Source organism: Pezoporus flaviventris, unplaced genomic scaffold (genome assembly GCF_033815535.1).
Source record: "Pezoporus flaviventris isolate CSIRO_AGI_PZ_B2104156 unplaced genomic scaffold, CSIRO_AGI_Pfla_v1 ptg000031l, whole genome shotgun sequence".
Classification (NCBI taxonomy): Eukaryota; Metazoa; Chordata; class Aves; order Psittaciformes; family Psittacidae; genus Pezoporus; species Pezoporus flaviventris.
This window is the reverse complement of record NW_026892579.1, coordinates 18,162,914-18,450,508: the sequence shown is the minus strand read 5'-3', so window position 1 is coordinate 18,450,508 and position 287,595 is coordinate 18,162,914. Positions and strand designations below refer to the sequence as shown.

The following is a 287,595-nucleotide window of genomic DNA, read 5'->3' as shown; positions in this document are numbered from 1 at the left end:
TTTAAAATGGTATGGCTAAGGGGTACATATAAACTTACAACCTATTGCTGCTGATGATTTCATTACTTTTATGCTAGGCTCTTAATTTTCAAGGCTCAATCTGTGCTTATTTTTCAGCACTTGTAGAACTGCTACAAATTCTGGTTTCTAAAAGCACTTTGTTCTTTGCGAGATGTGGCAGATAAAAGAGAGATGTGATTTACTTCATCAAGAGAAGTGTATGCAGGATCTTCATGAAAAAGGCTTTTGGAATCTGCTTGTCAAAGCAAAGGGTAAAGAGAAATAACATCAGCAGAACTGAAGCGTGATACCTCTTTTCTCAGATTAGTGTTCAGAGACAGGCAGACTTGGAGTGTTCAGCACAAAATGTGTGCCACTGTTGTTGCACTAGGATCCCTGAAAATTAGACCTAGGGAATTCTAGGGCATTGCTGATCCCAGAGCCTCCATCCCAAATACTCAGGATAAAATGTAAACTGCAGTATGTACTATTTTGTGCCTTAACACAACAGGTAAGTATTGAGTAGCCATTAATACCAATGCCAAACATAACTATAAACAGTGTCTGGGATTCAGGAGATATTCGAGTACTACATTCTGGAAGCCCACGACTTGTACACAAAAAGATACAGACACTCATCCAACTAACAGTACAAGTCCTTGCTCCCTGCTCCTGAGGCCAGATCAGGAGCTCTCTGTCCTTCTCCAAACCTGCCCTCCAAAACTGGAGCCATACTGGAACAGCCCACAATGATCCCTCTTGAACCAGGTCTGGGATTTGTGCCCAACTACCAACACATAAACCAACACAATATCATGGACTGTGCTAACAGGTCACCAGTATGAATGACCAAGTAGCTAGGGATGTCCCCTGGCACTGACTGTAGACTGGGAGAAGGTAATGGATTAACCTCTGTACTCCAAATCCTTGCAAGTCAATCTGTAAGGAAGGGTTCACACAGCATGGGGCCTCAGCACAAGGGCTGATCCTTTGTCATGGTTTAACCAATAAGAGGACACCCTCATTGTCAAACTGGTGGTCAGCACTGGGCAATGTAAGTGTCCCCAGCACAGGGTGCAAGTGAGGAATCTTGCTGGAGGGCAAGAAACCATAGTTTGACATGAATCTCATTGAAAAGCAGAGGTGACTGGGCAGGAAAGACTTTAAATGGGAAAATATTCCCCAAATGACATGAGCTTTAAAAGACTGAAAACAACATTTTTGCGATCATATAAAAATGAAGACACTTTTTGTTGCAAGAAGAAATAAGAAAATAAGGAATTGTTCCGTTGTTGTTTTGGAGTGGTTTTTTATTTGTTTCTTTCTGTTTTCTGGCCATTTACCTCTTCACTCATTCTATATTGTTGCCATTAAGTGGCAGGGATTTGGAAAAGCAGAAACTGGGTGAGGAAAAAAAAAAGTGAAAACCTGACTTTTGAAATAGCAGTTTAAGTAGTGATCAATGGTAACTCTTTGAAGAACTCTGCTTATTTTTATTTGTTTTTGGGGGGAGGGTATGAAAAACAAACTTTTCAGATAACAGTATGTATTTGGAACTCCCAGACAAACCTGCTGTTTATTGGACAGCCTGAACTAACCATTTTTGTTACCTGCAGTCTGTGTTTTTGTAATTGCCTAGGGTTAAATCCTTACTGAATCCACACCATATGAAAGCCAGAAAGTACTTTTACCTATGTAAAGGCATATTTTGCAATCTCTGCATGTCAAGTTTCCGAAATACCCAGTTTTTGCACAGCCCTGCATGGAAATGGTTAATGAAGCAGTCCCCTTGCTCACATTTTAGCTCTCCTGGTCTAGAAAAACCCCAAGAGAAAATTCTGCCTTATAAAAACCATGATGAAGATGGGAAAGGCAGCCCTTGCAGTTGTTTAAAACTTGAGCTTTAAAGCTAGACAAATACAAATTATATATAGGGTATATGTCTGTCTATTATTTTAAAGAACTGTGAAGCAGCAGATGTCTTCTCTGTTGCTGTGACCTGCCGTAGAAAATACATTTTCATGGTTTCTGGTTTCAGTACAAGTAGGGCACAGGAATGATATGCTCTTAATGTAAAAATTTCACGTGTGAACTTGCCATGGCTGGAGGCAGTTTATCAGCAGGCTGGGAGATGCCCTGCCTTCCCACCACTGGATGGCATTCAAAGGCCGTAAATACTCACACCGGGAGCTGTTGCAAAAGGAAATGCCTCATAGAAAATCAAAACACAAAGTGTCAAAAGCCTTTGGATCCTTGGTAATGCTTCTGTAATATATTCGTGTTTTCGAAGTTCCAAGGAAATAAATCCGGAAAAATGAAAAAAAAAAAACAACCCAGTTTCTGAGGAGAAAGGAGCTTTCCTCTGAGACATGACTGAATATGCATGTAGAATGCAGGACAGGAGATCTGAAAGCTGCATTTCAATTAGGGGAATCCAACCATCATATTTAGGTGTCTCAGCTACATCAATATTAATACAGGTTGGCAGTAGACAATCAGGTGGGACTTTTGTTTTTCCTTTCAGATATGGACCCAACAGGGAGAGAAAAAGTGAGATGTATTAATTTGACCTTGGGTCTACACAGATGCGATGGTCCAGTTGTACAACACCTGCACACACAAAAAGCTCTTTAAAGCATTGCTCCCTTTGTCTTCCTTCTTCAAAGCTCAGACCCATCCTACCACCAGGCAGCATCATTAAAAGCCACCCCGTCTCACAGCTGAGCTGGCTGTGAGTAGGAGGTCAGGCTGGAGACCTCCTGGGGTCCATTCCCACCTGAACCACCTGCTGCTTGCACAGCCTTATTAGGAATAAAGACAGATTGACACTTTTCTATAGATGGGAAGAGCACCCCACCAGCAGTGACATTATTTGATGGGGAAGGAGGAGTAGCCGTAAAGATCTGGGAGTGCAAGTATGGTCGGGTTTGCGGAGACAACTGCTTTTACATGCCAGCTAATATACAAAGAGGTGTGAGACCAGGAACAGATGAGGTCTGAAAGAGCATGGCAAGCTTCAGGCTAGCTGCAGACAGGCAATATTTGCTGAGTTTCATCGATTAAAGGACTTTAAAGAAAAGGGTAGTTTTCACCTCTGTGGTACAAAGAAAGGTTTGGAAGAGGAGAGCTGATAGAGCCACCGCCTGTGCGGTGTAAAGATGGGGTACAAGCAGCAAAACAGGAAAAGCTGTGATGTTCTGGGAGACCAGTGCTCCTGCCAAGTCTGTAATATTTGCTAGGAAGCCTAGCTATGAATATTACTTCCCTCTTTTAATTTTTGTACGTCTGCCTTGGGAAATCACTGTTCCTCCCACTTGCTGAGGGTGTGACTCGTAGTGGTGGTCTGGTCTCACTAATACAAAGGTGTCCGGTGGGCTGTTTTCAGGCTGTAGTGCCTGGGGTGCTGGTCATAGTGGTTCTGGTGATGCACTCAGGACTCTGTTCCAGTTTAGTTCCATTTGGGATATGGTGGCTACAGGATATTTTTGCTTTTGGTGAGGATTTTGCCATGGCTCAGGGTATAGATGCTTGAAGGTAAAAAGGCAGGATCTGAAAATACCTAAGTTAAAATGTGATCTTCACTAGTTCAGGCACTTTGCAACAGAGCATCAAATCAATCAACAAAGAGCTTCAACTGCCTGTTGCAGTAAATGTAGTGTTCAAGTAGCTCATAAAAACCCATATATATATATCTGTATGTATATATATTCAAATCCCTAGAAATGCGTCCTTTTTTCAGATATCCCCAGCAGTACACAGGGTGCTCTCTTCACAACAGGGTGGTGGTATCTTAAAACCCAGCTACACACAATTTTTAGGGGTGTTTGGCTGCTGGTTTTCTGGAGAGGCTCTTGTTGGTCTCTGTGTCTTTGATATATGTTAACTTGTAATTATCTCTCTGACATATGTTATGAGATGTAGAAAGAAGAGGATGGAGTTACAACAGTCCTGCTCATACAACCTCATTCTCCCAGCCTGTGCACTATTCTTCACCTCAGGGCTTGAAGGCAGGGAGAGGCTTTCACAGAGCAGTATTCTAGTCTTTTACACCACCTACTCAGAGGAGTTCTTATCAGATATAGACCTAGTCTAAACCCTCTTCCCTGCAACGCCCTGAAGAGTTACCTAAAAGATGAAAGTAGGTGCAGTGGTTTTCAGTCTTAAACTACAATCTACCAAGCACAAGACTTTCTGCCCAACCCACTGAAATGAGGTTTTAAAATAATAAGAGCAGAAAAACACATTTATTTTTCTTTTGCTGGAAGAAAATATTTATGATCTTACTTTACACTTAATAGTACAGTGCAGTATAAACCAAAAGTAATAGGAAACATCAAGGTCAGAGTTTTAACTGTAAGTTTCAAAACGGTGACTGTAAGTTGAGTTTTAGAAGCTACAAAGCACAGTTCAAGTACATGATCATTTCTCAACAGGCATTATGTTCTAATACAGTCCTCATTTAAGAATCCCAGCGCTATCTTCACCCCTTAGCCAATCTCTAATCAAACAGCTCAAAAGGAAGAAACCCTTTGTCACTACCTGCACTACACTCACAGCCACATGAACACCCAGAGTCATGTCAGATAATGAGATACGTTCTTCCACAGTCATCACCTTATGCCTGTAGAGCCCTAACATCCTGTTCAACAATAAGGAACTCAGCTTCTTACTGAGATTATCCATAACACAACCAACAGACTGATCCAGAGCTTAACCACTGAACTGATTCGTAGCATCACCACTCTTTCTCTTCCCAAGCACTTCACAGAAATCTATTGCACCCGTGGCACCACCAAAAGGTCAGCGAGCTAATGCTGCCCAAGGGTGGGGAAACTGCAGAGCACAGAAAAGCTAGTTGTTACAATAAATAGCTTTACACTGTCTCCATGGGCTGCTTTATTATTGTGAGCACTCTGCTGTTTTTCAGTCTCCTCACTGAAACACACCCAGAGCAAGATTATGTTTTCTCTTTTGCTTGGGACAGAAAATACTCAGTAACACTAAGAAACAAGAGAAGATCCTCACTAGGAACCCCTGTATCACTGACCCAGCAATGATTAACACCTCAAGCCCAAGGAAAGGTAACCAAAAAAAATAAAAATAAAGAAAACCTATCACAAACAAGTATTTGATCTGACCAAACCACAGTGAAGAAAAACATTGTTCTGAATGCCTACAGGGCCAGCTTACTTCTTGAATCATTGGATTTGCTCATGCTTGCCACTATCTTTGTATTCAACATTACTAATGGCCATGCAATTACCCATCTCTTTTAAACATTAAATTAGATCCATTTCAGACTCTTACCTCCAACCCTGCACTTGGAGGCTCCATCAGCTGGAGCTCCTCTCCCTGGGCTGCCCTTACGTTTTTCCAAGAATACATGGCTGAGTGTTATGCACTTTAATTTATTTGGTGACTTTTCAGAATTGTTTTGTTGTTGTATCCTCCTCTGGGAGTGTATTTGCATGAAAGGAACATTACGAACCACTTAGTATAAAGACATAAAACAAATGAAATGACAAACACATGCAAAAACATAGCTATTCTAATTCAAGCTAACTCAGAAACTTGCAGGGGGTGGGGGGAAAATCTCCCTTCATGCCCTCATCTGGCCTTACCTTACTTGGCAAAGTAATGGGTGTGCACTCATGTTAAAGAGAACGAGGAAGAACATCCTCTATCCCTGTCTGCTGAGGATGAGAGCTGATGGGCCTCTGCACTCATTCGAGTGTCACTGCAGAGAAGGTAAACTGAGAATCATGGGAGGGGAATAAAATTGGAGGGGGATGTGGAACAGAGAGAGAAAAGGAGCATGTTGACTCTTACTCTGTAAACACTGATTAGCTTATCTGTGACTGTGTGGTAGAAGTTATTGTGTTGATACAGGCTGTCAGTAACTTACTGTAATCATTTCTGAATGGAGGAGAAACAGGGATAGGGGATAGGAGCTGTTGTCAGAGTGGTGGTTTTATTTCTGGACCTATTCTTCTCCAGGCTCTCTCCACACAGAGATGTAGGAAGTGGCAATGCAGCCAGGAAGCTCAAGCCTTGCTGTCTCTGAGCCTGACTAGAGTTAGGCTTGTTCCAAAAGAAAATACCTTTATGTAATTTTCAAGAAAGGAAAACTGACTCAGCTGTAAGAAGACCTGACCCCAAACCCTGCAGCAAGGTAACAGCAGTCTTAGCAGCCACTGGGTGGTTGTTCCATCTCTGTCAAGCAGCAGCTTGAGACAGGTTTAGGGTACTAAGATTTGGGATGTTTTACAACTGTAACACCACAGAAAATGCAGACATGTCAAAATAATGCTGAAAAAGTATTTTTAAAGAAATTTCAGTTGCCACAGTGTTGGAGGGAAGTTTTCTATGACAAAGTAAAAGCTGGCTAAAGGATAGGAAGCAAAGGGTAAGGCTTAATTAAGCTTTTTACTTTCGAGGAAAAATGCTGGAATCAGTTTTACTCAACTGTTCATCAGAGACCTAGTGAAATTTCCACATTCACAGACTGTACTGAACTCTTTTTTCAGGCAGACAACTCTGCTGCTGATAGTGAAGAACCCCACAAAGACCACACAAAATGAAATGGGCAAACAGGTGTCAGGTAAGCTTCAGAAAATATAAATGTAAATTAATACATCTCAGGAAAAATAAGCCAAACCACACCTACATGATGCTGAATACAGAACTGACAGAACTATGTCAGATAAAAAGAGTCATCAGACAAGTTATGGTTATGGATAAGAGCCAAAATAGTATCATAAGACAAAACAGAAGGCATCATTTTGCTGCTACATATAACTTTGATAAAACCACACTTGAGTACAGTTCATGGTCTGCTTTCTGCATCTCAGGAAGGATGCAGTAGAGTTAAAGCAGGTACAGAGAAAACCAACCAAAATGATCCAAGTAGCTGCATGGCAAGAGAAAACCTATGAATGCTGGGCTCTTTGTGATGGACAGGAAAAAGCTAAGAAGAGCAACAGTTGAGTATTATAAAATAATGAAGGCAATACCTAGGAAATTAGTTTAAAACAGAGTAAAGCAAGTATTTTTTACACTTCTCTAACATACTGTGACAGGAGGTTATGAAGGCAGATAATAACAGCAAGTTCAAACCAGAACATATAAATTCATAGAAAAGAAGCACATGGGTAGGTACAAAAAGAACAAGGCAGAGAAATATCCCTCATTAAACAAGTGTAGACACTGGGGTGCCACAAAGGGAACTGACTGCAAGAAGTGGCCAGACTCATGCACTGCTGGAAACAGCATCTGATATTGCCTGAGTCAGAAAAAGAGTACTTGGGCTAAGAATGACTGCTTTGACCAGAAAGGCATCCAAAACACATGGAATGACAGATGACATTAAAAACAAATTATCAAATAAATTAAGAAAAATGAAACATCACAGGAAATTACACTGAGCTAAAATCCCCTCCCAGAGGACATTTGCTGGCTTTTTTGCTTCCCTCAACCAAAAGAATACTGGTTTATGTCATACCTCAACACCCAGCATGGTTTGGCAGGACGCTAACTGTTAAATTTACTGCTTAGATGTGTTCGTATAATGAGATGGCATTTTATTCTAACCTGATCATGGGCCGAGGGCTGGGTTAACATATGCCAGAGACATGGGAAATGAGCAACAGAGAAACCCTTTAAATGGGTAAATCCTCCAGGAACTAATAAAGTGATTAGCTGTTGGTTTTATGGCACCACCAAATGTGTTTACTTGTTTTCTGACATCATCTTCAAATCTTTTTCGTGGCAATCTTCTTTGATGCAGCAAAACCCCCTTCCCTCCACTGCAAGAGGTTCCTGCTATATATGAACGTATTTAGGCAATTTCCAAGTTAACAAAGAGCTTTCACCCAGCTGTAAAGGGGAAACATACAGCCTATACTTATCCAGCCCAAGCCCCAGAATACCTTTCTCTTTCCCTCTCACCACTGTTTAAAATCATTGTTTAGACAGTGTGACAGGTAATGAAGACTACTGCTCACTTGGAGCCTTTTGGGCTGGCTAAAAGTAAGCAAGCAATCTGGTCTGAAATTTCAGTTCATTAAATCCCTACAGCTGGAGAGCTTATCTTTCTGCCGAGACGACACCCTTCCTGCGCTCACCAGCTGTGGACTGGAAATCACAACACCTATGATTCATCAGAAGGATTTTTATCCTGGCTTCTCAAATCAGTGAGGAAGTCTACACAGCTGTCTGACAGCTACTCCGCAGCAACTCTATAACCCTTTGGTCAGTTTTGAGCATTTCTGGTAATGACCTCAGCCCCTGGAAGGCCTTACCAGTCTTGTGAAAATCAACACCTGCTAATGGCAAAATATAAGAACTGGGGCCTGAGTGAAAAGACACCAGTAGCAGCCCTAAGAAAACATGCTGGATGGACAAACAGTGGCATGGCCCTGGCTCTGGCTGATGGCTCTGCAGCAGCTCAGAAGGGCACCTGATGGAGACTCCCAGGGAGGAGGGAGAGGGGTTTGCTAAGGACATGGCAAAATGGATCTTTGGTGAGGTAGGGCATAGATAGTCAGGAAATCAAGTTTCACTAGTCCCTCTGCTCACAGCATGAATCTGTTATTAGGACTATGGCAACGTAGGTTTATACAGGTCACTGTGACAGTAAAAACTTATCATTTTTATCTTCAGCCTGCTTGATCTTCAGCATTTTTAATCCTCAATATCAGCCTGATTTATTACTACTTATAAACCACACTGACAAGGACTTCATTTTATCTCCATGCACAAATACCCTGTTCCTAAAATATAGAAAATGCACATTAGTTATCTATCTAAACAAGAGATTAGTCTCTCTTCTGATTTTGTGATACCATTTCTCCATGCCCTCTTCAATATATGTGACCAATCTAGCCTCCATCTCAGCCATTTTCTAATGTAAGGAAACTATATTGTACTTCTTTTTCTTGTTTTCCATTCCTACTGGAAATCTGATATTTAATCCCTACAGATAAAAATCTAGTTTGTGTTCCAGCATATATTCCCATTCATATCTCATTAATTTTCTACTATGGTTAACTGTATTAGCTTCCTAACAGCACGTAGCATTGTTTTTCCTAGCCCTGACTGTTTATGTGCTGTTTACTACCACCTCTCTTTTGACTATGGCCTTGGTTTTTACTCCTACTTTCAAGCCCAGTCCTGTTCCTTCTCTTTGGCTGATCAGGACTGAAATTCTTTATGAAAACTTTGCCCTCACTTTCTAGATTCACAAGCACAGTCACATTCACAGATCCTTGAATATCCACCCAGCTTGTAAAGCCCTCTAATACCCATACCTGGACTCCTCCCTTACCTGGTAAGAAGGTCTCCTCCTACTGTCCACCTTGACATTTGCTAGCAAACAGATGTGTGCACTACACACTTGTCTCAATGGATTCATTGAATATTAGGCACAGCTTCTCAGTCCACATGTGCCCAGACCCTGGTCCCCTTATCCAGCATGGGCTCAGACCTCAAGTCCTTCCAGAGGCAGGCTTCCTCCTGCTCACCAACTAGTCCAACTTAAAAACTGGTGTACAATCACACATACACATGCACACAGGATTAAGTCAATCGGGGTATTTACAGTACTGCTATAGACCTCTCCCACATAAACACACATCATGGCCCCTCTGACACCTAAACACATAGACCTACAAGCCTTCTGGCCTACAGTCCCTCCAGTTGGTATGACACGTCTCTCCTGCCTACTGGTCTCTAGTTGCTGGCACCAAGACCTATAGGTTTCTTCTCCAGCTGCTAGCACTCAGGCCTTGCAGCACTCACATATGGGATACAGCGTGAGATTACACAGAAAATACAAAAAAAAAAGTTAAGTAAACGACTGAATATGAAGATAGGACAGACTGCAGTGATTTAGTAGCTCAGTCAGACAAGCACACTGGCTGGCAGCTTGCACACATGACCAACCCCCTTTAATACCCCTCTCTCTTTTCCCACGCTTGCTTCTCCCCGGTCCTCTTTGACGATCACCGCCGCCTTTCTGCACCTTTGGCCTTTCCTCTAAACACCCTATAGCAATGTTTTCATGGTCCTACGAGCCCCTTCTGATACCCCACCACGAGTCTGGCGAACCCCCATGCCTCCCCGCAAGGCCCCAGCACAGCCGGGGCAGCCTTGAGCCTTGACTCTTGTTAGAGATCTGGGGCTGCCCCTCTGCCACCTGCCCCAGTGCCACCACTGATGGCCCATCAAGCAGCCTCTACAGAGCTTTGCTCTCTCTTATTGTCTCCTTTATCACCTATTGTTAGGTTTGTGTATCCATGTGTTTATTTTACCGCTTTCCTTGTCCCCTATTGTTTCTTCTGAGTTGGAGTCTGCTAATTAAGTGGATTCTCTCCTATTCCACTTACTTACCCCCGCAATGCACCTGGAGACCTCTTGATGTTTGAGGTCTCCTTCAGGGGGAAGAGGGATCCATGGGTTGAGAAGTTCATGACTAAATGCTTTTGTACAAGCAAGAGGGAAAAGACATTGAAAAATAAGACTAGGCAACCTGGAATGTTGTAAAAAGTCCCTCTCCAGCTTTCTTGTAAGCACCTGGAAGGTTGCTTATAAGGTCTCCCTAAAGCCTAATCTTCTCTAGGTCAGCCTGTCTTCAAAAGAGAGGTGCTCCAGTTCTTTGGTCATCTTTGTGGACTGCTCTGGACTCACTCCAACAAGTCTATGCCCTTATGTCCTTATTCCCATGGTTTTACAATGCACAGAATGGAAGTTGTTTCAGAGGATGCAAACAGAAGTTTATCATGTCACCAACCTGCCATTGTGTGCAGCAGAGGCATAGATAGAAAAGCAAGTACTTGATACTGCCAAAGGAGCTCACTTAAGTAAGAGGTAATCCAGTAAGTTTGGCAAGATGAAAAGGCACATCTCCCATGCAAGTGATTTTTAGAGAATGTGTTTCCCTGCTCTCCCTTTCAGTCATGTCAAAGTTATAAGAAGATGCAATACCATTCCCAAAGGTAATCATCTTGCAGCTTCAAATCACTCCTTCTCATTGCCCAGAAATTCCAGGCAGAATCTGGCTCTCCCACAAAAGTACTTGCATCAGTCACATTTAATAAAACTGTACAACAAGTTTTGGGAGTCAGCTATAGTGGCTGCTTGACATGTGCTCCTGTACTGTCTTGTGTGATGATATGAAATGAGAAATGAGAAACTTCTCATTGTGAAAAACTATGTTGTTTGTGTTATTAAACTCATCCCAAAGACCACGCTGCTGGACTACCTCCCTGTTGACCAAAAGTAATGTCGAAGCAAATGAGACATAAAACTTTATGGAAAAACTTCCCAGAAGATTGACAATTTCCTTCACAGTAAGAATAGTGAAACAAGAAGACCAGTCTCCTGGCACAGTCTGAAGTAACCACTGGCAGGGTTTTTCCAAGATTCAGGCAAACATCTCTCAGGAATGGCACGGTGCATGGTGCAGCTAGGACATGGGACTGGACCAGATCAGTGGCTCCCAGTGGGGAAGAGACTGAATCAGACATGGAGATAGGGCTAATAAATTTTACTGGATATATGCTGAATAATGCTTCTCTAAGAACCTCATCTCCCCTACCTATGAGAAGTCTTTTCTTCTCCTCAAAGCCCCATGATTGTATTCTTAGAAAATGGCACGGAATTTGCACTCCAATAGACAGAAGGGTGGATGAATAGTGGATTTAAACTATCCTTAGATCCCACACCACAGGTCTTGGGCTGCTCTAGTGCCCCATCAAAGCTTAGGCCTGGAGGCCTGTCTAAACTACTTCAGTCATCCAGCACAGGCACAGACACCTACCATGGCTATGCCCCAGGACAGACCAGCCACCCTCACAACCTCACCCCTGGCAAGTTTCCCTGCCCCTAAGACCAGAAGCTCTTACTGCTACTCTCACAGCATCTGCTGCAGGGAAATCCCCCACAAATACACCAGAGGGTTTTTGAGGCAGCACATTTAAAACCCTTGCAGCCAGCAACCATAGCAAGGCTGATGTTCTTACCTCAGAAATTAGAGTGAAAAGCAAAGGAATCCATTCACTTCGGTTCCCGTGGGTGAGCTCCAGAAAGCAGTTCCTCCAGAGACCCTGACTGAATCCACTACAACTGAACAAGTACCATCCCTAAAATCTCAGTTTATGATATTAAGACTATGTATTCTGTGGTCCTCTTCTCACCTAACATATTCCCTACATTTTCTATTTGCATATCTGGGTCCAGCACAGTACATTTGGGAATTACTAAAGCCCTGCACCATGCTCCTCAGGCATACGTTAAACAGCTAATACGGCTGTACATCTCCTCTGTTCCACCATTGTCATATGAAACTGTACAATTCTTTATAACGTCTGACTCTACAACCATTTACCTATCTATATGGCAGGAGAATAAGTTCAAAGAAAACAAAAAGCTAGCACAGAAAAACAGAGGGCTGTGCATGGATGATAGATACACTGTTACACTTTCTGCCCATAAGGTAATGAAAAACCGGAAGATAAACTGGAGAAACAAAATGTCCTGGAAAAAGTCTTCAAAAAATCTAATAACTAAATAAATAAACAGCAATTATTGCTTCTTCTTCTGTCCACTTCCCCATCCCTCACTAGTCCTTCCCTCCCCCTCCCGTTAAAAAAAAAAAAAGAGTAAAATAGAAATTAACTGCAGCAGTATCTATTTTCTTTTCTTTAAACTACTGAAACACCATTTTTCCTCAAGAAACATCAATGATTTAACTGACAGTTTATTTTAAAAATAGATCAAGCGTTCGGTTGTCATGCAAGTGCTGTATTTTATCCCGAATGGAAATAATTGAACTTACTTAAATGCATGAAGAAGCAAAGAGGAAATGAAACAGCCATCCATTTTACTCAAAAGTCTACCCAGTGTCTTGACCAGAAAACATAACATTTTACACAGCGGTGCTATAAAAGCTCAAAAACAAATATTCCATTCACCATTGTCCTTGATCATTAACAAAGGGACTGGCTTTAGGATTTATGATAGTAGCAGGTACTGCAGTGACAATCTGTATGGTTCTCTATCTTCACGTTGTCCTTAAGGGTGATCTTAAAAAAAGAAAACACACACACATAACAGATAATTAGCATTAGCTACACAGTAGAAACAGTATTCTCAAGTAAAAGGTGTCTGAAGCCTTCTTCTTAACCATGAGCTACACAGGCTTTTTGGGCTACATGTATTAGAATGGCCTCTGAACACCAACCCGTGAAGCTGCATCACCAGTGGTTTTGAGAGTCGTAAAGAGAAGGTTTTCAATAGTGACATGCATAGTAATATAGGTTGGTGTCCTTCATTTGGCACTTCTTAGAGTGTCTAATTTTCAAAAAGTGTCAAGTATCAATCTATGAGAAGTCAGGAAGTGTCCTTAAAATATTCCACATGGGGATTATAAAAATGAAGGCCACAAACACTATGAGCCATCCTTATTTTTAATCTCGACCAAATTCTAGTTGCTGCCTCAGGGTGGTCTAGATAAAGATCTAGTTGCTGCCTGTGGTCTAGATAAAGATCTGTGCTTTACTCAGATGAAGAGCCAGGATGAGTTCAGCTATTGTTGTCTGTAGGTGAGTCAGGTGTTTGGGCTATCCTCACAGCCTATGGAGACACAGTGCTCCATTCAGCTGCACACACAGAGCTGTCAATTGCCACTTGAGATTTCGGAGGGGATCTCAACAAGCCTCCAGTTGTCACTGGAGCTGGTCTTTCATGGGTCCTGTGTCTGCCAGCTGTACACAGATGTCTTCAGTACTCCAGGGCACCTCAAATGGCCCCAGATCTGTGAGTGGGTAACTGAACTGAGCCTCTAGTTGACACGCTTAATGAGCCTGGTGTGTGCAGATCACTACAGAAAAGACACCTTAGCCTGTTTCAACTAGGTCACCATTTATTACATCAAATTTAAGGTTTCTCCACCTGCAGGTGAATCACTCCCAAAATAATTAGCTTTAGCAGAATCTCTCTTTAAAACAACATTCAAGATGACAGTGTTAAATGCTCAAAGTAGTTTGACACGTTTACAGTTCCCTCTTGGTTCCCTCTATTAACACACAATCGCAATTAATCTAATGAGCACAGATGGTTTTGGTCCCTCATTCCCATATATGTAATTGATAGTATTGACCAGCCACCTTCCCAGAGAACTCCTGCCTATGCAGGAAAGAAGCTAGGAAAATGACTTACTAAATCAAATACACATTGCATAGCATTTAAGGGAAGGGTGCACAACCAGAAGAGTCAAAAATGAGGGGACAAGTCCGTCACCAGAACTGCAGGTGTCATGAGTCAAAGCAATTTCACTGAAGTCAGTGGCACTACACCAATTTCCACATCCCATCTGAATACTGCTTGACAATACTCAGTACTGGTTGACACTTTAATTTCCTCTTTAGAAAAAAAAGAACCCAAGTGTGAAGAATATAAATGGCAAGGGTGCTTCCCTCAAATAGTTCTCTGATGTCCTCCATCAAAAACATATTCTTCTCTATTCACTGTTTCAGCTAAAGATCGCATCCTAAAAGAAACTTTAATAGGTCTCATTCACACACTCACCTTAGTAAATGCCTTTGCTACACAGCACGTTGCTTCCGATGTAATGTTCTTAGGAACAAGCATGGTCTTCTTGGACCTCATTGGAGTAGGATAGGCACGGGAGAAACAGCACCCAGTGCACTGGTAAATGGGGGCTCCTGGCTTGGAAAAGAATCTGTTCTCTCCTAGCTTGCACTCTGGACAACCTGCCATAAAAACATAAGGAAGAGACTTTTACTTGGTCTCCAGATATATTTTAACTTTCTTAAAGAAAGGGAAAGAGCAGACAATATGAGGATGCACAGGCATGTTCTGCTGCTTGATGTGCACAGAACAGAGAAGGACAGACACCAATGTTGCCCCTTTAGGGTCCTTCAACTCTGCAACACACATGAACTGTAAAACTAGACTGAGGCTTTTTAGGTTAGGCACAAGCATTATTGTATCTTTTCTGGTTGTTTTTTTCAATTTTGTTGGCAGTTTTGGAAGGTTTTCTTGTTGTATATGTACTGCACTAGCTGTCCCTAGAAAACTTCCGGCTAGCTAGTTAAATAGCACTAGAAGGATTTGTAGTGCTTCTTAGATACTGTGTTCAGGCAAGGCTCTGTTTTCAAGTGTTTCAAAAATGCCCAGTGATCCCAAGATTTTTGTAGCTTGCATTTTTCTATATTCAGTTTAAGGCTTAATAAAACCCCCTGCATCATCCAAAATGCCTCTAAAAACTTCCTAATACACCCTTTCCGTAGAATGCTTCACCACCAACATCCCATATCTTGGGATGTACACAGGAAAAATAATCTTCATATTATGAGGAGAAGCCATAGTTCTACTGTACCTGATGTTACGTTATCATTAAATCTCAAGAGTACAAAAAAAAACCCCAAAATGTTTCTATTTTATAATGTTTTGAGGATTAAGATCACCCATTTCAACAAGAGGACACAGTCATCTGGGAGGGTCTTAACCTGAAGAAATCAAGTTTAGAGAAGAAATTGGAAGTATACCCATAGCAAAATTATCTTGATTATTATCCCTTCATATCTCAGTGTCAGTAAATGCAACTGAATGTTAAGATTTATGACCACATTTATAAAACATGGAATTTTAATTAATACTCTTTACAAATAATTGTCTTATTTCTGAATGCTGAAAGCGGCTTACCCTGCATGAGAAACTCTCCATCTGGGAAAGCATGAAGAAGATGCAGCAATACAGATAAAATGGTCAAAGTGACAGCTACATACTTCCCGTAGAAATCCATGATCTGTGTGGAAATACAAATACACACATTTTTAAAGGACTGGGTTTTGATTTGGGTACAGTACTAGTATCTAAGTTGCACACTGATACAGTATTCAGTGCAAGTAACAGGAACAATTTAGAACTGGAATTGGAAACCAAAAATGCAGTGCATTGATGGGCATTTTATAGGCTCAGAAAATTGACTCCATCACAATAACAAAAATGTTCCTTTCTTTCTGGCCTTAATAGTTTTTTTTTTCTGAATATTAACATAAGCCACAGCACATAAACTTCAAATGTTGTAACTGTATACTTATGGTAGACTGGATAAAGCCACCAAATACCTATGGCGAAAAGGAAAGAATGTGCAGAGTCTGGGATATGGGAAGACTAATTTCAGGGAAAATAATTTCACATCAGGACATAATTTCCTGAACTAAGAATTAGATTATTTGTCCACACACTGAAACTGCCTCAAGTTGTCCCAGGGGAGGTTGAGATTGAATATTAGGAAAAGTGTCTTCATCAAACAGATTGTCAGACATTAGAACAGGCTGCCCAGGGAGGTGGTGCAGTCATCATCCCTGGTGTACATTTAAAAGATGTGTAGATGTGGCACTCAGGGGCATGGTTTAGTGGTGGACTCGGCAGTGCTAGGTTTACAGTTGGACTCAATGGTCTTTACAGTCTTTTCCAACCTAAATGATTTTACAATTCTATGACTTCTTTAGTGCCAAAGTCCCCATAAAAAGATTTTCACAGTCCTGTCCCTCAGTGGGAGAAAGCTCCTCCAATCTATGGAACTGGAACAGTACTACATGCTGTGCTCCAGAATGCTCAAAGAGACATGGTGCAGAGAGGATGCTCAGGAGAGCTTGAAAGAGCCCAGAGCCGCTTGCATCACCTCAGGTCAGGAGAGTCCAAGGGCCTTCAGCATCACTGCAATCTTCTACAGTGAGATGATTTTAGGCTTCATTTTACTAATACAACAGATAGGCTTTTGTGTTCTGAGATTATTTTTGTGCAGGAAGGCTAGATGCAGCACTGCACATCTGTCCTTCTACAGCTAGCATATTGATTGTTCTCTGGGTAATTCAACAGAAATGCAGTTGTGTGGCTATATTTGATCCAGATCAAATCTATACAACAGGGTAATGCATATCTCTGATACGAATAACCAAGGGAACCATAACAATAAAGATGCAGAATATATAACATATATTGTAACTGTATGAATATGAATATAATTCCAAATTCTCTGGGGTTTTATTTATTTATTTTTTTTAAGTTTACTTTCTTTCGTTATTATTGACAATGAGATTTCCTGGGGGAGCAGAATGAAACCTCTGCTCTTTCCATGTCCAAACATCAGATGTACTAAGGGCTAAAGACAGATCAGCAGGACACTTAATGGTAAGTACCACAGGACCTTTAAAGTTACTCTGAAGCATTTTGTACCACCCTGCTCAGAGACAAAAAAATGATTGTAAGAAACTGTTATTTATTTTGAGACAAGTAACTTCTATGCACCTGTAGCCTGACCTGGAAGGACTGCCCTTACTGCAATGTCAAGCAGGGTTTGAATTAGGCTACAGCTGCCACGTGCATTTTCAGATTTCCATGTCATAAATATCTGGTTAGCTAATGCTACTTCTGAAAATCTTGGATTCATACAAGCTATGAACACATGAAACAAAAGAATGAACTTCACTTCTGTTCTTGTCAGCATTAAAATGTAGTATTTTAGGCATGAAGTTTGTAACCTTCTTTCTCAAGCACTAAGCCTCCTGTATTGACAGTTCCTTTGTGCCAAGTTTCTCACTCAGAAAACGGAATTTTCACCTTAAAAATTACTTCCTTCTAAAGTGCAGACCTGAGCCCTTCCTTTAGAAATGAACAGGAATTACTTATACCGCATGGTGAAGCATGAAGAGTCATATAAGGGATTTTGAAGTATTCTATTCCTAAACTGAGGAAGGTGACAGAGACGGCAGCACTCCTCCTCCCAACACGGCTGGCCAAGGGACAGCCTTGCTTTGAAGGATTGAGTAGCAAGTGCAGTAGCACCTGGTTCACTGGCTCCAGTTGTTCCGGGACTGGCTTCAGCCAAGCACTTCAGGCAGCATTCCAAGCCTACAGCTCCTAATCACCAAACTATTTACCTGCCTTCTCAGAAATGTTGTCTGATCATGCAGATCTCTCCACCTCTGCAATCATCCCTCCAGGCCATGGCTGGAGCTAAACCATAACTTGTCACGGCTGTGCCTGAACTGCAGTGTTGAAGGCATCTCCAGATTCTTGCAACTGGATCCTTTCAACAGTTTCTTCTGTACCTGTGTAGATACCTGGTCCCTTGACTTTAGAAGACTGAAACTGTCATGCAAGAGCATGATGTGTGGAATAAGGCCCCAAGCTGACAACATCGACATTTTAGATACTGAAAGCTACTGTGCTTTAAAAACAAACATAACAATCATTTAATCCATAACTACTTATGAGCTTCTATTCTTCCAAACACACCAGTCAATGCTGCTGTTCCGTGATAAATATTCTTCTGGGGCAGATCAAATCGTGGCCTGAAATATTTCTAAAAATGAACTGGCAGTAAGAAAGGCAATAATGCCAGCAACAAAGAAACTGATCTTGGGATTTAGTTTAAAGGTTATCTAAGCATGCTATGCTTGTCAGAGAAGGCAGTGCCAACCCTAATCAGGAAAGATGGTAGAAGAAAATTATATAGTAGTAGTATAATTAAACAAAGACAGTTTTCACATAACGGAAACAGATTTCTTTGCAGATTTTGCATCTACCTAGCAGAATCCTTACAAGGACTGCTACAATGATCGAACATTCAAATAATGCCTGCTCGCATCTGGAGGAAGAGGCAAACCTTAGGCGATCCATGGAGTGAAGCCACTTGCCTGGTATCATTATCAGAGAGCGAACCTAAAGCATCAGGATGTGTGCAAAGAGAGTATTGCTTAGCAGAGGGATGCTCCATTACTGCAGAAATTCCCAGAGATATACAGGGATGTGAGGCTGCTGCATCCAGGTCAGCAGGTAGTGGTTTATTGATTAAACAGACATACAACACAGTCATCAAAGGTAGGGGTTCAGATGGCAATGGAGCACAGGCCCTAAAAGGTAGCTTTGAAACCAGGAAACAAAATCAAAGACAGCTCCATCCTTGTAGCAATCAGAAGATCCTGCTCAGGCAGATGAGGCTGAGAACAAAGGCAGGATGACAAGAACATGGCCCTTGCCCAAATGGGGTTAGCAAAGTGGAAAGAAACAAAGTTTATGAGCAAGACCAATGTTCAATGCTCTACAGTGCAATGAATGAAGACACAGAAGTGGAAACAAGAGTCTTTCTAATTAAGACAGCAAAAACTAGAGGTAAGAGACTCATCTGAAGCCCAGCTAAAGTGAATGGCTAAGAGGCCAATGAGGCTGCAATGAACAGGCGGCAAGGGTTGGGTGCTGGATCCTCCCTCCCACCTGCCCAGCAAGTCAGCTCATGCTGGCAGAAAACAGAGGATAAAGGAGTTAAAAGCAGCAGATAACAATCAGGAAGAAAAACCACTGACATCAATTGTGGAATCCCTGGAAAGAATCATTTGGAAGAGGTATTGAAAAGTCAGTTCAGAGTATGTATGTATGCATGCATGCAAGCCGAATGCAACCTGTAGTTACTCATCTTTGCTTGGGCTTTCACCAAAAACCTATCTGAGTGCAAAAAAATAGTCTTTTGATGTTAGTCAACAAGTGGCAAAGGAAACAGGGGATGCCGTTACCATGGCAGCCCCATAGAAGTGTTGAACATGGCTCTCAGGTTTCTGAGAAGCAGCTGCCAGCTCCCTGTTACCCTTGAAAAGAGTAACCTGTGCCTACAGGAGATAGGTGGTTCTTCTCACTGTTTAGATCCACAGCCTTCTATGGTCCTGCCAAACATTTTGGGAACTGAACTGAGCTCAGGTGCATCTGTTAAGTGGTGCTGAATAAACTGGCTGGATCCCCCCCTCCAACAGAAAAGGTTTTTTTTAAGGTTATGGTCTTTCCAGCCCTATGGATGGGATGTGACTGCTGGCAGACTTGCCTGCTCTGGGACACAATTTCAGACTTTAATGTCAAGCCCTGCTCTATCCAAGGGGACATAGCCTAGAGTGTAAGAAGCTGGCTGGAGGGGCTCATGCACCTACAGAAGACAGACAGCCTTTTCAAATGACTTATTTCCACATCATCCTAAGCATTTTGATAGTCTGGATGCTCTAATGGCTCCAGCAAGATGCCAGCCACAGGAGTAACAGTACAACTCTTGACTGATTGTTCCATGATCTCATGCTTGTTGCTGAAGGCACAGTGGCATTCTCCATCCTAATTTTAATGAGAACACAACATGCTATGATTTGGTACATTATAAAGGTTTGAGGCAATCCCAGAAGAAAGTTGTTTAAACTACATTAACCAAAAGGGAAATTGAAATTGCAGTTTTGCACTTCCTCTATTGAGTCAGACTGTCAGGCTTATACCAAAACCACCAAAGATACTTGTCAATAAAACCCAGATGTGATCTTAGAGTCAGAGAATGGTTAGGATTTGAAAGGACCTTAATATCACCTGGTTCCAACCCCCCTGCCATGGGCAGGGACACCTCACACTAGACCAGGTTGCTCCAAGCACCATCCAACCCGGTCTTGAACACTGCCAAGGATGGGGCAGCCACAGCTTCTCTGGGCAACCTGTGCCAGTGTCTCATCACTCTTATAGTAAAGAACTTCTTCCTTATATCTAACCTAAACTTCCCTTGTTTAAGTTTGAACCCATTACCTCTTGTCCTGTCACTACAGTCCCTGACGAAGAGCGTCCCTTTCCGGCATCCTTGTAGACCCCCTTCAGATACTGGAAGGCTGCTATGACGTCTCCATGCAGCCTTCTCTTCTTCAGGCTGCAAGAAGAGAACTTTCACCACAACTTTCTCATCCTGTCTTCATATGGAAGGTGCTCCAGTCCCCTAATCATCCTTGTGGGCCTGCTCTGTGTGAATAGTTTGGTTTGGAAGGGACCTTTAAAGGTCATTTAGTCCAAAACCCCTGCAATGAGCAGGGACATCTTCATCTAGATCAGATTTCCCAGAACGACATCCAGCCTGGCCTTAAATGTCTCCTGGGATGGTGCATCCACCACCTCTCTGGGCAACCTGTTCCAGTATTTTATCACTCTTATTGTAAAGAATTTTTTCCTCAGATCCATCCCCACATCCATCTTCTCTACTCATCCAATGCAACAGCCATTTTCCGTGGCGATCTTTCTTGTTTTTCTGACTCTGCCCATGCTGCTAACTCAGTGTCTACAGCACTCATTTCATCTCACCATCAAATCAAATGAAATTTTTACTTTGCTCTATCAAATATGATCTTTCTTAAGCTATTGGAACATTATATAATGCATGAATTCCAGGAGTTTTGTGGAAAGACAGTAATTTTAAGTCTTACTCAGCAGTTAAAGTTTCACCTCATTGGTTACAATATCTTGCCTTTTTCTGTAAATAATTTACCATGTTAACAGTTACCATCACAAGTGATCATCTGTATTTGCTAACAGGTCTTCTGCTCAAGTACATGTGGGAGTCTGTGGATGCATTTACATTCATGTGAAGCTCCACTGGGTCAGAATCCCTCACCTAATTCTTTGTCCATGTCCTCCCACAGACATACCACCAAGTTCTGTTCAATGAGCATCCTTCATACTAATTATACGAAATAACCTATTGTTTTCAGCATAAATTTGAGATGTCCCTCTATACTCTTCTATAGGGTGACAGTGGTGCTGTCATACTCAACAGCAGTTAAACACTTTGCACACTGTCTGCATTTTATTCTCAAGACACCTGGCCACGAAGAACGGCTGTGTTACAGCAACGAAGAACTGCAAGTGCACCCCAGTGTGATGTACACAGTAACCTGCTAGCAGACTGCTGAAGTCTGAGAAATTTTCACTAACAGATATTTTTTTTCTTCCCTTCACGTATTTAATCATGACTGGTAACGTAAAGGCTCTGAAAGATGTGTTAGTACCACAGCTGGTGTAACGTTTGATATCTGACAGCAACACCACTGACCAGGAGAAAAGCACAAAGTTATTGATGAAGAATTACCAGATCAGAAATCACAAATCATCACCATTTAGCTGCAAAACTAGAACCTTGTTTTCTCTTACTTACCAAGCTAGTTTAACCCCCACCACTGATGTTTTAGTCCCAAAGCAACCTTTAAGTTAACTTTCAAAGTAAAAACTTCAACAGAATGGAAGAAGAAAACTTCTGTAAAGGAGGAAAAGAGAATGACAAAAACATGTAATTGTTCCTCTTTAACAGTAACAAAAACTTAAAAATATATTACCTCTTTTGGTCAACAAGAATAAATCAGACAGCTGAGAAACTGTAGAATGGCGTTTGGATGTAAGCTGTCCTTGACGCTTGGATGTACGCTCCTGAAACTGATGTACGAAAAAGTTGCATCTTTCTTTTATACAGTAAAGGTAGATCATATTCCTCGCCCACATCTAAGCCATAGGATCAACTGTACATTTGCTCTAACAACTGAACATTACTTTACGTAATTACCAGCCTACCATGCTGATCTTATCTTCGACTTGACTTTCATGAAGATTATTTTTTTTTCTTATATAATGAAAGAAAGGTCAGCTTGCGAGCAATAATTCAGTGCTGGATGAGTTTCCTGGGGAACAAAAATATCGAGCATCCAGTCATTTGCTGCAGTTTTTAGTGAACAGAATCTCCTTTCAAAAAAAGGAAGTGTTACTAAGGTTTCCTAATGCTTCTTAGAGTTATATTTTTAATTTCTAAAGAAGCCCATAAAACACTTCTACAGCAGCGGTATTGATTTAGCAAAGAAAAACAAAATAAAGAGCAGCAGCGATCTATACACACATTTAAAAGAATAATCTCCATTTGAATTTAATGCCCAAAGAATGAATGTATGCATAAATACAGAAGGATTACCTTTATAAAGATAAGATTTCTGGCAATATCTCATTTTTAGAATAAAGCTAATGCAATTAAGGCACTTCTGAAAACTTCATCATGGTGCAGATTTTTAAGTCTTAGGTACTCGTAAGTCCTCAATTTCAAGTGACAGAGTCTGTGGGGATGCTGGCTAAGTAAGTTCCCCCTCTGCCTTCTAGCACCAATGCCAAGCAGCACAGCAGGGCTTGCATCCAGGAAACTCTTCCCTTCCCAAAGGGGAGGTGCACATCCAAACATCTACTGGCAATGCAGACAATGCTGGGCTGGTGCTCAAAGCCATTCCTGCAACCCTATTGTGTCGTAAAGTCCTGAAGACCTGAAGGAGATTCACTTCAGATGTCAGAAGTTCACTTCAGAAGTTAATTGCCTAAACCTGTGTTACTGGCTTTGGACTGCCTTTATACTCAATGGAGAGAAATAGCCCTAAACATCTACTTTGATACAAGATTAAGTCACTTTTCCGGTTCTGTTTTTCACCATTGAGAGCCCAGGGTAACTAGCCTGGACTGTTCACTGTCCTGTCCTTAGAGATGTACAAATGTTTTTAGGTTTAAGAAACTCCTAAACATCCAAAGGCTTAAATTACTTTCTAAGCAGCTACTTTTTGTCACTCACTTGGAAATACAATACTGAAAGAGATCTGTATAGCTTATTGTGTTCCTATGAAAATGAGGCTTTGATTCACGACTCCGTCAGTCTCTTCCAAAATGTTTACTGTAGAGAGATTTGGTGAATCATACCTGTCCAGATTTCTGCTGCTCAGTTTTCCTATCTTGCCTTGACTTTCTTTTTTAGTAAGAGCAGCACCCCCGGACTCTGTTAGCTCAGACACATCTATCGCAACATCTTCTGCCTACACTAACATCCTCATCTACTTCAAGGTGCTGCACACCTTTTTTCCCTTCTGTTTGTTCAACTGATCACTGTAACAAAGTTAAACTTAAAACAATTGTATCCAGCCTACACTTGGCTTGAAATTGGCTTCTGTTTCAAAACTGAAGATGGATTTCTGCATCTGGAAGCTCGTTTGGGTTTTGTCCAACAATACAAGCTGGTCTAATAAAAGAGAAATAAAAAGAAGTCTCTCTCCCTACAATCTGCTTCATTTAATAACAAAAGCATAAGGTTGGAATTTGAAAGCTATTGGTAAGCATAGTTTTCTGAGAAATATTCCCCTGGAAGACAGAAGCTTAATATTTCTTGTCATTCAAACAAATCAAAATGATGAAAATTGCTGAAGTTCATAGAGTGCCTCCGACTGGGCTCTGTCCTGCCCATTTTTCCTACTCACCCCAGCTTGCAGTTCTACAGGAACACCAAGGTGACTTCTGATGCTTCACAAAACCCTGAAAACTATCTTCATCATCAGGAAAATATGTAATTATTATATTGTACATTCAAAGTTGGTACTTATTTACCTATGTATTGTAGCATGTCATCAAAGAGTAAAACGGGAATGCTATACAAAGTAGTTTGTTCATTAGAAGGGCTCAAGTACTGTGACGACGTTAACCCCAAAGTGTAAAAGAAAAATAAAAGTGCCCACAACCTGGTAGTCTTTTCCTATCAGAATGTATTAGCGATAAATCTTCTGAAGTCAACAGAATTACACTGGTATAAAAGATAGCTTTAAAAAAAGCTCTTATTTTTATTAAGAGGATTTCTTATGTCAGCTGCTCCAAATCTCTAACTAAAAATACTTGGTCAAATCTGTCTTGATGTGTGACTGAATGAGAAATAAAAGAATGTGGCTCATTGTTCGGTTGGTTTTGTTTGGGGGGGGAAGGGGAAAACCCTCTTTAAACAGGGTATTTTTACATCATTTAGCAACACTCTCATAGTTTTTTGCACACTCTGATATTATGATTTTATGATCTATATAAGTATACAGATGAAAAGGTTAAGTATGTATGCCAAACTGGACCATCAAATATGCTTTGCCAAGATCAGTATTTTGCTTCCTATTTGTAGGAGCAGAAAAAGCCATTCTGAGGTGGAAAAAGGCAACAAACTGCTAAAATTGTCAGGTTTATTTGAGGCCATTATGTTCCTAAATTTGTCTGGGACTCTATTAAGGAGCATAAGTGAAACTAAAATTAGAACTTGTTACGAGTGAAATCAGTGTGAGCTCAGCACTTATATATTACGGAGTTTCAACTTTTGGCTCTAAGAGCTGGATTCCCACAGTTCCTTCTCTGGCTTTCTCTGGAAAGGAGAGTTCACATCTCTTCCCTTGCTCTGCCAGATGCTTCTTAGAGTATCTGTCCTACTTCCCTACTTAGTCACATCTGCTTATCTCCAGGCTGCTTTCTGATGCTGCCTTGTCAGAGGAAAGGTTTTCTGCCTGGCCACTCAGCACTAACAGTGCTGGACACCCTCTGAAATGGAAAAGGCTCTCTTGCTTCACAAGATAAACTCTTCTGCTCAGAAATAACTTCATTCAATCAATAAATACACCCCCAGTGTGGTCACAGATCAGCACTATAAAACCTACTTTTAATAAGGGCAATACAAGGTTTGCTATACCTTACCCCAGCAGTAAAGACAGTTCAGAGCACACCTACTTCTTTTGGTTTTATCACTGCTGCATTCATCAGAACCATTCCTGCTTGCTTTCTTGGTTTTCCTATAGTTTGTAGATAAACAAAGGAGAAGAAGCAAAAAGTTCTGACAGCATTTTTGGCTTGGATGGGCACAAAATTGAATTCTGATAGACCTTTTTTTTTATAATAATTAAATCATATTCAAGAACTTCCTCCAAATGCAGCCAAAATCCATCATTCATCATTTGTGCAACTCAGAAAACAGCAGGCCCCCATCTGAGAATGGAATGGCTCACCCAACGCCAGAAACTCCTTTCTTCTTCTCCCTTGCAGTCTTTGAATACCTCTTTGGTTCTTTGTCCAGCCCTGCCCTAAAAGCTGACGCAGCACCCACAGGTCTGAGCCTGCAATGGACCCTGAGCCAGATGCGTCCTGAAGCACCGGTACTATCTCTTACATTTTGGGTGTCACTTCCTTTGTTTCTCATGTTATCTTCCTGGCATGCCAGGAGAAGAGAGGCTCCCACATACCGCATACCACAGGCTGCTCTGCACTGACGCAGGCAAATTATCAGAGTTGCTAAAGAGAGATAACAACAAAAGGCCCCACCAGAATGAGTGAGAGAATATCCTGGAGAGAAAAATTTTACAGCGGTTCAAGCAAAAAGAAGTAACTTGAATCTTAAACAAAAAGATATGCATCTATTTCGATACTTCACTGAGCCTCCCTACTCCTTCCCAGTTTGCTTGTAACTTTTCCAGTTGCCCTCCATCTATTCCCAGAGACAGTAACAACATCTCAGTAGATACACACTTAAACAAGACTCCCCAAGGCAACAGAAAAAACAGATAAACACCATTTTCAAGTCAAGAGCTCCTGTCTCCCAAAATACCTCATACCTCTTACGTGGAGAGCGAAAGTCAAGTCTTCTGTTTTTACTGATATTTTCAACAGATTATCTAAAATTATCTCTCAAAGCAATACTTTTTGGCCTCATCCTCACCTGCTTAAAATCGATGGGAATTCTTCTATTATTTTAAATGACACTGGATCAGGACTTTTAAGATTAGCTATTACTGTTCTCAAGCTTCAGCCAAACATTGATTATTCTGAGATAATACGGCTTTCAGTACTTACTGCACATAAATAATTGACTGCAAAGTCTCTCTTACTCTAAAACCATAGTGTAAAGAGGGTTCACTAATACATTTCTTTTTTGTTGTTGTTTTTAAAGTAATTAAGATTACAGATGATGACACTTGAGAAATATGTGCAATAATCACTATTTCCCCAAAGCTAAGTAAAAATTGTGCCTCAGAAGAAAAACAGTAAGATTATAAGGAATACAAACACTCTTTCCCCCTTTTAGACTGTAACCTGTCAAGGTCAAAATGTTTAATCATGACATCTTATCAAGCATCTTATGGTACTAAGAGGATGATAGCTTCTCTTTAGCTCTGTTTTCATGCTTCTTTTTGGAATAGGTTTATTTGAAATCCAATTCCTTTGAGCAAAATCAAAATAGATAGATAATATTACAACTGTCACAGCACTGTGGAACAGCAAACAAAATGCCATTAATGTGTAGGTTTGACCTCAAGGACTTCAGAAATTGTATTTCAATATTCTTTTTCTCTACTTTTTAATTAATAAAAATAACTACACGTCATAGAATGACTAAACCAGCTCACAAGGTCATTCCTGTTATGCACAATGCTGTTCTGTTGAAGTAAGCAGGTTTGTTGGACTCCTGAAACATTAAGTGCACAGAAGTAAAACACTAGACTAGATGGACTACTGATCAAACTGATCATGCCAATGAATATGTTCCTGCACCATAAGGCTAGCCCATGAGAGAGAGACAATGCAGCCTTTAAACATATTTTGGTATTTAGCTTTTTCATGATAAAGACAAACACCATCACAAGCCATATGAATGCATCACTGCATGTCAGGTTTAGATCTGATAAACAGCCATGTAAAAGTGAAATGTATACTTGCAGTGCAGCTAAAACAAAGAAGCCTGATCAATAATGCAGGATGTCTCATTTATACAACCAGCTATTTCAGCAGCTCTCGCTATCTAATACAGAAATAATTGTTCAGACAATTAGCTGTTACCCTTCTCTAGCCCCAAACCAGAACACTTCCGTATGCTCACTGTATCACCTCTTCTATTAGTAGAGATTTCTAGCATGAATTGCTTTCACATTTCATAGAACTGCATTTCTTGCTTTTAGCAAATGAAAGCAGAAAAAATGCTTAAGTTCATCAAATTCTGATCAAATTGCAGCAAGCAAGATGTAGGCTATGGTGCTGATAATAAAAAAATGCATTGTTATAGAAATGTAGCTGGAAAACGGATTCTGAAGAAAATAGCTTATTTCTATCACATAACCAGAGGCTCATTGCCAGGTTGCTGTTGCCCTCTCCACCACCACTGCACAGAGAAACCTGACTGCCAGGTCATTCAGCTGAATAAAAAAAAATCAGTTTTTCCGATCCATATTGCAGCAGCACCTAAGAAACCCACACTAAAACCAAGCAGAGATGCCCCCCTGCCTCAGAGAACTCACCATCTCAGAACAGGCTTGGAGAAGCAGGAACTCCTGTTTCACTCATGTAGCCATTTCTGTGAAGACATCAAATCTCTTGTTCTGGGTGTCACCAAAATTTATAGATGAGGTTCTAGATCTGCATAGTGCAGCAGGTCAGTTCCCACATTCACAGTGGTCTCTTCTGATCACACATCTAAGCAATCCCTTCATACAGATACCTGCCTGCCAGAAGAACTGTAGGTAGCATATGCTTCACATTTCCCAAAGACTTTCAGAGCAACAACGAAGGGAATTATACATGGTCCTTGGTTATCAGCATGACTCAGCGCATGGAAAATGGGCACTGTGTTATAATAAATGCCATATTGGAAAGTAAAGCAGGCCAATATTGCCCACCTCCATACAGTTGTCTTTCAGAAATAAAAAAGGGCTTACATTTACATAATGATGCAGCAACACAGATCTTACAGTGCTTTGGAAGCTGGATATTGAGAGTTGATTACCCACATTGCTCAAAGTTAACCACTCTCAAAAGGCAGGATAGTAGCCATTCATCACCAGCAACTTTATATGGCTGTCCTCCAAACGCCTGCTGTGAATCACAGTTACGTCGCAAATTTAAGCTAAATGTCTATCTAAGCAGACTGTAAAGGTCTAAGCTGTAAATCTGGGGAAAGGGATAGGGCAGGGAAGGTGGTCTGAAAACCAGTGAAAATGTAAAAGATTCTATTTTATATTATTTTGTGGTCCAGCCTACTTCTAAAGCTATGCTTAAATTGTAAAATGAAGAGCTGAGAGAAGACTGAATAAAATCTCCTAGTTCAAATGATCTAGATGGTGCATGTATCCTCCTTCCAGACATGAGAAATGCAGTGGCAAATGCTTCAGGGGATCACTCCCTGCTACAACACTCAGGAATTATTTTGTGTACACAAACTTCCATGTGCCTTTTAGTAATAAGCTGCCAAGAACTACAGGGTATTGATATCTTCCCCTTGCACAAGTGCACAGAAGGAGAAAAAAATATCACAGTAGGGTTCAATTCCCCCCCACTTTAGCCATCAGAGGTACAGATGGCAAATGACCAAGCTGGTTGCACTGGCTACCTCTACGGTCAACGGCAAGATACAGGCATTTTCAGTTCATCTAACCTATTCTATCACTCTCCTCAGAACGAAATGGGTGATGCTATACAATTGCTTATTTCTCTCCACTGGTTATAGACAGGTCAAGAAACGTGGCTTTGACAGTCCTATCCAGTTTTTAAGATATTCACCCTTGACCAGACGAATCCAGCCCAAAGAACCCTTAATTTTGTGGCCAATATGCCAGGAATACATACAATCATGGTTTTGTTTTTTTTATACTTATACAACCTGAAGTCCATGATGTTTCCCAAGTTCTCTGTAACTCCCTACAGCCGATCCAGGAGGTTAGGAAGGGGAAGAAGGTGAAAATAGATCTTATCTGTTAATTGCCTCCTAGATTCTTTCCCTTTGTCTGTGCTCATTTGTCATCTTTCATCTTGTTTGGTATTTAGCTTTAAAATTCTCTGAAGCAAAGACTATCCTTTCATTCAAACTATTTTTAACCATGACAAGGGCAGTGTAACTATTAAAGACCAACACTGTTTGCTTGATACGAAGAAGGGAACGCATCGTATCCTTCTAAAGGATGGTGCTGCAAGTACAGCTGCTGTGATGACAGTAAGCAGACTTTCAGCAACATAACTTCCCGTAGCTACTCCCAGGGATATATAGGCAGGGATAACTTCACAGAGACCTAGAGCCTGCACAGAGAAACTCCCAGACTAATACAAAATGCATTTAATCGCACTTGTTTTGATTTCACAGAAATACATACTGAGGTCCTTCGGCTTCTAGTCTTTGGTACAGACAGATACTCACAGACCAGTGAAAAACTGTGCTGGTAAGTGACACACAAGATCCTGCAAGCAACCCTCAGCTGCAACCTCAGGATATTCATGTCTTTTTCAGGAGTGCACTACACACTGCTTTAATGAAGGCAGCCAGAGCTTTTCGCTACCAAGCTAATGAAAACATTTCAATGCTACCATTTGCTAATGGACTGTACTTTTTCCTGGGAATATCTTTTAGAGTTGTTTTGGTATTTTTTAAACATTTTAAATGCCATATCTAAATGTTAGATGGGAAATTCAAAAGACAGCACAACTTTGCTACTTCTATTGGCTAGTATCAAATACCACCAACTGAAGTATGACTAGGTAACAAATGTTAGTATTCGATATGCCCTATCAAGCTGAAACATGCATTTTTAATTTTAAACAGAGCTTCACTGCAGCACTGAAGCAGGCAGAGCACCGATGAAAACAGATTTGCTGCTCTTTGATGTGCTGCAGAACATGGCAATACAACTGATTCATTACAGCAAATAAGGTCACGAGTCTGCCATTGATTTATTGGTTTAAAGGGTCGTGTGTGTGAAATCAGCTCACTCTGACAGGGAAAAGGAAAGCTCGGTGTCAATGTCTTTGTGTTTTAACAGTTTCCTGGCTCTCTGCTTTAGTTTTTCCACCAATGTTGCTTTAATGTGCAACAAAACAGGTGAAGCAATGTCCTTGGGAACTTTTGCAGCTCTGATACCCATTAGTGTGCTTTAAAAAGCTATATTAAGCAAATAATGAATTAAGACTCTTAGATGTGTAATGAGTAGTCCTTAGAGCATACCTTCTCCTTGCAAATGGGCAGGATAGGCAAGGTAGTGAGCGATGTATTCAGTTTCCTGGGGTGTACAAAAAGAGTCTTCTGTGCCTACCTTCAATTTAAGTTACTTACCAATCCTGCTGTCTGTCACACTGCTGGGTCACAGAATATCTGGGTGACGGTCTAGCAAATGTTTACATGAAGAAGTTAAATCCTTCCACTCAACTAAATCCTTCATACAGAGTGGCAATCAGTACCATCTACAAATGAGTAATGAGCAAGCACTAACCATGAGGAAAGTGATTCATCAGTCGAGCAAATTAAAGTCCAACAGAATAAAATTGAATGCAGACGAAAGAGAGTGGAAGAGAAATTAAAACAAACAAACAGGCATGGACACAAACTGATACTTTCATTATTTACTGTATCTGGTATGTATCTTTGAGGGTATGGCTACATGCATTCTGCAAAGCTTCCTTGAATAAGACTGAGATTTGTCTGATCGGATGCACACAGCTGCAATGCCATATAGACACCCGAGCTGGATGTCTAGATCCCCTCAGAATCAAAAGAGAAAAAAAGGCCATTTTTAGACCTATTTTTGACAAGCAGCCCAGGACAAGATAAACTGACCACTCTCCTTGGTTATAATGGCAACCTAGACAACTATCTCAGATGCAGGCATCTACAGCTGCACTTCAGATCCTTACATTTGGCCATGTAAAGCTCACAGCAAAACCCAAAAGAGCAAAAAGACTCGTTTAGCAGCCTGGCTAAATTTACTTCATCTATTGCCTATTTCAACCACTACATCTTTTCTTAGAACATTGTTACAGATACTGAGGTTCTAAAAACAGGTTAAAAAAGGGCAAGGGAGGGTATCCACACAGGATCTAGAAGCCATTCTGCAGGCACTAAATGGCACCAGGACATCCACCAGTGCGGTATCGCTCTGTACGAACACACTGACTACAAAAGAAGTAGAGACACATCAGTGCGCTGCCACCCCTGAATTACTAAGTTCAGCTGAGAAGCAAGGTTTGTCACTGAAGTCACAGAGTTACACTGCAACCCCATTGTGCCTGTACATAAGACCAGCACAGCTTTGGTGCCTCTGTACATGTTTCCTTGCTCATCCTGGAACTCACCCAATCAATCTGTCCGAGGCCAAAGACAAGACTTGGTTCTTGAGGCTAGGCTGACACACATCCTGGTTCAACACCTCGGCACGCAACCTATTCATGCCCAGCAGTAACTATGCTCACCTCTGCTCTCCTTTCCCACCAACATACCCTTTCCTTCTACTCCTGTATGCAGACAGAGAGATCATTTCCAACAGCAAGCAGACATTCAAATACAATTTAGGGCAGGGGATCACACTGGTCCCCAACTGAGCAGTCTGCAGTTGTTTGCAGAGCAGCCACTGGTGTGAAGTCTCATTAACTTTGGTAATGTAGCAAGTCCCAGTGATTTCAGAAGCATTTAATCATGTACTTACACGTTGCCTGAGCAGGGGTGTACATAAGCACACATGCTTTGCTGATTACAACAATTTTTTGACACTAAGCACACACACTGCAGAATGGTATCGGGATTGTCAAGTACAAGCTTAGAGAGCCCAGCCCTTGATCCCATGATACTTAGAGGTGTTTAAGTTAGTGGGCTGTGACAGAATTCACCATGAAGGTTCAGAGAACTGCCTGAAGTAATGTTTGAATCACTGATTGGTTTTAAGAAACAACAGCAAGCAAGGAAGGTTCTAACCCTAGGAAAGTATAAATGCAATCTTTATTTTTAAAAGAGAGGGTGGAGGACTCAGAGCATTTCAGACCTGTCTACCTAACTTCTATCCCTTGAAACGGAACAAATTATTAAACAACAAGCTTGTAAATACCTGGAAGATGATGACAACTATTAAACAGTCGAAATTGGTTTGTCATGAAAAGACTCATATCAGCTGATGATAACCTCCTTCTCTGACAGGATAATTGCTCTAGCAAGTAAGTGCAAATAGCAGATATGATGCATATTGACAATGACAAGCTTTTGACACTGTCCCACACAGCATTTTCCCACTAAGCCACGACAGTGCATTCCAGGGGTAAGCAGCAACCCTGTAGGTGCACACAGCGTTTGAAAAACTGTTCTCAAAGTTCAGTAATCGGTGGTTTGCTGTCAATCTGGGAAGGTTTCTCCGGAGAAGAACCACAGGACTTTGTCCTGGGGCCACTTTTATTTCCCACATCCATTAACAGCCTGGGTGATGGCACATGGGTGTGCTGCCACAGCTCGGTGGTGACAGACTGGGGAAAGTGGCAAAGTGCTCTAAGGATGGAAATAGCACTAAAAACAGGCCTCAACAATTGAAGCAGAAGCCTAAAATCAGCCAGACAAAATACAAACCAGACAACGTTTTGGAAAGAGAAATCTAATGAGGGCAGAAAGTTAAATATAGAATAGGAAATGACTGTGTAGGCAGAAAACAATGCGGGAGATCACAAACTAAAGAGTCAACAATGTAACAGTGACACAAGGAGTAATTATTCCACTTAGCTCTGGCAAAGTCCCAGCAAACGTAGTACTGGGTTGGGCATTGGTCACTGTAGTCCAAGAAACATAGCAGCAATCCATAGAAGAGCCATATGACAGCAAGGAGCATTTAGGAAATACCGGTTGTGAGGAAAGGTGAAGGAACGGGGTTTGCGTGACTTAGAGCAGTAAATTGAGAAATTAAGAGATCAAGGTGGAACATTATAGCAGCACTCCAAAATGTAGGAAGCTGCTATAGAAGATTTGATGGCCATTGCTCCACCCTGACAACTAGAGGAAGGACAAAGATCAGTCAGATTTGCAGCAGAGATTTAAATTGGGTATTAAGATTCAATTCAGTTAGCACTGAATTGCACTGAATTCAGCTGCAAAGCACTGAAATACTATTTCAGAGGCTGTGAAATCTTCCTTCCAGAAGCCCTGATCCCACTTCCTTTGAAATAGCACATAGAAACTTTGTATGATTAATAATACTACCAAAGGTGTATGTGGTCATCAGCGAGTCTGAAAGGTCTGTTTGGTCTCTGCAAGCCAAAAGTTACTCAGCTCCTAATAACTCTACATCACCGCAACTCCACATCGCAATGATTCGATGTTTCTGTAAGCATGGACTTGAATGGCAACAGGATCAGACCTACATTTTTCCTTATACAATGGTGCCTAAGTAATGGAATGTGTGTCTCAGATCTCTTAATGTAACACAATTTAATGCAGTTTTTGTATCTGAATAGTATGCATAAATCACTGCAAAAGAAGTGCTCTCTCACAGTAAGAAGAGAGCTACTAAACTGTGTGTCCTAGACAAAGGAAATATTTTTCAAGTGGTTTGCCTGAGGGGGGATTTAACAGAGGAAGTTAATGCATTCCAGCAAGAATCTCCATCTCTGTAATACCAGTGGATTAATTGTAAGTAAAGCTAAAGCCATGAGTGAGGAAAATTTGCAGCATAAGGAATGTTGATGAAAAGTGTGGGATGGTTGTTGAAGATAAAAACATAATTTGAAACGAATTTTAAAATAGTTGTATTTTTTTTCAGCATTTTGTTATTCCCATGACTCACTGTCAGCTATAAGAATGAGGTTTTCATTTTATTCCAAGAAATCATTTTTGAATCAAGAATTCATTACATTTCCATCTTTTCGTTTTCACTGCAGTGGTTTCTTTCTCTGTGCAATGATTTTATCATCTGATTGCAATCAATATTGCTGTAACAGGCAGTACATGTAGTTCATCAGCAGTCAGAGAATGGTAAGGGATTACAGAGCATTTATACTATCCATGCTTAAAATCCATCCCTTACTTCCTCCTGCCCTTTGCCAGCTGTACCTTTTTTTCCATCTATTGGCACTGGCATCTGTATTACACCAAAGGTTTTCAGTATTAATTTGCTGAAGAAAGAAATCCATGAAATATTCGTTTTTTAAATAAATATGTTGCTGTAAAACATACTCTTGGGAAGCATTTTTATGCTTTATCATAGCAAAGAGCTGTGTGCCACTATTAAGTAATAAACTGACCATAAAACAGCTAAATCAGAGAGCATCAGCAATGCAGAATGCTGATCCAACATGAAAAAAAAAGTCTTTATTTCATTTACCTCACACCTACCAGCGAATTCTTCCTTTACCTCTTAGCAAGATACTCACAGTAGTTATGTCAAATAAACTCCCTCCCCAAGCTGTTTACAAAACCTGCCCTATCCTGACGCCAAATCCCTTTTTCTGCACCCATGAAAAATGATCCAGTTCTTAAACACACAAAACTAAAAGAAGTGCTACTGTGGAATCCTCCTAATGTAAATGCTTATCTTGTCAAACGGGAAGGGAATGAAGAAAAGAACGCAATGAGGGGAACACATTTCCATCTCCAGGATTCCCTTTCTTCCCTTTAATTTTTTAAGTACAGCTAGAACTCTGTTAAGATCGTCTCAATGAGAATGAAACTATTAAGGATTCAGGCAGTGTGCACTGGGAAGTGAACAAAGGAAAATGATAAGCAGAAAAGACAACTGGAAAGGAAAAAAGGCACCATTAATTACAGGTAATAGCACTGTGGTTTGTATTGAGTTATGTAAAATGAGAACAAAACCACTCCCTTGCTTTTAGATAGCTCTGAAACTATTTTGTAGGAACAAAACTTTTTGAGAAAACAGCTCAAGCCATGACCCAGGCTGTATTTTCAAATGGGCTGTCCCCCGTCGTCGTTAATTTGCTCCCTCTGGAATAAGAAGATTCTCCATGCGGTCTGAAAATGGATGTTGCAAAACTTTCTGCTTTCTTTCTCCCAGCTCATGCAGAAGACAACCTACAGACCACACCCTGCACAGATGTTTTGTTTCCTTGATGCCAGACAATTAAACCTCTTTGATTACTGAATAATATATATAGACATGCATCAGTGATTTTGAATATGGGTGAAAATGGCCTCAGCCTTGACAAAAGCCAGCAGTATCATTAAAAAAGGTGTGACTACATGAGATTAATTTTCTTCCCCCTCTTGGAGTTAATGTTTCACTTGCAATCAGTTTTCAGGACCTGATCCCCTTCCTCAAACGTACCATTTTTGTTTTCTTTTGTAATGTTGTGGAGGAACACACAAGTGCCTTAGAAATAACACTGTTTATTGTCTAACATGATAGCTAAGTCTGTTTCAACATACTCAGCAATCAGTTAACACCAGGTTTTCCTCACATGGCACCATCCTTTAGCTTGAAAAGCTTTTGTCCTAACTGATGCTGACTTTTAGTGTTTCTAGGCTGAAATTATACTTCTTCTCACCTTTTGTTTCACTAAGCTACATGAACCATTTTTATTCTCCTCTCATAAAACAGCACCTCCATTTTACTGATCATCCTTTGAGTCTTTCCCTGTACCTCCTGCAGTGTGAGCTCACCTTTCCTGAATAACAGAATTACCAGAATCACACAAATTGTTTCAGACGCGATGAGACCAATGTTTTTATCTGCAGTATCTAATGGAAATAGCTGACCTGGCATGTTGTGTGATTTTAGTAACTTTTTTTGTAGCTGGATCATATCTGTGACTTGGTCATCATCAACCAATACAATGAGCACTTTCTATCCACTGTCACTTCCAACTAATGAGGCTACCCCCTATCAGAAAGTACTGCTATCAGTCTCCTTGTGTGTTGTGTTATTAAAATTGATTCATTCTATTATTTAGGTTCTCAAGGTCACCTAGTCTTGATCCTTCTCATATTGAAAGTGTCTCACTATTTTGTGTCATCGGCACATTTCATTATTACAGCTCATCTTTTTGTACCTACATCATTAATGGAAATTTCTGGCTGAATAAAGGTCTTCTGATGTTTCAGATGGGTATGGGATCCATGTTTTCCTTTCATCTCAAATGTGGAAACATTTGTTTTCATAGCTTCTTTCTCATTAGCCGCTGCTTTAATTTCCTTTGTAAGGAAACTCAGCTGGGCTTCTGGCAATTCTCACTTTATCCTTAACCTTCTTAATATTTTTCAAGCAATCATTTTGTTCCATTCCCTTCAAGCTTTTGATTGTTCCCAATAACCCTTTTGAAGTGGCTATTTATCCAGCTGGGACTGACTGTCCCTCTTGAGATACTTGTTTTTCAGAGAGACTTGACAGATGCCAAGCCTTCTCCACATGCAAGTCCTTGACCACCTAGATGCAGCTGTCGTCAGCAACTCATTCCCCTAATTTGTCAGAATTTGACCTTTGAAATTAAGGACCATAGTAATTAACCTACTTTTGCTCCAGTATTTTCCTAATACCTTACAAAAACTATTTCTCTTCAGACTTTGAACCTTTGATGTTGGACATCTCCAACACATCTTCATGCTCTCAAACAGAAGATCTTTGCTGCATTTCCCCAACGCTGACTCAAACAACTTCTACTTCATCTTTCCTATCCTTTGTTTCTTTATCACATTGTAAATTCTAATCCTCCATCAATCCCCTTTGCCTCCCAAACACCATGGATGTTTTAATATTGGTGTACTCCTGTCCCAGGTTCTGTTCTGTCCTATGTTCTGTTATGTTGGGGGTTGGATTAGATGACCTTTGAAGGTCCCTTCCAACCCATACTATTCTTCTTTGATTCCATGCCTAAAAGATCTAGCTTTGTTGCCAGGGCTCCAATGATACATAAACATCACAGTCGTTTCTTGCTAACACAACATTCTCCCTGGAAGAGTTTATAGTCCTTCTCCCAACTACCATCTACATACAATCTAAGCAACACTTTCATCACTATACCAACTCTTTCTCCTTGCTGTCATCCTAACCTCTGGTACTCCTCTTGCTATTCACTAGGATTTTTCTCTTCCAGCATCTTAAAACCAGTAGTGGGACATCACATAAATCGTTTCTGTTTTTTTTTTAAAGTGATTTCAAACAACTATTAGGTAAATAACCCACACACAGGGGATCTTAGATCATGAAGACTCCTTTTTCTCTTACACATTTATAGCCAGACCCAGCATCCCAAAACATACAACCAGAGCATCTGAAGAGCCGTAAGATACGCCTCCTCCTAATGACAGGTTTATTTGAAACATGAGAATTGAAATGTGGAGTTAGGAAAATACCACACTGTGGAAATACTGAGTCAGTCAAGGAAGTGACAAGAGTGGGGAAGAGTGTATCTAAATCCCGAAGGAATTTCTGATGATGAGGAATGTTTATTGCCACAAGCCTTTATCTTAAATCTGTATTTCTAGCACATCCTAGTAACAAGCCTGTCAATTCCTTTTAACAGGAAATTCCACCTTTGTAGTGGTGTAAAACTCGTGTCCTTCCCCTTCCAGTCTTCCATCATTTTTTTTATTCTTTCTCACTGTCTCTACCCTCTTTTTATTATTTATACTGTTTCAGTTGGTTTGTTGTCATGTTTTCCTCTCCCACCTCCCCAGATTCATTGCCCTTCCCCGTATGCATATCTTCCTCATCTTATTCTTTCTTCTCTGTATTTTCCAGCCCAGCAAATGCCTTCCTTGACGTTATTTCCCCTGCAGTAGTAAGCCTCCTCTCTCTTACATTAATTTTTTCACTGATAGCCTGCCTCACAAATCCATGGAGAAAAGAGGTATCTGAACAGACTGTCTTCTTTGCACAATTTCTTTCTCTCCCGTCACCACCAGGCACCAGTTTTTCTCTTCCATGAGCTCTATCTACCACAACGTATAATACTCTTATTCACTGCCGTTTGTGGTTATTCCTTCTACTTACTAATTCCTTCCTTGGTCTCTCAGGTGTAAGCTTAGCAATTATCTGCCTGTGAACCACGATTCTCCCTTGACCAAAGCCCCCAGAGGCCTAAGTGCAAGTCCTGTTCAGGATAGACAACTGAAAGGCAGGGTCCTTTCTGCTTGACCCTGATGAAAACAAAACAAATGACCCTCACCCTACCATCTCCAAGTGCTAACCTTTTGCATGAGCAAGAAGTTCATATTCCATGTCTCTCCTTGCTTCCTGGCCTGGGCTCAATTCAGAAAACCCTCTGGGCAAGGAGGAAACAAGACAGCAAGCTAAACCAAGGACTATTAATATGAATTTGGCTTTTGTGGTTTACCCTGAAGTGAAAATAATTACACATATCACAACATAGGACTGAAAGAGTTATCCATAGGAGAAACTGTTTGAGCTCTTGTAGATAAATTGATTGGGAAAGAACAAATGGGTCTTCACGCAGTTGCTTCTAGTATTTGCATCACTCATTCGCACTCGTGCTACAAGCAGTTTAGTGGTGAGAAATACATACAGACCAGACATTTTTCTGGTACTACGTTAAGCCTTAAATGGGAAAGTTGAAAGTTTTATCTTCTGCTGCTTAGAACAGAACGGGTATCATATACAACAAATATCAGAAACTTAGGTTTCAGGCTTACAACAGCAAACAAAATATCTACTTTGTTACTTGTATGGGAAACTAGAAACACACTACTTTGGGTTTACTGCCATGACCCAGAATGTGACCATTTTTGGACCAGACCCCCAGGTCCATCTCCAAAATGGTGCATATTTAATACTATCACTGTGAATGTCTACAGTTACAGAATAACATTTCTGCAATCTCAGAGAAACCTCTTTTCTTTCTAGCTCAGATTCAACGTTCAGTCCATCACACCGCCCAGCTTTCAACTGTACACAGTTGAAAGTAGGCATCCCCATTTTTCCTTTGTGACAAAGAGTACGTAATTATCAAATCAGTCCAGTGGGTATACAAGTTAGCTGGTGTAGGATGTTGTATTAGACCTTGTCCAAGCAAGACTGGCTGCCATACGTAGGAGTCTGCAGCTACAGTCTCTTACAGCCAAAAACCTCTGCAGCCACTTGAAGTTAGTGCGATACAGTAGTATTCCTTATTTTTCAGATAACATGAAATGCCCCACTCAACACACTGCGCATTCTATCACTGCTGGCAATTTAGTCCTGACAGACAACACTCTTGCAGCAGTAACACATTTCTTCCTCTGTTCCACAGTGAACGCTGGCGACACGAAGAGTGTGAAGTCATCAACCTGTGTCAACCTATACAGCACAGAAGACTACAAAGCATGTATCCATGCCAATTCAGTTCCCATCAGGTCCATATTTTCCTCCTCATCAGAGTCAATGCCTCAGGCCAACCACTGTGATGGGTGAGTTTCCTCTGCTTCTTTAACGCCCATCACTGGAGCTCTCCACTGATCTGAGGACACCAGTAGTGCGTGAGAGGGTTCTTGGCACAGCACCAGGATGGTGTGGGCAACCAAGCCCTCCAGATCTCAACTGCTTCACTTGAAGAGAAAAACCACACTTCTCACTTCCAGTTATAATAAAAGCAGGTGGATGCAGGTATGAAGACAACAACTCGGTGGCATCCTCGAGGCTAGCACACTCTGTTACCTCCTGCAGAGGAAGACAGTGAACACCACGCAGCACAACTCCAGCAGCGCTGACCACAGCTGACTCGGTGTCATGTAGCCTCCTCGGGCAGGAGCCTGGAGAAAACAGCACGGCCAGGCTACTGGATCTCCCAACGCAGCCTTGCACCACATTGTGGCAGCTGGCGTGAGGAAAGCAGCTCCGGCGCTACCAGTGCCCACAGAGCTGGAGGGGCAGCAGCGATGGCGGCCCCAGCAGACCCCTTCCTGCCGGGCACCACCGACAAGCACGCACCGACATCGCCACCATTTCCTGCCGTTTGCCGCCAAAACCCGTCGGCGGGAGGGTGGGGAGGGCAGTCACGTGGGGGCTGGCGCGTGGCGCTCGCGGTCACGTGACGGGCGGAGGCGCGCCCCCTTTCGCGTTCTAGCCCCGCCCCCCTGCCCTGTTCTACGCCGCGGGGAACGCGCGAGCGCCCCCTCGCCCCCCCCCGCGTCGTCTCTAGGCACGTGACCCCTCCCTGGAACGTGGCATTGTGTAATCACGTGACCTGGAAACGGAGTGGTGGGGGCCGAGAGGCCGAGGCAGTGGGGGGGGGTTGCGTACGCGACAGAGCGGGGTGCGAAGATGGCGGACGAGGAAGCCGAGCAGGAGAGCGGCAGTCTAGGTGGCGACCTCCTGGAGATGCAGCGCCTGCGGGAGCGGCTGGTGGAGCTAGAGACGGGGCTGCGGGAGAGCCCCGAGCCCGCCGTGCAGGCGGCTACCGAGTACTGCGCGCAGCTCTGTCAGGTCAGGCCGCCTCTTCCCTTCCCTTCCTTGGGCCCGCCCGCGGTCTTCCCTCCCCCGCGGGGTGTGTGTATGTGCTGTGTGTGTGCACGGGTGACAGGGAGTGCGGGGGGCCGGGCGGGAGCAGCGCCGCCCTCGCCGAGGCGCCCCGGGGGAAGCCGCAACCAACGGCCCGGTGCGGCGGTTGGCCCGGGCGGGTTGAGGGGAGTGGGTGGGGGGGACGACAGCGCTGGGAGTTAGTGCCCCGGACCGGGCTGGGCTCCGCCGGGTGGTTGACGCCGCCGCCGTTCATTGTGGGCTGAGATGAAACGGCCCGCCCCCCTGCGTCGGGGCCGCTCCGGGCCGGCCTGTAATCCCCTTCCCCCGCCTCTCCCCCTCCCCGTCCATCCCCGGCGGCCGCCCCGGTTCTCGCGGTCTCTAGGCCCCTTTGTTGTGCTCTGCGGCTCGGCTTATCGAAGGGCCCTTTGTTCCCGGCGGTGGCGGACCGAGGGCCCCCCCCTCCCCGTCCCCTTCCTTTCGGCACCCCTCCTCCCCTGGAGGCGAAGGGAGAAGGAGGGAGTCGGCAGTCCGGGGGATGGAGGCTCCGCTTCTCCGCCGAGGGGTCGCGGAGGAGCTGAAAGTGCGTTTCGGGTCCCGTTTGTACGAGGCTCCCGCTCTGTGCCCCCCGACCTTTCCCCTCTCCCTTCCCCATCTCGTACCCTGGAGGGATAGCGGAGTTGTTGCCATCCTGGGAAAGGGGGCGGTGAAGTGGTGGTTGGCTACATTAAGTCTCTGGTGGTGGTGGGCAGGTCTGTGGGTCTGCGATGCTGCTCGTCGTTTTCTCGCCCTGTCAAGGGAACGCAGTCACACCTCAGGAGAGGACTCCTGGGCTGGCACCGTTGGAAGCACCATTGTGTGTAATTAGTCTGGCTGCGACTGCCTCGGGGAAGGGCCTGCTTCTCGAGGGCTGGTCCTGTTCCTAAAGCAGGGATGCTGGCAGGTGTGTCTGCTGAACTGGTGACCCTGCTGAGTATCCCTTTCTAAACAAACTTTGTGGTGCTAGCTCTACAGTTAAAACAAACTGATTCATTTTAGTCATGTATGTATCTATACGTTGCCCCGATTTCCCTTAGATGGCCTTTCTCAGCTGGGTATAAAACAAGTCCTTAATTATTTTAGGCCACAGAAAATCACAGAAATGGCTACTTCTGCAGTCTGTCTGATAAAAGCAATGATTTTGTTTACACATCTCCGTCATCCATTTATGGAATGTAGGCAAATTGTTAAAAGGTGGAAGGCATAAGAATGAATTCACATGGTTGGTTTGAATTGTGTTTGATTTGTGATTTATTTTTTTTTTTTATCTCTTTCCTCAAAGAGTTGATTCTTGGTGGTAGCCATTGTACCATGCTAATTTACATGTCTGTCACTTCTGGATTTAACTGGGGTCTACTTTTTGCTAAGCAGGGAAATTGACTGCTAAATATTTTAAGCATATTCCTTTCTCATTTTATATATACAGGAGCTGGATGTCTCTTCAGTCAAAATTTATCATGCTTTATTTAGGCAGAATGTCTATGTAAGTGCACAGAAACAAGGTTGGGTTATGTTGGCTCAGATCACTGTGTTCTCAGTCTATTTAATCTTTGTGCCTGCTGTCTTAAATTCATACACTGGGAGGTGGAAATCTGACTTTCCTGGCTCCGGCTTGACTCTAGCTTGTGAATGAGCTGTTCATTGAACTGAAGTAGTTGGGAAGGTGGGAATGAATACACTATCATGTACAGAGTAGATTACTGGTCTGAAGCAGATTTATCACTGAAATTATGGGTGCATGTGCTTACTGTGCACTTCAGTAGTTGACTGATTTAAAGTGTAACGAAAATTTTTTTTTTTATTTTAATGGCTGTTGCAAAAGTCAGTTGCAATGCCCAAGTTCACTAATTTTCTTAACCATAAACCTTTTAAAAACAAGTTTCATTGAAGGAAACAGTTGTGTAGAAACTGATTTAGATAAAAAATCTGTGCTGTTTTGAAATGTTATTGTCTCTTCTAGACCAAGATTTGTAAGAAGGCTGTATCTGTTTTTGCAGGCTGAAGACTGATACTGAAAGATTCTGATTTCAAATGGTGAAGCGTCTGTTCAGACCTTGGTTTATGTATTAAATAGAGGTGATGCTGGATGGATGGGGTTTTATACTAGTTCAACTGAGATTTTTTTTTTTTGCATCTGTTCACCTGTGCTGGTGGTGCCAAAATACTTATTCCACCTCTTCTGCAGTTTTAATCCTTTATGGGGCCTAAAGCAATAAAGTATTTGTGGTTCATATAGTATGTTTAGCTTGCATTGCACGACAGAGGTTATAGAAAATCCATGTAATTGTGAAAGCCATCTCAGAAATATTTTTTAAGTAGCAGCTTAAAGACACCTGCCATGATTTCTAGGATAGTCTTTGCATATATATGCATGAAAGAATAATTTGGTTAGTCATGTATACAAAACTTAGAGTCTTATTTATATCCTAAGCCTGGAAGCGCATTGCTGAAAAAATATTTTAGTGTTTATCTCAGTATGATTTCACTTGCCTATTTTTTTTTTAATGTTTAGTTTCTAGGTATAAAATAACTACAGAGAACTTGGAAAGTCTTGTGTCTTTATTTTGCCAGGTAGTGATGCTGGAGCCTAGAAACCACACAGCTTGTTGCCATAAATCAACTTTTTAATTTATTTTTTTTAATTGAAGTGCATAGCATAATGTTCAAGAAATAAGCATATTTTCATACTGAAGAAAGCTAAAGAATATGCAGCAGAGCACTGAAGGTTCCTTAGGTTCAAAGGTGAATAAGGGATTTTAGTACTCTATGCTCATTAAATTAAATGGGAATTGTACAGCCAAATCCCTTATCTGGTTTTGAAAAATCTCAATTTGAACTATTTTGGTGTTTATAAGGAAGACATTGACTCTTTTTCTTGATATCACGCATTTATCAAACTCTTAATTGAGTGTGTAGACATCCACCCTTAATTTTGTTTGGCTCAACAGCTACAAGTATGTAATATAGTCACAAAGTGCTGGAATGTGAATGTTGATAAGGTTTCTATTTTTTTTTTTTAGGTTTCAGCTCAATAAATTCTGGTGTAACCAGGTCTCCATCTCTTCTTTTGAGTGCACGCAAATTCTGGAACTTCTACTTTTTAAGTAGAAAAAAAGTGTTCTCTTTTGAGTCCAGTGAGTGATTTCTACACTGAGCCAACCCTTAAAAGCTTCTGTTTTTATATTTCTGTGTTTGCACATTTGTCTCTACCACATTTTGTTTCTTCCTGGTTTCACAGTTGCTAGTTTTTTTTCTACATACATTACCACAAGTGTAAGATTTCCATCATAACTTCTAATAGTTTTCCATTTTGCATTCCCACGTGTGACCTCCAGATGATCTGCAATTCAGGGGGAGATGTACAGCTGCCAGAAATCACAAGGAATCTGCTAAAATGCAGTATACCACAGAGATTCCCAAATGCACGGAGAAAAACAACTGTCATCACTCTGTCATCTCATGCAAACTTTGAGCTGCCTCAGGCAGTTTTGTGTTCCTTCATCATTGTAAGACCTTCTATGTCAAACAGTCATTATCTTATTGACTGGGGGTGGGGGAGAGAAAAAGACACCCCCTGATTTTTTTTTTTAAGTTAAACTATGGGGAGTCAGGGAAGTTGTCTTGGTTTCAAGTAAAACTGTACGTGTGCATGTCTGGGTATAATGTGTATATGTTTAGCAAAACACCCTCACTGTTTAGGGTAAGTCTAATCAAATGAGCAAAGTTGATTTAGTCCTTGTCCTCAGTAATGGCATTGAGCTTCAGTGTCGTGCCACATCAGAGCTGGTCTTCATTAGAACTTCTGAGCTCTGTACTCTAAGTTTTTAATTTTCCTGTGTCAAAGTGAGTCAGCCAGGCCATGATTCCTAACCTAATAATTAATAGGATTAATTATTGGTAAGCCATAGCTACAAATGCTTGTTTAACCTGTTGCCAGAAATTTCCAGTAGAAAACATTAAAAAACATCCCTGGATAATACCTTTCAGTTCAGTTATCTTCGCCTTCAGATCTTCCTCTGCACCCACTGCAATCTAACTTGATCTCTAATTTCTTGCTGCAGTTTAAGGCTATGGAGATTCGTCCTATCCCATGTAATTGTGGAAAGTAGCACACCCCTTTTCTGTTGGAAGCACCTTAGATTTTCAAGTCTATTTTCAGTCTTTCTCTAGTTTTCACTTTTGTGAACAGAGTCTTTACAGTCCTTGATTTTATTTTTTGTCCCTTTTTGCTTTGTTACTACATCCTTATAATGGTTTAGAAGTATGTACCTGCAGGAATTCGGAAAGAAGGTGACAACTTACGTAAGATTTAGGATTTAAGTACTTTTCCTGTAAAACATACTATTTTTCCTTCCTAGTACAAAGAGTCCAGAGAAGAGTGATAGTTCTCAAAAGCATAAAAAATTAAGGTAGCTAAGAAGATGGTACAATGTAGACGGAGGTATTAAAATTAATAAAACTTGTGCGTTTTGTCAAAATTCTATTTTTTTTGTATAAGGTGCTGCATATAATACTAAAATCAAGCATTCCACTTAGTTACTGTTGGAAAGAAAAAAGATTGCCCTTTGGCAAATAGATATTTAGTTTCATAGTTACCTTGATGGACCCTGATGCACAGTTTTTGCTGAGTTACAGATGATGCTTTTACTGAAATTAGGAAAACCTCTCCTGTCAACAAACTACCATTTCCCTGAGAAATACTTTTAGCCAAAAGGTAGTACTTCCAGGGTATGAAGTGTGGTTGCAGTTAGTTTTCCTCCGTAATATCCTTGGTGATTATTGCCCTTTCAAAGACTGGGAGCCCTTCTGCTTTCCATAGTCCTTCAGCCATTAAAAAAAAATAAAAAATCTGAAGACTTCACTGTAGATTTCAATTCACCCATTGTAGCTGGCTGTAAACAATAACTGCACAGCTCTATGCATAAGTAGCTCAGTATCTAAATGTTTTAGATACTTTCTGTACTGGCACGTATGTTCCTGCCTTTACTTTTTCCCACAAATCCAAACTTTATTCCCCACTTTTGAATAATGTGTATCAATGATGTCTAGGCTGCTTTCAAAAATATGGTTGCTGAAGATTCACTGTTTAAAAAACATGAAATGCTGACTATGGAAAACACCTTCCTTATTGTGCAGGACTGTACAAGGAATATATACATATGTTAATGCTCAGTAAGGCATCTCATTTTATTAAAATATCCACATTGTGTGTCTCAGTTCCTTGATAAGGAAATTATACATCTGTTTGAATATTCAGTCCATTTTTTTCCTCTATCTCTCAATATTTCTTTCTGGTGATTGTTAGCGAATGAATATCTCATAAACCACAGATCTTGAGGGAAGGCAGCAAAAAAAAAAAAAAAAGCAGCTAAAAAGCTCTTCTGGGGCATCTTTGCTTCCATTGTGACTAAGCATCGGGGAATTTCATCTGGCCTTTACCATTTACTCTGCCATTTAAATGTCATATTTTTTTACTCTAGGCTTTATGCAGCCGTACTATATATTGTAGGTGGTTTCTACATAAGACTTCCCTAAATTAGGGATCAAGCTGGAACTGATAGGAGACATAACATATTCTTTCTTCAGCCAAAGAAATTAGCTCAGATTCATGTATATACAGAGACTGTCTTCAAGAAATAGCGTTCCAGGTATTGATTTATATCTATCAAAAGCTTTCTGTTAGCATAGTTTTTTTTAAAGGCCTCTGTATAAATCCTTGAGCAGTTACAGTACAGTGTGTATAATTCTTTGGTTTCCATGAGCGAAACTAGCATTACATTCTTATGCCATCAGCTTCCCTAAAATGATGATGTACAATAACTTGCAAATTTAAATTTAAATAGCAGGTAAACTATGACTTTAAACTCTCTTTTGAAATACTATCCCCTATTAGGTCTGTGCTTTTGCATATGTTATTAGCTTAATGCTTTGTGTTTTAAGAAGTGTGCAGGTGTGTTTTTGAGGTGTGTAATTTTTTTTTTTTTTATTCACCTTTCTGAATGTGCATTAAAGGCAGCTCCATGGTATTATTTCCGGGATTTTTCAGCTCTAATGGTGAACTGCAGTGCTTTCATTTGGGAAGAGTTAATCTAATAACACCTAGTACTTGGCAGAACAAAGGCATTCAGAAAGAAGGTGGATGTAACATCAAAAAGGCAATGGAGATTTATAAAATTATTCTCTGAAAATAAGCCTGATCCAATAGAAAATGGGATTAAATTTGCAAAAATGTGTGCCTATAGGTTTTGGTTAGGAATAGTTTAAACAAATTTCTTCTCTATCTTCTCTTCTGTAACTATTGTGCAGTCTTTTGGTGTATAATGTTTCTGGCTTCATGATTCTCAGTATGAAGCTAAGGTAAGTGAATCTTTAATCAGAGAATCAGCAAAATCCTGTGCTAACTAATGTAGTTCTCGTTTGATTATTTTGTTAATTATTCTGAGCTAGTCAGAGAGTTCTTTGCCTGTAAAGGGACTCATGTAACATGGGCAACTTCTGCCAAAGCTCCATCCAGCCTCAGATACTGACTCATGGTGTTCATTCTCTCCTAGCTGATGGACAGATGTATTTGTTGCATTGAGAAACTTGACTCCCTGGAGTAAAATTCTTTAGGATAAAGACCAGTGTTTATTTTGTAGCTACTATAATTTGGGTTGAATATAGAGTTTTTATTTGAGCTGATAGCAAATATGGTGTTGCTTTCTCAATCTCCTTTATATCATAAAGAACAAAATTTGGTAAGACTTCTTTTGTCTTCTGTTATTCAAAATGGAGAGAATTGATTCTAGTGAATGGATAAATCCTGTTTGATATTTATGTATCTAATACACTGAATACTGTTTTGATGCATCAGTAAAGTACATTCAGTGATCAGGCATTAAATCAAATTACAAGTAAGGAGTTCCTCAGTCCTGTGATTTCTGCATGTCTCAGGAGCTCATGGTAGCACACTGTTTTATAACAGAATGAGCGCAAGAAGATGAGGACAAGAAGAGATTAAATGTTCAGAATCACAAAAGACACAATCTGAACTTCATTTTTACTTTAATCATTGGAGGATGGCTCTTATGAGGAGAATAGCTGAGATAGAAAGTAGCTTCTGATTACGAATCCATAATACTGAAGATGATAAAACTTAAATATCCCAATTCTACAGACCTGGAACTTGCATAATGTTTTAGTTGAAACTTGGCTTGGCAATTGAACCTTGCTTTTGGATACCCATTCAGACTTAATGAACCACATCACTGTGATGGCTGGAACTCAAGAGTTCTTCTCAGGGTTGCTAACATATTCAGGAGAAAGCATAATCTTGGCTCCTCTCCTTCCTTGCGCATGGACACAGTGGCCATACCGTGACACTGGTGTAAGGATACAGTTTGCTATTAGACTCTGTGTGAATCAGGTGGGCATCACCTTGTTCTTTCACAGGAAATACAGATCAGATAGAAGCATTCTTTGGGATGCCAATTTGACTGTCCTGAATAGACAGGCTTAAAATGGCAATTAAGTAACCTTTCTGCTGAGGAAGAAGATTATCAATTATGTTCTTATCAGAATTAAAAAGGTTTGAAGTAGCAGTGGGAGAAGTTGCATTCAGCTGATAGCTAATACAAAAACGTAGCATAGATCAACTATAGAAATATTTGTAATGTCTTATTTGACTGAGAGAGCAGGTTCAAGTCACCTGTATTGAAGGAAATGCACATATTTTCAGATTAGACAGTTATTTCTGTCTTACTATTTTTAATCTGCCCATATGCCGGTCTAATAGTTAAAAGAATAGGTAAATTAGATTTCCTGGCAGTGGATAAAAGTTTGCTGTAATGAGCATCCCACTGCATTCCTGAAATGCCAGTTTAATAGCCAACTGCTAAATACTGCTTTTAACCAAACAGACTAAAATATGAAGGTCAGGGTGACAACATTAAATTTGAGACCTGAATGAAAAACTGAATGAGAAAAATGTAGCCTAGGACTATGACAAGTTCACTTCTTACATAAGGGTGGAAGAGAGAAATCAGATACTATTGGCAAGGTCAGAAAAAGCATATTGAATGCAAAACATTGAAATATTGAAGAGAAGCGTAAAGAAGGATAATTTCTATTATTATATATGGCAGAGTCTGAGACTTAAGTTATTTCCTGGTATTATAAATAATTGGTTTAAAACAGTTCGTGGGTGTGAGCAGAGACTATTTTCTGCGTGTTTTTTAGTTCTTTTTCTAAAACTAGGTGGGCTTTGAATTTTAAGCAAAATAGTGACTGAAGAATAACGGAAGGAAATGGCACCAAGGTAATTTCTCTTTTGTTTTGCCTCTTTCAATTTAATTATTAGCAATCTGAGCTCATGCAGTGTGTTCAGCATGCCCAGGTGAAAAACATACAAACTGCTTGCACCTTCGGACTTATATTTGGGGAGAGAATTCTAACAGAAGGTTCTGTGTTTGGTAATTAACTTTCCAGAGTCACTCATGTCTCTTCCATGCTGTGTTTTTTGTGGTGTTTTCTTGGTGATGGTAGATGGTGTAGTTACTGCTATGAGAGTCGTAGCAGTCCCCCACAAGCTCTGCTATATCTGCTGAGGTGGTGTGTTGTTTTTTTTTCCAAAACCTTCCTCCAGTGTAGGCTCTGCTTTAGAAATGTAAATGTATTTTTCAGTCTCACACTTAAATCTGACTTGGGTTTGTATCTGTAAATTGTGGGCAGTGGTACTTCCCTGCTATTTGGTGTTACATGCATTAGAAAGCAAATGTGGAATTTTTTTGTTGTTACTTTATCTACCTAGTGAGGTATTAATGAGTAACTTCCTTATAGAAATAGAAATAGTTGGGTGAGAGGCGTGATTAACTTTTTACACTGTGTGCTGAAGGCTCAGGCTGCTCATGTACTTACAAATTGAATGATAACAATAGTTAAAAAACCCTCAAAAAGTTAATCTTAAGGAAAGAGTTTCCTTATGTTGCTGATTATCGTTACATGGATTCTTCTTGGACTTAGTCTTAACTTTCTTTACCAGAGATGTGCACTCATGAGACAAGAAGTTCACTTTGGAAGTGATCTTCTGATCATCCCTGCTTACCACACTTTGTTGTACATTGTGAAGCTCCTTTGCAGTGTGGAAATTGAATGTGTTTTGGGTGAAACTAAACCATAGGCTGTGCTTCAAAAGGGATTGCAGGCAGTCTGCTTCAGCCACTAATAGCTATCCAGTCAATGGAACAAGCTGAAAGCTAGATGGAAGCAAGATGTCCTGTGATGGATACACTGGGGATTTGGGTTCTCAGCACCAGCTTTCTGCTGTATGGATCCTTGTGCAGTGCATTGCACTGAAGTCTGTCTTCATGAGTTTTTCTTGGACTCGCTAATCCAGTACTTACTGATCTTGACTTTACTTTCAACTGTATAGAGAAGCTGATGGTGTTAGGATGTGGGTGTAAAGTGTAAAAGCAGCTGCAGTTTTCTGTTTGAAGGAAAAGGCAAAAGCAGTGAAAAAGATTGGAACTGCAGCCTATCAGTGGAGAAGAGGAGTAGTAATGGGAAAAAAAACTGGATAGCTTTGCACCATGTGTGCAGAAATTGAGAATGAAAACTACTGCTTAAATACAAGCTTGTAGTAAGTGATGGAATTGAGAGTCTGGCTTCAGTCCTCTCTTCTGGGCACAAGTCAATATCTGTAAGAATTAAAGCAACATCAATTGACTTCAGCCAAAGGCATCTTGGCTTTCTAAAGCTATACTTTGCTTAACAACTTCATTGTGAAACAATTCAGAAGGCACATTGAAAGTAAAAATAGCACATCAGCAACCTAATCTTGAAAAGTTTTGAAAACTAAAATGGAGTACAAATTGGGAGTGATGTTTTTTGATCATAACCATTATTTAAATAGTACTTGTACATTAGCAAAAACTATCATATTTGGTTATGTCATCCGTTGTAAATGCAGTCTCGTATTCTGTACCTGCTGAAGTTCTGCTACTTGATTCTGGATTGTGTTGTATTATAATAACAAATATGTAAGAGTTAATACTCTTGCAGCACTTGCCTCACTACAAAATCAAGTCAACAGTGCTAAGCCCTGGTAAAGAAATACTGAATCAGTTAACTAATACCATTTTTAATTTGCCTAATTAAACTGCTTTGGCAGTGAATTAAAAATACAACACTGAGTTGACTTCCTGTAAAATGACCTCTCAGTGCACAGTCCTAAATAAACAGAAATTGATTTTGTTGACTTACATCAGTATAACCTGGTTCTGTAATTTTGGCACACCTCTGAGAGCAGCAGTATTTCAGATGGTGCTGCTCTGTCTGATGCTTGCAGTGCACAGGTTTGAAATACCCATGCTTTCCTATGTAAGTTTTGTTCTAGTGTATCAGCTAGAATCAGCTTGCCTGCAGAGCATCCCAACTAACAAAAAAAAAAACCAAAACCAACAAATTGGAAACAGGTAATTTGTGTTTGAGGTTCTTTGTTGGAGGCAAAGGTGAAAGGGAAATAAAGATGGATTAGGATTATGGTGATAGGGAGAAATGCCTTGATCAGAGGGTTGTCATATCACAGAGAAAGGAATAGATACATATCTTTTTCTCCCCGTCCTTCCCCCCCACCTTTCCTCTGTGATCTTTAAATTAGGCAGGAGATATAGTGGGGTTCATACTGTATATAAGCATGTGGTTTACTCTTTAAAATGCTTTAAAAATCATCTGTCACACTATTAGTTTCAGATGTCTTAGATAATGAAGTCTTGGGCAATCTGAGGTAGGCTTGGCTTAAATTAGACATTGTTTAGTAAGGGTTTTTTCTTTTAACATACAGAACTAGTTCAAGAACTGTTCAAGTTTTTACTTGAATATTCTATTCAATTGGCATCTTAGTTGGGTAGTCTGTCCTCATACATTGTGGACATAAATGCTGGTTGCATCCCAGCTACTCCTTAGCTGCCTCTAGCCCTCTTGATTAAAATGTCTTTCATGGGAATCTTAACCCAGCAACTTTTGGGGGTTTTGGGTTTTTCTTTAAGTTGGGGCAGTTACCAAAAGACTCCTCTGGAGTTTTTTGTGATGAAAGGCTTGTTCTCCATCTTCTGGTTAAGTGCTGAACAACAAGGAGATCGCACACACACAAAAAAGTGATCTTCACCTCTGTATCTTTGAGGCTGACAGTAATGGTATTTCAACAGTTTCAACACCTGCAAAGGTTGTTTTGGTGTCCCTTTAGGATGTAACTTTGTGAAGTCCCACAGCAAAGAGATCACCTCGTGCTGATGCACTGGAGTCAAGAGGTTTTGTTACGAGAGATGTCTATATATTTTTAGTATCCCAACTACTTAATTAAAAAGAGAACATGTTTCAAAGCTATTCTCAACCATTCAGTCCATTTTCCTCATGGTACAGACGAGAATCATCACAGGAAATGTCACTGCATTCACTTAATGAAGTTTTGATGGTCTGTAAATGCTTCTTGAACCAATTCCTTTTTAGACACTGGGGCTTTGAGGACACAACTACCCAGTGCATCTTCTTTTGTTCATTGGTAGTGCCTACTATCATCCTAGTCATCTAATCAAAATTAGAGATTTACGATGGTTCTTCGGGCAGGGATGACTTCAGCATTTGCAAACCAGTACTAATGCTGCTCTTTGGAAGGAGAGATCTGTCTGTTTACTTATTTACAGGTTTGCTTTTATTTTGCCAGTTCAGTTTCGTGATTGATTTTTCTTTTGATTCGATATTGGTACAGGCATCATGTCTGGCTATACACAAGAGTCAAGGCCACAAGTCCAACTTAGTTTGTAAATGATCATAAATTGCACTTCGAAAGCAGACTGTTACCAGCTTTCCAGGAATTTGAGCAATGCTGTTTTCATCACATGCTCAGTTCTTTAATGGTTGCAGCAGCCAGTGAGATTATGCTTCAGTCTCACAGAGTTTTACTCTGAAAAACACAGCCCTCAAAAATGTACTTAATTTGAATGAGATGAATGTCCAGCTCCAGCCCAAGAATCAGCATATTAGCTGTGTTTCCCAGGAAAAAAAAAAAGTTAATTCCCCTATTGTAAAGTCAAAAGACATCATTAGTGTCACAGTTGTATACCTAAACTTGATCAAGAGTACAGATCAAGTCATCATGTTTCTTGTATTTCATTTCTTAGGGCTTTTTCATGAACTCAGATGTCATTCCATCCTGTTATCTTTGTTAGGAAACCAGTGTCTTATACAGTGGACATTCAGCATTGTTTGACTCCTTTATCTAAAGGCTGTTGCTCCCGAGCCCGACCTTTTTGTGTGGACCTGTCATCACTTAGCTACCTTTGCTGCTGCTGTGGAAGTTGATTTCACGGAGGGAGTTCTTGCAGCCACCCTTTGTGTGCCTCCTGAAGGCTCATCTCCAGATGATTGTATCAAGCTTGTTGCTTGGACTCTTCTCCTGTATGGATGTGTTTGAGGAAAGTCACTGAAATAGAAGTTTTGCTAGTCACTAGAGTAGTTTGGGAGGTACAGCTTACCTGTGTGACTGCTGTCTGTCATTTTCCGTGTCTTGAGCTGGGAATGGAAATGGCAGTCCTAGTCATGTTCTAACATACTTAAGTAAGCTTGCTCTTACCTAGATACCTACGGGTGTAAGAACCTGATCTTAAGAGCTGAAGAAACATGTAGATGTGGACTGTACATCTGAAACTCCAGTTACTAGTAAATTATACCTTGTTTTAGTATGAAACATATTTTAATGCAGCTTGGATATCGTAGGGCTAGTTTTAGCCAAGAGGGTTGCTCAGTATAACTTTTGGAAGTAGGAAAGCATCCTCCAGTGATTGCATTTCTACAGCAACGTTCATGTAAGGGTAAAAGATTAAAAAAAATAAAATATATTGTCTGAATATTACCCATGGTTAAATATTTTATGCAGTTTAAATCACAGATATAATACTCACTGATTTTTAGTGCACAAATTGAGATTATTCCCTTTTTTGGTGCATTCTTGACTGTGTAAGCAGCTGCTGAAATATACATGCCTGTTTCAGCCTCACAGAGGAACAAAACTTTGCTGCTGTGCTCTGAGTACAGGACTTGGCTTGATTAACAAGCATGCCCTGACTAGGGAGATAAATAACTTAATGAGGCCCAAGGCTGGGGGTAAAATTCTCTCTCTTTATGGTTGTAAGTAGAGCACAACAATGATTCATTAAGCAAAGCGGAATGAATTTGATTTTCTTTGTACAGTTGCAGTGCTGTATAGTCTAGGGACATCCAGACAAGGAAATCTGACAAACTGATGAATACTTTTGAAGGGTGTGGTGGGTGTAAGTGCTTAATATAGTTCATGTAATGGTTTGGAAATGGCTGATCTAGATATATGAGATAAAAATAGTACTATTTAACGCTGAAATTAGTGTCATTATGTTACAGTGTAAACTGCTTGCTTTATATAGTGTGTTTGCATCTGTACACACTGCTTTTAAAGTTCAGTATTGGTAGTAACAGTTCACCAAATATTTTTTGTTAGGTGGTAAATTCTTAGAATTTTCTAGTGTGCTGATTATATCTACTTTGGTTTTAATTAACTACTATTAAACCTTATATTTTCAAAATCAAATGTCATTTGCTTCAATTTATCCTTATTAATCTAGACATGATTGATGTAGTGTTGGTTCGGCTTTCATAGGTTCTGAAGGTGCTGTTGTAGTTTTTCCCTAATCCAGTTGTCTGGTATTAATGACTAAATGGTATTTCTGTAAGTTCCTAGTTATCTGGGAGAATTCCAGCAGGGTTCCTTCATAATGGGCCTCTGGTTTTCAGTATCCTTCCCTGTGCATATTGGATACTGCCTAGCTAGAGGGGTTTTTAGCGTGGCAGCTACCTCTTTCCTGCCCCATGAAACTTGAGACCTTCTGATTAGTTGTTACAGGTCTCCATGGTTACTTGTCATGGCTTGCTTTATGAATCAGTGTATCTCTAGTGAGGCTTTTTCTTCTTTAGATTCTAGGTGTTGCTGTCTTTTCAAACAGCTGGTGAGAATCCTCTTGGTATTTCTTCAGTCATGCTTCTCAGATGACCAATTGCTTAGTTACATCTGCACACTTCCTTCTCCTTCCTCATCCCTTTCATCCCTTTTCTGCTCAACTTAAAACTCTTGGAGACTTTCAGCATATGTTGGCCTGGCTTGGTAGCTAGCTTTGAATGTCCTTCACTTGCCAAAGCTTGCAGTAGTCTTGTTGCTTATTGCAGTCTTCTAAAGAGGACATTAACAAAGGTGGACATCCAAGGGGGACATGGTTGGAATGTTGACGAGAGAACATTACTAGCTACTCCACCTTTGTGTGTGTTTGAGTCCTTTTTTCTTGGCCCTGACTGAAATGAATAGAAGACTTTCATACTTTGGGTGATGGTAGTTACTCCATCAGCTTTTTGACTAATGAGGTTTTCGTGTATAAAAATATTCGTGTCTTTAAAATATTCCTTTCAGGACCATGTATAATCAATATCCTGAACATACTTGTATTAGCAAGGCAGCAAGAGGAAAGAAATGTAAAACTAGTCCTCAAAGTAGAGAACTTAAAGGCTAATACTTTCAAATTTAATTGCTTTAGAAGCTGAACGGTAAGGCTGAATGTCTAAAAAATGAGTTTTCACTCCATTACAAACTTCTGAAAAAAGTTGGTACATGTTCCCAGATATGCTCTTCAGGCTTCTATATTTGGAAAATATGAATGTGAAATGAATTGTATGGAGATACATGTATAGTGACAGTCATAACATTTTAATGCGATCAGAGGCTGGTTGTGTGTGGAGTCTAATTTCCAGCAGTTAACGAAACAATAAGTTTTAAGGAAAACAGTCATGCTTTGAGAACAAGTAATTCATATTAAGGAGATAGATAGTGTACTGGTGAGGAGTATAAAACCAAAAACTTACATTTGTTCCTGAATTTTTTTTCGTTTCGTTTTTCCCTTTTCCTAAACAGACTTTGCTGGAATATGCACAAAAGTGGAAAACATTAGAAGACCCTCTCCCCCTGCTGGAGGTGTATACAGTGGCTATCCGAAGTTATGTTAAAGCCCGACCTTATCTTACCTCTGAGTGTGAAAATGTAGCCTTTGTGCTCGAACGTTTAGCACTGTGAGTATGTTTTTTGGTTACTAAAAACAACCTGTATGGTGCTAAATTTTCACTGCCTAAATGCTTTCCCAGTCCAGTTCATAACCTATAGACATTCTAAATAGATTGGGAAGTATTTTCTTTCCTCAAGGTAGATGTTGAATGTGAGAGAGAATATCTTTGGTTGGAAATGGGGCAGTCTTGAGGACTACTCATCTAGGACAGGCCAATATCTCTGCCTTGAAACACTTCGATGCTATTAGTCTGCATGCAGTCTAAAGTGCATCAATTTACCCAGGATGTTACGGGCTAGGACTGCAGTTATAAACGTTTCTGGGTTTGATTTGGGTTTTTTTTTTTTAATGTTTCTCTTAAAGAGTTTGATTTTTGCAGTTTCTGCAAGTCTCCATGACCTTGTTTTCTTTGTATATGCAAATAAAGCAAACTGGTTGTGATTTGGGCATTTCAAACAAATAACTATTTGGATACTAGAATAAAGAATTGCTTTTTAAAAGGAAAATTTGTCTCAAATAATATTCCCATTTGAATTCCAGAAGCTGTATTGAACTTCTACTGTGTCTGCCTGTTGATTTTCCTGACAGTAAATGGGAAGAATTTCAGGCTTTTGTGCAGGTGAGTTTGATTCATGAAATGAAGACTTAATACCTTTTAAGAGTGGTTTGGAAACCTAGGGATATTAAGTATGTAGCATGTATGAGGACTGGTGCCCTGGTGGCTGATAAAGATCAAGACCTTTAGCTGGAAATCCTCTGAATGACAGCAATTACTGCAGAGTATGTATCATTTGTCTGTCATAGTTCATGTAGCAGCTGCACAGAAAATACTTTCAGATACTTGAACGTCATGTTTTAAAGTATATTTGCCTATTAACACTGTTAGAAATGAAATAATATGTAAGTCATTCTTTACTATTTATGGTTGTACAATTGCAATGTATTATGAACGAAGGATCTGTCATTACTGCAGGATTGTTAGATCTCCCACTAACAAGAGCACTAGCTGGTTAAGGATTAGAGCTCTTCTTTAAAGGAGGGTGTTGAAACAAATTCTGCTCCTCAGTATTTATCAGAAATACGTAGTAGGAGGTCCTACCTACAGTTAAAAATGGAAAAAAAAATTGAAGTGGGGGTTAGGGAGGAGGAAGGAATAATAGTGGAAAAGACCAGATACAGTTACCTTGGGATTCTCAGCCTAAATAACATAGGGGGTTGCAAGACTGATTTTTAGAGTGAATTTTGACTAGCAACTGCCTTATGTGAATCAATTCTGGAGAGATGTACATGGTGCTGGGAGGTTCCACAGCCTTCAGAGCGGGGAGAAAAGTAAAAGTGAAGGTGAGAAAGAGGTGAGCCCTTTCTGTTTTGTTTTTTTTTAAGGGCCAGTGTTAGTTGTGCATTGGTACTTAAGCCACAGATTTTTTCAGGTATTTAGTGTGCTCCCAAGCATACATCTGCTTCCAGAATTTATTCTAGTATCTAAAGGCAGTAGAAAGAGCATAACTCTTTCACCTTTACAAAAATATTTTTTTCAGTGCTCCAGTGAATAAAAATTGAGCTTCTGAAGAGTCTGAAAATAATTAGAGTTCAGGCAGCTGATGCCAGACCAATCTGTGAACCAAAGAATTTACTCATCCCTTTTTAAAAGGGAGTCCTATTCAAAATTTTGTTTCTGAAATTTAAGAAATAGTCCTGTTAATAAATATCAAGGCAAGTTTGGGACACTCAGTCAGCTTGGGTTTTCAGCCTAAATCTTAGGAGACAGGCAGAAACAAAACCTATGGAGGCTGGATATTAAGTTTTTTTGTTATATGTTTAATTCTTTATCCAGTGAGGGTGATTTGTTATTTTTTTATTTGGCATAAGGTATAAAGAAGTATAAAAGACACATTCTCAGTATCTTTTTTTAACAATACTTCATTTTGTAAAATACATTCTTCAGCTTGCTCACAAAAGCTTGATGGAAAATGGCAGCCAGGAACTGCACATTTTAACTACTCTTACCCAAGAGAAGGGAGCATGGAAGAACCCAGTGTTGTGTGGTATTCTTTCCCAGGAACAGTTGGATCTAGATAAAGGTAAAATTTAAAATTATGATTGGAATAAAATATGTCTGAATATTTCACTAATACATTGGAATATTATGATGATACATGGAAGTTTTGAAGTTGAATATAGTTTCTATGATAATTTATAAGCTGTATCAGAAAATATACTTCTAGCATTGTCTGAATGCTGTATATTCCTAGAAACATGTGGAAAACAATGTGTTCCTAGGAATATACAAAGAGTTTAATGTTGGTGTTTTGCATAAAATATAATCATACCCGGAGATCTCTTGCCATTTTCTTCATAAGCTGTGTGAAGGAAGATCATGTACAAGCTGTATTTTACAATGGGGTAAGTTCAGTACTGGTATATAAAAATTATTTGACATAAAACAAGAAAATAGGAAATAGAAATGAGAATGGCATTTACTCAGTGATGAAACACAAAGAGGGACATTATTCATTTGAAATTAAAGATTCATTTAGACCAGAGTTCTGAGAATGGCTACCAGCATTTGCATAGGGAAGAGTATATGATCCAACGAAGCTTTCAATAATATTTTCCTGATGTATTATTTCCACTGTTAATGATTTCCAATTCGGAAGTGATATCATTGTGTTAGTAAGTCTTAGCTGTTCTTTTGATTCTTTGCCTGATAGGTTTTAGAATCTGAATGAACCACCACACCTAAGCATCTGTGGCTGTACACAGTTCTTGTATCACATAAAGTAGTTCCTCTACTGTCTGCCTACTTTTAGCCTGATGCTTGCTTAGGGGTTTTGAGGGACTTTTTTAAATGCCTTTAGAAAATTAATTGAATCTCCTTTATTTATATTATTACAACTTCCTCAGGTAAGTCCAGTAAATATGTAATGTGATTTATTATTTACTTACAAAAGTCTTGCCTGCTCTTCCACAAGATTTGCATTTTGCTGCTTTTTAAAATAATTTATTATGCTTCTGCAACAGATTTTGGATTGGTATACAGTTCTTGGAGTGCCCCAGAGTACTCTTTTACTAGCTTCATATCAACCACCTTCTAGCCCATTTTAACAGTAAGGTACTTCTGAGAGAGAGGTTTAAGTAATGCTTTACTTGCCATATATTTGAAGGTTTTTAAGAATTCCCTCATGAATTTGGTTTTGATGACTATTAGTTTTATCAGTGTTTCCCCCTCCCCCCCCCCCCCCCCCAAAAAAAAATTTACGGACATTGTGGGATTCCTTTTGCTCCTGAATGTTGTTTATTCAGGATGCTTCTGCACTGGACTTGACTGACTGACTTCTGTTACAGTTACTACTTGTATCTGTGTCAAAATTACCATACTACTTATCCAGATTTTTGCTACTCATTTGACAAACTGTTACTTAGCTGTTGTCATCCTCTGTAAAACTGCATTGTTTTGTGTCATCATCTTGGTAACTTGAAGAATATTTTAGTAATTTGAAAACTACTTTAGTAATACCAAAAGTCCATAGCCCAGTGAGCTGACTTTCTTGTCTGTAATCCAGCACTCCCTCTGGCTACCACTCACCCTCTTTCAGTGGACAATTGTCTTTCAGCAGTCTTCAGCCTTAACTTCAGTCATTGGAATATTTGTAAACCTCACTAACTAAATTTTGGGTTTATTCTTAAAGCGGCCTTTACTATTTCAGAAGGTTTGTGTTTTGTTTTTTTTTTTCCTGATATAATTCTCTTAACCTTTTGTTACCTGTATTTGTTTTAGGGTTTTTTTTTTTCAGGTTTGTTTTATTTCAATTTTGTTAGTCTCAATTATGACCTATTCAAAGTAATTACAATCTCTTCAGAATCTTCAGAATCACTGAATTTTACATCAGTGATTAGCTGTCCTTGAAGGCCTCTGTTGCTGACTCCTGAAGGTCAGTTTGCCTCTTTGCGCCTCTTTGCATCTCTTGTAGGAAGCACAGCTAGGTGTATGTTTCATCTCAGAAACAGATCCTTTTGAATTTCTCCGTTTTCAAATTGTACAAGCTCGGGACACTGTGAGAGACAAGTTCATTTTCTCTGACCAAACAGCTATCAGAACAGCTCTTTTGTTCTGATTACAGTCAAGTTCATAGAAACATAGACTCAAGTTAAATGCAGGCTTGTCTGAACCTGACTGTTCTATTGCTCTTCTAGTTTGGGGAATGGACTGTTGCATGGATGCCGCCCCTATATGAGCAGGAAGTACTCACTTCCTAAGATGTTAGGGAGACTGTTCTCTGAGTGCCATGTCACTAAATAATTGCTTTTCTCTGACTGCCTTGGGCACAGCTCAGTTTTCCTACAGGAGAAGGATCTGAGGATAACCCCACAAAAAGCCAGGGTGCTGCTCCTTTTTTAATCTGATTCTGATTATCCTGAGAGATTTAAACCTGGATGCCAAGAATTAACTTCTTGAATTTTTTGCAAGTTTAAATGCGATAGTATTTGAAGTATGTCCCACTGAAAAGAGGTTCAAGGATACAACCATCACTATTCAGAGATCATCAGCGTATGCTGCACTGTAAAATGTATTTATAAAATATTTTTTTAAAAAGCAAACCAAAATCTTCTCTGTAAGGCTCTTCCCCACCATAGATGGGGAACATTGGCACCGTTTTTTGTCTTAAAATGACGTACACAGTTCAGTTACGAAATAAATATAATTAAAGCTTGTGTTTTGAATGTTAACTGTTAAAGCTTTCAAATGTTAACTGTAATGACTATAATCACTTGGATTAGAATAAAAGCTTAAGAGCTAATATGTAGCCTTAACCTTGAGGTCTTACCATATCTGGTTGAGAAGATAACAAAAAATGTTCTGATGATTATGCAAGGTAGGCTGGCTGAAGCAGAAGACAGTAAAGTAAGGGGATTATTGAGGACTAGCAGATAGAACACAGTCTCTAAAATATTAAATGCAGTAATTATAATAATAAATCAGAGTGAAACGTCTTGGGTTACCAGTATAGCTTAAAGTCTAAGGTCTTCCTGTATCTTGTTACAGAAATAAGGTAAAATGTTCCATTGCTATTCCAGTCAGGCTAGCTGGGAGTAAATGCTGTGGGAGAAAGGATTACTGGTACCTGGTAGGAGGAAGAGCAAGGCTAAAACTATTGAATATAATTAATCACTGGGTCATTTGTGGTTTGACAAGAGTATGAGGTTTTTTTATAAAGCATTGGTAGTGACATTAAAGGAACATTTATTCTACTGCTTTAAAGGCAAATGTCCTCTAGTTAACACACAGGTATGGTTACTATCTACTAATTGTCTGTCAGGGCACACTAGTTTCTTCCTGCATAAATAAAAATCTGGTCATATCTTCATCAACATGGAGAGAGGAAGAAAGAACTTTTAAGAATATTCAGTCAAATATGCGTCAGTAACCTGTAGCTGAGCATTTTTAATAGTGCAGAAGGATCCTAAGCAAATAACAGTCGTTGGTTGAAACGATAACTCAACCAGAAATCTCAAAATGCATGAAAGATAACACTGGGGTCTAACAGGCCTGATTTATCCAAAAGGCAGGATTTTCTGCCCTAAAATTCTGTGAGCTAAAATGATAAGAGAACGGTTGACCTAATTTTGATTGCAAGATGGGCTTTTAGTAATATCCTGTGTAAGTAGCTAGAAGGAGAAATCATGAGCTAAAATGAAAGACAAGTCATGAATCAAAAACTAATGAGAATGGAAGGAAGCAAAGATAAAATGGGATGGTCTTTTTTCTTTCAGTAAACCTCACATTCAGTATACCAGTACTCCAATACTAGAGAGGCTGTTAATTTTCCAGATGTTGAAATGACTTAATTATTTCATCTTTGACTTTGAAAGTCAAGAAAATATAAATTACATGAATGGGCAACATGATTCAATTTCCTCATGGCCATGGCTCCTTGGCGATGTCCCTCTTGGTGCTGTATCTCTTGATGGTTACCTTTCCCCTTTTGTAAAGAGCTGGGGGGGGGGGGGGAGTCCCTCTGCTCTTCCTGTCACATATTACATGTTCTTGGTGGACCAGTTTCCCTGGTCTTGCAGCCAGCTGTTTGACACACATGTGTCTGCAGCAGTTCTTGGGGTAATAGCTCACACCAATCCTCAAAGTAATGAATGGAAGAGTCTCAGCTCTTTCCCACTCATCCCTCAGGCAGTGGATGGAAGAGTCTTATCTCAACTCCTTCCACCCATCTCTGAAACAAAAGATAGGTGGATTTCCATCTCAGCTTCTCAGACCAATCTTTGAGACAATGGGCAGTGGAGTCTGATCTCAGATCAGTCTCTCACAGAGTGGAAACAAAATGCAATAGAAAATTCTGTTGTTTTTAAAAAATGAGAGAACGTGTCATGATACTAAGATGTGGATAATTGAAAACTAAAAAGTTTTTTCATGCAGTATGTAACTAGCTTGTGGAAACAGGTGTCACGGGGAGAGGATGATGTTGAAAGGATTAAACAAAATCGATCATCTCTGTGTCTGTCTAGTTTTATTAACTGACTAACTATTTTTGGGGTAGTACTAAACCTCGTGCTTCAAAGTTGAAGCAATTTTGATTTTGAAGATCTGGATGAAACCTGAGATATATGTGTAAGAGTAGGTGGATTAACCTGTGCTTCCCTTTTTTATAGGATTCTTGTGCCTTACACTGAAGCACCTACAGTTGGGTTAGTGTAGCCAGTGGAGTTGTAACTCAGGCAGCAGCATATCTGCAAAATACAGTTGAATAAAATACAGCCAGTCCTGTGTCTTCGAGTTTTAAACTATACACAGTTGAATGTATACAAGATAAGCCTCTTCTTGTAGGAAACTTACTTGGCTGAAAAACTTTTAAAGGTGTTTGACTGCATTCTGTGTATGTATAATACAAAATATTTAACACCCATGAAAGGGACTTCAGATAATTCTGCACTCGCCACATTTATCCTTTCATGGCAAGGGCTTTAAAAGGCAACTGTTGGAAAAGGAATAGCGCAAATGCATGAAGAAGGATGTAAGAGTAGTGGTTTTCTGTTATGTGTCTTTCTATAGAACTATAATCAAAAGGTATCTGAATATTTTAACATCTGTATGCTTTCTAAATATGTTTTGTGTGCAGCTATTTTGCCAAGAAATTAGAAAGAACTAAAACCTCCAAGTAGATAAAAGGTCTGTATTAGGGAATCCATATGATAAACAAGTTCAGTTCTAAAAGATGCTTTGTCTCATCTTTGCTTGATATCTTTTTTACCTTTTCTGACTTGTATAAATGAATGAGTAAATGTCATATGTTAAATCTGTAACCCGCTGTAAAACCTGTATGTGATATTTTGGATTTGTTTTCTTTCTAGTGAATGACTTTCTAGTATTTGAAGGCCCTATACTGCTGGATATGCGCATTAAGCACCTGATGAAAACAAAGCAAATAACACAGGCTACTGTCCTGGCAAAACTCTGCTCTGACCATCCAGAAATCAGTGCAAAAGGCAATTTCAAGCAAACCTACCTGGTCTGCCTTTGCTCAGGATCACCAAATGAAAAGCTAATGGAAGAAGTAAGTAAAAAATGAAGAACTTTCTTTAGACTTACTTTTTAATGATGATAAAGTCACTAAAGATATGTTGTTTTCCTGTAGAAGAGTTGGGTTTTGTTTTTAAATGTGATCTGAAATATTTTGGTTGAGTTTTGGTTGGTTTGTTTTTTGGTTTTTTTTGTGTGTGTGTGAGTAATTTTCCATTGACTAGTAATGACTGAAAACACTTGAGAAAGTGTAATATTTGGACATTTTCTGGCTCTGCCAAAACTTTTATTTGCTTCAACTATTTTAAAGTTCTGCCTCAGATCTTATTAGTGAAGGAAGATGATGGCTTTCCCACTCTTTCTATTTTAACTATAGCCTTTTATGTAGTATGTAATACATAGGATGGGGCCCTTCAGATGCTACTTTCAGTTCAGAGAATAAATGTAACCTTTTTTGACGCCAACGGCTGGGTGAAATTGAAGGTGAAATCAGATATTTGATCTCATTTGGAACATAAAATCCTTATTTAAATGCAAAAGTCAAAGAAGAGATGGCAGCTTTGCTTTTCTGTATTCTTTCAGGTGACATCTTCATTTCTAACCCCACCCCAGAGTTCTGTCTGAGCTTTTTTTTTTTCTCTTTTTAAAAGAAAACTAACCGTAGTTGTCAGTTTTCTTGTCTGCCTGCATCTCTCTGCTGTCTTTTTCTCTCTGTCATCTTTTTATGTCATTAATAAGTATGTTGAAATTGATCTTAAAGGGATGAAAACTATGCAATGTCTAGACATGGAAAAATTGCCTACCTAGATACAGACTAAATTCTGAAATGACAGCTTCTTATTGGGTGTGTTCTTCCAATATTCAGGATCAGATTGATCTTACCTTTCCAGCTTTGGCTGCTGCAGGCCCTGCCAGAACAGGCTTAGGAGGAGCTGGGACAGGGCTGTGTAATCTATTGTGTGTTTGCTCAATGGAACTTGGAATTTGTAACCCTGCAAACATGCTTCCTTCATTACTCAGCCACAACATGCTCCCAAAGCAGAATGGGCTCAGTCAGTGAATGAACCATGAATCCCCATGGACAAAAGGAGTGGAGTAGTTTGGTTTGTAAGAATGTGTTCAGAGCAGATAATTTCAAACTGGGTTATTGCAGAGAACCCAATACAGAGATTTCCCAACCTTGAATTGCTTGGGTTACTTAGCTTTGCAGCTTCAGCTGCAGCATGGGTTGCAGTATTACTAGCCATTCTGGAAAGTTAGTGTGTACCAAGAGAAGGCAGATCTGCTATTAATATGTTAAGGTGGATATCAGAACTGAGAAGGATAGTAGTTTCACAGTGGGAGAACAGTAAGAAAATGGGAGACAAAAAGGGTAAACTGTAAATAATATAGCTCACTCTTTAGTAGTGTGGAAATTTTGAGATCTGTTCAGAATAAGCAGAGAAGTATCACTTGAGCTAATTTTTGTCTTGGATTAGTCTGTTTGCTTCAATAATGTGAAGAATTCAAATCTGCAGTATGTAAAAGCTAGACTGACAGTCTTAGTGGCTGGACCTGTGCAGACCTTTGCTGGAAGCTGGGTCCCTTAGGAACACTGAAATGCTAGAAAGGCATTTCAGGGAAAAAATCCTTTTATTGTAAGTTCAGTTTTTCATACTCTTCCCTAAGCTTTTAACTCATGGTCCCTGTCTGAGATGGGGCACTGAGCAAAGTAGACCTTCAGTCTAAATTCGTACCACAATTAATCCATCCTCTCTGAAGTCTTGAGAAATGCAGTCTTCTTTAGACAATGATTTTGAGGTTTTTAAACCTCAAATAATGTTCAGTGACGGGTTATTAGCACACTTACAGTGTCCATTTAGAGGAAAAAACAAGTTACTGTACCCTTCAAAATAGTAGTTTGACTGTGGGGGGCCAATAGCTGGATAACATAGTGCCCAATGAAACTGTGTTAACACCTTATCCAAAGTACTGACCTAGTTGGGTGTTTGGGTGGGTGCTGCTGTTTCTTGCTTTGGGTGGTCTTGTGGTTTCTTAAGAGAGACTTCGAACAGTGCTTTTTCAGTGGTCAAGTTATTTTTCAGCTGTCAGAGAATAAATACCAGCATGTCCTGCCAGATGTGCTAATTGATGTCAGCAAGCCAGTCTGCTGAAAATCAAATTAGACAGTAGATGTAACAGGTGCTGTGATTCAGTACTGATACACCTGTCTAGTACTATCGGGTGACTGGTTTTCCCTTTGTTTTCTTACAAAACAAAGTGCTTCCATCATTGCTTGAACAAACAAGTTACGTTGCAGAGACTGTAATATTTTTCTAGAAGATGATTCAGTTGATATACTTCTTACTGTACAGCTTCCCTTTTTATCTTTGATTTTTTAAAAACACAGGAACAGTCATGTTGAACCTCAGCTTTGTTAATCATTAAATCATTAATCATTAAATTAAACCTGCTCTTGTATTAAAGCAGCAGCAACATCAGTGACTAGTGAACTGGGTTAGAATTTCAGGAATAATGTTCTTCTGTGAAGCTGCAATTTCAAGTTGTAAGTCTACTTAGTACAATTGTTTTAGGTATGTAATATCTGTGAATTATTAATGTAGCTTAAACATTTTAGGTGACTGGGACAGTAAATACAAACAATTCTTACGTCTGAGAAACAAGTTTATATTCACTTTAATAAAACAGTTTTTTCTGGTGGTGTAATCAGTTTTGACACTCTAGAAACGCACTGATTTGCTTTGAAACTTACCTCTGATAGAGTTAAATATTCATTAAATTCTAACTTACTGTCTTTTTGCAAAGGATCAGATGAGTGTATGTCTGAAAATGAAACCACTTACTTAGTCTTGGTCCTGTTTTCTTTCCTCCCTTCTAGATCTCAGAAGTGGATTGCAAAGATGCTCTAGAAATGATCTGTAACCTAGAATCTGATGGAGATGAAAAAAGTGCTTTGATTTTATGTGCAGCATTTTTATCTCGCCAGCTGCAGCAAGGAGAGATGTACTGTGCCTGGTGAGTTTGCAAATGGTTCTCTGTCTAGTGGAATAAAATTTAGTTTGGGGAAGGTAAAGCTGATGCATAAGCCCTAAACTAACTTTCCTTAGCTGATAAAATCTGTGAGCTAAATAGGAAAGCGGTAAGGCAAAAAGTCTAAGTAAGTATAAGGAAAAAGTATTTGACAAGATTAGCTTCCATTATGGGAATTTGAAGGTTGAGTGTATGATGAGGCATTTACAGATGCCACTAGCTGGTTAATAATTTTTCTTGACACATAATCATAGGCTGTAGAAATAAGGAATCCATTATCTTCAGGCAGCAAGTCAGGATTATGTCAACATTGAATCACAAGTGGTTGAGGTTGGAAGGAACCAATCTCCCTGCTCAAGCAGGGACACCTAGAGCACATGGCTCAGGACTGTCCAGACAGCTCTTGAATATCTCCAGAGAAGAAAACTCCACAGTCTCTCTGGGCAACCTATTCCAATGTTTAATGTATTAAAATTTCTTCCCATCTGTCCTTATAACATAATATATCTTTCTCTAACAAACTTCTAGAAAAGAAGGAGCTCTTTATTACTATAACCAAAATAATAAGCTAGATAAACAGTGGTTAGGGCTTGCTTTCCTTAATGTGGGAACAAGTAAGTGGTCTTTGTTGGCAAGTATTTGAGCCACTAGGGGCTGAATTTCCAGCTGCTAACAGTTTGGTCGTACTTACAAACCGGTACAATTCTTGAAGAATTTGCTTTGTTTGTGCACCTCCCTTTTATGTGCAGTAGCAGGAGCACATCTGCTGATGTAGAACTTTGCTTTAACAGATGCTGCTAAAGTTTTGGGGTACTAAATACTCCTGGCTATTTGCACCTAAGGAGGAATGAACTAGTGAATGAACAGTAATACTCTTTGGCTTTGGGGGCTAATTTCTTCGTAAATCATCATTAGATTCAGTTCTTAAAGCAGAACAGCTCAAGAGAAATGTATCTAGCACAAAGAAGAGCCATTCTCCTAAAGCTGTTAGTAATTACTAAGAATTCAGAAGTGTAAAATTCCAGTCTGTGAAGAGTAAACTACTTTGCAAGACTTTTTTCAAGACCACATAATAAGTTGTAAATTATATAGTGTAAATTGTGGTAATACTGATTCTATTCTGACCTGTTCTTCTGGAATTGAGTCACTGTAATAATTTTGAAAATTAGATACTATTAGTGTGCCACATTAATAAAAACTTTTCTCTGTAAGATAAGATGTGAATAAATTTAGTGGGGTTTTTTTTCCTTTCCCAAAGACAAAATAGAAACTGTCCTCAACCTTGCATTTTTAGATTAGTGGTTGCATTGCTGGCTCTGAAATACTGTTCTCTTGTTCTAGGGAACTGACTCTTTTCTGGAGTAAACTGCAGCAAAGGGTAGAGCCTTCTATTCAAGTGTATCTAGAGAGATGTCGTCAACTTTCTGTGTTAACTAAGACTGTTTATCACATTTTCTTCCTGATTAAAGTAATTAATTCTGAGGTAAGGATACTCCTGAAAGAATATTTTTGGCACTGTTAATGGAACCGTAATCAGGGAAATTTATGAAAGCTGCTTAGACATCCTGTCTCTTGTGTAGCATCAGCTTTGGGGCAATCCTAATTGGTTTCAGGAATGGCCATAGTAACTTCCTTCTGCAGGTAAACTATAAGTTGATTCATTTTGAATCATAAAAATGTCTTCATTCCTTTGGAAAAAAAAAAAAGGGGGGGGGGAGGGGGGATGAACAAGAGCTGATCCTAACATTCCTCTTCATTATTTTCCATATCTCAAATATTACAGAAAATGGAGAGGAAAGCATTATGAGAGGAAATGAAGGCTGGATATTAATATATAAGAAAATTACAGAAAGTTTTAAAAAAAAATCAAAAACCTCCTTTTGACTTGCCACTTTAAGAATGCAGTTTGGTTTGATAAATGAAATACTTGCCTTTTCTGGACATAGATCCAACACTATTAAAAACTGTTAATCTACCTCAGCTAACGTTGTGGTCTAAGTTCCCTTAATTCCTCTCAGTAGTAGTTGCACTATTTAATGTTTACAGCTACAGTGAGTTCTTCTGAAAGCTTTTGGTTGGGAGGTTTTTGTAATTTGGTTTATTCTAAGAATAAACATTCCTTTTTCCCTTTTGCAGTGTTCTGGTCTGGCTAATCATGGGCTTCTAATCTTAACAAGTATTTTTTCCAAAGATCTGAGCTAAATTGTAGTTATAGAGGGGGAGAAAAATGTCACGGAGTCTTGCGATACTAAGAGCTCTGTCTGCGCTGTGCCATACTGATGTTTCTCTAGTGAGCTGTGGATCATTTCATTGATAGCTGAAATTGGAGACAATGTGGGTAGTGGACTTGTGCATTTATAAATTCAGCTGACTTTATTCTGATGTATACTACAGCCTCTCTATACATCCTTGGCAGCATAAAGGGACTGTAAAGTGGACATAAATGTAATTTATGTTGCCTGAGGGTATGAGAAAAGACCACATGACCTTTGGAACACTTAAATGATGGAACATTTAATTGTGCTTATTACTTCAGTTGGAATGAAGCCATGTGCTCATTCAGTTGAAGTCACTTGACTTTGAAGTGGCATGATCTTTAAAAACAAAAATAAACCTTTATACTTTAAGTGATTTCTTTGTGAAGATCATGTGCTTCTCTTACTTCAGCTGTACCATTTTTACTATTACACAGTGTTAACTTAATGCTCCACAGAAGCTCATTTCAAATAACTGCAACACAACTGGCAGGCTTTTTTTCATGGAAAAGGCTCAAGATTGCGCTAATAAAAGCTGAACACTTCTAACATACAGTTCTAAAGTCCTTAAGCTAGACAGAACATACAGTTGTTTTGTGGTTTAGTTGTATGCAAACTTTCACATTGTTTTAGTAGCATTAAGACAAATTGTGCAACTTAAAGAATAGTATCTAAAGACAAACCATGATGTTTCTTAAAGTAAAAAATATAATTATATACTCCAGGGGCATGTTTTCTGACACTCAGCATTGAATAATAGTATCTCTTATTTGCAGATATAGAAAGGGTTATACTAAGCTGCCTTACTAAAATGAGTCTTGCTTTGCAGATTGATAGTGCTGGGCTTGCAACCTGTATTGAACTGTGTGTGAAAGCATTGCGCTTGGAATCCAGTGAAAATGCAGATGTCAAGATATCTATTTGCAAGACTATCTCCTGCCTGCTTCCAGATGATTTGGAGGTCAAACGTGCTTGTCAGCTGAGTGAATTTCTTCTTGAACCCACTGTGGATGCATATTACGCTGTTGAAATGCTATACAATCAGCCTGACCAGAAGTATGATGAAGAGGATCTTCCAATACCAAATTCTTTGCGCTGTGAACTTTTACTTGTACTGAAAACTCAGTGGCCTTTTGATCCAGAATTCTGGGACTGGAAAACTCTGAAGCGTCAGTGTCTGGCACTTATGGGAGAGGAGGCGTCCATTGTGTCATCAATAGATGAACTAAACGATAGTGAGGTTTATGAGAAGCTTGAGGATTCCCAAGAAGAGACTAAAGAAGCTTCTATGAATGGACTTGCTGGCACTTTTGGTGAAGCTACAAGTCTTCTTAATGATATTGGAGATGAAAAGCAGAAAAAGAGAGAAATTAAAAAACTCAGAGAGAGAGGGTTCATATCAGCTAGATTTAGGAACTGGCAAGCTTATATGCAGTATTGCGTGTTATGTGACAAAGAATTCCTAGGGCATAGAATAGTCAGGCATGCACAAAAACATTATAAAGACGGAATTTACAGTTGCCCTATTTGTGCCGAAAATTTCGATTCTAAAGAAAATTTTGTTCCCCATGTAACTCTGCATGTTAAAAATTCCAGCAAGGAGAGATTGGCTGCTATGAAACCACTGAAAAGACTGGGAAGACCTCCTAAAATAGCAACTGCCAACGAGAATCAGAAAACTGATCCTGTATCTAAACAGGAGCAGCGACCCATTAAGAAGAACAGTCTTTATTCAACAGACTTCATTGTGTTTAATGATAATGATGGCTCAGATGATGAAAACAATGACAAAGATAAACCTTACATACCAGATGTAGTGCCAGTTCAGAAGCCTCTCCCTGTTAATGAATTCACCTGCCCTGTATCATTTTGCAAGAAAGGTTTTAAATATTTTAAAAACCTCATAGCTCATGCTAAGGGACACAAAGACAATGAAGAAGCAAAACGTTTTCTTGAAATGCAAAGCAAGAAAGTGATTTGCCAGTACTGTAGACGACATTTTGTGAGTGTTACTCATCTGAATGATCACTTACAAATGCACTGTGGCAGCAAGCCTTATATCTGCATTCAGATGAAATGCCAGGCTGGTTTTAATAGTTATGCTGAGCTGCTGACGCATAGGAAAGAACACCAAGTCTTCAGAGCAAAGTGTATGTTTCCTAAATGTGGCAGAGTGTTCTCCGAAGCCTATTTACTCTATGATCATGAAGCACAACACTATAATACCTTTACGTGCAAAGTCACAAGCTGTGGAAAAGTATACCGTTCTCAGAATGAACTGGAAAAGCATGTTGAGGATCACAGCAAGCAACCTGAAGTGGTGCAGCAGCCTGAAGCAGTGCAGCAGCCTGAAAGCCAGACTAACCAGCCTGATCTCAGACAACATGCTAATGCTAATGAAAATACTGATGGAGCTGCTGTTAAAGAGGAATTGACATCTACTCCGGATGACAACCCAAGTAGTTTTACCGAAGGAGAAGACATTGTGTGGAATGAAGTCAAAGCAGAACCGGCAGGGAATGAAAGTATAAGTGCATCTGCAATCGTGCTGCAGCAAAGCAATTCCTTGCCTAATGATGCTAGTTTCGAGAAGTCTCGTACAGTGAAGGCAGAAGTGGTGATTCCAACAAGCAGCATTAAGGTGCCTGCTGTTAACCAGAAGATCCAAGATGACTTTGTAAAAAGAGGTAAATTGGCTGCTGCTGCCAGCAGAGTAGAGACCACTAAACCTGAAACCCAGCAATTGTGCACATTGGCTGACCCTCGTCTTCCAGCTTTCCAAGAGAGAAAGGAAGGAGATTGTCTCAGTCAGACTCACAATATTCAAAATATTTCTGTGACCTCAGACACACTAAAACCAGAAGCCCTTGAATCAAAGAGCTTAGAAAGACAAGTGAACATTGTAAATCCATTCAGCGTGCAGAATCAGGCGGGATATCGAAACACTGTACCCATTTCCAAACTTGAAATTGAAGGCAGCATGAAGGCTTCAGTTAATCTATATAACCTGCCTTTAAAAACCTTAGAAAGTATTACTTTTATTCCTTCACAGCCTAACATAAATAGCTCTTTGGTTCCAGCTGCATCCCCAGCACCCCCAGTTGGGAAATACACTTGTCCAGTCGACGGATGTACTCGAACATACAATTCGTCACAGAGTGTTGGCAAACATATGAAAGCAGCACACCCTGAAGAATATGTTGCTTTTAAAATGCAGTATAAAAATAAGAAACCACAAAAATCCGTCGGTATGCAAAATGTGCCGAATGATGGGAGGATTGTTTATCTTGTGCCCACAAAAGTGGCCAATCACAGTGGTGCTGCTGTAATTGCACAGAACAAACCTAACTTGAATCCCACCAGTTCCAGTCAAGTGCAACATGTCTCAAGTGCACTTTTCCCAATCCACCTAGAAAATTTGGCGAATCCTGTGTTGCCTTCAGTGGGAAGTGTCATAAATCCAAGTTTGTCTGCTCCTATTAAAAGTGAGCCTGAGAGCGTTTTATGTTCACAAATGGAAAATCTGTCTGGTGCAACTTTACCTTCCCAGCTGGATGATCTAGCAAAAAAAGTTATGCCTCTGAATATTGACGGTGGTGGCGATCCTTTTCTTCCTTTACCTGCGGAAAATGGTCCGATGTCTCTCTTTCCCTCGACAGCAGAGAATCCTCCAAATTCAGTCTTCTCGCAAGTAGAAAATAACACAAATAACTTTTCATCACAACTAGAAGGAAACAGTAGCTCTGCTTTCACAAAAGAGGAGACTGTTGTTCAGCTATTTCCCTCACGACTGGGTAATGAAAATAACTTCATTGAAACCAGTTCTCAAGATCCAGCTTCAGAAAAGATGAAAAAGGATTGTGTCCGGAACCTGAATAGGAAAGAAAGGAAGCCAAAACATAACAAGCGGGCCAAGTGGCCAGCAATAATTAGGGATGGCAAATTTATCTGTAGTAGGTGTTTCAGAGTTTTCACTAATCCTAGATCACTTGGTGGTCACTTATCTAAGAGGTCTTATTGTAAGCCTCTGGAAGGATCAGAAATTTCTGCAGAAGCTCTGCAGGCCAACGGACAGTCTCTGCTTGCCAGCATGATTCTTTCCTCAAATTCATTAAACTTGCAGCAACCGCAGGAATCAGCCTTCAGTCCAGAGACGTGTTTTAAAGATCCATCATTCCTCCAGTTACTTGCTGCTGAAAATCACTCCACAGCCTTATTGAAGACTGTGTTTCCACAGGCCAGTGTGGCTAACTTTAATACTGGTGGGAATGAGGAAGGAAATCGGATTATAAAACAAGCCTTGGAAACCGCAGGCATCCCGAGTACCTTTGATGACACAGAAGTGCTTCCACACGTAGTTGCAACAAGTTGCATCACTGCTACAGCTCAGATAAATGCAGCTGTTCTCCCCAGCTCAACCACGTCTCCTCTGGTGCAGCCAGCCTGTAACCCCAGTACCCCGCTAACTGACCAAAACAGGACCCTCAACACCAAAACCTCTCGACTACTGTGTAGGCGTTTGCCTGTTTTTGCGAGAGGGGACCCAAGGCTAAGCAGGTTTGAAGAAGACTTCCTCTATCCTGACATAAGTTTAGATCTTTTTCCAGCAGTGCAAAATCTTGCAGAGGATAGTTCACAAGTTTCTTCTATTAGTAGTCCCAAGGACACAGAATCGAGTAACTCGAGTAAGAAGGGAGCCAGTGCTTCAGAGGAGAAGAAAGAAGAAGCTATGCCTTTGCTTGCACCCAACACATCACCAAAAGTAGCAGTAAATAATACAGTGGTAGGACTTCTAAACAAAAGCACTGAAGAAAACGTGCAAATGCAGGGAGAAGGTTTTCAGTCCAACTTACTAGCCAGTTGTGGCTCTCAAGTGGTGGAAAACCTCGCACAGAAACTCAACAATGTTGACAATCAGTTATTAATGACCAGTATCAAAGAGAACTTCAAAACAGATCTCGAGGCTCATACAACACTCCCACCTTTAACAGTAAAAAATGAAAATGGGGATTCCGAAATGCTGGCTGTAAATTCTTGTGTGCAAGCAAATTCAGAGAAGAAGATTTCAAAAGGGAGTGTTCTGCAGAACTTTGAAAAAACTCTGGAAATTCTTGAAACTGCTTCGAATACAAACATACTTGAGGTGAAAACTGAAATTCAGGATACTGTTGGTGCTTCAGGACAGAAGTCACAAATAAGTAACGCACAGGCTTCTTCAGGAGGTTCTGCACATAGTGTAAAACTGCCGCAGTTTGCTGTGCATGTGGGGAATGTCAGTGCTGCAAAGAGTAGCTCTGCTCAGTCTGAGATGGCTCAAAAGGATGATACTCAAATGTTGGAAATTATGGAACGCTTGCAAAAACTGAAACTAGATGATGATCCACCCATTCCAGCCTCCCAGACTGTTTCCCAGTTTCCTCCAACAGATAAGCTAGCACCAGGAGTTCCTGTTGTATCGACTGAAAATAAAACCCTCATCCAGCTGTCTGCAGAGGCAACCAACATTCAGTTCAGTGATAAAGTTAATAAGCCTTTTGTATGTCAGGATCCAGGCTGCAATTACAGTGCTATGACAAAAGACGCATTATTTAAACACTATGGCAAGATTCATCAGTACACTGCAGAAATGATACTAGAAATTAAGAAGCATCAACTGAAGTATGCCCCATTCAAATGTGTTGTGGCTACCTGTCCAAAAACTTTCACAAGAAACTCTAATCTCAGAGCGCATTGTCAGCTTGTACATCATTTTACGACAGAGGAGATGGTGAAATTAAAAATTAAAAGGCCTTATGGCAGAAGATCTCAAAATGAGACCATAAACACAGCCCCACAGCCTGTTGAAATAAAAACTTTGCATCCACTAACAATAGGAACCAAAACTGCAGCTCCGTTGGTCAAAGAAGCTCAGACAAAGGAAGTCATAGAGCCTGTAATAGTCTTGGAAAAACTTTTACCAGAAGACATTCCTGAAAGACTGGAAAAACCTCCCCAAGTGATTTCTGTTCTACCAGAGCAACATAATGCAATCTCTTTCGGTAGTACACAGGCAGAAGCCAAATTACACAAGGTTAGGAGGTACAGGAAGGAAAAAGAGGACAGAAAACATAGGAAGCCTGTACCAAAGTCTCTGGAGTTTCCCACTAGATATAGCCCTTACAGACCCTACCGATGTGTCCATCAGGATTGCTTCGCGGCTTTTACAATACAGCAAAACCTAATCCTTCATTACCAAGCTGTGCACAAATCGGACCTCCCAGCCTTCTCTGCTGAAGTGGAGGAGGAGAATGAGCGAGGCAGAGAGGAACGTGATGAGATGGAAACCAAACCTGTTGTCAAAGAGTTCAGGTGTGAGGTGAGTGACTGCTCTCACATCTTCCAGGAAGTTACTGGCTTGATACAACATTACATGAAGCTTCATAACATGACCCCAGAGCAAATTGGAAACATGAAACCAGCTCCGGAAGTGGGAAGGTTTTCCTGCGACCAGTCTCAGTGTAAGTCCTCATTTACAGCTTATCTTAACTATGTTGTACATCTTGAGGCAGATCACGGCATTAAGATAAAGCCAAACAAAGTAGAAGTTGACAGTGTATTCAGATGTGACTGTGAAGGCTGTGATCGTGTTTATGCTACTAGGTCTAACCTCTTGAGGCATATTTTTAACAAACATAATGACAGGCATAAAGATCATCTAATAAGACCAAGGAGACTGACACCAGATCAGGAAAACAATTCAAGCAAAGCAAATCAGGAGAAACCACTGAAGTCCAAACAGAGAGTACCAAAAAACAGATCGGGAAAAGAATGTAACAGGTTGTCAGGGAAAACAAAACTAAAGAAAAACCTGAATTTGGACAACAAAAACTCAAAAGGAATTCAAGCTGAAGAAAATCAGGGTTATTCACTGAAACGTGGCAAGCATGTGTATTCCATAAAGGCTAGAAATGATGCCTTGTTGGAATGTACGAGCAGGTTCATAACTCAGTATCCATGTATGATAAAAGGATGTTCATCTGTAGTTACAAGCGAAAGTAACATAATAAGGCATTATAAATGCCACAAGCTGTCCAAAGCATTTACTTCCCAACATAGGAATCTTCTTATTGTATCTAAAAAACTCTCTGTTTTGCCAGTGAAGGAAGACACCTGTGAGCAAGAGGAGACTGATAAAAAAAGTGACGTGAAAGAGCCTGAACCAAGTTTGATTGTGAGCAATAATTCAAGCACAACTACATTACCACAAAAGGAAACTGAAAAAGGTGAAAAGGACGAAGTGGATGAACTGACAGAACTGTTCATTACTAAACTGATTAACGAGGACTGTTCAACTGCTGAAAATCAAGCAAAAATCTCTTCCAGTGTAAATAGTGACTTGCCAGAGACCAACTCCTGCCCCTCAGAAAAGCAAAAACTAAACTTAAAAAGAGCAAAGAAAGAAAAGAATGTATCCCAGAGTAAGAGGAGGAAAGTTGAAAAACCTGAGAAAGTGCCGCCTGCTGACATGAGCAGCACGCACAGGGAGGAGGAGACTGCTGTAGCCATTCAAACAGCTGAAGAGCAACCTGCAGCTTTTGACTGGAGCTCCTTTAAGCCAATGGGATTTGAAGCATCATTTCTCAAATTCCTTGAGGAGTCTGCTGTGAAGCAAAAGAAAACCACAGAAAGAGACTGCCACAGCACCGGAACCAAAAAGGGATCCCATTCAAATGCCCGAAAACACAACGAGAAGACCTCTGTAGCAAGTAATAATGTCACTTGGTCGTATTCTGAAAATGAAACTCTCATACCGTTTGCCAACCCATCACAGCTTCCCTGCGGTGACAACGTAAAGATCGTTTTAGACAAGACTTTTGTACGGATTGTTTTAGAGAAGACTTTTAAAGACTGCACCGAGCGTGTGTTGCGGCAGCTTCAGGAAATGAAACCTGTCGTCACATTGAGAAAGACCGAAAGACATTGGGAGGATAATCCAGAGGTTTTAGCTGCAGAAGTTACTGTGAAGGGTCCCAAGGAAAGGGAGTCAAAATACTGAAAAACTAATGTGTTTAACTGTGAGATGTAATAACATTTATTTTGACTAGGAAGCCATCAAGCATGTTAGTAACTGTGGACCTTTGATTTTGAAGTGATTAAATCTAGCAAAAAACATGATATGAGTCATGTAAGTGTCTTATTTCTTTTTATCCCTATGGGACTTGAAGAACAGAGTAATTGCTTCAGTTTTGTAAATATTCCATCAAAACCTCAGCTTTATATCAGATTGTCCTTTCCATGAACTAAATCTTTGTGAATTGTCTGTGATTGTTCTCTTTCACCAGGTTATTGTTCATGTATAACAGTACTCTTTTATTATTTGTAGATAAATTTCTTTTTAGTATATATTTATTATTGTAAATCATTTGCTGCCACCAGCAGTCTATAAGTCTAAACTATTAAATTACACATTTATATTTGGAATTTTAATTTGTAACTAAGTAAGGTTTTGAAACTGTTCTTTAGTCATTTTAAATTAAGAACTTTTAAACTAAAATTAGCCAAGTCTGCCATATCCAGTTTTATTTTGCATAAAGCATTTATTTACAGGAGAGGAGCTGGATACAACCACATTTCATAAGGTAAACATACTGACACCCTCTCATTTTCATAAATTATAACATCCAGAATCTATGGGTGATATTCATATGTAGTTAACACATAAATATAATAGTTTTCTTATAGCTACATTTTTCATTGCTTTTAATTGGATACAAAGCATTTATGATTCCGTAATAAAAATTGAAATGTGAATAAAAATAGTTTGCTACATTGGAGATCTAAAACAATATTTGGTATTAAAGAATCCATTGTGAATGTTATAGAAAATTAGTAGTGTGGAGCAGTATCTATATTTGAGGTGGTGATTTGTGAAGTAGCCCAGTATTGCCTTAAATAAAAACACATTTCATTTCTTATTTTATACATGTGATCTTATAAAGCTTATTTTTGTTTCTGTAACTTAGATGGGTGTATAGTTTAATTTTTGTTAAAAAAAAAAAACAAAACAAAAAGCTTCAGAAACCATTTTTGTAAATAATTGGTTTATAAAACAGATGGTTTATTTTGATAATACCAGTTTGGTATCTATCTATAAAATACGAGAGTCCTTATGCCATACCATTAAAAACTGAATAAATAAGGCACTTTCTGAAAGGGAAGTGAGTGTGATCTTACAGACAAACTCGGTGGGTGTGCTGTATAGATGGCATGGGCCCCCTCCGTGCTCTTCTGCCTCTTGCTGACTGTACCTGGCAGCATTCTCGCCACCTCTCTCCGTTTTCCACACTGGAATGAGCCTTGGAAGCGGTGCCACGTGTAGTGCCCAGGATCAGAGCAATTTCTCCATATATATTTCTGCTGCTAACCGAAATGACAGGTATCCGGTCTGTTGAGTAACCAAAAGCATGAATGCGTTGGTGGGACCTGTCAGTACCCAGGAATCTTCAGGGTTGGTTTTCATGCGTGTTTGTACTTAACTTGGATGGGACATGCCATCTGGATTGTGTGGTACCAAAAATTTTGCTTGGATTCTTCTCATATTGGATGTGACCTACCTTCAGTAATATAAAATAGTCTATCTTGGGAGAGATTGGCTTGATTTTTTTTTTTTTTTTTTTTTCCCTATAAACTTGTCTTGCCATGTGAAGCTTTGCATTAAATGCTACACTTGATTGCTCTCAAGCTATTCACCGGGAATCTTTGGCAGTTTACTTGAATGCAGAGGGCACATTCCTACAACCAAATGAAGTGACTTGTCATGAGGGTGAGGATTATGTGTGAAAAAGCAGAAAGGCAACAGCATTTCAACTTGGCATAGCCCTTGGTTTGCTATCTGGTGCTAAATTGCATAGGAAAGCCTGTGCTTCAATTTGAACAGAGCCCATTTGCTTCTCTCACTTCCAGTCCCTCTGGAGGGGCTAGCACTGGTAATTCTGCTAAATGAGTGAATCAAAGGTGCGGTCTGAGGGGTAAAACCACACCAAATCCTTGTGGTTTAACTCTATGAGAGATTGTTATAAGTGCATGATGTCATGTTTTACCTATGAGAGACCACGTAGTCTCCCTGGATGGAGTTGCTGTCTGATACAGGCTGCAGGGGAGATCTCTTCTGCAGGAAGGTGAATCTTCTGTGATTGTATTCTGTGAAGAAGAGAGCAGAGGAGCTCCTCTGGAGAGGATCCACACAGCTTGCCCCAAATCTCTTGGTTTCAGAGAGATACGAAGCCACTGCAGTCGCTGTTGACAGACCTCACTTTTTTTTTTAGAACATTATGTTGTGTAAATAAAATAGTTTCAACATTGACATTCTCAATGATAGATACTGTATCAGTTGCAGGTTTTAGGCTGAAAACAGCATACTACTATTTAGCTACATGGTGCTATACTAGAATGCTATTAAAAAAAGGGGGGGGGGGGGGGGGAATTCCAATGTTATAAATATCTAGGAAATCATTTCTAACTTGGGTCTGAATTTCTGAGAATAAAATTTTTACTATTGTCTCATTCTTATCCCAATTAATTAAAGAGGGTGCTGCACCAGTAGAGTCAGTGCCCTGCACAGCACACACCCTTTTAAGTGGGTACTGACAACCTGTCTAAAAAGTAAGCCAGTATGGTAGGGTTTTAAAAAAGCATGTTGAAGTGGGGGCTAAAAGTAGGGTCTGATTTAAGATATCGTGTACTGCAGAGAGCACTGTAGTTTGGTAAAGCCACCTACAGAGGTTCCTGAGGAAATAAATTTGGTATTTGCATTTATATATTTTACCTCGAGTGATGTATATAACATCCCAGTTCAGCTGCGGCAGTGTGCCTGAAGTGACAGCTCCTCCAGAGTTCGGAACCATACCCCTGCTTTGCCACCCAGCCTTTCTCCTCTCCCTCCTCTCTGTCTCCATCTTCCAGACATATCACCCATGAACTGTGGTGCCACTGAGCAAAGGCGCTTTCTTTTAAACCCCTTGTCACCATGGGGAATGTGATGACTAAACCAGTAGTTTCACTGATGGGGAAGTGACTAATTCGGGGAGTCTGGATGCAGAGCACAGAGCACATAGGTTTGTGATTGAAAGACACCTCTAAACTAGCAGTCAGCCTCTCTTCTGGTTAACTCTGTTTATAAAGAAGTCTGATGTTTTCTGAGCCCTGAGTCAGTGTAAAAGCAGTGGGTTTGCCCTCACATATTTTGGGGTGGTCATTCTTAGCAGGATGGTGGGGACTGTTGGTCCTAGAGCATTCTGCTGGGATGTCCTGCCTGTGGCTGTTGGACAGTGAGGGAGCGGTGCTTGTAACACTGCAAACAAGTCATGGTCCAGGTGAGGAAAAGTAGTTGGATATATTCTTACAATTAGTTCCTATGACAAAGAATTGGTTGGGGCTCTCACCTGTGTGGGCAGAGACAAGCTGTATCCCCAGGTTTAGCCCCCTCCCAGGCTAGAGAAGCTCCTGGTTTTGTCTTGCTCACCCCTGGCTGGAGCCTTGGTGTGGAGAAGAGGATCTGGTGAAGGGGTGGGAAATGGGGCTCGAGGTGGTGGAGATGGAAATGGAGGGAAGAAACAGCAAATAGGGAAATATTTTTTTCTGTCAGAGAGCAAGGAGATTACTTAAACAGGGGGAGTTCAGGTTAGATAAAAGGAAGAGGTTTTTCACTGTGAGGGTGGTGAGGCACTGGAATAGGTTGCCCAAAGAAGTGGTAAGTGCTCCATCCCTGGCAGTGCTCAAGGCCAGGTTGGACAGAGCCTTAGGTGACATGATCTAGTGTGAGGCGTCCCTGCCATGGCAAGGGGTTGGAACTAGATAGAGGACAGTCCTTTCCAACCCAAACCATTCTATGATTCTGCATCCGTGTAAGACTCGGATCTTTTAATGTTTGCAGAAATGTTTTGAAATATGAATGAGCATGGAGCAATTGCATGGGCTTAGATCAGTTTCCTGCCAATTGCTATGTGCTTGAGGAGACTCTGCTTTCACACTTTGAATAGCACTTGAATTGATTTTTAATTCTTAATTGATTTGGAATATGAATACACAAAAAGGCCCTTAAAACTTTAGGCTAGGGACCGAGGCTACAAACTCATTTGAACCAAAAACTTCAGAGCAAACAACTTCAAGGATGGATGGGTGAGTGAAAGTGGAGCACAAAGGAGTATAAAGGCAGGGAAGAGGCTGTGGAAGGGAAAGAGCCATTAGAAGATCAAACGCTGGACAAGAGCAAGGGCTCAGAAAGTAGGTGAGTGTGTTTCTGTTCTCTCAGGTTAAATAATGTCTGGCAGAGCCACCTTGTGTGATGCTTATTTCTTTAGTAGCTCTATCAAACACCCTGATTTTGCAGGACATGCCGCTTGGTTTCTATGGGTAAGCTGGCATCACACAGATTTAGTCCATAATAATTTTTCAGACTATTTCTCATGTAAGATGCTGGTTTTGTCAAAGCCTGAAGTATCATCCAAGACTTGAAATGTTGATTTTTGGAATTTATTTATCATTTCATGGCTGTTGAAGATAGAAATAAAACCTTGAATATACATTCCAAAGAATTAAAGTTCTTGTTTTACAGGAATATCTGGGGACCGAGCAAGAAGCTCCAGCCACAAGAGCTTTAGGGGATGCTGTAAAACCCTTCAAGCCCTGACTTAGTAAACTTCAATATTAGACAGCAGCTAATGCACAAATTTAATCAGAAACCTGTGTTGGCTAAACTCTGTTTGCTTCTGTTTTCTCTCAAATAAACCTTGGGTTTTTTTAAAAAAATGACTGAATACTTTTTCATTCATGTGCTGTCTTAAAATCTGTCCTCAATCATGAAAAAAAGCAGTCACTATGGAAGCATTTTTTACTTTGATAGTGTTGCCCTTGTTTTAAAAAATGAGGCATTAGGATACAAAAAAAGGCCAAGATAATTTGGGGTTTATTCTCCACCTGTGGCTGTCCCAGTTATACAGGGTTGCAGGGCAGTGGCTTTCCTTCATGTGCTTCTTGGGGAGGGGGGGGCTGTGCAGTCACTGCACAAGAGTTTCTAGTGGTATTTCTGCCATGTGCCATATTCTATCTACTAGAGATTTAGCAGAACATGTTCTGAGTGCTGTAAAGCACAGTCTCCATATGCATGCTGACTGAGCATCACTCGACTTTAACTGGCCACAAGCTGGCAAGCTGGTACTGAGGCTGCTCCTGTCAAGCTTAGGAGCAGCAAAAGTATTTTTACCTTTTGTAAAAGCAGGTTTATTTGGGGGGGAGGGAAATAAAAAAAAAAAGTGCATAGTTTATTCATTAGTTCTTAACTGAATTAACTGCTACACCAGGACTCATAAAAGTAATGCTTCCTAAGCAAAGATGGGAGGCGTTGAGTGAAAAAAATAACTAGTTGACATTCATCTGCTACTGTTTCCTTCTCTTTATCCTGGCTGAACAGTAACATTAGTTCAGCGTTAAGGCGTGAACAGTAACATCAATTCAGCGTTAAGGCGGCTCTGCTTACAGCAGACGGTGTTTTTCTCTAAAAGATGTATTTTGATCAGACTCAGTACTGAGGTATGTCCAGAGGTCTTTCATTCCAGCAACGGAAATGTATTTCAGCTACCCTGAAGTATGTCTTTTTAGGTGCCAATTTCTATCATCTCAGAAGTCTGGGTTCAACAGAAGACTAGATCCTAGAAGACATTGCTACTGAATGCCAGGACTACTGGCTTGCCATGTTGTGCAGGCTGTTTCACCGCTCGGATCCTGGGGAACTGGGAATGATCTTTTTCCATTAAATGCCACAGCCACGGAGCAGAAGAAAAGTCAAATTACTGAGAAGATCCTTGGTGCAGGTGACCAGGAGTTAACTCTGGTACAAGTTGCCTGCACAAGTTTGAGCAAGTACCTTTTCTTACAGGACATGCTCTGATGATAAATGCCCTAAAAACTGTAAAGGGCTCAAATACCTTCAGAAGGAAATTCTCCATAAATAGCTTAATAACCAGGTCTGTCTTCATCACCATGGGCTAAACTAGATGTGTCTGCCACTTCTTATTTTCTTTCTTTTTATTTTGAGATGTTTTACAGTAGTCCAGTGGAATGGGCTTGTGCCCACCCAGCTCACTTCCACACACCAGCAGCCATCATATGCCAACGCCTTATACTCACTATTTCAACCGTTGTCAGAGCCATCCACTCAACCAATGCTGTACATCCTCTTACTGTTCAGCATCTTCATCAATCCCAAGTTCTTCCAACTCTTCATATAAAAAGCCTCTTTTTGCTTGTACCAAAGCAATCCTGTGTAATATTCAAAACACAGCTCATTGAGCAATTGTTTAGGTGTGATTTATCATAAGCATCTGCATTTATATTGAAGCTTCATGGAGTTTTCAGATTTCTATGCCACTTGTTTCACCATGAAAAGATTTAGATGATTCTATGTATGACATGCACAATGCGACTGAATTTATCTTCTCAAGTCAGGGGGAATTAACAAGACAAAAAGTATTTCCTACATAACTATCTATCTTTTCAGTTCTGTAAAGCACGGATTGGAAAAGCAATTGGCCAAATACAGTTTGTGCAGCAGGAAGTGGTCTTCAGCCTTCTTTCAAGTTGACAGGGAATTTTTTTCACATTCATCTTGCATATTCAGAGGCAGGGACAGGGAGCTGTCATGGAACCGTCCTGCAGCTGTTGCTCTGTTGTGAATGATGGTTTCTGATTTGTGGCAATCACTTTCTGAGTCTTGATGTTTCTTTATGTATATCTTCAGATAGCATTTTACAGAGTATTTGAAAATGAGGTAACTTAATTCACTTACATTTAATACAATGCACAGGCAGGAAGTTGCCACCAGAAAATAGAGGAAAATCATCTTCTCTGTAGGTTTGGAAATATAGCAGTCTACAGTATTGGGACACGGTCTTATGTCACATTTCACAAGACATGGTACTTCGAATCCATTGTACAATTTATAAAACAGAACAAGAAAAACTATTTCAAATCCTGTTTTTAAGATAAGGCTGACAAGGGAAGTGCACAGCAATCCACCATCTCTCTCTCCTGCGCTTTTATAAAGTTTCTGGTTGTGGCATTTCTCTCTGTTGTCTCGGTAAGCAATATGAAAAACAACCAAGAGTGAAGGGGTTGAGACCATGATTAATTGCAAAGCCCAAAGTCTGATGTGGGAGACAGGGAAAAAATGGTCAAAGCAAACATTCTCGCAACCAGGCTGCTTGATACTGCATTCAAATTCATCATGTTCATGTTTCCAGATGTTTTCTGCAGCTGCAACGTAAACCAGTAAGCGGAATATGAACACAACTGCTACCCAAATTCTTCCAATTCCTGTTGAATATTTATTCACTCCACTCAACAGATCACGTAGGAAACCCCAGGTCATTTTTCTCCTCAAGGAAAGAAGGAAATGCTGTACTGAAGAAACACAAGATCAGAGAGACACTTCCTCTTGGGCAAAGAAAAATGAGATGTTCATTCAAGGTGAAACATAAGCAGCAGCTGAAGCAATTTAGAATGATTAAGCTTTTAAAAAGGAAACCAACAACAACAAACTACTCTTAATTCTGATAATTTGAACCTTCTGAGGCTATTGCACAAACCTCATTTGCTGTTAAAACATTTTGTCTATCAGGCTTAAGCCTAATCATTCTATTAAACTGTCCTCTGCGAGTAAATGTCTGTTCTTCCGGCGGGTCTCCTGAGCATCAGGTAGAGATTTCTCCAGCAAGTTCAGGCTAGCATTCTACCACTGAGGTACACTCAGCTTAGCTCTGTAGTTATTCAAAATACTATGCAAAGCCAAATCAGATTTCACTTTCAAATTTCAGTATAGGAGCCACGTGTCCCACAAAAGGTTGACTACCAAAATGCAAATGTTTTTTTTTTTTTTGCCTGTGGTCTAACTTCCCAGTAAACTTGTGCAGTATTTTAAATCCTGTTCTGTTTCACTGGATTTATTGTATTTCTTACCATGCAAGAAGTGCACTAAGATTTCCTTAAAAAAAAATTATTTTTTTAATAGTTTCTTTTCCATACAAGTCTTCCTCTGTCCTAACTCTGCAACACTTCTTTTGGAAAAGCAGTCTAAGGAGCCGCCAGTAGTCAGACTCTCCTCAAAGTCAAAAAAAGCCCTGACATAATCACTAAGAGCATACAGTCACCTTCCCACCAGGCCCCACACTGAAGGTCTATGTGGATCTTTGAGGATATGAAGCTCCTTTGTTTTCTAAGAACAAAAAGTAGATGTCTTCCCAGGACACAAAATGGCTGGGAGACATGAGGAGGGAAATCTGAGATCCAGATTTGTGGATCTCAGATTCCAGATTTGTGTCTTCTTTTAACTTCCTCATCCCATCTACTGCTCCTGCAAGTTCTGCCTAGCAGGAGAGAAAATGTACCCCTTTGAGGATGCAGTGGCACATGCAAATCCCACTGCTGCTGTTGTAGCTGCAGCTGGCACTGAAGGATGAGCAAATTCAACTGGGAAGTCTGAGCACAAGTAGCAAACAGGCCACAGCACCACAAAGGTCAACAGAGACGGAAAGCTCAGTACTTCTTTTGCTGTCCCTTGATTTTGCAGCCCATCATGACTTCTGCCTATGGCCAGAATTCTGCCAGAAAGCAAGGTTATTTGCCTGTTTGAGTATTCCTGCTTTGCTACCATTAGAGCTGTTGACTTACTTGAAGAGCTGAGGGACAGCTGCAGAAATGAGTATTTCGCTGATCTATATGGATGTTGAAGGATGTTGAAAAAAAGATGTTTTCACAAAGAATGGTTACCAAGCTACTCCTTTATGCTGCAGGTAAAAAAGAATAATGGGAATATCAGTTGGCTTATATTTTATCAGACATATGCTTATATGCTTTTAAATATGTTTTGCAGGGTGGTGACTTTGTCATTAAAGAACTATTTCTGTCCTCCATGTCTGCAATCAGAGCTCAAGCAGGAGTTTAAATAAAGCTCTTCAAGACATCAGCACTACAGCTTTAATGCTTTCTAGATAAGTCAATACATCAGTCTCAAAGGAGCTGAACAGCAAAGCATTTTACTTAGAATATTACTGCTATGTAATAAAGTACAGACAAGGAAACAAAACATTCTCATCAGTGAGCATGAATATTAACACGTGTGAATGCATCTTGTGGATGAGCTGACCTCTGGAGGAGATTTGAAGGAAAACCTCAAAAGGCCTATACTAGGACTCACAATCACAGGAGAAGGGAAAACTGAATATTGTTATTCCATAGGAAAAAAGCACTGCTGTGAGTGGGCTTTTGCTAATGGCCATAAGATCTGCACCATCCCTTTCTAATGTAAAAAGCCTAATGTCATCTATCAGTCCATGACTAGAGTTTCACCAGTTCTGAGCTTCCAGCTGAACAAGTCAGGACAGATATGCAAGATGTGCCATATAAAGGCTATTAGAGTAAATGTCACCCAGATTACTGAAGACTGAACTTTGAAAATGCAATTAATTCACTGAAGAATTGCAAAGAACATATGATACAAGAAAAAAAATGGATTTCAAAGATGTGGAGTTACTCAACAAGTTGAGAAAATTGCCCTCATGGCACAGCACAAGTACAGACTAATGAAAAGTTAAATTAGCTGAGGCTAGAGAAGACAAAGGCATTATATGGGCTGTATGAAGTTCAGAGCAAGGTGAGGATTCAGAGGACAAAAAAGAGAAATCTTCAAGTAAGCACACAACTGAGCAGTAAGAAACAGATGACAGTGGTATGAAGTTTTGTAACATTTTTAGAAGCAGCAGTACACATGGAAGCAGATGCCAAGAGCAGTGTCAGGGCACGGCACTTCAGCAAAATTATATTCTGACTAACATAATGACAAGAGGGGAGAAAGTGTGATCCACATCCTTGAAGCCAAAGGGAGATCTCAAGCTTTGCATTCAGAGGAGATGTGTTTTGTGCAGAATGAATCAAAGAGAGTCAGGAAGGGAAGCTGGCTGAAGCAATTGAGTGGATTGTGGAAAATGTAGATTACATCAAGTTGCATCAGGGTAATGGCCAATGTTGAGCCTAACAGTGAAATGACTCAAAGGTTTAAAAATGCAACACACAGGTGAAAGGGGTATCTATTTGGCACAGTGGACATAAAGACCACAAAAAAAACTTAGCCTGTATTGGAAATTACAAAAGAGGCATCAGAAAGTCTTAAACAGTAAAAGAAAGATTATTTGCTCCAAGTGCTCAAGAAAAATTTGAATGGAGTAAGAAGTGAAGAGCATGGATTTGATGTTAGATTTACTTCAACTCCCTGCTCCCACACACATACACCTCAACTTGGACAAAAGCTGAAGATCAGAGATACATTCATTTGTTGTACTGATTTCTAGATGAAGTACTAGGGATACGTGTGAAAACAAGGGCCTGTGCTGCTTCTGCTACCAGCAGGAAAAAGATCAGGTTATCTCTCTTCCTCCTCACATACATCAGTTATTCCCTAGATGTGACTTAAACACCCCACTAACAACCACACATACACACACACACTCTGTCTTGCTCACTAGAACCACAAATGACCAGAAAAGCCTCCACACCCCTATTTCCATCAGACATTTCAGCGACTCAGTTTCAACCCTTAAGGCTACACGTGTGCTGTCCTGAGCAAAGAGAGCAACCTGAATGCACCATCAATTTGAGTGTACTGAGTGTAATTTGTTGAGTGAACTGTTTGAATAATGATACTGTTGTTGAATATAGTCTTCAAATAATCATTTCTGTCATTCAGTGTGGTCTGCTGGAGGTTGGCTAATGTGCACTGAGTAACATATCCATTGAACAGCGTAATGCTCAGAGAATTAATTCACCTAAATTTCCATCAGCTCTGCTAATGTCATTACTCTAAAAGCAGAAAAGGTACCTTTATGCAGAGGAGAACGGGGACAAAAAAAATAAGAAAATGCAAGAACAAACTGGCCAAGGAGAGAGAAAGTAGGGAAAGAATCCAAAGTGTTAGTGGCACAAAGAGGGCAGGCAGCTCAGAGCTTGCAGAGCAGCAAATTAGAGGAAGAAGGTGTGGTATTATGGGAAATAGAGATGGAACAGTGAGCGCTAACAGAAAAAAAGACAAGCCTGGAAATGGTGGATCTATGCATTCTGTACAGGCAAGCCAAATTACCCTCATAGGCTGAGAGATGGAAAAAGTTTATTTTTCTGAGAGTATTTTGCTGCACCTGCAACTTACCCTTTTTTGTTGTTTGATTTTTTTGATGGGAAGAAAGAGAACTGTGAGTAGTGGCAAAAATACTAAAGCAGAGATTAGAAGTCACAAAATCACAGGGAAGGGCATAGGATCATAAAAAAGCAGAGTTGATATCAATCTTGAGAGTTCATCCTCTCCCTTTTTCTTACAATTTAACCAAAAAACCACTGCAGCACTTTTTTTTACACACCAAGAATAATCTCAATGTTATGAGGAAAATAAAAAAAAAATAAAATCATTGGCACAATGGTTTCCATAAATGACCAACCAAACAATGAAGCTTAACCTCAGATGTTCATTTAGTAACTTCATTTTCCTCTTATTTTGTTTGCTGATATAAGGCCCTGCGCATCCATTTTATGGTTGCTGAGCCTTTGTGCTTGTTTCATGGACCGCCCACTGCTTTCTTACTGACTGCCAGCAGTGTAAAGTCCACAGGCTGAGAAATACTGATTTGCTTCATTCTCTGACCCTAAGAAGGCTTCATTGTGCATATACTGTTCCTGACAGTTCAGTCTGCTCTTACACTGATGGAAGCTCCACTAGCCCCCACCTTGGTGCATCTACTCCAGTGTTCTGCTGCAGAAGAAGAGGGAACTGGAAATCTCCTGGGAAAACAAGGTTCAGTATAACTCCGTTCAAAGTTACTCTACCGAACTGCATGTGCAGCAGCTATTCAAACTGTTACATATATGTGATAGGAACTGAAAAACTTGCTCCAAGTCATTAATCTTGCAATGCCTTTGTTTCTTGTTCAACAATGGAAGGTGACTTCCCAGTCCTTGTGAAAGAGCCAACAAGAGAAAACAGAGAAGTCATAAAAATTAACTTTGCTTTGTTCAGACAACTCATCACAATATGAGTAAAGCTGTATCATTAACACACTATTGATACTCATTGCTTTCTGAGGCTCTACAGAAACAAGTCAGGTAAGGCCTGACAACCCTTGGTGCCCAACGTGGGGCACCAGGGGTTGAGATAATGACAGATCTGTCCGGATTAATAGTCACTCATCACAATGTTGATTTATTGGCTCTCAAGGTTGCTCCTCTTGATCTCTCAGTTTCAGTATATCGTATCTTACTTCCATCCGGTATTTGCTGTATTAGTGTTTTTCAAGTGTGGGGCTTGGGCTAAGGTTTTTGTCCCATTGTACTTTATGGTAATGACTTGTAATACAATAGAATCATTGATCATGAAACTGATCTGGCTTATGCTCCCAGTGTGGTCTCCACCTTTATACTTTGGGAGGTATATAATAGAAGTGCTTAGAAATTACACATCTTTTTTCTCCTTCTCAGGTGCTCAACCTGTGAAGGAGACATCCTTTTACCCTCCCAGTCCTCCCCCCAGACCATTTACATTTGAGAGTTTTGAATTTTTTGAATGGCATTTTAATGCTGTTGAGACTTGTTTGCTGATCGCGATGGGAATCACCATGCTAGCACGCATACAGAGTGTGTTTTGCCCATGACTGATTTCAAGAGTTAAGCATAGTCAGGTTTGGGTCTTGTCTGGGGTCAAACGACGATGTAGGAGGACCAAGAGGCCCTGAGGCTGGACAGTCATGAGTGGCAGGGTGTGTGGGATAGTATGGGCAAGTATCTAGGTCAGTGGGCCCCTCCAGTACTTTGGAATTTCACTACCGAACAACTGCAAAATCCAGAAGAATTAGTAAAACACTTAAATGAGGTGTGTGGTCATTCTGGCCATACCAGAGATGGACAAATCATGGCAACGTGCTGGGGCTTGGCCTATGCTTACAGGGCCTTGTTCAACACTATCCAGCACCTTCAAAAGGAAAAGAATGTCGGCGGATCTGAGGGCAAAGCAACAGTCAGCGCAGCTACTCCAGCTCCAGGCACAGGAGCTTCACCACGCCCAGCGACAAGTACAGTCACTACTCAAACTTTGGCTGCAATGAACAGCGCAGCTACCCCAGTGGCAAGTACAGCAGCTGCTCAAACTTCGACTGCAACAGACAGTGCAGTCACCCCAGCTCCAAGCACAGCAGCTACACCACCCCCAGCAACAAGTACAGTCGCTACTCAAACCACAGTGATAATCACTGCAGCCAAACCAGAGGACCAATTCATACCAGTATTGGTTGCCCCTGTACGCAAGAGAAAAAGCAAAAAAAAGGCAAGAAGGGTGAAGCAAGATGAAGAAACACAAGCTTTCTTGGGTGCTGTGTGGTTCTGGAGAATGCACATCCCAAATTACAGTTCAATTGTAAGCCTTCTCTATCATGTGACCCGGAAGAAGAATGATTTTAAATGGGGCCCTGAGCAACAACAAGCCTTTGAACAAATTAAACGCGAGATAGTTCATGAAGTAGCCCTTGGACCAGTCCGGACCGGACCCCCCGGTGCAGGGGGGGGGGAGACGGGCACGGACCTCGATTGTTGTCAGCTCGGCACCACTCACTGGAAGTGAGTGAACAAGTTACCTGACTGGGTTTAAACCACGACAGTTCTTTTTGGCGCCTAACATGGGGCACCAGGGGTTGAGATAAGAACAGATCTGACTGGATTGATAGTCACTCGTCACAATGCTGATTTATTGGCTCTCAAGGTTTTTCCTCTTGATCTCACAGTTTCAGTATATCATATCTTACGTCCATCCGGTGTTTGCTGTATTAGTGTTTTTCAGGTGTGGGGCTTGGGCTAAGGTTTTTATCCCATTGTACTTTATGGTAATGACTTGTAATACAATAGAATCATTGATCATGAAACTGATCTGGCTTATGTTCCCAGTGTGGTCACCACCTTTATACTTTGGGAGGTATATGATGGAGGTGCTTAGCAATTACACATCTTTTTTCTCCTTCTCAGGTGCTCAACCTGTGAAGGAGACATCCTTTTACCCTCCTAGTCGTCCCCCCAGACCATTTACATTTGAGAGTTTTGAATTTTTTGAATGGCCTTTTAATGCTGTTGAGACTTGTTTGCTGATGGTGATGGGAATCACCATGCTAACACGCATACAGAGTGTGTTTTGCCCACTACTGATTTCAAGAGTTAAGCAGAGTCAGGTTTGGGTCTTGTCTGGGGTCAAACGACGATGTAGGAGGACCGAGAGATTTTCCCTGAGGCTGGACAGCCATGAGTGGCAGGGTGTGTGGGATAGTATGGGCAAGTATCTAGGTCAGTGGGCCCCTCCAGTATTTTGGAATTTCACTACCGAACAACTGCAAAATCCAGAAGAATTAGTAAAACACTTAAATGAGGTGTGTGGTCATTCTGGCCATACCAGAGATGGACAAATCACGGCAACGTGCTGGGGCTTGGCCTATGCTTACAGGGCCTTGTTCAACACTATCCAGCACCTTCAAAAGGAAAAGAATGTCAGCGGATTTGAGGGCAAAGTGACAGTCGCTACTCAAACTTTGGCTGCAATGAACTGCGCAGCTACCCCAGTGGCAAGTACAGCAGCTGCTCAAACTTCAACTGCAACAGACAGCGCGGTTACCCCAGCTCCAAGCACAGTAGCTACACCACCCCCAGCAACAAGTACAGTCGCTACTCAAACCACAGTGATAATCACTGCAGCCAAACCAGAGGACCAATTCGTACCAATATCAGTTGCCCCTGTACGCAAGAGAACAAGCAAAAAGGAGGCAAAAAGGGTGAAGCGAGATGAAGAACCAATGAATTCACCACCCGGTCCAGAATCTGATCAGGAGTCATCATCACATGACGAAGAAGAAGAAGAAGAGGTAACTTCTCGACCTCGGACCTCAACCGAGCTGCGTAATATGCGAAAAGATTTTACTCGTCAACCAGGGGAGCACATCATCACCTGGTTACTCCGATGCTGGGACAATGGCGCCGATGGTCACGAACTAGAAGGTACAGAAGCCAAGCAGCTGGGATCACTTGCTAGAGAAGGGGGAATTGACAAAGCAATTGCAAGAGAGAAAAAGTCCCTCAGCCTTTGGAGGAGGCTCTTGGCAGCTGTGAAAGAAAGGTTTCCGTACAAGGACGATGTTACGAGTCGTTCGGCCAAGTGGACTACTATAGACAAAGGCATCCAGTCTCTGAGGGAATCGGCCATCGTAGAGATGATCTATCACATCAAGCCGAATAACGGGGATACACCTATAGATCCAGATGAAGTTGAATGTACACGACCCATGTGGCGAAAACTTACACGGAATGCACCGTCATCATATGCCCATTCATTGGCAACAGTGACCTGGAATGACATAGTACCACTAACAGTGGATGAAATGGTTCATAAACTCCGAGAGTTCGAAGACAATCTCACACCTTCCATCATCTCAGCTGTGAAAAAACTGTCCCAGGACCTCGAAAAATTGAGGGACGATGTATCTGATTTATCCAGCTCCTCACGTGTACCAACACACGTCTCAGCTATTAACAAAAGGCGTCCTATTGTTCAAGAGAGGAGATACAGAAGGTATACGCCACGGGGTACCCTATGGTTTTACCTGCTGGATCACGGAGAAGACATGACAAAGTGGGATGGAAAACCTACTTCAGCTTTGGAGGAACGGGTGAGTGAACTGAAGAGGGGAGCAAGGGCCAAGACTGATCGTCCCATGAGAGCTACGGCTTCAGTCTCTGGTGAGCAGTTTCCCAGATGGAGTGGAAGAGCTGATTTTACTCCAGCTCCTGTGATAATGAAGAATAATCCCTTTCAACACGACTTAAGTGTCCAATGCTGTGACGACCATTAGAGGGGCCCTGCCTCCAGCCAGGTGGAGGTAGGGGACAATCGGATTTACTGGACTGTGTGGATCAGATGGCCTGGCACATCAGTCCCACAGAAGTATAAGGCTCTAGTAGATACCGGTGCACAGTGTACCCTGATGCCATCAAGCTGTCAAGGGGTGGAACCCATCTATATTTCTGGAGTAACAGGAGGATCCCAAGAGTTGACTGTGCTGGAGGCTGAAATCAGCCTGACTGGGAGGGAATGGCAAAAGCATCCTATTGTGACTGGTCCAGAGGCTCCATGCATTCTCGGCATAGACTACCTCAAGAGAGGATACTTCAAAGACCCAAAAGGGTACCGGTGGGCTTTTGGTATTGCTGCTTTGGAGACTGAGGAAATTGAGCAGCTGTCCACCTTGCCTGGTCTCTCAGAAGATCCCTCTGCTGTGGGGTTGCTGAAAGTTGAAGAACAACAAGTGCCAATTGCGACCACAACAGTGCACCGGCGGCAATATCGCACCAACCGAGACTCCCTGATTCCCATCCATCAGCTGATCCGTAGACTGGAGAGTCAGGGGGTGATCAGCAGGACCTGCTCACCCTTCAATAGCCCCATATGGCCAGTGCGAAAGTCTAATGGAGAATGGAGACTAACAGTAGACTATCGTGGCCTGAATGAAGTCACACCACCATTGAGTGCTGCCGTACCGGACATGCTAGAACTTCAGTATGAGCTAGAGTCAAAGGCAGCCAAGTGGTATGCCACGATTGATATTGCCAATGCATTTTTTCTCAATTCCTTTGGCAGCAGAGTGCAGGCCACAGTTTGCTTTTACTTGGAGGGGTGTCCAGTTCACTTGGAACCGACTGCCCCAGGGGTGGAAACACAGCCCTACCATTTGCCATGGACTGATCCAGACTGCACTGGAACAGGGGCAAGCTCCAGAACACCTGCAATACATTGATGACATTATTGTGTGGGGCGATACAGCGGAAGAAGTCTTTGAGAAAGGGAGGAAAATAATCCAAATCCTGCTGAAAGCCGGTTTTGCCATAAAACGGAGTAAGGTCAAGGGACCTGCACAGGAGATTCAATTTTTGGGAATAAAATGGCAAGATGGACGTAGACAGATCCTCACAGATGTGATCAACAAGATAACAGCAATGTCTCCACCAACTAATAAGAAAGAAACGCAAGCTTTCTTGGGTGCAGTGGGGTTCTGGAGAATGCACATCCCAAATTACAGTTCGATTGTAAGCCCTCTCTATCATGTGACCCGGAAGAAGAATGATTTTAAATGGGGCCCTGAGCAGCAACAAGCCTTTGAACAAATTAAACGCGAGATAGTTCATGAAGTAGCCCTTGGACCAGTCCGGACCGGACCAGATGTAAAAAATGTACTGTACACTGCAGCTGGGGAGAACGGTCCTACCTGGAGCCTCTGGCAGAAAGCTCCAGGAGAGACTCGAGGTCGACCCCTCGGCTTTTGGAGTCGGGGATACAAAGGATCTGAGGCCAGCTATACCCCAACTGAGAAAGAGATACTGGCAGCCTATGAAGGGGTTCGAGCTGCTTCGGAAGTGATTGGCACTGAAGCACAGCTCCTCCTGGCACCCCGGCTGCCCGTGCTGGGCTGGATGTTCAAAGGCAGGGTCTCCTCTACACATCATGCAACTGATGCTACATGGAGTAAATGGGCTGCACTAATTACACAACGAACTCGAATAGGAAATCCCAGTCGTCCAGGCATTCTAGAAGTCATCATGGACTGGCCAGAGGGCAAAGATTTCGGAATGTCACCAGAGGAGGAGGTGGTGCGCGCTGAAGAGGCCCCACCATATAATAAACTGTCAGAAAGTGAAAAGCAGTATGCCTTGTTTACTGATGGCTCTTGCCGTATTGTGGGAAAGCATCGGAGATGGAAGGCAGCTGTATGGAGTCCTGGACGACAAGTTGCAGAAACTGCTGAAGGAGAGGGTGAATCGAGTCAATTTGCCGAGGTGAAAGCCATCCAGCTGGCCCTGGACATTGCTGAACGAGAAAAGTGGCCAGTACTTTACCTCTATACTGACTCATGGATGGTGGCAAATGCCCTGTGGGGGTGGTTGAAGCAATGGAAGCGGAGCAACTGGCAACGCAGAGGTAAACCCATCTGGGCTGCTGCACTGTGGAAAGATATTGCTGCCAGGGTGCAGAACCTGGTGGTGAAGGTACGTCATGTAGATGCCCATGTACCCAAGAGTCGGGCCACTGAGGAACACCAGAACAACCAACAAGTGGATAAAGCGGCTAAGATTGAAGTGGCTCAGATGGACTTAGATTGGCAACATAAATGTGAATTATTTTTGGCCCGGTGGGCCCATGACACTTCAGGCCATCAGGGCAGAGATGCAACATATAGATGGGCCCGTGATCGAGGGGTGGACTTAACAATGGACACTATTGCCCAGGTTATTCATGAGTGTGAAACATGTGCTGCAATTAAACAAGCCAAGCGGTTAAAGCCTCTTTGGTATGGAGGACGATAGTTGAAGTATAAATATGGGGAGGCCTGGCAGATTGACTATATCACACTGCCACCAACCCGCCAAGGCAAGCGCCATGTGCTTACCATGGTGGAAGCAACCACCGGGTGGCTGGAAACATACGCTGTGCCCCATGCCACTGCCCGGAACACCATCCTGGGCCTTGAGAAACAGATTTTGTGGCGACACGGCACCCCAGAGAGAATTGAGTCAGACAATGGGACTCATTTCCGGAATAACCTTATAGATATTTGGGCCAAAGAGCATGGCATTGAGTGGGTATATCACATACCCTACCATGCACCAGCCTCTGGAAAAATCGAACGGTACAATGGGCTGTTAAAAACTACACTGAGAGCGATGGGTGGGGGAACTTTCAAGCATTGGGATACACATTTACCAAAGGCCACCTGGTTGGTCAACACCAGAGGATCTGCCAACAGGGCTGGCCCAGCCCAGTCAGAACTTTTACATATTGTAGAGGGGGACAAAGTTCCCGTGGTGCATATGAAGAATTTGCTGGGGAAGACAGTCTGGGTTATTCCTGCGTCAGGTAAAGGCAAACCCACTCGTGGGATTGCTTTTGCTCAGGGACCTGGATATACTTGGTGGGTAATGCGGGAAGATGGGGAAGTCCGATGTATACCTCAAGGGGATTTGATTTTAGGGGAAAACAGCCAGTGAACTCAATTGTATGCTGTTGCCTGCTGTGTAATGCTTTTATAGCCCATCAACTAGATGTCTCCAGGTCACCAGCAACTGGCCCTGACTTCCCTCCAGCCATCATCCCAACAGAGAATGAACTTGGAACATCATGGACCGAATGGACTCGGCAGCATTAAAGGATTGGTCCATGCACTAAGAAAATGATTTTTTCCTCTTGGTCTGTATGTATATGGATGTATATATGTGGGAGAGCGATGGTGTATTGAAAATGTGGGATCTGAGCACGACGTGAATGGTATGGAATAAGGGGTGGATAATGTCCTGGGTTCAGCAGTAGCAGTCATGTTTTTTCCTTTGTGTTAGCTGGTGCAGTGCTGTGTTTTGACTTCTAGTTTGAGAACAGTGTTGGTGAAGCCGATGTTTTCGGTTGTTGCTAAGTGATGTTTACCCTGACCAAGGACTCTGTGAGGCTCATGCTCTGCCAGGGAGGAGGGCAAGCTGTGAGGAAGCAGAGACGGGGCGCCTGACCCGGGCTAGCCGGGGAGGTATTCCATACCACAGCACGTCATGCCCAGGGTGGGGGGTAACTGGGAGTTACCCGGAAGGACACGGGCTTCCGGGTGGAACTCGCTTTCTTGGCCAGTGGTATCGTATTCTCTTCCCTTGTTATTTTCCCTTATCATTGTTTTAGCTGATAGTAGTGGTGGTGATTTGTTGCTGGACTGTTCTTGTCTCAACCCGTAGGAGTTGCACTCTCTCGATCCTCCTCCCCATTCCTCCGGGAGCGGGGAAGGGGAGAGCCCCGGTGCGGGGGGGGGGGGGGGGGGGGGGCGGGGGAGACGGACACGGACCTCGATTGTTGTCAGCTCGGCACCACTCACTGGAAGTGAGTGAACAAGTTACCTGACTGGGTTTAAACCACGACAATGCAGCAGCTTTATAGCTACTGGTCCATGCACTTAGATAAGAGTGATGGTATATTGAAAATGTGGGATCTGAGCATGACGTAAATGGTATGGAATAAGGGGTGGATAACGTCCTGGGTTCAGCAGTAGCAGTCATTTTTCTCCTTCTTGGTAGCTGGTGCAGTGCAGTGTTTTGACTTTCGGCTTGGGAACAGAGCTGGTAACAATGATGTTTTGGTTTGGCCAAGGACTTTGTGAGCCTCATGCTCTGCCAGGGAGGAGGGAAAGCCAGGAGGAAGCAGAGACAGGACACCTGACCCAAACTGACCAAAGAGGTATTCCATACCACAGCACATCATGCCCAGGATGTAACTGAGAGTTACCTGGACGGGCTGGGACTGCGGGGTTGGAGGAGGTATCGGTCAGTGCCTGGTCAGGCTGGGGGGGACAAGTTATCGGTTGGCTGGTGGTGAGGTGATGTATTCTCTTCCCTTGTTATTTCCTTTATCATTGTTATTATTGGTATTAGCAGTAGTGATTTGTGTTATACCTTAATTACTAAACTGTTCTTATCTCAACCCGTGGGAGTTGCATTCTTTTCAATTCTCCTCTCCATCCCTCCAGGAGTAGGGGGATGGAAAGAAGGGGGGGAGTGAGTGAACTAGTTACCTGACTGGGTTTAAACCACAATAGCCCTCCTGGTCTGCGTGCTGGCCAAGATGTTTACTAGCCATGACCGCTGCTAGTGATGGTGCAGAACAATCTGTGGTTCTCAGGCTGATGTAAGCCGGAGGTTTTCCACTTATTTCATTCTTGAGTCACCTCCAGTGTAAGCAGAGGCCCTATGTACAAGAGGTACTAGCAACAGCTTGCTCTTCTCACAGCTCAATGAAAAGTGACCTATAAACACTTCAGTTTGAATTACATTGGTATAAACCCTTTGTTAATGTGTAATAAGAAATTGAGTTCTCTCCTCAAAACATCAACAATCTAGACAGAGAGAACATGTGCTGTGGAGATGTCCACTGGAGAGGTGATATGCTTTATCCAGCATCACTCACCACATCAGAGGCAGAGCCAGGAAAAGACCCATGGTATCTCATAGCCCTTGTCCCTTGCTTTCCTCTTCATCAGCTTACTGATTATAACTTTTCACTGTTTCATGCCTATTATTGTCTTCCAATTCCTTGGAGCAAGAAATAAGCCGTTTGGTACATTGGAAGATAAATGGGTATGGTGATATTAAAAGTAGAATTCCACAGACAATTCAATAGTGTTTAAAATATACATGTGGTGTGTAAAAACATCAGCTCAAGTATTTATTTGCCAGCTGACTACAGGAAGGGAAAGAAAAAAAACTAGATGGCAGAGGGCTTAGCTGGTCATTTAGCACCAGACCAGAGCTTGCTTGTTTGGGTTTTACACCTGACTTTCCATAGACTTCTGGAGTGGCTTGTGATAAATCTCCTTCCTTTCTGGGCTTTGGGATCTTAGGTGCCAAGAAGTTATTTATCTGAAAATATCACTTATAAACTACATCTTCAGTAGGCTTCATATCCTTAAGCACGCCTGGCATTCTTTTTATAGCCAGTGGTGGCAAAATCGAGTCTTGTTTTGTATTTAGGGAAACCACAAACACCTCTTAATAACCCAGATGCTGCTGAATGTGATGCTTTGCCAGCTGCTAATTGCTGTGGTCTCTCCTCCACAGCAATTAATGGGTTTTGAGAGAGGGCAGACACAGTTTGCTTTGTTGCTTTGGTAAACTGTGTAATTAAAAAAAAAAAAAAAACAAAAAAAAACACCTCAGAAGTAGCCAAAATTGCTTTTTTTTTTTTAAAGTCATGATGTCTGTATTTGGACTACACAACTGCTACTGAATTTCTCATCACCTCTGTGCCAAACCAGTCACCCATCTCTCACATGCTCTCCTGCTGTAAGTACAAACTCCCTCTGCAGCAAATTACTGCCATTCAGGCTCCTGTTGTAACACTTCAGTCAGCTCATAAAAAAAAATGAATTGACAAAGTCAGAAGATTTACACTTGAACAAGTGACTGTCACTGGCCACATTTACAGTTTGTGAGTCCTTAGTAGTTATAAAGCATTTTAATAGTGCAATGAAAAGAGGATTACATCTGTGGTTTATGCTGGCTGATGGGACATTTCATGAGACTATTCTAAAGCCTCTTTGACATTAGAAAAACAACTTCTCATTTGGTAAAACTATAAAACTATATTTTATAACAAGAAGCTCTAACTTACCTGTGCTTCACTGAATGATTACACCCAGACCAAAGCCTTCTTAGTGGCGTTAACAATCAGTGACTCATTTCCAAGAAATGGAGTTACTGCTTTAAGCCTTGAAAATGGAAACTGCTTGTCTCCTAGGTAATACAAACTAAATGAGTGAAACCTGATCATCTCTCCTGGCACACTGTTCACACTAGAACCATAACGTGTCTTGCATCACCAGAAAGATATGAGGAAACTACAGCATTTGTTTAAAGTCACAGACTTTGTCTGCATCTTTTAAGCACTCACCAGCATTAGGTTTAATGCTGCACACTTAGTGCTTTCATGTTAGTGACCGCACAACCTGAAGACACACGTGTTGTGGCATCCAAAGCAGAGGGCAGTGATCATAGAAACACAGAATCCTAGAATAGTTTAGGTTGGAAGGGAACTTAAAGATCATCCAGTTCCAACCCATCTGCCATGGGCAGGGACACCTTCCACTAGACCAGGTTGCTCAAATTCCCGTCCAACCTGGCTTTGAACACTGCCAGGGATGGGGCAGCCACAACTTCTCTGGACAACCTGTTCCATTGCCTCATCACCCTCACAGTACAGAACTTAATGATCAGTGACCCTGTATGCGACACATGTAGCCTGTGCACTTGAAAGTCAAGAAGTCACTTGACCATGTCAATCTTGCATGAAGACATGCAGAAGATGCCCTGCAAAGAGCCTGCCTTTCATATACCATTCTTACAGGAATGACCTGCAGGATCTGGCTAGCTCCCCGTTTCAGATGCTCCTTCATTACTAATTTTCATCTCATCCAACTTATGCTCTCCCTTAGATACTAACTTTACCGCAACATCAAAAGAGCAAGAAGGGTCATTATGAAATGCTTCTTGACCCTTAGTACCCCTTCATAGTGTGGCTTCTATGTGTTTTTTCAGAAGAACATTTTCCATGTGAAAAACTAGAAAACACTGTATGGAATTACTGTAACCTTCTGAAATCATATAATTAAGACCATTAACTCCCACCAGGCTTGCTCTTTGATATTTTACATCAGATCTGTATCTCAGGTTCTCTTCAGCAAGTAAATTGTCCGCTAAAGACAATATTCTTTTAGGCACACAGTACTCCTAACAATACATTTCACAAATGTTCAGACAGGTCTTTCTATTAAATCACAGAGGTTTTACCAAAAAAGTAAAGCCTGGATTTTGTTATTAAATTGTATTTTCACTACTGTACATGCTAATCAATCCCCACATTGCACTAGGCAGGTGAGCCACTCCCCACCAGAAAGCACAGAACTAAATTTTTAATAACTGAGCAATGGAATAAGTTTCTGTCCTGCCTTCTGCATCTTACCAACCATCAACATTTTGCAGCCATTTTTACCTAAGATGTGGCTATACCACTGAGTGACGTTACCAAAAAAGCAGAAAGACTGAACTCCTTGCCTCAAATGAATTTTTCATGGTACAATTTATTCACAGTATACTTTATTTAGCTTAAACTTACTGAGGTTTTTAGCTGGGAATTATATGCAAATCTTCAGTAGTTTTATGGAGAGGAGGGTATCTAACTCATCTGCCTGAAATAGGACCTTAGTACTGTCCCCAGAGAAGTTGATGCCTCCAGAGGGTGAGTGAAGGTGTCAGAGTTGAAGCTGGACTGCAGGGACTGCAGAGTCTCCCAGCTGCCTGCCGGAGGGAGCTACCAGGCAGGCACCTTCCTCCGAGCACTGCTGCTGAATGACTGACAACAGCCACAGTCAGCTGAATGACGTTCAGTTCACATCAGGAATTCAAAGGCCAAAATCACTGTAGAAATATTGTGATGACCTGTAGTACTGGGAAAGCTAAAATTTAACTTCAGATCTAAACTTTATTATGGCATTAAAGGCACCTGAGCAATTGTAACTGTCCTTCAGAGATGGAAAACAAAAAAGTCCCAACAGCTCAATTTTTAATAATTGTAATTGCATGGTTACAATCCAATCACTTAAATATCAAAGCTGTTTAATCACTTAAATATCAAAGCTGACACCTACAGTTATACCCCTACTGTATCTAGTATATAAACATTAGACACTGCCACTCTCCAGTGTATTTCATTACGTGGTGATATTTATACATTGAAAGATGACTGTGAGGTGTAGAGAATCTGAAGACTTCAAGATTACGTCATCAGAGTCCCTTACTACAGAGTTAAATCTCCTGTGAAATTCCTACCCTCCAGAGTCCTCTGACCAGCTGTACTCCCTGCCTGAGGTCTGAAGGGTGCTAGATCAGAGAGGGTGCTAGCTGAAGGATTTTAACGTACCATAGCTTAAGCTAATTGAAAAATCCAGTATTGTAGGCAGAGGTTAGTTGTCGTCTGTGCCCCCACTTCCAACTGTACTGCCCTGCTTACACCAGACTGCCTCACTCAGCCAACTGAAAACATAAACTTTGTTCTTTTCAATTTTCTAGCAATGTTAGTTTTCAGATGGACCAGGGAGCAAAACTGGTATATGCCAAGGCTGAGAAATTCTGAGTCCTCATGCAAGGTCCACAGGTGAAAACAGGTCTCCCCTTACCCCCTCACTTTTGGAGGTGCAGTCTTAGATTAGCTCAAGTTGGTCTTTAAACCCAACTCCAAGGTGTCTTAGAAGCTGTGTACTGTTGTGGTGAGCAAATTCAGTGTTGCATGTGTTTCTCTGCTCTTCATTTTTAATAGAAACTAGCTTTTTCTTTCCAGGAGGGACGCTTTGGGGTTTGGTATTATTCTGTTCCCAGTCAGAAACAATTTGCCCACCCATTAATGAAAGTAGAACCAAGCAAAGTGCATTTCTCCTCCCATATTGAATTCAGTTAAAAAAGATTTGTAAGCTTTATCAGTATTTGAAGAACAATTGCTCTAATCTTTGCTGGAAGGCATGGCTGGGTGATTTGTTTGTCTCTCACAGGCACAGGTGGCTAACAAGTGCTATAGAAGACATACACACAATGTTACAAAACACAGAAGATTCACTCTAACAGATTTTCATTTTTAAAATGATAATTGCCTTAAAACTGTCAGGGATAGGATCCCAGCCACTACATGCTACTTGTCTGAATGCTCTGCTTCCTTTCAATGGGGACGATACAAATGAGCAACAGCAGCTGCAGAGCATAGTAAAGGGCTCTTGAGACTGACTTGAGCTGAGCAACAACCACACCGAAAGCTCTCAAAGGCCACCTCTGTCTAGCTGGAGATGTTTGTTTCTTCTCCTGCAATTATGTCCTAAATATGGCAGTACTGTTTCACATGCCTCAGTGCTCTCCCCATTAGCTATGAGTAAGGTGCAGGAAGTACTTTCCAAATTTTGCTTTCCCTTTTCCCCGAGACTTGTTCAGGACAAAAAATTCCCAACTGTCAAATTTATTAAAATGTCATGAAATTCACAGTGTACAAGGGCATGTAGTGATAGGACAAAGGCTTTAAACTGACAGGGGGTGGATTTAAACTGGATACTGTGAAGACGTTCTTTATTGTGAGGCTGGTGAGACGTTGGCATGGGTTGACCAGAGAAGTTGTGGCTGCCCCATCCCTGGCAGTGTTCAAGCCCAGGTTGGACAGGGCTTTGAGCAACCTGGTCTAGTGTGTGGTGTCCCTGGCCATGGCAGCGAGGTTGGAACTAGATGAGCTTTAATGTCTCTTCTAACCAAACCCATTCTGTGACTCTGTGATTCATGTATGAAAACCCTAACAACCACATGATGGAAACTGCCCCTCTCACTACATGTCAAAGCAGTGCTGAAGTCCCAGTGTTGATGCAAAGCCTATTTTTTCTGTTCCAAACAGCTCTGTAACTGTCTCTCTAACATAGGGATATGCTTAGCAGTAGCTTGAGGCATTCTACGTGTATTTTGAAAACAATGTGAAGCTCTGCTCTTGTGCAGTATTTGAGATAAGGAGGAGCTGTGAGGTGAATTGGCTAGATGCAGAGGCACACTGCTGCTCCTAAGCTGCATCAGGCTATCACATGCTAAAGACACCTGTGGAACACACCACCAGGCTCCCTCGATCCCCAGTGGAGGCTCTTCTGCAGCTCAAACAATAAGAGGATGTGAGCCTCAAAAGAAGCAGAAACTACTAAGAAGTTCTGAATGGCCATTGATTTAGAGAAAACTCCAGGAACAAACTCGCCAACAGAGTTTCAAGTTGACAAGCAAGTATTCTTTATTGCGGCGCCGGGAGACACGTAACGTGCTCCTCGTAACGTGTGTCCCCGAATTGCTATACAGGTCATCCTTATATGGTCACTGAGCATATTACATCATTTTCCAAAAAGTTTCCGGCATGCATACAAAAATGTGGTGGTCTTTAAGGGTCGTTTACTTTTCCCAACAAGCTTAATTAAAATTACAGACATAGCAATCATCCTGGCCGCCTACTTATCAGTCAGTTTAACTGCTCTCACCCTGGACATCTGCTAGTCCCCACCCCAGGTCCGGTCCTTCTATTCTGCTTTTCTCACACCTTTTGTACTGAGGCCCTGAGGGCCTGAAACTATGTCAACTACCTCCAAGCACCGCAGTTATTTTCCATTACAAAGCCATCAAACTTAACATTACTTAGAACTGATTACATTTTGTACTTTTGTGCCTCCTTGTCTCACCATGAATGCATACAGCACAATACCAAATGCAGAATCCCAAATGAATGTCTTTAAAAGGAAAACAAATCTCAGTAACAACCTCAGGTTTGTAAAAGGAGGGCTTTTTTTTGCATGGTTACTTTTCAGGAGAGGTACTCAGATATTAAGAGGACAGGTGACTCAGAAATACCACACATGTTTACAATTCTACCCTTTTATAGAGTTTCTTCTGTAAAAAGATGCCTGACTACTTTATAAGCCTTGACAGATTAAGGATTTCAACATCCTGTTGGGTCAGATGACAGCAACATAATATTCACATTAAAGATAAAATAAGACACTTTCCCACAGTCATAAAGCACAACTACAAACACCAAGCAGTCCAAGCTTTTCTTGGAAGTTATATGGTTAGCCGGAACCTGCTCAACGTATACCAAGTACCAGCATTCACATTCAAATCCAACCCTGCTTCTACATCCCTCTCTGCTCCTTTTTCTACGCATAAAGCCTTATCCCACAACTCTTCATATGGTGAACATTTTTTCTCCAGACAGTGGTGTTCTTTGTATGTGTGTGATTTCTTCCCCCATCAATGATGCCTGGAGCATAAGAAAGATGCTAGAGAACTAGCAGCAACCTGACAATATCCACTATCAGGCAAATGTGTTCTGGCATAAAACCTGACAATATTCACTATCAGGCAAATGTGTTCTGGCATAAAACTCATCCTACCATGACCTGGAAAATAGCACCATGACCATGGCTGACTTTGGGTCAGAAATTTTAGCTACATGGATGGGGTCAGTTAATGACAGCTGCTGGGAAGGAGGTGCATGTGCTGGTAAGTGAGTGCACTTCTCAGTGTAGTCATGAAAACGTTTTGTATTCCTATATACAATATGTCAATTACTTAGGAACTGTATGCAGAACATCTACAGTACTGTAAAAACTCACAGTTCCCTCAAGAAAACTAAGCTACCTTACCAAAAAACAAAGCTCAGGCAAAAGCCTTATCTTGCCTTCTTTCAATTACACAAACATGAAAACAAACCAGAGCAGCAACCTTCACTCATGAAGTGACTTTCTTCTCGGAGGTTTCCAAACAAAATCAGCTGCATGGCATATGCTGCCAAAACAATAGCTACCAGATTAACAGATGGTATGTTGTGAATTAAACGTTGACACAAACCCCAGACATACCACTCAGTCCTCTCTTGACACTAAAACTTCCCTATTTTTCTCACCTCGCGATATTTACGCACAGAAAATACCTCTACATTTATGCTTGTCCCCCGCTGCCTCCACGACTGCAATAATCAGATGCTCCACCAAAGTCCCTTCACACACCATCCAGATACGAAGAAGCATGAGCTGCAGTTGGTGAGTCCAGAACTACATACGTACAAATCCACCAGCCGGCTGCAGCTGAATTGCTGTGACAACTGTCCAACACATCTCAGTTCTGCCCGTTATCTAGAGGAGCACTGCTCTGGGTCTCTCCCTACCCTCGAGGTACTGGATTTTCCAAAAATTTAAATTTATACTCTTCTTTCTAAGGCGTCTGGAATTGCCTGAAGGCATCGAAGTCGGCAGACAGGCAGACAGGAGCAGGCAGATGCTATTGCATGGGCTTTGTTTCCTCTGGACTCCAGGTAATTGGTTTTACTCATTAGAATCAATACAAAACAAAACACAGACGCAAAGTGTCATTTACATAACCATGAGTTTCCAGATGCCTGAGCTTGGAGAATAGGAGGCTGAGACACCTTCTCACTCTCTACAATTACCTGAAAGAAAGCTGTTAGGGAGGTGGGAGTCAGTCTCTTCTCCCATGTAACAAGCGATAAGACAAGATATAACAGCCTCAAGCTGCACCAGGGGTGGTTTAGATTGGATACCAGGAAAAACGTCTTCACAGAGAGGGTGGTCAGGCATTGGAACAGGCTGCCCAGGGCAGTGCTGGAATCACCGTCCTCGGAAGTGTCCACAAACCGTGTAGATGAGGCCCTCAGTGACATTGTTTAGTGTTGGTCTCGGCAGTCCTGAGGTAATGGTTGGACTTGATGATCTTAAAGATCTTTTCCAACCTAGTGGATTCTGTGATTCTACAATTCTTCCGACCGAGCCCCGACGCCGGGTTTACTCTGGAGCGTTTCTCGGCGGGGCAGAGCGATGAGGACTCGCTCCACCCGCCTCCGCCCCGGTCAGTCGCCTGAGGGGGCAGGCAGGGCGGGGCGGAACGCAGAGGGGAGGCATAAGCGCGCAGGCGCAGGGCGCTAAGCCATTCCCCAGGCCTACGGGAGGCCTCGGTTGCGGCAGGGGTAAGTTGTGGTGCGGGAGAGGTGTGAGGGCATGTGTGGGACAGGGCCCGCTGTCCGCGGGGAGACCTCCGTCACCCTCCGCCTCCTGAGGGGCTGTGCGGAGTATGGCGGTGGCCTGGTCGTCTGTTTGTGTCCCCGGCGGCCCAGCCGGGGTTTTCTTCTGAGAAATTCGCCCCTTCGTCGTAAAGGGCGTAAAGCCCCCTGACCGCCCTGGAGGAGCTTTCTGTCCTTACCCTCGCTGTTTGTGCTGGTCGGAGCCCGGCTGAGCTGCTGGGCAGCTGGGGTTCGCGTGTGTGCTGGCGGTGTGCCTGACAGTGCCCTGTGCCCGTGTGGTCGCGTTTAGCCGACCTCCTCCCTGCCCTGACCTCCCTGCAGTGCCCGGGGCCTTGCTGAGTTGAGTTTGTGAATCCTGCCCCTGGGTCCCCGGCTGTGCTCTGCTTGTGTGAGCTATGGGGCAGGGGGCCTTATCACCGCTTCTTCTTTACCCCTCGGTAAGCGGGGTTAGCCAGGGGTGTGTTTTGTTCACCTTCGCTCAGGTGGCATCTTGCAGAGGACCCTGCGTGTAAAAGTGAAACCTGAGCCCTAGAGCTGCTGGGGGGGGGGGGGGGGGGGGTGGAGTGACTGCACTACAGGGGGGTGTCGGCTGTCCTGTCATATGTAAAGTTTAAAGAAGAAAGGAGGTTTGCTGGCTTTGTCTTTTTTAGCCAGTGCTACATGATCTGTGGGTAACTAAAGCATTAGGCAAAGGCAAGCAAAACCTCCCGTTATCAGGATATCAGGATTGAAAGTCAGTGCTTAAGCTGGGAATATTAATAACACCAAAGGCAGTCATTAATACATATATACAAAGTAAAATTCGTGCTGTAAGAACAACACATCCTGAGTTTGAACTTGGTGAATGTGCTTTGGGGTTTTTTATGATGACATATACTTTTTACTCTGTTTTTAGGAAGTATTCAACATCAATTAAAATGTCTTCCACCAAGTCTCCAAATGCAAGCGAAACACCCAGAAAACCAGGATTGAGAACTGTTCAAACAACTATGCTCTTCCGAGCTGTGAACCCAGAGCTTTTCATTAAACCTGTAAGAGGCTCACTCTGAGGGAAAGTAAACAGGCTTGGAGAGACACGGTTGCTGTAAAGTTGTCATTGCTATTCTGTGTGCATTATATAACAGTCTGTTATGCAAAGCACTCAGTAATGTAGCTAAAAATATTTTTACTTTATTTCACTCTGATTGTTATGAGCCCAGAACACTACATTGTTTATTCCAGCTTTTATTTCACTGTTATATTGTCTAATCCTTTTATACCTAGCCAAGTTACTAACAGAAAGACTGTCTACAGACGTATTACCCATGTAATTTGACAGGTTAAGTAATAGGAGTCCTCTGTAATGTTTAAAAGGGAACAAAACAAAAAGTGCAGGCTTTCGGGGGGGGGAGGATTTTTAGTACCTTTTCAATATTTTTTATTTTTGTTGCTTTTATAATTAAGTTGAGGATACTCAGGTTTTATTTGCACTTGCGCAACCCAGCAAGACTGGATGAAATTTTATGCATGTAATAGAAGCACATTCTGTGATAATACATTCTGTGTTTTTACACAGAATCACAGACTGGTTTGGTTTGGAAGGGATCTTAAGGATCACCCGGTTCCAACCCTCCTGCCATGAGCAGGGACACCTTCCACTAAACCAAATTATTTGTCTCAGTAGCATGTTCAGATGAATTCTGTTAGAAGTTTGCATTTAGTTACCTTTAGTGATAGGTTTTGGCCTGTTCATTCATGCTGAAGCAGCGTTTGGGACCAGCAAAAGACACAGCACTGGACAATGCCATGTTCTGTCTCCAGGGAGGCTTCTTTTTCAAAGGGAATTCCTTTTGCTGTCAGAAAATTGAGTCTCCCTTCTTGCTGGTTATCAAAATCATTTGGATCAGTCTGCTAGAAAGCAGTGATAGTTCTTGCAGATATCACAGCCGTTTACTGTTCACTTTCTTAGCCAAGACAGAAGAATGTTTGTGTTGAACAAAGAAATGTTTTGACTAAAGACAGATACTAATTATTTTTTTTCTTGTCAGAACAAGCCTGTGATGGCATTTGGGCTCGTAGCAATTACCCTCTGTGTGGCCTACCTTGGTTATTTGCATGCAACAATAGAGAATAAAAAGGACCTCTATGAAGCAATTGACAGTGAGGGGTCCAGCTATCTGAGGAGGAAGACTTCTAAGTGGGACTGAGGACATAAGGAAGGAAATCAGCAAATCAATAACAGAACTTTGCCAGGCAACTACTATTTTTTTTTTCTCTCTCCCTTGAAATAATGGATAAATGTCTCTCTTGTTGTTCAGTCCAGTTTAAGTTCCTTTGTAAAATGCCATACCTGTACAAATGAATTGCAATTGAGATACATGTGAACATAAAAGTGACTTTTAAGAATTGTTGTCTGCAAACTCCATGGCCTGTCAGAAGACATGAAGTTACCTCGGACATGCAGTCAAGACTAGTAAATGCCTTAGAAGTGCACATGATAGTTCAGCTTATTTGCTCTTTGCTTTGATTGAGTGAAAACAGGGGTTTGTCTTAATTTTTAAACAGAAGTGTAATGCATTGTGTGTGAAAAGAAAAAGTTGATCTCTTGATCTGTTGAAAGTTGACAGGTAACAGTGCAAGTGAAATAATTTTAAAGCAAGAAAGATCTGATAGTCATTGGAGGGTTGTATTTAATAAAGGAATTTGTAAAATACTGACCAAAGTATTCCTTGGATGATAATATATTCTTCCTTACAAACGGAAGAAAACCTAGTAGGTAAGTAGAGAAGAAAAAGTGAAAGGAGTGCTTCTGCCAAGAGAAAAGCAGGAAGAACTCAGCTGTGACCTTTCCTGTTTGGCAGAGTAGAGCAGATCAGTGAACCTACCAATATGAGCTTTCCAGTCGCTATGTATAACTCCAGCTTAGCCAGAGGTTGTGCAGTGTTCTTGACTAGTCATCAAGACTAGTTTATTCAAGCTGCTTTCAAAAATTTAAGTTTCTCTGTATTGCAGAGTACATCATATAACACTAATTTATTACAGGCTGCTAAACTCAAAATAGGGAATGGAAAGTCTAAAATCAACAGTGAAAAGACTGTTCTTACAATGACAGGACTGCATCCACCTGAACAATTCCAGTCTTGCCAGTCAGCCTTGTGTGTGAATGTGAGGCAGCCCATTGGCAGTGGGCTGGTTGGTGCCGCTGTGAGCCTGGCTGCTGTGGTGTTGCCTTAGCACAAGAGAGGGTTCCCGTGAGCACACTGTACAAGTGGGTGCTGTCCTGTTCTGCCACTAAGGCTTTCTACGAGCTGCTCCAACTGCTTTTGTGTTCCTGACATGTCCTAGATAGTATCTCATTAACCAAACTCCAGAGCATGTGGTGGGAGGGCACATGCTGTGGAAAAGTGCCCTTTTCCCACCGTGGACCCTCATTAACATTCTTGGTTGTATTTTTCCATTCAGCTACCTCATATTTATAACCCTATCAAGGGCTCCCAAGAAGCTGAGACCTGTTTCTTAATCCTGTTTTGGCCAAAGTGGCTTCTGTCAGGCCAAAGAAGACAGAACATGCAGTGACATCTGTTTGCCACTCTAGGAATTGCTCTGGGTTATGTTACAAATGGTTTTGTTACTGAAGATAAGAAAGGTGACACTGCCTTGAGAGCTCTATTCTCTTTATCTCCCTATAAATCCTTCGCATTGAACCTGTGATTTTCCTTGTGTCTCTGTTTTATAGTTACCTGTATCCTAAATTCAGCTGGGCCTTGGTTTGGTTACTTCCTGCCTGGGGAGGGAACTGACTTCTACCTTTGAAAAGCTGTAGAAACAAAGCCTTTTAAAACATATTCCCCTCTGTGAGCCTAGCTGCCTCACAGCAACAAGGTCCTGGGCAAGTCTGAAAGCTTGCAGGTGAAGAAACCACTTGCCTTTTGATTGGTGAAGGAATTTCCAAGTGAATCATAGAATTGATCAAATATTCAGAAATAGCACATGCTGTGCGTATCCCGTGGAATATTTTTTGTTTGATAGAATGTGATGGATATCTAGAATCCATCTGTTTTTTTCAAAAGGGTCACACAGCATTTTAGTTCTTTTCATTTCATTAAAATGCAGAAGTCTGGTGTGTTTGCATGAACTAAAACAACTCCAAACCCAGTGCTGCAGTAAGCATGTTAACCTGGTTTTCTGCAGGCTTTTAAAATACACACTTTGATCCTTATACCTGCAGATGATTCGAAGTGAGAAAACCCAGTCCTTTATTTTCACATATTTGGGAGTAATGGCTCTCAAAATTTTGAACTGTGAAGAGAATACGGATCTGGAAGGATCTGAGGAAAAGGAAGTCGGGGGTTGTAAAAGATAAAGGCCGGGATTGACCTGGGCAGGGTCGAGGCAATGTGTGTGCCAATGGCACTTCATAGAAAAGCTGTCTAAGATGGGGCCTTGTTGCTACTGGCTGGAGTCAAGTCCTGTTAACCAGGTTAATTTAGAACAGGCTGAAGGAACAGTATTTAAATTTGTCCCTATTATTGAGGAGATTCTCTATTTTTTGTGGCAGGTGCTTCACAGGTAACTCAATGCTACAAAAATTACATATAAAAAAGGAGATAAAGCAGTGCAAACACAGAGAAGAACATAATTAATTAATGTGTGTTATAGTATCAATACTGGCATTTGCTGTTGTAAGTAACTGATTTATATCGTAAAAACTATGTGTATTGGATTAAAGGGGAAAACACCCACCCAAACAGAGCTCCATTGGTAGCAAAATTTGTTGGCTCAGCTCTGAAAGCACAACTCCTTATACACCTGGAGACAGCGCCAATACAATTTCTTTTGTTTAGCTTTTCTCAATTTCATCTTCAATATAGTAAGAATTATCGACAGTGGATAACAGGTGGCTTGACAGGAACTGAGAGTCAAAATGATTTCCCACCCACAGGCTCTGCCAGGATTTTGCTAATTCTTTACTGTATGTGCTGGCTTTCTCATCTTTACCAAGAACAGCAACAGGATTCTATTGATTCAAATACCTGAAGCACCAGCTATTATGCTGCTCCTAAAATCTTAGCTTACATGGTTTGAATAGGAATTGTTGGCATTCAGCAACAGTGAAACAAATATAAAAAAGACACTGAAAAGGCAAAGCCTGCTGTGACACTGCTCAACTCTTACCGGGAAACTTAGTTCTTTGTGAGCAAAGCCAGCCCTGCCTGGTAACCATTGCTCTGCAGGGAGCTAGCTGCATTCAGGCTGGAAGAGGTTACTTCACGAAACCCTCCCTCATCATCTGCCTGCAGCATGTTACTGAGCTGTCAGCATGTGTGAATGAATCCTAACCGGAAGGCAAACGTTTCAGCCAACTCGGTAAAAAGTAATTTTAATTTCTTCACCAGCTTGCATGTTTTCTGTAGCAACAGTTAAGTGTTTTGCCTGCAAGCAAGAGATGTATCAGGAATAGAGTTCTGACATTGTAGCAACTGTATTACAGGAAAACAGAACGCCACAATGATTAGAAATCCTGATCTGCACTCCTTCGTGTGTTGTGCTACATGTTCAAAAATAGTACCACCGCCACCTTCCAACACTACTTTTGGTCGGATTCGGGAGTATAAGCCTTTCATAACACGGTATTACACTCATCATGATATACTGGGTGAGTCTGCTGCTGAAATCTGTTCCTTGCAATCTGAGATTTAGGAAAACTCCAAGAGCTGTTGTATCCATCTGTTCTTGACAGTCATTAAGGTGTTCATGTCTCCGTAACAATGAGCTGTGCTTACCTTCTGAATCTTAATAAGTCTAGTATATTCAGGGTCATTTGTCCTGTGGTGCATGACGCTGTTCAGACTTGGGCATAGTGGAGTCCAAAAGAGAATCAGCTCTAAGACCGTTAGCAAATGTTTTTTAAGCCTCAAGTAGTTTGGAAAGAACTACATTTGACTTAACATATGCAAAGGTCATTACCTTATCCTTGACTGCAGCACAGCACAGGACACAGTTGAGATATTTTATCCTGAATCCTACCTTCTTATACCTGATTCAGCTGCTGACCTTAGATTGAGGCTCTAGATTCTCTTGAGGTTTGATGTTTTTGTTGGCATGTCACAATCATAACCTCAATAATAAAGGAAATTGTGGTAGCATTCATACTTTTGAGGATCTAGCAAGAATCTGAAGTATCTTTATATGCTATGCCTAATTGTCAGAGAGGTTTCTGATCAGTAAAGTTATGTAGAAATCATCTTGTGCCTTTTAATTAATGTGCGTTGTGAAGAGCAATGTGCTTGGTTTCTATTTCAAACGATATAAAGAGGTTATCAGTGTAATGGGAGCCTGGGCAGCGGGATGAGTGCCCCGCATGTGCTCAGAACATGAAGCTTCAGCCCTGTGTTACACACACGCAATGTGAAACACATCGAGAAGGCCATAGAGTCTCTTTAAATGATTTTCTTTTTACTGCTTAATATAATGGACTGGGGGAAAGCTGTGCAATCAGAGCACAACATGCTTGTTGCTAGGCTTTCTGCACTGCTGGACTTCTGTTTTGTTGATTTGCATCAGTAGACCCCTTTGTCCCATCTTGCTGCTGCCTTCCATGTACTTCATGTGAGCTCTGTGGGAGGATTCTGCCCACCCATGTGGAGTGGGGAGGAAGACTGGAGTGAAAGAGGGAGGGAAATTTAATCCTCCACTGGCTGTGTGAAAGCTGGATCTCCTGTGACTCTACTCCTTCTTAATTTTCCTTTATAATGACCCAGAAAAATGTGACTCTTTGGCCCTGTCAAGTACAGAGAATGGGATCCAAAGCAATGCCCAGGCTTGGCACTGAGTAGGAAAGATGGAGGCTCTGAAATCCCACTGTTGGGGGGGATGAGGTGTTTGAATTGCAGAAAGGCATCTTTATCCACTTCCCTTCCACTTCACTTAGACTCCATTCATGTTGCTAAGGGGAGCATCCCTGGTGTTGGCCCTGTGAAGCAATGTGGCTCACCACCATGGTGCTTTGCCCCACCTTTCTAGGAGGGATCAGCTGTGTCTGCAGTGCTGGGGCTGCTTGGACCCTAGCCAGATGCAGCAACCGTAGGGACAGAAGCATTCCTTTGTATGTGCCTGGTCTGTTCCAAAAACCTGGAATATTCTGTATTTTCCTGAGGGTATTTACTGTGTGCCCCAAGAATAGCATAAAGGAATCTGAGGGCATCTCAGGCAATAGACCTCTCTGAAAGCCTTGGAGGACTGAGGACACAGGGAGCCTGAGAAGGCACCAACTCAACTATGGCATCTAAAGGAAGCAAAGCTATCCCCCAAGCTGTTGCAATATTCAATCACAGAGAAATAGGTGAATCACTCCCAAGAAAGCTGAGGACTGACCAGCTTGTGCTGTGCAGATGGCCATCAGGACGAGGAGTCAGGAGGGACATCTGCAATGCTCTCCTGTCCTGTAGCCTTGTCTAGGAGGAGAGAGTTGGGTTCAGCACCTTCCTATTATATTTACAGAACTGCACAAGCAATAATAATTGTGGTTTCACCCTCATGTGAGATGAGGGTGCATGTTTTTTAGCCTTTTGACTTTTAATTCAGGTGTGGAGCCAAGCAAAGGGGTGGGGAGAGAGGCATGGAGTTCTGCACTGTGGTTGTCTGCTGTGCATGATCAGCTTGTGTTGACTGTGCAGAGATTGGAGCACATGTTGAACAAGAAAAACATGAAAAGAAGGAGGCAGAGGCACAAGAGTGCATTGAAAAAATGAAAGCTGAAATTTGGTCCCAGGTAAATTAAATTATTCTCCCATCATTTTAATAACGATTATACTTTGGAATAATTGCTACGGTATAAAGACAGTTAATAAAGAACTTTGGGGTCACTGCTTTAGAGCTGTCATTAGTTTCAGCTCCTCCTTTGTTCACAGATTTCTGTGTGCACATAATTCTCTCTTTTCTGATCACAACAAAGCATACTTTGAATTAGTAACAGATTTTACATCTGGTCTGAAAATGGCCTCTAAAGCACACAGAAGTTACCGGTTGTTAAAGCTGTTCCCCACAGTGCTATGTAAGATTAACATGTATGTTAGATATATTTATCGTGCTTACAGCTGTGTCAGCTCAGTGCTGTTGTGAGGACACATTTGAACAGGAATCACTGCAATAAAATTGCCAAATGGGCTACAATGGATTTTGCTACCTGGTTTTGAATTTAACTTGCTCTGATTTCTTAAATAGCAAATAGAGAACTATTGTTTATGTAACCTCTGCTTCTTCTTAATAGGAAGTTAATAGAATGTCAGCAGTTATACTTAAATAATAACTTGTTTTAAAGGCTGAAACACTCAAGGAAGATGCAGTGGAAAAAGCCCTCAACGAGGCAGCCGCTAAACACAGTGCATTTGTACACGACCTTCAAAAAAACTTTGAAAAGAAATTGAAGGTATGAACCAGTTTGTTTTTATTACCATGGAAATAGCCAGCAAGACAGAAGCATGTGTTTGACAATCAAGAATGTCATTCTGTGTAAAATAAATACGTATCTTTTTAAATGTTTGCTATAACCAGAAACTCCATTCATCTGAGATTTGAACTCCAGTGTCAGGAGAAGTACTTGGACTGACAGATGACTGCCTTTGTGCTAGATGAGATGTGAGCTTGAGTTAACTGGATTTTGAATTAAATTTCAGCACGTTTCACTCTTTTTTTTTTTTTTAATTGAATGAAGATTGTGAACTTTGTTGAAAATTCCTTGTCAGGCCTTGATTCAGCCAGCCCCTGAGCTGATCTGGTACGTTTCTTAGAGGCAGTTAAATATGGGCTTAACTTCAAATCTGTCCTCAAGTTTCATGTCCATCAAAGCTACAAAGGTGTTTAATTGATTTGCTGAGCCTACTGAATGGAGTGGAGGGGAAGAAAAACTGCCAGCATATGTATACTCCTAAATGACGCACGCTAACTGTAGCCTTGAATTTTTATATATGTTTAGCACATGTTTCATATGGCTTTTTGGATATCTGAGAAAAGGCTCAGAGATATACAGAGAAAGGTAGGCAACTGCCTTCTGGATCTTAGCCTTCCGACTTTCTGCGCTGCTTCACAGGGCTTTTTGCTGCTAGAGCATCCAAGTGCTCCTCAGTCAGGCATTACGCAGTCAGTCTAACGCTTGTCATCCTTAGTCTTGCAGCCTCCCACCGGCAGATGAAAGGCGCACAGAGAATTGCTGGAGTGTTTTGCTTTGGAATTTTATTTTGTACAAGTTTCTAAATAGCTATCAGTTTATACTGCAGGCAGTCAAAGCAATGTGCTTGGCATCTTAAGAGGAAAAGCAGGGAGGTTTACAGTGGTCTTAAGTTTCTGTTAGAGTTCATTCCATTTTATGGAGTTGTTTTCCAAGGGAGCTCTGTCTTTTGCTGTCAAAGCATCTGGCAACAATAGTTGCCAGAAGCTTAGTTCCTTGTGATTAACCATTCAGTTACTTGCTATTATACATCTTTTTAGACTATTTGTGTTAGACTATTATTACAGTCTACTACAGATCTTCATAGACCTGAGTGCTCAGGATTTGAACATGTAACATTGTCCTGGCAACATAGGCTCCAGTGACTGAGGACAAGGGAGCAGATACAGAATACTACAGCTGAAACACAAGAAGAGGCAGATATCACTAAAGTAATTGTGAGACGTTTGAGATTTGGTGGGGTTTGTTTCTTGTAGTTCATTTTAAGAGGTATGTTAACAGTGAGCTAAATGCTCACTAGCAGTTAGCTTGCAGAGACAATGGCAGAAAATTTACTCAACTCCTGTCTAAGCAAAGAGATAGTGGCAGCTAACAAAGCATATCACTGAGTGACTGAAGTGGGGTTTTTACCTGTAGGGAAGGTCAAAGACAATTGCTTTTAGCTGATAGCCTCGGGAATGGCTTTTTTTGCAGCAGTACTGATATGGCCACCACCATTCATGGTCAAACGATTTTAGTCAGGCTTCCTGTAGGCATGTGAGTCTGTGAAGAAAATACATCAGGGAACTTTTATCTGCCTTATGTAGAAAACATGGGTGATGTAGATGTGGAATGATGTTACAATAAGTCACTGTAATTGCCCCATAATATGTTTCTGAAGTCTGTTCTGCTGGGCGTTGCTGGGGATTGTTTAAAGACAACTGAGCAAAAAGCTGTTGTCACTACTTACATCTACTTTTAACTTTGCTTAAGGAAGAGGTGATGAAGGCAAAGGCAGAGATGCAGCGGTACATGGAAGAACAGCAGAAGAGAGAGGTAGAAGCTGCAGAGCAACGCATGGCTCACAGACTTCAGAGGATCCTCATAGAGTGTGCCCAGGACAAGACACGAGCTGTGGCCAAAGCCAGAAAACAGGAGAGGGAGGCAGCCTTTCAGGAAGCAGCCACTCTGCGCAGGTGCTCTTAGTGTTTCCTCTGACTTGGGTGGCAAAAATGCTGTTCTAAATGATTGGAATTGCATCAGCATTGCTCAGATGCAGGTCTTCTAGGAAAAGATCAATACACCCTTCAGAAAACCACATATTTGGAAATGACAAGTGACCAGCAAGAATTGCAGACTCACCCTCTCTCACTGATGCACCAAATAAAAATGAAGCATATTTTGTTTCAAAAAGCAAGTATCACAAAGCCAGCCAAGGATCCAAACATTTTGAGTTTTGTAGCTGATTTAGAGTCATCAGAAGTAAAGATCTCAGGGCCTATTGTGCCATTGATGACATCTGTGCAAAACTGAGATCTGCAGGGCACAGGAGATTCTACCTGTATAGATTAAACATTGTGAATTAAATAGCTTTGATGTAAAAATAATAGCACACCCCTCTCCCTTGAGAGTAGAATACATTTAATTTTTTGACAACATAGACAACAAAATATCACTATCACAATGAAAAGATCAGTTCAGGTGTGTTCCTTTGTAAGATATTTTTCATTTTCTGAACAGTCATACTTAAGTTTTGATCCATTATTTAATACCTTTGTTTCCACTATTAAAACATGCCCCTTCTGCCAAAGATAAATGACATTCCACATAAACTTAACTGGTCTCTTTAACTTCTCATGTTAGCAGAGTTCTGCTAAAATATCTCCAGCAAAGTGGAGGGAGCACGAACAGAGGGCAGAAATTGTTTTCTCTACATCAAAGTATTTGGCTCAGTAACCTTTATGGATGCCTGATGCACCATTTTTTCTGTATCCCTGAGCCAGCTGTGGTGAATAGCACCCATAATGTTTTGACTACATAATATAAATTGTATTTATTACTGACATGCTGGCACAAATATGTTCTCAGTAACCTTTAAACAAAATTATGGATGAGTCTGTAGTCTAGAAATCAGTTGTTAGATTTGACTTCAAGGCAGCATTTTAACCTGGGGGCAGAATTGTCAAAGTCTATTTGAAAATCAGTGTGTACTTAATTCTCTTAAAGAAAGAATTCAAGTGTCTCACTCAGAGACCTGAATGAAGAGTGAAATACTGATCCTTTATATTTTTCATTTCATCATGAAATTATTGCTAGTTGTAGCACACACAGAAATAGAATCTTCTGCAGCTTCCTTTCTCTGCATCATCAGTAGACTATTTTATTTCAGATGTCCTGTATCAAGTTCTGATTTCGCATTTATTTATAGTTGAATAAGAGAGTTTTTACAACAACCTAAATAGACTTAGTTTTTTTCAATAATCTTTAGTAACATGTGTTCCCAACAAATCTTTTTGTCATTTTCTTTTTTAAACAGAATGTGCTCAGAACAACTTAAAGAAGAAATTAGATTAGCTGAGGAACAATATCATAAGAGTATAGAGCAATTAAAAAAAGAAAAAGATCGTGAGATTCATATTGTCCGGAGTATCATACAAAAAGAGAGTGAGACTGAGACTGAAAAACAGCCTGAAAAAGCAGAGACTTTACAGGCTGGTGAGCTGGAAAATGTTACAGTTACGCTGAAAGCAGCAGAAGAACAGATAAAGACTCTCACACAAGAACTAGAAAAGGTGACAGAATGGAAGGACATCCTGGAAAATGAAATACAAGCAACAAGACAAACCTTTCAAAAGTATATTGATGCCACATTTCCTAGCCTGTCCCTTGGACAAGCAGATTTTATTTTGCCATTCAGGGAAGCATTTCAGCAGAAGGACACACCAGAAGCATCAGAGGACAGTGACAGTATAGGAGAACTAGTATCCAAAGTGTGAGGTTCACAGCCATGGGTAAACAGAACTACAAACAGGCAATGCTGAAAAATAAAGTCATCTGCTCATTGTATTGCATTATTGTGGTTTGAATGATACAGAGAAAAATTACTATCACTGTATTAAATAATTGGTGAGCCATGCTGAGAAATTATCCATTAATTTTTGTTTTGCAAATGCTAGGGCAGAGGTTGGAACACGTAACACTTGAGGAGCTTCCCACTGAGTCCTTCTTGAGAAGGAAAAAGGCAGAAAAATCTAAGCAGAAAATCTCAGTTAACCACGAGCGCTTGGACTTTGAGGACTGTTGGCTCTGCCCCTGAATAGTCAGGTGTGGAATAAGACACACAGGCTTTGAACAACCTCACCTCAGGTTCTGAGATTTACAGGGTGGTTATTCAATGCAATGGTGTGTATGTCTATGTAAAGTCCCTGAAAGTGAGTGGCTACATGATCTGAAAACTCACCTGGCTTGAGAGACAGCTTTTGAGCAAAAAGTGTGTGCCAGCAGGCATGCAAAATAATTTTCCCTTGGGAGGACTCAGGTTTATCTATTTACACGTGCTTGAAGCCTGCATGGCTTTAGGCCAGCCTCAGTACACTGATTTGTTCCAAGATTCTGCCTGCCGAAACAGCAGATTTCAATATGCCTTCACTGTGTAATAAGACTTCCCACAGCATTTGCTTAATATTCACTAAAGCTTTATGTCTGTCTTGTTACCTGTTCATCTAAAACCACTGCACAGCATCTTGAGTGTAGCTGAAGAATGTAAAGGAGCTGGTATTTACTGTAGGTGATAGAAAGTATAATATGGTGAAGGAACCTGTCTATAGGTATCTCATTTAAAAGATTTTTTAAGAGAGCAGTCTGTGCAACCATCTTTTCCTCATGCTCAAAAACAACCCCAGAAAACCAAAAAGCAGAATAATCTCATAGATATCCATCACTCTACCAAACTAAGAAGTGAAGACAAGTGAAGTCACTGGTTTCTTGTGAAACAGTTTAATTCATATAAAATATTTTGAGCAGATATTTGGCAGGCTCTGGCACTATTTCTGACCTAAATACCTGTAAAACCTTACTCCACTGAATTGTGGAAGCTCTTGCTGTGGAGAGCTGATGCTCCCTGTTCATTTTCCCTCTTAAGTTTGCAATGAAAAGAACCCAAACTTCATGTTCACGGCTGTCTAATCAAACGGATAAACTGCTCAGAACCCAAGACAAAACTTGTGTTTGCAGCTTAAAAGCCCATCAACAGTCTGAAATACTCCATAAGATCTATAAACCATTTTCTAAAGAAAGCATTTACATATGCATTAAGCATAAAAGTCTTTTGAAACTACAGGAGTAAAGTACTGGAACTAAAGTACTAGCAGCAGCATCATGCAATATCTAAAGCTGGTGAACACTCTGTTGGGTTAGCTGGTTAAAGGCTCACCTCAGTACACACTGAGGAGCCCAGGGGAAGATGCAGCTGGGAGAACACTAGCAAACCAGTCAGAGGAATAAATCCCCAATCCAGCCCCTCCCAGGTCATCCCAGGAGAGTGTTAGCTCCATGGACTGGGAGTGAGACCCAGCACCACAAGTCAATTGGAGAGCCTTTCTGGAGAACCTTGCAGACTGAGGATGGATACAGCCTGGATGTATAGGACTCCTCATGGAATGCAGTGAAGAATATCTTGAGATTGTACAAAGGTTTAGTATGGAATCTTTAGGGAAAGAACCAAATGTGGAAAAGGGGATCAAGGTGTTTAGGGGAAGAATAAGTGATAAAAGAGAGGGATAAGGGGATAAAGGGGCTGGTTACATGTAAACAGGGGCTGGTCACAGATGACAATACCCTGTGCCTGATCAGCACAGTCTGTCCTGTCTTCATATTGAACTCCTTTTCTAACTTTTCCTGGGTGCAGGGCTTTCTCTGTGTGTATGTGTGTGTGTGTATGCATGGGGGTCTACCTGCCAGCAGCTGTAGTTGGAACACAGATGACAAGAGCTGAGGGCTTAGGGTGCCAGCAATTGAGAGACTGGAGAGCATATTACCTGGGTATGTACGTCAGTGTGTAATCACTGTAAATATCAAGACAGGCTAGCCGACAGCTAGGCTAAAGTGTGGGAGCCAAGGGACAAGTGGCCATAAATCTAAGATACTGGAGAGAACAGAACATCTAAGATTTCGCTACTTGAGGGACCAAGTGGTAGAAGCCAGTGACTGGAGAGGCTGTGAGGTCTGAGGGTTGGCTGCTGGTAAGGTCATAAGTCTGAACCAGCCACCAGGCATTCTGTTTGCATGCATTGTTTCTGTGAATGAGGCAAGATGAGGGGCAATTCTGCATTTCATGTCAGAAAACCTAAATGATGTTAAAGTGCTTCAACTCCCCTTGAACAAACAGCTCTGATTCTCTTGCAGTGATAGATACATAGGGGCTTTTTTGTTCTCCTCTACTAGGAAGGATATAATAATCATATACTTCTGCGAGCTTTACTCTAGCATTTGTTTCAGAAGAATAAAGAAGTCACCCTGTCTCACAGACTTAGGCTGTTTTATGTCTGGGGTACAATGGCAGTGACTGATGCAGACCATGGCTGTCTACAGGGATAAGTGTTCCTGTAGTGGACCTTAGTCACATCCAGACATCCAGATAAGACAAAGGGCATCTGTGAGTGCACATCTCAGGCTCCTCAAGACCAACAGCCTTGGGGGCATGGTTGGAGACAGGCAGCAGGGCCTCAAGATCTGGTCAGCTGTGTCTATACATATACATACTACAGGCATGCTTTGGTGTGAGCTTACTCACCAGTGTGTGCACAGCACATACTGCATGTAACAGTCTGTCAGGCACTGGCATTGCTTCTTATTGCCTTTTGGAAAAGAAAAACTATTTTGGTTGACTGCTTTCAAATGCCAAGGTGAAGTTGTTTTGGCTCTGCTTAGAAACAGCATGTCCTCTTCAGTCTGTGCACTTGCTTGTGTAATAATGAAAGGAGCCACAGCCTGGCCTAAGAGAAAGGCTCTTCAATGCAATTGGCAGACAAGATAACAAGCACTAAAATTGCTGTGGGACCTGGAGAGCCATTTGCCATGGACAAAGTTTGGTGTTTCAACGAAATATTTTAGAACATGGAGTATCTAACTAAGCCTGATCTAAGAGACTGTTTTTTCCCTTCCAGTTGTACTCACTGCACAGTATTAATTATGGTTGACCGTTCAATTTTCATACTTTTTTAACTTTCTGCATGTCAGATAATTAACTAATGAAATCTGAGTACACGAACTTTTGGTATAAAAATAATACCAATAATAAAAATCAGGAGTTCAGACATACAAGCAAGCCTTTCATTGCATGAAGCAGAGACAGCATATGTTTGTTGGCTTGCTTTTGTTCCTGTTTGAGAAGGATTGCAGCATAAAAAGTAATGCTACCTTCTTTACTTGCACTCGGAATCAGAGAGAGCATGAAGACATGCTTTTTGGCTCTCTGAATGATACAAATAAAGAAGCTTTCAGATAACATCTGGATGCTAGGGTGCTACTGGCGGCACATATTGATGGCAGAGTGCATGAGATAAAACCTAGAATGGGGAGCTGTAATGCTGCAATGAATAATACAGAAATCAGGGTTTCTCTATTAGTCATTCAGGGGATGTCTTATATTGGCAAAAAGCACCAGACTCTCAGGAACAGTGAAACTTTCTGTCTAAGGCAATGCTATAAAAGACTGAAAAGTGGATTGTCTAATTACTGTAGCTGAGCAGCTGAACTGGGAGGGAGCTCTTGAGTACGGCTGATAAGCAGCTAATTAATAAACTAGAACCATCTTGCTCGTTAGTCCCTCAAAGGTCTGCAGAAGAGATCTGTGATGTCCTAAAAGGAGGATGTGCAGATTGTGAAAACTCTGAATCCCTGGCATAGAGAAATGAAGTGTGAAAGAAACTAATGATGCCGGTAGCATTTGGAGCGTGAGCACTTGCTGTCTGCGTCTGTGAGGCAATTAAGGAATCGCAGTGCCTCACCGGCAGCAGGGCGCAGAATGAACCCACTCCTTGCACGGATATACCGTGAGACAAGGAGGCACAAAAGCACAAAATGCAATCAGTTCTAAGTAACCTTAAGTTTGATGGCTTTGTAATGGAAAATAACTGAAGTGCTTGAAGGTAGTTGACATAGTTTTAGGTCCTTAGGACCTTAGTACAAAAAGTGTAAGAAAAACAGAATAGAAAAACAGGACCTGGGGATGGGAAGCATCTGAAACTAGCAGATGTCCAGGATGGAAGTAGTTAAACTAACTGATAAGTAGAAGGACAGGATGATTGCTATGTCTGTAATGTTAATTAAGCTGGTGCTTCAAAGACTGCCAGGAGTTATGAAGATTGTTGGGAGAAGTAAACGACCCTCAAAGACCACCATCACATTCTTGTATGCATGCCGGAAACTTTCTGGAAAATGATGTAATTCATGTGTAGCCTCATGAATATGTATGTATGCCCAGTGACCATATAAGGATGGCCTGAGTAGCAATACGGGGATACACGTTAGGAGGAGCTATCCCGCGTGTCTCCCAGCGCTGCGATAAAGAATACCTGCTTGTCAGCTTGAAACTCTGTTGGTGAGATTTGTTCCAGGAGTTTTCTCCGAATCAACCGACACAGATATAAACTGAGTAATTGTGATTTAAGTTACCGACGTGCTTTCCTTTGCTGGGCTTGCTTAATTAACTACAGTTCAGTGTTACATTTGCTGCTAGTTAAAAGACAGATTGCATAAGCAAATATGAGTGACTAATTCCAAAATGCCTCAAGTGACTGGTGGGAGATGCAGATGCTGAACAACTGGCATTAATATTGGCTAGTAGGTACAATACACTGGGTGTTTTGGGGATATCTAGGCAGGGTTTTGCCTGGGGACTTCTCAGAGCGACCAGAGGAAAAGACAAATTCTAGAAGGAAGACTGGGCCAACAACAGTGATAGAAATGTCCTGAGAAGTGAGGAAATCTGTGCTGCCTCTATTGCTTTTTAGTGGAACTAGCAGTTAATACGTCACCGTAGCTTTTGTTGAGCCAGTGAGCAAACCAAGAGCTAGGTAGACAGATTGACTAACATCAGCTAGTAAACTAACTCCAAGGAGAAGGATAAATGAAACTGTTGTAACCCAGTTATGACATAACCTGCCCAAATCTTGGCTCTTTTTCTAGCTGATCATTAACAATTTGTCTTGTTTGTATTAAAACAGTCTCTAGATCTTTGTTTTGGCTTCTTCTAGGAGTATGGCTGTCTCGTTCTTACTGCTGAGACACTCAGCTATTCCAGTGAGCACCTGAAGCCCTTCTGTGACATTCCTTTTAAAATACTAAATCTGTCTGCAAGAAATGCCTATTTCTGAGTCCACTGAGTAGATGGTTCCATCTCATCCATAAAACCTGTTTTCTGCTTTCCTGCTTCTATCTGAACAACCTCACCATGCACGTTTGGTGACTTTTCAGGTGCTACTCTCATTTCTCAGTTATGAAGGGCATTTCTAATAGTAATAATAATCTCTGTTTGAATGTATCCTTTCCTATAATTTGAGGAAATTGGTTTTCTGTTTACTGTTGTATTAGAATACCTCTTTTGTATATAGGAATGAAATTTGGAAATTTTGAAATAAAGGCTGTTGTAATAAGAGGATATGAATTCTTAGAAAGGTTACCTGGACCAGAACATTTAATTTCATTAAACCTTTAGAAATGACTATCAGGAGAAAATGACTGAGGAGTTGACTCAAAATACTATTCAGTAGGATACACATTCTCTTACATTCTCAACCTGATTTCATAAATGACCTACATAAGCTGTTGCTGACAGGCAGAGCTTTAAATAGCCTTGGAAAGTGTCTCCTGAAGGTCCCAAGCCTCTTCCTCTAAGGGCTAAAATTTTACTTCTGACCACCAAATTCTTGCTTTTTTCTGGCTTGTGACTTTTACCGGCTGCAAGCATGGAGAAATCAAGATACCAACACCTGTAAACTGAAGTGAACTAGCTAGAAGGTCTTCCTAACTCTTATTTTCTAGATTCAAAGCTTAATTCAGGGGTGTTCAACAGGTTTTCATAAAATATGAATTCAAACAGAAGTGTTTGAAATGAAAACATGAATTCAAACAGATGGTGCAAGTAATGGGTATGTGAGTAAATGAATTGCAGCTGTACTCATGCCCCTTTAACCTGACTTCTAACCCAAGAAATATGGTGAGGACATGATAGGTATTTTCCTATGTCCTCTATGTCACCTCAGTGAATCCTGGTCAGACTACCTGGATACAAGCATATGAATGCATGGTTGTGAGAATGCGAGTGACACTAATTTTGTTTAAAATCAAATTTGCCCATGAAATGGAATATGCAAGAGCCCTTTTTGTCTGAGGAAGAGGAAGACATAACACTGAAAATGTACTGCGGAGAGAAACCATAATGCTTCTTCAAGGCTTTTCATTAGTTTGTTGCTAAGTAGAGCCAACACAGGTTTTGAGTAACTGCACTCTCAAAGTGAATGTTCTCTCAATTTTTGTTTAGCTTGATAAAAAAGGAGTACATTTTCTTTGGGGCACTGGTTTGCAAGATAATGAGTCAGAAATCAAACATTTATACAGCCCAGCTGTTACTTCAGCAGAAAAATATGAAAAATCCAACATAGGAACTTGTGGGGGCCCTTGCCATGTTATAGTAGGAGCTGCAACAGTTGAACATGCATCCAAGTCATCTGAAGATGGCAGTCTTAGAAAAGTGTATCTTATGGCACTTATGAATAGAACCTTTATGAAAACTTGCTGGCAAACACTACAGGAAAGTGTCAGAAAATATCTGAAGCCTTCAAACTTGCTAACCCAGAAGAGCCGGGGTGCATGTCTTGGGTATGTCAAAACACTAAGCTAAGCTTGAAGCATTTCCAGCATTGGCAAAGCTAGTATCTCAATGCCAGCTGGGTCAGCACTGAAGATCAAGTGTCAGAGTTCCTCAAGGTACTGCCAGGGTGGAAGGCAACTTTAAAGGTAGGATCTGTTGGGATAACTCTTAGTACATACTCTCCCCATTCATATGAAAGGAGGGTTTCCTCATTAAGACTGGAAAGTTACTCTGGACTTGAAGCTGTATGTTGAAAACAGAATATGCCCCTTCACCTTCTGATTCAGGTAATAAAAGTACCCTTGCCTTGCTAAACATTACCTTCAAGTAAGGCCACATTTTCACAGAATAACATGTCCATAGTAAAATTGGATTAAACTATTCTCCTCCCCACCCTCTTCTTTTATTCTGGCCTAACCATTTGCTGTGGTGCTGGGAACTCGATCAGGGATCTGATTCCTCTTTAAAAGGAGAGAGATTGAGAGTCTAGGCAACATATCATGATCTATGCCTTTTATTATAAAACAAGACCTTTGCTCTTGTTTCAATAGAGAACAAGGTAAATGCTTGCTGGCATGTTTAATGCATTATCATCAGTCATGTGGAGAATGCAGAGGAGGAGCTGGCTGCTGCTGTAATGTTTGTGTTAAGCTTTTCCTAAACCCTGTCAACTCTGAGACTGATGTTGGTTTGGTTTGTGCTGGTCTGTTTACTTGTTGGGTCTTTTCACAAAACCTGTTTCTTCACTAGAAATTACAAGTCACATTGGTAATCACTTGTGAGTAATTGGATGAGTCTGGGTTTAAAGTTAACTACCTTAAGGTGTGTTTCTTTACAGGGTAACTCTTGAATTATGCAACAGAAAATAAAACAAACTGTAAATGTGTTTGACTTCTGACTTTCATCTATAAATGTATTTAATATTGCATCCTTGTGCTAACGAAACAGAACCAGAAAGCAGACACCATCACTGTGCCAAGGAAGATGAAGCAGTTCAAGCAAATAAAAAATTGCTGCATCTTTTATTTCTTAACATGTATACTCGATATCATAAAATAGCTGTTAAGACATTATTCTTGACACCACTTTATACTAGTCACCCATTCTATTTAGGAACTGATTAAATAGCAATTTATCTAAGGATAATTGAGAATGGAAACTAGGTAACATTCAACAATATATATACACATTCAATAATAGCCATCTCTTGGTTATTAAACAGATAGTGCTCTGTATAAGACTTGCTGACCTCTCCTGGATAAAGGCTTCTAAATAGTTTGGAATACTTTATTTGTTAATGAGAGAAATTTGATCTGATCTGGGCTGATCCTTTCTTCTGTTACAAACCACGTTAGAAGAAACAGATTACTGCAGTCAATAGCAGAAACTTCACATGCCAGCTCAAAAACCATGTGAAAGGAACTGTTTCAAAGCGTGACTCGGATAAGGCTCTACTCAGTTCAGTAAGCTGAGCTTTGTAAGTGAAAGACAGGAATTCCTAACTTTCCTGCCAAGGAAAAGTTCTTATGCTTTTAGTTCTGCTGCCAAAAGGGGCTGTATTGGAAGCGTACCAGGGAGTTCATGGCTGACTTTGTTGGAAACCTTGCAATGTTACAGAAACCACCAGCCACCCAGTCTGCTGCATATGGAACATGAACTGCTATTCACTGACATTATTACTGGACAATTGGAGATGCACCCGTGTGGCCGAGACATTGATCTGTGTCTACACTGTGCAAGCTGGCACATGCTCTTGCAGGCTGGCCGATTCTGAACTGAGCTCCATAGAGACCATCCTCTGCAAGGCTTTCACCAACGACAATGAGGAGTTGGATTTCTTTCATAGTATGCTGCAGGACCACTATGACCTTGCCAGAGGATTCCTGGGAAGCTGCCAAAAAGACAGCAAAACTTTCTTTTGTTCCATTCAGAAGGAAAATAACCTGGGATTCTCTACACACACCACACCAGCAGAGCTCTTTCAGTACATGCCCCCAGTTTTTTTAGCTTTAAATCCAAGGTTAAGATGTTGGAACATACATTGTTCGAAGATCCTCCTGAATAAAAAGCTTCTGATATAGTAAAAGCCTGAAAGCCTTAGTTTCATCTGTTCCTGTGCTTGGTTCTATCTAGGCAGCAATATGTTGAGTGACTTGGAGTGGGTCTTGAAAGTCTGACAGTGAAAGAAGACATTCATGGTGTTGAAAGACTGCTTGAAAGAACTGAGCTCATTTGGAACTGAATAATAAGGATTCAACTCTGTAAGTCTCTAGAGTCCCTACTGCTTGCTGCTTTTTTTTTCTTTACTAAAATAACGTTTCCTTTGAGAATACTACAACTGTGTATCTTTCTTTTCCTCTAGTTAAAAAAAGAAAAAAAAAGGGGTTTGGATACTGTATTCCTGAACATAAAATCAGTATACATCTCATTTTAATTGCCTTGCAGCCTTACTTAGAACAAAAAGATCTGTACTTCTGCAATGTACTGATACGTTCTTAACCAAATGCTGGCACAGGAAGCAAACTGGAAAACCTGAGAGGTACAGAACTGTCCAAAGACCAGGGGAACAGCAAGAACACCACAGGTTGAATGGCATCTGGTGGCAGGTGGTAGCTTTTCCTTGGTTCTCAGTATGTTCCTATTAGGCTTTTTCCATCTTGGACATAAAATGTTTTGGTAACTCAGGGCATTAAGCAGTGTCTCTGAGTTCAAACATAGTGTGCAGGTTTGTTCGCTGTAAGCAAGGCTCCCAACACTGCTGCAGATCTCTTTCCACAGCTCCCGGCACTCATGCTCTTACAGCACCTTCTGGTGAATTACCTTTTAAAAGTTGGAATTGTCCTGCCAGTAAAAAACTATCTTAATGAATCTGATGTGCATGGAGCAGAGGAGTGGTGAGTCTGCTGAGGATGCCAAAAGTACAGTTGACAACAGTTTAAAAGCCACATTCTTGGATGTGTGCTGGAGGCAGGAACTTCTTGAAGAATATTTTGCAGCATCTTTCTCCCTCCCCCTGGCAGTGACCATCATGTCACTGTATGTGCACACACTGTAGGCAGAGGGGAGGCACCACATTTTTTGTATTTAAATTATTTTGACTATTTTACTCAAGTCAGAGTCAAGGAAGCCATAACCAGAACAGAAATGTGTGACGAACTAGAATCTTTGAGGAATTACAATAACCATATGCAGTCATCTTTTAGCTTTATCCCACCTTCATACACACACCCTACATTGTATGCATAGCCCAGTTTTCTTACCTGTTTTATTTCCTACTTCTCTTGGCTCCAAATGTCAGAATGTTCACTCTGCTACTGTCAGTACAGACAAGAGGGAAACATCTTTCCTTTAGCTGCAGGCCTCTAGTTATCCCCAAGTCTTCCATGGGACATGGAAACAGTTTTTTCCTTCACACACTGGTCAGAAGTCCCTTCTGCAGCCCATTGCAAGACTGCTCTGAATGACTGGGGTAGGGAATTTTTTATACGCAAAGCAGGCTGATGGCTGCCTCACTCCCTAGATGACCATAGATGTGGGTACTAGGAATATCTGTCTTCATTAGAAGTAGGAGATGCAAGAACAAAGCAAGAGACTTTGTCATGCCTGCCTTGAGTATAATAACATTCCAGTCTGGTATGGTGTAAACGCTTGATCTGCTGCTCATATTTTAAGGTGTGGCTTGAGCAAGGTTCTACTTGATTGGGACATAAAGAGGTTTACTACCAGATATACCCGTTGATATACAGTTATTAACTCAAGCTTTTGGTGAAGTTTCACATTGTGGAAATTTTTAAGGCACTTCTAGAAGTATTATATAGAAAGAATACAGATCTTAGCAGGCTGTAAAATTATATACTTTCCTTTGATATTCTATACTTAATTACCCATTTAGATGCCCATTAAGTAGAATGCCGTGAAACCCCCAGTATAAGTAAGAGGTCAAAGAAATGACCAGTGGTCTTTCAACAAAACATCCTTCCAAAGTTTCACAGGTACTTTTGAGAGCAGTTTGTGCATTCAGAGTCATTCAAAAAGCTTAGAAATAAGCTTTAATGCCAGTGTTGCCTTCCTTCAAAAACCTTTACTCTAGGAGGAAGAGGATATTCTTCAATGTGAAGTAAGAGCAGATGTCTTTTTGCAGAGTGGTAGAGCTGGCTGGAGGGGTTGAAGGTCTTCTGAAGTAAAGAAGTCTCCTTGTCATACACAGGCCTCCTTTCCTTATTTCAGCAGTATGGACTAAATGACTATCTTTAAGTCCTTTTCAGACACATTTTATTTCTATAGTTAAATGGTTACTTCTAATGACATGTTTTCTGTACTTGTCATTTCACAAATTGCTTTCCAGTCTCCTCAGGGTATTATCTGTCTAAATATTGTTTTCATTTCTATTACCAAGATTAGCTGTCATACCAGACTGAAAAAGTAATCACAGCTGGTCAGTGCTGTGTATCTGTAGAAAAATCTCAGAATTCATTTCTAAACTGAAAGGTCAGAAGAAGTGTTAATTCAGCAATCTTTCTGATTTTCTAAGAGTTACCAGGCATCCCATGATGTTAAAATACCCCTTTTTTCTAGTCCTTAGTGCTGCTTTTGAAGATCACTACAAACAGGCACAGCTCTCTAAAGAGTTATTCTGCCAAATACTCAGCACAAGTTGACAGAATCTCAAGCCTTAACAGCTGCTCTAGGGGAGAGAAGCTGCACTGGGAGTAGAATTGGGTTTGGCCAACAAAATTCAGAATTCTGGAGAAGGATTTGAAATTTGTACATAAGTGCAAGCGTATCCATGTGGTTTCTAGCTCCTGTCTTGACATGGTGAAAACACTGCAGGAGTACACTCTGGAGTAGTGTGGGTAATACTCCTCTCGCCCTCCCTGTCCGATGCACTGATCATTCTCTTCATTTCTGACAGATGAATGAAGAGCATCTTTGTACATTAGTGAGAAGTCTATAGCTGGATAAAAGTGAGCTGAGTGAGAAGTTGATTTACAAACTGTGAAATAATCACATTCCCAATATTAGTGCATTTTTTGCTCTCTACTAAGGGAGTCAGAGCCACAGCAGCATATTTCCTATAACATTTTCTCCTCTAATGGGTAATTGTGTTTCTGTAACTTTGGAAGAAGTTCCTATAGCCTGAACTAAGAAGGAAGTCCTCAGTCCTGGATGCCATCAGTGTGGGGTGCTGCCCAGCGGTTGTTTCTTACACTTGTTCAGGTTGTGGGAAAGTTACTGCATCACTTTCAGTTTTGGGTTTGTTTTGTTTTCTTTTACATAGTTGGGCCTGTTGCAATGACTAAGCATTGCACAAGAAGGTGGCCTCCTGTAAAAAAGAATATTAATGTTATTGAATCTCTATAATCTGCACAGACATAAGCACTATTTAATATCTAGCTAACCCATGAAATAGCAGTGTGTGCTTTTGGTTAAACTTCAGCTCTTTTGGAACTTAACTCAGTAGGAATATGTGGCAACTACTTGATCTATCTCAAGGAGTCTATGATAAGTCCTGGACCTAATTTTCAACAGATTTTTTTTTAGAGGGATGATTAATGGAAAACAGGCTTGATCTGTGTTATTTTTATTAATGCATTTGGCCGAAATGTTAATGTAATGTTAACATTGTCTAGGAGCCTTAGATAGTAATTCATATGAAGACAGCTGAATAATGCATCTTTTGCAGGAGTTTCTAGTTGAGGAACTCGATGATAGTATGTTTGGAGTCTCTCAGTTCCCTCTCCATAGTGAATGCCAGAACTCTCAAGCTTTGAAGGACAGTTTTGCTTCGCACCCTTTTCTGTAACCTGGCAAATACAGTGCATCCATTGCCCTTACTCAGGCATGCACGCTAGCAATAGTGCATTTGTTAACTGGGTTTCTATGGCTAGGTTTGGTTTGGTTGTTTGGTTTTTGGTTTTGGTTTGAGTTTTGGGGTGGTTTTTTTTTCAGAAATGCCCAAATGAAGAGTAAACCTTTAGTGCTGTGTTATCTGTGACTGAATTTTTCAATTTCTAAGTTAAAAGCCAAATTGGACTTCTTTGTCCAGCAAAATCTTGATGGCTTGGGAACACGTTCATCCTGGGGACAACAGTCACCTTCCCTGATCGGAGTTCCCTATACAGTGAGTAAATTTAAACTTTCTGCTAGGTACCCTCATATTTTAGTAAAAATCTGATATAGTGAGAATTATGGGGAGGCACAGTGCTGGCATACCCAGGTATACCTTCTTCACTGCAGCAAAATGATGGAGCTGGGAGAAGAAGACAGAAAATCAGTTTAACATTCCTTTACCATCGTGTGAATGTGTCACAAGCTGAGCCGGCCAGTGCCATCAGATGGTACTATGTGGTGCTCCAAGCAAGGCAGTGCAAGCACACAGGCCTCCAAATGCTGATGGAGGAGGAAGAAAGAATAATAACTCTTGCACCAAAACATTCTCAGCTTCAAAACTCATTTTTTTGTGAGCTAACAAACTGAAGAAGGTGGCGTGGCACATCTGTCCTCCCAAGGTAGAGGGCTCAGGTTGTGCTCTAAAATCACCTGCTGCATCACAATCACTGGTTCTAGGTTGTTTTCCCTTCAGCTCTGTGGTGTGAAAGCACCCAGCTGCAACTTTGTCCCCACAGTGGCAAATCGGGGGATATGCTTATGCTCGAGCCACCTATTGGGTAAATCTGCCTTATGGATATAGATGCAGAAAGAGGTTACTTCCTAAATGTGGCAGTTAATAGGTGATATGCTTTCCCTTGAAGAAAGCACTAGGCTGTCAACCTTTATAGCAATTTAAAAACTACTGTGTTTTTAATGACTCGTCAAATCCTTATATCACAAAAAAAAACCCCACTCTTTTTATTGTGTATCAGTACCAGTCAATGTCTCAGACACACCGCTGGGGGGAAGAGTTTATCTGTCTTTCAGTCTCTGAGCAGCTGTATATTGCGATTTTTGGAGGAAGGATTAAGGACTGTCTTTAATTCTAGTTACAAGAACACTGGATAAACCAGCCCTCTATTTCCAGGAACTATGTTTAAAAGTGAAAATTAATACTAATTCTAGGAAAAAATCCAGCTGCTTTGATCATGAAACACTGTTTTACAACCTAAGTCTTCAGTAGCATACCAACAAATTAAATTAATGTTGTGGTCTAATATAGACCACAAACCTTCCCTGAAACTAAGTTTTCTTTGGAAAACATATAATTAGCTGTTCTTCTCTTTCTTTCTTCCCTTTCCTTCTTCTTGCTTTTCAGGAAAAATCCCACCTATGGCTTCCTGCTTTCTCGGAAAGTATTTGTGTAAGCCTGTGAATGTGTTAGCCATAGCCTCTGACTGTTATGGATGGGAACTGGCTTTCTGCAGCTGTAAAATTGCAAATTACAGCACCAACTCTGCTACTGATAGTGTTTGGTTAAACTAAAACCACCCACTTTTAGCTGATAATCTTTTCAGGACAAAGCATTACCATCACTGCTTTGAGCACCAGGTTTTCTCACTGCTTTTTGAAATTTGCTTTTGTAGAGAGAAACCTGGTAGTGGCACCTTCTCTTTTTCCTCTTAATCCCCAGAACTACGTTATTCTGCTCCCCTCGCTCCTCTCCACTTTTGATTGCATCATGTGTGATTTATTTAGAAGTGCAGAGGGGGATCTCTGCAACCCTAAACTCAGCAACAGGCTTCTGCTTCAGGAAGGGAGGCTGAAAGCTTTCCATCCTGCAATTTGTGGAAAAAGTGGTCCTGTAGGTTTTTGTTCCCTTGATAAATATCTTACTATAAGTACTGAGCTTAAGGCATTGATTTTTTTTTTTTTTTTTTTTTTATGGGAATGCAGAAGACATATTAAGAAGCCCCATTAGCAGTGCTACTAGAATGAAACCTAACACTTCACAATGTCCGTTGCAGGGTTATTTTGAAGCCCACTCCACAGACCTTCCCAAAGTGTTTCCCACAGGTGATGCTGAAACTGACAGCACTGTAGCCTTGTGCACACACTGACAACATGGATGTAATCCTGCAGGTGCTCACCAGGTAGCATAGCATCATCTTAATTTTGTTGATAAGAGTGACTTGTCTGAGGTCACACAGGAAAAAAATTACCATCTCGATCCTATCTCAGTAGAGAGGCCTTAAATCACAGAGAAAGAATTAAATCAGGTGAAAACTGATGTAGTTTGTCAGATCTTATCCCTGCATTCCCTGTGCCTTTTGAGCTTACCTGATTGCCTTTTAAGGACATGGTTTTTAAAGATAATTAACTCACTATTACTCTTTCCTCTCTCTGACATGTAAAAGCTTGAACTAACTGAGTATTGACTAACTGAACTAGTTACAGCAAAGCATTGCTATCATTCATCAGCACGCTCACTGGTGTGTGGAAGAGCTGGGGATGAACTTGGGGCTCACTGGGCCACTGCCTGTGGGCTGTAACCCCATTAACACCTGCAGGAATTGCCATCTCCAGCAGCAAGCATGATATCTGAAAGCAAGTTTGGCTCTCTTGCTTGCATTGCAGAGTTAAGTAGCCTTGTCTGTGCCACCTCTGCATCCAGCAGTCACTGTATACAACTCACACAAGTCTGTGTATACATATATACATGCATATATCTACATATTGTTTGCATTTATTTATTTGCATCAGTTCTGGCTGGGATGGAGTTTGCTTTCTTCACAGCAGCCCCTGTGGTGCTGTGCTTTGGATTTGTGGCTAAACCAATGTTGATAACATATGGGTGTTTTGCCTGTCTGCTTGCGCAGCCTCAAGGTTTTCTTTTTCCTACTCTGCCCTACTGGCAACTAGGCTGGGCACAAGCAAGAATCTGGGAGGGGACACAGCTGGGACAGCTGACCCAAACTGGCCATGCCATATAATATCATGCTTAGCTACAAAAGCTAAGATAGAGGGAGGAGGCAGGGATTTGTCTGTGGGGGTTTTTGTCTTCCATGGTGGCCCTTGCTCTGAGAGTGGGCATCCATCTGCTTGTGGGAGCTGGTGAGTGACTGCCTTTTCATTGGTTGGGGGTGGTGGTGGCTGTGGTTGTGGTATCCCTCTTTCCTTTACTTTTTAAATGGTCTATGTTTTGACTCATGAGTTTTCTTGCTTTTGCTCTTCCCATCTTCTCACCAGCCCTACTGCAGGGTTTGGGAGAGAGCAAACAGCAGTTTGGGTGCTTTGCTGGTGTTTGGGGTCAACCCAACACTGCCTTTTTGGCACCCAACATGGGGCTTCAGGAGGGGACGAGATAACAACAGACTTGTCAGAGATTGTGACTGGCTGTTTTCAGCCTTTGCTGTTTGCTGTGTTACTGTGTTTTGCCCTGGAGGACCTATGGTAAAAGTGGTCTTGAGCTTGGAGTTTGGCCCCTACAGTGCTGCTCCATCTCTTGGAGGCAATCGGTGATTACACCTTCCACCTCATCCCTAGGGGACAGGTCTCCCTGGCAGTGCTACTACAATGGACCCCGTCCTTCTGAAGACTCTGGACAATGGGATCACTCATGCTGCTGTGTGCTGTCAGCCTGGTTTGGAAGCTGGATGCTTCTGGTGTGGGTAATGACAGTGTCCCCATGCCCCCTGCTGCACACCACCCCCTACCACCTCCTTGAACCCCCAGCCCAGCAGCCCTGGTTCTGCCCTCAGTGGTGCCTCTGTGGATGCCCTGGTGGGGGGTGAGGCTGAGGGATGTGCCCCAGCACAGACGATTCCTGGGTGGGAAGGGGTGTGGGAGGGCTTGGGCAGGTGCCTGCAGTGGTTCTCACCCGCAGCGGTGTAGCAGTTCACACCTGAGGAGCTGTGGAGGCCTGCTGAGGTGGTTGAGCACCCGAAGGCCAGTTGTCTCATCTACGCAGAGACAGCAGCTCCTGGTGCTGTGCTGGGGCCTGGCCTACACCTACTGGGCCTTTCTCCAGCAGCTACATATGGGCAAGCCAGCCTCTGCACCCAGGCACGTGAAAATGGACGTGGTGGCTGAAGCAGAGACCTGGCTGCTGGCTACCACAGAGACCCAGATGCCAGCTACCTCCAAAGAGAAGCAGCAGAAGCAGAGGTCCACCCCCTTGGTGAGGGAGAAGGAGGAGGGAGCAGAGCAGCCCTGGGGGCAGCAGTAGGAGGCAGGCAGGAGGCAGAAAAAGCCTGCTGCTTCTTCCCTGGTGTGAGATGCAGAGATATTTCACCACCAGGCAAGTGGATGCTCCAGTGCTAGGACATGGGGACCAGCAGCCTGGCTCTGGAGGGCTGGGAAGTGCCCCCCTCACGAGCGACCATCCTGTCAATGGGATGGGGAGAAGTGGGGCCGCTGCCTGCAGTCTCTGGAGCTGCTCCCCTAGGCAGTGAAGGAGAAGTATCCCTTCAAAGTGGACCTACCCAGGGAAGTGGACCACCGCAGAGGAAGGTGGTCTACAGTGACCTGGACAACAACCATGTCTCCAAAGATACGGATATTGTCCAGTGCTTGCAGGCCTTGTGGTGGCAGCTGGTGTGAGGCACGATACTGGCCTACACTTGCTCCCTGAGGGACTGGCAGGCTGCCCTGCCACCACCTTGAGCTCAAGCCCAAAGAACTGTAAATAAAACAGAGACTATGCAAAGAAATAAATCACAGCTCTGTGCCTGCTCCTCTTCCTGCCCCCTCCTACCCTCGTAAGCTCCTTTGGAAGATATTCAAATATATCGAAGGTATGTGTGTTTTGCATCTGCATATATATACACACACATATATATACATGTGTATATACATAGGTACACGTGTATATGCAGCCACAACTTCTCTGTTCCAGTGCCTCACCACCCTCATAGTAAAGAATTTCCTCCTAATATCTAATTTAAATCTAATCTTTTTCAGTTTAAAGTCATTCCCCCCGTCCTATCCCAACATGCCCTTGTAAAAAGCCCCCCCAAGATTTCTTGTAGGCTCTGGAAGGCTGCTATAAGGTCTCCCTGGAGCCTTCTCTTCTCCAGAACAAGCCTAGCTCTCTCAGCCTGTCTTCACGGGAGAGGTGCTCCAACCCTCTGAGCATCTTTGTGGCTTCTTCTGGACTTGCTCTAAAGGTCCACATCCCTCTTGTGTTGGGAGATCCAGAGCTGCACACAGGACTTCAGGTGAGGTCTTACGAGTGTGGAGCAGATGGGCAGGATCACCTCCCTTGGCCTGCTGATCATGCTTCTTTTGATGCTGGTCATGATAACAGTTGGGTTTCATGGCTGTAAGTGCACACTGCTGGCTCATGTTGAGCTTCCCGTCAGCCAGCACCCCTAAGTCCTTCTCAGAGCTGCTCTAAATCACTTATCCACCCAGCCTGTATTTGCGCTTGGGATTGTCCCAGCCCATGTGCAGGATGTTGCACATCGCCACGTTGAACTTCATGTGGATGTTTATGCACATATCTACATATACTCCTACGCCTCTTTATACACATTTGGTACATACGCAGGCACATATGTACCTATATTTTGCATGTACGCCCACATAAATATTCTTTGCCCACAGACACACATCCACAGCCCCACCCTCAGCGCTCCCCCCAGACGGCGGCGGCAGAGGCCGGGCCGCGTCCCCATGGCAACCCTGGTGGCTGCTGCCCGCCTGCGGCCTTTTTTTACCGCTCGTCGCCGGCCGGGACAGGACAGGGCGGGGGGTGTGCGTGGACACGGTTCAGGTGGGTTCGGGACGTTCAGTGGGCGCCCGTATGCGGTGGGAGAGCTGCGGGGCAGGGACGGGGGTGCCCTGGCAGGCGGCCGAGGCGCAGGAGCCGGGGGGGGCTGCGGGCGGCGGTACCGCGGCACGAGGGACCTGAGCCCCACGTGGTTGGAAAGCGCTCCCGACCTCTTCTTAAACGACTGCTGATCCCGTTAACGCGTGTGCTTGTCCAGCATGTCCTCCGACCAGACCAGGAATGTCGTCAGGAAAATCATTCGCGAGATCGGACAGGAATGCGCCACCCAGGGACAAACTGTTCCTGAAACCTTAGTGGCTTTCATGGTAAGGGCAAAGTAAATGTTCAGGGCTGCTTTTTATTGTTATTTCATATGGGCGCTTTTCTAATCACGTTCAAATTCTGCTATGGAGCGTAAAATATTGAGGTAAATATGTCTTGATAGCCTACAGATGAGAAGTTTCAGACCTGTGTGCCTGTAGCTTGGCACTTCAAACTGTTTTTTGAGGCTTTTATGAGGTAAGGGATTAATTTTACGTGAGGTCAGTAGTTCCCCTGAAGTCGCCAACACTGCTTGGACGGAATGATGTAGGAGAGGATGGAAATTATTCCTTTGGTCTTAAAAGTCAACAAATGTAAAACAACGAGTCCATGGCTGGGATGGCAGTAGCCGAGGCTGTCAGGGGTGACTTGGACTTTGAGGTTTCTGATTGCCCACACTAAGAAGTTTTAAAGGGATGTTCAGTGACATTCAATAGAGGGTCCTAAAATCATGGAAAAGTAGTTAATTCCTCTGAAATGCTGTCTATGTGAATATAAGGCCCTGAAAAGGATGCAGGCCCTGAGTCCTGAGAACTCTTTGAACTCCCAACAGTTTTCTTCTGCAGGGAGAGAAACCATTTGATTTTGTTTCTAAAGTGAAAAAGAGAAGTGTTCCCAAGTTTAAATAACATTTCTTCCCACTCTCATAAATGAACAAAAAGGCATGACTCATAAGCAAATGTTTATTTCAGCAGCTGTATTTATTCTTTGACTTTTACCTCTTCCCTCTACTGTGATGGATTCTTTTGTTTGTTTCTCTGTTTTGCCAGGGCCACGTAGTATAAATGGGCTGCTGAATCTTTGAAGGAGTGGGCTTGGATCCCACTTAAACTAAAAATGCAATGGAATCAATCTCAGTGCTGTCCTTGGTAGACAACTTAGTTATCCTAAAAAATATTACACACTGTGGCATCTCCTCTTAGGACACACAGCAGTGCTGCAGAATATAGTCCGAATGCATCGGCAAAGCTCAGTCTGAAGAAAGATGGAGCTAGGTTCTTTTTTTATGTATGGTATAAGAACAGAATCAGCTCTCAATAAACTTGTAAATGAATGTAAATGGTGCACAGCAGTACTGTTAGTCTGCCTTTCTCTAAATGTGACATCATGGTATTAAAAAAATACATTGGGTTCAGAAGCAGTGTTGATCAATTGAACATGATCAGTAAAACTTACGTGAATTATAGTGAGAGAAGATCCTATACTGGGCAAGATATGCAGCATGCATACCAGCTGCAAACACGCAGATAGTTCCCTGTATGCAGAACGGAATGGATTTTTTTATCCAAATGGTAAACATTTATACTAATGCATATAACAACCACAATGGATTTTTATAAGATTTTACTTACAAAAAAATATTTTCAAGAAAGGAGATGCATTGAAATATTTCTCTGCAAAGTTGCATCACAAATAGATTTTTCCCCCCTTATATCTGAGAACTAAGATTGAAACTGGCAGCATGTGAAATGATGTAACTTTGTTTCATTATAAAAGATTGAAATAGTAAAGAAATACTGACTGCATTAGACTTTTTCAGGAAACAAAAGGTTAGTTGCAGAGTGTATGTTGAGATGTAAAATAATAGCTTTCTTTTGGCAACCTCTAGGTGAAAGCTGTTGCTTTAGATCCAAGAAATGACTTTAAAGTGGATCAAATCCTTACAAAAGAAGATGTGCAAAATATTATCCAGGTAATTCTGACATCATGTTGAAAGTCAGCACTTAGTTAAGACTGTAGCGTTATTTGCTACCAGTTCCTGTAGCTAAAATGCCGTTTTATTCTGGTGTGAACACTTTCAAAATTTTAATGCTACTTTTTCTCTCGTGGTTCTGTAGCTAAAGACTAGACTGTGTGTTTCTTCATGTAAATAAATGCCTTATACAGAGAGAATGGCAACAAGGGGGGGTCTACTGCAATTGTGAAAGCTGCAGCATAATCGCTGTCAGTTCAGACTTTTCCCCAGAGAAAGAACTCACTTCTCTGCCTCTCTTCTTAGCTCTGTGTTACCAGACTGCTTGACACAACAAACCCATCCCTGAGCACAATTAAGATGCAAGTTTACTTTGATATGAACTATGCAAACCGAGGTAATTTCAAATATGTTTCCATAGAAGAAGTTGATACTGAGTTAAGGATTCAATATCTCTCTCTGTAGGGCTAACAATGATACCTCTTAGATGACTATTGGTAGTAAAGCAAAATAAAAATCCCTGGAGAACTGTGCTGCTTAGAAGTATGGTGTTCCAGTATGGATATAGTAGAGGAAAAAAAGTACATTAGATTTGAAAGTACACTCATCCTGTCTGAGAGGTTTGCTAAACGTAATGTGTTAGATCGCTTGAGAACAATTATGCTTTCAGGTGCACTAGTTAGCTGCCTTCAGCAAGAAAAACTTATGCACCTGTGTATTTGAAAGAGAACTAGTACCCGGAACTGCACTGTGTCTGAAAGAGAACTTGATGTTTTATCAATAGCCCTAACAGAGAGATATGAGCAATCTTGAACAATCAGTTACAGTTTTAACTGAGTATATTTTTGTCTTATCAGTGGTAACTTCATATGGTCTGAGAATGGGAATGTGGAAGAAAAATTACCTGGAGAAAATGTCTCTCCTGTAACTGTAACTTCAGATCCAAATGGGACACTGAGGGCTGGCTGGGAAACAGAGGGCAGAACAAAAGTAGACAAAAAATAAACATTTCTGTGTGGGGAGGTAATGAAAATGTTTTCTTGTTAGCATGGATTAAACCCAAAAACTAGCAACACTACGAAGCTGCTCCATAGTCCTTTGAATATAAAGAGCTCAGTAAGCTCAGTAAGTCTAGGAAGATTCTGGGATCCTGAGTAGTCTTCAGTTTTGAGCATGTAACTTTAGGCATGTATCATGTGTGTGTGCTAGGTCCTATTGCAGTCAGAGGAGTTCAGAGAGCCAGAGACTTGCTGATTAATTTGGTCTGAATAGTTCTCTGGACTCTACTGACTGATGTTAATCATGATAATTACATTAATGTTTAACTCCACTGTTGTTAATTATAATGGTATGGTACCTTAAATATCTCTTACACATTTCTGCTTCCAAAACCTTTAGTGTTCTGACTTGGTGGAAATGAACCGGACCCTCTGTATAAGCCAAATTCCAAAGAATTTAAATGGCACTTTCTAACTGTTCTTTTTTCCTAGCTGAATTCCTCAGTGAGCAGCACCGTGTTCTGGAGGCAAGGCTGGCTCCTGTGGTCAGAGATATCACAGACAGTTGTCCTCATCTGCAAGAAGAAATGGAAAATGTGCATCGAAAGATCGTTAGCTATGTGCTGCTGGCCTCTGGCCTAGGATCCCCAACAGATATTGGGGTTGTCAGGGAGGTAACAGGTCAGTAAGCTCCCAGGTGTGAAATTGGGTTTTTCTTACTGAAAAATGAAATTTCGTCTTATCTTTGATGGCTTTTACATACAGCTGTTGTAAACTAGAGTGAATGCTTACTACCTAGTGTCACTGCTGAGCCTTGAAATCTAAATTTGCCGTAGATTTCCTACTTTTTGCAGTTGTTCAGGAGAGGGTATTTTTGCTTGTTTAATGGTTTTTCTGTTCCCTCATACTTAATGCTTGTAGCTGCCCTGCAGAGTGTATTCCCCCAGAGAGAGATAATGACTTTCACCTCACTTGGTAAGAAGAGCAAAGAGCAACAGCTGAAAACTTTTGCCATGCTAGTCACAGGAATTCGGTTGTACAACAAGGCATGTGGGAAAGGAGGAAACAGCATTGATGACTGTAAGTAGATAACTGCATTTAGGCTGTGTATTCCCAAATAATTCTCCCTGGCCTTCTTCACTGGAGCAGCTCCAATAATATCCCATCTCTAGGTAAACAGCTTTGACTCAGAGCCTGTAAATCTGAAGGAAAAGTAAATATTTGGTATCGATTATAGGATTCCACATAGGCTACTACTTTTTAGCTAAGAGAAAGCCCTGTGTGGTTGTTGTGGAAGTATTATCTGTGTTAACTTCATGCACTAATTCAGTTCATGATAACTTGTTCCATGATCCCTTGCCATTAAGTTAATTAAATATGTAATGTTTGCCTTTAAAAGTAGTTAAAATCTTAAAAGGACACTGTCAATCCAGTTACAATTTTCTGTTAAGTATGTGTGATGAGAAGTGATAAAAGTTGCTGAGCTGTATTCTGGTAATTTAGAGTATGAGGTTCTTAATGTATTCTCAAAAATCTTGCATTTTGAATATTTCTGCTTCTTCAATAAGCAAAAAAAAAAGCTGTCAGTGGCCACCCTGAAATTTTTCAAGAGCTGTATTCAGTGTAGGGCAATACTTTCTATTCCTCTTACTTTTTCTTTTCCCCCAAAGCCCCATTATTTCTGGTAAATTTACAATTAATAACCACATAAATGACTGGTCAGTGGAAATGTTTTTGTTAATATGTGTGCAGTGTTGTAGCTCATTGTGGAGACTTATTTGTATGAAGGGTCTGCAGCCCAATTTTAGGTTAAAACCTTTTATTTTAAAAGGCTGGAGTTTCTGGAGTAAAGGTTACAACACATACTTTTCCTGATAAGAAAACTGTGCTTTATTGGAAAGCAAAGCACTGGCTTAGCTAGACGGGATTTTAAGTAAAGCACAGAAAAAGAAGTAAGCAACTTTCTAGATTTGGTGATAATTCTTTTTTTTTTTCTCATATGCTAAGCAAGGCATTGTTGGTTTTCTATTTTTAAAACATACTTACCCACAAATGTCAGCTTTCTGTGTTGTGGCTGAGTCTACTCTAGGTTCGCTGGGCCCGAGTTACAGCGTGAGAGAGCATTCAACTATTGTGGTTCTACGAAAGGCACAATTTACAACATGTTGTGGTCTTTGTCACTATAATATCTGTGGGATTTAGAATAGATAGTATGATTGTTAATCCTGTTACCTTTGTTGGCTTACTATAATATGGGCTTTTTTGCACTAAGCTGTTTACATACGATTTAATGGAAAAAACACAGCATGAATGCTCTTAGCTGAGGAGATAAAATGGATGTCTTTATGCTTAGGGGTAGTAGTTAGATCGCTAAAGCCTTAATGTAAGTGTTAGCAGCAGTCTCACCTGGGCTTGGTTTTCTACCCTGCTTCCAAAAAGTAAATCAGCCAAGTGCTCAGCTTTTTCCATCTGTGGTTAGACCACTCGTAGTACCTGTACAAATTTAGTTCCCATTCTAGCTCTGTTGAATCTAACCTCTCTGTGCTCACAAGGGTTTGGGTAAACATACCTCAAGCACAATTCCTTGCACTGCTGCTTGCTGATGTTGCTAGCATGACAAGTATTTTGCAAATGAGGAAACCAAGAATCGAAAAATTGTGCTAAAAAGGAATTCACAAATATAAGGAAAAAATTTAGAGATCAAAAATGATCAAAATGGAAGACTGCTTTGCTCAAATACTGCATTTCAGCCATTTGCTAATGATTTAAATAATTATTTTTATACATATCTCGTATTTATTCTGCACAAATAGTGCCAGCCATTCTGAATGAAGCCATTCCATCAGCTACACGGACTATCGATGAAGGTCTTAATAATTGCCACCTACGGGCCCACCAGTACACAACTCTGTTGGAATCCATGCAGGAAGACCAACACAGGCATACACAGCTAAGTTCTTTTAAATTAAAAGAAGCCCTGTTCAATGTGAGACAATATGAGGCGTTCCTTTGCATCCTTCTGGTGAGATACCATCATGTTATATCCTGTGGGTTTTTATTGCAGATGCAATGTATTCAAATTACCTACTTGTACAGGACAGAAATGCAAGAAAAATTATTCAGAAATAAATGAAAAAAATAAGTATAGAATCATAGAATCATTTAGGTTAGAAAGAACGTTGAAGATCATTGGATCCAACCATTAATGTAGCACTGCCACATCCACCACTAAACCATGTCTATAAGTACCACATCTATATGTCTTTTAAATACCTCCAGGGGTGGTGACTCCACCACTCCCCTGAGCAGCCTGTGCCAGCGCTTGGCAACCCTTTTGGTGAAGACATTTTTCTTAATATCCAATCTAAACCCTCCCATGTGCAACTTGAGGCCATTTCTTCTTGTCCTATCACTTGTTACCTGGGAGAAGAGACTGACACTCCCCTCGCTACAACCTCCTCTCAGGTAGTTGTAGAGAGTTATAAGGTCTCCCCTCATCCTCCTTTTCTCCAGAGTAAGCAACCCCAGTTCCCTCATTTATCTGCCTATTCATCCTGATAGGGTGGTTTATAACAGATCCCCACCATGCTATCTGCTATATGAGAACCTACATCATCTATCATACTGAACTTTGTACCTAACTTACTGGGTTTGGCTACTCTTAGCTAAAAGACAAAATGGATTGTTTGTTTCAGTGTATCTGTGCTTCCATTTAATTTCAGAAATTTTCCTCTTCTGATTTAATTTCATTAACAAAGAACTTTAAAAGCAGGACTTTTTTCTTGTTTTCCTAGTGATACACACTCTATCCCAAAAGGCATAAGAGAAAAAATCTCTGTGTTCAATCCATAAATCATCTCAGTTTTAGTCTGAAGACATCCCCAACATATATGGAGTCATCAGAAATCTTTGAAGAATACAATTTAAGTTCTTGAAATCTGATGGGGTTTTGTTTGGTTGGATTTTGGTTTTGCTTTTTTTAAAGACCTTTACATTTGTCTTTTGAGAAACTGCAGTCTTTCCTGTATAGCATAAGGGTTAGAAAGATATTTCCTTTCTATTTTTTCTTTCCAATTCTCCTTAGTGTAAAAATGTTGAGGTTTTTTTGTAAAAAATTACTGGTGTATGTTGAGAGAAGTGCCTGGTTTTACACTTGCAGAAAAATGTATTTTGTGGATAGTTAGGATACATTTCATTCCTTAAAACAGTTGTCTGAAATCAGTTGAATTAAGAGATCCAAGTAAATACTTATTACTAAATACTTGATTTTTTGACTGTCATACTTTTTACCTGAAGTAAGTTCTGTTTCCAGTCTGATGCAATTACAAGTGCTCAAGAAGTTGAAAAGATGCAGGTGCAGTTCGCAACAACAATGGAGCAGTTGAAAAACACAGTAGAGAATAAAGTTTCTGTCGATGCCAACGAAGTTTTTGTGAGTATTTCGAATGGAAACCCTATTTCTTCTTAATTATAAAAAAATACATAAGTATTACGAAATACTTTGCTGGTGTATTTTTGTACAGTTCGTATTAAGAAAAAGGCTATATTTTTGTCTCTATTATAACAGAATCTGTGATTTTTGAAGGGGCCAACTAAACAGAAAGGCTTGATCTCAAGGTGAAAGAAAAGCAAGATACGAAAAAGGAGAGAAGGAATTAAGTGGATTTTACTGTGCCTTGAGTAATTTGTCAGTATTTGTAGATTTACAGTGGTATTTTCCTGTTTTTGTAAATATTCTTTCCTGTTCCTTGCAGAAACTGTAAAGATGACAGATAACAGCACATCAGTGTGATTCTTTTGAAGTCCCTTCAGATAGCAGTTCCTGTAATTACAGTATTAGTCTTTGATAATCATTTTTCTAAAGAAATCAGGTTTATGTGACGGGGGTTTCAGCCTCTTTGCCCCTCCCAGTAGCTTCTGAAACTGTTGGCCAATTTCAGTTGAATTTGTCAGAGCCTGGCAATCTCAAATTATATGATTTTCTGCAAGTTTTGTGGAACACAACCAAGAGACAAAATTAGAGCCCTCCTAGGATCAAGTCTGAAGGACTTATCTGTAAGATAAGGCTTATATTTATTTTAGGAAACATAGTAGATTTCATTAATATTCTTTGTTAATTCTAGAAGGAATGATTGGGATCTTGCTGCCCTTATTTTCTTCCATTTTTGTAACCATAAAATTTCCACAGCATATTAGAGATGCTGATGGATTCCAGAGCTGACTTTGTTGGCTGTTCTTATAATAATACTGTTAACATGCATAAAATACAATGTTGTTTGTGTGCATTTCAGATTTGTTCAATCTCCTCTGTGTGTTTAGATGTAAAAGGGCACATTTTATGTCACTGACACTGAAATTGTCATTTATAGTCAGAGTTTGTAGGTTTCTGCTGTACATGTGTACAGCTGTATGTCAGCGTTGCTGCTGGGAATGGCAGATTCCAGTTCTGTTGGGAATGCTATACCACTCTGGTGGTACAGCAGAGTACTTGCAAGTAAGGGCTTGTACCCCATTAATCTGTCACACCTGATGGCCTGGGGGCTGTGGTACCAAGTCACTCTAGAAGCAGGGCAGGCAAAATAACAAAACCTGATTTTTTGCACATATAAGGTATGGGTTTACTTCAGTTGGTAGTTAACCAGGTGCATTTCTTCTGAACAATTATTCCTGAACACCTTATTTTCAGTTGTAAAACTGTATTTTCAGTGAAACACTAAATTCCAAACATGTACTCAGAGTAATGCATTTCAGAAAGGCTGTGATGTAAAATGTAGAAAGGTACCATTCAGGCCTATAGGCCTATGTGCTGGCTGTACATTCTTTGGGTGTATGTGAAGGGAACTCCTCTTACTATGCCAGGAGTTTCCCTGGAATTTCTCAGTGCTGAAGGCCTTAGAGGTCAGCCCCACTTTGTTCATAGCAGAAACTCTGCACAGCACTTGGGTTACACTGCAGAAATAAAACAAATCTGGATTTCAGCTCATTTTCTTTATTTTCTAGCCTCTCTTTATTGCACTTTCTAACCTCTGGACCGGCTTTCAGGATGAGATGCTACTGATAAAGTTCCTCACAAGTATGACTAACAATCTACAACAGTTCTTGGAAATCCAGTCACAGCTTTTTCCTGAGGAACTGCTAACATCTCTTCTGGAAGGACTGACTGTGAAAAGTGATGAGGAAAGGTTAAGAGAAACCATGGGTACTGAAAGTTATTGCAGGTTTTGGTTTTCTTTGATTTCCCAAGATTTGGTGGTTTGAATTTTTTTTACAGAAGGTGTTCCATATGTAATTTTTAATAATCAGAATTTGCACAGTAAATTAAAATACAGCTTGTAGTGTGTGGATTTAGTTTTCAGGTAGCGTAGTCTGGGCTTTTACTTTTGTATATAAAAATATAAATATAGAATAGATGAAATTATAAATAATTATAAATAGTAAAATCTATAAAATATATCTACTGGATACAAACATGCCTTATAAAAATGGCAGAATGATCAGGGAAGAATACTTTTTTTTTAATTTCTTATGTTTGTTTATGTCTTTTTATACCTTTCAGAACTTCTGAAATGGAGGGGGAATAAAACTAATCTAACAGGACTTTGGTTACCAGACGTATTTGTTTGTAAGATGGTATCCCTAGCAACCAAGCTATACTTAAGGGGATTTGTAATGCCTGAGTGGGTGAAAACAAAACAGAAGAATAAGATATTACCTTCCTGTTGTTGTCCTCTGCTTCCAAAAAAAACTAATACTGCTAAAGAAGCCTCCTGCAGAACTGATTTTTCAGCAGGATCTCTCTTAAAGCAGGGCTAAAGTTTGGCTTTTGGGATCTTGGTCATCCCATAACAGTATTGTATTTTCAGCATCTGATGTTTTCTCACTGAAGTCCTTCCTTCATCCATCTTTTTCTTAGGAACCAGAGTGAATGTTTCTGATTTCAAGAACCAGGAATGGCTTTTTCCAGAGACTATTGATCATTTTGATCAGTTGCTAATCCAATACCATGGTTTCTGTGCACATGCGATTGGTGTAAAAGGCCTCACCCTCCCAGGTATTCTTTGTAGTTAAGTCTTTTCCATACTTTATATGTACACAAGTAATAGGGAAGATATAAAGACATGTTCTGAATGCATCCTCTAGCTAGAGTACTGTATTATCATGTTTGTAATTTTCACCCCAAATAACTTATTTCGCCTGTTAAAGTGTTTTTCTTTTAAAAATACACAAATAAACTGCCCTAAATAGAAGTTAAGAGGCTTTCAAGAGGAAGCAGGCACAAGCAAGCAGAGGCAGAAACAAGATGGAATGGATAAATGTTTTCCAACTGCTGTATCTGCGTCTGTATAACCTATGCTGCAGCTCAGTTCAGGCTTGTTTACTGCTGTTAATGTGTTTTAATACAGGCATAGGAAAATGGTCATTCCTTCTATTTTGCGTATCTGTGTGTTGCAAACACACCCGTTCATGCCTACATCATATGTATTTTTAAATAGCTGTTATAATGTACCAAGAATCTTCTCTGAAAAGAATGCAGAAGTGCACTTGATAAAGTCAAGGAATCATAGGGATTTTTTTGGTCTGTTCTAGGGTCATTTGTCTTGAAAGCAAGCCTGATTTCAGCTACCCCATCAATTCATGTTTTCTATCTTCCTATCCTTTATAGAACCTATCTATATAGGATTATTATTTTTTAATCTAAGGAATTTGGGAGGAAAATATTACCATTAATTGGCAGTATTAAAAAAAAATACATATTTTATCAGCAGTGTAAATTGCTTATTTAGTATTACATATGAGAAAAACTGCCCTGGGCTGGACCAAAGGTTTCTCTAGCCCTGTATCTAATTTCTGCACATAGAAAATCATGAACACTTGAAGATTATGAATCAAGTAGGAATGATCCTTCCTTAATTATATCGTTCCCTGTTCTAGCAGTTAGTGGTTATGGGATTTCCTCAGATAAATGCTGAGACTGTAACTTTCTGTTGAATAATCCTTGAGAGACATTTTTCATTTATCTAATTGCTTTTTGAATGCATTTAGAGTTTGCCATGGAATATTAATACTGTCAAGAGTCCTGCAATTATAATTATATATACTATGAAAAGGTACCTCTTTTTAAGATGGTTTTAAGCTCTGGCTTAGTAATTTAATGAAAGACCTGATAGACTTTCTATTAGGAAAATTAGCAAATTGTAATTTTATATTACAATTCATGGTTTTATAACCTCCTATCATATTATTTATTTTTGCTTGCTTCTTTTTAATGCTGAAGAGGCCTCCTTCTTTAATCTCTTCTTCTGTGAAAATTATCCCAAGCCTCTGATTATTCCCAACTCCATTTTACTTCTTCATATTCTGTCATGTTGGAACAAAATGTAGTATTACAAATGTGGCATTCTATTTGCTTGTATGATTGCCACTGAGTAGTGCCATTTAGTATTTCAGGGCACTGTCTATGATGATTCTGGATCTTTCCTGGGCAATGACAGCTGAAGCAGAGCTGCCACTGTCATTGAGCTCAATTTGTGTTTTTCTATGTAAGTTATTCAGCCTTTATTGGCATTCCATTTTCTCTGTTATTGTCCAGCTTTTCAGATGCTTCATCTGCTTCTTCAGTTAATTTCAGTGTTATGCCCTTTGGTATAAATGGACTGCTGATCTGCAAGCAAATATTTCTGGGGATTATAGGGGAAATGTTTGTGGGTATGGGCTGTTTTCTTACACCTTTGCTGTAGGTGTTTTATCTGTTGTTTTTTTCGACAGATATGCAGTAAGGTGAGCTGGAAGTGAACTGGGCAAAAGCAGGTGTACTGACCTAACAAAATAGACTCGTCTGTCTCTAAAAAGCTTACTTTCAGGGGGTTATTCTGATTTCAGAAAAAAGGAAGTGAAACCGACTTGAGGAAAACACAGAATCTTGATAATGAATGTATTTTGTATTGGATAACATACTGTTAACCATTTTATTTTGTGGAGCTTGGTTTGTTTAGGTTTTTGGCTTTTTTGGTTTGCTTTTGTTTTGTTTTGAATTTGGTTTTTTTTTAGGAAATCCTGCTGTTGGAATTTTGAAGCACAAGGAGAAATGTTACGTTTTTACTTCCAAAGAAGCTGCGTACATCTTTGCTCAAGATCCAGATAAGTTCATTCAGTTGAATGTAGAAAAAGCAAAAGAATATGCAGAGCTAATTCAACTGCTTGAGCTTCATCATCAGTTTGAATACCTTGTTCCATATGCACAGGTATACGTTGCTCATGTCTCTTGCTGAACAGCTCACTGATTGGTCTGTTCTTTCTAGAACATAAAGAGAACAGATGATAACAATCTTTAGAAGTATAGTCATTTGCCTGTCATACAGAAAGTCTGAAGGTCCATCTTTTCCAGGTCTTCAGAGTGTTGATGAGAAACATTTTCTCTTTATGTTGTTCTTACCTTATCTCTTCATAGGAGAGTACATAGAGCCAAAGGATTGTGACAGCAATAAAAGCTGTTTGTCCTTAGCCTAGAAAGATCCTGTGTCTGATGTTTCTTTTCCTTATTTTTGCAAAACTTAAAGGCACAATAAATAAGTGCAATAGAAGATAAGCCAGATACCTTATTAATTGGAGCTTTACCTTAGCAATTCGTCTGTATGTGCTGGATGAGGGTGGAATGATATCTGGGGACAAGAGTTATGGATTATATTACAAAATGAAAAGGGACTCATTAATCATGAATGTGACAATGCTACTATGTGAAATCCAAAGATTTTATTTGGATTCATAGACATTCTCTGTGATCCATTGTGAATTCTAGGTCCCTAGCAATGGAAAGAATGTAGTCTTGAACTGGCCGTTGGTGAGAAAGATACAGTTTATGTCCTGGCTCTGGCAGAGATGTAAGCACTTCTCCCAGTTATGTTGTGACTTTTAGTCCATTCATAAAGACAAACTAAGGTGCCTGCTTCATAAAATACTGGTGGCAGTGGTGATGGGACCCCTTCTTACCAGAATCCAATGATGAAGCACTCACTCGAGATGTGGACTCTGCAGCTGTGGCCTCTGCTTAAAGGGCTTTCTGACAGAAATTAAATCCATCTAATATTTAATGGTTTCTTCTTTTTGGTGGGGGCAGGAAGAAAAAAACACTGTTGAATGTAAAAAGTCATTATCCACTTGTGGTTTGCAGGTTTCTGTTTGCTTTTAAAAAGTAGCATATCCATTTGCTATTTTTCTGAGATGTCTGTGTTCTTCTTGGTAATGCCTTGCTTGGTTTTGTTTGTTTGTTTTCATCCAGGCCAGAACTCCAGACAAGTGTTTGATGAAACCAACTGTAAAACATGACAGTAGTTCTCAAACTGATACACATATCTTGCCTCCAACCATTGTGACATCCTATGAGTGGAATGAATGGGAAATGAGAAGAAAAGCTATCAAATTGGTTTGTATTGTTACTGCCAGATTTTCATTGTTGGATAACAAAGTTCAGAATAAATTACTGTAAACTTTTGTTCCTTGCAACATAAATCTAACCTTATTCAAAAACACACTTGGTTACAACTGGTGCAATATTTTTTTCCAGGTATTTTCTCTCCTTATTTCTAGACTTTCATATTCTCTCAGTTCTCCCCTATTCTTCCCTAGTTTTTATGACCAGTGCTTCCACTGCTAAGGCTATTCATTCCAAGTTTTTCAGTTGCCTCCTCTAAGGAATAAGAATGTGTTTATTAGCTTGAATTCTAAAGTTGTTTCTCTACATTGAAATAAACAGGTTGAAGATATTACTATATACTTAATGTGTAAAAGAAAAAAGCCAACAAATCAATGAGAAACAACAGGTTGCAGAAAGGTTAAACTCTATTGCACGTTGAGTAATTTATATTAATATTCATTACCATGAAGGAAGAGGAGGAAAATGTCGTAACTGGCAGACAGAATGGTTAGGAATAACTTTGGATGTGTTTGACCCTGCAGAGGCTTTCTTTGAGCTAACTTACCCATCCTGGGAGGGTATCAAAGCATGAGGCCTCTTTCATATAGGACTGGAGTGGTAAGAAATGCAAGTAGGTTTTCTGTTGTATATATAAGCCAGAGGAAATGTTTGTTATAATATCATGATGATTTGCTTATGGATTGGAAAGCACAGTCTGTCAACAGAAGGTTGGCTGCATACATGAAAGCTTTTCAATATGCATATCTTTAAAAGCTTCTTTCTAGGGTTTGCCAGCACATGCAGAGGCCCATGTATAGCACCTGGTTTTCAGAATTCAATCAAAATGAACCTGTGAATACAGGGAATATTGCAGTTACCAATATTCACTGGACACAGAATACTGCAGGGTTGACTATGTTTTGTCTGTGAATTCATGCACTACAGAGGCCTATGGCCTGCTGTTCTGCTTATTTCTTTTCTGTTGTTCTTTTTGCCATGAAATCTTCAACATTATAAAATGAAGCCAAAATTCTGTACTGAGAAGTCTTGCCAGTGTTAACTGGCTTATAAAGGATTCTAAGTAATAGTTGTTCCTGAGGTATGTAAAGAAGCCAATTAGGTTTACAAGGGGCCTGGCTAAAAGCCTCTTTTGCTTCTTTAATGGGCAAAAGTACATAAATAAATGTAAGATGTGGTCAGTGACTTATTTTAGCATAAGCAAAAGTGGATGTTTCCCAATAGCTGAGCATGAAGACCATTCACAGGCAAATGTGTAGCTCATTAGTTTGAGATATTTAGAGAAAGTACTTTAAAGTACTAAGGGGTGTTTTAGCCTCAACTGTCCATACTGGAGATGAGTGATGCTGAGATGAAACAAAAAATCCCAGATGTATGCAAGTGTTTTGTCTATAGTGAGTAAGCTGAATGCGTAATATGGAGCTGATACAACATTTAGAATCAAAGTGCTAAAATATCAGGAAAACTTACCAATGTGTCTGTGAGTTTGATACTTTAAGGGAGCATTGGACATATTTTGGGATTTGTTAGAAAATGAGCTCTTACGTCTTAGTTTTCTTCCTGCTGTTCATAGTTAGCCAGAAAACTCACAGTGATAGTGATGAAGTGTTAAAATATGTCATTAGAACACCTATTTGATGTCACAAGCAAAATTTTCAGCTCACATTTGTTTCTCTATGCAAGCACAGTTCCTTGCAGTAGCATGCATTTGGTTTTCAAGAGGGATAAGCATAAAAGAGAGACAGTATCTCATGCCTGCTTTTGTTTTTAATTTTCATAAAAATCCTTGGAAAAAAGGACTAAAATACTGTCTTTCTACGCTGTCTCTTCAGAAAGTTCTTTATTGTTCTTTTCTGTATTTTCCTTGGTGACACCATGCATAAGATTCAGCTGTAGATTGAAATGTGTCTAAATACAGGTGCTTTAACTTCTGTTCTAGCTGAGAGGGACCTAGTTAGTGGAGTCTGGAGAACATTTTGACTCATCCCAATACAAACACTGAATTAGGCCAACTTAATCACTCTCCCGCTTCCACTGACTCCAGTCTCTGCTGACTGGACTGGACTCCAGGGTCTTTCTCACTCACATGCAGGGGCCTGGATCCTGCCACAAGACTGTATTTTTGTATTTTGATTACAACATTATGTCATAAGTTTTACAGTGTGTACATCTGCTGACATAGAAGGCTCATTGGACTAAGGAACATTTTGTTGTTTCAAGTGTTGACTTTGTAATATTAACATTATGAGAAGTGCTTTTTGTTGTTGCATATACAGCAGTTTCTGTGATTAAACAGAACTTTAATCATAAATTATCTTAACTTTTGCCCCTTGCCAAGGGATTAAAGAGCAATATCTTGAAAGAAGGCATTTTTCCCTTTTATCTGATACTTAGTGACACCAACCCCCAAACCCCATCGCACTTGGTAGAAACCAAAAGACTTGATCCCACAGCTGGCTTATCCATAATATTGTGCACCCTGATTGCAGATACCTAGAGGGACTTATCCAAACCTGACATCGTGGTCAGGGTGCTTTCAGACCTATTGAATTTAATTTGAAGTACTGAAGAGCTTATCATGAAACCAGTACTTTATTGTAACGAAACAAAGGCTTCAGCATTTAACAAAATATGAAGCAAAATGACTAAAGGAAAATAGGAAAGCCGTAAGAGGCTGGCTTAAAATTGTGTGGGTACATACATACATGTGTGCTGCTCACACACCCTGCTAGTTCAGGAGTTATCAAATCACAGTTGCAACTGTGTATTGGCAGTGGACCGTGTTCCAGGTTTGGGAAGCCTGGAGATGTAAAATATACAAACACACCTAAAGTATATTAGTGCTAAAATGCCAAAGCAGATTTTGCTTAATCTGCTACTTTTTGTGTCTTTAGGCTAATTTGCGCCGCAAATTAACTCATGCCATGCAGACTGATCTCAGCAATATGAGAAGACAGAACTGCACCCAACTGTACTTGCCAAAAGATGTTAGCACCCAGACTAAGCGTGACAACTCAAGTAATGTACCCAGACCACAGATTTTCCTGGAAGGTCTCCGAGGACAATTGTCTCCTACTACTCATATGGTCAAAGGAAACTTAACAAGAGCAGTAGATGAAACCTAAGTGAAAATGAGAAATCTGAAGATGTATATTGAATGTATAAATAAAATTCCCTGCATATATCTGAAATATGATAAAGATTTTACTGTGTCTGTTGATTCCAGGAGCAGTTGATTTATTTCATTTATCTTATCTGCTGGGGCTGCTGACTGGCATCAAGCGATAGACATTACAAGCTTGAAGCACCCACATTTTAAACAGCAATTTAGAATCAAGATGTTCCTAAAGATTTTAGCATAAACTAATATTTAAATGTGTAGTGTGTGTTCTTAGATTTTCTTGAGGTTTTAATACAACGATTGCCTGCTGAAACACTGCCGCTGACAGCCGTGTCTTTGGTACATGGAAAGAATAATGTAAGACAAGTAGCTTTTATGAGATACAGAGGCAATGCTGCAGCTCCTGTGGAGGCATAATTCCCGTTGGTGTGAAATGAGAGCAGCATCATGGAGAAGGTCTTGGGGGTGTTGGTTCATGAAAAGTTTAATGTGACCCAGCAGTGTGCACTTGCAGCCCACAAAGCCAACTGTGTCCTGAGCTGCATCAACAGGAGCATGACCTGGTCAAGGGAGGTAGTCCTGCCCCACTGCTTTTGTGCAACCCCACCTGCAGTACTGCATCCAGCTCTGGATCCCCCAACATAGGAGGCATGTGGACCTGCTAGAGCAAGTCCAGAGGAGGCCACAAAGATGCTCAGGCGGCTGGATCAACCCTCCTTTGGAGACAGGCTGAGAGACTTGGGCTTGTTCAGCTTGGAGAAGAGAAGGCTCCAGTGAGACCTTATTGCAGCTTCCGTGCTTAAAGGGGGCCTATAAGAAAGCTGGAGGGGGACTTTTTACAAGGACATGTAATGACAGGACAAGGGGGAATGGCTTTAAACTGAAAGAGGGTAGATTTAGATTAGATATTAGGAAGAAATTCTTCACTATGAGGGCAGTGAGGCACTGGCACAGGTTGCCCAGAGAAGCTGGGGCTGCCCCATCCCTGGCAGTGTTCAAGGCCAGGTTGGATGGAGCTTTGAGTAACCTGGTCTAATGGAAGGTGTCCCTGCCCATGTCAGGGGTTTGGAACTATATGTGCTGTAAGGTCCCTTCCAACCCAAACCATTCTGTGATTCTATGAAATAAAACTGGTATGACGAGAGTCACCTGAATGTCACAGCTCCACCCTTACAGCAGAACTGTCAAGAAAGTAAAACCAGCAAAAGTAAATCACTCTCAGTCCTTGGGCCTCTCCATTCATTAACCCAAGTGTTTCTGCAGGGTAATAGGCATCACAAGTGTAGGCCAAGGCAGGGAGGCAGGGAAGAGAAAATTTACTTCCCATGGCTCTGGCAGCCTTTTAGGTCTCTAGCAATTTCTGTATTCATCAACTAAACAGTGTGCTGGTGAGCACGCTGAAACCATGGACCTTATCTCCAGGGCACCTTTTCAAAAGCTCTGTTTCACTTATGTTTGAAAAGCTAAAGCACAACAGGAAAAGGTTTTCAGCTTTATTTTGTTGTGGCAGGGAAATATATGCCAGGTCTTATCAAAGCAACTGCAGCTAGTATTTCTGTTTGTGAATCATGAGCTTCAAGATGAAACATCTCAAATGCAAGTAGGGGATACTTTAAAACAGAGATGCTTTTCACAACAACAAACAGCTCCAGAAGCTGTTATCTGCAAAATGTCGAAGTGTGCATCTGTGATGGCACACAATGTGCTAAGGTTTCCAAATCTCTTTTTCAGTCAGGTGCAGCGTGGTGTGGTGTGGTTTCCATTGTTACACAAGCCTGTACAATGAAGCTTGAAGATCCAAGCTGCTGGGTGACTCTCCTGTGGCATTGTCCATGACAACATTCTCCTTTTGTTTATCTGTTTCCAAGGAGAGGAGCACAGAAAGAACTTAGCTAAATGGTTTTCCACTATGTGGTTTTCTCTTATGTGAAAATAAACTGAGCATTAGCAGACAGATGTGCTGCTCTTCCATGTTTTTAAATTATGAACTGGCACCAGTTTTCAGTTTTATTATTAAAAATATGAATGCTATTAGCAGCTGCAGCTTCTTCTACATCAAGAAAAAAATACCCTATTGCTGCTTTATTAAATACTTTTTGTTGCTACATCTGTATTTTTTTATCATAATTTATTTTGAACCTTTCATGTTAAAGTTCTTATTTTGAACCAACAAGCTGGTATCTCAAGAGTCCATACATACATTTATTGTAAAGAAAACCTTTTATTCTGCTTGTTCTTTTCACTGGAGAAGATACTACAATGTTTTAAAATACTGGTGAATACAATTGTAATCTACATCTTGGTTTTGGCATGGCAGAAACATGTTGGTTAACTATGAACTTACTCCCGGCTATGAGAAATGTGTGTGTGAACTCGTGGGTGTTTACTGCCAATAAAATAGTACAACAATTCAATAGTTCAGAAAAAAGGGAGAGGTTACTTTTCAAAATGCTTCAGTCATGTGAAAGGGGAGACAAAGTTCAGCTGATGCCCACTGGAACTTGGGTTTGGTTTTTGTTTAATCTGGTTCTGCTGATGCACAGGTGAGTGTACTCGTGAGGACAAGACCATACACATGCGGTGCACAGACTCATGGTCTGGGGTTTGGAAACAAAGTGACACATTTGCACTTACCAGGTTTTATTCTTTGTAGAATCACAGAATGGTTTAGGTTGGAAGGGACCTTAAAGCTCATCCAGTTTCAACCTTCTGCCCTGGGCAGGGAAACCTTCCACTAGACCAGGTTGCCCAAAGCCAAGCTCCGTCCAACCTGGCCTTGAACACTGCCAGGGATGGGGCATCCACAGCTTCTCTGGGCAACCTGTACCAGTGCCTCAGCACCCTCACAGGGAAGAATTTCTTCCTAATACCTAATCTAAATCTACCCTCTGTCAATTTAAAGCCATTCCTGCCCTGACTCCTCTTTGCTACTGTACAATGTTATTAACCCTACTCTTAAGTACTGAGGTTCTGATCAGAAAATGGAATACAAAAGGACTACACAGACTACTCGTTGTACGTGGAAGTTAAATGCAGACATCTAAAATCCAGTTGCCAATGGAAAACACAGAAGACCAAAACTCAACGCATGGCTTGTTTTGGTGAACAGCGTTAAAGTAGCTCCTGCTTGAGCTCCGCAGTGATTAAGAAACAGGGGAGGTGTTATTTCCTGAACAGGCTGAACTGAACTTCACGCAGGTGGCACTGAATGGGATAGTCCCACCTCCGCCTTTGTTTCTGGCACAAGTTCCTGCTACTTCCCCATCAGCACTACCACCCTTCACAGCTGGGTTTGGGTTTTTCATCCTTTTCAGGTGCTGCTGTTCGGGGGATACAAGACTGACACATCACACAGCCAGCAGGAGATACGGACCGCAGCGTACCCCTCGGCTTCCTTAAGCATTGCTGTGCAGTCCGCACGCACCCATACGGTCACTAATACCACCCGGCGGTGTATGACTGCCCGCATCGCTGCACACACTGAACGCGGCGCCGTTTCCAAGCCCTTCGGGTCTCCTCACCCTCTGAATCGAGGTTCGTGCTGCGGCAGCAAAGCTGCTGCCCCGTCCGCCCCTCACCTCGCCCTTTGGCGATGCCCCCACAACTTCGCCCCTCCCGGGGCCCGGCAACCACCGTGGGCAGGCGGCGCTGCTCCGAGATGAGCTTGGGGGTACCTTCCGACCAGCTCCCCGGGTTTGTTCCACGTGGAAAGGCTAAATTCGGTAAAAGCGGAGGGTAACCCTCCCGGCCGGCGGGAAGACACCCACCGTCCGCCAGGGGGCGCCCCACCCACAACCCTCCGCCTCCCTGGCAAGGCTTGGGGTGGGGGGAAGACTATCCGCGCGGAAGGGCCGCTGACTCGATGGTGAAGAGAGGGAGGGAGGCGGGGCGCTCTAGGCGGCGGCGGCGGCGCTGCACTCTATGGTGTAATGGGAGGAGCGGCGAGGCACGGCGGACGGCTCTGGCCCGGCCAGTTTGGCGCCTTCGGCGGGCACGATGTCGTCGCCGAAAGGTGAGGGCGGAGGCGCTGGTCAGTCAGGGGGAACCGTGGCTCTCGGAGGGAGGTGCGGACATAGAGGGGGGGCAATCCCGCCCCCACCCAAGATGAAGCGGGACCCGCGAGCCAGCGGCTCTCCCCGGCGCAGGGCGAGTGGAACCATCCTCCCTGCCGGAGGTTGCGGCGCCGGGCGCCACCACCGCGGGAACGGGGGGGAGAGGGGCTCTGGGGGACCTTGGCGGGGAGGGGCGCTCTCCCCCCACGCCTCCCTTCCCGCCCTCTCGCTGTCCGCCGGCTGCCGGCGGGGCTGCGTGGCGGAGCCGCCGCCTCTCCCGCTCCGGTGTGTGTGAGCCGCCGTCCGGCGGGGCAACGGGCCGCCGGGACTCGCTGGGCCGCCGATGGCGCCGCCGCCCCGGAGCCGGCAGCGGCTGAAGGTGGCCCTAAGGGCAACGGTGCCTCTGTGGGCCGGTACCTGCTCTGGGGGTGTTTGAACATGGTGAAAGAGCATCGCTTTCGGGGCTTAGCCCGGGGCGCTGGTGGTGGTGTGGAGACAGACCCCGCCGCTCCTCGGCACCCTCCCTGCAGGTCACTGAAGCCACCGCCGGCCCCTGGGGTGCGCTGGAGTGTGGGCGGCGGTGCCAGAACCCCGGCTCTCCCGCAGCCCTGGGGCAGGCAGGGTGGGCTTAAATGCTGAAGGAAGTCGTTGCCTGAGCCTCTGCTTGCCACCCTCATGCGGGGCCTTGCTCAGGGCGCCGCAGATCCCAGCAGCAGACTCAAAGGAGAGGGGAACCCCGGGAGGACAGGGGCCAGGAGTAGGAGGGTTTGTTCGCAGCGTATGTAGGGCCGGGTGTGAGATGCCACCGCCCGGCCGGCCGCACGCTGTGTGTGCCCCCCGTGCCTTGGGCTTCCGTTTACAATAGCGGTTGTGTGAGCCCTGTCGGAGGCCCGCATGTGTGTCCTGAGGCTTTTGGCCTGTCTGGTCCGTTTTGCTGGAAATCGTTCCATAGAATCACAGAATCAACTCGGTTGGAAAAGACCAACCGTTACCCCAGCACTGCCACGACCACCAGTAAACCCTGTCACTAAGGGCCTCATATACACAGTTTTGAACGCTCTGAGGAATGGTGATTCCACTGCTTCCCTGGGCAGCCGGTGCCAGTGCCTGATCACCCTCTCTGTGAAGCATTTTTCCAGTCTAAACCTCCCCTGGAGCAGTTTGAGGCTGTTAGCTGTTGTTCTGTCACTTGTTACTTTGATAAGAAATCAGCCACCTCCTCTGTCCATTTCATTTGAGTGGGATTTACTGAAGCCAGTGAAAGAAACTCCGAGAAAGAAAACAGCATCTTCTTTCAACTTTAAGCTTGTTTTAATTTCTAAGCTGGTTTAAGTTCAGACTTACCAGCAAGAAGATATGGGTACCCCAACTAAGCTTCCCTTCAGTCCCCAGCGCTGCATTGGTACTGATACAGACAAGTGAGCCAGGCTGGAGAAACCAACCACAATCAGCTTTTCACATAATGCTAGAACTCTGAAAGGGTGGTCAGGCATTGGCACAGGCTGCCTAGGGAAGTGGTGGAATCACCATTCTTCAGTGTTCAAAACCATGTAGATGAGGCCCTTAGTGACATGGTTTACTGTTTGTCATGGCAGTGCTGGGGTAGTGGTTGGACTTGATGATCTGACAGGTCTTTTCCAACCGAGTTGATTCTGTGATCATGATCATAGTTTCATTGTATCCTGCTGCATTTAGTTTACAAACTGCTGCCAAACTGGGACATTCGTTTATTTATTTATTTTCAAAGAGTAGTTAACATAGGCAGGGATTAAATTTAGTTTTAATTTGGTAGTGCATAGGCTTAAAATCTTAACATGTAAAAACAGGTTGTTATAATTTCTGTCAGCACTAAAACATCATTAGGAAATCTGTTCTTGTAAGGTTGGGCTGGGTTAACTTTATTTCCTGGCTTTTGTGGCCTTGTGTTCCCACCACCCCTCCCCACGATCCAAATGCAATTTAAAAAAGGATTATAGCTTGTCTCTCCTAAGCATTGTTAGTCCAAAAACTAATTGGCTCTACCTTTTAAAAGTGGTTACTGACGTGGGTGAGATTTTTATCTGTAAGGAAGTAGCTAATTTAAACGATGGCAGCAGCAGGAGGTATTAACTGTACCTTGCAGAAATGTTATGCAATAAGAGACATCGTTGACTGGAAAGAAAAGTGAACCTGAACATCAGTTGCACTGAATTCAGCAATTCATTCCCATATTAAATGAACAAAGTTATTACAGATCTGCCTGGAGCTTAACTGTTAGCTCATTCCCTAATCATCACAGGAATATAAATTTATGCCAATTAGAATTATGTTTCTTTGGAATATTCAGATAATGGCCTGGAAGATGCTGCTGAGTGACCAACATCCAGCCATCAGATGCTGTATGTAATAAATAACAATTTACCAGGTTTTGTAGACACTACCCATTTGCTAATGTCTCATGTCACAAAAGTCATGCCTTTGTGCAGAGCAGTCCTGTTTGGAGTTGTCTCTGTTCTCTTTTAACGGTAGGGATGCAGTCTGAGCTGTTCTCTGAACTGTTCACATTCACCCAATGGAACTCTCAAGCCACGGAGGACAGCTGTGTGGAAAACTGCCTTTCACCAGCTGGCTTGAGGCAGGCTGACTCCCAGATTATGCAGGATAGCAGTTGATTTGGGGCAAAACTGTTACAAGGATTGCTACTGTTGTTCCATTGTAGCAGTGGGGAAGATAGTGGGGATAACACATATGATACATACTCATTGTATGGTTTAATTTACTTCAGTAAGTAAATAACCCTTCGTGGCAGGAGGGTTGGAACTCGATGATCTTAAGGTCCTTTCCAACCCTAACCATTCTGTGATTTTAATAGCCTCTAATGATTCTAATAGCCTCTAATGATTCTAATAACCTCAGTGTTTTCTATTGTCAGTAATTTTTCAGGAAAGCCTTTTGTGTGAAGTTCCACCACTGTCCTGAGCAGAATTCTCTTCTGTGAACTCAGGTGGAAAATAAGGCTGAAAGAAATGCTGCTTTACTTATCAAGATTTGCTAGATTGAATCCCTTCTCTGCTGATACTTTTCTTTTTGCTTTTAATAGTCTGCCAACGCTCTTTGTGTCAGACTTCAATATGCTACGTGGAGAGGGTCAGAGGAGGCTTTTACTGTCACCTAAGGAGCAGGAAAGGAAAGGAAGGGGTTTTGATTACTATTACATAAATATTAGTCTATGATTAGTTTTCTAGAATGGAGAACGATTATGAGGGCAAGAGGACATCCTATTTTCAAACAGCTGATGTTCCTGTACAAGCTGCTTTGAGAAGGGACTTTAAAAATTTGACTTAAACTGTTTATAGGAAGCATTTCACAACACTAATTATTGTATGCTGCCACAGTAGCATACAGTGCTCCAGCTGGAGAACACCCTGTTTCAGTCCTTAAGTTAAAATGAAGGGCATGCTGAGTGGTCATCTTTGTTTTCTTTCAGAAAATGTCAGCTTACTGTTCAAGTTGTACTGCCTCACGGTGATGACCCTGGTTGCTGCAACATACACAGTCGCGCTGCGGTACACAAGGACAGTGGGGACAGAACTGTACTTTTCAACGACGGCTGTGTGCATCACTGAAGTTATCAAGTTGTTCTTGAGTGTGGGCATCTTGGCTAAGTAAGTGTGGGAATGCCAGTCAGTATTTTGAAAACAAATCCTGGCTTCTAACCTCAGATTCTCAGATACTGAAGTACAAATATATTTGAGAATGTGGCTGGACAGTCATGCTGTGGAAGACTCGTTTTAGAGTGGGTTAGAGCTTGTGAGTTCTCCTCAACTGAAACTGCTTTGTAAACAGCACAGTATTCAGGTGTGTCCTTTCTGCATATTTTCTATTTTTCTGTTATGCTTTGGAATAGGTTCAAAATGTCAGCATGGATTATCCGTGATGTTTTGGGTCTTCATTGGTGTAGGTGAAAGCTGAACTGTGAGCCGTTGTCTGCTGAGTTATACAGAATTGTAATGTTCCTGCTCATAAATTTCCCAAACAGTGTTGCAGACAGGCATTTTGCTGTCTCTCTTAAGCTGGGGAATCAATGCTGAAAAACAGTGGACAGAAAATATTTAGAGTTTCTGTAATCCCAAACTGTTGCTAAGAACTAGAACTTCAGTCCACATGTGAGCATCTAAAGTAAGGAGGCCCTCAGCTTTCATGTGCTACGTTCTTCTTGGAAGAATCTTTATATTCTCTACTTTTCCAAAGCCCGATTCTTGCTGTTGTAGTAGAATTTGTTCTTTTAGGGCCCCTGCTTATCTCTGTGGCTTTTGGTACATCAGAAGGCTGGTTGTTTTGTGCTAGAGAATCATGGAGTCACATGGTATACTTCAGATTTTTATCAGAACATGTCTACTTAACATCAAAACAGCATTCTAGCTTGCTTTAGAAATGAGACAATATTTGGATTTGATAAGGCAGCTGTGGCAAGCTGCCTTTTGTTTAAGCTTTCATTAAATGTAATGTGTTAGAAAAGGCAAGTGTGACCGGTGGCCGATTTCTGTTTTCCTTTTTATGCACCCTGGGCTTTTCCCTCTTCCAGCACAAAATGTTGGTAAGAGGGTCTCTGCCAATGAGTGATTCCACTGTGGTTCTCAGAGTGTTGTTGCCAGCGTGGATGCTGATCCAGACCGCCTTCAGGAGATTGTAGCAACCCACGTTTCTCAATAGTGGTGGTTACTTTTAATTTGGAAGTCTGTTACATTTTTAGAACAGCCCTGCACCGCCAAAGATCCATTTTGCCCATCGTCCTCCCTTTGACAGTAACCAGCAGAGGATGCTTATAACAGAAGTATAGGCGATAGGGCAAGCACTTTCTTTAGCTGTTGGCAGAAGCTTGTGGATTTCCCAGCCTGGATGCTATGTGCACACTGTGGCTGTAGCACCTAACAGTCCTGTCCTCTGTGGGATTGTCCTGTTTCTTTTTGATCTGTTAGTCCCTAATGTGTCTGTGAAATGACTTCTGCAGTGTAACTACATGGTATGTGAAAAAGTACTTATTAATGAACACTTTGTCTAGCAGTGTCACTGGATTCTGTCTTCTTGGGTTGACAGACATCAAGAATAATTCTTCTCCTTTAATTTTTATTTTCTGATCTCTACAGGTACATTGTGTTTTCAGAACTCATTCATTTTCTAAGCTGAGAGTTCTACTCTGACTTTTCCCTGATCATCCTAGTACCCATCTCCACAGCATTTCCAGTATTGTTACATCCTTTTCGTAACAGGATCCAGAGCTTCATGAAACATTCAGGACGTGAACATGCCATGGCATTAGTCAGAGAGGTGAAGGTGCTTTCTCTCTTGGTCTCAGTCCCTTTCCTAAGGATTCATAACGTTCTGCTCATTTCTGTGAATACATCTGAGCCTTGATCTGGTGCTCTCGTAAGGCTACTCACATCTTTTTTCCAAATGCCTGTAACTGGTTTAGAGATGGTTGCTGTAGTATGGAGTTGTTATTTCCTATGATTCTTTCTCATTTATTGACAACTGAGCTTTATTTGCCAATTAAAATGGGGTGGGTCTGAGTCACTGAGTTGTTTGAAGGTTGTAATAAAGGTTATAATATCTATTCTGATTTAGTCAGCCAGTGGTGTGTTTTTCTTCATACTGGGGAGAGAGGTGGGCACCAGAAGACACTATTTGTCAGGCCATGTTCATCTCTTAATGGCAGGATGTCTCGGTTGCTGGTGGGTCTGGGTGCCTTCCTTTGCCACCCAGGTAACTGAGCTGTTTCTCAGATGGCCAAAGATCTAGTGAATTCTGCTCAGTGTAGTGAAAGAACTATTGAAAGTTTCTTTTTGCGTATCATGTATAATTGAGTATAATCAGTAAAATTTGCCAATTTCCTAGTAATCTCCCATTTTAGCTCACTTACAAATATGCTCAACAGCATAAATTCCAGCATAGTTTCTTTCAGTGACTTCTTTACAGCTTCCTCCAGTTTCAAAGTCCTAACCGATTTTTCTCACTCCAAACAAGGTGCCTTTGTAGTTTAATAACCAGTTAGGAGATAGCATATTGTCCTGGGTTCAGCAGTAGCAGTCATGTTTCTCCTTCTTGGTATCTGGTGCAGTGCAGTGTTTTGACTTTCGGCTCGGGAACAGAGCTCATAACAAGGATGTTTTGGTTTGGCCAAGGACTTTGTGAGCCTCATGCTCTGCCAGGGAGGAGGGGAAGCCAGGAGGAAGCAGAGACAGGACACCTGACCCAAGCTAGCCAAAGAGGTATTCCATACCACAGCACGTCATGCCCAGGATGTAACTGAGAGTTAGCCGGAAGGGCTGGGACTGCAGGGTTGGAGTAGGTATGGGTTGGTGCTTGGTCAGGCTGGGGGGGGGGCAAGTTATCGGTCGGCTGGTGGTGAGATGTTGTATTCTCTTCCCTTGTTATTTCCTTTATCGTTGTTATTGGTGGTAGCAGCAGTGATTTGTGTTATACCTTAGTTACTAAACTGTTCTTATCTCAACCTGTGGGAGTTGCATTCTTTTCGATTCTCCTCTCCGTCCCCCCAGGAGTAGGGGGATGGAAAGAAGGGGGGGAGTGAGTGAACGAGTTACCTGACTGGGTTTAAACCATGACATATATGATCCGTTTTTTCTGTACAGAGGGATACATTTGGGTGGGTACCTTTTCCTTTTTGAACCAGCCAGCACTGATAATGCTACATACAGGATACTGGGGTATGACTCTCATCTTGTTCCGCCTGCAGAATTTGTTTTCTTACATTCTTACTCCACTGTGTTTACTTTTAAGGTTTCTCCTGGAAGGCACATTGAATGGATGAATGCCAAAAGATTTCTTTTAAAAGAGGTGTTTATGATAGTTTAAACTGTGTTAATTGTTTACTCAACTGTACTCTCAACTTCTCATATTTATTTGAAGTCCAATTCACCATCTGGTAATTACATTGTCGACATTCTTAGATGGTACATAATTAGCAATGGGTGAAGAAAAGTAAAGGAGATTTGCAAACTCTAGTTTTAACTTCAGCTTTTCTAATGAATGAATGTTTCTGTTGCAGAACTGATTGTTATTAGTATCTCTCACTCATTCAGACCTATGAAGAAAATAGAGTATGTTTTTTAAGTTGAATCTAGATCACCATCAGAAACACTCAATTCAAGCTAGCTTTTTTATTTTCTTATTTGATTTTGCAATGTAATCTTTGGACACCTTATTTTAATTTTCATTTGTTCACAGAGGCTTGTTTTAAATTCTTTTTTTGTGTAGATTTATATCTGGCTCCACATGATCTTTATACTTAAGATATACTTATATCAAGAGACTCTTGATAAGTGCATGCTTCAGAAAGCACACCCACTGCAAAGATGAACTAGTTAATCTTCTTGCTCTCAAAACCTTAAGTGAAAATGGTGCTTACTGGACACCTGTTATTCTTCATTGATGAAATTCCTTGCTGGAAGTCAAAGTAGACAGACACTACTGTTTCTGCTGTGACTTTGACTTTAAATCAGCTAATTCACTGAGCATGGTCTGAACAGAAGCAGGTATAGTTTAAATATTATTTTCTTGTTTAACAGTCTCCCTTAGTATCAGCAAATAGAAGAAGCCATTACTGTGTGGTATTTTTTAACTTCTTAGTCTCACAGAGTAGACCTATATCTCTGATAATTACATGTTATTTGCAGTTATATATTTCAGATAGAAGCACTTCAGTCCAGCTGCACTTTGGTATCACCAGGGACTCTTGCTTTTCTTGTACATCTCTAGGAGAGAAACTTGGTGAAAGGGTCATGAGAGGGTAGAGTACCTAAATCTTTGTAGAGAAAAAGTTTTAAGAACCTGGAGCACAGAGTTACAGGAACAGAAAATATGCAGGAACAAGGTGGTTAGTGAAGGAGCCTGGGGCATAGAGAGATGGCTAATTTTGGTAATTATTTATAAGAGTTTGGGGCAGGTAGATGACACATTTGTGAAAAAGAAAGAAGCTGAGTTATGGTTGAAATGTGGGGAACTGGGCTTCTGGAATGCAGAAGAGGATGAGCCATTTGTTCATATGCATGTGTAATGGAAGCAAAAGGAGTGTTGAATTCAAAGACAATACAGATTGCACGTTGAGAGGCCTGTGGGAGGGGACAGGATGTTGGTATTAGTCAGTGACCAAGCAAGAGAGGAATGCAAAGGGGGAACATGGAACTTGGGGAGAGCTGGGAAGGGAACTGGAGGTCTTTAGTGGCAGTGACAAGTAAGCAAGAATGTCAGATTGATGTGCCAGTGACAAGGGTGAACAGTGCAAAGGTCAGCTTTAATAAGCTGAGGAGCAAGCTGCAAAAAGGGACAGAAGCAAATAGCAGCATGTTCTTCCCCACTGCCTGCTGTTTCACATGCTGTAATTGCATGTGGGAGATGTGTGAAGGTGCAAGGTGACAGGGAGCTGCCGCACACTCTGCCAGACCTCTTCAGATGTGGGCTGGTGCTGGTCCAGCATCTCCTGCAGCACAAGAGAGAAGAGGAAAACAGGGCTGGCTGAGGAATGAAAGGTGTTTCCAGCTCAGTAGTGTGCAAGGGTACAATCTTTTTTGTCTGTGCTGTGAAGCCCAGTTTAAAGGAGAACTGGAAAAGCACAGGCATTTGACATCACACACAAATATTAATATCCCCACAAAAAAGGGTGGAGGGAAAACAACAGCCTTCTGTCCCACTGCCTGTATGCTTAGTGACTTATTCCACTGTTTACAGTGTTCATGGTTGTTGTTTACTTTACTACACATTAATGCATCTAACCTCCTCATTCCAGAATGCCTTCCTCACCTTCAGGGGTTTCTACTTGTTGATAACCTCACTGTTTTAATATATCTTTAATAAGCAGAGGGTACAACTGATTGTTGAGAACAAACTTTCAGCCTTCCCATAGGACTCAGTGATTTGATTTCTGTTAACAAATATCAGTTTAAGAGAACCCTCTGTTATACTTTATTTTGCAGAGAAACTGGAAGTCTGGCAAGGTTAATAACATCTTTAAAAGAAAATGTATTTGGAAGTCCTACAGAACTGCTAAAATTAAGTGTTCCATCTTTGGTATATGGTCTCCAAAACAATATGGCGTTTGTGGCTCTTAGCAACTTGGATGCAGCAGTCTACCAGGTAATACATGTTTTTGTCAGTAACTGGTCTGTAAATATGTTTCCTGTTTCATGAGGCATGTGTGCTAGGTATTTGTCTGCCTACCATGTGGTACTCTCTTTAACCTCAGTGTTAAAAGCCAGATGATGCTTTGTTATATTCGGAGCATACACTCTGTTTTAGAGCTGTCTGTTTTAGAGCTCTGCTCAGCTAACCCACTCACTGCTGGAGTCGCTTCAAATTCACTTTATTGTAATTGGCAATGATACCAAACCCAAGGGATCAGTAGGAAGTCAGTATGAAATTGTATTTGTCATTCTGTAGTTGAATTCTCTATTTTGTTTTCTTGGTTTGGAGGAGTTTATAAAACCACATCCTCTAAACTATATTCCCACCTTAGGTGACATACCAGTTGAAGATCCCTTGTACAGCTTTATGTACAGTCCTAATGCTAAACCGTACCCTTAGTAAGCTGCAGTGGTTCTCTGTCTTCATGCTGTGCGGTGGTGTTACCCTTGTTCAGTGGAAGCCTGCTCAGGCTACGAAAGTACAGGTAAGAGTTTATATTTTGCCACTTCACAATGAAGAATATACTGCATTATACTTTGTATTTCACTTCACAGCAGCTGGGATTACAGTGAAGTTTATTATATCCCACAGAGCAGTGTCTGTTTCTTATTTCCAGCCACTTCATCTACAACATAACCACCAGTCTGCTCATTCTTTTTCACATTTATTGCATACCAGTTGAGGCAGGCTTGTGGTATTGCTCCAGTCGTGCTGGTTGGAAAGGCAACTGATTGCTACAATTAGTATAAATTACTACAGTCATCATAAGCAGCCTAATGCACCATCATAGGGGTATCTGAGTAGTGTTTCCAGCAGTTGGCCCTGGTATCAATTGCAGCTGTTGGAGCAGAGAACTTGAATCAAAGCACTTGGCAAAATCAGGAGGGAAACTCCAGTGCCTGGTGGGTGTGGGTATGTCATTTAAACACACCCTTCAGAGGCACTGACCTAATCCTGTTCGAGGAAGAAACAAGTGTCTTCAGCAGCTGAGACGTAAGCAACAGGTCAGTGGCATTAGTGGGAAGGGCAGGTCCAGCAGCTGGGAGGAACACCCACCTCCAAGGAGACAGTGCTCTGTGCATGGCAGGGGTTGGTAAGGGTACACATGGGCAATGAAACCTCACACAGCTATCCCAGGCTAATCCAAAGGACAGCTCTAGCTAAGCAAGTACATTTTACATTGTAATGAAATGCTAATCATTTTGCTGTACTGAACAAAGGAGCTCTGGAATTAATTACTGTAAATTACTGAAATGTTGTGTCCTTTTTAAAATAACGGTTGATGTTGCATGCAGGTGGAGCAGAATCCATGGCTAGGGTTTGGAGCCATTGCTGTTGCTGTATTGTGTTCAGGATTTGCAGGTATAGTATTATTTCTGTATGCAGGGCACATTCAAAGGACTGCACTCATGATGTTTAAACCAGAACTTTCTACATTAGTTAGCTGCCTTTGTTGATTAAAAGATAAAAAATTACTTTACACCATCTACTCATAACTACCTTCTACTTGCAGTAATTACGGCAGATTCATGACATGATCACTCATGTCAAGCAAATGACTAGGAGCATGTACTATTGGTTTTATGTGATGCAGCTTAGAAGGCTGGTTTGCATGTGGAAGCATCTTTCAAATGGTTAGAATAATACTGTAGGGAACATCTGTAATGACTTGGTACAATTAATTAATGTACATCAGTTTTATAGATTGGGCTTTACAGTGAATAGCTGCCTTATGGGGATCACACAAAATAGCTGCATTCTTTTATACAGGGAATAGTGGGGCTTCTTGCTCTGTTCTTGCACTTAGCTCAGCCCCGGAATACATTTTGCCATGGTCCTATAGGTAGTATATCTAACTGAGATGCAGAGGCAGCATGAGAAGGGCAGAGAGGAAGATGAGTAGCAAGAAGCCTAGATAGACCACATGAAGGAGGTCTGGTTTGGTTTTGTTCTACAGCCAGCATTTCCCCTCAGGGTAGTTCTCTGGCTTCTGCAGAAGGAGACGAGAACTTCAGGACAAGTGAGCTGGTGCTGAGAAACAAGGAAATGCAAATTACTTCTTATTTGAAAACTGGCTCACAGGGGCATATTTATCTGTCTGTGAACTGGATTCTTTCCCCTCCTTCTGTAAGAAAAACAAGGTACTGTCACAAGGTACTGTCACTCACCTCTAGTACTGTACAATCATGCAAAACCAATCTTGTGCTGTGCATACACGGTCATTACTTGTGGAAAACATTCTGGTTGACAGGGGAGGAAAGGAGAAGTGTGTCGCTTTTCTTCGGCGTCTTCCCAGTGAAATGGCAGACAGCTTTTCTTCTAAAGGTCTGCAAATTCAGACCATCAAAAGAGCTGATGCAGGCAGCTTTAGAGGATTTAGACACATACAGCATTCTTCTCCCACAGGATTGCAGCTTGGGTGTTTCCTCACCAACAGCTGTAGCTTTGAGGCAGCTGGGAGGACAGAGCATTTCTTCTATGGAGCTCCTCGTGCCCTTGGGGCTTTACATGTTGAAAACATAAATACTGTTCAAACTCCTTTCCTCTACTTCCTTCCCACACAGACATGAAGAAGCCATTTTGGCACTGAACCTTCAGTTTCTGGACTGACCATGCTAAGTGGTTTATATTATTCCAGCAAAGTCAACAAAGTTATGTGGTTTTTGTCCCTCAGAGACAGAAAATAAGTTTTTTCTTCAAACCACCTATCCTGTGATAATTTCCAAGCATCCGGCAGACCAGCAATGCTTATAAAAGCATTCGACAAATATATAATGCAGATCCCTTGTAACTTGAAACAGTACTGAAGAGTAATTTCTCCTAAACAGCACCCATTCCTTCCTTCATCTTGCCTAGTGGTGATTTTCATGCATTTTCAGACATCTGAAAGCATAGTTCCATTGCTTTGCTTACCCTTGCCTTAGTTTATAAAATTTACAAGTATGGTTGATACTCAAGCCAAATCTCTGGTACCTGATTATGTCTGTGTGTGCTTTGTGGGCCTTCTCAGCTGGCAGAAATCTCAAGGTAGATTCTTCTGGGTTCTTTTAAGCACTGCAGTTGATAAGGATGCTGGGGTTTTGTTGATGTTAGACTTAGAATCATAGAATCGTTAGGGTTGGAAAGGACCTTAAGATCATCTAGTTCCAACCCCCCTGCTGTGGGCAGGGACACCTAATGCTAAATCATATCACCCAAGGCCTCCAGAAATCTGTATTCATATGAGAATAATATCATGTTTCCTTGGTGGTTTTTTTTTATTATTTGTACCCCTGAAATATAAATCTGTTCTCTGATTTATTCCCCATACTGTATTAAATTATAAATTGCATTTTTCATGAATAAAAATATAGCAAGACCTTCCTTGAAGCTACCTCGGGGATTTTGGGATGTGTGCTTAGGGCTTCTGACTCACAGATCTTTTCTTTCTGCCATCTTTGTCAGTTCTATATACTGTTCTGATATGATTATGAAGGCTCTTGGGTGACATTAATCAGCAATAATTACTCAGGAGGGCTCACACCAGAAAGTTGTGGAAGTGGCTGAGACGGTCTAAGTCCAGCAAACTGCTGTCTGTGTTTTGAAATCCTGAGGAAATTCCACAGATAAGCAGAATCCTGGTGTGGGAGCAGTGGTTAAAAAGGCAGGTAGTGATGGCCTTGTCAAATGTCAGCCTTTTAGCCTGACGTACACCTCCCAAGTAGAGTCATGAAAAGGTATTTGGGGAATTTCATTGAGGCAGAGCATAAAAGTAATGCTGAGCAGTGTGGCATTGTGAACAAGGGCTTTAGATTAAAATGAATTCCATTTCCTCAAAACCAATCTGTAGTTTCAGTTATCAGGAAGCGTCAGTTTTGATTTGCTCTTGTAATCCCCTGAAGCTGTGGTTTCAGAATGTGGCTGCTCTGCCAAGCACTTTGCAAGCACAAGGCTTCTGAGGAATTCTCAGTCTCAGTACTGAGCTAATACAGTCCCACCCCTGTTTTCAGTTTTTTACTGCTAAGAATCCCAATGGAGGGGAAAAAAGTTGTTCTCCATCATACTGAAATACGTAAATACTGCCCGGGCAATAAAATACCAGGTGCCAGGGTGAAAGGTTTGGTTTTTTTTCTTGGTGTAGAACTGTACAGAAGAAACTGCTGGACAGAAACCTGGCAAATCAAACAGAAATGAGGAGTAGTTTCAATTGTCAATGATTTGTTACAACAACTGTAAAGAGAAATAGAATCTATTTTTGACATTCCATACCCATTAAAATCCTGTTGTGGAAGACATACGTTGGCAGGATGTGGTGTTGAGTCCTTGGCATTTTGAACAGTGTGTAGGACAAGATGATTGCAGTGGAACCAATGGTTCATGGTTCACAGTGTTCGAAGAACGACACTTCATCTCACTGAAACCCTGTTTTTTTTCTTTTCTTTTTAGGAGTCTATTTTGAGAAGGTCTTGAAGAGTTCAGATACTTCCTTGTGGGTGAGGAATATTCAGATGTACTTATCCGGGATTGTGGTGACTTTATTTGGTGTGTACATGTCAGACGGAGCCCAAGTCCTTGAGAAAGGGTTTTTCTATGGCTATACATGCTACGTCTGGTTTGTCATCTGTAAGTATCTTGTGGTTTTAGGATCTTGTTACATTGTTTTGCTTTTTTTAACTATGATATAACTGATTGCACAAAGCTACAAATCCAATCTGATGCACTTTTTTGTAATGTGCTTTGAAGGATTTTATTTAAAAGTATCATTTTCTTGGAAATTATTCACTTGTCCAATTTAAAATTGTGCTGAAGCAGCAGTCTAAGTAACAGTAGTGGGTTGATCATCTTTAAATTAGTTGTATCTGAGCTACTAGATGCCATGCAGACATCCCATTTTGCTGAATGTTGCATTAAATCATCAATTAGGTCGACATAGCCTAAACAAGGAGTACACCACTGGAGTAAAATGCATCATTTGGAGAGTAACCTATTGCACCTTTACTAACAGAAAACTGTTTATCTGCTTTCCAGTTCTTGCCAGTGTAGGTGGCCTCTACACCTCGGTGGTTGTTAAGTACACAGATAACATTATGAAAGGCTTTTCTGCTGCAGCAGCCATTGTTCTTTCAACTGTGGCATCAGTCGCTCTCTTTGGCCTCCAGATAAGTAAGTGCCTTTTTGCCTTTGATGTAACTAGGTGTGTTTCCTTCCTGACCAGCAGGCTGCTTGGTAGCGGGCTGTATGCCATTCATACCAAAGCAGTCTTTTGCATCTCCTTTGTATTTTTCTGGTTTTAACTTTGTCTTCTCCAGGACTTCTGTGCACTAGTGTATTGCATAAGGTGCCTGATGATACTGTGCTTTCAGAGGCATTTATGGTTTGCTCTTTTAGAGGCATCCTACAACCTCAAAAGGAAAGGTTCTTTGTGTTTTAAACAGCTTATGAGTTCATACAGCTTTATCATAGAATGGTTTGGGTTGGAATGGAATGGACCTTAAAGATCGTCCAGTTCCAACCTCCCTGCCATGGGCAGGGACACCTTCCACTAGACCAGGTTGCCCAAAGCCCCATCTAACTTGGCCTTGAACACTTCCAGGGATGGGGCAGCCACAGCTTCGCTGGGCAACCTGTGCCTGTACCTCACCACCCTCATAGTGAAGACTTTATTCCTTGTATCTAATCTGTATCTACCCTTTTTCAGTTTAAAGCCATTACCCTTTGTCCTGTCACTACATGTCCCTGTAAAAAGGCCCTCTCCAGCTTTCTTGTAGGCCCCTTTAAGCACTGGAAGCTGCTATAAGTTCTCCCTGGAGCGTTACCTTCTCCAGGCTGAACAAGCCCAAATCTCTCAGCCTGTCTCTATAGGAGAGGTGCTTCAGCCCTCTGATCATCTTCGTGGTCCTTCTCTGCATTCACACCAACAGGTCCACATCCTTCTTATGATGTACATTGAGCCACTGACCACAGCATTTTGAGTGTGACCATCCAGCCAATTCCTTACCCACGGAGTGGTCCACCCATCAAATCTATGCTAGAGACAAGGGTGTCATGCACGACAGTGTCAAATGCTTTTCCCAAATCCAGGTAGATGATGTCAGCTGCTTTTCCCTTATCCACCAATGCCTAGCCCCACTGCAGAAGGCCACCAGATTTGTCAGGCAGGATTTGCCCTTAGCAAAGCCATGTTGGCTTTACTCATGAATCACTTTCTGATGCAGTTTAGTGTGTGATACAGCTGCTTATCCAAGACTGCTGTTGATAAGGTATCATTTCTTGTTGGTTTTAGTACAGCCAGTGCCAGTTTAGTTCCTTGGCTTGCAAGGGCTTTACACATCACTGTTAAGTTATACCTGCTACTGCATTAACTTCTGCCTTCCCCATTTGCTGTGGACACCACCACATGAGAGCAAGTCAAAGAGGAGCTGGGGGCGTGACTGATATGTGGTGAATATTTCTGAGAGTAAAGAGCAAATTGCTCTCGGCTGCTCTGCAACCACAAATAATTTTCTCTCTGATCAAATCTGCGTCTGATACTATACCTAGTAGCTCCTGCTCAGGCCTTTGCTCTTTAGGTTTGGGTGTGTTCCGCTTTCCTGCGATAATCCAAAGATGGGACTGGTGATCTTTCTAAGAAAGTGTCATTAATAGTGTTTCTTAATCCTGTCTAGATGTGGAAAGACAAACGGTGTGTTATCGCACGCTTTATCACACCCACTGTCTCTCTATGATTAAGTTTATTGAAATGTAAGCCTTCTGGATGGCATCTGGAAGTGCAGGAAATGTTTCACACTTGCTTTTTTGACGACCACCATGTTCTTGCTGATACAAGACTAATTGAAAGTGTGGGGACTGAGCAAATGCTAGAGTCCTCAGTGACAGAGGATGATCTAGGTTCTGTGAATTATTAACAACTCATTGTCCTGTTTATATAGCTTAATCTTCTGAAGGTTTCTTCTTATACAGAAGTGTTTATTTAAACTGTTTTGTCTCCTTCCAGCTGTTACCTTCTTCCTGGGTGCTCTCCTGGTGTGTGTTTCTATTTACCTCTATGGATTACCTCGACAAGACACCACAAAAATCCAGCCATCAGAGACAAAGAATTCAAAAGAGAGGCTTGCTACTGTGTGACGTTGTCCATAGAAATGGACATGCAGGCATGAGGGAAAAATTGGACTTAAAAACCTGCATTTTTTTTAAATTAGCCTTAAGCTAGTCATGGAATGGTTGAAGTGGGATAGACTGAAAGCAGAAGTTAATTCTGTTTTACATGGGGAATTTCCAGTGGCTGACACTAAGGCTACATCACAGCCGAGGAGCTGGATGGGTGTTTTACTGAAGACATTCTTCACTCACAGCGAACTGGAAAGCCCGTTTACAAGGAAAGTAGAATGAAGGAACTGAATACGCAATTGTATATAATGTATATAATAGAAGGAAATTGGTTCTTTGTGTATTTGATAAACTTCCTTGCCCTTTGAGGGCAGAAATGCCCAAAAGCTTCATAAAAATCTATTAAAAAGAGCAATCACTGCCAGCATTTTCTCTTAAACTAGTTGGCAGTTGCAGTTTGATTAACAACAGGAGAAGTGTCTCTTCTGGGTGATACATACAAGATGACCCAACTACACCAGGAATAACCATGCTTCCTTCAGGCATCACTTACTTATCTTGAAGTGATTAGAAGCAGCGCTTGCTGTTTGGTTTAAAAAGCCAGAATGAAAGACTGGTGCTTTTCTTAAGTTCTAGATTTTCTTAGACTTTTCAAATGTTTTTTATACCTGCTGTAGCTGGCAGAGGCATTTTCTCTTCTGTGCGTTTTGTCAGGCCCCAGTTGTACAGGGGAAGGTTCATGTGTGTTCTTGTATCTCTGGCTTAAGTACAAATGAGTCTACTCATTGTCAGATGAGATTTTTATCTATACACTTTCTCTCTAAACCTCTTTGTGCATAGCAAGTGATGCTTGAAAGGACTTCCTGTAATGAATGTTAGGCTTTGATTTAATGTAGGAGTGCCAACTGTGTAATTTCAACCTCCTCCCTCATTTTCTGAGGCCTCATTTAGTTCAGCCCTTACAGAAACTGCAACTCTGCACTGAGGGAAAAATTAACTGGTGTAATTTAGGCAACTTATCCCCCTTCAAAGTGGAATCAGAAACATGACCTAGTTCATATCCTGGTTAGATTCTTTCAGACATGTATTAACCATCTGGATTTTACTTGAAAGTAGGGTACGTTAAGCACAGCAAAACCAAATGCTGTTGCAGTGGGAGAGGACACTCCTCTCTGCCTTTTGCCAACTGTGCAGCTAGAACAGTGTGCCACCCTCATGCTGCTCTGATGAGTGAAGGCTGTGGTGGTGGAGATATTGTCACTCACTTGCACTACCTCACATGTAATTTCCCACCTGTGTTCAGTGATGTGATGGCTCTGTGTGCCACGTCTGACTGCTTGTACAGAGCTGAGGGAACATGGCAGGTCCTGTTCCACCAGTTGGGCAGCAAATCCTCTTCTTCCCTGTTGTCAGGTCAGTGACACAGGGAGAGGTGAGGAACAGGAGGTGACAGCTGGCAGTTGGGCTTGGCTAAAGTTACAGAATGGAGAGTGCAGTACAACACGCACGGAATAAGTCTCTGGCCTGATCTGACTCAGTTTGTTCCAATATACAGAGCACCTGCAGCTGATGTACTACTAGGCCTAAGTACACAATGGCAACTGCAAAAGGGGAGAACTTTGATCACTCAGGGCAGCACACTTAACACCACTTCCTCCACCAAAAGGCTGTTATATTTGCATGGCAAATAGAGAGCAGTTCTCTTTTATGGGAAAGACCACATAGACGAATGTCTTAAGTACACTACATCTACCAAGTGCCTGGGAGAAGGTGACTGTGCTCCCCTACATGGCAGTCAGTGTGATGGAGCATATAAACCTTCAAGAACAGGGACAGAGGTTCCAGACTGCATTAGCAGGGACACACAGGAGAGTATTTATACTATCTTAAAAAAAACCTTTTACTGAGAGATGTGACTTTACATCGCATACAGCCTCATTACATTTGAGTTACAGGTGTGATGCCAAGAAGTTTCATCCCATTGGCTAGAACTGAGCGAGCAGCTTGAAAGAGACAGCACCTTGCCTGGAAAACAAGAAGAGCCATCAGCTTACAGTATTGCGCAGAACAGAATGTGCTTCTCAGGACAGTAGTTAGGAGCAGCCTGTCAGAGGTGAGAACATCGTTTGTTTGCATCCTTCTGTACCCATGCAGAGCACTGGGAGTTGGACCTACACATGATCTAGTAACACACCAATACTGGCAGAATTCATACGTGCTGTTGATAGCCCATTGCAGGGTCAACAAAGGGACACTTTTGTCAGGGGCTGCTTTTGAAAGGAAGCTGAAAAGCAGCATTCTGCCCAGCCCTGTACCCTCAGGGCAAGGTAACCAGAGGACCTGCCTGCAGAAGAGCTAGCAATGACTAGAGAGGGAAAACCTTTCTTGCCCCAGTAGCTGTTACAGCCTGCAAATACTGCTGGAAAACCTCTGCTCACTGTGCTTGGGTTAGAGGCTGTCAAGCAACTGTGAGCTGCTTTGAAAATTTCACTCTTCCTTATCAATGTCTGCCTTAGCTGTTACACAGCTGGCTGTTTGGGAAAGGCTCCATCAACCCTGCTTCAGAAAAACAGTTCTTGAAAGCTGTCACACTGTAAGATGTTTACAATTTTTTTACAGGATAAGGCACTGAAATTTTCCTTGTAGCTTGGACTGGCTTAGTCTGTCTTCAAAGGCAGGAATACCTACAGCATCTAAGCGCAAATACAGAGCACAGCTCCATCAATTCCACTGAACTGAAAAACTGAAGTTTTTCCCCCCACCACACAGCTCAACACTTAAATGTGATTTTCTACCAAAATCAGAAACATACTTGCTTTTGAAATAGATTAAAGAGGCAGTGTAATTAGTATATCATTTACTGAGCTGTTAGGGGGTCAAACATTGCCTGGGAGATGAGTAGAAAATGATTTTTATATACTTGGAACTGCAGAGTAACAGCTGTCAGGCTCTGCTTTACCTGGAACTCCAATACTTGGGATATGTAGGTGGCAAGAGGGAGGAGACTGAGTCAGTTTTCTCCTCATTCTCTTGTCTTCCCACACAACCACTAAAGGAAACCATCAGAAATTCACCAGTGAGTTAACTTGCTCACATGTTTACTTCTGACTGGGTTTTGAGCAGTTGTCCTTATGGAGATTTGTGTTTTGGGAAGATCAGGCAGAACAGACCCCGCAGTGACAGCAGTCCCTGCCTTCCCAAAGGAGAGCCTGCCTGCTGGATGATTAGCCTGCAGGTGTGCATTCACCCCACTGGTTACACAGCTAGGCTGGCAATGCCCAAGGGAGCATTCATCTTGGTAGGGACACCCTACTCAGACCCCAGCCACATAACAGCCCCGTGCTGTGCCATACCTGTGCTACTTTAGGGGCGCTGCCTTTCACAGGAAGGGTTTTATGTGCCACAGCTGCAAGATGGCTGAAATAGAAAACACAAGGAGAATGCTGAGAACAAGCAAGTCTCTTGACAAGAGGAGTGCTATGGGCTACAAAAAGCTGCAGAACTGGAAGAGCCACAACTGCAGCAGGCCAGAGACTTATCTCCACCTGGCTGAAGGAGGGCACGGTTTTCTGTAGTCTGCATATTATCAGGGCATGCCATCAACACCTTCACGCTTGTAAAAGAACCCCAAAACGATCTACCCCTGACACCTTCACCCCCCAAAAAAAAACAAACCCCAAACCAAAACAAAAACCAACCAACCACACCCACACAAAAACCCAAACTGGTCTGGAAAGATATTCAAAAGCATGCCCTGTCATTCCCAAGGTGTGAGATTCCTTATGCAATTTTCCTTAATTCATTAAGCCTGTCCCCATACACATGCCTACCACTTGTTCCAGGTCTTCTCCAGTGTTTCATAATGCTGTTAAAAGAGACAGGTCCCTATGGAGGTAAGTTATATGCTGTATAACTTACAGTAGTATGCTTTGTCCATCTCAACACATAGGCTGAGATCAGTGGTTAAAGGGGTTTGGACAGAATTTCCTAGCTGAAATTTTGAGCTTTGAGAGCATTATTATCACTCAAATCTGCTTTTTAAGACAGGATTAGTCCATTGTGATTCTGGGTTCAGACAGTGAGTTACAGCAATGCTATCCTTTTTTGTTGAAAGCATTTAGTTTCTGCCTCCTTTGTTCCTGCTTCCAGCCTCAATCTCTGTTACATTATTTGCTATCCTACTTCATACCTTACCTGCTCCAGAGAAGCTGTCCTACAGATTTACATCTTCCCGCTGCTTTTGCTCTTCAAAGCACTGCAGATGTGAGGGTTGCAGAGCCAGCTCAGGAACACCTGTCCTTACCAGAGATAGATGGCCAGTATCAGCAATCACCTTACCTAAGTGTGAGGAGGTAGCTGACGATGTGCTTGGGTTGCAGATCCTGAGAAGACTGATACAGAACCTCATCATACCTGTGAAGAAAGAAGAGGGTTGTCTGGTGTTAAAGGGATTGGAAGGTGTACTCGGATAAAAGGCTCATCAGACAGCTTAAGTAAGAACGAATACAACTGCAGGGTTGACAAGAACAATCTTCCCAACCAGACCTAAGACATGTAATTAGTCCAGAATTGATTATTTCTTCCTCATTCACTTATTGAAGGAGATCATTTCTGCTTATCATGCAAGCACTGTAGATGGCAGAGCTCAAGAAGGCAGGCTAGAGAAAATAGAACACAAGAATTGTATTTGCTGCTGGAACACTGTGTCTGGTTTTACATTTCAACACTAACTGTAAGTTCCTAGGAGCAAAAAAATACCTATTAAATAAACAAGGCAGTCAAAATCATCCCTTAGAGGATGTTGCTTTTACTAAATGCAGATTAGAATTTTAAATAGCTAAAGGACTCCCTTTAGCTTGCAGCATTAGAAAATACAAAACCAAAGTGGGTTTACATAGTCCTGGAATAAAATCAACTTTTGCAAGATGATATTAAACTGGATTATACAGGCAGAGTCATGGAGATCCATTTTTTTTTTCTTCATGTGTTCTGCTGTCCACTTGTACATATCCTCTTTTTCCCAGCCTGCAAAAAGCTACCAACACTTCTGGGGCTGAATACATTTCCAATTAAAAAGTCAGCAGTGGACTTCTTTGCTCAGCTTTCAGGCCCATCCTGTGAGAGTGAAGACTTTACGCCCACTGTAGGGGAGGATCTGGTTTGAGACCATCTTAAGATCCTGAACATGTACAAGTCCACGGGACCTGATGAAATCCATCCGCAGGTCCTGAAGGAGCTGGTGAATGAAGTTGCGAAGCCGCTGGCCATCATATTTGAGAAATTGTGGCAGTCAGGTGAAGTTCCTGATGACTGGAAAAAAGGAAATATAACCCCCATTTTCAAGAAGAGGAAAATGGATGACCTGGGGAATTACAGACCAGTCAGTCTCACCCCTGCACCTGGCAAAATCTTGGAGCAGATTCTCCTGGAAGGCATGCTAAGGCACATGAAAATCAACAAGGTGCTTGGTGACAGCCAGCACGGCTTCACTAAGGGGAAATCCTGCCTGACCAATTTGGTGGCCTTCTATGATGGGGCTACAGAACTGATGGACAGAGGCAAAGCAGTTGATGTCATCTACCTGGACTTGTGTAAAGCATTTGACACTGTCCCACAGGACATCCTTGTCTCTAAATTGGAGAGACATCAATTCGATAGGTGGACCACTCGGTGGATAAAGAATTGGCTGGATGGCTGCACACAAAGAGTTGTGGTCAATGGCTCAATGTCCAGCTGGAGACTCATAACAAGTCATAAGGAAGAAGTTCTTTACTGTGAGAGTGGTGAGGCTGTGGAACAGGTTGCCCAAAGAAGTGGTAAATGCTCCATCACTGGAGTTCAAGGCCAGGTTGGACAGAGCCTTGGGCGACATGGTTTAGTGTGAGGTGTCCCTGCCCATGGCAGTGAGGTTGGAACTAGATGATATCAAGGTCCTTTCCAAGCCTAACCATTCTATGATTCTATTCCTGTCAGCACACCCCAGCTGAATTTCCCTTCCCCAGCCTCTTCCTTCTTTAAAGGCAAGCTGCAGGAAAACTGGGAGTGAGCTCTGACAGTGAGGGCTCAGTGGTCATACAAGAGCTATGGCAGGAGGGAGCGAGCACTCGTCATTTCCTTGGTTAGTAAGCTACAACATCTCTTGCCTGTTCAGCAGCTCATCTTGTGGGCATTGTTCAAACAGGGAAGATCCCTGCCTTCACAGCATTGTGCTACAGATGTGAGAGACAAAAATCAGGGGAACCTCTGCACTGTCTCAGGGGCAATGGTATTTTGTCCCTGGTATTTGGAAAGAAAACTAAACAAACCTGAGAAGATGCTGAAGAACAGAGATGGCATCTGGCTCTTGCAAGCACGCCACATTAACATCAGTTAGCTGCTTATTCCCATGCATCTGTTCTAAACTAAAATGTAAGAACAAAAAAGAAACAAATATCAGATGAAAAGCTCTTGTTAGCAAAGCTGGACAAGAAAAACAGTAATTTTTATTTTTAAAGGAAAAAGGGTAGGCATCTTCTGCTCAAGCTGAAGAGAACACTCAGACAGACCGGCTGACTTCAACCCAAGATAAAAAAAAATTGTGCTAGCCATTCAGGATCAACAGGATTAGAGATCTGCATGGTTCAGAAACTTATGCTGAAAAGACTAGGGAGGCCACCAATACCCCAGTAAGGATACCTCAGCACCATCAATACCTAGGCGATAAGGGAGTAGAAGAGGAATGGACTATAGAGAGCAATCAGGCTTGCATGTTCTCCCTGAATACTGTCTTCTGTTACCACTGCCTCAGATAGAATACCAGGCTGGTACAGGCCTTTGGCCCAATACAGTAAGGTACCATACATGCTTTTATGAAAACCCATATCAATGTCTGCATTAGAAATGCTCTGACAGATCACTGTAATCGATACAGCTGTTCAGACTGGATTCTTCTGAAATTCTTTTCAGAAATAATGAAATATGTCAGGTGTTTGACCTGAGTCAAAACAACTTGGTTACAACAGTGAGAAATAACAGTGATAAAAAAAAAAAACCAAAAACACTACCTACAGTGGCAGCCTAAAACATCTAAGTTCTGTGATGTGGTATATCTTACAAGTATGGCATTTTGTTTTTTAAATCAGTTTCCTTAATCCTAGGGCCACCATTCTTCATCACTGACACCAAGCACACAGAGAGGCTGTTCCTAGAACTGAAGGAGTACATGGACAATTATCTCAACCCTGTGGAAATGAGGCAGGAATTTCATTTTAGTTGGTTTGCTCTTCTGGAAAGCCTCAGTGATTCCTATCGTAACCTCACACCTCTACTGCAGAGTAAGTATGTATCATATTTAGGGAAGGAGTTAACACTATCAACTGACAAAGAAGTTAATAAGGTTAAAATGTATGTCAAACTGCACTTCTGCACACAAATGGTCCTCTTACCTATGGAGTCTGGCATGGGTGTACTGCAGGAACACGCCTGTATCTCCACGACTTTGAAGAGCTCGGTCCCAGCTAAACTGATAATCAGATGACAGAAGTCCCCGGAAGTCCTGGGAAAATAAATTAACATCACCTGGATATGGCTCTCCATCTCCATTTTGAACTTTTCACAGAAGATGCAAACACCTCGGGAGGCAACTCAGACTCACTTGAATTATTAGTGCTGCAAGGCCAACTTTCTCTGCTGTCTCTATAGGGTCTTCTATCTCTTTGGTTGCTGAAGAGAAGCAGAGAAAAAGGAATAAGTCTGTAGCAGCATAATGGCTCCCTTGCTCAGATTGGAGATGCCAATAAAACAGCAGATCTTCCATAACTGTGAACTAGCAATCGAGAAATTGTCAGGACGCATACAGCAAATAGTCCAGGATATAAATCCTTCTTAAAAGTTGGGATACAGCTGTTTCAGATAGGCTTTTTTCCACTTCTCCTAGTATGTGTAATGCATGTTTTAATGTTGGAAGGATTCATTACAACAGGATAGACCACACAATTCCTCTCCACAATTGAGACAATCTCTAACATCAGGAAAAGAATGACAGGGCAATTCAGATTTTGTTTAAAAATTGACAGAAAACATCTCCAATTGATGTGGAGGCATAAACAGTCAAAGAAACGGCTAATGGAACATTTGGATGTCATTTAGGGAGTATTCACACCATCCACCATACATATTTAAACTGCTTATACTCAGAGAATCTGAACTGAATCATAGAATGGCTTATGTTGGAAGAGACCTTAAAGATCATCTAGTTCCAACCTCCTGCCATGGGCAGGGACACCGCCCACCAGACCAGGCTGCTCAAAGTCCCGTCCAACCTGGCCTTGAACACTGCCAGGAATGGGGCAGCCACAGCTTCTCTGGACAACCTGCTCCAGGGCCTCAACACCCTCACAGGGCAGAACTTCTTCCTTCCAATCTAAATCTCAGTTTGAAACTATTGTCCATTGTCCTATCACTATGGGCCCTGGTAATAAAGTCTTTCTCCATTTTTCTCATAAGCTCCCTTCATATAATGAAAGGCTCCTCAGAGCCTCCTCTTCTCCAGGCTGAACAAGCTCAACTCTCAGCCTGTCTTCATAGGAGAGGTGCTCCAGCCCTCTGATTGCCTTTGTGGCCTCCTCTGGACTTACTTCAGCATGTCCCTCTTGAATTATCAGCCCCAGAGCTGGACACAGGACTTCAGGCATGGTCTCATGAGAGAGGAGTAGAGGGAAAAAATATGTGGGGACAGTTCATAGCCCTGAGAAGTCTCAGACTGGCTATTCTCTCAGCCCTTCCTCAGGATTTACCATTTCTAATTTAGGAAATGGGAAGTAAGGCAGGAATTAAAATGTAAGGGGAAAATTTCTACAAGCACAGGTAGAATTTAGGAGGTAATGGATAAGCTCTGGTTAATGCTACAGTGCCACCTGAACACATCACTTCTTTTAGCTGTTCTTCTGCCTACTAGTTGTGCAATGGGTCTGCACCTCTGCTATATCAGTAAAGTTTGCTTTGTACTCAGCTATGCTACTGACCTTTAAATTGAAGTTCTAGGATCCATTTCTCTCTACAGTAAAACTGGGTTGAATATGGGGTGGTCATCTTTGTATCATTCTGCCTGCCTGCCTTCCCCTTGTCCACTCTACAAGCAAAATTATCTGGATTAAAAAAGCAGAGGAGGCAGAACAACGAAGATGCACACTACTTAACCTATTCAGTTCATTCAGCACATTCAGTAACTCCAGAAAGCTCAAGAGGGGGCAGCATTTCACTGGGAACTGCTTGAATCTTTACTGTGTCAGGAGGAAGGGGCTCTAGAGCCACAGCCCCAGGTGCAGGCAAACATCCCCTTCAGCAGGTTGGACTGCAGAGCAGTGACCTCCTGGAGACTCCAGAAATAGTCCTGAGGCTGGGAAAATGACAAGGCAGTAGCTGCAGACAAGCTACAGTCTGTCTTGCCAGAGAAAACTGTCAGAGCCACAAATCCTTTGGATGAAATCTGACTGCTCCCTGAACTCCAGCCCCAACCACACTATTGACTAGTTTGTCCCTCCAGAAAAAAAGCAACTGTTGTCCCCCAAAGGCAGGTACTTCCTTCACTGTGCAAAAGTGTGATGGAATAATGCCACTGGATATTAAAATTTGTAAATCTATAATTCAGAGAAGTTCACAGAGTAGCAAAGGATTATTTTAACACTGCTTATATTGTGGGAGATACAGAAAGTGCACAGAGCATATCACTGCCATTAGTCTGAGACAGGAAAAAGTGAAGGGTAGGAAAGAAGACACAGTTTTGATCAACACAGAAGTTAATAAGACCTGAAGTAGCTAACTTTTTGCAGAAGCCATGTTGTGTAACATCCTTGAGCGAACTTCATTTAAAACATCTTCGAGGAAAAGTACTTCTCCTCTCCGAGTCTTCATCCCTTGCACTAGACCAAAAGACACATGCTGGCACCTGTGGTGAAAAGCAGCAGGACCTAAAATTACATTTTAATCAAGAGAAATGTTTGCAGTGTGTTTGTTCGGAGCTGAATTCTCTACCAGGAAATTGCAATAACAGCTGAATAAATAGTGCTGTGACGTGGGAAGCTTGGTGATAGAATCAGGAACTCGCATTTCAGTGACCAAAGCTCCATACTTATTATATAAGGGGAAAATTATGATCAGAATTATGATAACCTGGTCATTTGTGTGCTCTCGAGAACCTCTTTTGCTACTAGCTTTAGTACAGAGGACTCCATGCAATAAACTGCAACAAACTTGAGGAGAGGCAGGATGCAGACAGATCAAATTACTGTGGCAACACAGAGCTGATAGTAAGATTAGAAAGGGAGTCATAATAATTCTACTGTGGGCACAATAAACTAAAAGTGTAATTAATCATTGCTAATAATAAAACTTCCATTGCTCCTGCTCACAGTAACCCCAAGCATTACACTGCATCCATAACCCAGGGTAATTTTAGTGCAACTTTAAGCACTGAGAAAGGAGGCAGACTAGTATTCCTGAAAGCTAAAATCCTATATTTAACCACAAAAACATGCAGTCTGTCAGAGAGGAATATGATTTAGTCTGCAGATCCATGAATGACCTTTGCTCAGATTGCTAACAAGGCCAGTAAATACAGTGAGTAACAGCAGGGATACATTTCCCTGCAATAAATATTTCAAGCCTGAAGCTTGACTCAAACTCAGATTCAAATTGCTGCTAAAATACTATACTTTAAGAAGTAATACTTTAATATATGATCACACAATACCCCAGAAGCTATGCTGTAACACCTCTGAAAGGTTCTCTTTTTTCACATCAAGCAGTTAAGAAAGACCTGTGAAATGCGAGACAGGGCTGGTTTTCGCAGCCAGAGCTTCACAGTTAAAGCAGACCAGAGGTATGGAATGAGAAGGCTGGTGTCACATTGCACACAATTCTGAGGGTTTGTTTTCTGATGGCTTTTTTCCGTCAATATTGCTTTAGTTGGGTCCTACAGGCCAAACTTCTGCTTGCACTCTAGGGTTCACAATTTGCACAACAGCAGCACACCTTGGAGCTTAGTTTCACTCAAATTGCCTACATGATGTGTGTTACAGCACAGTGTTAGGTGGACAAAAGAGCACTCTGAAATTCCAATGTACGTACTACCCATTCTTAAACAGAAAAAAAAGGTATACCAGTAAGATTCATAAGTACATACCTTTCTGCCCAGTCATAACCCATAAGCTTCAGTATTTGGAACAAGTGTTGAAAGTGACTGCTTTGACTTTTATCTGTCTAAGGAATGGAATAGGTGCATATCAGAAAACACTTCAAATTTGATAAGGATTAGCCTTCAACAGACAAACACATAACACCACAGAAACTGTCCTAGTAAGTCACTGCAAGCAGAATTAAGACTTATGAAGACAGGATAGACTTGGAAAGTGCAACAGCTGGAATCTATGGCAACAGGATTTTGCATCTGGTTAGAAAAGTAATTTACTTTTTCAAAAACTATTATTGAGGGGAGCAGTTTGCAGTCTGACAGCGTGGATTATATTTAATTCTGCATATATGTAAGTGTTTTCATCTGCTTGGAGTGCAATATTCAATGGAATCTTAGTGCAGTGGAATCTCTTTAATAATACATGTCACCCATTTTAAAATGTTTTTAGGATTTTATCACTGCATTTTTATGAAACAAGTCAGGTTTTTTTAATATAAATTACTGAATGCACTGATTTACAGCATTACAACTAAGAAACCAGTTTGATGTTCTTTTAAACAAGTGGATCTGATGAAAATAAGATGATCTTATGAAGTAAGACTCAAGAGCCTCTATCTAATTTCCTCGTAACAAGACCAGGATTCTGAAATGTATTTGTATTTAATAATTAAAGACTGAAATCATTGGTGTTCTCACTTACACCCATGAAGTCCTAACCCAGGACAAAGTAGTGCCACAGAACAGCAGCAAAGCTCAGCCAGGTGGCAGTTCCACAGTTCTGTCCCACAGACTCTCCTGACAGTTTATGTTATTGCCCTCTCATTTTATGACCCACATTCTCAGCCCTCAGAAAGCCAGAAGTCATAAAAGTACTAACGGTGTCATAAAAACACCTCTGCAACCTGTGCAAGGTTAAGAGAAACAGGACTAGACAGGCTAATCTATCATTCCCAACTGGAATGAGACGTTGATAGTAACAGACACACTGATTGAATCACAGTCCCATTTTGCTGCATATCTGGTTGGACTGGGAGCAGATCAAAGAGGCCCAGGCAAGGAAGTAAACAGTTACTGGCATTCAACTATAAGCAACCAGCCAACTCAAGACTATTGCTTCCACACTGGCTCACTCCATTCAGCCCACACCCTCATCTGTGCAGTACACCTACCCAACTATTTTCTTTCATTTTAACTGTTCCTTCTACCTTTGTCCCTACTACCTCATGGTATAACCAATATAAATAATTACCTACCCATGTGAACTACACAGGAAACGGTCTCCTTAACTCCTAATGCATTGCACTTAAACAGCCATACTGCTCTCTGATGCCAGTGAACATTTTAGTCAGGAGAGGCAACAAACTTCCCACCAAACCCAAGCAACTCTCCCCCCCCAAAATATCCCTGTTCTATGACCACATGTGGGAATGGTAAGCTACTGGAAACTTCCTGAAGACTGAAAATAAAAGGAAGAATGTAACTTAAAGTTGCCTGTTAAACTATTCGTGTACGTAATTTTATGGTTACTGATCTCTCCTCCTCCCTTGAATCATGGTACTTGCCACATTATATTGCCTTTGAAAAAGCTGTACCACAGAAGATACATGGGCATTACCGAACACACCACAAACAACATGCATTTTTTAACACATTAGTAACTGACTTCACCTAAAAGAACATGGTTTTCAAAATACGATTTTTTTCTAAATCTGGGATAAAGAAGATGTAAAAGCATTGTGTGATACATTCTTGGTAACACTAGAGCAAAAAAGAGTTCCACACAAATGAGGAGATAAACCTCCTATTCATTCACATTGTGTGTGAATTCACAGGGTGAGGTGTCCCTGCCCATGGCAGGGGGTTTGGAAATAGATGATCTTAAGATTTTTTTCCAACAGTAACTATTCTATGATTCTATGATTACTGATAACTGTTGGAATTATTAAAAAGCAAATAAAATCAAACAGAGAAATATAACCAGATTCTCTATCTACAACTGCTTCTCTGTCCAGACTGATTAAGCTGCACTTTATGTGCAATTTCTACATAATGAAATCAAGGCACTGTTCAAAGCCATAAAAATTTACATTTCAGATAAGATACTAGGACTTTAGGTTTAGATTCATTTTATATCATTACTTTCTAAATTAATGTTTTACAACCCTTTGTAACACTAACAGCTTTTCCTCACTTGTTAAATATTAATTACAACATTTTATATAGAGTGTCAATTGAGTGAAAGTTTCTTTAACAGCAATTGCAATGAATTTTTATAACAGAGAGTAACTCCAGAGCTGATTTTTCAACCATTTTGTGCATCCATTGTGAACTGAAACAGAACCAAGAAACACTGCCACAGTGAGGCACAGATGCTGGCTAGTGAGGGCATCTATTTCCCTGCCAAAAATACCATGTGCTGAAGTCACACTGCAAGCAAGAGCCCCCCTGGATTATTGGAGAGTCAAGCTGCTCGAAAGCGTTCTGTCAGTCTATAATTACTTACCACATAAATCATGGTATCACAGCTATGCTTATTCATTCGGTCTATAGCAGCAGCCAGATCTCTGAAAGAGGTAACAAGAAACTATTTGGACTGTCACCCAAACATACTTCATTAGTTGCCTCTTGGGAAAAGAATCTACTTTTATGCTGGGGAGAGGACTGCCTGATTAAAGGTATCCCTGTATGGATTACACAAAAAAGAGGACATGTATACTCTCTTAATGATGTGTTTGAAATGGTGGAGGTTTTTGTAAACCACTAGCTATGAAAATTACTGAAGAAAGTATTTATGTGCAGAGCTAAGCCTGGTCTCTGTCTACCGACACTATCAATCCACTTGGGCTTGGGAGAAATAACCTTCTCTTGGAAAACTCTCTGGCTAATCTTCACACACACAAAGTAGTAGAGAGAAAAAACACCTTGCTCTAGCCCCTCCCAGGACTGTCACAGGAGAGCCATTAGGCCCATGTACCAGCCTGAAACCAGCCCCAGAGGTCACCAGGAACAGCTCTCCAGACCTCCTTCTGACTGGGAGACGTTACTGCTTAAGGGACATGGGACACATGGGATGCAAGGGAAAAGCATTCTGCACTTACGCAAGACTTATTATAGGATGCTTAGGGGAGTAACCAAAGATAGGAAAAGATAGGAAGAAGATATCAAAAGGGCAAGTGGTTTGTAAACCAACTGCTCATCAGTATGCTTGTCTGGTTGTGCCCTACACTGCATCAGCACAATCTGTCCTGTCTTTGCATTAAACTCCATTTCAAACTTTTCCTGGGTGAGGGGTCTCTCTTCTGTGTTCATGCGTGTTTGGAGATCCAAGTATCAGTAACTGGAGTTGCAAACTACAGCTCATATAGAATCATAGAATCGTTAGGGTTGGAAAGAACCTTAAGATCATCTAGTTCCAACCCCCCTGCCGTGGGCAGGGACACCTTACACTAAATCATATCACCCATGGCCTCATCCAACCTGACCTTGAACACTGCCAGGCATGGAGCATTCAAAACCTCCCTGGGCAACCCATTCCAGTGCCTCACCACCCTAACAGGAAAGAATTTCCTCCATATGTCCAATCTAAACTTCCCCTGTTTAAGTTTTAACCAGTTACCCCTTGTCCTGTCACTACAGTCTCTAATGAAGAGTCCCTCTCCAGCATCCCTATAGGCCCCCTTCAGATACTGGAAGGCTGCTAGGAGGTCTCCACACAGCCTTCTCTTCTCCAGGCTGAACAGCCCCAACTTCCTGTCTTCATACGGGAGGTGCTCCAGTCCCCTGATCATCCTCGTGGCCCTTCTTGGGACTTGTTCCAACAGTTCCATGTCCTTTTTATGTTGAGGACACCAGAACCGCACACATACTCCACGTGAGGTCTCACAAGAGCAGAGTAGAGGGGCAGGATCACCTCCTTTGACCTGCTGGTCACACTCCTTTTGATGCAGCCCAGGATACGGTTGGCTTTCTGGGCTGCAAGTGCACACTGCCTGCCCATGTTCATTTTTTCATCAACCAACACCCCCAAGTCCTTCTCCGCAGGGCTGCTCTGAATCTCTTCTCTGCCCAACCTGTAGCTGTGCCTGGGATTACTCCGACCCAGGTGTAGGACCTTGCACTTGGCATGGTTAAACTTCATGAGGTTGGCATCAGCCCACCTCACAAGCATGTTATGGTCCCTCTGGATGGCATTCCTTCTCTCCAGCGTATCAACCAAACCACACAGCTTGGCGTCATCAGCAAACTGGCTGAGGGCGCACTCAATCCCACTGTCCATGTCAGCAACAAAGATGTTAAACAAGACCGGTCCCAACACCGATCCCTGAGGGACACCACTCGTTACTGGTCTCCAGCCGGACATCGAGCCATTGACCACAACTCTTTGCGTGCGGCCATTCAGCCAGTTCTTTATCCACTGAGTGGTCCACCCATCAAATTGATGTTGCTCCAATTTAGAGACAAGGATGTCGTGTGGGACAGTGTCAAACGCTTTACACAAGTCCAGGTAGATGACATCAACTGCTCTACCCCTGTCCATCAGTTCTGTAGCCCCATCATAGAAGGCCACCAAATTGGTCATGCAGGATTTCCCCTTAGTGAAGCCATGCTGGCTGTCACCAAGCACCTTGTTGATTTTCATGTGCCTTAGCATGCCTTCCAGGAGAATCTGCTCCAAGATTTTGCCAGGCACAGAGGTGAGACTGACTGGTCTGTAATTCCCCAGGTCATCCATTTTCCCCTTCTTGAAAATGTGGGTTATATTTCCCTTTTTCCAGTCATCAGGAACTTCACCTGACTGCCACGATTTCTCAAATATGATGGCCAGCGGCTTCGCAACTTCATTCACCACCTCCTTCAGGACCTGCGGATGGATTTCATCAGGTCCCATGGACTTGTGCATGTTCAGGTTTTTAAGATGGTCTCGAACCAGATCCTCTCCTACAGTGGGTGCAAGGTCTTCATTCTCACAGTCCCTGCATCTGCCTTCCAAGACTTGGGTGGTTTGGTCAGAGCCTTTGCCAGTGAAGACTGAGGCAAAGAAGTCATTCAGAACCTCAGCCTTCTCCAAATCCTGTGTAGCCAGTTCTCCTGAGAGCTTCCTGAGGAGGCCTACGTTCTCCCTAGTCTGTTTTTTATTTGCTATGTACTTGTAGAATCCCTTCCTGTTATCTTTAATACCTCTAGCTAAGTTTAATTCTAACTGGGCCTTAGCTTTCCTAACCTGGTCCCTAGCTTCTCTGACAACATCCCTGTACTCTTCCCATGCCACCTGTCCTTGCTCCCACTTATTATAATCCTCTTTTTTCATTTGAGTTTTCCTCAGGATCTCCTTATCCATTCAAGGAGGTCTCCTGGCCCTCCTGATGCACTTCCTTCTGGTTGGGATATAGGCCATGCATCTGTAGTGCCAGCAACTGAAACGACTGGAGCTAAGTGAAATTAGGTGATAGCAACTGAAATCCGAGTGCAGGTCAGTTACAGGAACCAAAGTGTCTCTGCTACCAACAACTGGAGTGAGGGAAAACACATACACACATGTGATGGACAGCAGATATCATAGAACCGTTTGTGATGGAAGGGACTTCAAAGCTCATCTAGTTCCAACCCCCCTGCCATGGGCAGGGACACCTCCCACTAGACCAAGTTGCATAAAGCCCCATCCAACCTGGCCTTGAACACTGCCACAGGTGGGGCAGCCATAGCTTCTCTGGGCAACCTGTGCCAGTGCCTCACCACCCTCACAGTAAGGAATTTCCTTTCATCTGATCTAAATCTACCCTCTTTCAGTTTGAAGCCATTTCCCCTTGTCCTGTCCCTATGTGCTCTTATAAATATCAAGCTGAAATAGCCTGCTACGCCTGGCAGCCAGGTTAAGTGTGTGCTTTCAAAGATGAGCAGGCGTCTAACTACTGGCATTGAGGAGTCTGGGGGTTGACTGAGACCTGCCTGTTCACATGTGTCTATATGTAGGAGGCAGCAGCAGAGAGTGAGGATCCAGGGCCAGCTGCTGGATGGACTGCGTGTCTAAGCTCAGTTACTAGAGAGATCCACTGTGCCTATACCAGCAGCTAGAGCGGGGATGTGGTCCTTGGGGCTCACATGCCCGGGTGCCAGCAACTAAGGAGACCTGGCAATCCAGATGCCAGCTGGAGTGCTGAAGCTCAGCTACTGGAGGGATACCCATTGTGCATATAGTCTGTACATACAATACATATGTGTATTACTTATGTAGATAATCTATATCACATACATAGGCGTGTGTATATATGCATACACAAAAATACATGTGTATTTCTTCACACTAATAGACCTTCATCCTACTGAGACAGAGAGGAAAGAAAGAGGACAACTGTGCTGAGTGGTTTTGTCTGCGATGCCCTGTTTGGCTGGCTCTGTGTATGTATGTGATTGAGCTTGTGTGCCTACTGGAAACAGGTGCTCAGCCTTATTACTGTTTGAACCTGTGGGCATGGATCTGTGGCAGCCTTGCCTCTTTCAAGCTACAAGATTCAGCAGCTCCCAAACGTTCAAGATTGACTGCAGCATCTCTGTAATACCCGTGCCCTGAAAAGCTGTACTCGCTTTATCCTGAGGGCTAGACATGATTTATTTACATTAATGGCACAAAGAAACTGTTAGGGCTTCCATATTAAAATACCCAAGTGGAATTTTGATACTGATGAGAAGGCAAGAAAACAGTGCTAAAATCGATTTTACACTGCTGATGGTCCACTGAATCAATGAAGACATGGCTGAACAAGCCATTTTCTTTTGCATCACACTGTCAATAAACATTTCAAGCAAAGATCTTTCTAAAATCTTCATTATTTGGCAAGTATTTATTAGATGAAGAGATCCCAGCTTTGTTTTCAATGTCAGTAGCTGGAGAAAGTATGGAGAAAGAGGAGACTTACTAACAGACTGCTTGAGGGGAGGAAAAATATTTAAAAGCAGTTGTTTTTCCTGAGCCATTTTTATCCCGTCACAGTTACATTTCTAGTTCCAGTTACAATTACTCATTAGCAAAGGTGAAATAAAAAGCTTCAAAATCTGTACTATCAGCTACAAATGTACTCACATACAAAAGCTTACTGGCAAAATAAGTGGCAATAAACACAGATGGGCTTACTTGCCTTGTGATATAAAGAGATGTCCCATCACTACGCATGACGGTGGAAAACAATGAGAGGTCTTTCTTTTCAGAAAGATCCACAACTCCTGTTCCTTTTCTGTAAGTTGAGAGAAAACACAGAAGTAACTGCAAGCCAGATCCAATATGCAGGTAAGTTCAGTTAAGGCAACAAAAACAAAGCCTATTGCCACGGAACACCCCCCGCCCCTGACAATCTCATACTTTTATTTGAATAACCATCTCCTTTAAATCTTTTTGAAAACCATTCCTCTGGGTTTGTTGTCACCAGTGTGGATGCCAGAGAGCAGCCTGCCCACATTCTGGTGCATTCCATGACTACAGCTTCTGTCCCAGTTCAGCCAGGCAGCTCCTTCGAGGCAAGAATCTTGCCTAACTCTGCTTGTTAAATGGCACATGCAGCTACCAAACTGACAAACAGCCTAAAAGGCCATTAGGAGTTGAACACTGTCTTTGTACCTGCTTTATCATGGGCAGGCTGCTGTGCTAGCCACAGAAAATTCAAACTTAATTTTTCACTAACTGCACAAATCCTATTGGTGTTCCACTAAAACAGCTACCAAAACCATCTAAAGAAAACTCTACCCCTTAGATTAGGTACAAACCTCACTCGTCAATATCTCATTTGAAATGCAACTGAGATGTTAAGTAAACTACACCAATAAATGGAATAATGAGTTCATACACTGTTTTCTGAAGGAGTCCTTTATCTTCCAACATCTTTAGAACTTCCTGGGACTTCTCCTGGTAAAATGACTCTCCGGAATATTCATCGAAGTGCACTCCTAGACGCTGCAAAGTTCCAAGAATATCAAAGAAGGATGACATTGTTAAGAATGAGGCTAATTTCTTCCAATTATGTCAGATGTAGTTTGTGTCACAGGTCACACAGAGTGCAAAGATCAATTTTATTCCAGGAAATGTCGCTTCACTGGCCAAAAGGAAAGGATGTTTAGGTTTTGATTTCATCCATTTCTGCATTAGAATTAATCTCCCTCAGTTGAATAAACGGTGTGGGATATAATGTTCATGAGAAATTAGGCATAAACTGGATACAGCAATTAGTGCAAAAATTCCAAGGTAGGTCTCTAACTTGCTGTGCTGGAGGCAAACCACTGGACTGCAGAGTTGCTGCTTAGACATGAAACCAGTCTTATTTTAAAAGGATACTAACAGACATTTTACAAAGCAGGAGTTGCTCACGAGCACTGCTGAGCATACAGACATCACCATTATTAGGAAGGCTGAGGGTACACCTAGGAGAGATAGGATGACCTTAACTGTCAAAACTGTCTGAAATATAGTAGTACAAAAGACAAGTTGCTTAACTGAGGGCAACAAAACTGTCAGTCCAATAGCTTGATACTTACTAGTTTGAACAGAGCTGGGAAAGATCCAGCTGTGCCAGCCATTATGTGATCAATGAGGAGTGACCATCATGATGCAGCTGCATGCACAGCCCAGTACCCCATTAACCTGTCAGGTCAGATTTCCACTAGGATTACAGAGGAGCTCTCACCTAGGAGATCTTAATTTACAGTACTTGGCACGAACCCAATGATATGCTTCAGGGAAGAAATTAAAGCACAGCCAAGCAATCTGGATTACTGAGGAAGGGGCTGGCCACTTCTCTCTTAACTTTACAATCAAGGATGAAAGAAGACATGACCAATTTCCACAAATATATCAAGAGGAAGGAAATGGAAAAGTGCAGTTTTAAGTAAAGAATAATACTAAAAGAAAGAAGTGGTATAAAACAAGTCACAAGTTCTTTGGAGCTGCAAGTTAGGAAAAGTGTCTAAGCCCATTAAAACTGGGCACTCATTCCAGAATCTCATAGCAAGAATGTGGGAAAGAAAAACATGCGCTTGTTTTCAGACAGATTCAGTTGGTTCTTGAGTCAGACTATAGAGTATTAATACTAAGAAACTGGACTCAGTGACAGAAGGTGTTCTCACTCCTGTTTCCCAAATTCTCATAAGATTCTGTGGGCAGTGGCACAAATATCTACCACAAAACAGTGGACGCTGGCTTGATTCTTGAGATTACAATATGCAACAGATGGCTGTATATTAGCTCAACTCAACCTGCAGGTAATTTATGCACTGATTACTACTGTAAACTCCTGCTGCCATAATTTCTTACGCTTGATTTAATACGCAACATACACAGCTCTGCATTATAACATGAGATCAGAAATGTGAAAATAGTTATCTCCTAATAAAATTTACTGCATGGGAACAGTTAGGGTTAGTGGGTTGCTGCTAACTTCAAAGATAAGGCAAAACTGAACAACATTTATCTAATACTGATTTACTTCGTTGCTCAGCACCATACTCCCAGCTTCATGGCTTCTAAGAAGGGAGAATTAGTCTAAGGGCCAATTACACAGACTCCATTCAATAAAATGTATCCAGGGTGTCAACAACTAAAGTGATGGGCTGTTTGGATGTTAAATCAACTACTGTGCTTTTTCCAAATAGAATGAGGCATAACCTGGAATACTGGGAAACATCTTTCCCACAACATTGTAAAGCTTACTGGAAAAGCAATGAATTGACAACATTACAGCAACCTCTGTTCCTAAGTCAGTTCACTGCTTGTCAGCCTCTTGGATGAGAAAGTGCTGTGCACTGTCAAGTAGATTGATGGAACAATAGATAACAAAAGACCATTTTACCAACAACATAGAAAAAGTGGTGGATGATTTGTACCTTATAAATTCGGATGTATTCCTCAATACTGAAGTCTCTAAATTGTTTCCAAAGTGACAAGGTCTGCTCATCATGTTCTTCCAGTTTTCTAAAGAAATCCTTAGCCAGCTTTTTCACGTTTTCATCATCTGCTTCTTTGTTAATCTGCACATACACCTAAAATATAATGGCACTGAAAATGTTGAGGAAGTATAATCCTCTCCTCCAGTAAATATATTCAGAGTTCTACAAGAACAATACAAATTCATTTAAAGATGACATTTGTAATTTCAAAATTTTAAAAGACATCTTAAAGCAATACATTTCCCATTTAAAGGACAAATGAGTAGTCCAAACTCCAATAGGAAGATGTGCAGCTTATCCTGAAACAAGAATAATGTCATAAAAATTCCTTATTGCTATTGTTATTGTCCTCTTCATAACCTTGAAGCAACTGCAGCAGCAGAACACGGAAGAACTAATTTATGCATGAAAGGGAAACCATCACAGATTTTTAAATTAGAGACTTTTCCTCAGAGGACCACAAAGTTCATATTTGTAACAACTGCACTACCTAAAAGTGACATGGCAGCTGAAGCAGCAAAGTCCTAGCTAGAAACCCAGTTCTGATCCAAAAGCCACTTACTTATGGTGCTCTATACCCATACTAACACATGCTCATAAATAAACATATACCCTGCTAGTATAATTTCTCTACTTCAGATATAATAACAGTAATGTATTAGACATCGTGAAAGTAAGCAAGTTTCATCCTTCAAGGTGAAGCATTGTACACATCCTAATGTTCGATAGGCAAGAATGTTATCAAAGCAGGCCCACATTATGATTTCCATACCAACACAATTCAACAACGTGCACTAATACCCTGTGAGACAAGACTTTAAGCCCTACTTAAAACCCAAGAAAATTATTTACTAATTAAAATACTTTTTAAAAACAGGTAAAAATACAACACCAGCCAAAAGTAAAATCACTTCTATCAATGAGCAACAATTATCTCCAGCAGCTTTAAAAATTGTCTATTACCTCATGAATGTAGGGTGTATATTGATATAAAATACAGCCATTCAGTGGCTCAAATCAAGCATATGAATGTCAACATTTGGCCAGATGCACATGTAGGCACTGTCAGTTTGCTAAAAGCATTACAAACTCTTGTACTAGCTAACTTTGCCTCTGTACAGCAAATTGGGCTCTGCTGTTCATTAACACAGTCCTTTATATCTAAAGGCCAAATATTTACCCAGACAACAATTCCTTGCTTTCCATATGTAGCATCTTGAATGCCCACGGAAGTGGTTTTAAAAGTACTGTGTAAAAGCAATTAAATAACTAGTGGTTACACCATGTATTTTGACCCAAATAGTTCACTGCTGTTTAACTCTTAAGTCTTTGTAAAAGTTTTGATCCCCAAATCCTTACAATCTTGATAAAAACTAAATAATCCTAAAAACTTCACTCCTGCAATGTTCAGACAGGGAGTTTGCCAACAATACCTTGCTCAAGTGGGTTCTGCCTATTAAAGGAAAAAAAGAAAGAAAAGGAAAAGCTTCCACAGCAAAACTCTTGAACTTTTCCCCTTCCTTTTATGCCCCAAGACTTCTAGAGATTTAGAGGCAGTTCTGCTGACAAGCCTCAAAGATTAACGTTTGCTTAGTTCTGCCACAAGAAAGAAATTTAAACAGGAAATTTAACCCTTGCTCAGTAGCTTTGTACATTCTAACACCCCCCTGCCTCAAATCTTTGCTGTTATAAAGCAAAAATAACGCAAAAGGCATGTTTGCATCTGGCTCGACCAAAATAAAAGGAGCAAAGCTGTTTGAAAAGGTGCATTTGCCTATACATTCATTTATATGAAAAGTGTGGAAATTTTCTTTTTCAAATGAACTACAGGAAATATTAATTTCACACAAAAGCAGAAAAAAATCCAGCACTTTGAAACATCTTGGTATTTTATACAAAATAGGGATGAAGCTGAACAGTTAGAAATTAGGAATATTTGAGAAATATATGCTGGTGGGCATGGTGGGCAACCAAAAGAGCAACCTCCTGAAATGAAACAGTCCGCCCTACAGCTGGAAGGCATTCCCTGAATGCCTGTCAGCAGAAACTGCACCTCCTAATCCTTCTGGCTCTTTCACACTGATGGAAGAAAGAAGAGCATTCTGCAGAGCCAGCACATTATTCCGGAATGACAATCTCTTCTCCAAATAAGTCTCCATATTAGATACAAAATGCTTTAAAGATCCTTTTGCCCAATTAATTGTGTACTGAGCAACGGAAATTAAGTATTATGTATTCTAAAAACACTAACAAGAAGAAGATTTTTACACCATACATGCAACTTTGGTAACCACATACTATAGCATCTGATGCGAGACTCCATTTCCACTGCAGTCACCTCAGTGAACTCAGTGGTCCCCTAGGCCAGTTAAGATGGCTGATAGCAGTCAAGCCAGCTGGTAGTAGCAGCAATCAATGCAACCTAAGTACCCATACGATTACCTCCTTTATGGGAGGTATTTTTCAGCCTAATGAACCCTATCTCTGCTGCCATAGGCAAGTGAAAACTCTCTCCTGCCATGGCTCAGGCTAGCACTGCTCCTTCAAATACGGTTGTTTAAATCCAACATGAGTCTCATCACGACCCTGCACAGCATTCTATACAAAACTGACAACCAAGTTAAACGGACCATCCTCTGAAATGCCTAGTTGAACTTACCTCAAAAAGATGTTGCAAAGGACTGGATTTTAGCTTTTCTTTGTTGCCAAAGCACTGGAAACCAACACCCAATAAGCCTTGAATTACAATTAAATACAGAGTTAGACAACAGCCCAGAGTATTGTTTTGTTGAAGTCTAGTCTTAACACTGTACATAATAAAACAAATGCCTTTTTTGAACAATATAATGGTGTATGCTAGAAAAAAAAAAACAAACCAAAACCAACAACAACAAAACCCACAACAAATCAAAAGCATAACCTTTTTTCCACTGCACGATAAACCCCTGAAACTATAATAGCTAGAAACTAGTAAGAAATACTACGTTGATTTTTCAATTCCTCATAAATGGAATTTATGTTTCTGGACTTGCAGAGACAACAATGTTTTACACATTAAATAAGTGAGAAGCAATACAGTGGCAACTGTCCAGTAACAGAACATGCTCAAAACTCCTTGTTTTGCTTCCTCCCTTAATAGTATTCTCATTTCAAGGACAATACTGGGACACAATATGGTATTCCACATACCACACATACAGTATTTTCAAGGGAACTTTTTGCTGAACGCTGAGAATATGCAGCTCTTTCCACATATCCAATTTGGTTTCAGCACTTTTTGAAAGCTATCTGAAAGGGCAACAAACCCAAACCACAATCTAAATCAAAAGAGCTCATTAACTCCTTCAATAATCTAGCAATATTAACCCTGCTGCCTCCTAAGATTATCTGAGGCTGCTTTTAAGCAGCTCATTCCTTTGAGCTGACAAGGACCAGGACTGATGTGAAAACAGCATCTGAAGAATAGGTATGCTTTGAAAACCACTCTGCAACTAAACAAGCAGCACTGTCTCAAGAACTTCCCCTCTTGGAAACACTGAGTGCAATAGGAGCCGTGCCAGACTTAGGTAAGAAAAACATGTTAGGATTTAGCAAATAAGATTAGTCTAATCCTATCTAAATGGAGTTTCTTTAAGGACAGCTTGTTCTATGAGCAATGAGAGCTTGATTTCCTAATGATCTCTCTTGGATATTAGCATACCTACACATTCCACTTTGAAGTGCTGGCTTCACACTCCAGCACCTAGCAAGCCTGACAGTTTTTATTCTACCCAAACACATCCTTCCACACATTCCTGTCTTCCCCAAACTATCCCCAGCTCTCGTTATACTTTCCAATTATCGGCAAGATGCAGCATGTGTTGGGACTGATTCCAACTTAGATGTGCTGACTGATTAGCCGGTAGGCTAAACACAGAAGTTAACTTTCTCTCCCAGAAGGCATTACATTGTATTTCTACCCTTACTCAGCTGCCAACTGTCACAATACCAGAAGAAATTTGTTCTCTGAGACATTTTTCTTTGTCAGATCTGGCTGAAGTTGGCCAATGGGTTCAACATTTATTAGGAGAGAGTGACGGGAAGACAGATGGACAGATAGTACGATTGCATAAGATTCGTTACCTTAAGAAACCTGCCCTAAAACTTCCTAAAGGTTGAGGACTTCTCTGCCATGTTTCAGCAAAATATGTTTTCAATTATTATTATTTTAAAATATTTGACAATAGGAGTTGTAACAGAAATTTTTACAGATCATTAATTATAGCACTGCTTCTGGGAAAGGACCATTATAATAAAATGCTATGCTACAATTTTGTGAAGCATGGCTATATTACTCGTTATAAAACCTGTCATATATGTGAGCTGAGCCAGCCCAAATAAAGAGCACCCGTTGTGAAAGAAACACTTGGAACTACTAGGTCAAAAGCATTATTCTAACAGTTGCGTGCTGCACAACAGGTACACATGTAAACAGCAGGCATTGTGATCTTTATACCTTCAGGAAACTTTGTATGAAAACACATGAAATTCCTGATATTCAGATTTTAGGAGTATAATTTTTCAAAGACAGAATAAATGAGGTCAGCTGAAAAGCCCTTTAACCATATTGCATTTCACTGCTTAATTGTCATTGCCACATTCGTTATACAACAGCATAGCCATAAAATCATGTCTAAAGGGCAAAAATGAATGAAATACACAATGATGAAATTTACTGAATTTTAGAAAAAGTCATTCTGCATTCAATTCCTATGAAATAAATCCTAAGTGAAGCAAAGCTCTGCTAAAAACTACTGCTTGATCAGAAACAGAATCGGAAAGGATGAGTTGTGGAGGAAATAAATTAACAAGGGAAAAAATACTCTGTTGCTGCTCTCACAGTCATAAGAATGTTATTCTCTATTGTCTAAACCCAAGGAATTTACTCTTGAAGGAGAATAGGTGGAACTGAATATATTTCAGTTAGGTTATCTATGCTGACGAACCTGAATACACAAATAGGGTAGATGTGGGGTATTTATGCTAAATTTTTAACCCAGCTCTGTTCATAAAATGGATTCATTAATGTCCCCATGCACAGCAGTACCAGTGAAACTGGGCTGGAATGAGCTAAAGTGGCGACTTAGTACATACTGCACTTTGTGTTTGCTATTTAAAAATAAACATGCAGACACCGTTTTCAGAACCTACTGCAAAAGATGTGCAGGAGTTTTATAGTGTTCACAGGTGTCCCAGCTTTCAAAAATGAAGAAGTGGGCACAACAGCCTTTTTTTAATGCCTGCAGATATGTCAAAAACAGCTTTTGGGGACAAACTGGAAAAGGAGAGATTGTGGATCAGTTCAAATTGCAATATTAACAACAGAAATCAATAAAGTTGTGAATTCTAGGGATTAATCAACTGTCACATAAGAGGAGTATTTAGAGATCTAGCAGTCAGACACAAATGATCTCTGGCCAGGCAATAAATATCAAGCTATGCTAGGCTGCACACGAGAGGATTTTTCAGTCCTCACTTTTTTGATGGACATTTCAGATGAGGTGGGAGTGTGTATGTGTGTGCATGCAAATGCATGTGCATGCAAATGCATATGCATGCAAGATCAGTAGTCTTCTAGGGCCTATTCACTTGCATATTCTCCACCTACCCACCCCTCTATTGCTACATTTTAAAGGAAACTGAATATCCTGGGGGAAGTGTTGGTGTATCTTTAAAGATACAAACTCCCCAAGTCTCAACCGCCAAAATACAGTTGCTGTGGGAGGTAATTATGCTCTATGAATAATGAAGTAGTTTCTAGAGGGAACAACAACAACAAAAAAACAGATAACGAAAACATACAAACACAAAGACAACCTAATATAAACCATACATTTTGTTCCAATTATTCTATTGTTGTGTAGAGGTGTGGCATAAGTAAGTTAGCAAGCTTACTTTTCTACAGCTCTTCCACATGCAAAATCTGAGTAAGACAGTATCACAGCAGACAGGCAACAGCTATGGTAATACGCACACGTTTTGTCTGGAGGCAGCAACAAAAGTCTGCTGAGCTGTGAGAGCTCCAAACGTCTAACCAGCATGCTCAGAAAATATTTATACTGCCCTTTAAAAATAAACCCCAAATTACATATATGTAATCTGAGAGAGGAGCTACTGAGGGACAGAGGACAAATTTCCTTCTGTTATTTCTTGTACAGCAGTATAGGTCATACTGCTGATGAATCAGTCTGGATTGTTTCGTTTCTACTTTAAGGAGATTAACTCTACAGTACATGCAAGGAAACACAATATTACTCTTTATAGGCCCAGAGTGAATTCAATTTGACCTGCAAAACCCAAGGCTGGAAATCTAGACCCTAATATACAGTAGAAAAGAGAACAGGAAAACAGGTATTAAAACATACCGAATTGCATGCCCCAGTCACCAAGGTAATTCATTCTGATTACTTCATGTCCCAGTGCAACTTTGAGATTTGCTATAAAATTCCCTAGTAAGGAGACAAAATTGGTGGTATTATTATTATTCAGTTGCAGGTAGTCTCTCATTCCAACAAAACAGATTTCTGGTTTTGTATGATCTATATTCAAAAGCAAGAGGAAAAGCAATTGGATGAACTACTCGCAACTAAAAGCAGTAGTATTGTGAGCAGGAAAAGAAAGGCAGTGCATTTGAAAGATACCATAAAGCATCTCATGCAACAGTGATAAAAACATAGACATGTATGTGCATGTACATACTGAAAAGTATATGAATACAAAAAACCCCACACTTTTTAAAGTCGTCTTGTACTCTCAGAAGTATATAATTGGTGAGTATACATAACTCCCATCACAGTCAGGTAACCTCATACCAGGAAGTTAAGCAAGTATTCAAAATTCAACAACTGCTGTTAACCGTGACAGTAGAGAACATCAAGTCCTGAATCTCTAAATACTGCTGGACAGTATTGAGCTCTGCACTTAACACAATGGGCGTCTGGTATGCTCCAAACTTACCATATCACATAAGCATGTAATCTTGATTCTGTTACTACAAAAAAAAAAAAAACCTTCATCTTTCTCCCAAGATTAGCTACAACCATAGAACTACAAAGAAGAAATACCTATATCCCTTTCTCTATTTTCCTATTCTTCAAGGATACCTTTAATTACAATACTGATGTAAAAGAATGCAGTAAGGTTTCTCTGCTACTGTTGCTATTATAACATCATAGTGTAGCTTGAAATTACTTTCAATTCCATTCTCTATAGCCAATTCCCCCTCTTACTATTGGACTGAACAATAGCATTGATCTACAGAACTATTTTTGAAAGCAGACATTTTTTTTCTATAGCAAAGGGTCCAGAATGGAATATAAAAAGGCCAAAATATGTAATTTCACTCCCCTATCAGTCCATGAAGAGGCTGAATTATTAACTTTATGTAATTAATTATACATTCAATATAATTAAAACCGAACACATTATTAGCTGCTGTAGGATCTTCTGCTAATAACCCAACCTACTAGTTTTTATTGTGAGAGAGGGAAAGGAGAAATAATGTTTTCCATATGCCATTAGAGTAGCGCACCATAAATTTATTAATTATTCCATTACAAATTACAGCAACTGTATTAGTAACACTGGCATAAAGTAATTAACATATAAAAGCAAGCTTTTTGCAAGGCACCTACCAAGACATAACCATCTGACTGCTCTGTAGTCCAGTGCAAATTGGAAATTCAAAATTCAAAGGACTCTCATAACACCTCAATGAAAACTGCCCCAGGCAATTTTGTAGAATAATTTTAAACTACTTTGTTTAATGTTCACAGTCATAAAACTATATTACCTGTGACTTAATAAATCTGCCAGCACCACACTATGCTCTTTTATTCACTGCATAATGAGCAAAAGGTTTTTAATTAGCAACTTGAGCCTGACATAGCCACTCCACTAGAAGAGTGAAAGGTTAGAAGTGTTCCCCATCAAGTGGAACAGGAAAACAAAGAAGCCTCTTCAGGAGGCAGTTAGATGCATCCTTACCTATTATTGTGGATCGCAAATGTCCTATGTGAAACTTTTTGGCAATATTAGGGGAGCTGTAATAGATTTTCATAAATAATGTTAGTTCAATGTACAAGACTGCCAGATAGCCAAGTTCAACTCCTGCATATAGGAGAACTGAAACAAAACCACCATTTTCAATTTTCCCTTAAAATTCTCTGATTTAACTTCTGCTCTACACAGCAAATTTTCCTATCCCACCAGCTTTTCCTCCAGTATCAGTTAAGAATCAGTGTTGTAGGGGAAAAAAAAATGCAAACAACCCCACAATAAAAGAACCCCCAAACCCCAACTATACTTGAACTTGCACTACCTTCTCACTTTTTACATGTTTTGGACATACGGGTCTTTCTCCCCACACCTTTATTAGAGATATATCTAACACCAGGACAGGTACTGTGTATTATATCATGTACAAGAACCAGTAACTAAAAATCACATGATCTTCTACCAACAATACCCCACCCCAAAGAAAAAACACCCCACAACTGTACCCACAATTGTTTGCCCTGGATAATAAAATGGAAGTTCCGCTATGGAAATACACCCTCCAAATGGAAACAAAGTGCTCACTTTCTGTGACTACCAAAGTCTGCAAAGGGAGTATAAGTGAACAAAAATATTTTTACATAAAGAGGTCAGCCGCTTTTCATTTCATGTGCAGGTGACTGTAAGCAAAACTGCACTGGATAGCACTTTAGGGGCTAGCAACTGAGAAGATTTAGCAAGATAGCCAGGCATTTGTCCATGTGCTTTCCCCAGCCACGGAGGAATGTATTAAGGGGAAAAAAGAAATGGGTTAGTGGCTGAAAATTCAGGTCATGTTTCTTGATAACAAAATAAAGGGAACCTACTGAAAAACTGACTGCTATTATGCACTTAATGAGAATATTCTTAGTGCAGGACACTTACACATGAACTCGGTAAAGACCAAAAAAGTATTCTGGGAAAAAGAACTCAATTTCCTAAATATAACTTATATTCTACTTGTATCAAATACAGCTGAATATAACACTGTAAATACGGTTTCATTTCACAGGCATCATACATTACAGCAATAAATATCAATCAGCAGACAAGGCAGTTTCCTCAAAGGACTCATCACATGTCCTTACCTGAACTCAATTACTGCTTTTTGTCTAGGCACTGTAGAGAAAAGTTCACTTTTTACTCCATACTCTGAGCCATCTTTCAACACCTGCTGTAACACAGTCTAAACCACAAGGAAGATTGAAAAATTATCATTTAAAACTAGGAATTATTTTTCAAAAACAGAAAGCTTTATCAGGAAAACTGTTTCCCAAACATGCAAGAGACTGATCCCAGAGCTTTTATTCACAATAGCAATTAGATAGCTGATCTGCCAAGCAAGCAACATCACCTGTGCAGATGAAAACGTCCCTATCTTTTGAAAGCTGTATCTGATCAGTTAAAAAAGTTGGAGAAGTTATAGGCAGAGTTTTTGGCAAAAATCCAAGCTTTAAAATTCTTCTACTTACAGATACTGAACATTAAAGAAAAAAAAAAGGAATAGGAACAGCACATGTAGAAAAAACTTTAACTCTGTTCTTATTACAGTACCAAAGAAGGTAAGTTAGACATATACATAAATCATCATATCTACCCATGGACCTATTCTTATCAGTGAAAGTTATAGCTAGGTCTTATATCCTACTCTCTCCTCAGTGAGATAATGCAAAATTATGTGTCCTAATTCCATACTTTTTCCAGCAAAACTCCACTGGGCCAAACACACCGTTTTGCTTGAATCAATAAACTGTCTAGAATTCCTACAAGATAAAGCAACTTGCAAAATCCATGAATAAATTTTACTACTGAAACTACTCTTGCAGTAGAATAGGCAGCTGTTATGTTCTTATCAAAATAGACTGACTATAAATAGCTAATGAAAAACTTAAATGGATTATCATTAAATGATTATCAGTGAATGGTAGACATTGTTTTGTCACAAGGATAAACTTTTGTAAGTTTAGACCTATATAACAAGATATCTAAGGGATCCTTGTGAACTTACAAAAGACAGTCTTATATAGAAAATACCTTTCTAAAACAACAGTAAACATCTATAGTTTTATACTGAGGGATATATTTTTACTTTAATGCACCTGAAATACAGTACTCACCTTTGCTAATAATTCCCTGTTTATCGTGAAGTTCACTGTTCCTGGACCAGTACTGATTTCACTCACTACAGCATCACATTTTAGCTAAAGGAACAAAGCAAAACAAATTGGATGAAAACTGGTAAACTGGTAAACTGTAATTCAATCCACTATAAAAATCAATACATTAAATGTTATTTATTTGTGATTGGTTCAAACCAATAGGCGTATGCTGATGTTCTTCTTTACTGTTACAATTGTTCTTCCACGTAAAGGTGTAGGTCTAAATGTCCCAGATCTATTTAATGAGCCACAAACAATAAAGGAGAGACAACTTGCAGCTTTCTCAACAGTGGGAACAGCAGCCAGTTTTAAAGTGACAGACTAGACACACGGAAAAACAATGTTACTGTATCCTAACGGTCATTGGAACAGATTGCCTAGGGAAGATGTCAAATCCTTGGAAGCTTTCAGCACCTGATAGGATTTCAAAAGCCCCTCAGCAACCTCATCTGAAAATACTCAACAACCTGCACTAAGGAGGAGACGGGAACAGATAACTTCTTGAGGTCCCTTCCAAACTGAATTATTTTATGGCTCTAGATCATCTCTAAGTTGTTTTATAACTTTTGGCTGTACCTCTGGGATTTGAAAGTCTGGCCTGTCTGTCCCACAAACAGGGGCTATATTTATCTGCTGCCATTCTAGTGCTGGATTTTGCAGTCTTTGGTTTTCTAAGCCACTGCATATTCTATTTCTTTCTCAAGTGTTGGGCAACATTACAGACCACAGCATACCCTTTAGATATCTTCCTGACTTCAACAGTATTATTTACCCTCAAACTGTTTGAAAACAATAATTTCACAAGAAGTTTAACTAAAACCACTTTTCAAAATCCTTCTGAAGATTCTGTGTACAGTTACAACAGATGCAATCATTCAACTACTCTGACCCACAGAGATGCTTTGGAGAAAGAAGACTATTTACCATATAGTGCTTGTTAACACCTGTAAGTTCATTATTGCATAAATATATGATTCAAATGCACAAGCATACCCTTTCAGCTAGCTTCTGAGCTTGAAGATGAAGGTCTTGTGCTAAGCTCTCACTAGAGCTGTCTTCTGCTACAGAAGCAACGGAAAGCTGGAAATCAGCAACATGCCTGAAAAACAAAGGAACATACCAAAATCCCTGTTGAATCGAGCCTACTTGTCAGACAGAGATACCCGAAAGTTCACTATGTTTACAAAGCTGAGACTGAAGGCCAAATATTACCTCTGCTCCAATACAAACAGAAAGTAAATATGATGAGAACACCATCTCAGAATAAACAACAGTTATGCTCGTTCATAAATGCAGTTTATTTCCGAACATCATTAAAACCCTCAAGCAGGACACTGAAAAAAAAGTCTTATAACTTTACATTGGTTCTAAGCAATTTCACATTCAGATCGTTAATGCTGAAACATTTGCCATTCAAGCACTGACTGTATTTCAGCAATTGTATTAATTTCAATCTTGCTTGCTTGAAAAAATACAGCTATTTTATTAGATTTCATTTATCTTCTATTTGGATTGGCATATTAGATTAGGTTTGGGTTTTTCCTGAATTTCTTTCCCCTATGTCTTGTTAAGCTCTTGCGATAACAAACACAACAATAAAATATGACGTTGTAAGATAAAATGTAAACGCTACCGTTTTTTGGATACAGGAACTGCAGATATAGACTTTATTAAATTTTCTGGTGGCAGATCCAAAACCTTTGAAAGCTAAATTTGAAAGAAAGAACAAAGTGGCTTAAGCAAAAACAAGATCCAAGAACACTGCTCCCTGTTTAAATGCTCATGGGGGATGCATCCTTTATGTTTGAAAGCAAGTTTCAACCCCAATAAAAAGGCAAACACTTATTAGCTATTATAAACAATATGCAATACAGACCAAATAAAAGTTAAAAGAACCTTAGAGAAGTAAAACAAAACACCACATATGGCTTTTTGCTTGTTTGCTTACTTTCCCCCATCAAGGATCCCAGCAAACCCCCGCTTGCCTTTACTAACTTATCTCGTCTCTACTCCTTGGCTTATCCGGCGCCCAGTAAACGGGGGACAAGAAGGCCCAGACCATGCGAGGGCCTCACTAATTAAGCTACTAAAGGCTGGTTTCTTGCCAAGGGAACGAGTCCCCGGAACTCACGGGTTTAAACCCTATGGGCAGTGGAACCTGCAGCCCGGTGCGGGCCTGGTGGCGTGTAAGGCCGCCAGGAGACAGCGGCCGCCCAGGGGCGGAGCGCAGCAGCGATAGGAAGCCCACACCGAGCCCCTGTGGCAGCGGGCCGGACCCTGGAGGAAGTATGTGTGTGGGGTCTGGTTAAGGGCGTGAAGGGGACGTCTCGGTTACGGCGCACCCCTGCCTCCACGCAAGCCGAGGGAGGGAGGGAGCCGCGTACCTGGGAAGCGATGCTCCTCCGAAAGGTACACGCCGCCATAGCTGTACCTCCAGGCGGAAGGTCACAACTACCCCTTCCCCGCCCGTTTCAGCCCGCCCCTAGGGGCGGGCTGGGTCGTACCATTCTCAGGACAGGGGTGGGAGAGTGCATTGGTCCCCTTTCTCTCGGAGGAGGAGCGCGGAGGCAGGGGGGGTTGCTTCACTGTGCCGGGGGAGTGTTCCACTGGGAAGCAGGGGGGCGTTCCCGTGGTGCGCGTGCGCGGCCTGTACCGTGGGCGGCGGGGCAGTGCGTCCGGTACCGTGGGTGTTTGTGGCGCGAGAGGGGCGACATGAGCACGTGTTCCGTCTCCAAGGTGAGGGGAAGGCGGAAAGGAAAGGGGAAAAGGGAAGCATGGGGCACCCACTGTCGTGGCTCCGGGTGCGCGGGGCGGTCTCCGGGTTCGCTCCTGCCCTGGCACTGCACCGGGTCGCGCCGGGCCGAGCACCGTGAGGAAGAGCGCGGCTGTGCGGGTACTGAGGGAGCTACCCTGTCCCTTTGTCGCGATCTGCGGTTGTTCTCTCTCCTGTCCTCATCCACTGCTTTCATTCCCTGTGCCCAGGCTCTCGTCTGCCCCACTCCCGGCTGTGTCAGGTCTTGGCGGCTCTTCATCCGTGCCCTGGTGCCCGCTCGGTCCCGTTTTACCTTTTTTTCTCCTCACAGCAGGCAGTCAACCGTCCTGCCCTGCTCGTCTGTCCTGTTAGCACACTAAAAACGCTCGTACTCGAAGTAAACCTCACAGCAGTGCTGTGGCTGTAGGTATTGGCACTTCTGGCTCGAGTCTGTTGGCATTGCTTGCTGCCACTTTGAAACACGCATCTCTCCTCAGTACTATGGAGAAATAAAAGCAGAAGTGCTGTTACTCACAAGTAATGTTAAATATCTATTGTTGCCATGATATTTATGAGCTGAAGGCTTTTATCTGGCCTGTAGTTGGGTTGGTAGTAGACACAGGGCATTCATCAGCGTGTAAATATGTAGTGAGACTGAAAATGTTGTATTGGAGTGTTTAATTTATGTTCTGTCTCACTTGATGCTATAATGAGCAATAGCAGTGGCTTGCAGCAGAAGGATGCATTTTATAATTGGAATACTCCTGTCCCTTATTGTTTTGCACTGAATCGCGGTGTGCAGCTCTATCCTTTGGTATGGAAGTTGCTAGTTATTACTTTCAGGAGTAAAGGGAAGTACTTCCAAAGTGAAAGTTCAAAACAGGTGGATTTCCCTTAAAAAAAAATGGCTGTTGCCTTTAGGTAGTTGTTGCCCAACCTGTAGCTGTGCCTGGGATTGCTCCGACCCAGGTGTAGGACCTTGCACTTGGCATGGTTAAACTTCATGAGGCTGGCATCAGCCCACCTCACAAGAGTGTCAAGGTCCCTCTGGATGGCATTCCTTCCCTCCAGGGTATCAACCGAACCACACAGCTTGGTGTCATCGGCAACCTTGCTGAGGGCGCACTCAATCCCACTGTCCATGTCAGCAACGAAGATGTTGGACAGGTCCCAACCAATTTTTTATATATATGATTTATAGTTATTTTGGCCAACTCCAGTTGTGCCAAGTCTCAAGTTACTGTTCTGACATGTTGTGTGTAGTGAAATTGTTCCAGAGTGTTTAGGATCTGTAGAACAGCCACAACTTTTGTCCAGCTGGTTTTAGATGCTTGTTAATATATGTTGTAGCGTGTAAATTATCTGAAGGCATCTGTAATTCATAAGGCTGTTTTTCAGAGGAAGCCAATATTCTTATTAGTGTTTTATTGCAATCTCTTATTTGCTTAAGAAAGAAAATACCATCTTCAAAGTCACCCAACAAAGTAGTGCCTGTGATCAAAATTAAATATACCTCTGGAGTTTTAGTTTCATTAGGTCAATTATTATGCAGTTACTGAACTATCCTAGGCTGAGTTTTGCAGTTGTTGCTTGTATAAGCATCTTGATTGAGAAACACAGGACTCAGTCAGTCTGTTTATCTCTCTAGAATACTTGTGTGTTTCATTCCCTCTTGGTGTACAGCTACAGTTGGGGAATGCATATATTTTCTGATACATAAGAAATCATTATACCCCTTCAAAAGAGATGAATTTTTAAGAAGATGGGGAAAGACATTTCAGATTTTCTAGAAGAAAATTAAAAAAATCTTCCCAGAATTAAAAGCTTGATTCTTGTGCTTTATATCTTCCTCCTTTGTGATGAGATAGATCCAGCTGGGAGATGAATTCTGTCTGGAGGGCTTCCTTGGAGCCAAGGTTTTTATTTGCCTGAACCTTTTCCAAACCGTTTGTCATTCTGCTTCTAAACGTCTTTACTTTTTCAAGTTGAGATGCCCTTGTCCTCTGTAGCTAGGGTGCGTCATTGGCTTCTGTAAGTGACTTATTAATACTCACTGCATTATTCTAGATCACCTTTTCTATGCATCTGGGTCTCTTGCCTTTTTTGTTGTTGTTGTTGTTGTTTTTAACTGAAATTGTACTGAGGAAACTCTATTGATGTGTCCCCAGGGAATCATTTCCTCTTAATTCTAAACCTGTTGGAGGTTATCAGACATTTAAAGACTGCTGCTGTTCTAGTTGATGGTTGAGTTGAAGAACATAATGGGAAGATGAAAATGTTCCTCCCAAATAAGCTGGGATACTGTTCCCATGGGGTTTTCAGCTTGAAGTAGGAGTATAAAGGGGCAACATGCAAATCAATATCCTTAAGATGCTGGTAGTTCAGTTCCAATTGTTGGTTTAATGGAGCACTGAAATCAAAGGAGAATAAAGTGGCTTGACAGATTGATGTTCATATTGAAGTTGATATTTTTTTTTTGCTATTCTCTAGGGCTGCTTTGTTTTTAAACCAAGTCCCAAGAAGAGAAGGGTGTCTCAGAAAGCAGGTCAGTGCATTTTGATATTCATTTCTGTGCTTCCAGGTTCACCACATCTGATTGAGTTCTGTCATAGCTGCTTGAGGATTTTCGTTGCTCCTTGATGTCGATATTGCTGAAAACTCATTTCTTCTGAGGAACCCCAGGAAACTGTTGGCTAGTGTAAATGTGGTTTTTTTTTTTTTATCTTCAGCAATAAAGATTGAATAGCTGTCTTTGTCTCTGCACCTTTTTTTAACAAGAGAACTCCTTTCCATATGACCAGTAAATTGTTTACTGGCAAATTGTTTATCTGAATGAGCCACCTTTAAGATACGGGAGTTAGAAATGATATCCCATTCTTAAATCTCATCATATGCTGGGTCGTTTGCTTCAGTTTCTTGAGAAAAGAAAGAAAAGCTGTTTGTGAAGATTCCATGGCTTCTGTCCACTAGCATTTGTTACATATATTTTCTCCAGCCTATATGCAGTATATACAGGTTTCTTGTCATTTGAGGAAGACTGAACAGGACTAACTCTTATTGGAGCCACAAATACTGCTGCTTAAATAGTTGCTGTTAGAGATTTGGTTAGGAAACTTACCCTTCTTATTCCCAGGTTAAACTTTTGGCATAACCAGAGCTGTCAAAAGGTATGACAATTTGTATAAAAAAAGTGGAGAGGAAAGTCGTAAGGCCAGATTTCTGTGGACATCACCACAGGCTCATTCATTACTTATTGTACCACCTGCTTTAAAAGTAATCTAAAATTATTTTGTGTGAGAGTTGGCACATCTGTAGCTCAGGAAATGAGTGTCAGGAAAACAGAATGGCTGTCATTCCAAGTCATCGCAAATGAGTAAACCAACAACCAAGACCTATGCACTTAAACCATATTGAAATTTTACCCCTTACTGGATATTATGTTTTAATTTTTGCAAGGTTAGCAATGCTTGGGTAAATCCTGCTAAACATGTTAGCAAATGCTTTAAGATAGAAAAATAAATTTTACTGAACTGCCCTAAATGAAAGGCAGAGGTGAACTAGTTTGGCTGCTCACAGCAGTTGGTTAGAATGGTGTTCTAAATAATCAGTGCTTTGATGTGCATCATTAAAGGTTTGGAAGCCCAAACCTGTTGAGTGTGAGGTTTCGGTTGTGAAGCTTCACAGCATCACTGGTTGATAGTGCTCTTGCACCCCACGAAAGGCCTTCTGTGCACATTTGCACCTATAGCTTGAGTTTTGGTAATATATATGTATTTGCCAAGATCCTAATATACCAGTAGGATGTGGTATATTACCTGTAATGTGATTTCCTTCAGCTGAAAAGCCTATGACCTGTGTAATCAGAATGGGTTATGTATTTTAAGTGATTTTTTCCTTAGGCATACAAATGAGGTGTCAGGGGAGACAATGAAAACAGAGGGTAAGAAGTGCCTCTTGTTCTTCATTTACAGAGCTGTTTGGGGTGATTTTAATGCTTTGGGAGACAGAACATGCCCATCAACTGGTTCTTTCCTAGAGATCGGTCTGACACTGATGCTTCATTGAATGGCCACCAAATGGACAGTAGTGGATAGCAAATTAATTTTTTTATATGCATATGCCTAGAAAAAGTAATGGTTATATTTAATGTTGCTGCATAGCAACAGTTAACAGGCTATTTTACTTCGCCTTCAGTTTTTTGTGTGCTTCCAGGTGGTATTAGTGAGGCTTTAAACCTACCCCAGGCCTGCTAAATGTATGCTGGGAGGAGAAGAATGGTTGCAAGCCATTCCTTTTTTTTTTTTTTTTTTTTTTTTTAAGGGAAACATAAACTGTGTGAGTATGGGAGGAAAAATGTCAAGAAAAAGCTCACTCAGTTATGCAAGTTTCCGTTCAGTCTTCAGTTTTATTCCCAGCTCGGTTGTTTCTCCTTGGTTGGAAGCTGGTGGAGAATTTCTGTACTCACATCTGTGAGGCAGAGCAGCACCTGGGAAGCCAGATGTATTCAGAAAATGTGCCAAGACACTGTTTTAGCAAAAAGGGTCTGATTCTCCTTTTTTTTTTTTTTTTTTCCATGAAGAGTGTGTATAGAAGTGAGATGCAATTTTGAGGTGAGCCAGAAATGTAGGCCTAGTTTGTGCTTAAAAGTTTTGTTGGCATAGTTGTGTCAGTTAAATGTATTTAAAAATAAATACATTTCATGTAAGCTGACAGTCCTTTCCCAGTATAGCGTATTATTTTCAGGTATTGGTGTTATCTGCATCTTCCCTGCGGAACAGAAGGAGTTTTCATGTGTCTATTCTTGCAAGCCTTTATGATTCATATCTGACTGTAATAGTAAAGGAGGACTCAATATTTAATAGGTGAAAGAGACACACAAAACTTTCTGAAGCAAGGGAAAGATTTATTTTTAATTTTTATTTTAATAATAAAGGCTCTTTGCTCTGATTTAGCCTTTTGCTCATGTGGGACTTGAGATGGAAGCCAGTTTACCTTTTGCTTGCATATCTGGGTAACAGATTCTGCTTGTTCCCATACTTATTCTGTCAGATACCAGCAGTTAATTAACTGGTTAAGAGAAACGTTATCTCCCTCAGATATATATGTATTTTAAGATGTTCTTGTTTCAGCCAGATGCTTCATTTTCTTGTTAGCAAAAAATGTTTTGTTTCAATAACCTCATTTGTGCTTGCCTTTGCTTTCTCTTTCTAGCTGTCCATTTCAGAGAAGGAAAAACTGATTCGGAGGATAGTGAGTTGCGGTTTGATACTTGTCAGTCGTTATGGAATCAGATCAAATTGGAAACAGAGGTGAGTGTTATACCACATACTAAAGTGGGGTTTTTCATTTCTAATAATGCTTCTTTGCTTTGCTTCTAGAGATGTTTTTTTACACACTTAAAAGGGTGATTAGCTAAAGCAGTAAAAGGCCCAGAAGTACTGACTGAGGCTGAAATTGCTGTCCAGAATATAAAAGAGTGATAATAAATCCATCAATTAAACATTACCTTTAGCCACAGAACTACATGCTTTTAATGCTTCAAACTACTTCTAATAGTCCTTTTTATTAATTCCTGGCATACTGCTGTTCTCTACCTTCAATTCAGTTACATGCTTGCCAGCCCTCTGAGGATTTTAGGCTGCTCTTGAGCTCAGTGTTACAGAGGTCATAGCAGCCTAGAATTCACAGTGGATTTATGCGACTTAGAGTTGCACCCATGTCAAATACTGAATGACACAGCTGCAAGTATAGTCTATTGAATTAGTTCAGATAGTGTCAGTGGGGTTATCTGATGGGGATCGGAGTTAATTTCGTACTGAACTGCATCCTCCTAAGTGTTGTGTGTTAGATGGCATGCTGCTGTTGTGTCCCTATAGCCAGCTGGCTTGCATTATGGTATGAGTAGTTGCTTCCGTACAGCAGGGATTTCCTCCTCTATTCAGTGTCAAGGATTCTGGGCAAGTATTCCATATTCCTTTGCCTGCTGTTGGGCTCTAGACACTATGAGAATTTTTTTTTTTTTCCAAAGTTTGTTTTGGGATATAAAGTAAAGCCAGCTGGATGTAGCTTAAAACCTGGACCCTTGGGCTAAACTCATAAATTCCTTTAATTCTGTTCCTGCTATTCCATGATCCAGCTCCCTTTGACTAGTCAGCACCCTTTTCAAACCATAACTAGCCAGGCTGTACAAAGCTGCTTATAGAGAATGAACAGAAGTTTGTGAAGGCATATTGGGTAAATTCCTGGCAACGCTTCAGCTTGACAGGTGAGCTGCCAGCATTGCCAGTAATGTTGACAGCTGCACCAGAAACTGCCTTGTCAACTACAAAGTGGACTACAGGGAAGATGGCATTCTGTAGCTACTTCTGGAAGACCTTTCCTTGGATCTTTCTTTGGCACAGTGTTGTCAAGGCTTTTGAGATAATGCTTCTACACTACCAACAGTGGCTACAGGATTTTCAGGCTGGAGAAGTGTTGGGATTTTTTCCCTAGTGCACTGCAAGGATATTTTCCAGAGCAGCAGGCACAGCCCATCATAGTGGAATCCCTTAATCAGTCAGAAGCACAGAGTCATTGCCCTCTGGAAAATCATTGTTCTTTCTTGTTCTAAATCTCCTACCCTTGTTTTCTCTGAGGCTGCTAGGAGTTTGCCAGATACTTTATTCTGCTATTCCTCCTCCTGATGGAAGACAGTTCAGCCTACATTGACAAATTGATAGGGGCTTTGCCTTAGAGTTTGATTTGCCCAAAGGCAGATTGCCTGCTATACGTAGAATTTTCTTTATCCAGCTGCGGGGGTATCTGATATTTTTTCTCTCAAGTTTTGAATTGCCATCTTTTTATCCTGCTGTTGGCAAACTTGGGGCTGATGATTGTTCTTGCATCTAAAATAATGTGATAATTCAGGTTGAAAGTCTCTAGTCTGAACTCCTGCTCATAACAGCATCATCTGTGAGGTCAGACCAGGTAGGTGGGAGCTTTATCCAGTCACGATTTTCTTTCTTATAAACTTTCAAACTGGTGTAGTAAGCCTGAGCTGTGGCAGAATACTTGGGAAGCAGATGGCTTGCTGGTTTGGACTTTTATTCTAGGGGTTCTGGTAGTGTGCTAAGGGAATTTAGAGGACGTTCTATGAAGTTTTTGCCAGGGCACTGTTATGTGACAACTTATTGGCAGACTATGTGCTTGTGCTGGTGTTTTCCCTGTCTTTGATATCTACTTGAGGTGTTGAAGAGTGAAGAGGATTTCACCTGCAGGCACTTTGTTGTGGAACACTCTTGACCTTTGTATGTCCATCATAAAACTGTACTGTGATTGTAGCAGCACCGTCATCTGCTTGTGACATTCTTTCAGGCTTCTCACAACATGAAAAGTTGGCAAAAGTACTGCAGAAACTGTCCTTAATTTTTTGGAAGGTGGATTTTGGACCTTTCCTGTTTTCAGTATTGCAAGGTAAACCAGTTTTGACCCTTGCTGCCACCAATGGTCTTGCAAATGTTCTTATTGTGATGCATCTCATCAGAGGCTTTCACAAACATTCCTTTCCTATATGGTGAGGAATTCCAATTGCCAGTCTACCTCGATTCTGGTTAGAAACAAAAGCCTAAGTATAGCGCTTATAATAGGGTAATTTTAGCTCTAATGTGCCAATAATGGTTTTCAGACCACACAATAGATAATCTTAACCAAACCTAGTGTAGCAGCAGGAACTGAACTTTCATTATGACTTCGCCAGAGTAAACAGTGTCGTCCAAGTAAATGAGCTGGTCCCTTGAGATGCAGTGCTGCCTGGCATGCTTTCTGCAACACTACCAAAGTAGTGCCAGTAGCAAGTTTGTTTTGGTGAGAAAAGACCGGTGGTGGATTTTAAGAAAACTTCGTAAATATGTAGTGCTGTGGCAGCCTGAATTCTGTCTTCACAAGTGTGCGTTGGAAGAAATAATATATAATGTAACCATGCTTAGTAAGGATTCAGGTTATTGTTTAGGACAGCTTAGTGAAAACATGTGCAGTAATGATCAGAAGAAGCTCAAGGTCTGATGACTTTCAAAGAAGCAGCTCAGAGGAGGTGTGGTAATACAGGAGGTGTTAAGATGCTGTTATAAACCTGATGGTGTAAATTCTTCTTTTTAAAGTGCCATGTTGCAGTTTCTTCTGAGTTGCCATAGAATTTACCATGTGGGAGCTCAGAGGTGCACAATCAACATCAGAAAAGCTAGAAGAATATTTTATAATAAGCAGAGGGTGAAAAGACTAAGAATACTTTGTGTACAGTTTTATCAGGAGAGCAAGAGGAACTCCTCTGTATAATGGAAATGGAGCTCAAGTTTTTGAGCAGGCATCATGTGCAGTCTCCTGGAGATGTCCCCTTAACTCCTTTGATAGCTGTCTCATCAATGCTGCTAGGAATGGCCTTTGCTACTTAGTTTAAATTCAGGTTCACTGCTGTGTATGTCACTTCCTTGATGATTTTACTGGGGGCAGGGGTTTAATCCAGTTTTTAACGTCTGTGTTCTAGACTATATATTGATATGCTGAACTTGAGAGTACAGGGATGCTTTTTTGTGTTCTAGCAGAAGGAATACCTTGGATTAGAGACGGATTTTCAAAGGCACATACATAATTCAAGAAATACATAATTCTGCCACTGTGTCTGCTTTTAAAAGTTTTATCTTTCCCTGTTTTCTCTCACCTTTCTATATATTCCTATGTATACTTATTCTCATATGAAAATTATCCTGAAGGGCAAAAGACAGTGTAGCAAATGTAGCAGTTATGTATTTTTCCCTATAAAACATACTTAGTACTTTCTTTTTTCTTTTCTTTTGTTTTTTCTCCTTTGATCCTGAATTAGATTTGGAGAGACTGAATGTTTGCTCTCATGTAAATCTCTCAAAAAAAAAGTTTTGTAAGCCAAAAGACAATAATAGCAATTTTCATGAACATTCTTCCATAAACTAATTATATTGTTTCATTCCTCCTCTGTCACTTACACTTTGTCAGATGTTGGTTTTTTTCCTCCTTTGAAGCTTGTGGAGTGACAACACAGTTAAGCTCATTTGCTTTCCAAGTTGAGGCATTTGACCAGAAGTTCCAAGATTGGAAATGGCTGTGTTTGCCACACAGTGAATAAATTAACATGTTTATAGTTCACAGGAAAACTTAGTGTTACTTAAAACTTTACCCTGGAGTTTTGAGGATTAAAAATTATGCAGGGAAGGGGTAGTGTCATGGTTTAAACAAAGTCAGCCACAAATCAAGCAGTTGCTCTCTCACTCCTCCCCCTTTTTTGGCCTCCCCCTTCTCCTGGAGGGATGGGAAGGAGAATCAAAAAGAATGCAACTCCCACGGGTTGAGATAAGAACAGTTGAGTAACTAAGGTATAACACAGATCACTACTGCTACCACCAATAATAATAATGATAAAGGAAATAACAAGGGAAGAGAATACAACACCTCAGCACCAGCCGATAGATAACTCGCACCCCCCCCCAGCCTGACCAAGCACCGACCGATACCTCCTCCAGCCCTGCCATCCTCTAGCCCTTCCGGCTAACTCCCAGTTACATCCTGGGCATGACGTGCTGTGGTATGGAATACCTCTTTGGCTAGCTTGGGTCAGGTGTCCTATCTTTGCTTCCTCCTGGCTTCCCCTCCTCCCTGGCAGAGCGTGAGGCTCACAAAGTCCTTGGCCAAACCAAAACATCCTTGTTATGAGCTCTGTTCCCGAGCCGAAAGTCAAAACACTGCACTGCACCAGCTACCAAGAAGGAGAAAAATGACTGCTACTGCTGAACCCAGGACAGGTAGGAACAGGAAGATACTCTGGTGTTTCCGCATCTTCATAAATAAAATCTCTCTTGTGTTTGTTTACAGCAAATACAGGAAGACTTGAATAAGCAGTTACTTGATAACCTAGTAAGTTTTTTGAGGCGATCTCATTCTGAGTTCCAAGGAAAGACAACAGACTGGACTTGTCGGATGAAGTCCAGAGAAATCCCCACTGCAGCTCTTGTCTTAGGTAATTTTTTAAGGTATATTTTGTTGTGTACATAATACTTAAAGCTGTCACAAAGATCAAGGAAAAATACAGTGGTACTTCTAGCAATTGTTGTGAGCAATATAGGCATAAGAAATGTGAACAGAAGAGGCTGGGCTAGGAGAAGGAAGCAGGATAAGACCTCTTTCCCCTTTTGTGCATAATAGCATATGCATAGTACGTTAGCATCTTCCCTAAAGGTTTGTCGTAGGCCGCTGCTAGTGATTTAGAGGGATTTTTTTCCTGAGGATCTGGGTATGGTTTGATTTTGTTCCTGTTTCTACTACAAACACACTTAGTGTTGACTAACGGTTTAATTACATAGCTTCTGTATTTCTGATACATGTTCTTGCAGTGCATCTTTACCTGTAGGAGAGCAGTGTCATTATCTTGGAAAAGGAGAAGAAGGTTAAGAAAATAGTGGAAGATCATATTACTGAAGTTGGTGAAGTTTGGAATTGTTTGTTTGGTGCTTTTCTTCTCCCCCCACCCTCTTCTTTCAAAGGGTTGTAACTGCATTCCTGAACCTGGTTCAAGGCAACCTGAGTGCATTTTCAGTGGATCATTTTAGGGAACCTAAAATCAGGCCTGTGCTTCAAGTTTACTGTGTGGGCACTAACAAAGTGTGAAAGGTAGTCTACTTTTGTGGGCAGTAGAAAGTGAGAAGTTCCTGCTCTGTAGAAGAAGCTGTGAATTGCCTTCTGGAGGGGCTTTTTTTGTTGTTATTGACTAAGGATATTAATATTTTCCTCCTTACATAAGCCATGTGAAGATCCAGGTCTCAGGTGCATGCAGTGTTGTTCTTTTACAGAAGGTGAACTTTTTTTTCTGGTCCACAGGCCTTAGATGACTGTGGATGGCTTTTGAGGGTATGAGTAGCAGGGAAGATAGAAACCCAATCCTGCTTCTTGCATGTTTGTACCCCTGAGAAATGTTTTTTAAAAACACCCAACCAACCAAACACCACCCCCCCACACCCCTCTAGACTGTGAGGGGTTTTTGCAGAGGTTCCCTGTTCATTGTCATCAGGTAGTATTAACATGTGTGTCTAATCTTGTGCTAGTTTTTCATCTTTCATCATAGATGATGCAGTGCTTTTCATTCCTTCTTTAAATATTTGAAGTATCTTCTGGGTTTTGTCTGCTGTTCAGTTTATTATTAAATTATGGTGGTCACAAATCAAAGGAAAAAACGCCCTTAAAATTTTTTCTTTTTCTAGGTGTAAATGTTACAGATCATGATTTGACTTTTAGAAATCTCTCAGAAGCCCTTCAAAATATTACTCCTTATATAGCCTTGCTGGAAGCCAAAGATTGCCCAGGTAAGTACTGCAATAGCTTTGCTGCTTCTTCTGAATAAGCTAACAAGTAGCTAGAAATTCTAGCTTGTGCACCCAAATGTAAGAATAATCTTAAAATCACAGAATGGTTTGGGTTGGAAAGGACTTCAAGATCTAGTTCCAACCTGTTCCCATGGGCAGGGATGCCTCACACTAGACCAGGTTGCCCAAGGCTCCGTCCAACCTGACGTTGAACACTGCCAGGGATGGAGCAGCCACACGTTCTCTGGGCAACCTGAGCCAGTGTCTCACCACCCTCACAGTGAGAGGGATCTTGGAGACTTTCTAAAGATTTGCTCAATCCTATGTTAACATAGCAGTAATTCCTACTACTGTATTTTAAGAGGTGTCCAGTTCTCTTTAAAACAGTGAAGATTGAAATACTGCTCAGTTGCAGCATAAACGTCAAGAGCATGCCGCTTAGTCCTTTGCACATTGATGTTGTAGGATGACTTTTCTCTTGTTTAATTGAATAGTGTATGTATGCATTCCACATTTTAAATGCTTACAGTCATGTTATTAAAGTGGGGAATGGGTAGAATAAAATTTTGTCCCACTCTCCTTGTTCTTTTTTTAAATTTTTAAGTAAAAAGACCAGAATCACTTCCAGCAGCATCCCCAAATCCATGGATTGGCTGTACTGTTTTAGTGTTTTTTTTTAGGTCACTCCAATGGCATGTGGCTGGAGTTCAGGAAAGGTGTAGGGCCAACATCTTGACCCAAATTGTTGCTATCTAGGCAAATTAATAGCATAATTTTTATTGCATTAGCATGTGTATCATGAATATTTTCAAGCTTTCTGTAGCATGAGGTGTGCATTCTGGATAAAGAAGGCACATAATCAGAAAAGTGAACAAATAATAAGGGATAACGGAGTGATATTTTAGAGTATGAGTTGAATAACCAAATGTCTTTACTATGTGTCTAAAAATGTGAAGGCATAAAAAATCTGATGCAGAAGCTGATGGGGCAGGTGATGAACTGCTCTACTGATGTGGTGTCATTGGAAGATGAGGACTATGTGCAGGTTTCCCAGAATAGAATACGTTGTTCAATGAAATCTGTTGTCGACTGGTATGAGAGTGTAACAAAGGTATGTTTTGGGGTTTAATTGGGAACTAGAAGTTTAACATGCAGTATCAACTTCATTCCAGGAGTGCTTTTCTCCAAGGAGTGCCGAGATTTTTTTTTATTAAAACAACACTTTATACAAGAACAGCCATCCAGGGTAAAGGCACCCTATTAGTGATAATGTCCCATTCTGTCACCTGCAGCCCACACTACATTGACAGTCAGTGAGAAAGTAACTTTCAAAATGTTTTTGCATCTTTATGTTTAATATAGCTAATGAAATTTAAAGTTTTGCTTCTGTCATGAAGTTAAAACTGATTTTATGATGACTTCTTCACAAGCAGTGTGTTTAAACAAAAGTTTAGTGACCACATTTTTATTACTGGATAAAGAGATAAGAAATAAGCAATGTTTCATGTATGCAATGTATGAATTTCATCAGTTCTGTCCCACAGAGCTATTCTTGTCTTTGTTGTTATGTGAGATTTTAAGATTTGTTTATGCTTTGTACTTCATGCTGTGTCAAATAGAAGGAAGAAAAATTGCAATTCTAGATGTTAATAATAAATAGCAGCTGTAGCAAAAGGTTACCTCATGTCACTTTCAGACATTGTAATATTGTAGATGTGATTTAGTCTTTTTATTTTATTGTCTTATTTATTAACGCATAACAAATGGCTTTAAAGAAAACAGATTCTGAAACTGTGAGCAAAAAAAGAACTTCCTCTTCAAAACACCAACAGTCTCCTCCAGTTGTAGTTATATTCAAAGACATGGAAAGTTTCACTACAAAAGTACTTCAAGACTTCATAGGCATCAGCAGGTAATGTGAGCTGAAGTTTAGTTCTTCCACTCTTTTACCCATTTTCTATTTGCAGCTGTTCTGAAGTATAACAGTGAGGCCAGTGGAGAATTGGAATCAAATATTGATGCTGCATCTTTGCTGCAGTGATTTTGCAGAAACCTATTTGTTAAGTTTTGGGGATAAGTTATCCTAAGGCTAACCTGGGACTCTGAAGCAGTGTGCCAAAGGGCTGGGTTGAGATATTGGGTGGCTGATTTAAGTCTTTACATAAGAGTATTTGTTGATACTAGTTGTTATAGAATTAGTGATTGCAAAACTAATTTTTCAAGATGCCCAGATCTTTCTTCTGTAGACTTTTACAGTTGTATGACTACTGATTTAATGCTGTTTAAAGGTCACTAGCTTACTAATGGGAGGATATAAAACTTACCCAGAGAATTTTTGTGTCAGCCAGTGTCTGTAATGGGTAGCTGACTACTTCAGGTGCTCCTGTGCTTCTGTCCATCCTTAACATGTCTTCCTTAATATAATCTCATGCATTCTAACCGAAACCCATGCTATTCTCCAAAAAGAGCATCTTACATTCAGTCCCCAGCTTGAAATGACAGGTGCAGCAAAATTGTGGCTGCAGTTGTACAATGAAGCTGCAGCATGCACGCCTTACGTTACCTCTCGATAAGGTTAGGCAATTTCTCTTGCTGAGAGACCCACAAAAAACCCCATTTTTCTACTTCAGATCTGGCAGATGGGCTCTCTAGGGAACATTTGAAGAAGTAAAATCAGAAATGCACAATAATCTGGAAATAATTAGGGGGTAAAACAGAGGGGAATGAGGTTGTAATCATTATGTGTTGTGTTTATTTTGATTTTTGTGTCAAGGATAAATAACTGAATATATGGAATGTAGGTGAAGTGCTGTTCAAGTGTATCTGTCTACTATTTGCAAATACACTTTTTTAATTGGTTGTGTGTCCCTTCAGAAGGAAAGGTGTAGAGGATTCAAATGAGCTTATAACTAAATATTGTCTTGATTATAGTAAACAGAAGATGGGTAAAATAGAAGCTTGGCAGAGTTGCATAATACATTGAAAACAGGCTTCTGAGTAATGGTAGAGGTTGGATTTATTCTCTCCATTTCAGTTTGAAATGTGTTTAATAAAGGGTGAAGTTGGGTGAATGGGAGAGGTTCTTCTGATTGGCTCATCACAAGATTCAATTTCTTGCCAATATTCTTAGGTTATCAACAGTGGACAGTAATAGATGAAGTTTATCTGTTTTATGTTTAAGTCCCTAGCAATGACTTCTGTGGAGTTCTAGAAATGAAATAACTGTGGGATGACAATTAAAACACCAGGGTCAAAAAGTTGCTGTGGTGAAAAGAAAAAAAAAACAGAATAAATTGACAATTTTAGCCTAGAAGATATTTAAGATAACAGAATTTGTATCTCCTTAACCCTGATTTTTTAAAAAAAAAGGGGAAAATGATGATTACATAATACTTAAAGCACTGCATTTTAAATAATTTGATGCTGTTCACAAGGAATACAAGGAATTCAATCCTGGTTATCAGTTCTCAAAGCATATACTAAAAAAAAATCTGAAGAGGAAGATTATAGAATCATAGAATCGTAGAATCGTTAGGGTTGGAAAGGACCTTAAGATCATCTAGTTCCAACCCCCCTGCTGTGGGCAGGGACACCTTACGCTAAATCATATCGCCCCAAGGCCTTGTCCAACCTGGTCTTGAGCACTGCCAGGGATGGAGCATTCACAACCTCCCTGGGCAACCCATTCCAGTGCCTCACCACCCTAACAGGAAAGAATTTCCTTCTTATATCCAACCTAAACTTCCCCTGTTTAAGTTTTAACCAGTTACCCCTTGTCCTGTCATTACAGTCTCTAATGGAGTCCCTCTCCAGCATCCCTATAGGCCCCCTTCAGATACTGGAAGGCTGCTATGAGGTCTCCATGCAGCCTTCTCCAGGCTGAACAGCCCCAACTTCCTCAGCCTGTCTTCATACAGGAGGTGCTCCAGTCCCCTGATCATCCCCGTGGCCCTTCTCTGGACTTGTTCCAACAGTTCCATGTCCTTTTTATGTTGAGGGCACCAGAACAATACTCCAGGTGAGGTCTCACAAGAGCAGAGTAGAGGGGCAGGATCACCTCCTCCGACCTGCTGGTCACGCTCCTTTTGATGCAGCCCAGGATATGGTTGGCTTTCTGGGCTGCAAGTGCACACTGCCAGTCCATGTTCATTTTCTCATCAACGAACCCCCCCAAGTCCTGCTCTGAATCTCTTCTCTGCCCAACCTATGGCTGTGCCTGGGATTGCTCCAACCCAGGTGTAGGACCTTGCACTTGGCATGGTTAAATTGATTGAATCAATAAGATTTAATCTGAAGAAGTTGGAATTCTTTATTTTTTAAGTCTAATGAGAACACAGAACATTAGAAGTGTTTCATATTTATTTTCCATGTATTAAATGGTGCAAAGTCTGTACATTTTCTGGAGACTGTTAGCTGGTTTATGTCTTCTTTATTTCTTTGGGAAAAAAAAAAGATTGAGTTGTCTGAATATAACTTCGGGGGCAGATAGGAGCAGTACGATACTCTAACTGGAAAGATGCTTTTTATGCCATTTCCTGAAATTTGAATCCTAAAATATGATTTAATTTCCTTTTCTGCTTTTGGACTTTAAATAGCTTCCATTCTTTTTCATTTTACTCTACATCAAAACCCTTTTCGTTTACTGGCAACAAATCTTTTCATTTACCCATTTCTGCATCTTAGCTTAGTGCTGTAGTAGGAGCATAATACATTTGTTTCATAATTTTCTATAATGTAACTATTGATTTTTCTCCTTTTCCCCATGATGTAGTCAACATATCCGTGAATTACCTCTAGTACTGATTTTTGGAATCGCTACATCTCCAATGATTATCCACAGCTTACTTCCTCATTCTGTTTCCTCTCTGCTGTGCATAGAGCTTTTCCAGTCCCTTTCCTGTAAGGAGCACCTGTCTACTATAATTGACAAGGTAATTCCCTTTCTGAATAGGAGTGTTTGTTTATTCAAACACAGTATAATACGTGTGGCCTTTAGGTTTGTCTGAAGCTTTTGAAATGCAATCTGTTCCTGAGAGCTGTGGATTTTGGATATTTCTACTCATAGTTGCAAAGTAGGCTTAATATTGATATCTTCTTTCTCACATTGAGACACACTCATATATCTGCTTTTGCCTTTCATTTGCACTGACATCTGCCCATGCGTGCTTGGGCAATTACACACTGACATTCCCACCTCTTCATTAAGTCAGTACTTGGACTTGAGCTTTATTTTGTTCCATAAAAACATAACTTTAAACATAGAAAAATATAGTTCAGCCTGAATTTTGCTGCTTGTCAGAAATTAGCAGTTTTCCAAATGATGAAACCATGTAGATGCTGTGCCTGTATGATTCTTGGTATGCCACTTTGTGCAGGAGTTCCAAGATCCCTGTTACACATGCTGAAAATAGTGGTCTCCCTGGTGGTTAAAGCAGCCTCTCTTCTGTTTGTAATTTTAAAAATAAAGACAAGAATAACGTTAAGCAAAACTAACTTCAAGTGTTGCATGTTAGCAAAAGGTATTTACGAAAATGTGATGAAATAATATACTGAAAATCATCAGTCTTTGCATGGATATGTTAGTAGAAGAATTGTTTTTAGAAGTTAGTGTATTTATTTAGTATCTCGTTTAGTTGAATGCTGACACATAGTAAGAGTTGTATCAAATTCTGTATGTAAATTTTGACGAGTCGAATTCAGGAAAGAATTTCTGTTGTAGCTACTTCTCCTTTTTGTCTCCCTTAGCTGCTTCTGACATCCCGGTTTCCCTTTAAACTGGGTGAGAAAGTTCTGCAGGTTCTCATCAACATATTCTTGTACCATGATTTTTCTGTCTGGAATTTTATCAAAGGATTTCAGGTAGGCAATGGTAATAAGAATTTACTGGCTTATATAGATCTTCATCTCCAGATGTATCTCTGTGTCTGAGTCTCTTTCAGGCCTTTGTGGATCATTGACAAGAGTTCTGCAAAGAATTTGTAGTTCCTGTAATCTGTTCTAATGCAGGATTGTGAAATTGTTTCTTTCTTGCCTGGTTCCATGTGTGAACCTGTTAGTAAAACATGCCCTTTTACTGTTGTATACCTTTAGAGTGTTTCAGATTGTTTGATATCTAAGATTCAGTGATTACACATAGCCAAGAGAAATATCCTGGCTCTAGCACCTTTTCCTGCAGACAGACCTGCCTGGCCTTTGATAGGTTTCAACTCCTCTTATTTTAATGAGGCACCAGGTTTTAGTGAGTCCATGTTGGCCTGATAAGAAAATACAGGTCCCGTCTCTGACAGGGTATGTTTGTGTCCTTGTACCTTAAAAGTATTCAAGGATGAAGCAATTTTGGATCAGATTTCCTAAGTGATAGGTACAAGGAACCACCATCATCTCGCTATGTCTAGCAGTGATGTTAAGTTTTATGACAGGAAGTGTCTTTTCTCGTTGACAGTTTTTATGTTTTAGAAGTTTTTAGTGAGGTAGTCTGATTGGAGTTTTGTTTTGTTTTTAAGAATAGATGTGTGGTGTACACGCTACTATCCTGCAAGGCCCTGATGCTACTTTTAGTACAGCTGAAATCAGTGATGAAGTGCATTTGTGTGTATGCACAGGAAGAGCTTAGCAGTGTATTTGAAATGGTACATGAAACAGAAATTGAAATTAGGACATGCAGTAAGTTTGCTTCTGTACAGTAGTTGCTTTTCATATCTCTAAATATACTCTTTGTTATTTGTGAGCATTGGAGCTGAATATATAACCTGAAGAATGCAGTAGTTCACAGAAATGAATAGAAAATATTTGACAAGCAATAGTTATCATCATGTAAGAGAAGGGAAGGATGAGGTATTGAAAATGAATAGTGCATACAGCAGAAAAGGTAATTATGTGACTATTAAGAAGTGATTGATGTGTCCTATAGTGACTTACAGAATATTTATCAACTTTAATGAATTCTTTTTTGAAGGAATACTATTACGACCATTGTAGTATATGCACTGTAGTAATAAGAAAGCATTAAAAGGTAGATATAGCAGGGAGGATGAGTTTTATTAACTTCACTGTTTCTTGCTTTGTCTTTCAGCTCTGTATTGTTGAACATTTCTATTCCCAGCCACTTAGTGTACTATGTTGCCAACTGGCAGATGCTAAGAAGAGAGTAAATTCTTTATCACATGATCAGTGTGAAAACATTCGAAGACTGCCCTCTTTTAGAAGGTAAAAGGCTAAATAAATTTTGGACAATCTTGTAGTCAGCTTTTTTAAAAAATGAAAGGAATATCATATGAAAATGAAATATCACATGAAATATCATATGAAATGATATGAAATGAAATATCATGTGAAAATGAAAGGAATATCATATGCCTATGATAAAACGGGCATCACAGAAACATGGTGGGATGGCTTCTATGACTGGAGTGTTGGAATGGAAGGTTACAGGCTCTTTAGAAAAGACAGGCCCGGCAGGTGGGGAGGGGGAGTTGCCCTTTATGTTAGGGACAGGCTGGAGAGTATGGAACTCTGTCTGGGGACAGGTGAGCAGTTCACAGAGAGTTTGTGGCTCAGGGTTAAAGGGAAAATAGCGATGGGAGACATTACTGTGGGGATCTGCTACAGGCTGCCTGATCAAGAAGAGCCTGTGGATGAAGCACTCCATAGACAGATAGGAAAGCCTCACACTCACAGGCCCTTGTTCTCATGGGTGACTTCAACCACCCTGACATCTGTTGGAAGGACGGTACAGCCCGGCACAAGCAATCCAAGAGGTTCCTCGATTGTGTGGAAGACAACTTCCTTCTGTAAGTAATAGAGGAGCCGACAAGGAGAGGTGCCATGCTTGACCTCATGCTCACCAACAGGGAAGGGCTCATTGGAAATGTGATGCTCCAGGGCAGCCTTGGGTGCAGCAATCACGAGATGCTCGAATTTGAGATCCTCAGGACAGTGAGAAGAGCGTGCAGCAAGCTCACTGCCCTGGACTTCAAAAGAGCAGACTTTGGCCTCTTCAGGAACCTGCTTAGTAAAGTTCCATGGGATACAGCCCTAGAGGGCAGGGGGGCCCAAGACTCTTGATTGACATTCAAGGATCACCTGCTACAAGCTCAGGAGTGTTGCATCCCAACTAGAAGGAAGTGCAGCAGGAGGCCCAGGAGACCTCCTTGGATGGATAAGGAGCTCCTGAGGAAAATTCAATTGAAAAGAGAGGCTTATAATAAGTGGAAGCAAGGACAGGTGGCCTGGGAAGAGTACAGGGATGTTGTCCGGGAAGCTAGGGACCAGATTAGGAAAGCTAAGGCTCAGTTAGAATTAAACTTGGCTAGGGATGTTAAGGATAACAGGAAGGGATTCTACAGGTACATAACAAATAAAAAACTGACTAGGGAGAGCGTAGGCCCCCTCAGGAAGCTCTCAGGAGAGCTGGCTGCACAGGATTTGGAGAAGGCTGAGGTTCTGAATGACTTCTTTGCCTCGGTCTTCACTGGCAAAGGCTCTGACCAAACCACCCAAGTCTTGGAAGGCAGATGCAGGGACTGTGAGAATGAAGACCTTGCACCCACTGTAGGAGAGGATCTGGTTCGAGACCGTCTTAAAAATCTGAACGTGCACGAGTCGATGGGTCCTGATGAGATCCATCCGTGGGTCCTGAAAGAGCTGGTGAATGAAGCTGCGAAGCCACTGGCCATCATATTTGAAAAATAATGGCAGTCAGGTGAAATTCCCAATGACTGGAAAAAGGGAAATATAACCCCCATTTTGAAGAAGGGGAAAATGGATGACCTGGAGAATTACAGACCAGTCAGTCTCACCTCTGTGCCTGGCAAAATCTTGGAGCAGATTCTCCTGGAAGGCATGCTAAGGCACATGAAAATCAACAAGGTGCTTGGTGACAACCAGTGTGGCTTTACTAAGGGGAAATCCTGCCTGACCAATTTGGTGGCCTTCTGTGATGGGGCTACAGAACTGATGGACAGGGGTAGAGCAGTTGATGTCATCTACCTGGACTTGTGCGAAGAGTTTGACACTGTCCCACACGACATCCTTGTCTCTAAATTGGAGAGACATCAATGATGGAACACTCAGTGGATAAAGAACTGGCTGGATGGCTGCACGCAAAGAGTTGTGGTCAATGGCTCAATGTCTGGCTGGAGACCAGTAACGAGTGGTGCCCCTCAGGGATCAGTGTTGGGACCGGTCTTGTTTAACATCTTTGTTGCTGACATGGACAGTGGGATTGAGTGCGCCCTCAGCCAGTTTGCTGATGACACCAAGCTGTGTGGTTCAGTTGATACCCTGGAGGGAAGGAATGCCATCCAGAGGGACCTCAACATGCTTGTGAGGTGGGCTGATGCCAACCTCATGAAGTTTAACCATGCCAAGTGCAAGGTCCTACACCTGGGTCGGAGCAATCCCAGGCACAGCCACAGGTTGGGCAGAGAAGAGATTCAGAGCAGCCCTGCAGAGAAGGACTTGGGGGTGTTGGTTGATGAGAAAATGAACATGGGCAGGCTTCAGTGTGCGCTCACAGCCCAGAAAGCCAACTGTATCCTGGGCTGCATCAAAAGGAGCGTGACCAGCAGGTCGGAGGAGGTGATCCTGCCCCTCTACTCTGCTCTTGTGAGACCTCACCTGGAGTATTGTGTGCAGTTCTGGTGTCCTCAACATAAAAAGGACATGGAACTGTTGGAACAAGTCCAGAGGAGGGCCACGAGGATGGTCAGGGGACTGGAGCACCTCCCATATGAAGACAGGCTGAGGAAGTTGGGGCTGTTCAGCCTGGAGAAGGCTGTGTGGAGACCTCCTAGCAGCCTTCCAGTATCTGAAGGGGGCCTATAGGGATGCTGGAGAGGGACTCTTCATTAGAGACTGTAGTGACAGGACAAGGGGTAACGGGTTAAAACTTAAACAGGGGAAGTTTAGGTTGGATATAAGAAGGAAATTCTTTCCTGTTAGGGTGGTGAGGCACTGGAATGGGTTGCCCAGGGAGGGTGTGATTGCTCATGTCTGGGAGTATTCAAGGCCAGGTTAGATGAAGCCTTGGGTGAGATGATTTAGTGTGAGGTGTCCCTGCCCATGTCAGGGGGGTTGGAACTAGATGATCTTAAGGTCCTTTCCAACCCTAGCTGTTCTGTTCTGTGATTCTGTGAATATGTAAATGAAGCTCTGTGAAAACTAGATCATTTGTGCATGTGTTTCTATTGCAAAGGGAAATAGATCAGAAAGAGGTCAGTTCTAAATATTTTCATAAAGCCTTCATCTTCTGGTCTTCAGAGTTCATCTTCTGTGATGTGTAATCACTTGAACTTCCCCCCACTCCCCCATTTTTCTTAATGCAGAAACAAGCTATTATGACAAATAACCATAAATCACTTTTGAACTTGTTAAGCTGGCTTGGAGCATGATCTCTAGGGTTTTGGAGTGGCCTTTCAACTTGCTGGATTTGACTGTCCCTTTTTGAATCTTTCCAAAGATATCCTTATAGCAGCATAAACTATCTGAAATTTTTAACCCTGTAATCTTTAATCATACTTTACATTATATTTTTTATGTTCTTGTTTTTTTCTTGCCATCAGATACGTAGAAAGGCAAGAAGCAGAGAAACAGATTGCACTGCTCACAGCAGACAGCTTCGTAAAGGTAAAATTTCAAGAATGTCTTTGGAAAGCACAAACAACTTTCCCAATGTATTACTTTGTGGAGTGTAATAAAATACACGACTAAGATGTATAGTTCTGTGTAATATCTTTTGTACAGTACATACTGTGCTTCATGTCCAGTAACAGAGAATTGGGATTGGGAGGTCAGAATTCCAAATCTCTAGGGCTGCCACGTATACTGTTACACAAAACTGCACAGCTTTTCTTACATCAACTTTTAGCTGTGTCTAGAAATATAACTGCTTAAAAAGAAGGTTATAAGCTTATTTATGGCCTGGTATTTTAATGCTTACTCAGATTGACTTTCTTGGAAAGTCAGTGAAGTGTTTGAAGAATGAGTAAGTAATCTTGGAGGTTATTTCATAAACTCTTAATCCTCCATACCCTCTGTGTAGTTTCTAATTGATCTCAGTGGGGCAGTCTGGGTCCTGAGGCACATTTTCATACTAGATGTCATACAGGATTAAAACTTTAATTTATGTTACTTGTTTATCTGAAGGTTTATCAAGTGATTGAAGTCAGGTTACTGCTATTGTGAGACCTTCTGGAGTTCACCAACAAAGCTCTGCTGGTTATTTTCACCAGCTGAACCCCTCCCAGAAGCATTGCTCAGGGTAAAGGATTTCTCCTAACTCTTCATCTCAAGTACAGCTAACCTGTCAGGCAAATAGTATTACCAGAGATAAAGCAATTAATTTATCCTAGCAGAGCTTCCTAGTTTGCAAGGACTTTTCAAGTGTGAAGAGCAACGGTAATGGCTGGAAGAGAGGTTGGTAGCGCACAAGTTTGCAACTGCAGTGCAGTTTGCAACTCGTCATGGCTAGACATGATTTATACATGATTTTTTGATCCTTAGTCTTCAGTGGCAAAAATAGATTAAGCTACAGCTCACTTGCTGTTTATTCACACCTGAACTATGCCAGCAGAATTCCTCATGTGGCTGTGTAGTTAATGTCATTAGAGAAACAACCCAGTTGAAGTAACCCGACCAGAAAAAATGACAAGACATAAGAATGTTTTTGCTGGGTTGTTTCTGCAGAATTATTTCACTTCTGTTGAAATAACAGGAGGGAAGGAGTGGGAATGGGCAGCTGAGACTCTGTTTCAAGTTTAAAGACCATGTAATGTGCTGCTACTTTGAAAGTTTAATACTTATCAGCTTAAACTTCGTGTGTATTAAACTTTATATGTTTAATAATATATACCCCTTATATCACAAGCCTCACCCTGTGAGTTTGGGAAGGAAGCCAGAATTTTTTTGCTTATGTGCATATGCTGCTTCTGACAAATTTTAATTGAAGACACTTGTTCTAAACTCTGCAGCAGGGTTAGGACTATCACTGTACTGCCAAGCTGGCAATGTAGTCTGCTTGGGGACACAAGGCCCACAAGGCTGTATTAATGAGGTGCTGGTTATTCTGTATATCGTAGTAATCTACAGTATCATTCTAAGCTTTGAAATGCTTTCAAAGTCACTGTGGTGACTGTTCATGTTCAGGACCAGGTGAACTTGCCTTTCAAGCTTAGCACCTAAACCTGCAATACTCTTTGTCAGCTGCAGTTTATATTCCATGTTGTTGCCACTTTTTGTTTAATAATTATGGGTAGAGTTCCACCTATTTAGAATAATTGGTTTAAAAAGCAATTATACATCCTGATTACTTACAACTCCGAAAGTTTTCATGGCAAATTTAATTTGAAGTTCTGTAAATGTGGCAAGCTATATTTATCAAAATCATAATGCATAGTCTTCTAATAATGACATGTTTTCAAACTTGATCTGGGAAACAAGATGAGGAAATATAGCTGCTCTAATAGGTGCTCTGATGCTCTGATAGATGCTGTAATGCTCTGAGTTTGGGGGAATAAGACTGATGTAGCACCATTAAAAAGAACTTGTTTTCTTTTCTCAGCTTTTTTTTTGCAGTGGGGATATGTTCTTTTTAATGATCCTGCTTAGAATTAAAATACAAACTTGTGAGCATCTCCCTTAAGATCTTAGAAGTCATTTAAACAATTGTTGTATCAGTGACACTCAAATTTTAATAGATAAAACTCTGTGGGGAGAAATGTCTTTAATGTTCTTAATAATCTCAAACTTATTGTAACATCAGAAAGCTGTGTGCAGCACTGTCTGTTACTTTCAGTCTTTGAAGTAGGATACTTAATCTTTACATGTTCATACTTCCTCATATTGTCTGCAGATAAAGTTTTGCTTTTTTTTTTAAAATCTTTGATACTCTTTGTTTCAGTTTAACTGTACAGAACTTCAGTGGCTTGTTTTGTTTTTCCCTTTCCATTTGGAATAGTTTTCTCAGACTTGAGCAAAATGGCAATGAAGTATGCAGAGAATCCTGTTGGAAAACCCAAAGATAAAAGGAAAAAACAAATTCTGTTGTTTTTTTTTCCCTCTTTTTATCTGACTAAGGACAGATGAGAGAAGATCTGATTCACAAACTTAAATGGAATGAGCCCAAAGTACTTTAATACAGCTACCAGAAATTTTCAGAAGCGTTGCATATGCTTCTATGGGAGGCTGGTGATAATGAGACACCATCTAGTAAATTCAGTAGCAACAGTTAATAATTTCTTTTTCTGAATGCATGATTTCTTTTTCCTTCCAGTTCTTTATGAATAAATGGAAGTCAAATTAAGAGCACATAGGAACAGCAACTGCATATTTATTTTCTGTGAACTGGTCATTTTACATATACCTAACTAATAAAAACAGCAGCCACCTCCAATATAAGAAATAAAATTTTAAATGCATTTGTAGTATAAAACTGCAAGTAAGGATTTGAGTAAAAGTCACTATATACTTTCTCATTGCCTGCTAAAGATATAGTGTACAGTCTCCTTTTTGCTAGATGACATGCCAAATCTAAAGTGAAATATAGTTGAAAATTGTAAAATGATAATGTTAATCAATGAAAAATCTCAAGCGAGGTGGAGGAAGAAAGAGATTTAACAACATGCAATGTGACTGCAGTGAACTGTTGAAATACAGCTTTTTTGCATAGTGGTCTTAATTTAACACTAGTGCTTTAAATCACAGCACACCACAATGTCAAATCTTCAGAGTTATTTGTAGTCTTACTGAGAGTTTTAAATAACTGTATGTCAGAATGACTTACAAAGCAATTATTTTGTCACTGTAGGAAACAACACAGAAGTTGCTGGAGGACTTGCATGTTTACCATGAAAATTATGTTTCAGTTCTGAGATGTCTTCATGTTTTCACATGTTCTCTTCCAAAGTATCCTTTGGGCAAGCAGGTGATGTACTGTTATTCCATTTCACTGAAATATGTTTTGTTTGTTTGTTTGTATGGCATCTGAATAAGTATATTTTCTTTCTCTTTGCTTACTATTCTGCTGCTTTGCTCCCTGCTTAAAATGGAGACAGATGCTTTCTTGCTGTGGGCAGAGGGCAACAGCATGTGATGTCTTTAGTGGCATGGGTGATACCTTGTCAATCAAAAGGAACGAGTTTCCAGGAAGAGGCAGATGTGCAGATCAGCAATAGAATGCACACATGGATGGTTCCCACATCTGGAATTATCTGTATGCACTGCAGACAATGTGCACTCTTCTGCCACTTATTAGCTCACTAGTCAAAATCACTTGGAGAGACTGAGTTTTAGCAACCTTCTGTACAGAATAAGATGATAGTAGGGGAATGGTGATAAGGGCTCTTAATAGCCATATTGCCCTAATGTCATTAAATCCACCTTCTCATGCTAAGCAGTTTCTTCTTCCACTAGGAGAGCAATCTATTCTGTGCATGTTCATTTGTCTCTTTGTTCTCAATGTATTACACACTGTTACTAGAATTTGTTCCTAACTACAAAATCAGCATAAACTGTCCTAGTATTTGAAAACAAAAATGTGTTTTAGCTGTGGTGTTTGGTTGGAGTTCCTCTCTGTTCTCTGCTGTTATCTTAATCTGAATATTAGATGTTTGAAACCTGGTGCATAGCAACACATAGATTCCAAGATACTAAATGCTTTAATTTCTTTTGCATTCTTCCTGCATCTTTGCAAAAACAAGCTCCAAAGGAATCATGTATTGCTTTGACAGGCTTCTTGTAAGAGTTTCACATTACTTTGTTTGTAAAACACTTTATCTTTTCTTCACCTTCTGCATAACAGATCAGGGAGCTGCATTGTGCATGTTTGGAAAACCGAGTGTGGGAGACAGAAGATTATGAGTCATCTCTTCAGCTAGCAAGGTGATTTTTTTTTTTCTTTCCATTTTGTTTCAATACCATTGTGCACATGGAGAATATCAGTCATCAGTTATTCTGGAACTTAAAGCTGAGGATGTTACCTGTTCGCAGTTACTTGGAGGATTGCTTGCAAGTAAAATTGTCTGCTGTTTTCATTTTGTCTTTCAACTGTTTTCCATGAAACTCAACCAGCTTCTAGTATCTCTTCTGCCCTGAGTAATTGTGCTGAAACCACAGAGAATAGTGTGTGTGAATGAGAACATCAGTTGGGTCTTTTGTTACTATTACTTTTAGTTGGTCTAAACTTTAATCTGTTGTGAAAATTAGAATCTCTTCCAAATTAATAGCTGAGGCCTTTCTTATCTCTTTAATTTACTTCTTTCTTCCTGCCTCCTTTTTCTGACAGTTTGTACAGGGACTCAGTTAAATTTTTGTGTCTATTGTAAGCTTAGGACTTCAGGAGAGCCTACACCTGTGTTGTCTGACTGACAGTGTTGAAAATGTCATGGTTTAAACCCAGTCAGGTAACTCGTTCACTCGCTCCCCCCCTTCTTTCCCTCCCCCTACTCCCGGAGGGAATTGAGAGGAGAATCGAAAAGAATGCAACTCCCACGGGTTGAGATAAGAACAGTTTAGTAACTAAGGTATAACACAGATCACTGCTGCTACCACCAATAATAATAATGATAAAGGAAATAACAAGGGAAGAGAATACATCACCTCACTACCAGCCAACCGATGATAACTTGCCCCCCCCCTAGCCTGACCAAGCACCGACCCATACCTCCTGCAACTCTGCAGTCTCCCAGCCCTTCCAGCTAACTCCCAGTTACCTCCTGGGCATGATGTGCTGTGGTATGGAATACCTCTTTGGTCAGTTTGGGTCAGGTGTCCTGTTTCTGCTTCCTCCTGGCTTCCCCTCCTCCCTGGCAGAGCATGAGGCTCACAAAGTCCTTGGCCAAACCAAAACATCCTTGTTATGAGCTCTGTTCCCGAGCCGAAAGTCAAAACACAGCACTGCACCAGCTACCAAGAAGGAGAAAAATGACTGCTACTGCTGAACCCAGGACATTGTCCAAGCCATTTTTCTTAACAGAAGATCATTAAATTGTAATGCTGCAGCTACAGACTTTTAAATGTGCTTTATTATGGCAAGGGGCTGTTTCCTGGTAGCTGCATTCATTCCAGTAATACATCAGTTCTGATGCAGCGCCGTTACTTCAGCTGCCTCTTCCAGAGCCTCCAGGCTTGTGAGGTTTTATGTGTCTGACACTAAAATTGCATGGAAGAATATATCTGGGCTCATATACAGAAGGAAGCATACTCTTATACATTACCACTGCACCGTATTGTTTGCCTTCATCCCTTTGAAAGGATTACATTCTTGATTTGTCATTTCTACAGTATTTCCTCCTTAATCCTTCTCTGACTCACTGAATACTGACAGCACTCAAGCACCTATCAACCCTTGCCCACCAGTGTTTCATTTTGCTTTCCTGTAGTCTGTTCTGTAATGGCTAGTAATTGACATTTTTTCCTCTCCCTTATGTTTAGTTTGCTTTCTTGCACTTTTAATTCATCTGTCTCCTATCTCAAAAGTTGATGGTGCCATCAGGTTCTGGCTTGCTCCCCGTTTATTCTTACCTGTTTAATTCCTTTTTTTTTTTTTTTAAATCCAGGTACTCTGTCATTTGTTCTTTTTTTTTTTAACAAAACTGCTTCAGCCCAATTTCTTCAAATACTTGGGATGCTGTGATTATTATTTTGTCTTCTTTCAGCTTTAACTCTTTTCCATTTTACACATACTTGTCTCTGCTTTTTCTGCATAGAATCTTGCTGTTGTCTTTTTTAAGAAAAGGATAAAATGTGATCTTTCCCTTTCCACTCACAATCTTCTTTTTTCTGTCCTTTGCTCAGGTATGGAAGTTAGTCATGGTTCCTTAATATCTCTGTCTTTCGAGGGGACACATCACCTGTTGATATCCTTAGGATTGCCTTTTCCCATCCCTTATTATTCTTGTCTTTTTTTTTTTTTGAAGTCCTTCTTTTTTTCCCTTGTATTTAGAAAGTAAAAAACAGAAGCTTTTGATCAGCTTATTTCTGAATTTCTAACAAAGTCTTTCACCCTTCGTGAATTATGTTTGAATGTGGGGTTTTCAGTTGTTGCATTGAGTTTTTTTATGGTTGGTTGGTTGGTTTATACTACAGCCTTTCCTTGGACTGGATTTTATCCCTTCTGCTAAAAGTGCTCTCTCCAAAGATGGTGTTTCAGGTTATCAAAGTTTAGCAATCTAGACAGTAGTTACTCTACTTTAGTTGTCTAGAATCTTAAAATATATAATAGGGAGACAGAGAGTGTGTGTGAACAGTAGTTCACATTGGATTAATCTAATCAGATAAGATTAGGAGATGTTGGAAAGTGTCTCACGTGACAGTCTCCCACACCTGTCTCACCTGGTTATGGGGAGCTGACTGACTGCAACATCTGGTCAAGCTTTTAGGTGGCAAAACTTTGAGGACTGTCTGACCTCTTGTCTTCTGTCTAGATACTGTGCTGATGCTTTTGTTCGTCAGTCATTGAGGCCATTCGTCACATACTGCTTATCACAGTCCTGCCCTTCGGTGACTGTTGTCATTTTGTTGTTGATCAATCTCTGTAACCACTTCTTCAGATGATTGCCCACTTCAGCATTCAGAAGGAGTTTCTGTGGACTTCATCCCGTCTTCCTTTCTTCTCTTTCTTAACTCATCTCTGAATAATCAGAGACAGATTTATTTACTGTCTTTGGATGATCTGAGATCTTCCTTTCTGCTTTAAGCTTGTCTCCTAAATGAATTAAAATCTTAAACCCACGCTCTGATACCTGGCATACCTTGCAGTAATCTCAAGACCAGAAAGTTTAAAAGCATCCTTTTCTGTTTCTGATAGGTGATAACCATCCTCTTGCTTGCTCTTTGGGCCCTGTAATCCCATTGGTGTTGTAAATATTTATTTTCCTAGAACTTGCAGCTTCTTTTTGAATAATGTTACTAAAATAAATTTGTTCTTTCCATTCACAGATCTCCAAATCTGGTTATCCTCTCCCCATCTTAGGTGTTTAATTGTTGCAGTATTTTGTCTGACCTGGAAGAAGGCTATCTTGTTTACCCATTAGTTTCTACAAGATAGTTTCAAAATGTTTTCTAGCCATTTGTGTGCTTGTTGTTAACTCCTAATGCTTTTCTGTACACAATAAGTGTATCTGAAGGCATCACCAGGCTTACAAAAATCCATAACCTCGAATCAGATAAACTGAAGTTTCAAATTCCAGCTTTTACAAGCATTTAGCATCAACTGCCAGTTAGAAACTAGAGATCAATTTGCAATTGCTCTTCCAGACATCCATAAAGCTTCCCCAGCCTCTTGTAAATCTTCCTTAAATCTCTCTTAGTCAATATTTAGGTGGCTGATATGGAGATGGACTCTCTGACGCACTGATCACCATCATTTCATTCTTTTGTCATGCTCCCTCTTTTGTGTAGCTGTGGTTTTTGTATCTTCTAAACTAAAATCCTTAGACTGTTAGCAGCTTTGGTTTCTATTTTTATATTAGTACCTTTGCTTTCAATAAGACAAAGCAAAACCATAAGAATATGCCTGGGAAGGGCTTCTAGTAACAGTGGATATTACAGATGTGTGATTGTTCAGAACCAGAGTGTTTAGCAATGGGAGCCTCTCACACTGCATGAAGAAAGTTCCATGCCTGTGTAATGGTACTGGCTTGATGCAGTGGCTGCAATTCTAGATTTCATTTATGGATATTTGCAAGGACTTGCTTTGGTATCTTTTAAAGGAAAATTCTGAGACTGAGCAATGCTTGGTGACACTTACAGAATGCCCTAATACATAATTAAAAATAAGTAAATGGCTGGATGTTGGGCTAAATAATCTCAAGGGGTCACTTCTAGTGGTGGTTAGGCTTTAGGTTTATAGTGACCAAATACAGAAAACTGCAATTAGGGTTTTGCTTGCGAATCATTTTGAATACAGAGTAATGGATTTTGTGGCTGTGTGAACACACACTAATCTAATTTTCTACCATTTCATGAACTATTCATTCTTGGGAATGGCTTACAAACCACACCGTTCTTCTTTTTGATCAGAGTCACAGTCTCAAACATTTAACTCTGTATGCAGGGAGTGTTTTTAGCTAGCATATCAGAAAAGTTTTCATTGTCAGTTCTGCAGGAAACTGTAAACGGCATCTGTCCAAGTTGCTTTGCTTCCTTCTGTCGATGACAGCAAGGAAAGAAATAACTGAAGACTGGGAACAAAGACTGAATGCTTGAAATCTTGACAGTTTTCTCTTTTAAAAGGAGTTTTCCCAATTATTTTTTAACATTTTTCCAACTAAGAACATTTAAAGCTGTTTCATCATTCTGTGTTTCAATTTCAGCCAACAATTGTGTCTTTCAGGATGCTGAATAAGTCTGATTTGGAAACTATGCTTCAACAATGTGTGGAGATACTTGTGTCATCTTCTGGAAACGAGTTTGATAAGGCAGTGGAGAAGCTGAAGGAGTTCTTGACCCAGTTTCAGAAACTGGAAGGTGGGTGTGTACCATCAAACATTCCATTGCAGATTATAGGAAAAGATGGTTTATAATCTGACCAATGGGTATAATTTTACCTGGTGATATCCTGCCATCATATTAAACCATTGGATTTTTCAGGATTGTTTTAAATACATGCACAAAATTAGGAAGTGCTTAGATTATTGGTATGTGGTTCATGCTTTTTATAATACAGAAAAGCAATGTGAGGTAAGAAATTGGACAGATCAGCAAACATTACTCACTAAATCTGTCATATGTAGATCTTGAACATTTTACCAGATGTTGCAATTGTTTAAAACATTTAACAACTAAAACCAGATATTGAGAGATATATAGGAGCAAACTTCCTTATGACACAGTATTTAATCTAAATATATATAAAGTTATTTCACCTGCATGTTCAGTTAGATTCACATAAGAGCCAGGACACCAAGTGCCAGTTGTCAGGGCTCTGCTGACAGGGTGTAACTTGTCAGGCCCATATATTTGATTGTTCATATTGTTCATGGTAACTGAAAGTTAGTAAGGCAAATGAGTAGCAGCCTTCCATCTTTCAGAGGCAGATTAGTGCCATATTGCCTCTGAAATAGGAGTATGACATATTCCAGCATTCTTCTGGAATGGGAATTTCATTGCTTCCCCTGAACTACAAGAGTGCTTCTCTGTGATTCCCTTTTAAAGATGAAGTGGTTATTACCTGTTCTGCTTTATGCTTATTAAGTTCATTATCAGGGTGGTTGCTTGCTACCCAGCTTTTGGACAAGTAGGCAATAAGCCCCACAAAATGCAGTCTAATATTAATCAAAGTAGTCATGTAATGCTCTGGTGTTAACTGAGGCTTGTTTAGAAGAAATTGCTCTTGTCTGTACCATATATTTTTTAATAGATGTAGTGACAGCAGGGCTGTGGTACAAGAAGTAGGTGATCACTTTGAAAAAGCTGTATATGTCACTGAGGACAGCAGCACTGAAGGATCTGAACTATGGTGGCAAACCTAAAGGTTGATCTAGTTTAGAAAAAAGAATTGAAGCGAAAGGCTTTTAAGTAGCTTGACTTACCTTGAGGTAATAAATAAAAGAGAACAATTCTGGGAATTCAGGGACATGTAGAAGTATAAAAGAAAAAAGGGCAGTATTTATTTTCACGTAGGGCTTGAAGATATTTTTAAAGCAGAGATGATCTAATGAATCCATAAAGGGTCTTAGTTTGTTTTCAAAGTGGACTTCAGCTATAATGAAAAAGTGAGAAGGGGAAGTTCGGATAAACTCTTCATGAATAGGTTGCTGAGTTAGGTGACTTCTGATATGTTTCTGTGACTGTGTTGATCTTCAGTGGGAGTTTCAGAAGTCTGCCAAAAATGTTATATACCCACATTTCCCACAGAGCTCTTGGAGTGAAAAGATAGTCCAAAATTCTTTATTTTCCATTGTTAACAACAACAAAGCCCATCTTCCCAACTGCCTCGTGAACTGGAAAAAATGAAAACGTGAAGCTTGAGGAAACAGAATACCCTTGTGCTCAGTCTATTTTGACCTAAAGGATTGATAAAAAATACCTTAAAATGTATTGGTGCAGTAGTGGAGAGAGCAAGTTCTCTGTTTTGGAGTCTTCAACACAAATGCAAATGTCCACAGGGCACTGGAAAATACAAACTCATTTTATGTAGGTCACCAGAAAGCTTTTATATGTAATGATTGTCACAGCTGATTGGAGCTTGACCTGTGATCTGTAGGTGGAATCTCCATGTTATTACCGTCTTCATAAGTAAGGCAAGAAATCTAGTTACCTTTTGTTTTGATTCTGGTTATCACTCATCCTGCCATTGATTGTGATTCCGGAGTTTTTGCTTCTTTGCTTTTACCTAAAACTTACTAATTATTGGTGCAGTCGATCAACAGACTACATGGCTATGAAAACAAAGCTTTGTTATAAATTGAGAATAGCACTGAACAATGAAATGCCTTACCATGCTTTTGGTTTGCTGCTCTGGTTGCATTTTCTGGGTTAAGTACAGAGAACTCATTTCTGACATTGTGTTTTTTGTGTGTGAGAAGGGCTGTGTATTGCAGTGATTGGCTTTTTGAACGCTCCTAAGCATCAGTGGTATCTAGTACTAATCTGTTCAATTTACAGATATTAAGAGTATGACCTAGGATGACATAAGCAGAATTCAAGTGCTGTGCAAGGCTTGTGCTGGATCTTTGCTCAGGGCTGAATTGCTTCAGTTACCATTGATTAAGCTGCACTGCAGAGTCCTTGTTTAACTATCTGTTACAAATTGCAAGACTCAAAAGCTGCCTGTGTTTGGGTCTATGTTAGCTGAACACTTCTCAGATTGTTTCTAGGGGCAAGGGGGCTATATAGGTAGTCAGGAAAAGTTTACCCCACATATCAAACATTAGTTTTGTTCTAGTAGCAGAAGCTTTCCAAGAACAAGATGTGTCCGTATCGTCACAAAAGGAGCTCCAGAAGAAGACAGACCTTTATCATCTTCAGAAGGTTAGGCCTGTGTAGGCTTTACTGACTAGTTCCTTAACTAAATCTTTTAAGATGTACTTGTCCATGGTTAGTTCTTCCCAGCTTGCTGGAGCTCTGAGTGGAGGTTTTGTATAAGTAACTCTTCTTAAAAATGAATGAATAAGTACCAACTGTGTATGTCGGGCGCACCTGGCACAAAGACAGTTATAGAAAATATCTGTCATAAACTAGGGTTTTAAAATGCAAATTAGGGGGTTTCTTCTTATTTAACTTGTAAATGACACTTTCTGCCTAACACATATTTCTTTGAATTTCCCAAACTCCTACCACTTTGAGAACTGAATACACTGGCCTAAATAAAAATAACTGCACAATCACACTTTCAGACATCACCAGTGAAGACATGCCAGCAAAGATTAATTATACATGTTAAGCATATAGATTGTGTTCTGCAGAGAATAACTGCCTCCCATGTAGTCATGTAGTTTTATGCACCACTCTTTTTTTAAAGACCTTGTTGGAGTTGAAGGATTCAAGGCGATCTAAGAAACTGACAAAGTTTGAAATGCTTCGTTACGAAGTTGTTGACTATATAGACAGTCTCGTAAGGTGAGCCTTCCTGGTTTATACTCCTGCATTAGCTTGCACCATAACTTTCAACAGAAATCTTGCTAGCATGTTAACCTTGCCAAAACTGTGGTTCGGTCCCTGCAGCCTGAAGCACATTTTTTTCCCTTCCTCTTCTTTCTTTGTTGAGGGTTCTAAAAATAATAATAATAATTAAAAAAATTATATAATCTCTTTTCCATAGATCAGTAGAAGTAATTGGCTACAGAAGAAAGCTGAGGGAGGACTGGGTGTATGTGGCAAAGTAGAGTTGAGAGGTTTTACCCTAATCTTTGCTGATCTGTTCTACTTAGAAAATTATAGATGTCAAGTGAGATATCCTGTGCGTTTTGGGAACTGTTTTGGTGAGCAAGGCAAAGCAGAGAGGGGTTTGGAGGCAGCTCAGTAACAGAAAATGTGAAAGGCTTGGCATGGGGGAAGAGATGAAGGCACTTGTTAATTATAGAGCTGGGGGGGGGAGGGGGCAGAGAAGCTAACAGAAGTATGACAAGTATGACTGTGCTGAGAGAAAAACTTCACGTATAAAGACAGTGATGGGCAGAGGCTCAGCACAAAGCTCTGAGATGGCTAAGCAAGATCTGTGGGGTATATGACTGATGTTAGCATTTCAGCTGCTGCTCTTCAGTGGCCCAGCTATGCTAAATCCATTAGATGTAGAGTTGCTAATAACAAACTTCCCTGCTTAAAAGTTGATTTCAGCACTGTTCATTGATTTTTCAGAGATTTGTCAGTACTGGTTGGGAAACATACATTCTTGTAGTCTCGAACCGCAGTAGAATTCTGTTGTTTCCCACAAGGTAAAGCTTTGTATCTCCTTCCTTTCCCCATATCTCATGTTGCTTTTTCAGGAATTACCTTGTTCCTGCAGACCACAAAACTCTGCATGAGATAGTGTATTTCAACACAGCCAGTGTTCTCCGTGGGCACTTGAATGCTGCCCCGAGGATTGCACTTCATACAGCTTTAAATAACCCATACAGCTACCTGAAGGTAAGAAACAAGTGAGTTGTTTGTGGTGCTGTAGTGGTTTCTGAAGGCTGCACAGGAGGATGATGTGTAAGGCTGAGTTCTGCTGTTTCATGGAGCTTGGCACGCATTCAGCTGTTTTGCAGAGAACCAGCAAGTTAGTGTTGATAGGCAGCTGGGGAGTTTGCAAAGTGCTGGGGAATCTGGCTGGCCGAAACAAAGCACCTAATTATGGAAAGGGTTCTGTGTGGGAAATCCATTTTTCCAGAGCCTGTTCTAGTCATGCTCTTTTCTTCCTCCTGTTGAGGTAGCAGAAAAGTCATTTTGTCCCCCATTATAGATGGCATGACTGTCCGTGGGGAAAAATACAGTGTCTACAGCTCTTTCCAGGGACTTCCTTTACAGGGCTGGTGCTTAGTCCTCACTGTGTAGACTCAGTGTAAGGTGAAGGCTTTGTTCAGGTGCAGTGATGAATTAACAATAGCTTAAATAAAGCATATTTAAAGTAGTATGTTGATTTTCTATTTACCATAGTATCTATTGAGTATTGGGATTATGTCTTTTCAAAGTCCGTGAAAAGGATTGTCACTGGTTCTGTTACTTAACCCTGCCCTTTTGTAGAGAAGAAAATCAGCCCTTTTTCTTCCTGAAATCAAATTCCCGGGATGACCAAAAGAAAGAAATAGAGCAGGGTTTGGAAAAGGAGTGACCATATGTCATGGTTTAAGTCCAGTCAGCCATGCAGCTCGCTCGCTCACTTCGCCTCCTTCCACCCCTGCTCCCAGAGGGATGGGGAGGAGAACTGAAAGAACGTAACTCCCACGGGCTGAGATAAGAACAGCCCAGTACCTAAGGTATAACACAAATCACTGCTGCTAACGGCAATAATAATGATAAGGGAAATAACAAGGGAAGAGAATACAACCACTCACCACCTGCTAACCGATACCCAGCCCAACTAAGCAGGGATCTGACCCTTCCAGGTAACTGCCCCCAGTTTATATAGTGGGCATGACGTGCTGTGGTATGGAATACCTCTTTGGTCAGTTTGGGTCAGGTGTCCTGTCTCTGCTTCCTCCCGTCTTCCCTTCCTGCCTGGCAGAGCATGAGACTCAGAGTCGTTGGTCAGAATAAACATTACTGAGCACCAGCTAAAAACATAGAATCACAGAATAGTTAGGGTTGGAAAGGACCTTAAGATCATCTAGTTCCAACCCCCCTGCCGTGGGCAGGGACACCTTATGCTAAATCATATCACCCCAGCTGTTCCCAGGCTGAAAGTCAAACACACAAAGCACTGCACCAGCTACTAAGGAGAAAAATGACTGCTACTGCTGAACACAGGACATTATCCACCCCTTATTCCATACTATTCACATCATGCTCAGATCCCACATTTTCAATATACCATCACTCTTATATATATACATATATACATACACACACACACAGAGATCATTCCTTAGTGCATGGACCACTCCCTATAAAGCTGCTAAGTTCATCTGGTACATGATGTTGGGCTCCATCTGTTTTAACAGTCTTTCAGAGCAGGAGAGGCTGTGTACAGTGTTCACACTTGTGAATAACCTGGGCACTAGTGTCCATTGCTAAGTCCACCCCTCGATCATGAGTCCGTCCATCTCTATGTTGCATCTCTGCTGTGATGGCCTGAAGTGCCATGGGCCCACCAGGCTCAAAATAATTCACTGTCCCCTTCAGCAGTTTCTGCAGCTTGTTGCTGGGGACTTCATACAGCTGCCTTCCATCTCCGACGCTTCCAAAGCACTGGAGGGGCCCAGTGGACTAGATACTTGCCCATACTGTCCCACGCACCCTGCCACTCATGACTGTCCAGCTTTGGGGAAAATCTCCTGGTCCTCCTATATTGTCGTCTAACCCCAGACAAGACCCAAACCTGACTCTGCTTAACTTTTGAGATCAGACAAAATGGTTACAGGTAAAACACAGTCTGTGTGTGTGCCAACATGCTGATCCCCATCACAATCAGCAGGCAGGTCCCAAGGATACCCAAAGGCCATTCAAAACCTTCAGAATTCTCAAATGATGCTGCCGTACTTGTCACTAGGGTGTGTGGGAATGTCTCCTTCATAGGCTGACCACCCAAGGAGGGGAAAAAAGATGTGTAATTGCTAAACACTTCTATTACATACCTCCCAAAGTATAGAGGTGGAGACCACACTGGGAACCTAAGCCAGCTCAGTTTCATGATCAATGATTCTATTGTATTACAAGTCATTACCATAAAGTACAATGAAACAAGAGCCTTATCCCAAGGCCCCCAGCTGATAAACACTAACAGAGCAAACAACAGCTGTAAGTAAGGTACAACATGCTGAAACTGTGAGATCAAGAGCAACAACTTTGAGAGCACTGTGACAAGTGACTATTAATCCAAAACAATGAATGCTTATCACAAATACGATTAGACACACTCTGGTCAGATCTGTCGTTATCTCAACTCTTCGTGCCCCATGTTGGGCACAAAAAAGTACTGTTGTGGTTTAAGCTCAGTTAGCCATGCAGCTCACTCCCTCCCCCCCCCCCCCCCCCCCCCCCTTCAGCTCCCAGAGGGATGGGGAGCAGAATCAAAAGAATGTAACTCCCCCAGGTTGAGATAAGAACAGCCCAGTAACTAAGGTATAACACAAATCACTACTGCTACCACCAATAATAATAATGATAAAGGAAATAACAAGGGAAGAGAATACAACACCTCACCACCTGCTGACTGATACCCAGCCCGACTGAGCAGTGATCTGACCCTTCCAGATAACTGCCCCCAGTTTATACAGTGGGCATGATGTGCTGTGGTATGGAATACCTCTTTGGTCAGTTTGGGTCAGGTGTCCTGTCTCTGCTTCCTCCCGGCTTCCCCTCCTCCCTGGCAGAGCATGAGACTCAAAGTCGTTGGTCAGAGTAAACATTACTGAGCAACAACTAAAAACATTGGTGTTATCAGCGCTGTTCCCAGGCTGGTAGTCAAAAACACAGCACTGCACCAGCTATGAAGAAGGAGAAAAAACAACTGCTACTGCTGAACCCAGGACACCATGCATTTCTTTGTTTTGTCCTTAACTATAGATACTACTTGGAGTTATCCTTGTGCCCTAACATTTCCCTTGAAAATGTGATTACACTTTTGAAATGAAAACAATTGGTTGTAGCTGGAGCTGAGTGATTATATGCTACTTGAATCAAAGCCAGCACTTACGGGGAGTTGTACTTGATAAAGATCAGTCTTTGAAATCTGCAACCCGATTCATACTGGGTTTGTTCGCACCGTGCCTCTATTGGAACGATGGCTGTCAAGTTTTGCTGTGTGCAGGAGCTATTTCTAAAACCACTTAAGAGCTTATTTGTGAAAACAGTAGTTAGCAAGTGGGTACCATTAAAGAGACCTAATATGAACCTCAGTCATTTATTGTTTTTGAAAACCTGTAAAAATACAGATCAGGAAAGCTAGCAAAATCTGCCTACAGATGTGTTTAATAAGTATTCTCTTTGATGAGTTGACAGGGTTTAAAGCCCTCTGTCATCCTGTACTTTGTTATTTGACATGCTTTAACATATTTCTGATGTTTTCCGAGTAGATCATGAAGGTTTGGCATAGTTTCTAACAGCAGCAATACTGGCTGAGTACCTTGCTTTGCATTTTAATCCATGTGACTAAAAGAAATATGTTTTCTTGTTTGTATCCATGACCTCTGCATGGCTTGTACTTTCCTGGGCTATAACCAGAGCAAAGTTCTCTAGAGCTGTTCCTTCCATGGGGCAGTGGCAGAAAAGGATCTGCTTCAGTGGAGTATCAGCAAATGATTAATATGTGATGCCTTTCTTGCAGGAACCCAGTCCAGTTATTTATTTATCAGAACATGAGCCAAGAATCATGCTTATCCTGAAACAAACAAAAAACACTGCCAAAAAAAAAAAACCAAAAGTAAAGTGCAATTCTGTTTTCACTGAGCCCTTGAAAATGCAGCAAGTTGCAACTTGGAGTAATAGCACTGCATGAGGAAATCTGATCTTGGATCTTCCCGGAGTTTAGTCATGCAAGTTCTGATCATGACCTTGGATAGGAAGGGCAATTTTCACACTGTTCTCAAGGATGAGCCCAGTTACCCACTAATTCATAGCACTTTGATTGCTATGAAATGAAAATCCTCAAGTTGCAATTAAGCTCTCTTATCGGGGAAAGGAGATACCATATGCATTTGATGCTTTGGAAAGAGAGTAACACTAATTCCAGAGCAAGGGATGCATCTGTCCTCTGTCTAGCTTCTGGGTTCTGGGCGCAGGGTCAAGCAAGAGGAGCCCCTCATCAACAGTGTTCTGGGTTGTGCCCACTGCCTCACTCTTGCTGAAGCAGCACCTCTGTGGTGCTGTACTGGTGGTTTCACAACTGCTGCTCGTTCTGGGGCAGCTTCCTGCCTCTGTGTGTAGTTATTTCCTCTCAGCACAATGCGTGTGCTGCTGCCTCAGGAAGCTGAGGTTTCCCTACATGCAGTCCCTCGCACTATGCTGTAAAGACTTGGCCTTGTCACCACAAGTGAGGCTGAGCTCTTCCAGGTGCTGGCAGAGCCCCTGCAGTGCCAAAGTAATACCTTTCCTGGATCGTTCTCACCACTTATGTGTGGTCCAGCTAGATACTAATTTCTGTAGGTGAACCTGTTCCAGGAGAGTGCAGTTGCTTTAGAAGTTGCATCCTCTCATGATAGTGGTAATCAGTGCAAAGTGCCCAGCAATGCCGGCATTGGCATAAGGTGAGTGGTAGGAAGCCACTGACTTAGGTTGAAGTAGCAGGAGGGAAAAGAGAAGGACCTGGGGTTATCCTTCTGGCAGTGGTGAGCCACTAGATCAACCAGAAAGTGTAACTTCACCTGTGCTGGTTACTAACACAGTAGTATTTGAAACTACTACGGTACCCTCCCAAATTATAGTCTGGTAAATTACTGTCTGGATTGTCACATTTTGAGGGCTCAGCCATGTTACTGTGAATTATCTGGAGACCATTTAGACTGAACTGACAGATGCTAACCTTATCTCTGCAGCTTTTGTGGTCCTTGTACAGAATAAGTGAGTTTGACAATTGTCAAGCTTTCTGGATGTAGTGAGATGCCTCCTAAGTGCTGGAGCGCAAGCTGAACCTGAGTCTCACAAATTGCAGGGTTTGAGAGCTGTGAAAGGTAGGCTAGAGATTATTGAGCAGCCACATTCTTGGCTCAATCTTCTTTTCTATCTTGAAAAGCATTTATTTATGGTGGCATCTTGCTATGGCTTCACAGGCTTCCCAAAAGCAACTTGCATATTCTACTAACATGTAAAAGCATTTTAGCCAAAATTTCTGTGAACTGACAGGAATGGTCAGTGGGTGTTTTCATTCTTAAAAGTGCATGAAACTGAAAACTGGAATAAACCCCATGAACCGATAACAGAATGTTGCTGCAGCTCTTGCTTCTGGCTCAAGTGGCTTTTTCACTTCTCAAGTAAATGGTTCACTGCTGATGACGTGAATTTCCTGACATACAGAATAGTTTGTGAGAAATCAGACTTTTGCCTTTATGGCGGCTCAAACCAGAGAGAAATGATCATTACATTTCAAGGACGAAACTCAGATGAGAGAAGTGATTTTGCTTTCTAGCATATCTGATAAAGATTTCCTTTTTCCTTTAGCGGGGGGGGGGAGGAGACACTTTTCTACATACTACATTCTGAGGCAGATTCTGACTAGTTTCTTTTCCTGAATCCATAGAACAGAGTATTTCCCTCTGATAAGTAAATAGAACTTGCAAAAGAATTGGGGGAAAAGTCTAATCAGATAATCGCTCATTAGAAACTCTCTAAGTGTACAAAACTATAGAAGGAACGCCAGGAGTGAAGTAGCTGCGTGTTTTTTTATTGGTGTTTGTTTTTAATGGTGTGCTTGCTTATTTTCCCATTTTGTTCTTTATTTCTTTGTACCCTCCACTTGCCATTAACCACACAAACAGTAAACGTACCATGTGAATTTCCTGAAGTAATGTTCTGTGTAGCCCTTAGAACTGTTCCAGATTCAGAACTGATCAAAGTTACTGCATTCTTTTCAACAGAATCAAGCTTTGAAGGGTGACGGCGGGAGCATTTCTAATAAAGCCCCTGACATATGCATCGTGTATAAGCTTCATTTGGAGTGTGGCAGATTGATTAACCTTGTTGATTGGTTAGAGGTATGTGACAGTGCAAACAGGGTCTTCACCTGATCTCAGTGTTCTGATTTATCCTTTTGCTGCATGTCTACTTTTCTTCAGTGCCTCTTTTGACAGCTTAAATCATTGCACACCTCAGTCCCTCCTGTGCAAGAATCTAGTCACCAGCCCACAGAGACTTCCTCTGACTACTGTGGATCGTTTATTTACAGATGATGATGAAAATGTTCTGCTTCTATTTTATGCTCGGCACAGATCAGATCTTATGCTTCACAATGTTACTTTTTTATTATTATTCCCTTTAAAGTCTTCTGTGATGCTTCTGTGATGCTGCTGCTTGGCAAGTGTGGGGCTCTCAGAGAGAATGCTTGTGCTAAGGCAGAGCAAAGGTCCTTCTAGCCTGATATCCCATCTGTGGTGTGACCAAAAGAGGGGAGGAGTATAACAAGAGAACATACATTAATAACAGTAATGTTTTGGGGGAGACCTTACAGCAGCCTTCCAGTACCTAAAAGGGGCCTGCATGAAAGCTGGAGAGGCAGTTTTTACAAGGGCATGTACTGGTAGGACAGCAGGGAATGGCTTTCAGCTGAAAGGCTAAGGAGGAAGTTCTTTCTTGTGAGGGTGGTGAGGCACTCGCACAGGTTGCCCAGAGAAGCTGTGGCTGCCCCATCCCTGGCAGTGTTCAAGGCCAGGTCAGATGGAGCTTTGAGCAACCTGGTCTAGCGGAGGGTGTCCCTGCCCATGGCAAGGGGGGTGGAACTGGATCATCTTTAAGGTCCCTTCCAACCTAAACCATTCTGTGATTCTGTGTTCTAATGTTTCCTAGACTGTATTTCATAAGCCTGTCTGGATTATATTACCAATGTACCTTTGTAGACACCACAGCATCCTCTGGCAAGAAGTGCTGTAGCTTAACTACAGGCAGTGCGTGCTGAGGACATTCCTTTATCTGTTTTGTTTTCTGCTGCCTTGTTTGTATACTAGAAATACAAATGGACAGAAGCCTCTTGCTGTCCCTCACTCTTACAGATTTCTTCATAGCTAACATATCTATTGCCTTCATTTTTCCATGTTTAAGCAGTCTCACTTTGAGAATGTTTTTCAGTTCTGTATTGTTTCTGAGAACAAGCCAGGGACCAGAACTGCACTGGGATTTAAAATGCAGGTACACGAGTTCAGAGAATGAGGTCTTTCATTCTGTATTCCTGCCATGCTAATGTGTAACCCTGTTTGCTCTTTTGATGGCTGCTGAACTGAGATTCTCATGGAATTGCCATTCCAAGATCTCATTCCTCCTGAGTGATAGTCACCAACTAAGAGCTCATTGTTTATGTGGAGCTCTGTTTATGAAACATGTTAAATCTGTACTGCTTTTCCCTTTCCAGGCTTTCTCAACAGTGGTGACAGCAGTTGAACCAAATGCAGATACAGCTTCCTCAGACCAGGTGGATGATATCATCCAGTATCCTTTCTCATTGCTCTCAAGCTTGACATTTGTTAATCACAGGATTAACGAACCAGGATTTTCAAAATTCAGCTTCATGTTCACTGATAACTGATTCCAGAAAAATAAGGCTGGTTTAAGCAGCCTTAATGTACTGGAAATGTCACAGAAATACATCAGCTGATCAGCAGTTGGGCTGAGTGGGTTGAGGTAAGAGAGCAGCTTCTGACCATAGGAGCTGTTTGGGTCTGAAACAGAACCAACAGACTGTAAACCAAGTTGAAGCTGTTCTAGTTGGTTAAATCATCTGAAAGTTGGTACAGCTGCTATATGGGGGGGGAGCACTGCTGGGGAACAGAGGGTAAGATAGCTGTGACCTAGAGAGCAGATGGAGAACAAACAATGAGAGTTTATGATGAGGAAGGTGGAACCTTAGCAGAAGAAATGACACAAGTAGTGTCCTCAGTAGAATCCATGAGTTCTAGCACCTGAGAGTTAAGAATTTTAGTTCCCTCAAAACAGACATTTTGCTTCTCACTTTGTACTGATTCTTAACTGAGATCTGAAAAATATCTAAAGGATGAGCATTAGAACCAAAACTTAAACCCTAGCTGTAGAAAAGGAGGTTTAACTACAGGAAGAATACTTCTATGGTGTAAAACTTCACCTAGCTTTTAGTATAAGGCCTTTCTTTTTTTACAGTCCTGACGATAATTAAAACTAAATTCTGTGTTTAACTGAAGGATATATAGTTGTGTGTCAGGAAGGCAGCAAGAAAGGTGTATCAGAGTATAGAAAAGGTGGTGCTGTTTTATGAAACTCAAAAAAAAATCTAATTATCTAACTTCCCATTCTTTTGTCAGGAGACATAGTAATTTTGTAGTCTCTCAGAAGAAAGAATTTTTACTTCTGTCTTTGTAGGCTTTAAATGTGGTTTAACAGTGGAGAAAGGAACTCCCTCCCGTTGTTGCCACATTGTGCACTCAGCAAAAGAAATACTGATCAGATTGAAGATTTGTGCTTCTGTAGGCAAATCCTGTCCTTTTCCCCAACAATTTTAGTGTTATCAGTGCTTACCATGACTTAAGAGATCTTGCCCTCCTACAGCAAGTGCTGCCTCCATCAATACATGTCATAAGAAGTGCAATTTCCTTAACTGAAACATCCAGTGCTCGTTTTATTCGTGCTGTTTCTGAACTGGAACTCTTGGGCTTCATAAAGCCCAGCAAGCAGAAAACGGACCACGTGGCACGGCTGACGTGGGGTGGCTGTTAATGTGCCACCAGGACTTTAGTAAATCTTTCTCCCACCGTGCAACAGCTGCGTTCCCACTAACCCAGTACTTGTAACTTTGGATACCGAGTCAGTGATGAGCGAATGTTGTGAGATACATTCTGAGTGCCTGGGTAGGCTTGAATAGCACTGTTGGTTTTTAACACTCACCCTCCCTGTGTGATGTACTGCTCTCATAATGCTCATGTTCCAAATACTGCTGCTGTGCCAGTTTTCATCTTTGATGTCTGATATTTAACGCTATACTGATGTAATTCGGGCTAGCAAGCCAAAAGGACAACACTGGCTGTGTAGGCTCCAGAACTGATGAAGCAGTATTAAGTAACTTGCTCGTAAGCTGATAGGAATAGAGTTGTCATGATAAAATGCCTTCCAGATCCTTGAACTACACATTCAAAAATAAATAAAGCCGGTATGCTAAAAAGACTAAGCTTCCATGTTCTGCTGCATGTTCGTCAAACCACAACTGCTTATAACACCCTGAAAACTCCTTCATGAGGAGAAAGGGATGGAATTATTTTGAAGGTACAAGTTTTTGCTCTTTGAGAATATCAAAAGCAAACTGTCTAAACCACTCCCTTCTTCTACTGAAGTTGATTAGTAATGGGTGACTTGCTGTAAGGGAAATGTGGGTCAGCACACACTAAATGAGACCATGGCACTCATGCACCTTAGACGAAGGTAGTAAAATCCACATCTGAACTACACGCTGTAACGTCCCTTTGCTGAGGATGTGTACTGTAGGAAAGCAAAGGAAACAGCTACATTGAGAATAATGGCTATTGGCTGAGAGTGTGAAAGCACTGCTCATCCAACTGATCTTCAGCAGCCACTCAGCCCTGGGCAGTAGCAAGCCCAGGATGCCCCCTCTGAGCTTCTGCCCGCACAGAGCACAACCCATACATCTGGGTATGGCTTGCTAATGCTGCCCCTTTTGTGGAACAGGACTGGAGTAGCTCAAGTCTGCTGCTGATTTGGTCAGGGGAGACCAGAGAGCTGCTGGTCTCTGCCTAGAGTAAGTTGCAGATCAATGCATGATATTGTAACAAAAGCCACAAAGTGCTGTGCTGAAGCACTGGGAAACCACAGTCAGTGCTGGAATTGTTGTCCCCAAGGAAGCAGAGGTTAAGAAAAACCTAACAGCATGGGGGTGTCTAACCAGACCAGTCTTTAGAACTCTGCACTTCTTACAGCATTAATCATCAACTTCTCTCAGACTCTGGGGAACAAATGTGTTCATGCTAATGTCAGCACCCCATGTTTTCCAACTGTGGAAAAAGCCTTATAAACCAAAGGGAGAAAGCTGTGTTTCCCTGCAGGAGAGCATGCATGCCTGCCATGCCTTGCTAAACTCTCCTGAGGGCCCCGACATGCATTTCAGCAGTTTCATGGAGACTTCAGGTCAGTTCTACCACCTAGAAACAGGATGCAGTTAGAGAAAAGTGTTTAAATTTTGTGTTCCCCCCCCCAGCTCACTTAAAAGTTGAATGATGATTACTTCAGTTTACAGCAAAAGAGACTGTATTTACCTCAAAAAACTTCCAGCCTTCCTCAGGTTCCTTAGAGAAGATTACAGGCTTCACTTCCCTGCTGCTGGACCTGTCAGTAGAATCCAGATGCTCCCACTTGGTTGCACTGGCACTTCAGCCTACACAAACAACTGAAAAGGACAGCCTGGGGCACTGAAGATTAAATCACTTGCATAAACCAGATCCCTACTTGGAGGGGAGAAGTGCTATTACAGGAACCTGTAACTTACCAGGCTGTTACCCAGGAATGTGCACAGGATGGGTTAGGCTTGCTTTAAATACCCTCAGAGAGGGTAGAGTCATGCTTTTTCCAATTGCTCTAATTGCAGAGCCACAGTCACACCTCCTGCTGTACTTAAGGGAGCGCCTGGTTCTAAACGTTGTGAGGCAATCAGGAGGACAAGGAGTTTATCTGCCTTTATGCTGCCTAAACATACAACATGGGAAACATGATCAGCAAGAACTGAGGATCTCAGCAGAAAAGCTTTTGCAGCTGCTCCACCAAGTCTCAGGCAGGGGTGAACAAATTCCACTGTTCCTCACTTCAAAGGGCAAGCTAGAGGACCTGTATCCTAGTGGCCTTTGTATGCAAGGCTTTCAAGCAGTGAAAAGGGAGGAATTTCAGGAGGGCAGTGCTGATCAGCTCCATCCTGAACTGCACCTATTTATCTTGCAAATGCACCTGACAAATGAAAGGGAGCAGCAGAACAAATTTCTCACCCACCTGCATGAGGACACAGAGCCAACTACTACAGCCCCCTCCCTTCCTCCCTTCACATCACCCAATGCAAAACAAGCCCACATCATCTAACTCGCGCCTCTGGAGCGTAAAGTATTTGGAAATAAAGAGAAGCCAGCCTCAACAGTGTGTGCTTTTAATCCCCAAATGCATAGGCAACATAACATTAAAACAGAAAAATTAATAATGTCTTCTCTTTAGCTACTAATCAATCTTGAAGCTTACAGTCACATTTGCTATGCTAGATATGGTTTCTCAAGATCAAAGTTTTAATTCAGTACTTGGCACTTCTGACCCTAAGATGTATAAAGGGGCAACGACTAAAATTACTGTGTGATTTGTCTTCAGCAAGGAGGTTAGGAAGGTTGGACAGTTACAAATGGAACAAAACTGGTCATAAATTTAATTTACTCTGCCTTTCTTTGCAGTCCCACCTGCCTGGAAAGACCTTAACATCACTGCATTCTGACCCAGCATTCATCAGGAATAGGTAAGACATTCCAGCCATGAAAAAGCACCTTGTGCTTACTACTAGGGGGTCTAGTAACACCAGGGTTTTATCTGGCAATACAGTATCAATTTTACACGTGGCTCCTCTCATACAATTTATTTTGCTACTTTTTGCTGCAAATACCGCAAACTCACCCACACATATGCCAGCTGAAACACACAGAGATTTCAACTGCTAATACTATGCAATTTTAAAATGTTAGTTTCTACAACTGCCTGCATAGTAACACCACATTCTGCTGGTACTCCAGGGAGCTTGTCTGCAAACAGGACATACACACCCAAAAAAAAAGCCAATGTTTGTATTGTGGAACTACCTCTCAAACCGTGACACAGTGTAAAGCCTCACCTCTGGATGGATAACCAATACCGTGTTCTGTAGTAGCAGTTCAACAGTGCTACTGCCAAAACTCAGACCTCAAAGTAAGTTAGCTCATTTGAATAGTTTGCCATTCTTCTTTACCACTGCAGATGCTGTTCTCCAACACCACTACCACACTGTGGTTTCAAACACAAACTTGGTAACTTTTATCTTGGAGCCCACAACAGCAGTAAAACACATCAGCCAGGTGCCTGTATGAGCCAAACATGCCCCCATTTTTCATCTCAGAGAACGGCTTCCAGTACAATGGTCATGAGCACTGGTTCACAACAAGAGCATAAACTCTTTAATACTCCATTTTTTTCTCCCCACTTTGCAGTCACAGACCTAAATCCTTCCCAATTTCCAACTGGGGAAGGGAGAGAGCTTTCACAAAACGCAGCTTCTAACCACTGTGCTAATGGCCTTGCTGTGCAAGGGTACACACGCACACTGCAAGCAGCACACAAGACTGAAGCAATCTTCCTTTCCAACCTTGAAAAATGCTGAATCATCTTATGGTTACATGCTTTCACATCTAGGCACAAAATGCAACAGTCAGGATGTACATGCTGCTTTTTAAGCAGACAGTAACAGAGAGCTGCTTGAAAAGAATTTACATACTATTGTCTTAAAAACAGGTTAACCCAGATCTTTGGTTTCACTCTGTGAGGTTGCCATTAACTGTCCTCAGCTTGCCTGGATTTTGGGCAGACTGCAGTTACACACAAATATCCTCCACGTGGCCACCACAAAAAATGTAGTGCCAAGAATCTAGCAGTTACAGAATCTTACCCATTTCTACTTGACTTGAAAGCAGGTTTCTAAGCACCAGCCTGCTCCCCACAGCATCCCAATTTTCCCGATTTGTTCAAAAGTAACCAAGCAGCAAATAATTTTCCTACGACAGAGTAAGTCACCAGTTCGAACAAGCCTTTCACATGAAATTCATCATACACTGGCACTGAGATTAGGAAAAGGAGCCAGTTTAAGGTCCATGACAGAACAAACAGCAGGTTAAAAAAATATGGAGTATTTCAGAGAATGCAACCTCATTTCCAAACCAGGCAGAAATTAAGCATATCACAGCTGTGATGCAAGAGCACCCACAGTGGCATTGTATTTCATCTGCCAGAAGACTGCTCATATGCATTAATTTGGAGCAACACAGCAGTGGCTGGGTGCTAACATGACATCACTTCTTATTTATAACTCTTAATATCCCAGAGGAAAAGATAAGAACACAGAAGACAGAGGAGACATATCAGGATGTTGGAGTTTGGGTAGTGGCCCACCTAAAAGTAGTGGCTTTCATACCCTGGGCAAATTAACAATAAAAAGAGGGCAAAAAAAAGAGGAGCAGGAAGGAGAGGGATTGGGAACCCCAACACAGACACCTAGGAATTACAGCCCTTGAAAAACTTGGTTTTACCTTCAGATAAAACCTGAGAAGGGAGCCTAGCACACATTTCCCATTTCTGAGACTTGGAAAATACAGTAAGAAGAATCCAAATATTTAGGTAAGCCGAGTCTCAGGAAAGTGTGCAGAAAAATACTGTGATACTGTGGCAATGTGCCCAATTCTGAACCTGCAACAACCTCCTTACTGAGTGAATAAACCTTCACAAAGAACTAGAGTTCATCACACGGCTTCTATGATACCATAATCATCAGCATAAGCCAATAAACGCCTGCATCTACCAACTGAGGTTTCAATTCCATTTCAACTAAAACTCTCTTGTTAATTTCAAATGGTACAAAGACCTATTACACAACAGACTTGCACTTAACCAGAAGCTGGCAGTAAGTTAGAGAAGACGGTTTATAATTGAAGGATTACTTTGGAATTGCTTTCAAGTCCCCAAAGCAGATACCCCGAGTCCTTTGGTAAGCAATACCTCTACCCCACAGCACACAGATCTGGACTTGCCATGTAGTAACTTTGCAGTAATTCACTCTGGGACTCAGAACTGCACAGACAGCAGCAACCAGCACTGATACAGCAGTTTGGAAAAAGCTGAATGCATCCAACAACAGACTCCTCGACCCTGAACAAAGAGATTACACACCTTTAGCTCTTCCAATACCTATGCAGTTCTAGCTTGTGGTGTTAAGAGCCTGCCCTATCTTACAGATTTCCTTTACTGCGTCATTTGAATCTGAAGGAGGACAAACACAGCCTTTTGAGTCAGCTGCAGCAAGCTAAATCAACAGTTTCTTATCAGTTCTGTACCAAACATGCTTCCACAACAGGAACACAATACAGCCAATCTAAGAATGACTTCTTTGCCTCTGAAGAATTACCAAAGATTTTCACCCACCTCCTTCTCCTGATCTAAAATTCTGACCCACCCGCTACTGCCAGTGAATAAAGTTTTCATTTAAACACTCAGATTTAAGTTTATTCGTACACAGCAGAAGTTCCACCTGCATATTAAAAACAAACAGATTAGAAGTAAATGTTTTATTCTTCCAACTAAATTCCAGTACTACAAGGGCAGTAAAACAATGATACACTGAAAAATTGCAGCAATAAACATTTGTTAAAGACTGATAGAATAAATAAAAACTACAAAAATGAGAAATCATATAAACCCATTCTTAACCCCCAAAAAAGTCATGGAATACAGAAATGCCCTCCTTCACTATTTCACAGGCAGTACTGTGGGCTATTTGCTTAAAATTGTCCTGGGATTACATTCTAACTTAACTGTGATTACAGCTTTGTTGTAGTGCACAGTTATGAAAATCACACTAACTTCAGTCAGAAGTGTCATTCTACAATTTTATTTACACAACCAGTGAAGGGCAACTTCTAGAACACCAGCTTTAATCCTTTAACTTTTTCAAACTTAACATAAGAAGCCAAATTGTAATGATACAGCAAATGAGGCCACTGGTATTATTACAGGTAGCAAAGGTCCACATCCAGGTGGTACTGACATCAGGGAGCACTCCAAAACCAGTTGCTGCATAAGAGTGGTTGCCACTGACAAAAGCTTGAAATAACCTGTGTTCACAGGGGGAAAAAATATGGCATTGCTGCAAGTCTTTACTGGGACAGCTTGCAACAATAAAACGGGGTGTATAGGGCAGCCCACATATGCAGAAAGTGTGATTCATGAAACATCTGGAAAGAGAAAAAAAAGCAAGAGTTAATAGTGGAGTTAATACATGCCAGCTCTGTCACAAATCTGCCATGGATACATCAAACCCCGCTTCAGAAATACAATACCAGCGTGTTACGGGAGACAGTCCCAGATTTTTAAAACAAAAGTGGCATTTTATCCCATGTCTTCCTTTCGACCTTGGTCGGCCTTTCTTATTCCCAATTTAAGATACTTTAACTTGGGGCCTAGCTGTAGCTTAACAACAAAGTCTGGCCATTTCAATTCCTGAACATTCACTAATGTAATGGTGCAAGAGGAACCCAAAGGAACCAATACTCACAACTGGCAGGCTGTTCTCCATATCGTCGCATGATTTGATCATGCGTGAACTTCACAAATGCGTCGTATTGTTCTGCAAGCACGAAGCAGAAATGTGAGTACATTAACTGAGGCTGGAACATACTTTTTTATATATACAAGTTAAACACACATCCACTAACAGTAGTTTTAAGTGACTTCACACAGTTCATACCTTTTCATCCCCAGAACAACAAGGCAGCAATGTCCAAAATCCCCATTCCTGACCACCCCCAAAACAACATCCCCCTAATTAAGAAACTTTCCCATATAAACATCTGTAATGGGAATGATGGTAATATGCTCAAGGAGAACTGTGCTGCACACACACACAGACCTCAACATACCTAATGCCTGCTAAGCATCAGACACGGTATTTTGAAGTAATCAAATGTAATCATTTCACAGATCCATAATGGGGGCAAAATAGTTAAGCAAACATAGTATTAAAGTCAGTGCTAGGGTTGGAAACACAACCTCTGCTTTTACCAGTACCAGACGCAAGAAAGTCTGTTTAATGAAATGGAAACACAGAAGTAGAGGAAAGGCACTTGCTATGGAATTAGGAAATTCTTTTTGTTGACCACCAGAAAATCAAACACAAGTAACAAACTAAAAGAATGAAACACCAAGTGACTAGCACTTGATTAACTCCAATCACAGAAGTAGCCACAATAGAGACATGTAGTTGACTGTGGACTTCATGAAAACAACTACTGTGCAATCCAAAATGAAATTTAGATTCAAATGTATCAATCTGGCTTTGAACTAAGTATTTCTATTTTCCTGAAAGATTATTCTTTTTATGCACATACACACAAATACATTTGCAATATTTTATTCAATTTAATATTGCACTCATCAGCAGGATATCACCTTTCAGAGTTAGGAAATTGAACAAGGAGAGTAATATCTACCAGATGCTGCTCCTCTCCATTGCCCTTCCTCCCTTGTGGAAAAATACATGTGCAGCAATGTGGGGTGTTCTGAGAAAGGGGCAAGGTCAAAGAAGGCAATCTTCAACCAAAAATGCAGTTAGATTTGTAGTGGTTCCTAGTCCCACAGGTTTGCCCCATTAAAGTCCCCATCCTCTTGCAGGGATGAGCTTCACCTTTGAAGTAAACAGGGTATCAGTAATCAGCAAGTAGTTCAGCAGCAGCCCGAAGTTCGGATCTGACCCCAAGACCTAAGGACATCCATCCCTGGCCAAAGGGGCCCAGAGCCATGGCAGAAGTTCCCCTCTGCCCAACAAGCAGGACCTCTGTTCACTGCAGTTCTGACTGATGGCTTTTCAGCAGCCATGCGAGGATCTTAGCCAAACAACAAAATAGCACAAAGAGCAGATTGAAGGATCTGTTGCCCAGAAACCACTTCCAAAAATAACAGAAACTAGAACTTTTCCTCAAAGTATGTATTAAAGGCCAGAAACCAACTTGCAAGCTTTCTTCTTTAAAGGTTTAAGTCAACATACACAGCTGCTTTTTAGTATCATCTTTGTTAAAAACTGTGACTTTGGAAATTTAAAGAATCCAGTGTTACTAAAAATCCCTTTTCTTGTGGCATTCAGATTCAGAAAGTTAAGCAACCCAAAGGTCTGAGCAACCTACAGTGAGCTGTTTGATAATTTAAGTGAATACTTACAGACACTTACACCACTGGCATCCTGTATCATGTATGTTCTAACTATCTGTTTTCAATCAGAAGGTGGCCGAACAACATGAGTACAAACATGATTACTATGTGACCTGACCTTTCGTATAAAAAGCTGGTTTCCACAACCGGATTCTAAAAAACCTTTCAAGTGAAAACTTCACTTAGTCCCTTGAACTCCTCTGGTTTTAAAACCTGCGCAGGATCTTGCAAACCCAAGTTTATTCTAACACAGCAGTTTCAGGTAACAGGCAGGAAGGGAAATCAAGGCATTAGCATGATCTGAGTTTTCCGTTTATCAAACACTCACTCTGTGTGAAAGACAACTCCGCTCACAAAGAATATGGGAGAAGAAAAACAAAAAAATTAAGCAGCATCTATCTGGTTACCTACCTACAAGAACATCATGATTCAGAAAGGAATCAGGAAAATATCCCAGATCCAAACATTCAGTTAAGTCATTCAAAAGAAGCTATTAAATTGAGATTTATTACAGAATTCCCAGTTTCCACTGACTTCACTAGATTGTAAGAATGAGTATTACCTTACAGTACAAAGTTTAGAAAAGGGTATAATCATCTGTCGGCAGAAAAATATAACTGGCCTTCTATGTAAGGAATTTCTAAAGTCTTTTAGCAGTCTCTAAAATCTCCATATAATACTGAAAATGTAATACTGGCTTGATATATGGGATGCAGTAACATGATCTTTCTCACTCTTTTGATGACCACCATCCTAAGAACAAGAACCTAACCCATCTCACTGTAAAGCACACACTCCCCTTCAAAAAAAAAAAGGGGGGGGGGGGAAGAGAATGTTCCCTTTGGGACTAACAGATGGAGCACACATAAGGAACCTGCCAGAGAGTTTCCTGCTTGTAAAGAACTACAAGTTTGTTCTCAGAAAGTGTCTGGAACAAATGTAAATATATCTGGTCTTCAAATGGTTACTGTGATCACTGCTAACTGAAATGCATTTAAGAGAATGCAAGAAGTGACCCAGTTCCTAACATATACAAATTAGAAGAATAACACTCTAAAGGGTCATAATTCATCAGTCTGAAGCAGGTTATAAGCACAGAAATGGAGTGTTTGATCCAAAGCAACAGAAGTATTTAGAGCTCTAGCTCCAATTGTAAACAGATGTAGATTTAAGAGGGACTCGGAACTGTAGCTGTTTCTTACATAGCAATGGCAGGACAGCAATACAGAACGTGAATACAGGCTCAGCTGCAGAGACCACACTGTCAAAGGCAAGCCACAAAGGTGACTCAAGTCTGCTGACACTCTGCATGGCCACACCACACTACTCCTACCACACCAGAAGATATCTGCAAACTTTAATTCTCTGTGTTTTGAGGTGGGAGGCAGAACAGCTGTGGGGAGTCAAACACAGGTTTGCTGCCCCAAAAGTGCACTCAGATGTCTCTTATAATCACCATAAATATTAAATTAGACACTGAATCATACTGTGAAGGCATGTACCTCTGAATGCACCACAATTTAGATGCTCAAATACTAGCAAAGGGCTTATAAAGTAGAGGACTTCAAGTAAAGAAAGGTCCTATTTATAATGCTGACATTAACATGATCCTTATGGGAAAGTTGGCATCAGGCACCAAAAACATGAGCTAAATGGTGCGAAATACAACAATTCAATAAAGAGCATCAGCTGAACGACTGACACTCGGGCAGATACCAAACACTGTTGGCAGCAATGTAATGGCAAGTACTGGGAAGAGAAAGGGAAATCTTAGGTACTGTCATCTTGCCAAATTCCAGAAAAAGGAAGTCAGTTCCTAAGCAGGAAGAAAAAAAAAAAAAAACAAACAAAACCCTTCACAAAGGTCCCTTAAGCCAGTAGAAGAGAAAGACTTTCTAGCAAACAAAACAAAATCAAACCACTAAAAACAAAAAAAAAGGAGGAAATCATCAATTCAGACATCATAGCAAGAAAAATTTCCATGTGAAATAAATCCACTGTTTCAACTGATTAGTAATACCCAGCAGTCAGTTTCTACCCAAGCCAGCATAGAAGAAAAAAGCCTATCAAAGAGTCTATACACCATTTTTTCTGTCCTGTATGCAATCTTGATCATGTTAGGTCAGAAAAAAAGTACAGCGTAACAAACATAATGAAAATCTTTAAGCTTTCAAACTCATCCTAACACATTATTTTGAGCTATAATATACCTGCAAGTTTTGTGGTCAAAATTTCTTCATACTCTTCACGGATTTTCTCTTCACGTTCTTTCAGCAAGCGTTCACAGATCATTCCAACTTGTCTGAGAGTAAACAGGGGCTGTTCTTTTTTCAATGGTGATGAGGCTGCAGATGAAGTACCTAAGATTAAATATTCAGGCACACAAATTTACACTTGAAACTAGTTCAGAACCACTTTAAAATCAATTTTCTTTGCAACTTTGACATCAGGAGCTTTACAAAGAATTTGGAGAAGTCTTTACAATTTGAACGCTTCTAATTACTATTAGAATTGGACCCTCAAAAGGAAGAAGACTACAATGGGCAATATGCACAGGCATCTTACACAAACACTGTGAATGCCATTTACAAATTTAAGCTTCTATTTCATGTAAAACTGTCAGTACAGTGCATCTGTGCAAAACCAGATGCTTTGCAAAAGCTTATTACAGTATCAGTGGCAGGGTATGCAGGACGATCTCTTGAAAATAATGCAAGCTTTGTGTCCTACTGGTTCTTAAAACAAGAAGCTACAATCCTCCACATCCATGCTAATACTGCCAAAAAAATCAACAGTAACTCGCGAGAATGTGCCATGAAACACCAGATAACTGGGGAAAATTATTTACTCAAGCAGGAGTCTAACAGCATATAGCAGAATTACACAGCATTCATTGCCAAAAAAAGCAACAGTAACTGGAAAGAAGGTCCTATAAAGATAACTAGGAAAAATCATTTACATAACAGAGTCTAAAAAGACAAAGCAGAATTACACAGAATTTTCCAGGTACCTGGCAAAGCTGGTCCAGTAAGGAGAAATGCATGTGGCTGTGCATCAGTAGAACCACAAGGATCTGTCTGCTGGAAGCTATTTTCTAAGTGTCTCCTCTTCTGCATGCGTTTGTACTCCTGTTTTATGTTGTACAGAATTTGTTCTAGAAAGAAAAACAACATAAAAAATAAGTCTAAAATAATTAACAATCCAAGGTTTTACTTGACTTGGTTTCCAGTCAAGCACCAAACACTGCAGGTAATTAACTGATGATAGAGTCTTTAAACATGGCCTGCAAAACCCACCATGTTTTACCCAAGACACAAAGAATGACTAACTGAAAGTAACTCCAGACTGTTTGCACCAGAACACTAACAAAAATGTTGTTAGTTAAGGTCAGGTATCAGTGCCAGAGTGCTGCTAACAAAAGTAAACAGCATAAGGTTAAAATTTAGGAGCTATCAGTAATACAATATACATGGATAAAAAAATATTCTGTAAAACTTCTACTGGTATTTATGATCTTCCCTTCATGCATTTAATTTGCAGTCATCTTTCTCCCCCAGACAGCATTTATCATTCATACTGTTATGGGTAACAAAAGACTCCAGAATAAAATACATACATGAAGTACCATGCACAAAGCAACTACTGGTTAAAATCTCAAAAAATGGCAAACCCACAGGGAAAATACAAAAGCATTCCACAACACTTCTGACAACCTCAGATCTATCCAAATAAAGACAACGGATGGATCAATAACCTCTTTTAAAGGAGTATAGCAATATGTAGCTCAGCATTTGATCACACTGAATAAAATACAGCAAGTGTTTTTAATAATCTCATTTTCACTGTAGAATTACAAGAGAGGGGTAATCCTTGCAGTAAAATTATTAATCCTGTGTGCCTTTTCTGAAAAATTTCTTACAGAATCAGCTTCCAAACTCTTGGCAAAGAGAGCTTTCCGAAACTCAGGTACATATAAATCTACGTGATTATGCGAGAGCTGCAAAGTACTCCACTCAGTACCTTTCTATTTCTGTTCAGCATTTTGCCAACACAATACTGTGAAAAATTCTCAACTAGTTTTCAGGTTTGTTAACAGTATGCTATTAAGCTTCCTTATTTGAACATTTTCTAGGAAGCAACCATGTGATGTGAACAAGTAACTTTAGCTACCAGCTTGGTCAGTCAGTGAAGGAATCCTATGGTAGGCCAAGCAGAAGCAAACATTCACCAATTTCTATTTCAGAGGTTTAGCTGTTGTGGTGGTTCAACTCTGTAAGTTAGTCCAGGAGCAGCCAGTAGATAAAAGAAGAGGAAACTGTTTCCACAGTCAACAGGAATACCAGGTTTTGTCAGTGAAGGAGCTTCTTCCTTGGATTTTGTTCTCTGATTGAAGCCTTACAGTTTATACCTTTTCAGTCCCATGCCTACAGCGCTTGTACAATTTTCAGCTCCGTAAAGGGAGATCAGGGAGTTGGTTCAAAGCAGAAGCAAATGCAGAAGACACAATAAAGCAGCTCAGTAGAGAAATGAAGAGAAGGAAACCAGAAGGGGCGAAAAAAGCACTCAAGGATGCCTGGAGGATGCATACTTTTTGTAGGACAAGATACATACTATGCTCCAGTGTGGTAATAACAAATCAGGTTAAATGAAGATGCAGTCAGCCTTCCAAAATTTAACAGAACCCCGTGTAGAATTAGTCACATGCATACACACTGCAGCAGTGGGAGAATGGCCCTGCAATAGCTCTACTCAATGGCATTATGGTCATAAAACAATACTTTTCCTCAGAATCAAATGCGGTTCTAGCTAAAGCAATAGTGCATAATTTTGAGTGGGAACCGAATTAGCTCATAAGAGAATATCTGTCCTGAAGTGTCTACACTACGAGGAACATTCACACTGTATTTACGTCAACTGAAAAATGTAACAGACCATGTGCAACCTACACTATGACTACCTGGTCTTGGACATACTTTCCAAGTTCCATATGAACTGCAACAGCATCAGCCAAGTTTTGGGCACAACAACTTTGATAATAATCTTCTCTACAGCTCACCTATTATCTTCTTGCAGACACATTCTCAAACCACATTAACCACCAAAATAATTTAAAAAAAAAACAAACCCAAACAAAACCCATAAAAGACTCTTGTCTCTGGTCAATGGATAAAACTGCAAGAGTTAAAATAGCAATCATCAGCCAGGTTTCCTCCAGTCCTATCAACCCCTGTAAATTAAATATGGAGTAATTCAGAGACGATGTTAGAACAGCAGCCAGAATAGAAGGAGTGAGAGCAACTGGGGGGCGAGGGAAGAATATGGATAGAAAATTAAGATCTTTACACCAATGATACATGGTTCTAATCCCAATTATACTGAATGGTGAACACAGAAGTCTCAATGATATTGCAGTAATTTCTAATCTGCTTCTAATTTGACAACACTTTTAAACTTGCCATCTTCAAATCTTGCTCTGAAAATAAAAAAAAAATCTCAAGATACACCATTGGGAGTTCCCAGTCCTGAGAAAACCACTTTGACAGTCTGCATTGCTATAACTTCATGTAAAGAAGTAAAACTAAGCAAAGTGAAACAGAGCAGGGGACTGTTTAAATGTGACAATACACTGTTCACATTGCAAACAACCACTGGCAGAAAGAGAAAAGCATGAAGTCCTAACTGAACACACCTGCAGAACATGTACATAACTTGCTCTGGTAAACGGCATTCCTCTACTTAATCTAATTTATGAGATTTAATGTACTACTGCTCAGTACAGAGAACTGGAGTACAAGCTCTGCTCGGTTCTGTGCTGTTAGTAGGCAAGATGACTATGGAAATGACTCGCCTCGTACTTCCCAATTTCCACCACTGGTAAAATTGAGATTAATAATCAAGAAACACGAGTTTTATGTGGCACCAAACTGTTCAATAATTTCACACACGAATGATCAGACTAACAAACCCTCAAACTAAGCAGACACATTTTTGCAGCAGCAAAAACTGAACAGGCATTTTAATTAACATACAGTGGCATAAAATCTTTGACTTTAAAAAAAACTACTTCATTGTGAAGTGACATGTAAGCTTGCAAATATTCATGACTCATTTTAAATGAAAATCTGAATGTCAAATTGAATTACTTAGTCTTTTTTTTTTAAAAAAAAAACCACAATCTAGCAGAATAAGCTGTTTAAGTTCACCAAAGTTCTGGCATTTACAGTTTTGCTTAATAAATCCACAAAACTGTTTGATGAACAAACAAATTCTGTCCAAAACAATTTCTATAGCATCTCAGCACTTGAAAGAAACCATTAAATATTAAGGCAGCTCAAACCAGACAACTTTCGAACAATATTTATATGACAGACAGCTAACTGCAAAGCCCTTTAAACCTCTGGCCCAGTTAAACAAAGCTTAGCATTAGTAGATCTCATTCTCCAACCTAGTTTTAATTCTAGAAAACCTTCCTGCTTTTTCAAGTTCATTTTCTTAACCTTTCTTACTTCCAATTAGCTCTGACTATTAACTCGGCAGCTGACAACTGAATTAAAATGTGCATTTAACTGGTGTCAAACACAGGAGAGAGGTTTTTTGTGTGCTCCTCAACATCGAGGCCCAAATTGCCTTTTTCAACAATGACATCTCATAGGTGCTTAAGTTCAAATGAGACATTGTAGGCCAGGCAATAATTTAATTTATGAGATTACAAAAGGAATATATTTAATATGATAAAGCACGTACCACTGAGGCCTACCCTCAGTTTCTTTTTAATTTCACCTTAGCCTTTTTGCTCAGCTTTCCTTACTGGTTACGGATACCTTCACCTTAAGGTAGTAGCAAGAAAAAGCCACACTGCTAACACACTGAAATGAATTAGTGCTTCATAAACGATGTTTCAATTTCAGGATGATTATGAATCCCAGCCTGTTATGCAAGACTGTATTACATTGCCCTTTCTCCTCCTTCAAGTTCAAGGCTAAGATAAAGAATGGCAAACAAAGTCTGCTACTTTCTCACCATGACCACTAAAGGTGTAGAGGATTCAGTCAATTACACCTGAAAATAATGAAATACGCTGATACACTCTTTGTTTTATCTAGAGCACAATGAACTGAGAGCATAAAGTTGAGTACACAGGTTCATTAAAGATCACACTAGATGAAGGACAACATTCACACCAGTGCTCTAACAGAGTAAGAGATGTGACTTGGGGAAACAATGTTTCATGTCTCAGCTGCTTTAACTCCCAATGAGGAGAGAATAAAATGTGAAAGGGCAAATCAGAATATGATCTGTCACACTAATGGATTACAAAGCCAAATATTCATTTCCAAGGAGTGATGTTGTCTTCTTACTTCCTTTAATTCATGATAAAAGGCAAGTTGCTCTTTTTCAAAGTTCTGTCATCTAATTACTTCATCTTGACCTGTAATTACCTAGAAATTACGTAGAAGAGAAACAGCAGTTCAACTTGAAAATGTAACAAGACAAACAATTTTCTTCCCCAGTTTAATAACTGCTTATCAACTACGAAAGTGCTGACTGTTTCCCCTGAAGGATTTTTTTCTTTTGCCTTGATTTTTAAACCAGCAATCTCTCATCTTAGTTCCTGGCTTCTCTCTCTTAGCTGAAGGAAACTTTGGCAAAATACATAGGAAGGTGACTCAATAGGCTGAAATCAGAGCAGCAGTTTTCCTGGCCTGAAATGGAACCTAAAGCTCAGGTTTCAGTCTGCAATGTCACCATTCAACATATGCATTCAAACTTGAACCATGCCTGAGATTTCTTCTAAGTGAATCAAGCAAATGCTACCCTGACATCAATCACATACATTTTCTGGGACTTCAGCTCATGTCAAATGCAAAACTGTTTCACTGTCCTAGTTCAAATTTGTAACTTTTCCATTAGACCATCACACTTACTCAACATCTAGTTGATGCTACCACATTCCTAGTTTTGGTCTTCCCACCAGACTACTGACAATGTTAATTTTAAGCAGGTAGCTTTCACTAAGGGCAGCACTGCAACACGGCAATTCTTCAATTTTTCTATCTACCTAACCAGGGTATCCATCTACTTAACCAGGGTATCCACAGGCACAGACAGAAATTAAAATAATCCAGATACTCCTTTTATTCTCCTGCTTTGGTCACAGACATCAACTGTTCCAGTTATGTTTCTTAAGTAGGCATGGACTGTATTCAGTTACAGAACGTATACTTCTGGAAAAAATGCTCACCTCAGAGGAGCATGCTCTAAGCCAGAGAGAACACTGATAATGGGTACATGCTGACACTTCACAGCCAGTGTCTATAGCTAATGAACAGCCAGAAGCAGCTTGTAATGGGACTCTGTAGCACAGAGCTGGCCACCCCACCAGATCCAATTACTCAAGGTCTAAGGCTGACGAAGATTCTGGTTCTCCCACAAGCTGGATGCTCACATATGCATTAGCTCATTCTGCCAATGTGTTATTTCAGGAAATCCCAGTTCTCCTGATCAGGGGGTTGAGGAATGAAAAATAAATCAAGCAATGCAAAATGTATTAGACACAGCAATTAGATCTTTCTCTTCACATAAAAAAAGTATGTCACATTGCATTTATCAGACTTGCCACTGAAACAAAAAACTGCTTCAATGTTTTATGACATCTACAACCAAGGGTATTTAACATTTATAGGTACCACAGGCATCTACAGAAATTTCTCATATAAATTAAATTATCAACTCCAGATGCAGACATTATGTGTTGCCTTTTTTTTTTTTTTGTAAGGGGTGGGAACGTTTTGTTTTTTTTAATCCAAATGATTTCTGCAATACTGGAGCACAATGAGAAACCTGGCATCTTGCCAGGGTAATTTAGCAATAAATACACATGCAGATAAATGTTAACAAAACAGAAATCAAGCAGAAGGAGATACACCACTACTAATATGTCACGTTCCTAAGCGGCTAGATATGTTCATTTTAAAGCCAAACCTGCACTTGGCCATTGTCTGACCAAGTTTCGGACAGAAACAGTCAGTTTGCTCAACAGGGCAACTGAAAGGTCACGGGAGGACAGCCTGATGGGAAGACTAACAGTTCCTCCTATTCAGACAGGTCAAAGTCATTTTCCTACAGTAATTTTAAAAATCTGTGTTAATTATATCTTGGTTTTTTTTTTCCTTCAGATTAATGTATACCTTGTATACCTGTTCTTTCACAAAATAAAGAGAAATTTAGCTGCCTTATGTTTGTAAAGAATCCCCCTTGAAGGACTCTTAGAAACAACTCCATTTGCTGTCTTTAACCAGAAATTTGCCTTACGACTGTGTTCGGGCAGCAAATATGCACAAATATGCACTTATGCACACTCATAACTAAATACTGCATAAATTTAGTAGTTTCCATATTCCATCAAACATTTGACATTATCTCTCCTTGGATTTCAACCAGTGTTCTGAGTTGAAAGACTGTTCTCAGTAACTCAACCCAGTACAATTTTTGGTTTGCAACATTAATTAGTTGCTGGGGAAGGCAGATGAATATTTCAGATGGAGGAAAAACTGCATGTACAGACGAAAAAGTTTCTGGGTTTTTAAGTAATTTCACAAACTGTTTTTTAAATGTAACATTCTGATTCTACAAAGTTTTAGCTGCAAGTTAACCCCAGATTTCATGAAAGGAGTATGGAAGCAAGCTGCTGATCTCAGTTTGTCTTCTCAGTTACTATGTAGCACGAATTAGATTTAAATCCCTAAGGTCAACATTCCATCTCCCTTCTCCCCCCCCCCCCCCCTTTCCATTTCTCTGGACTGTATTTCCCACTGTTGCTTCAGTCTCAGGAATATCCAGATGTCCAGGCTTTATACGCCGACATGCCTTTGAATTTTAAAAACTTCAGGATAATTTATTCCCCTTTTTCTTTCTTTTCCTCTTCTCCCCTCCCACCCCAACATAATTTTTCATCACGGTAAAGCTGCAAATAATGGTTCTAAAACATCCAGCAGAACAGAATACTGCCACTGCTTCCTCCTTTCACTGTCTAGAATTCATTTAACACCTTTGAAACAGGACAGCTCTTAGGGCTTCAGAGGAAATCGAACATGTACAGTGCACTACACGCCGGCATCCAAACTGAAGTGCAGTTACTTTGATCATACACAACAGATTCATTTATAACTAGAACTTACATGAAAGTAAAACTCAACTGTAGTATTCAAGCAGTAGAAAACTTATTAGAGCCACTTTTTCAAAACTGAACCCACCTTATGCCAGGCAGGTATGGTCTGCACCACTTACAGTGAACACTGTTCTAAAAACATTCATTCTAGAGGCAAACAACAGCATCCAAAGATTAGCTGGCACCCACACGAGCATGCTCACGCCAGTAAGCACAGTTCCACAGAAGGTACAGCCACAACTGCAGTTTGGCTGCCAAATTCACCGAAAAACTGAAAGTAACAGCTGTTCAAATAAGCACAAAATATTAAAATACTCTTGTTCGAGATAAAATTTATCTTGAATAAGCCTGCCCTCTCTCAAACATAACATTTATTTGTCTATGACCACTCTGAAGACAGCTGTTTTCTCATATGACTACCATACTGTATTCTTAGTTCTCAGCACCACCCTCCATCAACCCATATTCTACTTCCAAATAATCCATCATTCTAAATAATTCACCATGTGGTAAGAAGTTCTGGTGCTGACATAGTCTCCACTGGGTACAGTTAAACACTACCAGGACACCGTATCAGACAGAACAAAAATGCTGAAGCATGAACTTTAAATGAAGTAGCAGCCTCAGGTTTTATATCCAGAGCTCCGATTTTGTATAACCATTAACTTCCATTAAATAAAATTCAGACAGACACTTTTTAAGTGCTCAGTAACACACTGAGAAAACCATAACTGAAGTCAACTGAATTCTGGCTATTGTTACTAAATTTCCCAATATAAGAACTGAACAAAACAGTGACTCAGCTGGCAGCACTTTTTGAAGTCAGGTTGGAATTTCTTTCACACACAGAGCAGGATTTATCTGATCCAAATGTAGACATCTACATCAGAAATGGTCACGTCAATTCACTGTACAGTCAATGGAAAGCAACACGTTTTTCTATAGCAAACTGCCTCATCCTAAACCAGAGCTCTAGAATAAACGGTCTGTTTCTTCCCACTATCGCAAAAGCTACTAATTATTAGGACATACATACATTTACAAAATTGGATGAGATGGAATTCCACACAATCTTTCAAGTGGCCCCTTTAAAATTACAAGCTCTTGTAAATTCTTTATTTGCTGGTCGAAATTAAATACACCCAATGTGGTAATACCTATGAATTCAACTGCAAGTAAAACCTAAGCAAGCTGCTTAACAGTCACATTTGCACTCCCACCAAACAAAGGTATTTCCCCTTGTAACAGACCCCACAGAGGGAGCTTTTAAGCAAAACTTGTAAATGTAAGCAATTTCTAAATGTTTCAAGTTTTGCTCAGGAGGATTCAAGTGCTGTAAAAGACATTATGATTTACTGTCCTTCACTTTTCCTTGTATTATACAAATGGCTTACATGAAATACACCCTTGTCAGTACAGAATCACCCTCTCACATGAATTACCACCTGCACCTCTGATTTTCTCAAGGTAAGATGAAGCCTGTGTTGCTTAACTTCAGTAACATTTTCAGTTACAAGGCCTTTAGAATCATTAACACAGAAGTTTAGGTATTGCCTCAAATACTGCTGTGGGTTATCTCTACTGAAAATTTTATTATCTCCTTTCAGCAATACACATTTACTGGCCAGACAATATTTATATTAAATATTCAAAACCTAAGTTCTCCAAATCCCAAGGAAACAAGCCAAAAGGAAACCTTGCAATGAAGCCACACTTAGCTTCTAAAAAGAATCAAATCAATTGTCATTTTAAGCATCTATCTCAAAGTACATGTAATGCCTCACTGTACCAGGGAGTGCCATCCATCACAGCTCCCATCCTAGACCGCTGACTCATTCAGGATCTTTTCCTAGAGGTTCAAAAAAATATCGAGGCACTGATGCCAAGTTTAAGTAGTCTGTATGCCCTCTATGTGTTTCCTCCATAACAATTTATTATTTGATTAAAACCTGTAAAAAATATATTCTACTGTACAGTTTTCAGAATCGAGAATATAAAAGCAAGGCACTGTCCTACATGGAGGAGGTGGTAATTTGAAAACATATTCAAACTTAATGCTCAGTAATAACCAGCAGTAATCCGGAGCCAACTTTTGTTTAAAGGGAGTACCAAATGCAGCAGCAGCAAGAGGAGGAATTCAGCTGCAACAACTGCAGAGGGCTTTTTTTTCCCTGCACACAAAGGACACAGATCCATACCTCAGCGCCACAGCCACTCATGGCTGCGAGTTTAGCCGTTCTTAAGTGCGTTACTGGAAGCTATCCACTAGACTAACCGTAAGGAAGGGCCAATCAATCCTGCGTGCCCGGCCAAGATTCATTTGTTTCTTCTCTCCCTGCTCGCTGGTAAAACAAACTAGGATAATTCTATGCTTGACAACACTTACACAAGCAGACCCACAGCTTTTAGGGGCACCGGCTGACTCATCTCTCACACGTTAAGAATGTAAAAAGATTTTGCTCTCGCCCGACGTCTCCGGGACGAGGAGATTGCCAGATTCCATTTTATCTGCCCCGAAGGCAACTCTCACCCTTGCACACAATCGCTTTCATCTCTCGGTTTTCCTACCAAACTTTAAGGATGCCACAGAATGGGTGATCCGGGACGGTGGCACGCATTAAGGGACTGGAAGCGGAATTACCCCTTTGTTTTATCTGCTTTTGCCTTTTCCCACTGGCGTTTTGCGGGTGATTGATGACAGGCCGCGCTCCCCGCCCTCCCCCCCGCTTCCCTCCTCCCTCACCCCCCCCCCCATGTCTGAGCAACGGGAGGAGGTGCCGCCGCCTCGGCTCGGGCAACGTTCGACCCACCGATAATGGATTCAACGGATCGATGGGGGCCCCACCGAGAGGGGCTCAGGGCGCCTCCTGGAAGCCAGCCCCAGCCCCGCCGACACCACGGTCATCTCCTCCCTCCACCACCCCCAGCGTTTCCGCAGCCTGACTCGCCCCTGCGGCTCTCCTTGCCACATCCAGGCACCCGTGATAAAGAGGAAAAAAATCCTCCGTGCCCATCCCCGACGCGAGAAAAGCCGGTCCCCACTTTCCCGGCACTGGATCAAGCCTCTCCCACCAACGTTCTCCCCCTTCTTCTGCTCAGGTCCCTTTCTCCAGTCTTCCCCCCACCCCCACCCCGACCCCTTTGCTATGGCCACCCGCCCGCATCGGCTCAACCCGCCCCCCCCCCCTTCCTCCAAGTCCCTCCTCCCCCACTCCTGCTGCAAACGGCCATTTCTATTGTGTCTCCGTCGCGGCGGTGCCAAGCCGAGCGGGGATCTCCCCGGCCCCCGCCGCTGCCAGCCGTGTAGCCCGACAAAAAATGGCTGGAGGAGAACGCTAGACCCACCCAACTTTCGCTTTTTCTTCTTCTTCCACCTCCCCCCCGTCCGGGTCGCCTTCCCGGCCCCCTGCCCTGCGCACCCGCCGCCCCCTCCCCGCCGCTCCCTCACCCTCAGCCCCCCACCACCCGCCGCTCCGGCTGGCTGCCGGGTACAGTGGTGCCGCGTCCCTCACCTGTGGTGAGCCGGGACGACACCTCTCCGAAGGGCGAGGGCTCCATACGCAGGTATTTCTGCGGGGAGGCGGCGGCGAAGGAGGAGGAGGCAGCGGCCGAGGCCGGGGCTGACAATGGCGCACATCGCCTCCGCTTCGGGGACGCCGGGCTCAGCAGCGGGTCGAAATCCAGAGTCCTTTTCAAAGTGGCGCCGCAAGCCATGGCGCAGGGCGGCGGCGGGGCGGAGGAAGGGGGCTCAGAGCGAGAGGCAAGGGAGACGACGGCAACGGCGGTGGTGGTGGCGGCAGCAGCCGGCCCTGCCCAGACGCGCCTTCCCCGCTGTCTGGGGCGGGCAGGGGGGGAGGGAAAGGAGGGCGGCAGGGAAAGGAGGGGGCAGCTGCGTCAGGGCCTCCACCGCCTCCCTGTCGGCCTCTCTCTGGGGAGCGGTGCCGGCCCCGCCAGAGGCTCCGGCTCGGCCGGCTGGATCTCCGCTCTCACCGCCCGCCCTGCCCTAGCCGGGCCAATTCCGCCCGCAACTGGTAGCGGGCTAGAAGCTGTGCCGAGGGGCGAGGGGCCGGGTCCTGTTACCCGGTCCGGGGCCGCCGATGACGAGCGATGGCGGTGGGGCCTGGGCGGCAGCGGCGCTTCCCTCCGTGACTCCCACACCAGCAATATGGCGTCAATAACAACGCCGCGGATTCAAAAACCAACGCTCCCCACTGCGCTTGCGCTCCTGGGGCGGTGGCGCCGCGGAGGCTCACGGGAGTTGTGGTTTCTCCGCCCCGGTCTCGCGCTCAAAGCCTGAGGGTCCGGATGGGGCGTGGCGACTACAAATCCCAGCGTGCTCTGCGCCGGCCGCCCTGGCTTCTGGGGACTGATTTAAATCCCCCTTCGGAGGCTGGGGTGTGGGTTAAAGGACGGGGTGATGTCTGTGGGCGGCGGCGGTCAGGGCTCAGCCCCGGGGCGGCTGGCGCGGCCTTGGGGAAGCGCGGGAGGGTTACCGTCTGGTCCTGGATACACAAAGGGGGCTAACGAAACCCTGCCGTCTATGCTAGGCCCTATGGCGTGGAGCTTCCTGTGACCGCAGTGCTGAGCGGGTCTCCGGCGGCTGATGTGCACGCCGGGAGACTGGCTGGCTGTGAAATAAGGGCAGAGTGCGTTTAGTGGTCTCCGTGCTGAGGGAGGGCAGTGCAGGGAGCAGGCAGGAGTCAGAGATAGGAAGTGGGTGGAGGTGACAGCTAAGGACGTGCCAGAGGGGTTCGTGGTGTCGAGAGTTGTGTTTCTCTAACCAGCCGGTTTCCTCGCAGTTATGTAAAGGGCTTTCTTGCCTAAGGAGGGTGGCGGGGGAAGAGGTTCAAAGTGCCATAGCCGCCTGTGGGAAAAGCGGAGCTCTTTCCTGTTCAGCTTGTGAGTTGAAATAAACTGGGTCGCAGTTCACCCCAGTGGAAAAGTTAACAGAGGTTGATAGGCCCCAAAATATCTGTATCTTTCAAGCTTTTCTGTATTAAATCCTGTTAACTATGAACAGAGGTTGTCTTTGGAAGATAAAAAGGAATATGCCCTCATAAAATTTTAACACTTAAGTGTTTGGTTCTTTTTATTGACTTGTGAAATAGAAGCTCGCCTTTCTCAAATGATAGCTAAACCAAAAATAAGCGTTTCTATCATTTGGAAGCAAGTTTTTGCTTCATGTGTTCAATGTGTGGTGTGTATTGTTAAGCTGTAACAGCACCCTGTCTGTCTAACTAACCTGATGTTTGCGCTGGCAATATGGTTATGATACTTTTAGCGTAAATGGGGTTTTGGGTGATGGGGTGACCTAGCTGAGCCTTTCTGCCCAACAAAAGTAGAAATAGTAATTAATACATTATTTGCTTTCTCTGACAGATAGCTCCTGACGATGTTGGAACAATTAGGTGAAATTCACCGAGGTTTGCTTGACTTGCCTTAGCCTAAAACCAGTTACAGAAAATAAAAAAATGATTCCTCTGCTGTTGCCTTTTCCTCTGTAGAGGAAGCACTTGGAGTGTTTCCTTAGTAAGGAGGATGCTGACAAGCCATTCTAAAGCTAAGGCAAGTTCTGGTTCTCCATAACAAGGCTCAGGAAATGTGCTGATGTTATTAAAGTGTTATAATTGTCTTACTATTACTATACTGGTATAACTCCTTCTGTGGACATTCTTCTGTGGAATAACGATGGCTGGTTTTCCATTCATTTAATTCTTCATTTCCATGACATTTCCCTAAGCAGATAAGTGTTCATGCAACAGTCTTAAGTATTCTTACCAAGCACTTCACCCAGGAAGACTGAGGCAAAATTATTCTTGTAGGCTTTGAAGTAAGGAAACCCTGGGTGTTTCTCTCAGCATATGTATGATGCACTTGTTTAGTTTGGAATGCCATGTGCCCACACAGGATGGAGACAGCCACTTTTGCTGTCATCTGTAAGCTGAGAAGTGCCTGTGTTCGGGTGCAATATAAAAAAAAAAATACTAAATTTTAGAATAACCAGTGCTTTCCCACTGAACTTAATATTTGTTCTGCTGAACTTAGTATATTCTATATGTATATATTCTGCTTTCAGCAGCAGAGAAGATTCGGTTACATTAACTCATGTGGCACCAGATCCTAAGGAGCATTCAGGCACAATTTAAGTTGATTAAAACAGTCTGAGGAGTCTGGAAAAACTTCATCAAGATAAGCTGCTAGAAAAGAAGGTCTGTCAGCTCAGGCAGCACTATAATTTTAAGCAATTGATTAGAACCACAGTTGTCCTAATCAACAGTTACTCAGGCTTTATCAGACCTTTAATTTGTTGAGTTAAACTGAAGTAAGTCTGATTTAAGTCAAATGAAGATTTCACACAGCCCTTTGCAGCAAATTAAACCCAGCTAAACCAATGTAGCCTTGCATGTTGACAAGCCCTAAGGCATCCAAATGTCCAACAGGAGTGACAAACTGCTTGATGGTTCTTGGGGAGCATGTGTTTTTACTTTCATTGTGGCAGGAAACACCATAAGGTCAAGGCTGCAAACCACTATTTATATTGTTCTTTCTTCCACTTAGTTATTATATAACCAATTTGCAGTGTCCCATTACATGCTACGTGGGGTGCCATTAAAATTATAAGCATATTTTTAAAAGAAATAGTATCCACAAATGTTATTAATACTGGGAATGGGAGAACTTAGAACTAGTATCATGTTAGTTTTCATTGGATCTGCACTTCAAGCGTGACACCTGTTAAAAAGACAAGTCCAGACACAGGCCACCATTTTAAACTCTGTACAGCTGTTAATGGGGTGGGAAAGTAACCCTTTCAGTGTGTTGCTTTGGGATGTGTGTTGCTGTGATGGAAATGTCTCAGTTGACTGAAGGTTAGTCCTTATGCATTCTCTTTTCTTCCTCTTCCTCTTGCCATTGCTCCGTCTCCCTATTGTCTTGTCTTTTTTTTTTTAATGTCTTCCCCTCATTCTCTTTCTCTACCATCTTGACTCTGTTTCCTCTTCCTTTTCCTTGAGACATCCTACTCATTTGGTGCAGGGTCAACATCACAATCCTTTTGTGCCATCTAACCATATTCCTCCCACTTCACACAGTGGCTCATTTCTCATTAACAGGTTGTGCTCACCAACATGGGACCACTGGTTAGCTTAACTGTTTTTAGGGCTTGTTTCACCTCATCCCAAGTGAGTGAAAGTCACTTTAAGCAGTGTCTTTCCACTTGAATTTGGCCATGGATGCTGAAGGTTTCTTACCAATGTATCAGGTACACATTGAGGTTGCAGATTTTGAGGACAAAATGCAGTGGAGGTTATATGTGAGGGTGTCAGTGAAGTGTTTGTGTGGTGCCAAGTGAAAAAGGATTAGTTATGTTGAAAAAATGTTAGAGCAGGAATTATAAGGTGAGAAAATCAGCCAAAAGAAAAATGGATTAAGTTTTTCAATCTGCTTTGCTATATAAAGCAAATTGTATGGTAGTGCTGGCAAAAGGGAAGGGTACACAGAACAGGAATGAAAGGCAGAGGTCAGTGAAGGTCAGCTCTGCTTTTCCAGATGCTGACTTACGCTGGTAAACTGTATGAAAAATTGTGATCTGAACCTGCAAAATACAGCGACCTTCAATAGGACGTATATGTTTCTTAGGCCTAAGGTGTTTCCAGCAGAAGTACAGAAGTATAATAGCCGATATAAGAGACATTCAAAACACCTATTTCCTCCAAAATACTGTGTATACTTCCACTCATATATATTCAGGAAAGATTAGTTAAAACCAGAACATGTCTAGAAAAAGGTAACTGAACTGATTAGGAAAATAGAAATGGAAAATTTACCTATTACAAGAAGTTAAAGAATCGTTAGTTAAAGGTGATTGGCTCAATCAAATAACTGTTGAAGTCTATGATTTTTCTCTAAAAGTGCAAGGAGATAAGTTCAGGAGATTTTTAAGATCCATTTTAGCAATGCAGACTGTGTTGATACAGGAACTGTCAAGTTACCTGACCCAAACTGGAAATAAGAGGAAAATTTATAACTACCAAAGAAATGCATTTCAAGAGCACTCTTCTAGTAGCAATAGTATAGGTGAAAATCAGCAAAATCAACCCCAAATCTTTATATGAGGTTTAGGTGGTCTTTAAATAAGGCTTAATATTTTAAGAAAAAGCGTTGTATGGTATGGTTGCTCTCAGTGGCATGAGATTATCTGGAATGACCCAGGAGGTCCTTGCAGTTGTTTTGTTATAGAAGATGGCAACCACAAAGTTATAGTGGAACTGAATTTTTTGCACCTTGTGCTGGGTTTGGCTGAGATAGAGTTAATTTTCTTCAGAGCAGCTGGTAAGGAGCTCTGTTTGGGATTTGGGCTGAAAACAGTTTTGATAATTCAGGGATGTTTTAGTTACTGCTTACACTTTAGTTAGTGCTTACACAGAGTCAAGGCCTTTTCTGCCTCTCACACCGCTCCACCAGCGAGTAGCCTGGGGGTGCACAGGAAGCTGGGAGGGGACACGGCCAGACAGCTGACCCCAACTGGCACAAGGGATATTCTGTACAATATGGTGTCATGCTCAGCAATAAAAACTTGGTGAAGAATAAGGAAGGGGGTACACTTGTCTTCCCAAGTAGCCATGATGCATGATGGAGCCCTGCTCTACTGAGATGGCTGAACACCTACCTGCCCATGGGATGTAGTGAGTGAATTCCTTCCTTGTTCTGCTTTCCTTGTGCAAGCAGCTTTTGCTTTACCTATTAAACTGTCTTTATCTCAACTCTTGAGTTTTCTCACTTTTGCTCTTCTAATTCTCCCCTACTGGAGAGGAGTGAGTGAGTGAGTGGCTCTATGGTGCTTAGTTGCTGGCTGGGGTTAAACCACGACAACCTGCAAGAAGGTGAAGCAGTAATAACCAATTTGAGTCAGTTCACCTATATTCAGAATATACATCAGGGCTATAAAAGGAAAATTACTAAACTCACTAGTGTATATGCATGAATTGTGCTAATGGACCTGGATATAGGATAATTAGGAAGCAGTGAGCAAAATTTTGCAGATTTGACAACTGGAATTGCCTCCACAACTTCAGGAAAGTAACGCTAGCAAAGTGTGGATCAGTGCATGCTTCCATCCATGGACAATCATAACATTGTATAGGGTTGTGATTGTCCAAAAAAATAATGGGGTATAGGATGGGGTTTAGGGAGAGCAGTGTCACAAGGTACTGGAAATGTTACTGCAACCTAAAGAAAGAATGCACAGCCTTACCCTCCAGTGTCAAACAATTTAATACACAAACATTTATGTTATGCCTATTACCTTCCTTGCTTTTCCTGTTGTAAGGAATTTGCTTTTTTAAATTTCACACATAACATTCCCTGCCTGAATTTTGGAAAAACTCTGAAACAAGCTAAACAGTGCTTTGCTCTTGATTTAAAGAAACTGCCACAGTGCTTTAACATAAAGGAAAACCAAACTTCTTCTACAAAGATGTTTTTCCAAAATATTTTCTTATATCTTTGTAGGGCAATTAATTTTTTGTAAGTGATTATAAGGGCAGAGGAGCAGCCTGGTGTTACATATTAACTGGAGAGTAGAATTGAGCCAACTAAAAATACATTGAACTGGAATGGTGAAAAAAAATTACAGGCCAAATATGAATCAGGTGAGTAATACACAACATGTGAATTAAGAGGCATTGAAGTAAAATACGCTTACAATTGTGAACGTCTCTCCACTGTTGCAGTGGACTAGAGCCTGGATCCTCTGTGAGCTTACACAACAGTGTCAGGCTGAGATTTAGTGAAGGTCAGGTTTTTCTTCTGTACTGGTATGTTAGTGAACAAACCAGTATAGGACACAGTGACAAGTGAGACATATTAACAATTTCCTACTAATTTCCTTAGGTCTACGAGGAGGTTTGAGACACTGTCCTTTCTGTTCACTCGCATCATGTACCTCTGCAGTTTGTTGTGCACACTGAAGAAATGGGCTGTACTTTTCGTTGCAGACCTGTTGCTCTTCTGGAAGTTTTGCATGGAAACTCAGTGGAAGCCAGCTGAAAATTTTGCTTTTGTTTCCCCATCTCTGGCCCCCTCTGCCAATCCCATGCAGCATCTCTCACTTAGTGTATCTTTTCCATTCACAAAACAAAACAGGATGACCGTTGTCTTCTGGCATATCCCTTCCTCATCCTTTCTTCACCACCACCACAGGTAATTCTGTCGTCCTCTGAGGTTGTTTGCTTCCTTTTCTCTCCCATATGAACACTGGTTTTAGGCCATGCTTGTTCTTCTATGGAGTATTTTCAATGACCTGTTTCCCAACCTCAGACCTTGTTTCCAAAATTGTTACCCAAACTTAAGTCACCTGTACCCTGAAGATGCTCATAAATTGTCAGGTTTCTAGAAATTTCTTGTGGGGAATCTTTTTCTTCTCTTTTCCAGTCAGCTCAGGGTCTTTCTGTTACCCATTCTAGGAGATAAAGCTTTTACTACCCTCCTCCTCCTTTTTTGTCGCCAAGCAGCAGCATCTCACCACTGCTGTGCCCCTTTTTGGTCCTTCTTGGGTTGTTCATCCCTTTGGTTTCAGGCTTCATCTTCAGGGCTCACCATTGTGCTGCTGCTGCACTAATTCAGGATTTGTGTCATTGCTCCCATGCATTCTCGTCCAGGCCAGCTTTCCTCTGATCACTTTCTTCCCTCCTTGCTTTCTTCCAAGGGCTTTCATTCATGCTGCCCTTTTGTTTAAGCTTGGAACAACTGCACCCATCTTGTGAACCAAATCCATGCTGTCTTCATTCAAATCTCCCCATAAATGTTCTGCCATAAAGCCTATCCAGCTCAGATTCCTCTGCTGAAATATATCCCATTCCTTTATAATAAAAACAAATCCTGTTTCATAACAAAACAAAAAGAACTGAGCGAGAGACTGACTGCGCAATTAATTTTTGCCAGTTGCTTTCTGCCAAGAGCAACATGCTTGTTCTTATCCCACTCCTTAGGACTGTCCTCCCCATGTGCCTCCTGTTTGTCCTTTTGTTTTGTTACTGGCTTTTGAGTCCTTCCTGAGGGCTCCTAGCCTAATCCTGTGCTCCCATTGGTGTGAAACAAGGAGTAACTGCTGCAGCAAACAGGTCTTTGCCAAGGTGAAATTTCTGTGGAAGGGAATCAGCCCTTTGTTTTAATATTAGCTAATAAAGTCTGTGCACAGCTCCAGCACAGCACTCTGGTTTTAATTAATAAGAATTAGCATATACGTCTACATACACTCTTTTTTTTTCCCTTTGCGGGCTTAGCTACTTTGAAGAAAACCTCTTTGTATGTCTTCCTGGTTATTCTATATCTTGACATTAAAAAAACCCAAATGAATGAAAACCAAAAACCAAAGTAACATTAAGCTCCCATGCAGTCAAAAGGCTTAGATGCTGCCGGTGGCAGGGAGCACTGGGAGCAGCCCTTCCGCCTGCTGAGGGGAGCCAGCTTCCAGCCCATGCTCCTCACTTCTGGGGAGCCATCCAATTCCCACCCTGCTGCCCTTTCCTCTGCCTTTGCACAATCCCACTGCAGTGACTTCCCAGTCCTAATTGGAGCCTCTGGGCATTATTGTATTACTATTATTTAATAAACAACCACATGAAACACAGGTTGACATTTAAATAAGAGTAAAGAAAGGAAAGCTCTGACTCCTAGACTGTTTTGTTTTCCTGTTGGCTTGGGTGGAAGCAGGACCAGGTTTTCTATACAATACCCACGCTCACACAACACATACTTTCCTTTAATGTTCTAGAAAAGGCACTGCTAACATGGGCCCGGTGTGGATAAGAGAGCCAGATCTACCGCAGCTGCCAATCCCTGTTGCAACATAAGCTGTAAATATAGAGCCGTAATCTGGACATTCCTAAATAAAATGCACTAACGGCTTTTCTTGCCTGAACTAGGACAAGCAGGGATTCGGCATAATTTTCTGCATTGTTACCCCCAGCATGTCTTTTTGAGGGGTTATCTGAAATGTGCAGCCATCAGGATGCTGTTAAAAAGACTAAATGGAAAAAAATAGTTTTGTTTATTTGCATTTGATTGTAAATTTGAGACATTTCAGGGTGAGAGTTATCATGACAAAAGAAAATGTGGTGTCCTTGAAGTGAACGCAGAGGAGCACAACTCGTTCAATAAGGTTTTGAAGGAAAACAAAGAGCTGAAGGCCAGAACTGACTCCTTTAGAAACAAATCTAAAAAGAGACAGGACCCAAAGTGCTTAAAATACTTTGGTGACAAGCAACAAAGAAGTGTCTGTTACTAGAATTGATTGAATTATGGAAAGGGAGAGAAAATCTTGAGAACTTTTAAAAAGCAGAGATTTGATGTGTGGGGAGTATTAGAACAAAATTCTTCTGGTCCATGACTGGAGCCCTGAATCAGCATAACCCTTTTCCTTAGAGAAACTGAAAACTAGGCAAGGGTGAGTACATCCACCCTTATTATCCTTTTTTCATTGTGGATCAAAGAGGAGGAATTCCTTGGGCTGCCCCGCTTTCCACTTTCCTGCAGTGAGTCTGGAGTGCGGGCTGAGTTTATTTCTGTTGGTTAGGCAATACCTCTCTAATATTCTAAATGATCAGGTCTTATAAGGGACTTCTTGTGAGATATGCATCTTATGTACTCGTGTGTGTGTGTGGTATAAATGTTTCTAAAGCACTCAGTAGGAGTGAAACATTCTTGCCGTTTACAAAAATTATGTACATACGTGCTTTAATTCTAGGGAGTTCCCCCCTCATTCTTCCCACTATTTCATTACTTTTGCTCTCCTGTATTATATATTAAAAACTAGATGCAGTGGCTCACTTGCATTTACATATGAGGACTGTAGTAATTCTGTGATGTTGCTTGGAACTTCTGTATGAACATGTTATATGGAGTCAGTGTGGGCATGACAAATGTATTGCAGATTTTTTGTAGATAAACACAGTCAGTGAATGCAAATATGAGTGAATTTGAGTGCAAGTTTTAATATCTAAGCAGAGCTTATAAGAGCATAACACCTGTAACCACAACTGTCAGTGCAAACAGGCAAACTAGTTTTTAGGCATTTGCGCTGATTTAAAACTGCTGGACTTTGAAATGCTTAAGCTGTAATGGTGGAGATGCGTTCATCCTCTGGCAGGTATTTAAGTGCATAAACTCTGTTATTAAAAGAACTTTATTAGGAGTTTATATGCCAAAGTCCTTGTGAAAACAAGTACCAGAATAGTGAGGACTGCCTTACAAAGGAACCTGTGGCTTTTAAAAACATTATGGAAATCTTACTGTGAAATGCATTAAAAAGTGCTGGTTGATGGTCTTAGGGAGATGGGTATTAAGCATGGAGAATTTTTTTGGAAAGCAAAATAGGAACTTGCCAGGTTGTGCTGGATTTGCATGTGTGGCTGTGTAGCCAGTAATAAATTTGGTCTAGAAGCAGATTGCTTGCTTAGGAAAGGCACTGCAGGGGCATCTAGCATAAGGAGAAAATGGAATCTGATCGAATATGGGGTGCAGCAATCTTTTCCTGAGGGGAGACCAAGTGGCTGCTTTTTGACTGAATACTGAGACAAGAATATATTAAATTGTAACCAAAGATGTAAAGAAGTATGTTCTGTAAAGTTTTCTAATGCATTTTATCAAAATTGTTCATGTATACAAAACCAAAGAGGTACATGGAAGTCCAAGCTTTTAATCAACGAAAAGGCAAAATGCACCTCTTTCAGCCTTTTCTTTATTCATGAATACAAATCTTTGCTTGTTACCATATTTAGTGGAGGTAAAGTTGTCCTTAATTGGCCTGCAAAATATTTCCTAGATAGAGAGTTCAGGTTCAACATGTGAAGGAAATTTGTTCTGAATTCACTGGAAGGTCTACCTGCTTGTTCTAAACACCACCTTAGTAAGTAGCTATTGAACTGCTATAAGAAAAGTTGTGTTTTGCAGAAAAGAAATGAAATTGTCTTTGTGTTTGCATTTCTTTAGAGGTCAGTCCAAGTGGTTTATTCATGGAAAATCAGGAGACAGTCTTCAAAATGGTCAGTAAGACTGAAGAAGCTGGGCTGGGACCATCCATATTTCTTCCCATTTGAAAACCTTGCCTGTTGTTCCTACAGGGTACCTGAGAACGCTGGTAAAAAACAAATTGCGTTAGTACCATTGTATTTTAGAAACTCTGTTGTCTGAAGATGATGTCAGAGCTTGATTATGTATTAGGTTGTTCCAATAAGAACAATTAATTTGGGAGCAAAAGTCAGTGAGGACCCTGTCAGACACTGAACAATGTTTTTGGTTTTCATGCACTGAATCATCAGTGTTTATAGGCCTCCAACATGTAAATCACCCTGAGGTAATCTGGAAGGGAAGGATATGAATAAGCCAATTAAATTGGCAAAGAGCCCAAGGAACACCCTGTTTAGGGATAAAAATCACATGCCTGCCCTGGTGCCAGTAGTTTTGGATAAAGAAGTAAAGTTAAAATGTTTGTAGTTCATTTCTTTGCAGAGAGAGGTGATCTAGTAAACTTTGGTCTTCTCATTTTGTATGTGTGAGCTCACGTGACTGAGATAAGGTAGTAAGTGATGTGTTTTCTGCAAGTAACTTCTGTTTTGATGACACAGAAGGATATCATCCAGGTTGCAGAGGGTGTTGGAACTAGTTGCCTCATTTATGGTAATTATTTCTTATTCAGTTTTATGATATGAGCATTCAAAGGACTGAATTGCCCTTTATCTTTCCTTCTCCACCCAACTCAGCAGTTACTAACATACATTAAGGTGCTCTGTATCTAAATAATAACAAAACCAACTGCTTTCTTCTTCCCATCTGCCCGGCCTGTGCCTTCAAAAGTATGATGTAACAGGAAAACAGGCAGAGGTGAAGAAAGCTTTTCATTGGAAAAAGTACTTCCATTCTTAGTTCTTTACAGTATAAATGGATTCTTTTTGTGTTTTTAAGAGACTTGCTGTATTCACTGTAAGACTGACTGTGTTTTTGCCATCCCACCCAGATCTTTGAACTCATAGGCCAATTCCAATTAGGAAAGAAGCAGGCTCTCTGGAAGACATAGGCTGCATATGCCTTCACTGGAGGAGAGGCCCAGGCAGAACTCCTGGCTGACACCAGACACTGCGTGGGAGTGGATCATTATGACCTCCCCAAGTGCAGGGGAAGCTGTAATTGGCATTTGTGTGTTATTAAGCATCAGAGAATTTAACCATAAACAGAAATCCATAGGAAATCAGGAGTCACCAGTCACACTGCTCACAAAGCTACTCATTTAAGGGCAGCTTTGGGGCATTTTTCAGACACCATTAGGAGTGAGGGAGATGTAATCTCCTCTTTTTCTCCTTCATATAGCCCATCATCTTTGGACTTTCATAATTATGTTTCTGGTTGAAGGGAAATAACTTCCCGAGAACAAAAACAAGCAGAAAGCAAGAGAGACATGGGATCACTGGAACCACCACCAAACAGCCCTCCGGCCACTTTGGAAGTAAGCACATTGGGAGATTCTTGATACAAATGCACAGACTGGAAAAAGACCCACATAAACTTAGTTGTTCAAGATGGTTTCAATGCCTCTCACCTAGCCACAGCCTCATTATCTAGCCCACATGAGTCTTTACTCACTTTGGAGGCAAACAGATACATTCCAGGACCAATTTGTTCCAGCCCAAAATAGGTATGAAATGGGTATGATGAACCCTTCCTCTTCTGTTTGTTTGCACTGTGTGCTGAGGAGGCCTGGATGACCATGAATTTTTTAGAGAGCTTATGTTCAGTGAGATGAATTCCAGCCTTAGTGTTCAGCTCCTGTGCAGTCTGACCATGCGCTGCTGGCAGCAAAGCAAACTCCCATTACTAGATGAGGTCTAGAAATTTTGCACCAGAGGGTTAATTTAAGGGTCCCGTGTGTTTTGAGCTGTAACTGGAGGTTCATTCAGCTTCTTGGACATGTCTCTGGCTCTTACTCACTTTCAAGTACTCAGGTATTGCTCAGAGCAGCGGAAAGAAACAGAAATAGCTGCTTTCACTTCTGTTGTTGGTGTATGGACCCTGCAGAGAAACAGGAACCAAAGTAAGGTTAAGCAGGGTTTAAAGGAGCAAGATAATGTTTGGTAGAGGAAGGGAAAACTGCATAAGCTGGCCAGGTCTTCAACTTCAGAGCAGTGTACATAAGCTGTTGCCATGTCCCCAGGAAAACAAGAAATTCAGGAAATAATCTAAGGCTAGGCTGTATGAAATACAGAGCACATGACACAGCATGAATCCCTTTGTCTCAATAGTCAGTGCTCTAGAATCGGTATGACCTTACTCCTGCCCTTGCTAGTCTCAAATATGTAGCACAGCTGTAGGACGTTGTTCATCATTTATCAAGGGTAAATACAGTTCTGGATGGGAACATGGAGGTGAAAAGTGTTCTGCATACAGCGTTCGCTTGCGTGTTGTAACCTGCTGACTGGAAAAAAACAGAACACTTTGTCTTCTTGTAACACTGGTGAGTGACTCCTTATCATAACCTTGTAAGAGGTTTCGAGTACGTTCATGAATAGGAAGATGATTAAGATGACACATCAAGGTCTTCTGAATACTTACTCCTGTTCAGCTGCATCCTCATATTTTTCTTAGTTTTCATTCCAAAACATGGTGTTTCTAATCTCTGGTGTGATTGTTAGACAACATCCTTTCACTCTTGGTGGTCCGGCTTTCTGTGAAATTCAAGTAGAGCAGTAAGAAAGTGAGTTTAAATGAGGGGCTGTCAGAGGTAAAGCAGCTAATTTAGCTGAGAGGCCTTGCAGTGACCTCTGCAAAGGAGGCCTCTATTGCTCTGAGCAGTTACTGTGACAAAATCCAAAGCTAAAAATGAAGTGAGCTGACTAAAAAGTTTAGTGGGAAAAAAGCTAAATGGAGGATTTAGAGGATCTAATTTGTAGGGTAAAAAGAGGAAGATGGCTGTGTAGCTGGGGAACAGCTGAGAGTCTTGCTCTGAACACATCTATAAATCATCATGCCAGGTAGGGTATTTTCTCTTCCACCGAGTATTTCCCAGGCTGGGAGTCTGCATTGGCCACAGCTGCTTCTCTTCAATAGTCCATTAGAGCCCTGAGACTGGGTTTTGAGCAGGGTGTATAGGAAGGATGTAATACTTGTCTCTATTATGCATCTGAAGTGTTACATCTGTAGCCTGACTGATGTGCCTTTTTGAGGAGAGGACTCATATTAATTACCCTACATCTAAGGAAATCTAATTTCAGAGCACAAGGACACAGAGGGGAAAAGGAAGCCTGATTTTTCCAGTGTTCAAATGATTGTATCAGTGCAGAGATTTGTGTCATGGGAAGTGCCTCTGGGCCATGCTGCCACCAGGATTGTTAACAGAGGGCAGGAAAACAACTGAGACAGTGACTGTATTCAGGTGAGTACAGGTGCTATCATCTTTGCAATTAGGCTGAGGGGTCTGCAAGTGACAGTGCAAGGGCTGAAAGTTTTACTCGGTGTCTCATTGTTTCTAGGGCTGTAAATAAGTGCTGACCATAGAGACAAACAGCACAAGTTTTACCACACTAAAAGTAGCTCTGGTG

The 287,595-nt window shown here is 41.2% G+C and overlaps 10 protein-coding genes across 22 annotated transcripts; 6 read left to right on the top strand and 4 right to left on the bottom strand.

The window, feature by feature from the left end:
* Positions 1-12,784: 12,784 nt before the first annotated feature.
* CGA (glycoprotein hormones, alpha polypeptide) lies at positions 12,785-22,405 on the bottom strand. The gene is made up of 4 exons (XM_061461808.1): positions 22,028-22,405; positions 15,727-15,829; positions 14,587-14,771; positions 12,785-13,082 (listed from the first exon to the last, which is right to left on the bottom strand). The coding sequence occupies exons 2-4, from the start codon at positions 15,824-15,826 to the stop codon at positions 13,005-13,007; spliced, it is 363 nt and encodes a 120-aa protein (XP_061317792.1). The 5' UTR covers positions 15,827-15,829; positions 22,028-22,405; the 3' UTR covers positions 12,785-13,004.
* Positions 22,406-40,397: 17,992 nt separating this feature from the next.
* On the top strand, positions 40,398-77,795 carry ZNF292 (zinc finger protein 292). The gene is made up of 8 exons (XM_061460326.1): positions 40,398-40,835; positions 55,873-56,027; positions 56,561-56,639; positions 57,966-58,101; positions 63,383-63,585; positions 66,430-66,566; positions 67,923-68,064; positions 69,666-77,795. The coding sequence occupies exons 1-8, from the start codon at positions 40,674-40,676 to the stop codon at positions 76,869-76,871; spliced, it is 8,220 nt and encodes a 2,739-aa protein (XP_061316310.1). The 5' UTR covers positions 40,398-40,673; the 3' UTR covers positions 76,872-77,795.
* Positions 77,796-82,320: 4,525 nt separating this feature from the next.
* Positions 82,321-101,999, bottom strand: GJB7 (gap junction protein beta 7). Of its 2 annotated transcripts, XM_061460327.1 has the most exons (3): positions 101,427-101,999; positions 85,538-85,653; positions 82,321-84,271 (listed from the first exon to the last, which is right to left on the bottom strand). In XM_061460327.1, exon 3 carries the CDS (start codon positions 84,237-84,239, stop codon positions 83,445-83,447), a length of 795 nt encoding a protein of 264 aa, XP_061316311.1. In that variant the 5' UTR covers positions 84,240-84,271; positions 85,538-85,653; positions 101,427-101,999; the 3' UTR covers positions 82,321-83,444. The 2 variants fall into 2 exon arrangements, with proteins under 2 accessions (XP_061316311.1, XP_061316312.1); XM_061460328.1 differs by lacking the exon at positions 101,427-101,999 and having other exon boundaries at positions 85,538-85,889.
* A 4,961-nt stretch (positions 102,000-106,960) lies between these two features.
* On the top strand, positions 106,961-108,479 carry SMIM8 (small integral membrane protein 8). Its single transcript, XM_061460340.1, has 2 exons — positions 106,961-107,131; positions 108,128-108,479. Exons 1-2 carry the CDS (start codon positions 106,964-106,966, stop codon positions 108,284-108,286), a joined length of 327 nt encoding a protein of 108 aa, XP_061316324.1. The 5' UTR covers positions 106,961-106,963; the 3' UTR covers positions 108,287-108,479.
* Positions 108,480-110,875: 2,396 nt separating this feature from the next.
* Positions 110,876-119,922, top strand: CUNH6orf163 (chromosome unknown C6orf163 homolog). 2 transcript variants are annotated; one of them, XM_061460339.1, is made up of 5 exons: positions 110,876-111,735; positions 113,756-113,805; positions 114,400-114,507; positions 116,278-116,480; positions 117,821-119,922. In XM_061460339.1, exons 1-5 carry the CDS (start codon positions 111,588-111,590, stop codon positions 118,278-118,280), a joined length of 969 nt encoding a protein of 322 aa, XP_061316323.1. In that variant the 5' UTR covers positions 110,876-111,587; the 3' UTR covers positions 118,281-119,922. The 2 variants fall into 2 exon arrangements, with proteins under 2 accessions (XP_061316323.1, XP_061316322.1); XM_061460338.1 differs by having other exon boundaries at positions 110,878-111,735; positions 113,756-113,850.
* An 11,207-nt stretch (positions 119,923-131,129) lies between these two features.
* CFAP206 (cilia and flagella associated protein 206) lies at positions 131,130-153,440 on the top strand. 3 transcript variants are annotated; one of them, XM_061460330.1, is made up of 13 exons: positions 136,703-136,802; positions 137,017-137,125; positions 138,730-138,813; positions 139,120-139,210; positions 140,304-140,492; positions 140,733-140,891; positions 142,625-142,833; positions 144,124-144,243; positions 145,812-146,010; positions 146,725-146,862; positions 148,860-149,053; positions 150,088-150,231; positions 153,135-153,440. In XM_061460330.1, the coding sequence occupies exons 2-13, from the start codon at positions 137,018-137,020 to the stop codon at positions 153,363-153,365; spliced, it is 1,866 nt and encodes a 621-aa protein (XP_061316314.1). In that variant the 5' UTR covers positions 136,703-136,802; position 137,017; the 3' UTR covers positions 153,366-153,440. The 3 variants fall into 3 exon arrangements, with proteins under 3 accessions (XP_061316316.1, XP_061316314.1, XP_061316315.1); XM_061460332.1 differs by lacking the exons at positions 136,703-136,802; positions 137,017-137,125 and adding an exon at positions 131,130-131,276; XM_061460331.1 differs by lacking the exons at positions 136,703-136,802; positions 140,304-140,492 and having other exon boundaries at positions 136,980-137,125.
* Positions 153,441-157,215: 3,775 nt separating this feature from the next.
* On the top strand, positions 157,216-174,115 carry SLC35A1 (solute carrier family 35 member A1). Its single transcript, XM_061460337.1, has 8 exons — positions 157,216-157,373; positions 160,880-161,057; positions 166,383-166,542; positions 166,922-167,074; positions 167,886-167,952; positions 171,016-171,192; positions 171,598-171,732; positions 173,564-174,115. Exons 1-8 carry the CDS (start codon positions 157,358-157,360, stop codon positions 173,692-173,694), a joined length of 1,017 nt encoding a protein of 338 aa, XP_061316321.1. The 5' UTR covers positions 157,216-157,357; the 3' UTR covers positions 173,695-174,115.
* Positions 174,116-175,565: 1,450 nt separating this feature from the next.
* RARS2 (arginyl-tRNA synthetase 2, mitochondrial) lies at positions 175,566-207,516 on the bottom strand. Of its 3 annotated transcripts, none has more exons than XM_061460334.1 (20): positions 207,390-207,516; positions 206,639-206,712; positions 205,999-206,104; positions 204,964-205,047; positions 203,935-204,032; positions 202,799-202,854; positions 201,178-201,261; positions 197,433-197,509; positions 194,711-194,866; positions 192,682-192,788; positions 191,980-192,075; positions 187,350-187,410; positions 184,838-184,914; positions 183,477-183,601; positions 181,310-181,377; positions 181,101-181,210; positions 179,982-180,077; positions 178,015-178,089; positions 177,030-177,093; positions 175,566-175,701 (listed from the first exon to the last, which is right to left on the bottom strand). In XM_061460334.1, the coding sequence occupies exons 1-20, from the start codon at positions 207,426-207,428 to the stop codon at positions 175,615-175,617; spliced, it is 1,740 nt and encodes a 579-aa protein (XP_061316318.1). In that variant the 5' UTR covers positions 207,429-207,516; the 3' UTR covers positions 175,566-175,614. The 3 variants fall into 3 exon arrangements, with proteins under 3 accessions (XP_061316318.1, XP_061316320.1, XP_061316319.1); XM_061460336.1 differs by lacking the exon at positions 207,390-207,516 and adding an exon at positions 207,137-207,250; XM_061460335.1 differs by lacking the exon at positions 179,982-180,077.
* A 104-nt stretch (positions 207,517-207,620) lies between these two features.
* ORC3 (origin recognition complex subunit 3) lies at positions 207,621-252,028 on the top strand. Of its 4 annotated transcripts, none has more exons than XM_061460318.1 (20): positions 207,621-207,741; positions 210,248-210,302; positions 212,969-213,066; positions 217,634-217,778; positions 219,016-219,117; positions 220,074-220,228; positions 220,893-221,029; positions 223,889-224,048; positions 224,863-224,976; positions 226,190-226,323; positions 229,680-229,743; positions 232,922-233,038; positions 233,915-233,994; positions 238,448-238,581; positions 241,004-241,086; positions 241,577-241,674; positions 242,541-242,682; positions 248,766-248,882; positions 250,250-250,326; positions 251,478-252,028. In XM_061460318.1, exons 1-20 carry the CDS (start codon positions 207,718-207,720, stop codon positions 251,581-251,583), a joined length of 2,142 nt encoding a protein of 713 aa, XP_061316302.1. In that variant the 5' UTR covers positions 207,621-207,717; the 3' UTR covers positions 251,584-252,028. The 4 variants fall into 4 exon arrangements, with proteins under 4 accessions (XP_061316302.1, XP_061316301.1, XP_061316303.1 ...); XM_061460317.1 differs by having other exon boundaries at positions 241,001-241,086; XM_061460319.1 differs by lacking the exons at positions 207,621-207,741; positions 217,634-217,778 and having other exon boundaries at positions 210,242-210,302; positions 241,001-241,086.
* Positions 252,029-257,189: 5,161 nt separating this feature from the next.
* Positions 257,190-274,288, bottom strand: AKIRIN2 (akirin 2). 4 transcript variants are annotated; one of them, XM_061460325.1, is made up of 5 exons: positions 273,520-274,269; positions 262,850-262,993; positions 262,050-262,184; positions 258,191-258,262; positions 257,190-257,870 (listed from the first exon to the last, which is right to left on the bottom strand). In XM_061460325.1, the coding sequence occupies exons 1-5, from the start codon at positions 273,719-273,721 to the stop codon at positions 257,860-257,862; spliced, it is 564 nt and encodes a 187-aa protein (XP_061316309.1). In that variant the 5' UTR covers positions 273,722-274,269; the 3' UTR covers positions 257,190-257,859. The 4 variants fall into 4 exon arrangements, with proteins under 4 accessions (XP_061316309.1, XP_061316307.1, XP_061316308.1 ...); XM_061460323.1 differs by having other exon boundaries at positions 262,050-262,199; positions 273,520-274,260; XM_061460324.1 differs by lacking the exons at positions 257,190-257,870; positions 258,191-258,262 and adding an exon at positions 258,284-259,318 and having other exon boundaries at positions 273,520-274,288.
* Positions 274,289-287,595: the final 13,307 nt, after the last annotated feature.

Bases quoted from the DNA above. Each gene is read 5' to 3' on its own strand.
- RARS2 (XM_061460334.1), bottom strand. From the start codon at position 207,428: ATGGCGGCGTGTACCTTTCGGAGGAGCATCGCTTCCCAG. The intron at 187,411-191,979 runs GCAAGTAAGCCC...TACCTCTTTCAG, and splicing joins ACATCTCTTTATATCACAAG to AGATCTGGCTGCTGCTATAG. The intron at 181,211-181,309 runs GTGAGTCTGAGT...TTATTTTCCCAG, and splicing joins TTGCAGCACTAATAATTCAA to GACTTCCGGGGACTTCTGTC.
- CGA (XM_061461808.1), bottom strand. From the start codon at position 15,826: ATGGATTTCTACGGGAAGTATGTAGCTGTCACTTTGACCATTTTATCT. The intron at 14,772-15,726 runs GTAAGCCGCTTT...TTTTTATGGCAG, and splicing joins TGGAGAGTTTCTCATGCAGG to GTTGTCCAGAGTGCAAGCTA. The intron at 13,083-14,586 runs GTGAGTGTGTGA...TCTTTTTTTAAG, and splicing joins TAGCAAAGGCATTTACTAAG to ATCACCCTTAAGGACAACGT.
- SMIM8 (XM_061460340.1), top strand. From the start codon at position 106,964: ATGATGACATATACTTTTTACTCTGTTTTTAGGAAGTATTCAACATCA. The intron at 107,132-108,127 runs GTAAGAGGCTCA...TTTTCTTGTCAG, and splicing joins CAGAGCTTTTCATTAAACCT to AACAAGCCTGTGATGGCATT.
- CFAP206 (XM_061460330.1), top strand. From the start codon at position 137,018: ATGTCCTCCGACCAGACCAGGAATGTCGTCAGGAAAATCATTCGCGAG. The intron at 144,244-145,811 runs GTGAGTATTTCG...TTTATTTTCTAG, and splicing joins TCGATGCCAACGAAGTTTTT to CCTCTCTTTATTGCACTTTC. The intron at 150,232-153,134 runs GTTTGTATTGTT...TTGTGTCTTTAG, and splicing joins GAAGAAAAGCTATCAAATTG to GCTAATTTGCGCCGCAAATT.
- CUNH6orf163 (XM_061460338.1), top strand. From the start codon at position 111,588: ATGATTAGAAATCCTGATCTGCACTCCTTCGTGTGTTGTGCTACATGT. The intron at 111,736-113,755 runs GTGAGTCTGCTG...TTGACTGTGCAG, and splicing joins CACTCATCATGATATACTGG to AGATTGGAGCACATGTTGAA. The intron at 116,481-117,820 runs GTGCTCTTAGTG...TTTTTTAAACAG, and splicing joins GAAGCAGCCACTCTGCGCAG to AATGTGCTCAGAACAACTTA.
- GJB7 (XM_061460327.1), bottom strand. From the start codon at position 84,239: ATGACCTGGGGTTTCCTACGTGATCTGTTGAGTGGAGTGAATAAATAT.
- SLC35A1 (XM_061460337.1), top strand. The intron at 166,543-166,921 runs GTAATACATGTT...TTCCCACCTTAG, and splicing joins TGGATGCAGCAGTCTACCAG to GTGACATACCAGTTGAAGAT. The intron at 167,953-171,015 runs GTATAGTATTAT...TTTTCTTTTTAG, and splicing joins ATTGTGTTCAGGATTTGCAG to GAGTCTATTTTGAGAAGGTC.
- AKIRIN2 (XM_061460321.1), bottom strand. From the start codon at position 273,721: ATGGCTTGCGGCGCCACTTTGAAAAGGACTCTGGATTTCGACCCGCTG. The intron at 262,994-273,519 runs GTGAGGGACGCG...TTTTCTTTCTAG, and splicing joins GTCGTCCCGGCTCACCACAG to AACAAATTCTGTACAACATA. The intron at 262,200-262,849 runs GTACCTGGAAAA...ATTTAATCTTAG, and splicing joins TACTGGACCAGCTTTGCCAG to GTACTTCATCTGCAGCCTCA.
- ORC3 (XM_061460317.1), top strand. From the start codon at position 207,718: ATGAGCACGTGTTCCGTCTCCAAG. The intron at 224,977-226,189 runs GTAGGCAATGGT...TTTGTCTTTCAG, and splicing joins ATTTTATCAAAGGATTTCAG to CTCTGTATTGTTGAACATTT. The intron at 226,324-229,679 runs GTAAAAGGCTAA...TCTTGCCATCAG, and splicing joins AGACTGCCCTCTTTTAGAAG to ATACGTAGAAAGGCAAGAAG.
- ZNF292 (XM_061460326.1), top strand. From the start codon at position 40,674: ATGGCGGACGAGGAAGCCGAGCAGGAGAGCGGCAGTCTAGGTGGCGAC. The intron at 58,102-63,382 runs GTAAAATTTAAA...TTTTCTTTCTAG, and splicing joins ACAGTTGGATCTAGATAAAG to TGAATGACTTTCTAGTATTT. The intron at 63,586-66,429 runs GTAAGTAAAAAA...CCTCCCTTCTAG, and splicing joins ATGAAAAGCTAATGGAAGAA to ATCTCAGAAGTGGATTGCAA.